We start from the raw sequence: 253,138 nt of genomic DNA, 5'->3' as shown, positions 1-253,138 counted from the left end.
CAGCTCTGTCATGTGCTATTTACACGGGAAGGTAAGGAAATGAAGTGGATTTCTCTTCTGCTTTTGACAACCTGGATGATTCCATCCTTGAAACTCCACGTCTTGGTCTTCCATGGCATTCTCTCTCTGTTCGCCCCCTGCCTCACACCCTTTCTTCTCTTCCTTATCTGTGGTTCTTCTGCTGGGCCTCCTCTAAATGTTGAGGCTGCAGAGTTTATTCCCATCCTGCTCTTCTTATCACACTCCTCTTTTAGTTAATACCATTCATTTCATAGTTTTAAATTCCCCTTATAGAAGATTTCAAATCTCAATCTGTAGCCAAAAGCCTCATTATAACTTCAGACTAGCAGATGCAACCGTACCATGCCCACCCCTGGCATATGTGATCCAGGTAGATGGTCTACTGTCAAGAAATATGCCAAGCTGGCTCTATCCTTGTGCCTACCCAACGGTATAAATACACACAAAACTTGATCTTTATATAATGAATTGCATGTTGTACAAATGAATTGTATAAAAACATATTTGTCTATAAATATGTATATGGAACAGACAATACATACTTATAAAGCATATTGTTAAGAACGCAAACTCTAGACCCAGACTGCTTGTCTCTGCCCGGTCTCCACTACCCTTAAGACTGCAGGCAAATCTATTGTCTCCGAAAATGGTGATGATAATTGTAGTTTTCTTATAGAATTTTTGTGAACATTAAATGAGTGACTATATATCAAGTTCTTAGAAGCGTCTCTGGCATCGAGTAAGCATTTCCTAGACTGTTACTACTATCATTATTTATTATTATTTTTACAATATTTTTACAACTTAATATTTTTAAAATTTTGCTGTTACTTAATATTTTACAATATAATTGTTACTTACTATTTTTTTCTCTTTCTCTCTCTTTTCCCAACTACGATAAATATCTTTCGGAAAAGAACAGTCTTTGATCCATCCTTTTATTCCTCAGCAACTAGGCCAGAAATAGGCCTCCCTGGAGATGTTCAATAATATTTAGTAAATGAATGAGTGAATGACGTGTAAAGAACAAAGTAAAAGAACCGGGAGGTTGAGGGGGATGACTGAGAGTAGGTGGAAGGAGAGGAGGAGAAGAAAGAACAAGATTTGGATTAAGAAAAATGAGTTTTATAGGCCAACAAATTCCGACAGGAAGACAATATAGAAGAAAAATTACTAGAAGGGAGTCATTCTTCAGAACGATTGTGGCCTGTGGCATTGCGTTTGCGGAGAAAGTCCCTTTTCCATTTTCATCTCCAAAGAAATTTCACCCATGCCTCATGAATCAGTTCCAAAGGCAGGCTGAACCCTGCATTTTGGCTGCTGCTGAAGAGCTGATGCTGGTCTTTTCCCACCAAGTGGGGAGACATGGCCTTTTTTTCACCATCTTGGCCTCTTGACCTCAAAAGAACACCTTAGCAACCTGCTTGTCAGAGAAACTCTTGGGGCTCCTGGCTTGAGGTCAGAATGAGCAACTGCAAGAGATGAAGCCTTTGACACACACTCCCTTCACCCCCTAAAATGGACAGCGAGGAGTGGCGGGGAGTGGCGGGGAGGGCAAAAGAAAGAACTCCTGTGCAAACGTTCTGGGAGCTTTGTGAGGAACGAGCTCTCTTTCTGTGAAATCTTGTTTTTGTTTCTTGTTAAAATTTTTTCTCTTCAAAGTTTTTTTCTGCTGGTTTAGGATTAAAATTAGTACAGACAAATGAGAAAGAACACATAAGAAACCCTTGCTCGGGGGAAGACAGACGAAGCTAAAAAATTTTATCATAAACTAAATAAAAAAGCCAGTGCCTGGAAGGGACGTATTTATAATGTCTCCTCTCTTCAAGCTGTGGTTTCCCTCACCCAGGCCCCATTTCATCATCTGTACTTTAGAGCCAAAGCGCTGTGTCTTCTCCTAAATTTGAAATCTGAGCACGTCACTTCCCTGCTTAAAACTCTTCGCTGGTTGTCTTTTGGACCTTATCCTGACAGTAGGCTGCAATCTTGGCCCAATCTACTTTTCTCTCAACACTCTTGTCTCTGATTTCGGATTCCATGCCTACCCAACTACTTGCAATTCCCCTGAAGAGCATCCTCCAGGTTTGCTGGATTTAGGAAATAAAAAACACTGGATGCCCAGTTAAATATGAATTTCAGATAAACAATGAAGACCTTTTTAGTATAAGCATGCCCTATGCAACATCTGGACATACTTACACTAAAAACATTATCCATTGTTTATATAAAGTTCAATTTTAGCTGGTCATCCTGTATTTTATCTGGCAACCTTAGCCTCTTTCTACCCCCCAGCCCAACCTTCAGGACACAGCTTAAGTGAACACATCTTCCTTCCTTCTCAGTTCACCCAAACAGAGGCTGTGTGGATTCTCCAGTGGGCTAACATGTCCCCTTATGTTTACCCTTTTTATAGGACTTACTACATTATTGACAATAATCTGTTTACTTCTAAAGCTCCACTATTAGCTAATAAATTCCACAAGGTTAGGGTTTATGTCTCATTCATCCTTGTATCCTCAAAGCTTAAATAGGTGCCCGCAGTATAACAGTTGGTAAATATTTACTTATTAAATGAATGAAGAGAAATTCACTGTTTACAAAGCACTTTCACAACTCAACACGTGATCTACTTTTGTAGTATATAAATGGAAATTTGCTTTCTGTCCCAAAGTAAACCAAGGGGATCTTTCTAAGCATCAGTCAGAGCTCTTTAAGCTCCTGATCAAAATCTTTCAGTGGCTTGCCAGCATAATTAGAATAAATGTCCAAGTCCTTTCCCAGGCTTTCAACCCCTTGTGTGATCTAACACCTGGCTATAACCTCGGTCTCATCTTGTTGCACTCTCCTTGCTCACTGCTCACTAAGCATGGGCATCCTTGCTGCCCATGACAGTTCCAATCAAAGTCCTACCTCAGGGCCTTTGCACTTGCACTTCCCTCTGCCTGGAATCCTTTCCTCAGGTATATGCAGGGTTCCCTGTATCACTTCCTTCATGCTGGAGAGTGTTCTCCTGAGAAAAGCCTTCCCTGGCCACTTGTCACTCTCCAGGGCTTCACTCCACTTAAGTTTTCTTCCAAGTACTCATCACTATTTGCTATTTTATTACATATTTATTGATTGCTTTGTTTATACCCTGTTTTTCCTAGTATGATGTAAGTTCAATGAGGGCAGGGACTTTGTCTGTCTTCTCCTTTGTATTCTGAGCACCTAGAACACAGCCTGGAATGTGTAGATGCTTATTAAATATCTGAGGAAGGAAACAAGTGTACAGGTACTCCGAAGCCTGAAATTCATCTTCACTAGGCAGTTTTCTTCCCACATAAGATGAAGCCTCAAAACATATCTGAGCCATGGAAAAGGATATATTGCCTAAATTTACTCTAAGGTATCCATGAGTGAAATTAGAACCATTCCAGAAAGTCAGCTAGTCAGAAATAGTGGAAGAGTCGCTTGTTACCTAAGGATTGGGTTAAGGGATGAAATCAAAGGAATAAAGGCCACAAGTGGAAGAGAATGTTGACGGAGTAGGTGACTGAACAAGAAATAAACCATTGTTCCTATAAAGGCTAGTTCACTTTCAACCTTGTCTTTTTACCTCAACCTCTATCATCAACAACATTGTGACAGACATTACTAATTGCCTACCCAACATCCATTCCCACTTTCTCCTTGCAAATAAAATATTTTTTTATTTGGAACAACAGTGTTTCCAGCCTTAGTCTATGGATCATTACTTGATCTACACCAGAGGTTGGTGATCTTCTGTGTGAAGGACCAGGTGACAAATATATTAGGCCATGTGATTGCCATCACAACTACTCAGTTCCGTTGCTGCAATGTGAATGTAGCCATAGAAAATATGCAAATGAATGGGTGTGGCTGTGTTCCAATAAAACTTTATTTACAAAAACAAGCTGTGGGCAGATTTGGCCCAGGAAGCATAGTTTGCCAATCCCTGATCTAAGCAATCCTGTTCCCCACATTCCCAGTGTCTCATGCAACTATAAACAGTCATGTGACACCTCACCAAAAATGAGACAGGTGGATCTAATAGCTGGGGGTGGGAGAGGCACAGGGTGGTTTCAGGAAAAGTTTTTGCTTTCCTAACAAAATGGGAGGGAAGGCAGCTTTCTTCTTTCCTGGATTGCCAATAATATGGGATGCCCCCCAATTTGATATACTAATGTTCTTACAAGAAGATAGCCATATAAAGACACAAAGGCACACAGGGACAACACCGTGTTAAGAGGGAACGCAGAGACTGGAGTGATGCATCTGCAAGCCAAGGAAAGCCAAAGATGCCCGCACACCAATAGAAACTATCAAGAGGCAAGGAAGGAGTCCCCTACAGGTTGCAGAGAGAGCATGGCCCTGCCAACATCTTGGCTTCAGAGTCCTAGCCTCCAGAACTGTGAGACAATAAATTTCTGTTGTTTAAAGCCACCCCTTTTGTGGTACTTCACTATGACAGCCACAGGAAACTAAGACAGCATCTTTCTTTCTGTTCCTTTCCTCAAGGATCAAAACAATTGCTAAGCAACTTTTCGAAACACTTACATATCCAGAAACTTATTTCATTTTCCAAACAATCTTCTGGAATTGGCCTAACAGTATATATATATATTTTTCTTTAAAATTGAAGTACAAAAGGGCCCTTGACAGCCTCAGGTCTCTCTCCCATTACCCTGTTTGTTTTTGGTTCTACATCACAGCACTATCAGAATGCACCTTTGTTATCTGTTTACTTGATTTGGTCTCATGCAGCTTCTATGAGGGAAAGAGATTATCTGTTTATTGCTGGTCTCTAGTTCCTAGAACAGAGTCTGGCACTTGGTTCTCAACACCCATTTATTAAATGAATAACTGGAATGATTTGTCCAAGAAAGAAGGGAAGAAAGCAAGTTCGTATCTCTTAAACACTTACTCTGTATCAGGCTTTTTTTTTTTTGGTACTTCCTACATTTTATCCTCCTGCTGTTCAAGAAAGGAATTGTTACCCACAATTTACATATGGAACACAGCCAAGAAATGGCAAAGGGAGTCAATCCTCAGCAAGAGCTGGCACACTCTCAAAAACTGCTCATGGGATTGCAATATGTACAGCCTCCATGAGGTGGAATTTGGGAAATTCTACTAAAGTTACTCATACATTTACCCTTTGGCCGAGCAACTCCACTTCTATAAATGCATCCTAAATAATCACAAGCAAGTAAGAAAAGAGGAAGACACAGGACTCAATGCAGCACAATTTACAATAACAAAAGATTGGAAACTACCCAGTGTCCAACAAAGGAGGATGGGTTGAATAAATCTATTATGAATAAATTATGGAATATCATGTCACTATAAGAAAGAATGAGAAAAATCTCTATATACTGCAATGGAGTGATGGGCATGATATGTTGAGAAAGCAAGGTAAACGGTTGCTAAAAAGGCTAATTCTTCTTTGGGTAAGAAAACTATGAATATATGTATATACACATATATGTATACATACGCATACATATATTTGATTGTATTTTCTGAATTAAAAATTGGTGGATCTAAAACTAAGAAGTAATAAAAAGCTACCCATGGAGGAAAGACAATGAAGGTAGGGAAAGGAGACAAGAAGCTAGAACTCTCCGAATACCCCTTGTTCTATTTTATTTTTTACGCTGGAATTATGCAAACATTTACACATTTTAAAACAAAATTAAAACAAAGACAAAAACATAACCCCTCCAAAAATAAAAAAAGAAAAGTAAATTAATTTAACTATAGGAAATTTGTGGCATAAGCACTTTGTGAAGAATACTTTTATACTTTAAGATACAGTATTTTCACTGCACTTCCCAAAAGACATAAATTCTAAAAACAACAACAAAAACTGCGAAAAAATCTTTAACCAAATTCGGCAATCTTGTTGTCAGTAACAACAATATTTGCATTATTAGATAATAGATTGAGAAAACCAATAATAAATCATATTAATATGGTTAGAAACCAAAATTTTTAACAGACAAGTATAAAAATCAAAGTATAAACCATGTATTGTAACCTTTGAATTGGAAATATAAACTCATGCTTGTTTTTTATTTCTAAAAAACAAATAACATGTCCTATCTCTGTCTAATGAGATGGTCTTGTAGCAATGACAGCAGCACCCCTAAGTGCCCAGATTGTGGTCTCTAAAGACCCAAAAAGAAACAAAGGATTCTTGGGGAAATGGATGGCACAATGTCTAGGGCATAAAATGTACAAGATAAACCTTGGATAATCTGAACCCCCAGAAAGTAAGAATGCTATCATAGAATAATGAGACCTGGACAAAAAGACGCAGGATCCAACCTGAAGGGGTTTCTATTGGCCACAAATGGGACTACTTAAGTACCAAACAAATTAATGACAACAATATGGTTGAAGCACACAAACATAATACTCCATGAACTCATAATAATACCAAAAAAAAAAAAAAAAAACCCTAATCGGTCGCCTTAAATCATAGCAAAAACGCCATCTCAGTATTCTGAAAACTAATAAAGAGAAAATATCAGGTATTCATCCTGCTTTTCATGTACAAAATTTTTCAAGGTAACTAAACTACTGATCAAGAAAAGTTCTTCTTTAGAGAAGAATTTCAGCTAATAAATGCAGAAAGAATGATAGAACTAGAAAAATCACCATTTTGTAACCGCTAATGACAATAGATCTAAACAACAATCATTAACAGCTGCTGAAAGCACGAGGCGGAAGATTCACGAGGACGTTATAATGGATGGATCAGGCTCCCAACACCTGCCTCCACTGCATTGTTATCTATTGCTGTCCTAACAAACCACAAATTTAGCAGCTTAAAACAACACACATTTATTACCTCACCATTCTGTAGGTGAAAAGTCAGGGCTAGTCTGATTGGTTTCTCTGCTGCAGATGGTAGAAGGCCAGAAGCAAGGTGTCAACTCGCCTGGACTATAATTGGGAGGCTCTGGGAAGAACCCGCTTCCAAATTCATTCCGCTTGGTGGCCGAATAAAGTTTCTTGGAGTGGAAGGACTGAGGTGCAATTTCTTTCCTGGCAGTCAGCTGGGTACCGCCCTTAGCTCCTAGAGGCCTCGATCCGGCCCCATCTCATAGCAGCATCAGCACATCAAACCTTTCTCATGCTCACAGTCTCTCTGACTTCCCGCCTGCCTTCTACTGTATTTCTTTCCTGCCGCTTCTCACTTCTGCTGGGAAAGATACTCTGCCCGTAAGGTCTCGTGTGACTAGCTTGAACCCACCCAGACAATCCTGGCTCCTCTCCCTATCTGAAGGTCTGCAACCTTAATTACATCTACAGAGTCCCTTTTGCCAAGCAGCGTGACAAATTTACAGGTTTCGGGATTAGGGTGCAGACATCTTTGCAGAGTAGGGGTGTTATTTGGGCTGCCACACCACTGATTAATTTTAACCTCATTAAAGCGGTCATCGTATTACCCCGCCATGCTGTGAAAAGATTTCAATATAAAATGGAACCGGAGGATGTGAAACCAAGAATCTCACGCATGCGCCCTCAGGAAAAGAAACTTAAAGACTCAGAAACTGTTTCCGTAAATGACTCACTTACCAAGAACCGGAACTTAGCCCTCAACCAATGAACGTTTGCCAAGAACCTCTTCCCATCCTCAAGCCAATAAACTTGCTTCTTGGACTCTAGCTAACTTCCCCTCTCTTTGTACTCCTTGCCCATAAAAGTAGCTCGCCCCAAACTCTCAACGAACTCACGTGTAGCTTGCTGCAGTTCTCCAGAAAACTCAAGTTTTGATCATTTGAGCTTGTTTCAGTTTAACTCTATTTCGATTGACAATGCAATGATATAGGTAGTAAACGGTGCATGTACTATGAATTTTTCTGGCCCTGGCCATGCCAAAAAAGAATATATTCAAGCCTCTACATCTAGCTAATGGTTTTACAGTAAATTAGGAGGATAAAGAAACATTTTTCAAATGCCACTAAATGGAGTATATAGGAAATCCTGCAGGGTAAATGATTCAGGATTCTCAACCAAAAAAAATGGGAGAGAAAAACAAAAGGATGGCGAAAATGCGGAACACCACAACACCAAATACCAGTGAGGATGTTGGTCAACAGGAACTCTCATTCATTTCTAGCAGGAATTCAAAATGGGGCAGCCACTTTGGAAGACAGTTTGGAGGTTTCTTACAAAACTAAACATACTCTTACCGTCCAATCTAGTAATTGTACTCTTTGGTATTTACCCAAAATAGTTGAAAACTTATGTCCACACAAAAACTTGCACACATATATTTATAGCACCTTTATTCATAATTACCAAAAGTTGGAAGCAACCAAGATGTCCTTCAGTAGGTGAATGGATTAAATAAACTGTGGTACATCCAAGTAATAGAATATTATTCAGCCCTAAAAAGGTATGTGATTATCAAGGAAACTTAATCACATCTCACTAAGTGAAAGAAGCCAATCTGAAAAGGCTACACACTGCATGGTTCCAACTATATGGCATTCTGGAAAAGGGCAAAACTTTGGAGACAGTAAAAACATCAGTCGTTGCCAGAGGTTGGGGTAGGGGAGAGGGATGAGTAGACAGAGCACAGAGGATTTTAGGGCAGTGAAAATACTCTGCATGATACCATAATGATGGACACACCATTACGCATTTATGCAAACCCGTAGAATGTACAACACCAAGAATGAACCCTAGGTGCCCACCCAATGGCGTAGTGGTTAAGCTCGCACACTGTGCTTCAGCAGCCCGGAGTTCACTGGTTTGGATCCCAGGCATGGACCTAGCACTGCTCATTGAGCCATGCTGTGGTGGCGTCCCACATACAAAATAGACAAAGATTGCCACAGATGTTAGCTCAGGGCCAATCTTCCTCACCAAAAAAATTAAAAATGAATGAACCCTAAGGTAGACTATGGACTTTGGGTGATTATGATGTGTCCATGTGTTTTTGTCAGCTGTGACAAATATACTGTCTGATGGGGCATGTCTACAATACGGAAGTATGTGCATGTGTGCAGTGTAGGAGGTATATGGGAAATCTCTGGACCTGTCTCTCAATCTTTCTGTAAACCTAAAACTGCTCTAAAAAAAAATAGTCTTACAGCAAAAAGATAAAATAAAATAATTATTCATGAATAAATAAATTATAGATGAAAGAAACTTGTGAGACAAATTAACCAAATGCAATGGGTGGACCTTCTTTGGATCCTAATTTGGTCAAACCAACTGGAAAATAGGTTTTTGAAAAACATTGGGAAAACTTGAACACACATTGAAGTTAGATGGTAATGAATAATTGTTGTCAACATTGTTAGGTTGATAGTGTAGGTTTTTTATGTGTGATATTGTAGGGGTCTTATTAAGTTCTTGTTTGTGGGAGATGCATACTAAAGCATTGATGGGTAAGTTGATACGATGTCTTGGGTTTGTTTGAATAGTTCAAAAAGAGAAAAAAAGAGTAGTGGGAAGACATAGGCATAAGAAGATTGTAAAATCTTCGTAATTACTAAATCTGAGTGGTGGATACACAGTCCACTGTATTCTTCACTTTTCCTTGTGTAGGTCTGAAAATTCTTTAAATAAAATGTCCGCTATATTTTATCACCTCACAAAGTCACATATATGACTGAAGTTCTACAGCAGAAAAAACACATCAAATCCTTTGGCCCTACTTACAGACAATATCTCAAATACAACCATTTCTCATCACAACCAAGTACATCCTAAGTTACTGTCATAGCCATCTGCTGATCTCCCTGTTTCTACCTTTGCTCTTCACTGTCTGTTTTCTATATAACAGCTAGAGTTCCTCTGTTCAAGCCCTCCAATGGCTTTCCATTACACGTCAATGAGATAGAAAGTTCACCGAGGTCTGTAAGTCCCCATGTAATATAGCCTCTAGTTGCTCTCCAGTTTATTTCTTATCTACCATTCCTGCTTTCCTAGCTTAATCCTCTCTAATGCCCCAGCCTCCTTGTTGGTTCCTCAAAGAAGTCAGGTATACTTCTGCCTCAGGACCTTTGCACATACTATCCTCTCTTCCAGGAGCATTCTTCCCCTCAATTCTCAACTCTTGTTCTCTCACTTCCTTCAAGACTTATTTCGAATATTAACCTCTCAGAGAGTTCATCTTTGACCACTCTCTCTAAAAGAGCACTCAACACCCCTCTTAATCCCTTACTCTGCTTGATTTTTCATCATAGTGATGACAATTTATGTGATATTATCTTTATTATGTGTCTCCTTCACATGATAATTATAAACTTCAGGAAGATAAGAACAATATTTGGTTCAAAACTGTATCCCTGACATTTAGGATGAAGCCTGATGTTCAAATTCTTTTTCTTTGAATGAATGTTGACTGAATGAGAATTAGAATGTAGGTCTCCTTATCCCCAGCCAGTACTAGGTCATTTTTTCTTCTTCAACTCTCTAGCCTTTCTATTAGCTATTATTATAAGAACCTAGCAAATTCTAGGTGTAGAAAAAGCAATGGCTACAATGTTAAGACACGTACAACTTCCCAACTTCCTAAATGAACTTAGTATCTTTTTAAAAGTATAGAACTAAAGAATAATTCAGCACCTGGGAAATTCTCTAAAGATGGCTTTCTCATAGATATGTTTTAGAATTCCAGCGAGAGCAGGAATCTGCAGAAATTCAAGCTTTCCTCTTGATTGTGAGGCCAAGCATCCCAGGTTCACTTTGATTAGCGGGAATATTCTAGTAAGATGCAATTTTAAGGTTTAATCATTTGAAGAAAGAAGCACCACTTTCTCCCCTTGGCTCATACCTTAAGCCAAGTTCCCACTTACTTTAAAATGCGCAATCTGCTCATGGCTCAGTTCTCACCCACATGGCCGTGAGCTTTATATTCTTGCTTTGTATTTTCTCTTTGAATAAATCCTCTGTTTATTTTTATCCACAGGCTTCTTCCCCAGCTTTTACCTTTTAGCAGAGACATTTTAAGGTAAACCTGAAATTAAGTTGTACTTTGGCAGAGAATTTGGCAGACATGAGCTATAAATAACCATATCCCAGATTTTTTTAATGCTCTCATTTTTACTTCTCTTCAGGCTAAAGAATGTAAGCATATATATTCTAATGGTAATACATATCTTTTCATTAATTTAGTCTGGTACGTGATTTGCTCTCACTAAATGGTAAAGAAGCACCTAAAATAAGTCACATGTCACAGCAGAGGCTGCTGCAGAGACTATGGAGTAGTGTTGCCACAGGACTTTCTCTGCAATCTATTATTTTATTTGTCTCTCACAACAACCTTCCAAGGAAAGTTAATACTCTCATTTTACAGACGAAGAGACTGGAGTTCAGAGTGAAACGACTCACTCAGTGTTGAAGGAGGTCATCGAGAGGATGAAACTGCCTGTTGACCCATGAGCTGGATCCGGGCAAGCAGCGGCTCCTCACCCCCTCCCCTGTCCTTGGAAGGTACATTTTGCCCACCGTTCCCACACTAGGAGCCACTTGAAGCACACTCTCGCACGCAGCCTTGAGAGAATGTGTGTTGGTGAGACCATCTGGACTGCATAAGTGACTGAACCCCCTTAAGGCCTCTATATAGACTCTTAAGATTCTGGCTGGCCGGTGTGGAGATTTCCTCGTCTTGTGGCCACCCAAGACAAGCCTGTATGCAAGTTCCTTTGCTTAGTAAGCTTGTCGCCTACCCATCTGGAGTGGCCTGCCTCTTTCTTCAGTCTCTCCTTGTCCTCCATGTACAGGGGGCCAGTTTTGAATTTCATCCGAAGAACTCCTGAGGTTTCAAATCAACACTTAAGCTTTAACGAGTTCTAAGTGACATAATTTTAAGGAAAAAGGTCTTTTTCTGCTCAGTGTCTCTTCCTTTTATGTCCCATCCCACATATTTTCAATCGGATTTACCCTACCCTCCATTCTACTCAATCTCAAGAGTTGGAGGAACATGGCTTTGGCCAAGCTAACGAGAGTCCTCCATTCTCCTGCCCGTAGTGATTAGTCTGGGAACTCAAACCTGGTGGGTCTTGCGGAGATACCTCCTCTTTCCGCTTGATCACCAGCTTTAGCGGAAATTAAGCCAAAGCTATTTCTGGCAAATTTCCTTAGTCAAACTTGGACAATTGACAATGTCTTCATTGTGAGAAGAAAACTGACCAATAGAAGTAGAGTTCGAAAGAGGGGGAATGAAGTCAATAAATTTCCCTTATTTGCTAAAGCGTACTTGATCTGGACTTCTGGCCGAGGGTTCTGGCCAGAGTATACTCAGACTAGACTTAAAGCCAGGTGCTCCAATAGCCAACTCTGTCTTTCTTTTTGCTATGCCCAAGCAGTCCTAGCCTACTAGGATCATAAGAGCTTATGTCGCAAGCTTTTTGTCACCTGAAGGTTTTACCTCTGATACTTTAGTGTCACAAATAGCTGGTTTGAAGGTCTGTTCCATCACTCCCCAGCTCTATGGTGTGGGGCAATGTACTCGACCCAAGACTCGAAAGTGTCATTACTGTAGTAGGAATTACAATAGCACCTATCTCATAAGTTACCACCTGTCAAACACTTAACTGGCACATAGTGAGCACCCAGGAAATTGTGGCTTCCGTTATTTTTATTTGCTACTGAATAAGAGTTCTGAATGAGATAAGGCAGAGACACATGAACCTTTCAGAGACTCATCTACCAATATACAAAATAACTCAATACAGCACAGAGCTGAGCTTTAGCAGTGTGTGTTACTCGGATTCCCAGGAAATGGGTTGGGGAAAGGGGAGGAGAAGGTCAGGAATTCTGGTTTTCATTGGAAAGTCTACTCAGTGCTTCTGATACTAACAATTTCTTGTGCTGAAGAGAAGTGATTAAATGAGGGATAAGGGAAAGAAAATATTTACTGAGTGTCTTCCAGGTGTCAAACTTATCCTAGGCACTATCGTAAACGACACATCATTTAATCACCACAAATGCCCTGTAGGGACGTAGGCATTGTTACACCCACTTTGTGGATCAGAAAACTAAATTCTAAATGTGATGCATGAAAACACACTACTAGGGGGCCGGCTCCGTGGCCGAGTGGTAATTTACTTCTTTATTATTTTTTTGTGAGGAAGATTGTCACTTAGCTAACATCTGCACCAGTCTTCCTCTATTTCGTGTGGGATACCACCACAGCATGGCTTGATGAGTGGTGTTAGGTCCACGCCTGGAATCTGAAAATGTGAACACCAGGCTGCCAGAATGGAGTGCATGAACTTAACCACTATGCCACTGGGCCGGCCCCTAGAGCTAGAATTTAAAAGCAGTCATATCTGCTTTCAGATCCATGCTGTCCTCCCACGTTGTGCCATCTCTCTCAATGGACCAGTATAGCAATCCCATGTGTTTGAAAAACACCTAAGTTCCACTGTAGACATAGAGAGACAAGAATTCCTCCCAGATGGTAAACTCCTACAGGTAAGCTTAACATCTCACCTCGAAGAGAAGGGGATCCAACACCTGCAATCCCTGAACGAAGAGAAATTGTATGCCAGTTGTATCCCTCATTCCAGACACTCCATCATCTCCCCTTCAATTCTTTCTTGATTCTGAACCCAATCAAACTGCACCATTGTCTACCAGAACCAGAATAGAGTTACTTTTCATTTATTAGCTGTGTGATTAAGAATTTTCTCCACCTCTCTATCTATGCAATAGGAATGATAATACTTGTATATACACATTAATTGAGATAAGGTTTGTAAAAAGGTCCAAGAGAGAAACAACCAGACAACAAAATGAAAACTAATTGCATACATGTTTACTTGTCTGGCTCCATTGTGTTAATCATCATCTTTCCCTTCATCAATCCATTATAAATTCCTAGGGAAGTAAACTGCATATCTCCTTTATCATTTCCAATATCTGGCCCCATGCTGTATGCACAACTGGAATCTATTGATTTATGAACCTTTCACCAAAATGAGACTTTGTAGCAACCTAAAAATAACTTCACAGCATCCACAAAGAGACTCTTCATCAGTTATTCCATTTTCTGCCACCTTTCTGCTATGCATAAATGACCATATTAAAAAGCTCTGTTAGGGGGCAGCCCCAATCGCCTAGTCGTTCAAGTTTGGTGCACTCCACTTCAGTGGTCTGGGTTTAGTTCCTCGGCACAGAACCACACCACTCGTCCATTAGTGGCCATGACGTGGTGGTGGCTCATATGAAAGAAAAAAAAAAGGAGGAAGATTGGCAACAGATATTAGCTCAGGGTGAATCTTCCTCAGGAAAAAAACAAAAAAAGCTTTGTAAGCTAAAGGCTGTTGATGTGATGAAGTGCACAGTATTTTTAGCTGTTATCCAGACAGCATGGGGCCAGATATTGGAAATGATAAAGGAGATATACAGTTTACTTCCCTGGGAATTTATAATGGAATGATGAAGAGAAAGATGATGATTAACACAACGTTTCTGTTCTAACTGCAAAATATCTTCGGATGTTCATGTAATTCATACCTCTTAGAAGGGACGTACCATCAAGTCACATTCACTCTTACTACCCTTACTGTGGTTCCACTCCAAACATTTAGCTTCTTCACCATGCAAGATAGTCTTGGTCTTAGCTAGCCTCAAACACTGTAAAATAAAAACTGCCACTTTCCCTATTTATTCAATTCTCCAGGGCATTGTTTTTTGGGATGTATCCCCCAAAATATAAAGAAAACCAAAACTAAAAACATGTTAGGTGGTCAAATAAGTTTTGGAAATTTGCACATTTGAGAACCCTCTTGGAGAAACACGATGTTCATTTATATATTTAAAATTTGTAATAGACCTGCTGTAAAGGAAACATTTAACTTAATTCATCATAACTCTTTCCTCTTTGGAGCTTGTTTAGACAATACCAAGCAATGGTACAGAATTACTGTTGTTTTTGTTAGACATCATGACGTCTGTAGCGGGTGCTCTGAGGAGCCGCCATGATCCCCCATCAGAAATTAAAGACTGTTCGCTATGCTGCTGGGACTGCTGCTGGCTAACAGCCACCTGTTATGCACCCTTTCCAGAAATTGCCTTCAAATTGCCATTGAGCTAAATAGAGACACCTACTCTAAAGATACACCCACTTCTCAGGGACAGCTGGTCAACATGGGAGTCTGAAGGCCAGCCTTCTCCCCCAGACTCTGGACAATGAGGAAGCACTCAACTTCATAGCTTTCCATGGGGCCCAGCTGAGTCTCTTAGAGGGTCTGCCTAGCAGCCCAGTCTTTCTTCCGTTCCTTCCTTCCTACAGGTGCTAATCCTGCAACCTCCTAATGAGCTTTCTGTCCACCACTCCTCACCTCAGAGTTTGCTTTCCAGGGAACCCAGCCTGTAACAATGACATGGGGAGAAATTTTCTATCTATTGGAGACATGTCCTGAAGATTTTAAGGATGAGGTGATATGCTATCTCACAATTGCAAAGAAAAAATAAGGGAGGAAATAGATGAAAAAAGATTGGCAAAACGTTAAGACAGTAACTGTTGAGATTGAGCAATAGACGTATGAAGCAATGTTCATTGTAACATTATTCTTTTGTGTGTGTTTGAAATTCTCCATTATAAAGTGTTTTGAAATTATTATTTCCCAAGCTTCTAGAGAATCCTCTTTTCAAGTAATACTATTATTATCCTGGGACAAATTTGATGCTCCTTTGGTCTTAACGAGGGCCTAGATAAGCCAGGGAACTTTCTCCAACCACTTACTACAGCACAGAATAATTTCCCTCACTCTGAGTCTGATTTCTTCAGATGGGCCTTGTTAATGCTCATGAAGATGTCATAGATGCTAATGAACAGCGAGCCCTCTTTAGCATAGCAGACAAGCCGAGGTAGCTGCAGAGGCTTGGAAGTCTATTGTTGCCTGATGCTAGACCCACCCTTTGTGGTAACCTAAATGTGCAGAGCTTGCTGAACTGTGAAAATTCCCCAAGATGTAGGAGAGGGAGTAAGATAATGTAGAAAGCCTCAGGAAAACAGACCAAGACACAGAGCCAATTAACCATGTGAGCTGCCACTTGGGTGGTTGGAAAGCAAGAGCTGTAATTACTTCTCATCTGGAACATTAGCTTTCCATGAAATCCTGGGAAATGACCTGGGGGCAACTCCAGGGGACCTGTAAGTAAGCAGTGGAACAGGATTCCCCGAATAGCCCAGGATGGATGTTAGCAAGTCATAAACAGAAGAATAATACCGTTAATGATGGAAGGCACACAGGTCTGCTATCCGGGGCTTTTTTCCCTTAATTAAAACTCCCTTTCTTGAAGTAGCCTGTAGTAGTCAGCTGTGTTTATCAAGCCATCTGCTCTTCCTTCAGTCTCCCTTCCCTCATCTCCTCCCGGAGGAATCTTTTAAGCTTCAAGTCATGGGGAGACCTGCTCTGAACTGAATTTGCGTCTCTCACTGAATCTATTTTCAGGTTTCTTTTGTGAACCTAACGGCTATCTCTCGTCATTTTTCCCCTTTCAGTGACTGATGGAGTCTCCTCTGAAGACTAGGGAGGGCCTGTTTCTCCCCCAGGGGCTCTGTTTGACGTAAGCAGACACTCTTCACCATAGAAACCATCTGGCACAGCAGCGTTTGATGAAGCTTTCACCTTCATCCTTCAGGGTTAGGAGAAAAGAGTTTTCTCCAGAATTTTCTTTGCTCCTCATTTTCACAGACACGTCTCTCATTCAAGAGCACTTTTGGGGGGCCAGCCACATGGCTGAGCGGTTAAGTTCATGCACTCTGCTTCGGCGGCCCAGGGTGTCTCCAGCTTGGATCCTGGGTGTGGACGTGGCACTGCTCATCAAGCCATGCTGAGGCAGTGTCCCAAATAGCAGAATGAGAAGGATCTACAACTAGAATATACAACTATGTACTGGGGGGCCTTGGGAGAAGAAGAAAAGAAAAGTACCATTAAGCCGAGAGCTGTGTAGGCTTTCCTTTCTCCAAATTGTTTTCCTGATTTATCCAACCTTCTGTGATCCAGCTTCTTCTTGCTTCTCGAACCTTCACTCTCCTCACCTTCCAAACTCCAGCCATACTCGTTCCACTTCTGGTCCTAGACATGCCAATCACGTCACTTTCCTTCTTTGCATTTTGCACTTAGGTTTCCTTGCCCTGTAACACTCTTCTCCTGGCCACTGTTGCATGGTTGGCTCCCTCTTGTCATTCACTTCTCAGCCTGAAGGTCACCTCCTCAGAGAAACCTTCCCTGACTCCTCAGACTGAAGTGGCTACCACGTCACTTTCTATCACGTCACCCCATTTTAGTTGTCTGCACAGCACTGATGTTTTCATTTATTTCCTGTCTCCCTCACCCCCAACCAGTATGGCAGCTCCACAAGGCACCAGGCCTTACTCAGCTTGCTCACTGCTGGCCCACAGTGCCTGGCATATGGTGGGTGCTTAATAAATATTTATTGAATTAATTAATTATTAAGTAATTCTGTTTTTCACTGCATGCTCATAATAACCCCAAAGGTACCCATTATTGCTCCCATTTAACAAAGGAGTAAAGGGAGATTTAGAAATTAAGTAGTGTGCCCAAGGTCACTCATATCTAGGAAGGAACAGGTTTCAGGGTTCCAATTGACTGTTGACTATATCCCCTCTGGCAATCAGGTCTGTGAGACCTCCAGAGAGATGTGAGAATGGGTTGATGTGTGTCTATAACATCTGTGGATATAATTTTGCATTGTACCTTGAGTGTGTGACCTAGAAAGCATCTTAGAAACCATTTCATTTTGTGCCACTCATTATACTAGGGAACAAGCCAACCCACAAAGGGGGAGTGACTAGCCAAAGGCAAACACATAGTGGCCGGAAGTGATCCTCACCCTGTGCTCCCCTGACTCTCCATTCCATGCCACAAGACACCATATATGGCTTCAGGGGTTGTGCCCGGCCCAGAGGTGCTGCAAGGAGAGCTGGGCAGAAGCTGGACTCCACCAGTCCTCAACTTCCACACCAGGCACCCACATGCGCCTTCATATGCTTGCCCAGAGGGGGCACTGTTTTCCATTTCGCCCATTCTTAAACTGCGTGCCTGCTCTTTATTTACTTGCTTCCTTGGAGAACTCTGATGTCTAGAAATAAACTGTTTCCAGCCTCTTAGACACCAGAAGTATTCAGAAGAGTAGCTGAAGGCGCTGAAAAGTGTTTCATCTCAGAGGAATGAGTCGTTCGCCCTGAAGTAGTTGCTGACTCGTCGCTTCTCTTCCTAATTAATATATGAATCTGAATGTGAAATATTCTAACTAAGCACCAATCCAGGAGTTCACAAGATGAAATACTACTATACAGAGGGTGTTTGGGTTTATGCTTCTCTGTCCAGCATTTCTATCCCTTTTCTCTCTCTCTCTTAGAACACTCTTAGCCAAAAATAAAATCCTACTTGGGGATCCTCAATAGCTGATAAATAAGAACACAAAGAGCATAGGCCAGGAATCTTCTGACTCTAAGGATGCGAAAAAAACCATCTAGAAGGAAATGTGCCAACATGCTTACAACGTTCGTCTTTGGGTGGGGGGAGCTAGGAGTGGGTTGCATTTCCCTCTGCATGTTTCTATAGTGATATCCTATAGGAAGGCTGTATTACTTTTATAGTGGAGGAGAAAAAACCTACCATTGAAAAGAAAGTGAAACAGGAAGGTAAAGCTGTAGGGAACAGCTCCGGGCTAGGTTTCAGAGCCACACGCAGAGTTGGCTTCAGCAAGCTGAACAGGAAAAGGTACTACAGTTTAAAGCTTTTGCCATTCAAAGCAGGAATAAGACCATGGACCCTTCCCTGTGACAGCAGGAAGACAGCAGGACCGGAGCTGGAGGGAAAAAAACCCAGACCCAAAAGAGGGAATTCTTTTTATAAGCACCTTTGATTTGGATGGCGGGCACAGTTGCTCCGTTTCAAAGGAAGTGTTGCTGGGCTCAGCCTCAATGCCTCCGGCAGGTGGCCAGGGCCAGCAGGCCTCTCGCAGGCCCCTCAGTGCTGTTTGCTTCCTTTGTGCTGACTTTGCCTGTCTCCTGTTAAATAGTTAGCAGAGGAAGGAGCCCCAGGAAGGGTTCAGAGATAAACCCTGAAGAAAATAGTGTGTCCAAATGAAATAATAACGCCCAGAAAAATCCAGGCAAGAGAGGAGCGAAAATGTTCCCTTGTACTCTTAAAGAAGTGGGAACAGTAATAGTTGGAAGAAAGACAAAGTGATCCTTTTGCTTTTCTATTTGTACATATGTTCTTCCCCTATGCCCTACTCCCACTACCCTCTGAGAAAGTCAGAAAACACAACTCCTTTCACTGAGTTGCTCCCCAGACCCGCTCCAACTTCTCCTGAGCCCCTAGCGTGGCAGGGGGTGGGGGAAAGAGGATCTCAGTCAGCTTGGATGTCATGCATCCCGCAATCCAGTCTCAGACCCCAGGACTGTCTGGGGCATCTAGCAACGGAGAAAGCACGTAGGTTTGTTTATGAAGGCATGCTAAGGATATTGGTGGGAAGCAAGCCCAGAGCCAGAATCCTCAATAAAAACACAAGCCCACAGCTAGAAGCGAGGAGGCAAAGGAAAGAAAATGGGAAAATTCAAGACTTTTCCTTAGGACAGGATGCAGTTAACCAGGGCTGCCTCTACTTGGGTGGTGGAGCGGTGATGTGTGGTTGACTTTCCTGGGGTTAGAAATCTTGGCCCAGCGTCGGATTCAGAGTTGGCTGTGTTGGCAGGTTGGTCAAGTGAGCTTTACAGACCTCAGCAAGAGGCTGTACAAAAGGGAAGACAGCCAGGTCCAAAGAAAGCGGAAGGGTCTCAGAGACTCCTTTACTATTCATTTTCTTTGACACATTCTATGTGTGACCCTGGGACATTGAGCCAGGCACTGGGAATGCAATGGGGATGAAAAGCACATGTGTGTCACTCCCTCACTCCTCACGGAACGTGTTTACTAATCGGGAAGACAGACGTTAATTTATATACATATTAGTCAAAATGAAAACTACAGTTAGTGATATGAATCACCGGGGCTTTAGAAGGCTAATCTATTACAGCCATGTCCTCACTACCTGAGTTCTGAATTGTTGAAAGATACAGAAGATTCAGGCAGATGGAGACTGATAAAAAGCTGGCCTGCAGTCTGGGGTTAAGTGTGCAGCAATAATGGGCTGCCTTACTACACTTTTCCTGAGACTTGAGCTGCTGAAAAACACACTTACCCACCTTGATTGCACTGAACAGGTGTGGAAAGGAAATAAGCACCCCAAAAGGCCTGCAGCCATGATTATCAGATGCCAACCAGACAACTCGCCCCACCCCTGAGGGGATCAGGGCAAGGCTAGAGGCCAAGGCTGTAGGAGAATTCCTCCTCTTGGACTGCAGGAGTGGAACAGTATCCTTCCCCTACATTCCCTGGGGTTTTGTTCTTCTAACCTTCTGGGGGCTCAGCCATTAAGTCTATGGTCAGCCAGGGCGTGGGGCTGTTTGCCTTGGAAGGCTCGAGAATCTGTCTGTGTCATCCAGCTCTGACCTTCATAAGTCCAGAACTCAACACGAACTTCTGTTTCTTTGGGGATCTTCCTGGGCTCCTTTAGGGCACTTTAGACTCTGCCCCCAGAAAGCCCTTCAGTGGATCTGAAAAATGTACTAATAAAACCAGCTCATAGACCACTCTGTACTAACTTTCTATTCTATTTTCCCACCTAAAATTGTATCATCTAGTAACCAAATTTACCATCTGCTGTGGGTAAAGCCACCATTTGGATGTCAGCAGAACAAACTCTTGGCCACAGCTGATGTAGTTAACATAACCAACGCCAACTCAGACCACGTGATGGGGAGTGACCCCCGCCACCTGAGAGCAGGGATAAGCCTCATTATCCACACAGATTATCACAGATCCAGGAATAAGTGTTTCCTCCCTTTCCCCTCAGTGCAGTTCTACATAACAGCCTCTCCTAGGACGCACTGGGATGATTTAAAACTAGAAGCTCTCACACCAGAGCTCTCTGTAGCGTACATGGTGCTTAGTTGTATTCTCAACTCCCGACTTAGATACTTGGCAGAAAAACCATGTAAATGCTAAAAATAACTGTTCTGTTCACAAGATTCTTAGAAGTATGAACTTGGAAAGGCTATCTTTTTCTTATAATCGATTTTTTTAAGAGCTGTGTCTGCTCTCGAGGCCTCTACACGTATTAGTGCTAAACCCAGCACCAGTGAACTATGTACTGTGTGAATCACCACACAGGGCAGTAGTGTGAACTGAACAGTGTGAGCTAATACCCAGTGTAGTTGTGTGAACTATACACAGTGTGAGCTGATACCCAGTATAGTAATATGGACTACACACAGTGTGAACTAATACCCAGTGTAGTACTGTGAACTGCACATTGTGAGCTGATACCCAGTGTAGTAGTGTGAACTACATGCATTGTGAGTTAATACACAGTATGGTAGTATGAACTACACAGTGTGAATTAATACACAGCATAGTAGTGTAAACCACTAAACAGTGTGAACTAATGCATAGTGTAATAGTGTGAACACAGCGTGACTTAACATACAGTACAGTGGTGTAAACTTCTAGACATTATGAGTTAATACACAGAGTAGTAGTGTGAACCGATAAACCATGTAATCAACTACACAGTGTAATCATGTACACAACTACGCAGTGTGAACTACTACACCAGGTAGTGGTAGGAACAATCACACATATAATAATAGGAAGTACCACTCAGTGAAGCAGGATGAACTACCACACAGGGTCTTACTGTGAAGGTCATGTGATCTTTGAAACTTTTCCAAAAGCCTAAAATTATTCCAAAATAAATAAGTTTATGCTCAGGAAAATTTTCACTAAGTCTCACTGTCTTCCTAGTTTCCAAATGTCCTCCTCTTCCAGCAGCCTATTATAATAACACTTATAACCTAATATTCCAAAATACTTACTGTAGTTTAACCTGAAATTTGATTCTGAGCTTCCTTATTGAAAAGTGTGAGACACATAATTACAGAGTACTTGGTGTTAGAAAGAAGGAGACTTACTGGTTCCTTAGCAAGAGCAAAGCTTTTCCAGAAAAATCATCTGAAGTAAGACTTTATAAATGGAACACCACGTGCTATGGAGGGCAGTGTCCTCAGAAGCAAACACGATGATAAATTTCAAAAGGTTTGAAGTGACCGCCCATAGAAGCTGCAGGTAAAGCTGCACAGTGATTCAGGGAAAGCAATTCCCGAAAGGTTAAACAAGCTAACATTAGGTGTGTGGTGTCCTGATGGTCCAGCTGGATAGTGCTAGAAAGCAGATTGCCTGGGAGGGTGGACTGAGTGCGTGTTCCCTACACCAGTCCCCACAAGTCCCTCTCCCTTCTTCAGGGCTTCTATTTGGAGCTGGGAAACAGAGAGCTCAGAGTTGACTCTGATCTGGCCTACAATACAAAGATTCTGAGTAGCTGACTGGAGACACCTCACCTGAGATAATACATAGTTATTAAATGAAAAGACAGCGTTACAGTGGGGCCGGCCCCATGGCCAAGTGGTTAAGTTCACGCACTCCGCTTCAGTGGCTGGGGTTCACCAGTTTGGATCCACACCACTCATCAAGCCATGCTGTGGCAGCATCCCACATGGAAGAACTAGAATGACCTACAATTAGGAGATCCCACTATGTACTGGGCTTTGGGGAGGGAAAAAAAACACAAAGAGGAAGATTGGCAACAGGTATTAGCTCAGGGTCCAACTTCCTCAGCAAAAGAGACGGCGTTACAGTATTGTGTACAAGAAGGAAAAACCTTTTGAGTAAGCCAGTTCTGGATAGAATGATTTCACACTAACTGATAAGACAATGCGCACGTTATTTAGCCTCTTTCAATAGGGATAATATTAACTACCATGCAGCGTTGTTGTGAGCCCCTAGAAATTTACCTGGCCAGTAACGATGACTGATGATAATACTACTAACATAATAATAATAATAGTAGCTATCACTCAGCATTCTTGCGTCTTGCTTACATGCACAACTAAGCCCTTTAGAACTATCATCTTCTTTAATCTTCAAGATAAACCAATATTATCGATATTATCTCATTTATTCAGAAGAAGAAACAGAGACACAGAAAGTTACCACAACTTACCCAAAGGCACAAAGCTAGTACTTGCCAGAGCCAGGTCTGAATTCAAATCCAAGCTCCAACACCCACTAGCTAGGTGACCTTGGGTAAGTTACTTGAAATCCCATGTGCCTCAGTTTCTCTATCCATGAAATGGGATAATAACAATACGTCCTTCATAGGGTTGTTGTCAGATTACATGAAATAATAGATGTAACCTGGTTAGCACCGTACCTGACACACGGTAAGTCCTCAGTGAATGACAGGTTTTACATTATGTAAAAATCAAATGAGAAGGAATTAAGGCTGACACATTGTAAAACCAGAGGCAAGCCCCAAAGCAGAGCTTTCACTTGGATCAAAAGCTACTTGAGTTTTGACTTGGAGGCAAATTGAAGCAAGACTAGACTTTTCTGCAGGAAGCAGTAATATATCTGATGTAGCATATGGACAGCACTTAACACAGTCTCCAAAGTTTTATGAAACATAAGCACCATCGCCAATGAATATTTTTTAGCCCTAAATGAATGTACAGAATCAACCGAAGAACTGTAGGCACTAGAAAGAGGTCTCCCATTTGCAAGGTTAATATAACCCTGGAAGGTTCCATTTCTCCTTAAATATTAGAGGAATGCTCAAGTACCATTTTCATTATTTCTACCATATATGCATGTAACATTTTCTTTTTTTTTTTTTTTTTGAGGAAGATTAGCCCTGAGCTAACATCTGCTGCCAATCCTCCTCTTTTTGCTGAAGAAGGCTGGCCCTGAGCTAACATCCGTGCCCATCTTCCTCTACTTTATATGTGGGATGCCTACCACAGCATGGCTTGCCAAGCGGTGCCATGTCCACACCTGGGATCCGAACCAGTGAACCCCGGGCTGCTGAAGCCGAACATGTGCACTTAACTACTGCGCCACTGGCCGACCCCATGTAACATGTTTTGATAGGATAAGTGTTCTCTATGTTGAATCACTTTTTTACTAAATCAGGCTCTATTGAACCACTAAAAATGGGTATTATCCATAATGAATATCTGTCCATGCAACGATGACCTTAAGAAAATCAAGATGATACTAAAATAAATTGAGAATGTAAGAAAAATCAAGCAGCAGGTTTACGTTTTAAAGAGGCCGCTGAACTCAGCGTTGGAAGGGACTGGCAGTCTTCTCTACTTCTCTCCCAGCGAGCAGCTTTAACCTCCGCTGGTGCAGGGAACACCCGACCTCCCAGAGCTCATCACGTTATCTCTATTTTCAGCTTCACCATGAGTTTGAAACTGAGCCATCTCAGTGTAACAGCTTCGGCGGGTCTAACTCAATGCCATTTTCTTGCCTCATACTTACAAAATCTATCTTGGTTTGTTTTTTTTTTCTGCTTTTTCTCCCCAAATCCCCCCAGTACATAGTTGTATATTTTATTTGCGGGTCCTTATAGTTGTGGCTATCTTGTTATTATATATACATTTTTTTGAAATGGGACTCAGCTTTATTAGTTATCAGGGAAATGTAAATCAAAACCACAATCCAAAATTACTCTACACCCGACGCAAAGGCTAAATTTTAAGAAAGCAGACAATATCAGATGTTAGCAAAATATGGGAAAAAATTGAATTGTCATAACTGCCACAGTAAAGTGGTTTGAACAAATACTCTGGATAAAACAATAGGCAGTATTTATCAAGTTAAAGTCTGTCGTGTGACCTAGCAATTCCATTCCTAGCTAAACACTCGACAAAATCGGGTATATATGTGGCAAAATGGAAGCGAGCTAAGGATCCATCAACAGTAGAGTGCATAATTAAATTGTGGCGTATTCACCCCATAGAAAACACATAGCAGAGAGAGTAAACTACAGATGCTCATGGCAGTATTGATGCATCTCACAGACAACATTGGGGGAAAGCAGCCACACACAAATAGATTCCTCTTCTTCAATTCCACTTATCTAAATTTCACATTTTCCATCTGTATGTTATAAGTCAATAACAAGTTCTAAAGGTACAAAGAATATTCCTGCTTCTGAGATTGCACATTTACCACCCTATTTCAGAGGATTCTGACTCTAATGATTTTATACAAAGATATTATTTCGTTTGCTCACATTTGACACAAATCAAATCACTATTTAAGTGAATTTAAGGCAAGGGCTGCTCTTTGAAATTTGTAAACAAAGCAGTTAAAGCCTTTCTCTAAGTTACACATACACTTTTTGATATTGGTATCTCCAGCCTTTCTTTGGACAGAACTCCCTTGTTCTCAAATTTAAAATATGTTCTGTTATAAAAGAAAGATTCATCTGAAATATTTGTCCCTATTATAAAAAATAATAATAATTTAGTACAGAGATGACAAATATGCAGCACACAGACCGCCACCCTCCTCTGTAATGCTCACGGCAGACATGACTAATCAACCACACACACTACTCCATTCTGTTGAGCTTGACACAGCCTCGGCCCTCTACTCAAACAACGCTTCAGGGAGACACGAGTTATACAACACAGATGATGGAAGAAATGGGGATTCTTTTATTTCCATTGCCTGTTTTCCATCACCCATCTGTCTGACAAAACCTCTCTTTTTTTTTTTTTTTTTTTTTTGAGGAAGATTAGCCCTGAGCTAGCATCTGCTGCCAATCCTCTTCTTTTTGCTGAGGAAGATTGGCGCTGAGCTAACATCCATGCCCATCTTCCTCTACTTTATGTGTGGGATGCCTACCACAGCATGGACTGACGAGCAGTGCCATGTCCGCACCCGGGATCTGAACCAGTGAACCCGGGCCGCCACCGAAGTGGAACATGAGAATGTAACCGCTGTGCCACTGGCTGGCCCCTTGACAAAACCAGTCTTGATGTGCCATAGTCGCTTCCCTGTTCTGCTGTGCCCTCTGGACAAGTCCAATCTGTTAGGGCAGGGACAGCAATCCAAGCTGCCAGAAGTCAGGTGCGCATTATATAGTCCAGGTTTGGGGGTTCTTTCCAAGCAGCATCACCAGAGTGAACCATGCAATAGAACGTGGATGTGCCACTACATTATTTCCAATATGACTCCAATTGAGGTCAGCAGGAGAGGGGAAATGTCAGCTCTACATGAGGGCTCTGTCTAGAACTCAGCACCAAAGAGTCCTTATGTACCAACCCAAATCCTCCCCCTTTCCCTGGTTGTAAGAAACCCTCTTTAAATGCCTCTCCAGACCTTCCCTGGGGGAAGACTGACAAGACCACCAGTGGCCCTACTTCTTCTACCTCTTTACTTCCTTGCAGACGTCTTTCTCATTATAATGCTGTCATAATCAGTTGATATCTCTCAAAACCAGGGCAACAGGGGGGCTTTGGTCAAGCTCTTTTGCTCACTGTGGTCATATTCTTTCTGTGCTCTCAGCTCCTCTCACCTGTACGATGCATAGATACAGGAAACAAACCGGTGGTTACCAGAGTGTGGAGCGGGGGGCAGAGGGGATGAAATAGGCGGCACAGTTATAAAACTAATAAGTCACAGGGATGTAATGTACAGCATAGCGAATATAGTCAATAATATTGTAACAACTTTGTATGGTGACAGATGGTAACCAGACGTATCGTGGTGATCATTTCGTGATGTATATAAATATCAAATCACCATGATGTACACCTGAAACCAATGGGATATTGTATGTCAATAAGACCTCAATAAAAAAAGGAAAAATAAACAAAAGTATGCAAACTATTCTATAGTCAGTTTGTTTTATATTTCTCCCTCGTGAGGTCTAGCTCAAACATTTTCTACAAACTTCCCAAATTTATCTCCTTGATGCTTTTTCCCCCTTCCTTCTATTAGCATTCCTCTGAGCAAGACATCTCCCTCATCACAAAGAGCTGGTGCTAGCAAGAGGCTGCTGGCGCCTTACCCTGTTTGCTATGGGCATCCAAAGCCTTCACCTGCTGACCCCTCACTTCCTGCTTCCTTCCCTGCTTCACCTCTTCACTGCTGCCACTTGGCTGGCTTCAAAGTCACCCACCAGGTCATCACATCTGATTTTGTTCCTGTAGTACCAACTCTGCCGCTCTTCTGAGGCAACTATGTGCATCTGTGCATAGGACTATGCAGATGGTTGGTTTGTAGGCATAATATTTGTAGTAGGACTAATACAGAAAAAGCAATGCTGCAAGGTGAGGCAAAGATGCCTAGTTTGTAAGCAACAGACTGCTGAGCTTTCAAGCCATCTGGGCCTCACGAAGCCCTAAAGGACAAGACCTTATGATCTACTAGTCTCCTCCTGGCTCACTCAGCTCCAGCTATAAGAGCCTCATCGTAGCTCCCAGAACATGTTACCACCTCAGGGCTTTTGCACTTGCAATTCCTTCTGCCTGGACTGCTTCTCCCTCGGGTATCCACATGGCTTGCTCCATCGCTCCTTCATGTCTTTATTCAAATATCCCCTTTCAGAGAGGTCTCTCTGATGATCTCATCTAAAATACAATATTTCATTCCCTCTACTTCCCATCGCCCATTCCTGCTTCACTTCCCTCTGTAGCATTTATCACTATTTGTAATAGTATATATTTTAGTAATACCTATTGATCTTGCCTATCTAGCCATATCCCCCTTTGGAATGTAAGCCCGATGAGCAGGGGGCTTTTGCCTCCTTTCTTCACTGCCGCGTCCCCTAGAGCAGAGCCTGGCACATGTTAGGTACTCAAGACATATTCGTTGGGTGAATGAATAAACGAGCTGATAGTAAAAAGTTGAAGCAGGAAGTAAAAACCTATTAGAACCTGTCTTAGTCAGCTCAGGCTACTATAACAAAATGCTATAGACCGGCTGGCTTCAATAACAGACATTTATTTTTCACAGTTCTGGAGGCTGAGAAATCCAAGATCAAGCTATCGGCAGATTCCGTTCCTGGTGGGGGCCTGTTTCGTGGCTTGTAGATAGCCACCTTCTCACTGTGTGCTCATATGGACTTCCTCTGTGCCTGCATGTGGAGAGATGTCTATCTTTTCCTCTTCTTATAGGGGCAGTAATCCCATCATGGGGACCCCACCCTCATGACCTCATCTAAACCTAATTACCTCCAATGGCCCCACGTCCAAATACAATTACACTGGGGGCTGCAGCTTCAACATATGAATTTTGGAGGAGGGGGTATACGAACATTCAGTCCATGACAGCATGTAAGCTTGAGAGAAGGGATTTTTGTCTCTTTTTGTTAACTGATTCAGTCCCAACAGCTAGAATAGTTCCTGGCACATAACAGTCCCTCAGGAAATATTTGTTAAATGAGAACAGGAGAAATTGTCTGTAATGTAACTGCTGAGCTAAATTATAATGGATATCATCAAATCACAGAAGTGGCATTAATATACATGATCAGATTTTTACTCTCCAAATATTATAGGATAGTTTATCAAGAGCATTAGTTAAGATGTTGTCTTTTGTGCTGGTAACAGAGACCCAAGTAAACTGTGGTTTAAGCTAGAGGGCCAAACATCATAAACTAGACAGATGTTTGTTTCTCTCTCACAAGATCATCCAACCAGGTATGGCAGTTCAGAGGCCTGGACACTTTCTATTTTGTTGTTCTCCCATCATTAACACATGGCTGTTGTCTCTTCCTTTCCTTGTCTGCAAAACAGACAAGTAGAGGGAAAAAAAGAGAGATGCCGTGCTCCTTCCTTTAAAGAACATACCTAGAAGTTACACCCATCATGTTGCTCACATCCCATTAACTAGAAATGAATCACATAGTCACACTAGCTACAAGTTAGAGAGGAAAATGTAATCTCTATTTTGCACTACAAGTCTGATCTTCTGTGATTATAGAAGGGGTGAACAAATTTGGGGGAGAACTAGCCATCTATGCCATAGCACACAGTTTAAAATAATCATTTAGAATTACGATGGACTTTGTGTAAACAATTACTGAAGCTGGATCGTGCATACAGAGAGGTTCATTATACTATTTTCTGTACCTATGTTTATGCTTAAAATTTCATAATTAAGAGTTCTAAAAAATTAATTGCATCAGTACATATTACAGGATTTTGTTGATGTTTGAGTTAAGAAATGGGTTTGGCAAAGTTCAGTACGCAAACAATAAGCCAATAGAGGCTTAAAAGTGCTTGCTCACAGGGGCTTTCCCTCCCTTGCTGCACTTGGAGCCATGGCAATGAACCTGAGCTAACTGGCTAGAGAGTGAGAGTCCAGACGGAAGAGAAGGAAGGTGCCTCAGCCGGTAGCTTGCCACTTTCCAGATGTGCGAGTGAAGCCATCCTATATTATCCAGCTGCAGTCCACAATACAGGCCAACCACAGACCCAAGAGAGGCAGCATCAGAGAGAAGCTGAACCAGCCTCCATCTCATCAGAGACTAGAAAGGGGTTGTGGGCTTTCTAGGGCTTTGCGGGGCTCCTGAGGAGTTGGACAATTTATGGAGTACTGACCAGCTTTCCTCTGAGCCAGCCGCCAGCATGAAATCAGAAACCAAAAACACTGACCTAATAATTCTTTGAAATTTCTCAATCTCTGTTATTCTGGTGGCTCCAAGGAGGACACAAACACCTGGAGTGAGGATCCTGTTTGTAAGAGAGAATTTGGACTCAGGCTCTAACCAGCAATGCCTCTCCCATCCCACTTGTGCTCTAGAGGCCTGCCAGGGGCTCCACACAGGCCTCTGGTTCCTACCGGTTCTGCTCCAAGCTCCAGAAAGGGAAAGTGGGTGTTTCTGGTTATTCTTGCTAAAGTACATCATGCACAACTTAATAAATCTAGAATTTGATTATGTAACTGTTCCTTTCCTCTTGCAATTTTTAAATTCATCACTAGCCTGAAGCCCCTGGCTAATGAATGGTTCCTGCTCTCTTGCAAATGAGACAGCATTTAGGACTCTAAAGGCTTTGTTGGAGCATCACTTCTCAGAGAATGACTCATTCGCTCTGAGGGCTAATGCAAACTCTCCCACTCATAAGCTTTGGGACCTTAGAAACTTGAGGAAACTGAGGCCCATTTCTTTCATTTATGCTGTAGGACAATAGTAAGTTCTCTAAAGCCAGCATTCATGAAGAATGCATCAAAACCAAAGTGAAAGTGATCTCTAGCTACACGCATAAGGCTTTTTACAAGTTCTTAATCCTCCTTAAGCTTAATGTTTGTAGGGTTTTAGGGTCAATTTTTCCTTAAGTTCTATAAAGTTTCCCCCCCACTTCAGGATGCTGACAATAAGATGACGGTTACAGTGAGAGTTTCCCACTGTGTTCCTCTCACTCAGCCTCCAACCTTGGTCAGAAGACCTTGGGTTCGCCTTCCTGTATATTGTATCCCTATAAACTCCTGGGAGTTCTCAGAAGGGTTTCCTGAGTGCTCACCCTTCCAGTCTTTTCAGATACTAGGTGTCTTTTATCATGGTTATTCTTGCTCCTTCCTGCTCTAGGAATCTCCAAGGCCTCAGAGGCACACCAAGCTGTCACTACATTTAGAGGCACCTCTCTGGGAGAACCATGATGGCCCAAGGCACACATGAAAGATGCTGCTACTTTAGAATTTTTTGCTCTTGGCTTTGGTTCCTGCTTCCACCTCTTATCATCAGCTCAGCTATTTTTCTACCTGGAAATTTGTCCCAACTTTTTTCTTTTAACCTAGTATACATTATTATCCCAAGACACCAGTCTTAGCTGAGGGTGCTGTCAGCTCTCACCACTATAATGAAGGGGAGATACACTCTCATCACCTTTGTGTTACACTGGGCTCTGTGGGTCTCGGTGCTGGGCTTCCGGTGCCCCCACTTCTTAGTGAGTATTTGATGAGCTCCCTCTTCGGACTCATATTTATAGTCTTTTCTTCAGACATAAGTCCACGACGTTGAGCTGGGAGATAACTTGAGAAATGGACACTACACCCCAAATCTCCTTCCTCTCTGATTCTGAGGCATTATTCTTGAATCAGGCTAGTATTTCTCACTTCTTTCTTCCCTCGTTGTAATTCTACATAGGGAGGTGCTTCTGCCCTTCATGCAAATAGACTCAGCCCATCACTTCTCCACGCCCAGGCGCTTAGGAATTTTAGGGAAGACACAGCTTTGGCTGAACCTAAAACAGCCACCACACTTCTTTTTGAGCTCCTGTCCCTGCAAGTGACGATCTCTTCTCATGACCTTATATGAAAAATGAAATACCATGAATTAGTGAGCTAGTTCAACTGTTCAGGCTACTTGAGTTTGTCATTTGCCAATATGTATGGATGACATACTACTAGACACAGGTAGAGAATGACTGGGGTTTGGTACAGGTACGATGTGAACTCTGCACTTGAGAAATGTCACCATATATCCATCATTCATGGGAGAGAAAGTAAGCATATTGTAATTGGCGGTACATTCTCCTTTCTCATCAGATTTCTTGCTTCTTTTCATTTTGGTTCTCTGTCTTATTTCTGGATCTTAATAAACTCAAAATAGATTGTTTACTGCTTAAAATTTCTTTCTTTTATGCCTTGAGCTATACCAAGGGAAAAAAAATATTACCAGTCAATCAGACATACCAAGTCTTTGCTCTAAAAAGAGAAAAATATTCAAGATGCTCCAGACATAAAACTATTCCAATTTTTAATCCTGTTTTATAGAAATTAGAGACCTAGCTCTAAATTTAACTGGATCTGACCTGCTTCACCTAGACTCGCTTACCATTAACGACGAGAAAGAATTTTAAAACCTCTATTCCTGTCAGTTCCTAGTGTTAGTAAAAAGAACATTTTCTTAATTCTCCACCCCAAGAGCAGTTTCATTATAGTTTCAAAGTTAATGTAAAGAATCCTGCTTGAAATGTAATAATTTTTTAGAAAATTTGATTTTAAAAGAAATAGAAATTAAGCAAATTAATAACATGTTTATGAACTATCCACTTTTTTAAAAGGAAAATTCAAAGGGATGGTACACTCATCTCATAAATTTGTCCTAAAAATTGGGAGTTTCCTTAAAGAGATGTGGAATAGAAGGTGGCCAGGAAGTAGTCTTTATTAAACTGAAAACCTCTTGACTCTGAGACATCAGCCTTTCAATTTTCCTCTTGAGAAGGAAAGGGTTAATTTATAGTATTGCCATTGTTCCATGGAGGAGAGGCTCTAGGATCTGAATTGCTGAGCTCAGTGCCAAAGCTGCACAAAATAATGAGAGGCCATATTACAGCTTCTTTCATCAGCATCCCAAAGGGCTTCATACCCATTAAAATACCACTGTACCCTTCCTGTGCAGATACATACGCAGTTTGGTGTGAGAGTAAGAAATTAAATCTCTCTGAAATTACCTTTTCCCATTTGTTTAACTTTGTCTTAATTTCTTTGCAATTCATTCCATGCCACAAATTTAAGATAAAGCAGGCTGAACACTCCACACTATCAGCTTTGACCATGCCACTCCAAGAAGAGAGAGCTTCTTGACATCCCAGCAAAAAGAAGGCATGGCAGAGCCCCCATATGCAGCTTAGAGAATTGTCCCTCACATGGCTCCCTTAACCAAGGATTTGGTCCACAGGCAGCATGTATTTCACCCATAGCACTTGACATAAGGAAATCATCTTTTGAAGGATGGGACTGAGCAGAGAGAATAGGGCAAATTCAATCTGAACCAAGGCTGATGATGCAGGGTACTTTGGGTAATGAGAGTACATTGGCAAGAGCTGTTCCCAAGGAGAGCTCTGAGTTAGGGAAATATTATTGGAAATAAGTTCAGCTCCTAAAGTGACCATGAAAAAGGATAACAGATATTTGGAGATAATACATTTTTTAAAATTTTTCTGTTTTATAATCATAACTCTATATTCAAAACCAAAAAGAGAGTTTTTTAAAGGTCTGTAGCTACAAATCTCAAGGCCAACTTTCATTCTAAACCTAATAATTATGAGAACATATGCGTATGAATCTTAGCCCTAAATTTATTTCCCTATCTCTAAGTCCCCTCAAATATTCATTTTAACCTTCACTATTATGTTCTTATTTGCCTTGAAGGATTTTAGAATGAGGGAAGATGGCATACAGGTAAATAAAAGGAACACAAGTGAGTAAAAAGTTAAATGTGTCAGATGCTGCAAAAGGAGTTAAGGCCACAAAGAGTAATGAGACACTGTCCCCTGTTCTTGAAGGATTTATAGACTAATGAGAGAAAACCAGAAATGGAGAAACATATCATTTCACTATAATAGGGCAAGTACTATGGAAATATATGCCTTGGATGCGATGAGGGCTCAGAATTGGGGTGTTTAGTCCATTCTAACCACCTAAATCAGTGGTTCAGGATAGACCTCTTAGAAGACATCATGTTAAGCTAAGTCTTAAAATCACAAGTAGGGGACAATGATGGCAGAGTAAGGACCTCCCAAAATCCGCTCCTGCCTAAAAGCAATGAGAAAATTGGCAAAATATTGTCAAAAGCAACTTTTTCAGAATGCTGGAAATTAACCAAAGGCTTGTGACAATGTTAAGAGTGTTTATTAAGTAAAGACAACTGAATCTCAGTAATAACAGTGAAATTCGCTGTATTTTAACTTACATTATTCCCATCCCCCTCTCCCCAGCTCTAAGGTAGTCTTGAAAACCAGCAGTCCCACAACCATGATAGCTGTGAAAAATAGCAGCCTAGCAGACACTAGTGGGGCAGAATGGGTTTGAAGCACCGCAAAAGTTCCCATCCCTAGAGAACTGTCAGTATTTGACCTCTCTGGAAGCTCCCTATAAAAGCCCCATTCACAGGGTTTGTCTTCAGGTGACTTGACTCAGAGCTCACTGAGTGAGAAAATTCCTAACCCCAGGGCATCTGTCAAAAGCAGTCAGCAGCAATGGTTTAACATATCAGATGCCTGAGCTGGGAATATGAGTTGGGAAATAAGAGGCTTCCCAAAAAACTTAAAAGAAAATTCTAGGGATTGAAATGTCTATAGAAGGTTTTGAAAAGGTCTGACATATTCCTGGGGATCTAGAAAGCCAGGTGCATGCCAAAAAAGACCGGAGAAGACCCTAAGCTCTCACCCTTGGCTAACCTTGAGGCTCTTTGCTAGTAGTAAGTGAAGGATAAGGTGGAGTTATAAATTGCCAAAGTGTTGAAGGCGTGCCACACCAAACTACAGCATCCCTTGGCAAAGAGTGGGAGACTTATTCCTCGAGGCGTTTAAGGAAATTTCTGTCCAAGCATTAGTTGACCACAAAGCTACCTGAGCAGAGACTTCAGTGACCAAACACAACAAAGGATACACACATTACAAAGTTAACTGAGAAAAGTCATTAAACAAACAACAAACAGCAAAAACAAACTCTAGGTCATGGGGAGGATCTGATTTCCAAAGTTGCCACTCAGAAGATAAGTTAAAAAAATGTAATAGAAAAACCACCAGTGAATTAAAGTGGAACACTAGAAAATATTTAATACAGTAGAAGATAATAATGGAGAAACAAAGCACAATTCGCATAGAAAAGAAATAGCAAAATGGCAGGTGTAAACCCCACCTTATCAGTAACTACATTAAATTTAAATAGAATAAATGCTCCAATCTAATGGCAGAGTTTGGCAGAATGGATACTAAAACATGATCCAACTACAAGAGACACACTTTAGATTCAAAGACACAAAAAGCTTGACATTAAAAGAATAGGATGCGAGCAATAACCAAAAGAGAGTTGAATGACTATCCTAATAACAGACAAAATAGACTTTCAGATAAAAATTATTTCTAGAGACAAAGGAGAATAGTTTATAATGATAAAAGGATTCATACATCACGAAGCTATAACAATTACAAACATAAACCTTTCGTTCCTTCTTCATTCTGTCGCTTAGGAGAAAAGAAAATCATATATGAAGTAAAAGATATACACATACACCCCAAGTGTAAACTAAGTGTGGAAAAAATTAAAATATTCACATAAAGAAAAAATGTGATTAAAAAGTGTTACTGATGGAAGGTAGGGGGAGTGGGTTCCTATATGAGTTTAAATCCACATACTCAGGGATTCTAAGAGTGTAATCATGCATTTGGTTAGACATTTAGTGTATTTACCCTTGAACAGAGGAAGAACACACACAAACATGCACACACACAACACATGTACACACACAGACATGACTAGCTCAGAGTCCAAATTCTTACTTTATGCTATCGTGTCTGTAGAGCTATATGAAACTTCCAACCTTCCGGCAAGCTCAGGCTGTTGGTCCCTGCAGAGATTTCTCTTTAACTATCTAGCGATGGAGCTGAACTAGAAAGGCTTGTAAGTTTCCTTTCGGCTCCAATAATATTTGTGTCTCTGAAGTCGGGATTAAAGTTTAGTCGTAACCTACCAACATTAAATTTCCCTTGCCCCACCGTACTAACTACAGTAACAGAATGGCTAATAAACTCTAAACAGCAGAGAAAATGTTTCAGTTTAGTTCAGGGAGAGAGGTAAATGGGGAATTAATCTCTTAGTTGATTAAGTGTGGATATCACAATTGCCTATTTATCTATTATTGTCAAAAAGTCCAAAGTATAGTGCCCAGTTATAGCCAAATTGCATGAAAGACGACTTTTGGAATTTTGGAAGGTTTAAAAAATAAACTCTTCCATGTTTAAGCTGTTTCCTTCAGAATTTATTATAGAATAACTAATGGGAGCGTGTTTTCAAAGAAAAGTAGGTTGTTGGTTCCTATAAATCTAAAACTGCTCTGCATATATTTCACAGCCCTGTAGAGCCCGTGGAGATGCATGTCATGTTGTGGAAGAGCCTCCTGGATTATATAACCGTGTTCCTGAACACACCTACCACACAAGAAAGACTCTGCAATAGATGCAGGACAAATGTTATTATTATCCCCATTAAGTTACTCAGTTGAAGGTTATAGTTTCTTCGCTATACAAATACGTTTAAACAATGACCCCTTTGCAAATATGTATGTCCAGAACTACAAGGGTAGGTAATACCAATGTTACATTTCCTCTGACTTCAGCCAAGCATAAATGCAACAAATGAGTTTATTGCTCCAGTGTGTTCCGTTCAAATTGGAGATTTAAATTTGAATAGTCCTAAGTGGCTCTCCACACTTAGGTAGCATTCCCTTGACCATCTGCCAATGTGCAGGTTTCCTAATATAGAATGCTGCTCCCACTGGCAAACTCATTTCCTCAATTTTCTAGAAGCTACAGAAAAGCTCAGCAGAGGCACAGGCTCAAGCTTTCCCTTAGAAATGTTAAACACCTCAAACAATGAAAATCATCCATTTCCTTGAAAACTTAAAATACAATTCAGCATACAGACTTTCTCTGGGCAGAGCCTTCCCTTAGTAACACGTTCTGTGGTTGACTTAGTTGTTTATTTGAATCATTTAGGAACTATTTGAAGACAGATGAATTTAAATCACATCTTTAAACAAAGCGAAATAGATTTCTACTTCCATGAACATCTGTTAATTTTTCATACACACTGAATCCATTAGGATAATTCACCTTACAAAACAATTCGCAACAAGGAGCTCCCCTGACACCACTGAAGAGGGAAAATTCGGTTATGCAAATGATTTCCACCTAAACTGTGCCCGGTGAACAGCAGCAAGGGTAAATGATTAAAACTGTATGTTAATCACCTTCGCATCTACAGAGCTCTAGGAAAGCCAACGCTGACAAGATCAGATTTTCTACAGGATTCTAGAAAGACAGTATCCTGAGGGTGGAAGCCTTGTCAGATCATCCATATGATGGAGAACCAGTCTGGGCTGTTACGAGTTCCTCTTTTTGAATCTACTTCATGGGTGACTTTTTCCTCTACTGGGATATTAGGATGATTTGGAGTAATGAAACAATACCAAGCTGTATCAAACTATTCAATTATTCAACTATCAAACTATCCAACTATTCAAACGATACCAAACAATATCAAACTATTCAACTTGGACAAAATTAAAAAATGATTGTAATTACTTTGCCACTGTGGCCAAAACCAACATTGGTCCTTGGTAACTGAGGGGGATATCCCAGCTGCTGCTACTTGGCAGCAGCCCCAAGAATCTCTGAGTAGAAAGAAGTCACTCCTGACTTCTTGTGAGATTCGAGATTCCATTGATCATGACCGAGAAGATGATTCCACAACTGAAAACTTTGACCAGGGGTCATACCACCATTTGGGACATCTGAAAGGCTCTGGCATGCTTAGGAACAGCATATTCTGGCACAGAAGTGAATTTCAGGTATCTCAAAGACAGGTTTTAATGCATTTACAAAAAAAAAGTCTTCCTACCATTCCTTCACTTTCCCACAAGCTTTCTATTTAGCATAGTTCTTAAGTATTGAGGGCCATCTTCTGGGCCAGACACTGTACTAAACAGTGTATAATTTCACTTAATCTTCAGAACAATCTTATGAAATAGGAAATGTTATATTCATTCTACATTTGAGGAGTCTTTGGCTCAGGGAGTTTATTTTCACCAAAAGCAAAGACAGAGCCAGGATTTGAACCCTGGTCTGAATGACTTCCAAAGTCCATGCTGGTACCAATATGCTACTCTACTCTCCACACAGCAAGAGTCGTGATCACCTTGACCTCCAAAACCAGGAGGGCCCTTCCTCCACCAGTAGGTGTAGTTTGAAGTGTCAGTCTAGAGGCAAAACTCACATGCCCGGACCTCTCCTCAAAGGATTCTAATTCCATGGGTCTGGGAGCCAGGTAGGTTTAGTTTTCAAAGTTTCCCCAGTTGATTCCGATGCACACTTTCCATCAAGAACCACTGATCGTGTAACTTAGTGAGCCTATAAAACGGGAGCCCATGTATACATTCTCAGACATCCTTGGAGATATACAAGAAATCTTAAGATTGTACTCACATGCCAATAAAAATTTTTAAAAATTACCCTCTAAGTTAATTCTGGATCTTGATAACCAAGCCCTGCCAGCTGACTTTCTTCCTTTCTATTTGTTGCAGCTTTGCATTTGTAGTCATTCATTTATTCACTCAACAAATACGTATAAGTTCCTAATATGTATCATTCAATGCACATTGGTAAAAAGACAATAAGCATGTTTTCTCATTTACAAAATGGTGTTAAAAATAGTGACAACCTAACATGGTTGCTGTGAAATCTAATGAAATAATATATATAAAGTGCTTAGAGAAGGGTCTAGCATATAGTAAACACATAATGCATGTTAGATATGGTTGTTGTTGTTGCTCTCTTTTATTTTTTCAAGTAAACAAAATTATTTCAATTTTATATAGTACTAAGCGCTATGAACAAAAATAAAGCAGGGTGAAGTGATAGAGAGCGGCAGGTGATGGGGGTAACATGAAGGTGCTAATTGGAGGTCGAGGAGACGCTCTCCGTTTAAGTGATACTTAATCAGAGGCCTGAAGGAAGTGATGGAGCAAGCCATACGGCCATCCATGTAGGGAAGAACATTCTAGGTCAAGGAAAGGGCCAAGGCAAACATTCTTAGGCAGGAGCAAACTTAGGTGTACATATTCACGTACTCATTTAGCTTCAGGCGATCATGTGAGAGGGAATGTAACTTTTAATGGAATGTTGCTTAAAAAGCTAAAGATCTTGCTATGAAATGAATTACACCCCTATCCCCAAAGCATACATTGAATTCCTAACCACCTGGACCTGAGAATGTGACTGTATTTGGAGACAGGGTGTTTAAAGAGGTAATTAAGTTAAAATGAAGTCATTAGGGTGGGCCCTAATCCAATATAACTGGAAATTTGGGCACAGACACGTACAGAGGGAAGACAATGTGAAGACAGAGAGAAGACAGGCAAAGAGAGAAACCTAGAACAGACCTTTCCTCAGGGACCTCAGAAGAAACCAACTCTGCCAACACTTTAATCTCAGACTTTCAGCCTCCAGAACTCTGGGAAAATAAATTTCTGTTATTTAAGCCCCCTAATCTATGGTATCTTGTTTGGCAGCCCCAGCAAACTATTACAGACCTCATTCTCAAGAATACAGGGGAATTCTTCCATTCAGATGGATCTATTTATTACTCAAATTTAAAAGTTCATTATTAAAAGATGTCTATCTATTCAAAAGGATAATAAGTGTTGTCACATTAGATCTCCCAGTACTGTTGCCAAGTGGGTTGGTCAAATAGGAAGTCTCGAAACAAACTAGTTCTCTACAAGGTATCTGGACCAGTTGAGGCTCAGTTGACATCTCTGAAAGCATCCTAACCAACACGGGATCATTAAGGTTTCTCATGAATGAGTTTAATGACAGGAATTAAGATTCCGGGGAAAGAGTACAGAACAATCCTCTGGTAAGCTATGAAGCACTTTAATTCCCCTTACCATCAGGAGGTCCCAAGTCTTCTGGTTGGGGGGACAATCTACTAAAAGTCAGACCTCATCTGAGCCTAACCCCTAGGCTTGTGCCCAGCAGGAGTTGCCTATAAATCAGCACCCAAAATAAGAGGTGCCACGGTTGTAGCAAAGAGAAGCTTGGTGACTAGACTGGTATTGCACCCTTGAAAGCAACTTGCCAGCAAGAGAGAGCTGGGGCTGAGAAAACTGAGCCACATATTCATTGGGACTGGAGGGAAAAAAGTAGGAAGAGGCACAGGAGTAAGAGCTGACAATGGGGGCAGTCAGCAGAGAGAAGTGAGGACTGAAGCCAAATGTAAAGCCTCCATCGCAGAAAGTCTGCACAGATATCTCTTCAAAGGGTGAGAAAGTGCACTCTATCAAGTGCAGGATGGATGCTTAAAGGGTAGGATGCCTCTGAAAATAGACACGTTGGAGGGCAAAGCTTTGATTGCAGCTCAATGAAAGTGGTGTCCAAGCAACCAGAAAGAAACATTTTCACCAAGAATAAGATGCTCCAGAAGGCAATGTTGCCATGGCATCTCAAAGTGCTGGTTGCACAGAATCTTGGCTGTAAATTGAAATAAAGCCATAAGCGGGTGGCATTCAAACTCTGACATACTATAATTAAGTAATTATTTGAACCAATGGTTTTATTAAGTTTCTCTGCACAAAAGCCAGAACCACTCTTCAGCTCCTGCCACATTCATTATATTTAGCTCCTGCTTGAGATTTTCTAGTAGAAAGGCTAAATATCCAATGTATCCTTTAATTGTTTATAATGTAGGGGAGCAGAAATTTCTACCCCAAAATGTGTCTCTTTGGCTTGGGAATTATTTTGGGCTGATTATTTTTAAGAAACAAAAGACTCAGGAAGAAGCTTTGACCTCCTCTCTAGCTGCCTAAAAGAATTTAAGATAGAAGGCCTGTTCCAGGAAGGACCTATCACCATAGATTTCTATAGTATAATATGAACTAGGTGTGGTAGACAGACAAGAACCTAGCAAGGCCCACTTGATCAAAGTCCTCTCCATGCCCTTTTGTCTTTGCAAGGCATCGAAAACATTTGTTTACCTCACATTTGCTTTTACATTTCCACATGAATTGCGTTCCTCCTCTTTGAACTCCCAAACCACCACCCCCAACATCCTCTTTTGTCTTTGGCTGAAGCTGGTATTTAAGGTGGTAGCCTCAGGCATTTTTGTGAGTTATTCAGTTTTCCTGGGTTTCTCCCACATACACATGTTATTAAACTTGTTTGATTTTCTCCTCTTATTCTCTCTCATGTCAATTTAATTCTTAGACCAGCCAGAAGAACCTAGAAAGGTAGAGAAAATTTTCTTCCTCTCCTACAATAATAATAATAGTATAATGATTCAAGCTAAAATATTGGCAGCATATTACTTATTAAAATACAGTCAAACCTCATTAGAGTGAATCATTCACACATAAAGAAAAATTACAACTTCAGATCCAGATATATGCAGTGAAGAAAATCTAATTGATTAAAGGGATGGAAAATTACTCAAAGATTATCTATTTGCTCCTCTGAGGCAAAGACATTTGAACAGAGACCAGAATGATGCGAAGGAGGCAGATATGATAACATCCGAAAGAAAGATCTGAAAGAAAATCATTCCAATCAAAAGGAAGAAGTGCAAAGGCCCTGAGGTAAGAAGGAACTTGACATGACTGAGCACCAATAATAAGAGCAGTGAGACCAAAATTTAGTGTATGAGGGGACAAGTGGGAGAGATGAGACTGGAGAGTCAGGCAGGGGACAGATTATGTAAGACTCATGGGGCGAAGTAAAGAATCTGGATTTTATTCAGTTGCAATCAGAGACTCCTAAAGACCTTTAGCAGGAGGGTGATTTTATCTGATTTATCTTTCCAAAAGATCCCACTGGCTGCTCTGAAGAGATTACAAAGGAAGTAATAAGACCAGCTAGGAAGCATTATCAAACCAAATGATGTGGGTGGCTCAAATTACAGTTTAGTTAGTGGTGATGATGAGGAGGAATCGTCAATCTGACTGAGCGGTGTGAGGAAAAGATGAATTATTGAAGAGTCAAAGAGGAATCCTAGATTTAGGGCCTGAGGACAGTGATGCCATCTACAGAGATGAAAAATCTTTGGAAAGAATAGATATGATGGGAGGAGCTATTCATAGATCTGTGAAGCTTGTGCTCAGGTTAGAGTTTTGAAAGAAATCTATAGATTTGGGTTCCACTAGCATAAATATGGGACACTTTAGAGGCATAGATGTGAATGAGATCACCGAGGACGTGCGTTAGAATAGCTAAGAGAAGCAGCTCTGGGTCACTCCTACATTTTGAGGTCTAGTGAAGTGATGAAAGCATGGAAGGTGGAGAAGAAATGGCCTATATTGTAGGAAGAAAACCAAAGAAAAGAGCATGGTCAAGCATTACAAATGCTGCTAGGAATTCAAATTAAGTAAGGACAGAGAAATGACCATTGGGTTTCCAATTAATGGGAGAAAAAGGAAGTGGAGATTTTGAGTGAAGAAGAAGACTCACAAAGTTGTTCTTTAAACAGAGAACAGAGAAATGAGCTGGAGGAGGTGCTGAGGCCAACAGGGATATTTTCTAATAGGATGATGTTAATGAATATACAGTAAGCCCAATAGGAATAATCCAATGGACTGAAGGTGATTAATTATATTAATTAGGCCAGGCTCAGTTGTTCTGCAGCCAGCCCTGGTGGTCTAGTGGTTAAGATTCAATGCTCTCGCTGCAACGGCCAGGATTCATTTCCTGGTCATGGAACCACACCACTCATCTGTCAGTTGTCATACTGTAGTGGCTGTGTGTTGCTGTGTTGCTGAAAGCTATGCCACTGGTATTTCAAATACCAGCAGGGTCACCCATGGTGGACAGGTTTCAGAGGAGCTTCGGGCCAGTCCACCCACTTCTAAACAAATTGGCCATGAAAAGTCTATGAATAGCAGCGCTGCAAGATGAGAGGACGGTGCAAAAAGACTGGACAGGGTTCCACTCTGCTCACTGTCAACCATAGCCACTGGTGGAAGGGGTATGGAGTGGGGGTTCATTTCTCTGTTCTGGTTTTTGCAGTCATTCAAAGAGGCTCCTTCTATCTCAACACAAAGCCTCTAAATTCCTTTAAGTGAGAGAGAGAACATGGAGGTTTACACAAAAGGTTTGATGGCAAAGTCTAGAAGTGGTGCATGTCACTTCCACCCACATCCTATTGGCCAGAACCCAGTCATATGGCTCCATTAATACAATGAAGAGTGAGCAATAGGGTCTTCCAATGTAGTCAGCAGGAAAATGAATTGGGTTTGATAAACACCTATCATTGTCACTGCAAGTGTCACCACTTCTGGTTTCCAAATATACATTTCATTCCTTCTCCCACATATAGAACATGCTCACACCTTCTCAAGGAGGCAACCCAGAGATGCAATCTGCACTGAAACTAACTCAAAGTCCGGGATTTCTGGGAGACCTCTCCATTTACATCTGGATGTGGCTCCTCATTCTACAAACAGCTTGACCTAACTTTTTTATGCTTAATATTCATGCTTCCTTTTGTTCCTTTCTAGGGTTTGCTGTAACTATGAACTAAAAAGACAAGTTATTTTCCTCCACTCCCACATACAATGTGAAATGGTGGAATGGGGACAGGATAACCATGGAGACAGTTCCAGTCATAAAATGGAAAATTGGGAGATGCTTAGCAGCCACTGGTATGTAGCGATTCTGAAATACCACTGGGCCAACTTGTGAAGGTCTTCTAACTTGGAAAAAGTGAAAGCTCCTTGAAGAGCCCCCAGTTCTGCTCTCTGAGGGAGAAACTCATGTGCCTTTTGTTCTTCATAATTCTGGATTTCATTTAAGGACATTCTCTCTGGTTTATGATCCATGGTGGCCACATATAAAGTGGGTTTTGGAGATTGTGCCCTCATTGAGAGCTGCACAGCTCACTTGGCCCACTTCCTGCATGAGGGCTGTTTTAAGACTCCCTGAACAGTTAGGTTTTTTCAGGCAAGGCTCAAGAATTCTTTAGCAGCAAACTCTCTCAAATAATCACTATACTTCTGATTTATTTGTTTCTAGTTAGATCCATGTGCTGTTAACTATATTCAAAGTTCTTTTGTAGATTTGGATCACAGATCTCTTTATTTCTTCTCTTCTGCACCCCCAAGCCTGCCTCTCTACCTAATGGCAGCTATCCTGAGACTACAAGGTTTGAGTGGACAGGCTATTTCTTTGACTGGAAGCTGATCTCTGCCTCAAAGTTGAGTCACTCCATTTTAAGTCACTCCATTCTGCAACTAAGTCTCGCTGGGCCTTTGTCTCTCAAAGTCTTTTCAAATCACATCTGTTCCTTGGAGTCCAGAAGCAGTTGATTTTTCCAACTCTGCAGGACTCTGACTTTCTAGACCTTATTCCCTTTCATTTTTGCATAAAACTGTCCAATTCTTTCCTGAGCTCATCTCTTTTCTGTACCATATTTTATTGATTATAATATGCTCGTTCATCTCATTTTAACATCTTTGACACTGGGTAGTATTTCATAATTGATGCAATAAAAAGTCATTATGTCAAAGCTTAATTGAGTTTTTCCTTCCTTTCTGAGTGGTATATAAAATAAAGGTGTGTCTTATAATCTATGACATATCACAGTCTACAAACTATAGAAACAACTTGCAAAATGTAGTTAATAACAACCAATATAAATCCATTGACATTGTTCAATCCCTTCCTTGAGAACTGTAAGCTCAGCATGTACCTAACTTTCCAAGTGACCATAGAGTTTTACCACCGCACACATGAATCTCCAGCCATCTTCATCTCTATTGTTGTTTTCTCACCACTTGCCATCCAATTGCTAAGTAAATATCACAGTACCACACCCTAGTCAGGCACAGTAGTTTCTCTGCCACCTCTGGGAACAAGCTATACACATGCTTGCACGGTTTGGCTTGGCCTTTTGCTTCTGCTGTCCCATGAGAACAGCACATCTCAAGTAAAACCGGATCCTTCCGTCTCGGCCCCAAGATAAGACATATGCGGCAGAGCTGAGCAGATGAGAAAAATCATAAAATCCAAAAGCGACGAGGCTTAGATGGTTTTGGAGATGATTTCTATTAACCATTCAAGGAACAAATAATCTTTGTGTTATACAAATTGCTTCACGGAATACAAAAAAGGGTACAAACTCATTTTATGAGACTAACGTAACATTGATATCAAAACTAGATAAGAATAGTACAGGAGAAAATATTAAGCCAATCTTACTAAAAAAAATAGAGGCAAAATTTTAAACATACACGTAAAATAAATTCCTTTTGTTGAAAAAAAATAGAAAACAAGGATAATTCTACATTAGAAAATCTATTACTATAATCACCAGAATAACATACTAAAGGAAAAAAAAATTCATTATCTTAACAAATGAAGAAAAATCATCTGACAAAAATAATTTCATGATGAAAACTTTTAAGCAAACTAAAAAATATGGAAAAATATTTTTCTTAATAAAAGCTGTATATAAAAAAAATGCACTAAATTTCTTTCTTCACAATCAAGTGTTAAAGGAACTCCTTAAAACAAAAGTGCCTGACAGGTATACAACCAAGATTGTTTACATTCAGCAATGTACAAGGCCCTGGTCAAGATAAAGAAATAAGACATAAGAACTGAAAAGTAATAGAAAATGTGTCCTGATTTGCAAACAATATAATTGTAAGAATTCCTAGATCATCTGCCAACAAACTATTAGAACTAAGATAATTCAGCAAGGTTTCTAGATGCAACATCAGCAAGAAAGATGAGCAGCCTTCCTTACACTGTTTATAATCAATTAGAAACTATAATAGAAAAAGATTTCTTTTATAAAATCAATAAAAAAAATTTAAGATATGTAGGAGTAAATCTAACAAAAGATTTTCAAGACCTTGATGAAGAAAATTATAAACCATTATATTAAAAGGAAAAAATTCAAAGAAGTTGTCCTAAATAAAGAAATATACCATGTTCATGAATAGTTAGAATCAATATCTTAAAATGTCAATTTACCTCCAAATTATTTTTTTAATGCAATACAGTTTCAGTCAAAATTTCACAGGGCTTTGATTTGTTGCTTTGTATCATACTGTTTTTGTGGAATACAACAAGCCAAGTCTAAATTTCATATGAAAGAGATTTTTGAAGAAGGTAGAACAATTGCTTTATCTGATGTCAAGAATCATTACTAAGTAACAGCAATTAAAACAGTCTGGTATCAGTACAGGAATAGATGGAGAGGCCGATGGAATAGATTAGAAAGCACAGAAACAAACCCTTGTCTGTACGACAACCAGACGGGGTATTTGTTTTCTATTGCGGCTGTAACAAATTACCACAAACTTGATGGCTTGAACAACATGAATTTATCTTACATCTCAATAGTTTAGAAGTCGAACATGGGTCTCACTGGACCAACATAAATGTTTGTTTCTTTGTTTTTTCCCACTTTTGAAGCCACCCACATTCCTTGACTTGTAGCCCCCTATCTCCATCTTCAAAGGTGAGAATTGCGTTTCTCACCATTCTTTTGTAGTCACCCTCTGACTCTCGTCTGTCTTCCTCTTCCACTTTTAAGGACCTGGTGATTAGATTGGGTCCACCTGGATAATCCGTGCTAATCCTCCTGTCTTAAAGCTAGCTGATTAGCAACCTTAACTCTGTCTGCAACATTAATTCCCCTTTGCGATGCAACCTCACATATTATTCTGGGGATTAGGATGTGGACCTCTTTGGAGGGCAATTATTCTGCCTACCACAGATAACAAAAAAATCAATGGGCACCAGATGCTTCCAGGTTTTGTGAAACCTGAAGCTTATACAATTTAGAGCTGGTGCTCTCTTTAAGAAAAAGAATACAAACTTTTTTTTTTTAGAGGAAGATTAGCCCTGAGCTAACTGCTGCCAATCCTCCTCTTTTCGCTGAGGAAGACTGGCCCTGAGCTAACATCTGTGCCTATCTTCCTCTACTTTATATGTGGGACACCTACCACAGCATGGCTTGCCAAGCGGTGTCATGTCCGCACCTGGGATCTGAACCAGCCAACCCTGGGCTGTCAAAGAGGAACGTGAGCACTTAACCGCTGTGCCACCGGGCCGGCCCCCAAAAATATTTTTGAAAAACTTATGGAAATATATGACTACGTGACCACATTGCTAAAACACTTTCTGGGACCTCTTGGCGAGTGAGGATACCTGAAGCTTATGTTTCATTAGCTTCATAGCAATACTACCGCTGAGCAAAAGGTAGGCTGTTTAATAGAGGTTCGCTGGAAGCTTTTGTTAGCTATATGGACAAAGAGAAAAACAAATGCCTACCTCACCTCTACAAAAAAAAAAAAAAAAATCCCGGTAGATTATAAACACGGACACCAGAACAAAGCTTCAAAACTTTTAGACGAAAATATAGGAAAATATTTTCATAACTTTGGGATAGAGGGGGATTATTTAAAGTACACATCCTAAAGAAAAACGTAAAAATTAACTACATTAAAATTTAAATCTTTTATTAAAACTTTTTAAACTCTGTTGCTCCTCTTTGACTCCCACTCAGCTGTGTCTGTGTTGAGTCCATGCACCCCTGGGCCGACCTCTCTGTTGATGCTGAAGGAGAGTGGAGGAGAATGTCAGATGCTGTCCTCCTAGAAGTAATAATTTCAGGATTGGCTATACGATAAAGACAGATGGTTCATTGCTTAGGATATGGACAGCACGCACTTCCTGTGCCATACTGTTCAACATCCTCCCTGATGGAAGGCACTCAAAGTCTTACTGCATAACCATCTCATACTCAGGACTGGGGACAGTGCCTGCTCCATGTAGCATATTATCCATGAAAGAATTGCTTTGGCTAATCTAGGAATAACTTTCCTGACTGTAATATTGTTCCTTCAGGAAGAAAAAGGTTTGGATGAGTATTGGAAAGTAGGGACATTTGGAATTAGAGGAAAAATCAGTATAGGAGAAAAGATGCCCATTGCCATCCATCTTTTCCATCAGGCTGCTCTGACACTAAATTAAGAGTTTTCTATAATCACTTTATGTTCAAAGTTTAAGCTCCTGTTTATAAACAGAAATGAATTTAAAATATAAAAATATTTTTAAAATATAAAAAATATCCAAATATTCATGCATAAAATGCTGTAAGATTTCCTGGAGCCGGATTTCGATTTAGCCTACGTCTGTGGAGGCTCCTGAGAGCTTATGTTGAAACCAGTCCTATTTCCTCATCTTTGGATCCTTTTCTGCTACAGGTAGAAGAGCTTAACTAAAGCAGTTGCAGCCACCTTTGTGTCCAGGCCTGGTTATTCTAAATCCTGAGACTGTGCAGAGGAAAAGCAATGAAGACTGGTCCTCAGTGTTCCTTTGACTGCCATTGCTTCTGAGTGCCAAAGGGAGCCAGGGAGCTCGAAGGCTGTCACAGACACTCTCTTTAAAACAAATGACATGTCAAGTACCTCAAATATCTCCTGCTTTCAGCCAATTCCTTTGGCAGAGTGCACAAGTGCTACTGTCCCTTGGATTCTCTGGCAGAAGTAAGGAAAGGGCCAACTAGGCTTTCTTAAACCCGTGTCCTTGCACGACATTGCCTCTTCTCCACGCTTCCGCTGTTGGATCTGATAGCTCTTCAAGCCGCAACAGCCAGTCCCAATTTTTGTTAGGTTGTTTTTGTCATTCCTTTAATTCTCACAACATGGTGAGGATGTAGGAGTTAAGATGAAAAGGACATGGGTCTAGCACATTCTCCTATTTTTTCTTTTCTCTGAGACTCTCTCTCAACTCTTTCTTGGTTCAGGAAACCAGAGCTAAAACCAGCAGAAAATGGGTCTGTATCTCTGCATCAGGAGTTCCTGCCATTTTCTTTTCATGCCAACCACTAAGTGCTGAGAGCAACTATCTCAATTCTCCCCATTTTCCCTTCCATACAGTGTCTAAATCCCAAATCACCACTTCATTCATCCAACAAACACACTTTAAGCAACCTGACAGGGCTCTGCACTAGCTTCTAGAGATATCCAATTGGATGGAAGACAGTTCCCTGCCCAGTGGGAGCCTCAAATTCATAAATGCAGAACCAATAACAATACAGTGCTAGGTAGGCTGTGTATGGGAGCACAGAAGTGGAGCTCCTGGCCCAGCCTGAAGAAATCAGATAGGGCTTCCTAGAGGAAATGACGCCTCAGCTGAGTCTTAAATGAGTAGGAGACATCCAGCTAAGAGGGGATGAGGGGCAGGAACAGACCAGGCAGAGGGAATGATATGCACTAATGCAGGGTTTCTCAGTCTAGGCGCTTCTGACATTTGAGGCCAGATAATTCTTTCCTGCAGGGGAGGAGGTCTGTCCTGTGCATTGCAAAATATTTAGCAGCATCCCTGGCTTCTATTCACTAGATGACAGTAGCATTCCCTCCCTCAGTTGCAGCAATCATAAATATCTCTGAATATTGTCAAATTTTACCCCTGGAGGACAAAATTGCCCCTATTTGAGAACCACTGAGCTAAACATAGAAGAAAGAACTAGAAGCAGGTTGGCACAGCTAGAGTGTAAATCATGAGACAGAGAGTGACTGGCATTGGAGATGGAGAAGAAAGCAAAAGCCAGAGCTTTGAAGGCCTTTGGTGACTTTCAGCTCTAGAAGAGTGTTTCCTCTTTTAAAAAGTGGGAGTAGCAGTACTTTTCCCAGAGGAACGTGGTGAGAGCTAAATCAGAGCACATATGTAAAGAACTTAGCATACTGCTTGTCACACACAAAAGGAGATTTGTTCCCTCTCTCCTGCTCAGTTCCATTGTCCAGATTGAGAATTAGGGTGATGAACTGAAGGGCAGTAGGAGGCCAGAGTGAGCGGTGGGCAGGGCCTCTGAGGCAAGAACAATTAAGCCACATGCAGAACTGACAGCTAGAGAGCTGGATGTGCTCCCACCTGGCCATTGAGACCTCCATCCCCACGATTTTGCCCTTACCCACTCCTGAGCTTATCTTCTCAGAACACCTGGCTCACATGTGCTAGTCAAACATATTTCTTTGTCTAATATTAATCTCAACCCAGCAAACAGCTACCCTGTTCCTTATATAGACATGACAGGTCGTGAAAAAGAGGGGAGTAGACATGATAATAAATGGAAATTCTGGCCTTCAGGACCCATCAAAGGTGGGGAAATAGTAGCCCCTGCTCCTTCTGTCAGCAAAATCTCCCTCTCTCCAAGCCAACAAGTTCAGGGCCCAGCTCAGGCATCAGTTCCTCTCAGAAGCCTGTCCTGGTGGCTTCCTGTCCCCATCAGAGCTTGAGCTTCCCTTCTCTAAGCGACCCACAGTACTCATATTCCCCTCCATTACAGCCCGTAGCATGTTGTATTACAAATGATTTGTCAGTTGGTTTGCTCACTAGTCAATGACTTAAGTAACTTGAAAGCAAGTATTCTGTATTTCTCAAAGACTGATTGAATTAATGTGTCAAGACATAGAGCTCCAATAAAGCATTCCAGCTGCCAGGTGACTGTCAGTAAGTAGAGATTTGAAAAATAGGACACCCTTGCCCTCCCCTTCTGCCGATGCTTACATGTGAATTAAGCTGGCACACAACTTGTTTGCAGTTCTTTGTCTCAGATTTTTACCACGTATATTAGTTTCCTAGGCTGCCGTAACATACTGTAAAAGTAAAACAACCTTGGTGACTCAAATCAATAGAAATTTCTTCTCTCATAGTTCTGGAGGCCAGAAGTCAGAAATTAGTATCCTGGGGACAAAATCAAGGTGTGAGCAGGACCATGATCCCTCAAGAGGCTGTAGGGGAGATTTGAGTCCTCGCCCCTTCCAGCTTCTGGTGGCTGTGGGCATTTCTGGGCCGGAGGCTGCATGACCCCATCTCTGCCTCCATGGTTACATTGCCTCCCCCTCTGCTCCGGGTGACTCTCCTCTGTGTGTCTATTAGGACACTTGTCATTAGACATAGGGACTGGATAATATAGGATGATCTATTTATCATAAGATCCTTAACTTAATTACATCTGCAACATCTTTTTTCCAAAAAAGGTCACATTCGCATATTCTGGGGATTTGTCACAGACATACATTTTTGGAGGCCACAACTCAAGCCACTATCCCATCCTTCACCCACGATGCACCATTTAGAAACCCAATTGGCTGTGGCCCCTTCCTGCAATATTTTAGCCTGTTGGAATCTAGCTTCATAGAATTAGAATTAAATAGATAATGTGAGCTCTTTCGAGCTTACATAGGGATGTTAGGTAATATATGTTTTTTAGAAGTATTTTTCTTTCCACAGCATGTTGTGCCAGAAAGAGCACTGCTCAGAGTTAGGTGTATGAGGATGGAGTCCTAGGTTTTCACTTTATAGACAAGACAATGGCAATTTCCTTATTTGTAAATCCAGGATCTTGGATGATTTCAAGGGTTTCTTTACCTCCTTATCCATATCTTCCTTCACTTAGTCTTCATAAGAAGCCTTCAAGGCGGGAACTATTACAATACCGACTCTTAGAAATCAGAAAACTATGGTTTAATATGATTAAGCAATTTGCCCATTATCACAAAGCAGGTCAGTCTAAGGCATGGTCTTTGCTAGACTCTAAAATCTCTCCTTCTCACTACACTACGCTACCCATCTCTTCAGCCATATCTGGGACAGGAAGCTCTCGATTTTATCCTGAACTACTCAAATATAAGATTTTATCAGAGAAGCAAATTCAAAATACCACATCCACCTGCTCTCTATTCACAAAAGATTCCATGAATAATTAAAAATCACTTTTCATCTGCTTGATGCTAAGTGTTGAAAGGGCTCTGAACAGGGCCCTGTGTCAGCATTATTCAGAGACTTTGCTGGTGTCTGACAACTGCTTGCAGCTAAACAAACCCGCTGTCAAGAAGGCTAGGTTTGGTATAAAGTTTCCACAAATGGAAAACCTCTTGTCCTGTATTGTCAATCCAACCTCAACAAGGTAGTGATCCCATTACGACTATCTTCTTGAAGGTGCTGGCTTTTATTGATTTCATGCTTCAGTAGACAAATAGCCAACTCCAGTTGAAGGCCAAGGCTGCAGTGAAAGAAGAAAGAGGACAGTGATAAAAATTGTACATTGGAAAGGAAGTTGCCTCATCTGGTAAATGGGTATTCCCTCCAAGGAATAGATGTTTTGAAATATTTGGTCCTTCATAATCATTTGTAAAATAATAATTCATTTTATCATTTTTATTAATTGCAGACCCAGGTGAATGTCAATCAGAGACTCTGATTAGCAGAATTTAATCAGTATTTTCATTCTAAGGTACTTATATAAAAAATCCCCAACACTCAGCACCAAGGTCTACTACTGTACTAGGTCTGAACATCTCAAAGGATGAGAAAGTCAGAATGTCAGAATATTAGGGGGTAGGAAGGGGTTGGCGAGATGAGGAAGGGGTAGGGAAAGGACATCTCAAGCTCCCTCTAGAGGCTGGAGGGCTGACCCCTCACATCTGGGACTCATAGATGGAAAACCACCATATTAGGCAGATTGGATGTCATTCTGGAGAAGGGCCTGGACCAATGGCTCATGCTGACTGCAGGGTTTAGGACCTCTCAGGAGGAAGCTTATGACCACCCTAGGTCAAAGTTAGTCTGTCACTGACAAATGATAGGTTACACCTTTAAGTTTCTCAACAGTCTGATGAGGTCAAGTTTATAGAACCAATCTGCACATAGAACCTTTAGCCATGACTTTACCCGTGACCACAGGTTCACCCACAGTCTCCTAGGCCAGGCACCTAAGATCACTCAGCTTCCCAGTCACAATGACCATCATTGCCCCTAAACACACATGGCACATTCCCTTGTCTCCTTCAAGTCTTTGTTCAACTAGAACCTTCTCAATGAGACTATATTTTAAGTGACCACCCCCCTCCCCGCCCCCCGAGGCACACCTAATATTCCTCATTCTCCTTTCCTTTTTCTTTGATCTATAGTAATGGTCAGCTTCTGATATACCCTGCAGTTTACTTATATGCTCTATTTCTTTTGTATTTTCTATCTCCCCTGGTAGAATACAAGATCCATGAGGTCAAGGATCTTCATCAGTTTTACTCATGATGGAATCTAAGCACTTAAAACAGAGCCTGGCACACTGTGAGCTCTCAATAAAATATGTAATGAATAAATGAATGCCAACATCAGCACAAAATGCCAAATATAGAAGATCTTGACATAGAGAAATGGTAAATGGCAGACTTCTGTTCAGCGGATGACCCTTTTTTGTTTGTTTATGGTGAAATACTATTTATTTAATTATTGTCACAGAAATGATTGTCAGTAACTCTGAGGAACCAGCATAAAAAAACATGAAATGCCCCCCAGCAAGGCCAGGGTACACCTTAATTTTGGAGATTGCTTATTTAGACCCCAAACCTTGGGCTTAGCTTCCAAAGTCTCAAGTTCTGACTACCACTTTCTCTACTTTGTACATGATGACTGATCTCTCTAGGCTTCAGTGCCCCATTTATAAACCAAGAATAATAATAATATGAGGTTTAGGTAAGATAATCCATGGAAAACCCTAGAACTCTGCCTAGTAATTGCCATTATCATCACATATTTAAATTAAATTCTAAAATACTTTTAGTTCATCTTGACCTAATAAACTTTCAGCTTATTGAACATCCCCATATATCTATCAACAAGTAACACCAACCACAAACACCCACCCATGACCCATGATCATAGCAATTTCCTAGGATCTTCCTAAATTGTAACCAATCAGTTCTTGATTCTGTCCCACCTATGTCCCAGTTCGTGAATCTAATTTCTTATTGATGATCATGTTCTATCAGTTTGGTTTCTCTAGCTCCCAATGCGAACTCAGATCATCTCCACCGGCTCTCCCAACTTAGACCAACTAGGTTGGATATGCAGCCAAAAGAGCACATCAAGTTCTGAGTTTCTAGCTGTTGGGCTTAACCCTGGCCTAACCAACCCACCTGATTCTCCTTGACCAGAGGCCTTAAACATTCTCAAGCACAAAACTTGAATGTTTAATCCACTACTAATTTTCTTTGATGTTATACAAGATATTTACTCATTCATTCATGCACTCAATGTTCACTGGGCATTGTTTTATGTGTTTATGTACTGACATTAATGCCAGGATAAAAAATTTAATATACAAAAACAAAATACACTGTGTAAATTATCCCCAAGACTTGCAATATATTCAATGACATGTAATACATTTTCTAGCATAGTCAATAGAAACTGGGTGACTGTACATCTTGCTACCTGTGAATCACGGTCATAAACTATCAAAGCAAAGGCACATATACTAATTCAGATCAATAGAGCTTAATGTTGCTGCAAACTTATTAAATGCCATGCCACCGTTGCCTTTCTCATGAAGAAAGAATTGCCTAAGGAATATTAATAAATTTCAAAAATGAAAAATCTTATAGAAGGCCATACCTAACTGAGACATACATCATTCCTTTTACAATTCAGATTTTCAAATGCATAAATGGGACAATAAATTTTGAGGGAAGCTATTCAACATGCAGTGGCTTCAGTTCTTGCTCCCAGCATTCTCTGTTAGCAACGGTATCATCAATACTAGTACAAAGGATTGAGCTCTGTTTTGATCTTTGGGAAAATCCAATTTTAGAACCACAAAAATGAATTACTCTTTCCTTTTACCATTACCAAATAGATATATATGTCTTTGATTTGATATGATTAAATTACAATCCCTTGTTTTGTTATTCTCTCTCTCCTCTCAAATTGGATTTTTTGAAAGGACTCACTCATTGTGAAATGCTAGGCATGGTGATGCTGCTTGGTTCACAGAGAGCTTTGCGAGAGTTGTTCCTTTCAGCACTCTGATGACACACAACCGGTTGCGTGGACGAGACTGTGGAAGCAAATGACTTAGTCTGCAGGCTTGGAGGTAAAAGCATTTCCTTACAGTTTTAGCTCAGCGTCTGATTTCTTGGGGCACATCCAAGGTTTCTGCCTCAGTGTGGGCATCTATAAAATAGGTAAAGCACCACTCGTCACCTATCTTTTCACAAGAAAATTATTACCCACATCAATTCCTCCTATTCAGGAGCCCTGGCTCTGGCAAAGCCAGTTAGGTGGGAATAAGGGTATCTAAAATATAGTTTGAGGGGCTGGCCTGGTGGCGTAGTGGTTAAGTTTGCAGGCCCCGCTTCAGCGGCCCAGGAGTCACTGGTTCAGATACCAGGTGAGGACCTACACCAGCACTTTCAAGCCACACTGTGGTAGGCATCCCACATATTTAAAAAAAAATAGAGGAAGATGGGACAGATGTTAGTTCAGGGCCACTCTTCCTCAGCATAAAGAGGAGGAGGAGGATTGGTGGCAGAAGTTAGCTCAGGGCTAATCTTCCTCAAAAAAAACATGCAGTTTGAGATCTGGTGGTGAGATTTGCCAAATTAAACCATCATCATCATGACATATAGAGAAAAGGCAATAGAAATAAGACAAGAATAACAGTGGGTACATTGTACATTCCAGGCATTCTGCAGGTTGCTTTATAAACATCATTGTAAATCCTCACTGCCATCTTGTAAAGTATCTTTATTCCCACCTTTTTAAACAAATGAGCCAACTAAAATTTATAGATATCAAATAGTTCAGCCAAGTTCCCACATACAACAAGTAGCAGAGCTTGCAATTAAATTCAGCTTCACCTCCGGCCCCTATAAACAAGATATAGCTATGTAATTGTCGTGAGATTTAGAAGAAATTAGCAGGGAGTGGTGGGTTTCCATGAACTTTACAGGTATCTCAACATCTCAGGTGACTAGGGGTGTGTGCGTGTCTGTCTGTTTTTTGTAAAACACCAACTCACATGTTCCTTTCTTCTCTGTTGTTAGTCATTTCCTAAATCATAGCAAATCTTCAGCCATCTTTGGGCTCTTTCACAAAACATGGGGCTTAGTCTACTGGTCTCAGTGTGTTGTTCTTATTGTATGTTCAACAGGGATTATCACTCCCTTTCTATGTCATAGTTCCAGAGTCTCTGGTAGCCATAACCCTCCAAAAGTAATGGAAGTAACCATTTTTGAGGACTTTGTGTCCATATTTGATTTTTTTTTAACTTCTAGTAAGAATATAGGACTGGCACTCCAGCAGCTAGGCCACTTGCCATTCCTCCCAACACGCTGCACTCTTTCCCAGCTCTCAGCCTCTGCCCTTCCTGTATTAGCTACGTGAAATGTCTTTTCCCCTTTCTCTATCTGGTGAAACTGTATTTATTGTGTTCATTCTTCATGGCCAAGGTCAAACATCACAGCTTCTCGAAAGCTTTCTCTAAACTTCCCAGATAAAATTAATCAATCTCTTTTCTGTATTTCTGTTAACGTGCTATACCTTAAAATGAACATTTAGCATCTATTTGAATAGAATAGTTGTGTTCTTGTCCTCTGTGTACCTCACCCCTGTATTCCCTGCACCTGATACAGGCTTGGCACATAATAGCAACTCAATACACCTTCATTGGATTGCATTGACAAATGACCTCATACTTGCAAATTTTTAGTGATTGAAAGGATGGTGTGTCAATGATTGTACTGGATACACTGAAAAGGATATCTTGAGAAGTAAATACTGAATTAGATTTAAGTTTCAACTTCTATATAAGGGTTTTCTGGAGAAAAAATTCTGAAGAGATTGAAGAAAGAGAAACAGAGATAACTTGGGTTGGGGTGGGCAGGAGGAAAGGTAAAGCAGTGAGGCAAAGAAATGGAAATTCCATGCATGCAACGTAAGTTAGCTCTGGATCAGGGTTTTTCTCTGTGGCATTTGACTATGCATTTGTAGAATGCTGGGTAGTTCACAAAATTTTTATTGGAAAAATCATCTGATGCAAGAAGTATGACACCTCTTTGACAAGAAAGAATTGAGTCTGAGAAAATTGATTAAAGGTCACATATTGAAGGTCATATAATTAGAGGCTGAGCTGAAACTAGAACATAGGTGGGGTTTTTTTTTTAGTCCAACTCTGTGCTCTTTGCTTTACAGCATATACACTGTCAATCAACAACTTTTAATTGGTAGTTGGCTTCAGCTCACTCTTCTCCTTCATTATCCCTTTTTATCACTTTTTCCAATTTCCTTCACTTTTCTCCCTGAAATCCCTGCACAGCCTGTTTTAGACTGTCACTTGAAGGAAGAGCACTGTAAACAATGCCAGGTGCTCTGCCGCACCTTAAATCATTAAACCCTGAGTCTGCAGCAAGAAAGTGACTATTGGCAGCAAATTGGTCTTTTCAGATACACCTGTTCATACAGAGAACCGTCGCTCCTGGGAGAGCCATGCTAAAATATTGACTGCTCTACTTTCAGTGTTCTCCAAGGTCCTGCCATTTAATGCACTTGAAAAAAAAAAGTTCTGTTTGCTAATAGTATTTCATGTCTACTGCTCTATAGCTCCACAAATTTCAAGTCAACAAAAATATATTGAACCTCTAATATGGGTCATGCCCTGTTCTGAACACTGAAGATTCTCCAGGTTAAATGAAACATGGTCCCTGCCATCATTGTGGTCCTAAGAGTAGTGAGTTATTGTACAATAGTGAGTTATAATGCAATGAAGTTAAGCATCACAAACTGAGCAGAATGATACCACTACCAGTTTATGCTGTCCTTCAGCCCTTTCAAAGCCACTAACCTGTGCAGGCACCCTTCTGTCTCTTCCTAGGTAACATCCCTTTCTATTATCCACTACATTCAAACTTTCACTCTCCCCAAGTCTCTTACCTAACACCTCCGTTCAAAGATCATGTCTATTACCTCTTAGAGAACATTCAAAAAGCCCCTCAACCTTCTGAGCACTGTTACCCTGCCCACTGTGCCAGCACAGACTTATCTACATCCTTTCCTTCCTTATCTTCTGCGCTCCCACCTCAGTAGAAGTGGTGTTTCTCCTGCCATTGGCATCCCATGTCCTCTTACTTCTCCCAGATCTCGGGACATTAAATAGCCTCCATTTGTCCCATCTATCTAACATTTTCCACCATCCTTGATTTTTGCTCTTAGCAGACAAACAGATGCAAGTCTCTCTCATCCTCCTGGTACTCAGATCAGAAACCTAATAGTTATCCTTGACTCTTCTTTCTACTTCTGCGTACAATTGGTCATGGTACTTATAGATTCAATCTTCTAATGAGCTCTCACACCCACCCCCCTGTCGCAACTCATTGCCACTGCCTCAGTTCAAGCCAGCATACTTTTTTATAAGGGTCATTCCAGTAGCCTCCTGAATAGTCCTCTCTCGTTCTATTCTTATTTCTTTCCAATCCAATGGCCACCATGCTTCCAATGAGCTTTCTAAAATCTGAAACTAATCATGCTACTACTCTGCTCAACATCTTTTCATGGCCTCCTTTTGCCTGTATAATAAAATTAGACTGTTTTGCATAATGCACAAAACTTTTCCAGATCTGCCTACTACCTACTTGGCCAGCTTCTGCCTCTCGCACTTGGCATTCCAGCCTTCTTAAACTTCTTTGTGTCCTCCTACGTCTCTATCTTTTTGTTCATATGCCCCTTCTACCTAAAACACATCACCCCTCCCATATTCTAGCCTTGACAAGTCCTTTTCCTTCAAACATCCTTCATGAAGATTTTCTTGACTGCCTTGAGGTCCCTCCCACATGTTCAAACACACACTGACAGGGTGGTTAGCAATGTCAAATGTTCAGGGAAACCAGAAAAGTCAAGTGAATTCACTTGTTAAAATACTGTTTGTTTTAGGCACTTTAAACAGATTCACTCCATGTGTTATCTGGGGCCCTGCTTCTTTGAACATCTAGCGCTAAATTATTACAACCTCCACTCATTTTCCTTTTTGATACATAACTCCTGTTTGTACGAAATCTAATTTTCATGTCACGAGGAGTTGCTTTGGAAATTCCAGTTGCAAAGCACAGCAGATGCAGACAGCTCCGGGAAAAAAACAGTCAAAGGCAGTTGATCACAAGTCTCTGCTTTTCTGTAAGCAAAGCCAGATGCTACCATTGTAGGTTAGTGCCAGGTAAACTGCAAGCAAAGTAAATTATCACACAGGCCACATGAGGTATCAAAGCCTTTATTGAGGTTGAGGTTCTTCATTCTTCAGTAGAAAACAGGCACCTGTTTTCCATCTGAAGTGAATAAAGACATATCAGTCCTCTTTCTGGATCATAAAAAAATCACCCAATCATATGTAATCTGGTAGCCCCTGTTCTAAGGATAGATTCTGATTGTTACAGAGATGCGCCAACAATGGTGCCCTGCAGAGCACCGGTCCATTTTCCTGGACCGGTTCAGCCACTTACGGGCCTCATGGCATGAGCATGTTCCTTGACCTCTTAGTTTTCTTCTCCAGCTTCTTCTGAGCCTTCTACCATTCAAATCCAACTCGAAAATGTGAATAAGGTGGCTGCTGACCACCCACAGGCATTTACTCCCTGAATCCCTTAGAAGTACCTACCTCAGTCTGCTCATCTAGAAGAGAGCAATAATAACGATAGTATTAAGATTTACCTCATGGAGTTGCTGCAGAGATTAAATAACATACATGAAATTCCTGGTACAGCTTAAATGTTCAATAAATGGTATTAATAGTTCTCTCGTTGTTAAATGACAAAATCTAACAGATTCTATTAAGAAGCAAATGCTCTTATTTTACAAGTCTTCCTCACATTTCGCCCCTCTCCTAAATTTTACCTCTAACGTTGTTCGTTTGATAGCACGGTGGAGCTTCAATTTGGGACCTTGGTTGAAAGGCTTTTGGATTATTGCAGTCAATTTTATCACTGAGATCTTTTTTAATCTCAATGTTTTTTTCAATAATTTTAATTTCCAGAGGGAGATCTCAAGTCCCTGCCTATATATTTCAGGAAAAGTTCCCAGGCCAAGATTTGGTTGACTCCCTCAGTCTTCCCATTGTAAGATGGCTGGTCAAGAGTGCACAGAAGTTTCATGCTTTCACTTTCGACACTGGACCCATGAATTCCTTTACAAAGCTAAGGTTGTCCAGCCTGTGAATAAAGGAAAACGCCCAGCACTTGCCAGATGGAGAAGTCAGCAGAACTTACCTTGGTGCTTTTTTTAAAAACTCCATTGTGGCCCTTAGTTCCTAGAGGAAAATTTTAAGTTCACCAAAACTGCATAAGATATTCCAAAGTAACAGAAGAAAACTACTCTGGTATTTATTTTGATCCAGTCACTTCAAAGAAAAAAAGAAATAGGAGGAGATTTCAACTTTTAATTTGTTTTATAAAATTTCACTTTTTACTTATTTACATATCAATTGTAAAAAATCTATCATGAATTAAAATATACGGACAAATTCAGTATGAGCTACAGATGGAGAGATAGAGAGATATATACATATACACACAGATATAGTTTTTAGGATGGGATGAAATCAGAGGACACACATTTTCTAGCTTCTTTTTGCAAGGCTCTGAATGGTTTTTGAACACATACAATCCATTCTGTTACACTGTGCTCTGTATCTCCTGCTCTTTTGTTTTTCTCAAGTTTGTTTCATCATATTCCCCTAAGAAAGATTAGCTTATGAGTTCATGAATTAAAAGAAAATTGTCAGGAGGGTGAGTAATTTCTTATGTAGGAAACAGGGACTGAGTTCAATGCTTCACGTGTACAACCCCAGTGAACCCTAATGTAAGGGAAAACTGCTATTATCCTCATGTTATGGGTACAAATGAAATAAGACAGCTAAGAACAGGCACTTTTCACTTCACAGAGCTGCCTCATTCTATAACATTCTTATCTCTAAATCTCTCAATGTCAACTCTTACTTTTTTTCTCTTAGCACTTATCTTCCATTCCCTTAATGGATTTGAGCGTTTTTCTCTGAGATCTTCCTAGAGTCTTCAGGTCTATCCAGAACTTTAATCTTTCTCTCATGCATGAGTGTACATACACATACACAACACACACGCGCGCACACACACACACACACACTTGTTTGAGTATAGAACTAGAATTTCTCATTCATTCAACAAATATATTCAACATTGCACTTTGCAGGAGTCACAGATAGTAAAGAAATATATCAAACAAAAACCACTGTATTACAGTTGTAACAAATGCTAGAGTAGAATACAGAGCATGAAATGACAGCTGCTAAGATGGGGACCTAACCTCAAGATTGAGAAGAGAACTAAAACATCATGTTTATTAAGGACATATTGCAGTGATCCCTCTGTGGGCAGATCCACTTGTTCCTGAAGGTGTGAACTAGTTCCCTCCTGCTTGCTTTCTGACTGCCTGACACAACTGTACATGTTCCAGGATACCTTGTCCTCCATGGGAGACCAAAGGTTACAGAAATCTCGAAGCTTTTGAGGGTTCAACAGGTGCCTGAACTCTGATTGTCATGATGCATCCTCCTAAGCTATTTTTTTAACATATGTATTTTTAACCTATGGATATGTGGCATCGGATTTGAGATTCTATCTTAGGCATCTTCCTTTCTCTTGATTACCCTTACTTGTTAAATGGGCACTATAAAAATTGACATAGGAGGGTTTTTATTATTACATGTGATTCCATCTCTTAGCTCATATTTATTCATTGTCTCAATAACAAAATAGATTTTGGACACCTACTATGTCCCAGGCATGGTGTTAACTTCTGGATACATAGCTTGGAAGAGAACATGCCTGACCTCGGCCCTCATGGAGCTTACATACTGGACCGATTCTTTGTTGCTGTATGATCCCTCACATATTTACTAAAGTTTTAAAAAGTGCTTAGCACTGAGAAAGATGCACAGGCAGAAGAAAATAACATCTCTGCCCTTGCAGAATTCACATTCTTATGAGGGAGACAAGATCTAGGCACACGAAACAACACATGAGAGTATATTGCCAAAAAAAGGAAATGGATGTAGAATGAGTGTCCAGGACAGACTTCTTTGAGGAGACAAGGTTTGAAAAGTGCCTTGAAGGAAAAGTAAACTTGAATAAAGACTAGAAGAGAGGAGGCCATCCAGAGTGGAAATGATAGAGGACCACCTAAAAAGGTCGGAGAGAGAACAGCAAAGAGATGGGATTAGAAAAGAAGGGTTGGTGGGGCCTGAAGTGCTAAAACAGGTTATTGAGAATTGTTTTGACAGATAATGCGAAGCTCTTCTTTTTATGGTATGCGAAGAATTCTTGGATCTCTTTCGAACCATTTTTACACTGCAAATACTATTTTTGAAAATGTATTTGGATTTGAAGGGCAAAGAAATAGGAGGCAAGAAGACAGATGAAGACATTATTGACTTGATTTAGGTGTGATGACGTTTGTACAAGTGTACAAACGGGACTAGAAGAAGAAATGAATCCAAGAGATAATATATAAGCCTGTGCTACAGTCTGAACAGAAGGAACAAGGGCATGATGGAAAGGAATATAGGGGAGGGAATGTGGAAGATGAAGCAGTGATAGACACAGTAGATAGCAGAGGAGTCTGGGTTAGGTTGAGATTTGCTGAATTTTATTTGATGGTGGAGCTTTGACATGAAAATGTCCTGTGGTCATTTAGAAGCATGGGCCTGCTGCTTGAGCAAGAAGTTTAGCCTGGAAATCAGGGTGTTATTAGAACAGAAGTAATTGTGCAATGATGACAGTAGATGAGCTCTATGGATGCAGAGACAAACTCAAACCCTCAGAAGCCAAAAAAGTTAGCAATAATTAATTATCTACCAGAAGTAAGAAAATAGAATAATTAGACTTCAGATGATCAGAATGTCTATGCCATTGACATCACACATTTTTTTTGGTTATAAATTTCCTGGGAAAACAGAAAGGCTAATTAAAAAAAAACCCTCTTCATTAAGTTGTCCACATTCTAATTCTGCAGTGTCCAGAGAGGTCAACCCTGTTGGCTTGGAAGAGGCCAGATTCCATAATTACCTGACAAATTCTTATGATTCCTGGGAAAAAATGGTAAACTCTCCCTAAAGACAAGGAGAAGATGGATGCTGATTTATTTCCAATGGCTCCATAAATCATAAGAAAACTTGAAAGATTCAATTAAGAACAGAAATGGCCCCCAGACAATTTAATAAATGTAGGGTTTTTTGCAGATTCTTGTCACTGTTAGCTCAAAGCCCCCTATGTTAAAGCTTTAGTGACAGATAATTAAATGAGCTTTTATTTCTAAGACTCTTGCAAATGATTTGTGATCTTGTCATTGAGTATGTTCCACATATACCAATGTATTTGCCAGTGAACTCTCCTGACCCCCTTCCCAATTACAAAAAAAAATCTCCACAAAAGTATTTAAATTTTAAATTGCAATTTCATTTTTAAAAATACCAGACAGTGAAGGTATAATTGGAAAGATATAATCCATGTGATAACTTCTGAATGTAGACAGCAGTTCTGACACTCAAAACTTTTTAAAACTCAAAACATGTTCCGAGTTTTAGTACTGTCTTAGCCTGGCTGCACCGAGTGAAGTATATTTCAATCTATACTGTGTCTGTTTATCAGTAAGTTATTCCCAATGGGAATATTAGCCATGGTAGTGTCAGTTCCTTCTCTTTAAATTTCTCTCTCAATAGGCAATTTGGGAACAAACAATAGCATATAGTTTTAAATTTTCACTGCACCATCTTGGTCTGACAAACTCTTACCTAGTTCTAATGTCATCTTTCCTCTGAAATCACTCATTCATCCATTCAACAAACATCTAATGAAAAGTGCTAGGTGTATAGATGTGAACAAGACAGAAGAGGTTCTTCATCTTACAAAGCTTCCGTCTCTCAGTGTGAGTGTGAGTGTGAGTGTGCGTGTGCGTGCGTGTGTGTGTGTGTGTGTGTAAAGGACAAGGGTGAGGAGGGATTGAGAAGAAAAGATAAACAAACAAACAATAGAGCAAGACAATTTCAGATATTGGTAAGTGCTGTGAAGAAGAAGAAAAAAAAAGAGTGAATTGATAGAGGGTAAGGAAGTGACTTTCGAGCCAAGATCTGTAAGAAAACAAGGAGCCATCCATGGGCATAGCTGGGGAGAGAGTTTCATTCAGAAAGTCTGAGGTGAGAGTAAGCTAGACATATTTAAAAACAGAAAGAAGGTTGATGTACAGACAGCTGCATTCATACGACTTGTAGCAAGTAAGATGGTGCCCTAATTGTACATTTCACCCCTCTTAGAAAGTGGAACCGACAGAAAAGGGAAGGAGCTGAGGAAGGAATGGAACGAATGGGACAAATCACGTTGGGCCTTGTAGGTCTCAGTCAGGTTTTGGGTTTAATTTTAAGGGTAATGTGAAGCCACTGACAGACTTTAGGCAGTAGAATGACATGATTTGATCTACATTTTTAAAAGATCCTATTTACTGCTGTGTGGAGAATGCCTTGTAGGGTGGCAAAAATGGAAGGAAGGAGACCAGTGGAACTGGTTATTGAAGAGAACCAAGGAGATTGGACAGCAGCTTGAATTTAGGGGAAACAGAGGGCAAAGAGAAGACTTGGCAGGTTTAAAATACAGTTTAGGGGAGGGTTTGGCTGGATCAGCTGATGGATTGAATGTGGAAGTGCAAGGAAAGGATTGATTCATGGATGATGCCTAGATAGTTGGCTTCACCAACTGGGAATATAGAGGGAGGAGCAGGCCGTTGGGGGAGTTGCAGCAGGAAGCCAAGATCCCTCTCCAAGTTTCTCCTCTATGCCAGTAGTAGACTCCTTAACACCTTAAACACACCTTGGTTGCTGTGCGTACCATGTTTTGCTTGTTTTGTTTTGTTTGCTGAGGAAGACTGGCCCTGAGCTAATGTCCGTGCCCATCTTCCTCTACTTTATATGTGGGACAGCTGCCACAGCAGGGTTTGACAAGTGGTGCGTAGGTACACTCCCGGGATCCAAACCGGCGAACTCCAGGCCGCCAAAGCGAAGCATGCGAACTTAACTGCTGTGCCACCCAGCTGGCCCCCTGTACCATGTTTTAATGTGACTTCTATGTTTAAAATAGATTTTGAGTCCCCGGAAAGCAAAGACTTTGTTTTATTCGTATCTCAGGTACTACCAAAGGGTCTGGCATGTAGTAGGTACTGAGAGTATAATTATTCAATACATATATGACTCGAAATAAAATGTTTCAAGTTCAATGCTTGAATTTTTGGAAAAGTAATGTTTTGCATATATGAGTACAGCTTTCTACCTTGATTTATGAACTATTTTATTCACACTGGGAAATACATGCCATACAAAATAAAAACAGCTACGATAGTGATTTAGATGTGTCTTGATTAAAATAAACCTCTATTTATATGTAAAACAGATTGTATTTTATGTAGAGAAGAAACTAAATAAGTTGTTTACGAGCAGGAAATCTTAGGAGCCCTAGAGGGTTTAGGTGAATCTCTCTGAATTTATTAGGGTTTCAATACCTATTTGTTTAATAAATGGAATTGAACGCAATAGAGTATTTTACCTAAAAGCCTTTCCTGGTCTATAAAAATTATATATGAGCAGAATACTTTGGAATAAACTATTAAAGTCTTCAGAGGATTTAAATTTAATTTCTTGGGAGAGAAAGTCATTGATATTTAAAGGCCCCAATAACAAATCAACAGTCACTTTCATGTGAATTGACCACTAGAGACTGTCCTTTCTGGGAGTGGATAGCATTTGCTATTTCAGTACAGTTTTCATTCCATGTAACTTACTGTTTTTGTTGTTGTTGCTTCCCTATATCTCACACTTATAGGAAAATGAAATGTTTAAACGACAAAATGCCAGGTGATTCAGCCAACAGGTATAAAAAGCAATGTGATCCTGAAGTAAAACATTGTCAGTTTTTGATGAACAGGAGAAGTTTTGATGCAGCCTTGAGTTTTTTCCTTTCCTAAACCAGAGTGTTCTATAAAATCCCCACCCACACAACCTCTACCAAAAAGCACAGAGAGAAATCATTCTCTGGTTGCAGTACAGAATATACTGGAAAAAAATGCTGGTCCTCCTTCAGTGTCAGCATCAAAGTAGCTAATGGGCAAGACACTACAGAAACACGAGAGCTAAGATGGAGCAACAGGGCTGATGAGAACTCGGTGGTTTATAGTTGGAAACGTGAGCAGATGCTGACTGTGAATTCTACACTTCCTGTCTGCCAGCACCTGACCAATCTGTCACCAAGTAGCTTGGGACCAGAAAAGGATGATAATAAATAGAACAAAAACAATAATAAACAATAGTATTATTCATACAAACTTTGAGGAAACACGATCTGTGTGACATGCACATCACCAGAAGCTTTGTATTTGTTATCACTAATCCCACAACCATCCCAAAATGAACCATCCCATTCATTACCCCTACTTTTAGCTGAAGAAACTCCAATTCAAAAATGGTTAAGAAACATACTTGAAACTACATTTCTAGTAAGAAGCAGGCCAGAATCCAAAGCCAAGTACATCTGGGTCCAAATACACCACCTTGAACTGGTGAATGACGCAGAAAGAGGTGACATCCGAGGGACCCGTCAAGAATCAGAATAGAAACCATTCCCTTAACCTCATCCGTTAAGTTTTTATCCATGCCTAGGGAGAAAGCATTGATTTAACCAAGAAGTATGCCACACTGAGAACAAGCATTTGATGGAGAACTCATTATGTTTCATTGATTTATTAGTAAATATAGCTTCTTTGTAAGTGCAGGTTCAGTTCCTCTCAGCTAATCCTTGCTGTCTTTGTAACGTACCAAATAAACCACCATTGTGGGTATTATTGAGAAATGTACCCGAAGTGAACCAAGTCATCAATCACGGCAGTGAGGGTTTCATTCCCAGAGGGGCAAACCAAGCAAGCAGAACCCCTCTAGAAGGTGTTACCTGAACAGGATCCATTGCTGCCTGAGTGTGCCACACATTAGGATAGGGAAAATTATTCTGCTTCCCCCTCCATAAAATTAATAAAACTCTAAATGTCTGCAGTCTTTAGCATCTATGTGCACATCTTCGCACCAAAACAGTTTCTGTGGATTGCATTCTATAAGTGTATTTCTGGTCTATTTTTCAGGTACTCTGTGATGGTGAGCTATGTGAGAATTGTGAAATCTAGCATTTACTTTAGTTCAAATACAATACTTTTATAGGCCATTTTAGCTCTTACAATTTATGATCATAAATGACCAATTCTGTGCTTGGTAACTTTCTAGGTACCCTGGAGTTTATGAGAAGTTTTTTTTAGAGTTACAATCATGTTAGTAAATAAAGGTGAATTTAAAACATTTTTTTAAAGTATGAAGAAAAAATGAATTATGTGATAATAAGAGAATGAAACATAGGAGTTTAAAGAAAGGAGCTGAAATGATCAGGAAAGAAAGCATTCGTAAAAGCAGTAAAGATCAATTTGGCTGTAAAAATTGTGTAGGGATTGGTGATGTTACAAGGATATCAACACTTAATGAGCAGCTACTATGTACCTGGCATCATTCTAGGTGCTTCACATAATTTCTCATAGTCAAATCTCACAAAGAAGTTATTATACCATTTTACAGAGGAGGATATTGAAGTTGTGAGAGAATGTATTACCTTCGCCAATGGTCTTGTGACCAATAAGAGGCACTCAAATATTCGGACTCAACTCTGAATATCTCAAAATCCTGTGCCATTTCCGGTATGCCAGAGGAGGGACCCCTGTATCATGGCCAGGGTTACAACCTGAGGAAACAGTGTAGCTTCTCTGGAGCTTCTCTCTGCTCACAGGGGTGCCCGGCGTGGCAATGTGTCCTTCATCAGAAAAGTATTCTTCCTACTTTTCCCTTGGTCAATTTTGAACTTGTCTTTCAAGTTTCAGTTTAAACAGCAATTCATCAAGAAGTGATGAATGGAAAAAGCGTGGAGAGTCGGAAGGTACCCTGAGCCTCCAAGGCAGATTAATCCCCCCTCTCATGGCAACCTGCACCTTCACAACTGTGTCAGGATTAGGCTGAGCTAAAATCTCTGAGCTGTAATTTAGTGGTCTCTGAAATCTCCCTGTCCTCTTACCCTCACCTTTTCCCATCCTTGCTAACAGGCCATGTGAAAAATCAGCCTTGATGGAGAAGGCAGCATCCTCCATGTGATTTTTGCTACAGGGCTGTCTCACCTTGTCTGCCAGAGATTTTAACAGGAGGTTTTGGGAAAAGGTTAGGGACCACAATCCTGCTAAGAAGCCTCTTTAGAGCCACCTGTTAACTGTTTCCATTTGGCATAGAGAGCTCTCCCGCGCCTCAAATTACTTCACGCTGTCATTTAGTATTTAATCTGCAGGGAGAAAGCCTCCCCAAGCAGAGGTACGTTCCTCTCTTTCCCTGCTTGCAGATTGGCTAGCTCTGGCCTCAGTCCATCTCTCTCCTAGGGCTTTGCTGAAATAAGCAACAAGAACACGCACCAACATTCTGAATATTTTCATTATCCCCAAAGCTGCAGTCTCAGTCAGCATGTAGTCAATTTTCAAAGGTATCACAAGTTATACTACCTCTCTTACCACAGCATGTAAGGGTCATCAGCATATCCGTGCCCTTGTCATTCACCGCCTAGCTGCTAAGCCAGTATCATATTTTTAGGTTCTGTTAAGTCCGGGAACCCAATTCAAAAGGTGAAATTCTGAATGACGAGTATTTGGGGAGCGTAGGGGGAAGTACTGTGGAAATCAACTAAACCAAGTTTCTTGCCTCAAATCTGTTATTAACTACTGTGAATAATCTAAATGTAAAGCAGTTTATGAAAAATAGTCAAGAATAATGAAAATTCCTATTCAGTATGTTTTTTCATGATCTTCCAAAGTTTTTTCTATCATATTATCAAAAGTCCTTCCATACATTGCATATGTTTTCCCCAAATTGCCCCAGATCACAAACCCCAAGTTCTTCTCCTGCTAACAATGCACAGTACCCCCTGGAAGACGAGGCTGTGAAACGTCTTCCTTCCTGGGCGCCGTCCTGGCTCTTGGTGTTCATGGCTCCAATCCTGGCTCTTGTGCAATGTCCCGCAAGCCCTGTAGTTAACCTCTACCAGAAGCCTGGAGTTTAAATTCAAATGACTTAAAACTCTAACTTTTCACTTGGGTCTCAGGAGTGACCTCAGGTCTTTATGAATGTGTGTGTGTCTAATGAAAAGTGATAATATTCTTGTGTGTGTGTTTTCTGAAATGCAGCAGACACTTAATAAATATTTGTTGATAGAATCAATGAATCTCTTAATTACATGGCAGAGGATGGCAGAGGAACAGGTTTCAGGATTTGACCTATTTTCTTTCCTTCCAGACAAAGTGGGTTGACTTTTCCCTTTCATAGGTTGGTAGGTATGTATGTATGTAGATAGATAATTGATATATAGATAGATAATAGATAGATACATACATAATTGATTGATAGAATGAGAGAGAGGCATGTGTGTGGGGGAGGGGTCTGATCTGATAGACTCTAAATCTGGGTTTGGGTCATCCTCAATGAAAACCTATTTTGGTGCTGATGAGGCTCCTGAGCATGTTCCTTCTCTCACCTCCCACCCGCTTTGAGCCATTTGACTTTTGTCTGCTTTCTTTCTTCTCCTTCAAAGCCGCAGGCAGCAGCGGCATTTTCTCTGGAAACCTTGGCCTGCTGTTTCATGGACTCATTTATCCTCGCTCTGCTTTTCTCCCCAGCTGCTTCCCCACCTCCCGCTCCCTGACTCACTCTGCCATAAGAGCAAAGGCCCGGAGCATTCTGTGAGGTTTCCTTTTGGAAGGCCATGCTGGGCTCCTAAGTTCACCAAAGGGGTCCCTCCAGCTTGGTGAGTGCTGCAAATAGCAGATCACAAATGCCAACCTAGAAATGAGGTTTTTGGCCAAGGCTGGTCATGTTCTGCCCCTCCCAGCACCAAACCCATGCCATCACTGCCAAGGAAGCGCCAAACAGGGGTCCTGATGCTTATGAGCCTGTGGGTTCCGGAGAAAGCAGGGGGAAAATACTGCGAACAAACAACGAGGGTCCCTGACCCCAGAACCGATTCCCAGGTGAGGGCAACAGTTCAGGAACTCTCTGCTCCTCCCAGTACTTGATGTTACGTCAGTTAGGGATTTATTCTCATTGACAAGCACCTTAGTGAGAGCTAAATTAGATTGGTTTCTTCTAACATGTAGCTATTCTCATCTTCATGGAATCAAGGAATTCTGTTTAAGAAGGAGAGAAAAAAACAATTGGGAGATCCAGAGTATTTGAGGAAGAAAGTTGGAGAAGTCCTGGGTAAGACTAATAGTTCCTTACCAGGGGATGTGGGAAATAGGAACCTAGACTGTTCTAGTCTTGGTGAGATGGCTCTAACTCTTGGAAAGGGTGACAAGAGAGAGGGGTTAATGTCCTTTCACTGTCTCTAACGGGGGCTTTTCAAAATCAAACCTCATTTCTCGTTATTTCTATTCAGATTCTCTTTCCGGAGAACTCCACTATGGCCTCCCTGACATTACTCCACTGTCCCAGACATGTCACCTGCCTTTGCGTCAGATCACTCACCCTCACCTTTCAGGTCTTTACACAAATGTCCCCTTCTTCTGATGCCATCTTAGTCCCACCTCCACCTCTGAAAATTCCCTAAGCCCCTTTCCTAACTTATCTTTTTCTTGATCACTTATTGCCGTCTAATGTATATTTTACACATTTTACTTACTTTAAACAGACTTTCATCTGTTTTGCTCCCCACCGTAGCTCCAGAGCCTAGAGAAGTGCCTGGCCAGAGCAGCTGCCCATTAAGTATTTGTCGACAGAATGTATGAATGACAGCCTGGCGGCCAAGGGAATGGCTTCAGAATTTGACCTATTCTCTCTCCCTTGAGACAATGCGGTTTGACTCTTCTTTTTTATGTTAATTAGAAGCAAAAGCAGACATCCCAATCACTATTATTAAAACAAAAGGAGGTGTCCCTTCCACGAGGACCTCAGAGTTGTACTACACACACCAAGTGAAGGTGAGTTTGTACACAGGGTTTGTCAGTCTGGCATGTGACAGATTCCACAAACTAGCAAGGATGAGGTCTTCAAGTCCCCTGCACGTGGCGCTGTAGACGCCAGAGGCCACCCGGTGCTGCCTGCTGCTCCCACGGCATTGGTTAATATCACAGAAGAGCAGGAGAGAGAACAGAGAATTCACATTTCCATGGTGCTGCTTTGCAGCACTGCTGTGCAGCTGCTGCCTGTGAAAGCTACCTGCCGGGATTCGGATTTCCTCCTTGGAAAAATGTTTCAGGGCGATTTCAATCCCCAGACAGGACTGAGCTCCAGCGGTTTAGGGAAACAGTATATCCCTATTATTTCCTTTGCCTGCCTTTCCTCCCCAAGGTCTCTTTAGCGTAAGAATCAGCAGTTTCCTGTGTGCGGGTGTGAGCTCTTGTGGAGTTGTGCGGGGCATAGGAAGCACAACCTTGTTGCAGGGAAACTGCCCAGGATAAATGTCAGACTTTTCAAAGTTTTGCTTAGCATGGGCCCAGTGCCCAGCAAAGTGGGTTAGACCATTTATAGCTTTTCTTTTATGTGAAAAGGCATTCATTCTCATTTCTAAACAATAAGGTCACAAAATAATTTTTGAAATAAAATTGGTTTATAATTTGGAAGTTGCCTATAAAACCAGAGATTTACATTTTTAAACACAAGACAAATCACAAATTATACCGGCAAAGACACGTTCTGATAGGTAGACCAGGCAATTTACGAACTGTTTACTTTGGTTTTACTAAAATATGGGCAGAAGAATGTGGCTAACAGCCTGTGTTGCTCAATGCATAGTAAGAGCTCCAGCAAGAGGAGCTGTATCTTAAGAATGACAAGGCCAAAGGCTGTGGTTAGTGTCTGACATGGAAAAATCTAAGACACAAGGGTGGTAGTGTTAAAACTGCACTTTAGAAAGATTTCAAATTGTTGCCCCTTTTAGTGACTTAGGTGTAAGTAGGTATTTTCGTTCTATGCTTTCAGTTTCTTTTTTGGTTGTAAATGTGATCTCCTGTGAATCTGTACTTCTCATCTACATTTCCGAGGGAACTCTTTGCTAAGGGACTCCGAGGATGCCTGCTCCTTCTTTCCAGCTGCATTATTTGCACTCATGGGCAGAGGTCTTCTCAGCAGCATTCCAGTCTTCAGCCATAATGAACACATCAGATAGCATCCTTGCAGCCCAATCCTAGAATTAGAGACATGCACACCGAGAACTTGCCGAGTGCAGAATCGCTGAAGAAGCATCAGAATTATGACCATGAGCTGATCTTCTCATCATCATCATAGGGTTCCACAAGACCCTTTTCCACTTGTGAATTTCCCCCTTCATCCCATTCCCTCTCTCTTCTGGTCCCTGCATCTCTAATGTATATGTGTCCCTGGGTATATATATATATATGTCCACCCTTGTAAGATTATAGAGGTTGCTTCACGTGAATATGTGCTCTTACTTCCTATAACTGTATTGAGCTATAAATCTGGTTCTTGCTTTATTATTTTCCACTCAACAATACACTTTCAAGATGTACATAGTTAGCTGCATGTAGCACGCTGATTATTGCTTCTAAATGCTGCATAGTACATCTCTGTACGCAACTGCCTCATTTTACATATTCTTTCCCCAGCGAAGGCTTCCTCCAGTTTCTCGCTACTATGACCGGTGATGCTGTAGACATCCTTAGACACGTCAAAGATGACTTTATAACAAGAGCAGGGCTGCGGGAGTCTTAGGGTACACACATAGATTATTTCATAAGGTATCATCAGATTTGTCTTCCCAATGTTCCTACCAGTTTGCACTTTTCCAGCAGAGTATGAGGATTCCCATTTCCTTATCATTACCAATGTTTGTTGTTATCCTAATTTCTAATTCTTACCAATCTGAGAGTATAAAGGATCATATCATTACTGTTTTAATTCACATTCCTCTGATTATTAATGAGGGTAAGAATCTCTCACACTAAGACGTTTAGGTTTCTCTGTTTGTGAATTAACCAATTTACATCCATTGACTATTTTCTATTTTGTTTTATTTTAACTGCAGGTCAACAGACATTTCTATTATGTTCTAGATAATAATGCCTTGTTTTTTAATGTTGCAACATGGTTCCCAGTTTGTCAGTTGTTTGTTACCTTCAATGTCCTTCGCCGAGAAAAATCCTTAATTTTGATTTAGTCACAATCCAACACATTGTTTTTGAGATATCTTAAATCTTTTTTTTACATTTATACATTTGCTTCACAAAAAGATGTCCACAACATATTGTTAAAGGAAAAAAGTAAGTTGTAAAACAGCATGTCTACTACGATCTCATGTATGTAAAATGATTTATAAGATCAGCAACAAGCAGGCCCTCTTCATTGGCTTGTGTGTAAAATAAAGTCATATTTCTTTTACTGTTCAAATTATAATAACCACAATCCTATTCTGCTTATTTAACAGGAAATACAGTCCTCCTTCTTGGTATCCTGCCCCAAGATTCCTCAATGACATTCCCCAGTGTCCATTTTGTTAATCTTTTCACAGAACCAACTCTTGGTATCATTGATTTTTTTCCCCTACTGTTTTTCTATTCTCAATTTCATTTATCTCTACTCTAATCTTTATCATTTTCTTCCTTTTGCTAGCTTTGCCCAACCCACTTTTGACTTTTAGGATGTGTGTTTTAAGTGTCTAAAAAATCATATTTTTAAAATTTAGCTTTCTAATTGGCATAGACTTTAAAATATCAATTTAAATTTTTCCCACATAAAAAGTCAATGTTTTCAACATATTAACTAAAAAGTTTTTCTGTCCCCATGATTTGTGGTGCAAATTCTATTGTTTAATAAGAACTAGATTCTGAGTTCTCCATTATACAGGCATACCTCAGAGAAATTGTGGGTTCAGTCCCAGACCATCACTGTAAAGAGAATATCACAATAAAGCGATTCACATGATGTTTTTGGTTTCCCAGTGCAAATAAATATTATGTTTACACTAGACTATAATCTATTAAGTGGGCAATAGCATTGTGTCTTAAAAAAAGATTGTACATACCATAATTAAAAAATACTTTAATGCTAAAAAACACTAACCATCATGTGAGCCTTCAGCAAGTTGTAATCTTTTTGCTGGTGGAGAGTCTTATAAAAAACTCAGTATCTGCAAAGTGCAATAAAATGAGGTACGCCTATATTTCATTGGCCCTTTTGAATTCACTCATTCTATCAATTTATTTATTGAGCACCTACTATAATCCAGACATTATTTTATGTGCTGAGGAAACAGACAAAATTTCCTGACTACTATGGAGCTTATCTTAGAGGTAGGTAGACACTGCAGAACCCTAAAGGTTATTATAAGAATTTTGGCTTTTGCTAAAATAACAATAACTGGCACATCCATTGTATTACTACTTGTCAGGCACTGTTCTAAGGGCTTTACACATATTAATTTATCTAATGCTCTCAATAACCCTTTGAGATACTTATTACTATTATTCCCTGCCTTATATATGAAGAAACCATGACACAGATAGCTTTAAATAATTTGCCCGAGGTCATACAGCTGGTGGGTGATGAAGCTGGGATTCAAACCCCATCAGTCTGATTCTGGATCCTGTGCTCTCACAGCCTGCCCTGTCTGCCTCTGAGATGAGAGACCATCGGAGAAGAACCATGATTCACCCATATGTTAGATTTATTTAGGCTGCTGTGTTGAAATTAGGCTGTAGGTGGAGAAGAGCAAAAATGATAAAAGAGAGAGAGATCAATAAAAGACTACTTCAGTAGTCTAAACAAGAAATGATGGTGATTTGGACTAATTAGTAGCAATGGAGGATGTAAGAAGGAGTCAGATTCTGGATTTGTTGACAACTGGACAGTGGGTATGAAAGAAAAAGAAGGACCATTTGTGATTTCATAGTTTTTATCTTGAATCACTTGAAGGATGGAGTTGCCATTTACTGAATGAGGAAGCCTGCCTAAAGAACAAACTAAAGGATGAAATCTCCCTTATCTTTTAGAAGTCATTTTAAAGGAGGGATCTAAAAGATCCCTTGGGGGAGGTCAATAGACAGTTGAGTGACATTTGAACAGACAGTTGTATATGTGAGTCTGGAGTTCAGAAGCAAGATCTGTCCGGAGATATCAATTTGAGCAATATTACCATATAAACGTAAAAGACTGGAAGAAATCATCAAGGAAGAGAAAATAGGGGAAAAAGAGGTCCAAGGACTGATCACTGTGTACTCCACCATTTAGAAGAGATGCAGAGGAAATGAACAAAGGAGATTAAGAAGAGCAGCCGGTGAAGGTGGAGTAAAAGTAGGAGACTACAATTTTACAGAAGCCAAGAGTAATTTTATCAAATACCAATGATAGGTCAAGTTAGAAAAGACCTGAGAATCAACTCCGGGGTTAGCAACACAGAAGTTGTTAATCACCATGGAAAGAATGGTGAAAGATTGTGAGTTCAAGAAACAAAGAAAGGACAGCAATTGGAGACAGCAAGAACAGAAAATTCTTTCAAGGAGTTTGCTCTTAAGTGTGACAACAAAATGGGGTGGGAACTAAAGTCGAAGGTGTAATCAATAGAGGATTATTCTTAAGATGTGAGAACTTTTAGAATGTTTCAGTGCTGATGGGAAATATTCCAGAATGCATAAAAAATGAAGAATTGCAATCTGCTTGAATAGGTGAACAGATTAGAATCTCGTTCTGACTCAAGGAGCACAAATATTTTATCCATAATACAGGAGAGAAGGCAATAGGCATGAGCACAAGTGATGTTTAATATTATTTATTTTTGGTAAACTGATCCTGTATTTAGCAACAGTGCTACAAGATCTTACTAGTTATCATAATTTGGCTGATGGTTTTCTTAGATTTCTTGTTTGTTTATGTAAATACTCATAAATCTACAAAGAAGGACATTTTGTGTCTTATCTTCTTTTCCAATTAATATGCTTCTGTGGTAGTCATTAGCAATGGCCAAGAATATTTCCACATCTTCCCCTTTCTAGGTCCATATTAGGGTTTTACTTCCTGGCTTATGTCTTCTTGAGTGGGGTCATGTGACTATTTCTGGCCAATTAAGTTTTGTTTTTTGTGGGTTTTTTTCTTTTTGGTGTGGCAGATTGTCACTGAGCCAACGCTTCTGCCAATCTTCCTCCATTTTGCGCATGGGATGCCACCACAGCATGGCTTGATGAGTGGTGTATAGGTCTGTGCCCGGGATCCAAACCCATAAACACCAGGTCACCAAAGCAGAGCACATGAACTTAACCACTATGCCACTGGGCTGGCCTCTGGCCAATTGAGTTTTGAACCAAGTGACATGTATCACTTTGGAACCAAGGTATGTAAGTGTGGATGCCAGACCCTCACAAGTTGTCATCTTCCCTTAGATACAATAACTGGCAATGTTTAAGATGATGGCTATTCTACCAGCCTGCCTCTCTGAGTGAAGATGAGCCCAGCCCCTCTGCCAACCCATAAAGAACATTTACCATGAGCAAGAAATAAACTCTTGTGGTTTTTAAGTGACAAAAATGTTTAGTTTTTATGAACTGCAGCATAATCTAGCCCATGCTGATCGATATGTTTATTTGTTTATCTTTTTTTTGAGGAAGATTAGCCCTGAGCTAACTACTGCCAGTCCTCCTCTTTTTGCTGAGGAAGCCTGGCCCTGAGCTAACATCCGTGCCCATTTTCCTCTACTGTATATGTGGGACGCCTACCACAGCATGGTGTGCCAAGCGGTGCCATGTCTGCACCCTGGATCCAAACTGGCGAACCCCAGGCCACTGAGAATTGGAACGTGCGAACTTAACCACTGCGCCACTGGGTGGGCCCCTTATTTGTTTATCTTATCTGGTTGCATTGGTCAGGACCTCCAATACCATGATGAAGAGTAATGATGGAAGTGGGGATCCTTTTGTATTAAATAGCAGTAAGTAATGTTTGTAGTAGGTTTTTATCAAGCTAAGTCATTTTCCATTTACTTCTAGTTGTCCAGATTTTTTTTTTTTTACCACAAATAGCAATTGGATGCTACCAAATGCATTTTCTGCTTCTTTTCACATAACATGTTGTTTTTCTCCTTTAATCCATTGGTGTAGTGAATCTCTGTTATTAAATCATATTTGAATTCCTGGGATAAACCCTATTTAATCACAGTATGTCACTCTGTGGGATTTAATTAATATCTTATTTGCATTTTAGCACTTAGATTTGTAAATGCAAAGGGGCTAAAATTTCTTTATCATATTATCTTCGTGTTTGGAAGAATGGCTTTTCTAGTCTTATAAAATAAATTGGGCATATGTCTCTCTGTTTTCTGGGGAAAAAATTAGTAGAGTAAGAATTATCTGTTTCTTGGTAATTTGATAGAAATCAACAGAAAAAAATAATATCTTTAAATAATTTAAATATTTTAACTTTTGGTTTGATTAATGTTCCTTATTATTTTCACTCCACATCATTGATTTCTGCTTTTATTATTGTGGCTCAAGGGAGTTAGGCATTAATAACAGATGTCTGGGTCAATAAATGTTACATATAAAAATTGTCACTATTTTTTATTTTCTTCATTTCCTACTTAGGGTTAACTCTTTTGTACACTGCTAATTCTTCTTTTAGATGAACAATCTGTTCACTTGACTTCAGTTTTTATTATGGTAAATGTTTTAAAACTATGAATTTTCCACTGAATACTGCCTTAACTATATTCCATAAATTTTGTCATGTCATAATTTCATGTCAGTTCTAATTATTTCATAATTTTATCATTATTTACTCTTCTACCCAAAGGTTATTTCACAGAATGATTTTAGTTTCCAAACATGTGCCAGTTTTCTAGCTTTCCTTTTGTTATTGATTTCTAATTTGATTGTTATTCTGTGTGATGTTGATTCTTTTGTTTATTGAAACTTCTTTGTCACGTAGTATTGGTAGAGTTTTGTGAATGTTTTATGGGCATTCAACAATACTAAAAATGTTCTATGTATATTTTACATTTCTATTTCTGTATAAATCTATTATCCTGGGCATATTAATTACGTTATTCAAATCAAATCAAATTCAAATTACGTTATTCAAAATATATTGCTTAACATCTGTTTGATCAATAAGTTTCTAAGAAACGAGCTAAAATACTACTCCACTGTCTTCTTATATGTAGTGTTGCTGTTGGACCCCATCCCTTGCTTGCTTCTGATGTTCAAGGCGCCCAAACTAAGCTGAATTTCTGCACCACTTAAACATTACTCTATGAACCCCAGGCAAAGCTGGCTGGATCTGTGGGTCTGGGGCCTCATAGTGGTTCAAGTATAAACAACAAGTTGCCAAGTTAAAAAAACACAAATTAAAAAGGTTCTCCAACCTCTTTCCCATGCATATTCCTTTGTAGTCTTCCTATGCCTCCCAGGAGAGTCTTACAGTTTTTCGCTTAGTCTCTCAGTTCCCAATACAATGTACATTCCACAGGGTCACATTCAGTGGGTCACAGTCAAACTCCAACAGGCATTGAAAGCCCCAGAAGGTGATCAAACAAAGGATTGAATAAATTTCTCTAGTACCTACTTACTCCAAAGCACCTCCAGATTTCAGTTCAGGGTGGGAAGCTAACGACGAAAGTTAAGTTTACCATTTTTTCAACTACAACACTCAGCGAGTCTTTGTTACTGTTCACCTGCTTTGTGGAAGAGGTGTCTTTATTTGCAATACCATGATATTTCTCCCCTCTGGATCCTTGCTTCATTAATTATCCTCCTTTTGTCTCTGCATCATAATTCTCTCTACTGGCTTCATGTTTTCATCCTAAAGCATATTCATATTCTTCCATTCACCTTTTTGTTTCCTTCTTTTCCTTTACTCTGAAAATTCACTAAGTTTTTTTTTAATGACTAACCCCACCACATCACCCCTACTAACTTGTATTTGGGGTAGAGCCACGAGATGAGGAAAAGACAGAACAAAGTTGGAATCTCCTGTAATGGGATATTGCAATAGTCCAGGTGACAACGGAAGGGAGTTTCGACAGATACGGCGGCAGTGAGAATTGAGGAAAGGCCTGAGAGGCGGGAGAAAGAGTCAGACAATGGAGGAAAAGCTGTGATAGATTTATTTCAGAAAGTAAAAGTTACTAAAGAAGCTAATAGAATTCTCCAGTAGTGTTGTGCATCCGCTTGAGTTTGATGAACATGAATTTATCAATATATCAATCTGTCCAATGGTGTGATTTCCTCTAACAAATCCCAGATGCATGGATACTGCCAGTCATGCAATTAGTAAATGATTTGTGAATCCATGATTTGCTAGCCATCTTCTCTAGATTAATCTTCTTAAATTAGTGTTGGATTTACTTTACTTTTCTGCAGAAATGTATGCAATGTTCTCTATTGCCTGAATAATAAAATCTAAATATTTCTTAGCCTGGCCTTCAGGGTCTCTCCATAACCTGGCCAAAATCAAAATTTTCAGCTTTATCTTCTCTCTCTCATTTTCTTCCTGTCATGTTGAACTACTTGCCATTCTCAGAACATATTCTATTTTGCTTTGTATGGCTTTCATGCTGCCTTTCCATATACTAACGAGGACTTGTGCCTTCTCTTTACCTTCCTCAGCCTTACCTCTCAAAATTATCCTTAAAATCCAACTTTAATCCCAGCTTCCCCATCAAGTGCTCCTTCTCTGACTGCCCGAGAGGTTTTGGCACTTCTCTAGCTGCCTTTACTCTAGTTCTCTGTGCACTTGACTGGGTCAGTCAATATATCACCTGCTGGGATAGGGACAGGAGATCTGCTGTTCTGTTTCATTTTCTCCCAGAGTCCATCATCTCCCCTTCCTCTAGCAATTGCACTTAGATTTTCCTTTGGGAAACGACCTCTCCTATACTTTTAATCAATGTAATTTTGGGAGAGGCACCCTTTTGGCCTCATCCCATAAGGGATGGGTAAATAACGCACGCCAACATACAGTAATCAGCTCCAGGAGCAAATGTTACTAAAGCCATGGAAATTAGAATCCGTGAGCATCTGAATCAGTGAATCAGTGGAACTGTTTCTGGAAACACGGAGGAGGAGAAGCTCCTTACTGGTGGTGTTAAGCTGGCAGAATGTAATTCTGAAGCTTTTAGGGGCAATCTGGCCCATATGAAGAGGACTTTGCTGAGAATTAAGCCAAGAGAAGAAAGAAAATCCAAGATAAGGAAGGAAAAATAATCCTGATGACATCATTTGTGTCCTGGGATACACACATGCCAGAAGATGAACTCCTGGGTTTTTCAGTTATGTCACCAATGAATCTCCTTTGTTTATATAAGTTTGAGTTTTATTTTTAAATCATTAAAGTCCTATCACCACTACAATAGCCACCTACAACATTCTCTCCCAGCTCCAGGCCTCTGAGGCATCTACTGTGTACAGCACTAATTCAATATTCAGGACAAAGTGGATAATATGGTCATTTATATGGTTACAGACATTTCCTGTCTCTCCATCTAAGAGCAGGTTATTTGAGGGCAGTTTATTGCATAACCTGAAGCCAGACTTCCCGGGGTTTGAATCGTGGCTCTGCCACTTACCTGCTGAGTGACATTGAGCATTTCGCCTTTTTGTGCTTCTGGTTCATCTTCCATAAGACGGGAATTAGAATGGTAACACCCAAAAACCAGAAACAAACAAAAAGAGTGATGACACCTCATGCAGTCGTTGGGAGGAGTTCATATATGTAAAGCCCTCGGAAAAGTATCTGACATATAACATACACCATACAAGTAAGCCCTATGTAAGTGCAAACTATTTTTATTACTATAATCACAATGATGATTGTTATCATTATTATTATTTGTAATCCCACTGCCTTCTGCAGTGCCCCTCAATTATAAAGAGTGAATCATTCTTAACTATTATATAAGAGGATTTTAATACAGTACTTGTTTGCCTGATCCTGCAGTTTTAGGATGGATCAAACTACCAAAGCATCATGAGGCAGCCTGTCATCTCAGCTCAGAATACTGAATAAGCCCCAGATCTTGTCTTATTCCTGCTACTTCCTTCAGCTTCCCCTCCATCCCTACCTGTACTCAGTTCTTGCCCTTTTAGCTTCATCTCTCATGCCAAGCACCCAATGGACCCTAGAACTTGATGACAGATTCCCCCCGGTCATTTCTGGGTACAGTAGAAGTTTCCTGGCCTTCCGTACTGGGGATCAGCTAACACTTAATACAAAAGCATCTCCTCTACGGTAAGGCTTTAGAACATACTCTAATCAGGATTCAAAATGTAACCTCCAAGACACAGGAAGTATTTGCTACTACGTATTTTGAAAAAGTTAAGAATGAAAATATATCTTTTCTTCAACTAAAATTTCCCCCGTGTCTGTTTTCCCTACAAGTTCAAAGAGAATTTCTAGGTTAGGTGGGTCCCTTCCGTGTCAGCGGTAGTCAGTCACATAAATAGCATTAGGATGCTGAGGGGGTCACATCAGTCACTTACAACCTAAGGAAGGTGACTAGAGGGAGGAGGGGCCAGTTAGTTTGCAAATCATGAGACTATTGAACTCTACTTAAAGAGTACAAGACAGATTTCTGACCTGGCCATTTTGAGAGTTCAACACCATCACCAGTCTGGATGCGGAAGAAACTCCCATCATTCAGAATATTACCTGAAGCAAAGTGGAGGACAAAATTAGCCAAAAGCACAAAACCCATAAAAGCATTTATGATTTAAACACGAGATGTTTGCAATGTGCTAAATTTGGAATGATTTGCTTATCTGTGGGTCCTGCGGGGGGAAATAAAATGCTCAGCTTGGGAAACGAACACAGGAAACATATCAATGTTTCACTCATAACGCTGAAAGAAATAGAATTATCTGAACCATGTGAATTCAAAATGTACCCACTTTTAAAAAGCATACTTGCTATATTTGCAATACAACTTAAGAACTTAGAATTTCAAACTCCTCGAAATTCAATAGTGGAATTTTTAACTCCATTTCTAGTTTTCATACAATTATAAGTTGCATTCTTATACATGAACACACTCAGTAAAACACTTTTCTACACAGCTTGCTACAAAAATTATTGCAGGTCACATCAAATCTTATGAAAAGTTATATAATAACAGAGAACATCCTAACATGACATTGCACGTAATGTTGGTCGTTGATTTTTTCCCACCTAAAATGAAGAATGAAGGCTATTAAATATTGAATATGTTAAATATTGAGAAGAAATTTTTATCTAAGAGGGAACAAATGAGCACATCCATTAGATTTTAAAGTGTAATTTCTCCTGGGTCAATTTCCCCAGAAGCAGATCCTGAGATGAAAGTTCACAGGCAGGTGATTTTTCAAGGAAATGCTCATAGGAACACCAATGAAAGGCTGAAGGGAGCAGGATAGGGAAGGAGAGGAAGCCAAATGAGGGTGTGAGCTCAAGTAAAATCCCACACAGGGTGGCTTCAGTCTGCTCACACAGGGAACTCTGGACAAGAAGTTTCACCTCAGAGTGGTCCTAATCTCGGTCAAGGGCACGGGGCTTTCCCACTCCTGCACTCATGGACAAATGGCCACCTGCAAAGGGTCAGCCCAGGAGGAGATAAATTCCCACGTGTTCAGTCAGAGAAGTCGTGAGCATCCTGAAGGAAGTCCTCCCCAAACTTTCTATAATTTATGAATGATGGAAACAAAAGCATATTCAAGTCTGGGGACACACAGGAAGAGTGAAAAGGGATGTCAGGAGACTGGATGGAGCACTGACATTATTTGCTACCTGGTTCTTTAATGATTTTCATTTATTTATATAAGTAATGCCTTATACCATTATTATTAACTTTATTATTTTAAAATACTGGATAGACACACTTGTACAATTCAAACACAAGATATCTTCCCAATATGAATGGATATGTTTAATTGCCTATATAGATCAACTCAAACCAACAAGTCTTCCTTCTGTGACCCACTGTTTTTACTTATTCAATCTTCAGAGTATTCATTGGTTGGCCACTACATAGAGTCCATTTAACACTGTTAAAAACTTTGGAGTTTGGGCTGGCCCAGTAGGATAGCGCGGTCAAGTTCATGTGCTCTGCTTCAGCAGCCTGGGGTTCACAGGTTCAGATCCTGAGCATGGACCTAGCACCACTGGTGAAGCCATGCTGTGGTAACATCTCACATAAAACAGAGGAAGACTGGCACAGACAATCTTCCTCAAGCGAAAAGAGGAATATTGACAACAAATGTTAGCTCAGGGACAATCTTCCTCACACACACACACGAAAACAAAAACAACTTCTTTTGAATCCTGGCTCCAGTGGATACCAAATGAATGATTTGAAGCAGATGATTGAGTTCTCTCAGTCCCTGTTTAGACGTGTATAAAATGAGACAATCATATTATAAGGATTAAGTGAGGTAATGCACGAAACTGACTTTGCAAGGGTCTGGCACATGGTAAGGGCTCAATAAACGTTAGTTAATATAATAGCAATGTAAATTATAATGCTAATGTTCAAGACAGGCTGATAACTTCTGTGTATGAGATAGTATTCTTGAAAGAAAAACAAGATGTGGCCCTTGCCTTAAACAGCTTAATATCTTAGAAGACAAGACATGAATAAATATTTAGCATAGAAAAGATATGTAGTATAGGAGAACAGTGTACAACTGATGCTGAAAGACATACATTAAAAAAAACCCAGGAGCCAGCCCTGGCGGTGTAGTGGTTAAGTTCACATGCTCCACTTCAGCGGCCCGGGGTTGGCGGGTTCAGATCCTGGGTGCAGACCTAGCACCATTCCTCAGGCCACACTGTGGCAGCATCCCACATAAAATAGAGTAAGATTGTCACAGATGTTAGCTCAGTGACAATCTTCCTCGAGCAAAAAGAGGAAGATTGGCAACAGATGTTAGCTCAGGGCCAATCTTCCCCACAAAAAAAAAAGAAGAAGAAAACCCCAAACAGTTATCTCACCACTAATCTCTCCCCCCCCCCCACCAGTGTGTTCTCATCACCAACACTGGAATTATCATTCTAAAAATAGCTCCAATAGTGACACTCTTCTCTCCCTAAATTGTGGACGGCTCCCTTTTATCTACAGAAAACAGTCTAGGTTCCATAGCATTCACCCACGATCTATGTGCTCCCAGCCCCCACAATCTACTATAGGTCATATCTTCCACTTCATCCCAGTGATACTGCTTCATCCCAGAACTATTAATACATAACAGTTTTCTACTTCTGTGTCACTGCTCAAGCAGTTCCATCCAAGTGGAATAGCTCTTATCCACTTCTTACTGTTGAAGTTTCTCCATCCTCAGACGGCCATCCCAAGTGTCACCTCCTATACAAACCTTCCCCACCTCCTCAATTCAAATTACGTCTCCCTTGTCCATGCTCCTCTAGTAAATCATTTTACTGCTTAATGGGAACTGCCTGGTTTTACACTTAATTGTGTACTAGCAGATGTGTGTAGAGGACAACGACTGGAGAGAGAAGGGTTGTGCACTGCGATTGGCCAGCCATCCAGCAATGTCTGCCAAAATGTGGGTCTTCGCACTAGACTGTGAAGTTTCTTGAGGCCAAAGATGACCCGGAAGATATCACAGGGAAATTATATAAAAGGGAGAAAAATTAGCATATTGCAACACTGTGGAAATTAATGGAACATAATTTTAAGACAGTAGACAAGGGCATTGGTGTTAAACACTTCTGAGAAATCAAGGAAAATGATGAAAGAGACTTGTACAAGTAAGGTCATTGGTAATTCTGGAAAATGCAATTTTCTGAACATACCATACTTACGTAATATATATACTCCTGTATCTGTGTCTGTGTGTAGATAGAGGAGGCTATAAATAGTGAAAATATAAAACTATCAGTGGTGTACTAGTCAAAGGACAAATAAAAGCTATGAGACATGGGAGCTGGTGGTGGGAGGCTGAAGAGATTTATGTCACAAAAAAACAATTCGTAAGATTTTTTAAAAACTTGTTTTTGTTAAAAGATAAAAGAAAATGATTCATTTAAGAAGGAAATATTTAAAATGCTGGAGAGTAGAATTATTTGAGAAGGAACCGAATTTTTTTAACTATACGCAAAACTATAATTAATCGATGCAGCTATGTAATTCCTATAATTCTAGAATTTGGAAATTAAAACCACCCAAATTCCTTGACCTCTTAGCAGTTTAGCATTTTCCCATCACGTAGACAGACTCTAGTATTTGCGTTCCAACAGCAATTCTCTGTCTGCTGCTGCGCTGCTAGGGAAGTGCCCAGCTGGTTCAATACAGCTCTAAGTTGGTCTGCACGGTTGAAGTTCTCCCTTCCAGTTCCCAAAGCCACTCAAGATGACCCGACTCCCCAGCCTGTTAGCAGAAGCTTCCAGGTGTTCAGAACAGCTGGAGAGCAGCTGGAACATCCACGGGAAGTGAGCGGCTGGTGTCCACAGTGGAAGGTGCGCTTATCATGAGTCATTTCCAGATGAAGGGCCTTTCCTTTCCCTCCCATTTTGGGAATTTCTAGTGTCTTCTACCAGTTCTTTCCCTCCAGAGTCACCCTTTTCCTCCAGAGTCTGCCCTTTATTTCCCTTTTCCTTGCCCCTCAAGCCCTCAATCATGTGGTCTATGAGAAAAAGAAAAAAAAAGAACCAAAAACCGACCCAAGGAGCTTTGTTTGGCATTTCAAGTCAGTGGTTACTTGAATCCTTTTTTCAGCACTGGTGTGGGCTGAGAGAAATAAAAGGAACCCTTGAGACATACAGAAAAGAGATTGGTGGTTGCTTGAGGCAGGGGGTGGGGGATGAGCAAAATGGGTGAAGTGGTCAACAGGCACAAATTTCCAGTTATAAAATGAATAAGTCCTGGGGATGTACTGCACAGCATGGTGACTACAGTTAATAATACTGCATTGCATATTTGAAAGTAGCTAGGAGAGTGGATCTGGAAAGTTCTCATTACATGAAAAAAGAATTTGTAACTATGTATGGGGTGACAGATGTTAACTGGATTTATTATGGCGATCACTTTGCAATATGTGCAAATATGTAATCACTATGTTGTAAAGCTAAAACTAATATGATGTTGTGTCAATTATACTTCAATAAAAAAAAAAAAACCCTCAAGATATAGTGAGGGCAAAAGGAGAAAGAAAGGGGGCTGGCCCAGTGGCACAGCGGTTAAGTTCACATGTTCTGCTTCTGCGGCCGGGGTTTGCCGGTTCAGATCCCAGGTGTGGACATGGCACCGCTTGTCATGCCATGCTGTGGTAGGCATCCCACATATAAAGTGGAGGAAGATGGGCACGGATGTTAGCTCAGGGCCAGTCTTCCTCAAAAAAAAGAGCAGAAAAATATACCAAAAACAGATTAATGACCTGAGGCACAATTCAGGCATGTCATCAAATAGATTAATAATAATGGCTAATTTTATTGAGTGCTTACTATGTGCCAGACAGTCTCAGCCTTCATACATAGAACTTATGTAATCACTCAACAAACCAACAAGACAGTTGCAGTTATTTTTGCAATTTACAGATAAGAAAACTGAAGCACAGAGAGGTTAAACATTTTGCCAAAGGTTACTCCGCTAAGAAGTGGTAGTGGAACTGGAATTTTGAGTCTAGACTGTCCAGTTCCAGAGTCAACACCTTAATCATTATGCCACACTTCGGGGATATAATGTTCTTAGTTTTGCTGAAGTGTTGTCCCTCTTAATTAAAACAGCACCACCGCTTTAGGATATTTCAAAAATCGATATTACTTTTACATTAGCTTGTAGAGAAAGATCACTTCATGCAAGTCAAGGAATTAAAAATCAAGATTCTTTGGTCCAGCTACAAAAGTACGAAGTGTAATTGTTGATGCCTAGTGAATGCAATCACATTCAGAATATTTTCTGCTAGATTCTGAGTAAAGCAACAGTAACTACATTAATTACCCTGATTTACACTGATGATTTACAAAACCACATATAACTTGCTGTGAAAGTGTGTTGGTGGTCGTTAGATATATGGAGAAATCTGGGAATTGACAAAATGGATCTGTTTCGGTTGTATGATTTCAATTAAGTTTTTAAATATGTGTTCTACATTGCTGGAATAATTTGGAAATCATCTGCAGATACACAGCATGGTTATATCACACGGATTCTTAGGTAGGTAATTATAGTCACCTCCATAAACATACTACAAATATTCTCAACATCCAAGTGAAGCCTTCCTGAGAGCATCATCTATGGATACAAATAGAGAGAAGAGCTATTGAGGAAATATTAACAACTTGTAATTATCTTTTGGTTTCCCACAGAATTTCTATGTAAAATTCATTCCCCTTAATGTTGGCAGTGTCTAAAACAGTTGTTTTCAATCTCTAGTTTGTTCCCTCAAAGCAACTATTTGTGTCTTTAAAATGTTGATGCCTGGACATCCCCAGAACTTCTTTAGGTCTGGTCAGGGCCCCAGAATCTGTGTTTTAAACAAGTCCTCTGGGAATTCTGATGCACAAGATCAGTTCACCACACTTTCAGAAACACGCTTCTGAGACAAAGCCAGAGAGAGCAACGTATGGCTGTGCCCTGACAAACTTTCCTCAGATAGCACGTGGACAGAGGCTGTGACCTGGTTTTACCCACTCTGCAGGGCAGCCATTGGCTTAATGGTCACTTTGAGACCACACAGTTTAGGTACCTCCCTTAACCTCTGCTGAAGGATTCATTGACTTGGGATTTCAAAAGCCAACACAAGGATCAGTTGACAAGGACTGAACCTGAAATATAGAACTGTTTGTCATTTACTCAATAGTTAATATAAGTATACACATATACAGCAGATTTTTTGAAAATCTATCATTAATATCTAATCCCTCCTCATTCAAGGACTAATGAAAATTATATCCAGATGAGGTTAAGGGTAAGGTCTTTCTCTTATTACTGCATGAATCATCCCCTTTCATTGTCTCAGTTCATTGGAATTCACTGATTCCTATGTAGTCTCATAGGTGTTAATGTTAATGCTGCCATTTGCTAAGTTAAAAAGATCTTTAGACTATCTATAATCACTCATTAAAGTCTTCACCAATTATCTATCCATAACTCTGGTTATTTATACTCTTCTTAGCTACTGCACAGATCTGTGTAGAATTATAATTTCTCTTCCAACATGGTGAACACGTTGGCCAAGTCCAGTTGTGACAGCATGGGGACAGATATCTTCATTATGACAGTGAGGATGATAGAGATGGCTTCGCCTTTTCACAGGAAAAGAAGGGCTGCCAGACTGAGTGACATCTGAAACAGTTTCCAACAATGGGCAGAAGGTTTAACTTTTCAGTATGTGTCACATAATGCCATGCCCAAATGGAGGCTGCTATTTAACTACACCCTTCCCTCTTCCGTGGGGGTCCACAAGCTGAGTTTATGTTACCATGTTGCTTCTTTTGTGACACATATAGAAGCACATCAAAATCTACTTGTTGAGGTTGTAGTTTGTGGTGAAAAAGACATGTATAGTATTTTTGGAAAGCCCAGAATTTTAGAACAGATTTTTTCTAGGTAAGGGTATACCACAATATAGAATAGGTTCTCAACATGCTAAAACCTGTAAAGAGACAGTTGATAATTTTTTTCAATCACTTTCTCCAGTGATAATATCCTAGGAAAATGAATGAATCACAAGATGAAATCTTTCTTTATATCCTTCAGTGTACAGTTTTTAATTCTAAAAATTCTTAATGCATAAACTGTGCTAAAAGGAAGAGTCAGGGAATTACTCTTATGCTTCTGCGACGAGCACCTCTGTGTCCGAGGCATCTCTGGTAAGTGGCACCCAGACAGGATCCTGTAAGTAACTGGACCACAGGAATTGCAGTGCGCGTGGGGAGCCTGAAGGGTTCCAGGCCAAACATCGACACTCGAAAGCATGTCTAGGAAGCTTCTGAAGCCAATCAGAAAGAATTTCCATATTTCAGCTCCCCTAAAAAGCAGGGGGAGAAGTCTTATTATCTTAAGTACAAAGAAAGCAAAATAAAACATGGTTCTTCCATTAAAGTTACGTATTTTAACAAAAATAAATGGGAATGAGCAATGCATTCTGCTTTAACATAAGTTCATTCTAGTTCTACTTGGAAAACAGAGCTTCAGAAGCAACTGTCTTGTTTTTTCAGTTTTTTTCCCCTCAGGTACACATTTCTTAAGTTCTACACAGTCTCCATGTTGAGGTATCCAGCCATTCTCAAGATTCTAAAGCTTTTGTTCTGCCCATTTGCATGAAATTTAGGGGGTAACCTTTTGCTTTTTCCTTGAAATTTCTTTGCTCAGTTAAGTCTCAGATGGGGCTGGCTACGTGGCCTACTGGTTAAGTTTGGCATGCTCTGCTTGGGCAACCCAGGTTCGGTTCCTGGGTGGGGACCTGCACCACTCATCAGTGGCCATGCTGTGGACATGACCCACACACAAAATAGAGGAAGACTGGCACAGATGTGAGCTCAGGGCAAATCTGCCTCACGCAAAAGGAGGAAGATTGAAAAGTCTCAGAAACAACCAATATTTGTATTTTTGATGGTTACTTTCAAAGCAAAGAAACACTCCAGTTTGACTAAACTGAAGATAAAGCTGCAATTTTTTCTTTAAAAAAATGGTTAAAAGCTCATTGGGATATTGGCTCATTAGTTGTGACAAATGTACCATAGTAATGTGAGATATTAACAAAGGGAAAATTGAGTGCAAATACACAGGAACTCTGTACTATCCTTCCAACTTTTCTGTAATTCTAAAAGTATTCTAAAAAACTAACTCTAAAAGTAGTCTAAAAAAATAAAAATTAAAAAAATTAAAACCTCAATGGGTACAAAGAGCAGAGGTAAGAATTGTGTGAGACTTTAAAGATTATCTAGTTCAACCAACTGCTGAGCATTGAAATATTTTTGTCAACATCACCCAAAAAGGGTCATCCAGGGGCTGGCCCAGTGGTGTAGCAGTTAAGCTCGCATGCTCCACTTTGGTGGCCTTGGGTTCGCCAGTTTGGATCCCAGACACGGACCTGTGCACCACCTATCAAGCCATGCTGTGGCAGGTGTCTCACATATAAAATAGAGGAAGATGGGCATGGATGTTAGAACAGGGCCAATCTTCCTCAGCAAAAAGAGGAGGATTGGCGGTGGATGTTAGCTCAGGGCTAATCTTCCTCAAAAAAAAAAAAAAAAAAAAAAGGGTCATCCAGGCTAGATACATTTGAATTGCATTGTAGTCAGAAAAAGCTCTAAACTAAGGCAACTCAATAAGTATATTTGGGGGAGACCCCTCAGCAAAAGTTATTCTCTATTGAGTCCAAAGCTGTCTCTGCAGATTCCATTTTGGAACTATTCCTTGGGGTCCTCATAGGCATTAGGCCCTCAAGGACAGTGGCTTCTCTATCTCATACTCTCAGCTCAGTACTTACTGAATATGAAACAAATCTAACCTCTTGTATTAATTTGCTGGGGCTGCCATAGTATAAACCAGAGATTAGGCGGCTGGAACACCCACAGTATATTTTTCGTAGCTCTGGAGGCTGGAAGTCCAAGATCAAGGAGTTGGCAGGTTTGGTTTCTCCTGAGGCCTCTCTCCTTGGCTTGCAGATGGCCACCTTCTCCCTGTGTCTTCACATAGCCTTTTCTCTGTGTGCAAGAACTCCTGGTGTCTCTTCTTACAAGGACAACAGTCCTATTAGATTGGAATTCAACCCTTATGACCTCGTTTCAACTAATTACCTCCTTAAAGGCTTTATTTACAAATATAGTCACATTAGCAGTTAGGGCTTGAACATACGATTTTAGGGGGACACAATTCAGTCCATGATATCTCTTCTAAGCATTAAAGCCCCTCAAATACTGGAAAACTGTAGTGAGATATTAGTGTACTGGTTAGGAATATGGACCTGGGGTTAGTTCACCTGGGTTCCCATCCCATCTCAGGCACTAGTTAGCAGAATGTCTAACCTTGGGCAGCTATTTAACTTCATGGAGTCTTCATTGTCTCATATGGAAAATGAGGAGAATAATGGTAATTACTCAACAGGGTATTGTTAGGCTTTCATTCATAATACACGTGAAGCACTTAACATAGTATCTAGTACATGCTAGGGCATTACTTAATACTATTACTAATAAGCCCTCTTGATCCTCCTCTGGACTGAGAAAGCCTTCTTCTTATTTGATGTGGTTTCAGTCTCCTCAACCTAAACTGTGTCCTCAAAGTGACTGTCTAGCTGTGTCCCTGCCCATGGGTTAGATTGGCACTCAGACCACAGTACATTCATACTAAGCTGTCTAGTAAAACTCCTGAGCCTTCTTGACTCCTAAGACTTTTTCTTTGAAGATTCCTGCTATCCAGGTCTCATTCTTGCCTAATTTGAAAGGTCAGTTTCCTGTAACAAAAGTCATATACATTCATTTATATTACATTTTACCTTGTAGCATCTACATCTTCAGCTCATTCTCTTTTCTAGGTGTTCACAATTCATCTCATTTCTCACTAATAACCTGTGTAAGATTTTTCTCTACATCCATCCAAGTCTACCAATTTGTGCAGAGGAATTGCTCTGCCCTGGCAACCTTGCAGGTATCCATATAAACAAAGCTTGAACCCCAGCTTACCTGAGTCCTGGCAGAACATCCTCCTGGAACAGAAGGAGGATTGGAGGCCTCTAAGGAGCTTCTAGGAGGCCATCTCCCACTGAACTTTCTACCTTCCTGAAAGAATGTCGTGAGAAGTTGCTCATCATCTCTTGGGGTCTGATGAAGCATAGGCAACTCAGCAGTGGGGTATCCCACAACTCGTGTTGCAATCATTGCCTCCTTTTGCTTTGATGTCATTCTTTTTGGTGTGTGGGACAAGGACCAGAGTTGACCTCTTTGACTTCTTCTTTCTGCTGTCTGTAAGTAATAGACTATCCAAATCTACAAGTGCCTCGTTGTATCTCCACTGGTCGATCAGTTAGACCTTTACTTTGCCTTGTTTTCTAAGTGCAGGTGATCTTGACAGTGTGTGGAAGCTTCTCATTTTTTTAAATTCGAAATAAATTTACCCACCTCTTATTCTTCCTAAAGTTTTTATCCTCAGCATTCCTCCAACAGCAGTTTGATGGTTTCATTTACAATACCTTTCAGTGGCCTGGGTTGGGTTGCAAGTCACTGTGGCCAGGAAGCTATAAATTATAGCAGCTGGTTGTTGCTAGTTGCTTTCTTGTCTTTTCATCCACTTGAAGTTCATTTCACTCTTATCCAAGTTCATCTCACATTTTATAGCCTTTGTTGCCTATGTAAGCTTCACCTGCCATTATTCCACCACGCAAGTGTTTTAACTCTAGAAATTCCCAACCTCTCACTGGTGGATAGCTGTTTTACACTCATGCACATATTCATCCTTTTATTCAGACACTTACCAAGTAGTAACTAACAAGGGGAACTAAGACACGAGGTAAGGGGTGAACCACTTATCTGAGGTCCTTAATGGGTGTCAGTTTTCTTTACATAAATGAACGTTTCAACAACTGATCCTCACAACAACTTTCTTTACTATGTTCCATTATCATCATGTCCATTTTATAGGTAATTAAAACGATACTGCAAAAGGTTAAATAAGGTCTAGTTATCACAAGACAAACAAGGCATTATCCCAGAGCTTCAGGAACTCACAGTCCAGGTACCTCTGAGCCAGTGATGTCTAAGTCATTGATCCCAACAACCTTGACTGAGACACTCATGAAGTTTCTCGAATTTGGGGCTAACCAGAAAGTGACCAAATGGTGCAAATCACAGGGATACAGGTAGAAAATGAAGAAGATAATGAAAAATAGAGGAAGGGAATGAGAAATGTACGAATGAGCCAAGGGCATTATCTTTCGTTATGGGTTGAATAATGTACCCTAAAGAGATATGTTGAAGTCCTAACCCTCCGTACCAGTGAATGTGACCTTGTTTGGAAATGCAAAAGGGTCTTTGCAGATGTAATCAAATTAAGAGGAGACCATACTTGATTAGAGTGGGTCCTAATCCAGTATGACTGGTGTCCTTATAAGAAAACACAGATGAAAGAAAACGCCATGTGAAGACAGAGACATACAGGGAGAAGACTGCCATGTGAAGATGGAGGCAGAGATTGGAGTTATGCTGCCATAAGCCAAGGAATGCCTAGGGCTACCAGAAGCTGGAAAAGCCAGGAAGGAGCATTGTCCTGAAGACATCTTGATTTTCAGGCTTCTAGCCTCCAAAACTAGTGAGAGAATAAGCGTCTGTTGCTTTAAGCCATCCTGTCTGTTGTACTTTGTGGCAGCCATAGTCAATGAATACACCCTTCAAAGCCAATATAAACGTCACCTTGCTGGGGAATATATTACTGGATCCTTCACAACTCACGATTAATCAGCCCCTCTGTGGCAGACCCATAGGACTTGAATCACAAGAAATTTGACACATCCATCTTATAGTATGCACATTTGTCCACTAGCTTGAAATTTCCTTTAACACTAGGCCTTCATTGCACATTGCCTTATATATAGCAGTTTCTCAACGAATATTTCTTGATTGGAATTATTGACCTGAATTATTACAGGGAAGCAAGAGAAGAATTTATAAGCTGAACAGTTGTATTTAAAAGAATGTATTGACACAAGCATTTATGGTATTTCAGGAAATGTGAGGATTTCACCAATCCAGATGTGATTCCAATAAGAATTACTTTTCTCTTTCTCATAAAATAGGAAAGAAAAATTGTAACTCTAAGCTAATCATTTTGTATACCACTGGTTGAGTAAATCTTAGTACTTCTTGAATAGGAAAGCTTCGGTAAAGGAAGCTACAACAGAGGCACATGAATTAACTCTCACGTAACTACTACAGCACTTAACGGCAATTTTTCACACCTCACAGAGCAGCCCTCAGCCTCTGAGGTCATGTTTATGTCCCCCTCTGTGTGCCACTGAGTGTGCCCAGGGTGAAAAATTTCAATGTGATCCTGTGAAAAACAATTTGATACACTCCAAAACCAGATAGAAGTAACTTTTGCATCATTTTTTTGTTTGCCTCATAAAGCATTACCCATTTCCCTCTAAAACTGACTTAATCATTATTAGTACTACTTTTATTGAAATTGCTATTTTGGGAAATTATAGTATAATTATGCATATCCTTTCTCCCTCCTAAAATATTAACTCCCTAAGGATAAGAACATTATTTTATAACTCTTTGTGTCCCGGATAGGATCAGCTGCATGCTTGGTACATTTTAGGTACCCAATTAATATTGGTTGAATTGAATTTACACCATACTTACACCATGGCCCTATTCCATGAATGCATATAAACTTAAAGTTTACTAGTGTATTTCAAATGAACAGAAACTATGAATCAAAATTAAATGACCTACAATTACAAACTGAGTACACACATCATAGATTTCTATACAAGTTTACCACAGCCCTCTAGATGGATTATAGAGTTGTGCAAAGTAGCCACACACACATACCTACTCTAATTTGCCAATGAATTTAGGCAAAGATACAAGACTTAAAGGAAGTCAGGTTCTAACCTGAAAAGGAACAGATGTCCCCAGGCACTGTGAGACACACTCGGATTGTGACACACCTCCAGCCCAGTCCTTTTGTGTGACTATGTTGGCTGAGATGACACAGCGGGAAGCAGCAGTAGCCTTGGAGGCCACTCCTACATCGGGATGGCTAATGATATCATAATTCTACAACAAAGAGATTGCAAACCCCATCAACATATCCCACTAAACGAAAGTAAATGGACACCAACTCAACTTCCCCTGGATCCCCAAAAAGCTCCTGTGGCCACTCCATCACAGCCAACACAAAGAGAAGTATGGCAGAGGAAAAGCTGGAAGACAGAGACAGTAGTCTTAACCTACTGTCATTGCAATATCTTACTTCTGCACGTTTTCAAAATTTATGACCAAAAAAAAAGAGAAAAAAAAACACCAAAACTTAAGATCAGGTGAACACACTGAGGGTCCCTCCTGGGCCTTGGAATTGGCTCTAGCGAGGAAGGATCCTGAAGCTTAAGCCTCACTGGTCTCATTGTAAACCTCCTGACATGCCCATTCTTAGCGGGAAAGAAGGCTGGAAAATGTAGTTTCTAGGTGAGTGGCCATGGACCCAGCCAAGCTCACAAGTTCTACTACTGTAAGAAAGAATGAGAGGATGGATATTGGATAATGAATAATTAGAAATATCTAATTAGCAACCACTAATCTCTAATAAGCTTCTCTCAGTGCTATTTTCTGCCCAGGTAGGAAACAGTTGAGAAAATAGGCAAATATTTAGTAATGCCTCAAGTCTTATTTTCAAGGCTTATTACATCATGATTCTGGAAAAACTTACACTAACAATTTAGCCATTCCAAATATTTATAAACATTGGAGTTTCTTGTTTCTAGCCAAGCATTGCATGAGCACAACCACCCATTCATAGAGGGAAAAAAGACCCAGATGTCTCAGAGTAATACCTCTACACGTCTTTCTACTGTTCGAGAAACCCATATCCCCACATTCACTCTTCTTCCAGAATACTTGTAATCATTAGCTTTTGCTACATAAAAAATCACCCCAAAACTTAAGTTAATTATTTTTCAGGATTCTGTAGGTTTGCTGGGGAGTTCCTCTGTTCTGTGCTGGCACGGTTGGGGCTAGGTGGTCTAGGATGGCCTCATTCATATATCTAGTGGTTGGCAGGCTGGTGGGTATGGGTGAGGATCCAGCTGGGATAGCCTGCCTCTGGTCCACAGGATCTCTCCTCCTCCATGTTCTAGCCCATGCTTCTTTCCACTGTGGTTCACGGTTCCAAGAAGAAGCAACAACAAGTAGCTTTTAAACCTCTGCTTGTGTTACTTTTGCTAATTTCCCATTGGCCAAAGCAAGTCACATGGTTAAACTTAAATTCAAGGGGCAGAGAAATAGACTCCATCTTTTGGTGGGAAAAGCTTCAAAATATTATGACTACTTTTTTCAATCTACCACTGTCCACCATCTAGTCAAAATTGCTTCAAATCTTCTCAAATGGAAAATATGCAAACCTGCATCTTTCGGCGCCCTGAAATTTCACCCAATTATGGCATCAGGCTCAAAGCCCACGATCTCATGATCTATATCAGGCCCAGATACAGATAAGGCTCCTTGGATACAAATCATCAAGAGTAGCTCTTCTTGATCCGGAGAGCTGATGAACTGAAAAGGCAAGTTATCTATCTCCCTTCAATGAATAAGCACTGGCAAGACAAGAACAGGATAACCGCAATGGACACTCCCATTCAAAAAAGAGAAAAAGCAGGAGGCAAATAGCTGTCACTGGTCTATATGAACTCTGAAGTCCAGCCAAACCTATGTTGTCAGGGAGCAGGAAACAGTCCCTGACGGGGGCCCAGTTCTCCCTGGGACTGGTTACTTTTTGTTCCACCCTCTGAGCTTGTCTTTTCCCTCTGAAATATTCTTCCTTTTCAATAAAAAATGTCCCATGTTTACAGTGTTTCTCAGGCTTCTCCTTGACCATAGGAAGTTGGAATCCCAGAGGCCTTTTTTTCAGCTCCAACTGTCTCTTCTTTAGTCCAAGTTGGCAGTACTTTTCTTAGCACAATTTTCTTAAAAATTATGTGCACATCCTATGAAAATTACCTGGGTTCACTCTATACACCAAAAGCCACATCCACAATTCTTCCAGAGAGACTTCTCTATGTTGGGCCTCACATTAAGTCCTTGACCAATTGGATAGCGATAAATCTGAACTCGGCTGAATTTGTTTCTGGTTCTGATTTTGATTGTTCCTGGATGATTGTGTCCACGCTAGTGGTACCAGTGTAGAAGGTGGGTTTTATTATTACAGTTAGTTCACTAAGAGATTTCTATTGGGTATGAGATGTCAGGAATGGGTATGACAGTATAGAATCTGGTACACTAATTAGACTTTTTGTCCATTTGTATTTGTTTTGTATCTGCAGCAATATGGGTTCCTCTTCTTGCTTCATCGAAAAACTCTAGCCTTTTGTATTTTCACTGATTAGGGATTCCATACTGTCAAAATCTGTGAAAAGGTAATTTCTATACTAAATATGAAAACCAAATCTCTAGCAGGCTTTCTTTGATTTCTCTGAATGAATGAATAATTCCAAATTAATGCCCCATTAGGGACTTTAAATAAAGCTAAAGAAGGGAAAGAAGAAATTTATATCATTTCAATTAGACAGATTGATCCAGAAAAATAAGGGTTTCTAAAAGCCATGTAAACCAAGAATTAACAGTTCCCCCAAATATAATCAAGTTCAGCCCCTAAAAAATGATGAAAATCAACATAATTATAAGGTATATGGACAATGAAAACATGTTCTGCCACATTAGGAAAATAACAAAAAAAAAAAGAAGAGAACAATGAAATTGCATGGATGCTCAACAACGATGCTTCCTCAACGATCTAATGGTGCTTAATTATATGGTTTTTGTCTTAACTGAGATACCTTCTTAATAACTACTGACACCTCCATTTCTACCTTAAGATCTGTAGCTTTATCACAATTAGCTCCTGGAACTTTCTAGAGTTGAAAAAAATTTCCATTTTATGAATAGCAAATACATTTTGAGCAAACAGTGTGATATACCTTGGTTACATCTGGAGGGAATTAATAAATCACGTTATAAGTTGTCTTAAAATCTAACGGAATGGAGGACTTCGCATCCAGCAGCCTGGGGTAACTGGATCAGACTTGTCCATCCATCATAAAGAACTACAAAAAATGGACAAAATACGTGAAATGACTGTTGTTGGACATTGGAGAACGTGCAGCAAAGAACCATGATCCCTAAGAGAGGAGAAACAAAGTGAGCAATACAATCACCCCAGCTTTCTTCCTGGAGGCACTTTACAGACCACGCTGGAAGACAGAACCCATTCAGAGGATAGGAGTGCCACTGAGTCCATGAAGAGAAAATTGGAATTCAGGGAACCTCATGTGGTTGGAATTTGTAGGAAAGAACCAGAGATGAGGGAGCTATACAAAAAATTAACTCTAGGAATCTGCATAGGGATCTGCTCCAGACTATAACAGAATACTAAGTCGTGCACGCATAGGATGAAATTTCACAAAGTCAGGAAAGAACAGTTGAGAAACTATAAGAGCTCACACAGGACTGAGAGACGTTTGAGTTTTAACCAGCCAGTGCAGAGGCTGTATTGCTTATTGAGAGTACTGCCCATCAACAGTAGAGATCTGAGAAGTATTATTGCTAAGTAGTAGGGGAAAACTAGCCTTACAGTGAAGACTACACTAGACAAGCTCTTACAAACAAGACTCTAAAGAATCAAGCAAATCCGCAAGTTACTTAACTGCCTTCCAGAAAAAAACCCAATAGTCTTTAAGAAAGTCAACAAAATCCAACACTCAACCACCGAAGAATCATAGGGTACACTCTTCGGTTAGAATTAATAGACAGAGAGGCTGGAAAATGTGACCCAGAAACTAGGGCAAAAATCAGTCAATAGAAGATAACACCAGAAATGACTTCTATGATGGAATTATCAGTGAAGGACTTAAAAGAGCTATTATAAATATGATCAATATTTTATTTTAAAGGAAAACATCACATAATGGAATCTACAAAGAAAAAACAAATTAAGCCCTAAAGATGAAAAATACAGTATCTGAAATAAAAAATTCACTGCATGAGCTTAATAGAGATTAGACACTGCAGAAGAAAAGATTGGTGAATTTGAAGATATAGCAATAGAAACTATCCAAACCGAAGAACAGAGAGGCAAATGAAAGACAAAAAATGAACAGAACTTCAGTGATTTTTAGACAATATCGGGCTGTCTAACTTACATGTAAGAGAAATATTCAAAGGAATAAGGCTGCAAGTTTTATAAATTTGATAAAAACAATAAACACACAGATCCAAGAAATATATACACAAAGAAAACCATACCAAACATATCAACATGAAATTCCTAAAAACCAAGGATAAAGAGAAAATTTTTTTAAGTAACCAGAGAAAAAGATGACAAACATTTTATAATAATGTTATTATCACTTCATTAACAGACATAACAGTCCTAAATTTGTATAATCTAATTACAGAGTTTCAAATTCATGAAGAAAAATAATTTCAGAACACCAAGAAGTAGGAAGATTCAAAATTATAAAAATTTCAACATCCCTTTATCAATAAGTGACAGAACAAGTAGAGGGAAATCAGTAAGAATACAGACATCCCAAATAACATCATCAACCTAACTAACCTATTTACATTTCTAGAACACTCTAACCAACAACAGTAGAATGTACATTCTTTATACATGCTCATTAAACACTCAGTAAGACAGATCAGATGCTGAGCACAGGATAACTCTCAAATTTGAAAGGACTGAGGACATACAAAGTATGTTCTCTGATGGCAAAAGAATTAAATTAGGAATCAATAACAATAAAAATAACCTGGAAAATCTCCCAACACATTTCTATGCAACACGTGGGTCAAAGAAGAAGTGATGAGAAAGACGAGAAATTTTTTTAAATGACTGAAAATGAAAGAAAAAAAATCTGAGGGATACAACTAAAGTAGAATTTAGAAGAAAATTTATAGTTCTAAATGCTTACACTGGGAAAGAAGATCTAATATCCACGAACAAAGTTTCCACCTTAAAAATAAAAGAGAACAGGCTTGACTTGATAAATAGCATCTACAAAAACCCTATATGTAACTCATATTTAACAGTGAAAGACTAAATGTTTCTAAGATTGGAAAAGAGTCAAAAATAAAGAAAGCACATACAGATTCGAACTAAAATTTTCTTATTTGTAGGCAACATGACCATGTACATAGATAATCCTAAACAACCTAGAAGAAAGTTACCATAATTGTTAATTTAGCAATATTGTAGGAATAATATATAAAAATCTATTATTTTTCTATGTACTATCAATAAACAATTAGAAATTGTTACTGCTTTCCTTTCCTGTTAATCCTGTTTCACTTTGTTCCATTGCCAGTTTTCAACTGTTAATTTGTTATCCAGCATTCTCAGGTACGAGATTCAAAACAAGACCCTCAGTTAATCAGAGCTCAGGAAGGGCCTCACCATGCCTGGAGTAAATTGCAAAAATGGCCACACACTCTTCCTATCCTGTATGCACACTCCTTTGAAATATGACTTTGTAACTCTTCCCATCAAGACATAGAGTCTCTTCTCTAGTCCTTGAATTTGGGCTTGGTCATATGATTTACTTTAGTGAATGGGACATTAGCAAATGTGTCAGAAGCCAAGGCTTGAAAGGGCTTGTGCATTGGAATGTACTTTCTCTTGATGTTCTTCAGAACTCCGGGACCACTATATGAGGAATCCAGTGCTGGCCTACTGATAGATGAGAGAGCACACGGAGCAGAGGTCATCCAACTGAAGCCCTCCTGCACCATCCAGCCACAACCAAGTTGCCAGCTGATCACAGAGATAAGCCAGGCTGTTTCAGACCAAAAGAAATGCCCACCCAACCCACAGAATCATAATAATGCTTGTGTTAACCCAATAAATTTTGGGGGTGGTTTATTACACAGTAATAGCTAACTGATACACAGTACTTCTGTTCTCATTTTAGTGATAAAAGCAAATCACATGCCCACAACTCACTTCAACTTCCGGTGCATCCAGCATGCTTGGGAAGTGAGATCCTAATGAACAGTAACTATGAATGTATGCCTCAGTGGTGAGGATGTAAATCATCTCTAGAGATACATATGGATATATTTAAATGCAAAAACCACATGATGTCTAAGTTTGATAGTCTTTATAGGAAAGGAGGATGAAAGGAAGGAGAAAAGGGAGGGAAGGAGGGGAATAGATGAAGGAAGCATGACATCATGTCAGCAATTATTGAATATGGGGTATGGATAGAGGGTGTATTCATCCGCTTGGGCTGCCCTAACAAAATACCATACACTGGGTGGCTTAAACAATAGGTATCTATCTTCTCGCAATTCTGCACTTTTCAGATCAGGGTGCCAGCAGGGCTGGTTCTGGCGAAAGCTCTCTTCCTGATCTGCAGATGGCCACCCTCTCACTGTGTCCTCAAATGGCCTTCCTTAGTGCGTCGTGTGGAGAAAGATGTCTCTCTTCCTCTTCTTATAAGGCCACCAATCTGAAGGGATTAGAACTCTATCCTTTTGACCTCATTTAACTTTAATTACTTCCTAAAAGCACTATTTCCAAATACAGTAACATTGGAGGTTAGGGCTTCAACACGAATTTTGGGGGGACATAAGCCTACAGAAGGGGGAAATTCATTATACTATTATTTCTAATTTTTTACATATTTGAAAACTTTCATAAAATTCAAAAGGTGTTAGTGTTTTTTGTCTCCTACTGTATTTTTATACTTTATTTAGTAAGAGACAGAAATACTTCACAGAAGAAAATGGTGGAAGGTTCTATGGTCCCTTTATATCATAAAAAATGCTTGACTAATTAGAAAATACAGTTCAAGGTAATAAAGCTGTGAATTTGCCCTAATGTCCAATCTTCTACTTTCTTCCAGGTTGTTGGAAACGTGATAGTTTCCCAAGCCTGCAATAAGAAAGTGGTGGTGCCTGATCCTCCATTTCTGCATCTCATCCCCCCCATCTATCTGAAGGTGGCTTTAGCTTCTGTCAGAACAGACATGCTGCAGAAAAGGGCAAGAAATGTTTTACCTGAATTGGAACTGTCAGATGTGGACCTTGAGCTCTCTGGGCCCTACTCTGCTGCAGTTTCTTTGATCCAGATGGATGCTTATAGTCATTTGGAATGCCTTCCTTAACCACAGGAAGTCAATGGCATGCTTCCAGATTCTTCCTGCTGAGAACTCCTTGCTCCTACAGAGGGCACTGTTTGGATAGGCCCCCAAAAAACCCCTTGCGAGCTCTCTCTCCTGTGAGGTCCATATCTGGTCCATAGAAAACAGCCAGTCTTCTCCCCACACTCTGTGCTTGTCAACCTACATCACGGCAGCAGCACTCTCTGAGCTTTGTCACCAAAGCATCAGCCTGTGTATCAGTTTTCTATTCTGCAGTAATAACTTATCATAAATTTATTAGTTTACAGTTCTGGAGGTCAGATGTCCAAAATCAGTTTCACTGGGCTGAAATCAAGGTGCCGGTAGGGCTGCATTACTTCTGAAGGCTCTGAAGAAACATGGAGAATCCACTTTTTGCCTTTTCCAGCTTCTAGAGGCTACTGCCTTCCTTGGTTCATGCCACACTGCTCTGACCTTTGCTTCCATCATCACATCTCCTCCGACTCTGACCCTTCTGCCTCTTTCAAAAGGATCCTTGTGATTACATTGGGCCCACTTGGATTATTTAGAATAATCTCATCATCTCAAAATACTTAATCACATTTGCAAAGTCCTGTTTGCTATGTGAGGTAACATATTCACTGGTTCCAGGGATTAAGAGGTAGACTTTGGGGGACCATTATTTTGCCTACCACATCCTGTCATCTTCTACATTTCTTGGGGGAGGGGGGGTAGAACTGAGTTGGGCACCAATTCATTATGCCTCAATTTCAAAGAACACATAGCAGCCTTTCTGGTGTCCTCATGAGGTCCCTCCCACTAGACTGGAGCTAAATAAGACAGCACTCCACTCCTTCACCAAGGATGGCAATGAAGTCCACAAAGATCTCTCTTCTTCAGCCTCCTCACAAGTCTGTCTGACCTCTTCTTTGAGCCTTGGTCTGACAGATGGAATAGAGTTGTGGAACCAGTTCCTTTTCATTTCTTTTATAAAATTTGCATGCAATGCTTTCATTTCATTTGCTATCCTGATATTCATCAAATTGGTACCTTAGTTGAAATTGAGGCAGGGAGAGTTCCATTCTAACATCCTGTACACAACGATTTCCCCAAAGTAGAAACAAATTATAAATAGATCTTCATGAATTGCTAAATTCTTAAAGCATGTCTTCTATTTTGTGACAGAATGTATTTGATGAGTCAAAAGGAATTTCAATATTCAAAGGTGAATATTAAACGAATAACATTCTATAGCACACAAAAATATTTTTAGAGAGTATATTTGCTTCTGAATAGCTTTTCATTTCCAGTTACACTGTTCCTTCTTTAGTTAAGAACTATCACTCAACCAATCTTCTGTTCATATGAAAAAGAATGATTTTAGCTGGAGAACAAACCTCACCTGCAAAATGTTAAATGTGATATGTGAGGTTGGCACACTATTTTACCTAAAGAAACTTTTTTTTCATTCTTAAACCTCTAGCAGTGAAATGGCTAAAATCATTTATAAAATCCACAAAATAATGGTGCCATAAATTATATTCACATTATTATTAGATATTTTTATTCAAATGATGAGAATAATTTAGAGTGTTCATCCAAAAATGGAATTGCAGCATTCCATTGTCAGATCTGGAGTACTTTTTCTATCAAAACAGAGAGGTCTGATCTGAGAACACACAAAATGAGATGGAGGTTCTGTTGGTCTATTACTTTGAATCTTTTGGGATGCAAGTAACAGCAATTGACCACAGCCTCAAGCAAAAAGCAGCAGGTGGTGGTGAGGAAATTCAGTGACAGAGTGTATGTCACAGAACTCACAGGTAAGGAAGGCAGCTAGACTTCAGGAAAATTCCAAACCCAGGCATCAAAAACCTTTGGGACTCTATTTCTTGTCTCCACTCCCTCTGGTTTTCTGCATTATCTCTCTGGCTGCAGGGTACATAGCAGAATATATGACAGCCAAAGGATCCTGAATGTTTAAATTCCCAAACAAGTGATAAAAGAGAATTTTCTTAGTTCAAATTCCCAGGGAAAAGACTGCTTGCCCTGGTGTGGGTCATGCACCCATTCCTGGAATAATTAACTATGGCCAGGAGATCACACTGCATGAAGATAGTATCCATGAAAATGAGGGTGAGATGGAGCAGTGCAAGACAGACAACTACAGCAGGCCATTCTAGAAGTGTTTGGATAGAGCAATGTTGAATACCTAGGAGACGGTTCACATCTGGGCTCATAAATCCTATAGGTCGCTGAGAGTGTGCACTTGCAGGGCTGTATTACGTCTGTTTCTTCCATCTGCAGAAGTGGCATTTAGCAAGGCCACATTTTATTTTACCATCTCTGGTTGGGGATAATCAAAGAAGGATGCATGTAGTAAAAATTTAAACCGCAACCCATGTAGTTATGAACTCAGAGAGGAGACAGACCAGAGACCAGGCCGTGACTGATAAAGGTCTCTGTTCTCTATTCCAAAACGTGGGCGGATTTCTTCCTGTGGGTACTGTACCCACTGGGGGACTCAGCTTTACATGGTGATCTTGGCTGCAAATATCTGCCTCTTCAGGCACCATGGCTTCTGTCCTGTCCCTGTGTGGACGACAAGAGCCAAGTCCTCTAGTCAACAAAAACCGGCCAAACCTTTCCAGGCCTGTCATGGTGTGAGCTTGTCAATTTAACCCTGAAGTCAGCAAAATGTATGGAAATCTCATATAAACACTACTTGTCAAACACACTTGGCATTCAATATCAGACACTTTTAAGTTGCAATGAAAAAACCTATATATCTGACTCAAACCATTCAGCCTTTTAAAGTTTCCTTTTGTTGTTGATTATAATAATCCTAAAGTTACAGGTTTTTGTTCAACTTTTCATAAAGCTAAACTATTTCAGGAATATTCTGTGAGGAAATAGTCTAAATGTCTTCTGAAACATGGTTAGAATTGTTCTACAGGATATTCTCCTAGTGTTTTGCCTATACTGAGGGGACTCATGTAACGTATCCTCAAAAGGGAGCACAGTCAGCTATCTTTACCACATGGAATTCACTTTGGAAATTTCTAATGGCATGGAAAAAGGAAAATTATCAAAACAAGGAGTTGTGATTTATTTATTATTTTTTGGGGGGGGGGGGGGGAGATTGTCCCTGAGCTAACACCTGTGCCAATCTCCCTCTATTTTGTAGTGGGACCCCATCACAGCATAGCTTGACAAGTGGTGTGTAGGTTCACCCTAGATCCGAACCCACAAACCCTGGGCTGCCAAAGTGGACCGTGTGAACCTAACTACTACACAACTGGGCCAGCCTCAAGAAGTTAGGAAATTTAAGTAGGCAAGGGGATCCTTGGTGGAATGGTTAAAAATAGAAATAATAAAAAACTTTAAACAGTAAAGTAGTTTCTCAAGGCCAGTCTTGTGGCCTAGTGGTTAAGTTTGGCATGCTCTGCTTCAGTGGTCCAGGTTTGGTTCCCAGGCGCAACCTACACCACTGTTGGTGGCATGCTGTGGTAGCATCCCACACACAAAATAGAGGAAGATTGGCATGGATGTTAGCTTAGGGCAAATGTTCCTCAGCAAAACAAAAAATAAATATAATAATAAAGTAGTTTCTCACTACACTCTGGGGTAAATATAAGCCTATTATTTTCTTCAAATAAACAAAAAAGAAAACAACACGAAGGTAGTTTACAATGTTTAGATGGATAATCTTATGGTCTTCATTATTTCCAAACAAGATTTACAGGGAAAGGTATAGCTCTAACTGTGTGTTTCAGGGGAAAAAAGGTTAAAGAACCCACTTTAACAAGCTAGAGAAGGGGCTGGCCCCGTGGTGTAGTGGTTAAGTTCATGCACTGCACTTTGGTGGCCCAGGGTTTGCAGGTTCGGATCCTGGCTGCAGACCTACAAGCAAAAAGAGGAAGATTGGCAACAGATGTTAGTTCAGAGCCAATCTTCCTCACACACAAAAAAAGCTAGAGAAAGAACAGCACTGTAAACCCCAAAAATACAGGAAGAAGAAAATAATGAAGAGCAAAAGGAAACAATAGTAGAAAGCAAACAGACAATAGAGAAAATGAACAATACCAGAGGCAATTTTCTGAAAAGCTTAATACAAGAGATGAATTTCCAAGAACACTGATTTTTTTTAAATGCAGAAAACACAAAATAGCATATCAGGAATGAAAAAGGTGAAATTAGTACACACCTTTAAAGGATGAGAGGATATTAGAAAGAACTTTATGTCAATAAGTTTGTCAATTTAGATGAAATCGACAGATTCCTTAAGGAAATAATACAACTTGCCACAACTGAACAAGAAGATAAAATCTTTGATAGCTTAATAGCTTTCAGAAAACTGAATCTGTAAGTAAAAACTACCCATGAAAGAAAACTTGCAGCCCAGATAACTTCACTTGAATATTCTTCCAAATACTTAAGGGAGAACTAATACCAACCTTATTCCTTCTAAGAATAGATAGTGACCAAAGTACCACAAAATTCATTTTAAGAGGCCAGTATAACATTGATCTACAACTTAATAAGGATATTAAAAGAAAACTATAGACCAATTTCTCTAACAAATGTAGATGCAAAAGTCCAAAAAATACATATGCAAACCAAATCCAGTGATGTATAGGAAAGACAATATTTTATGAACAAATAGTATGTATTCCAGGAATGCAAGGTTGGTTTAACATTCAAAAATCAGTCAGTGTACTTGACTATAGCAACAGAAAAAAGAAGAAAATCATTAAATATTTCAACAAATATGGGATAGGCAACTTGATAATATCCAAATCCAATTCAGCTAACTAAAGTTAAGAAAACTTTCTTAATATCATAAAAGGTATCTACCAAACACCTAAATCTAACATCATATCAAATGGTGAAATACTTGAGGACTATCAGTGCAAAAATCCTCAACAAAATAGTAGCAAAATGAATTCAACAGCACATTAAAAGGATTATATACTATGAACAAGTGAAATTTATTCCTGGAATGAAAGGATGATCCAACATATTAAAAAAAAAATCCAACATATTAAAAAAAAATACTACATTTATAGAATGAAGGGGGAAAAACACACAATCAACTCAACTGATGCAGGAAAAGCATTTGACAAAAATTTAGTACCCTTTCATAAGGACAATACTCAACAGCTACGAACAGAAGGAAACTACTTCAATATAACCAAAGCCATATACGAAAAGCCCACAGCTAACATCATTTTCAATGGTGAAAAACTATAAGTTTTTCCTCTAAGATCACGAACAAGACATAATGCTAACTTCCATCACTCTTATTCAACATGGTCCTAGAAGTCCTAGTCAAAGCAGTTAGACAAGAGAAAGAAATATAAGCCATCCAAATCAGAAAGGAAGAAGTAAAATTAACTATTTGCAGATGATGTGATCTTATATCCTAAAGATTCCCCACCCCATCCCCTAAAGAAAATAAATACCTGTTAGAATAAACAAGTTAGTAGAGTCGCAGGATACAATATCAAGAGACAAAAATCAGTTGTGTTTCTATGCACTAACACTGAACAATCCAAAAATTTAATTAAGAAGACAATCTCATTTACAAGAGCATCAAAAAGAATAAAATACCTAGCAATAAATTTAACCAAGGAAGTAAAAGATTTGTGCACTGAAAACTACAAAACACTACCAAAAAAATTTAAGGAAGACACAAATAAATGGAAAGACATTGAGAATATTAAGGACATAGATCAGCAGAACGGATACTGAACTTCCAGGTATTTACTGAATTCTTTTCAAAAAATTGAGCTTCACATAATTCGTAAACTGATACACAGTCTAGTATTTTTGTTTGGAAGCCATAACGGATCAGCGCTTAAAGTAAGATTTTTCACGGGTAATGAAGACCAGGTGGGAGTAAAGCTCATGGTTGTACACACGGGGACTCCATCCTTATGGAGCTGTTTCTTCACCAGACCATCTCCCTTCCTTTCCTAGACACACAGCTAGCCTACATTTCCCAGCCTCCTTTGCAGTTAGGTGTGGCCAATGGACCATGGGTAGAAATGATACATGCCATCTCCAGGCCTGACACTTAAGACCCTCCTGTGTGCTATCCTCCATTCCCTGAGGAAGGACCCAGAGAAGGGCAGAGCCTCAAAACAGGAGAAGCCTGGGTGGGAACCCTGGGGAGAGCTACCAAGCTAGGAACATACAGCCCTGACCAATACTTCAGCAAGAAATTTTTATTGTTTCAAGCCCCTAAAATGTTGCAATTGTAAAACAGATTATGCAGACTCAATATGAAAGTTTAAAAAAAAAAAGGAAAAACTTAACTAAGCAGTAAAAATTATTAATCATGGGTGACCATTAAATTAACATTTTTACTCATATTTATATAAGAAAGGATATTGACAACAAAACAAACACCCTGTTGAGTACTGGAGTTTATTACTTTCATGTACACTGTCTTCCTAGACACAATCTTCAATCTCCGTCGGTACATGCGACCATACCTGGCTTTGTGAGCAATCATATCTTGCATGTGTATTTGCTCCTCTGAACACTATAAATTTATTCATATAAGCAAACCTTCATCAATATCATAGACCAACAATGATTACAAAATTGAAGATGTGATTAGCTGGATTCTTCACGTTGTTGGAACAACCCAGTTAGGAACGCATCTGAAGAACTCTCTGAGAATATTTTGAACTTTTTGAAAATACCTGCAATACTCCAATAAGTCTTCATCAGTATCTTCTCAAACTACATGGCAGCAGACGACAATGGAATTAAACACACACACACTGTGTCTACCATTTTGTAAATATGACACAATTAGAAGGAAAATACGTGTCTCAAACAGCATGAAGCAAAAGTTTTTGGAACAAGAGTCTAAAAGATTTTGGCCTGGAATTAACTCTTAGCATCCAACTTTACAAGCAAAGGTAGTGGTCCATCACTAACTATATAAATGGGGGTTTCTTAATATTATGGTTCTGCAAGTTTCCACTCAGTATCCACCTCTGAACTACTAACATTCCCAGTGAAAAGAAGGTAAAAAGAGCTATGACCAGGGGCTGGCTCAGTGGCTTAGTGGTTAAGTTCGCCCACTCCACTTTGGCAGCCTGGGGTTTGCGGGTTCAGATCCTGGTGTGGACCTACACACTGCTCATCAAGCCATACTGTGGCAGCATCCCACATATAAGATAGAGGAAGACTGGCACAGATGTTAGCTCAGGGACAATCTTCCTCACAAAAAAAAAGAAAAGCTATGACCAAAGGCTGCCTGGGGCTTCATTGTATACAGAGCTGAGTAAACCATGGAAGGTGGAAAGACAGGACCAACCAATTAGCATACAGTGACTAAGTTAATGGAGGCCCCTAGATAGGTTGGAAAGATTCAAGACAGTTACTACCAAAACTAACAGAATAGAATCTCCTTATTGATTGCAATCTCATCTGTGTCTAAAACAAAGCAATACGTAGTCATAGATTTTTAGTACTGACAGATTATAAAGGGTTACAAATTTCTCCTCGAGGAGTTTGCTTCATTTATTCAAAAAAATCTACGGGAGTTATTATTAATTATATTTCAGTGAAAAAAATGAGTTGATGTATAGGACAGTATCAATAGAAATGTTAGGGAAAATAGAGCAAAATTGGCAAAAGTGATGGAGTGACTCAAGTTTGGGAAACATTACAGTAAGTAGCTATAAATAATCAAATCACCTCTCAGATAAAAGCACTGGAGTGACTATTAAAATAATTAAATGATTCTGGGAATCTGAAAAGAAAAAAATTTCAAAGAATTAGCATTTGTTTTAAATTTTGGATTGCTGCTGTATGCATCATTTTCCTTGATGGTTTAGTTTCATTTCAGCATCAAATGCTTTCAGTTAATTCTTTTACTTCCTCATTTTTATGGTCTCAACCAACTTCAGCTTGGGCATTCTGAACTCAATGCCTGAAACACATAGGCCTAAATATTTTAACATTGTTTTTTCTGAATAATGAACACAATCTAAACCTCAGCATCTATACACAAGTTTCTATCTGTTTATAAGATTATATCTATTTAAATAAATAGATTGAAAATAGATGTACAGTTACATTAAGTTACATATGCAAAATATCTTGAGATTTAGAAATTAGTTGCCACCTATTAATGACCTGAAATAGTAACATACATTTACACACGTATATAAATCTAGTCACAAAAACTCATACACAAATCTGATTTCTAAAAAGCAGGTTAACATATAACATCAAATTATATATATAAAATGTGTATATTATACACATTATACAGTATATAACAGCATGATTTAAAAAAAACCTTTATGGAATAAAAGAATAAATCATGTGTGTTTCCTTAAGCAGAATATAAGCAATTATACCTGTTATAAAATTAAAACTCAAACAAAATAACTAGGATGAGAGTACAGCTTGGTAAAATTACAGACAATTAACACTGTGAAGAGCACGAGCGACTGTCTTCAGAGAAGCAATGAAATGTGGTACGAAGCATGGTGGCCACAGCATAAGGTAACAACAGGCTCCTGCTCCTGGATATGGCATCACCTGCTGGCTCGTTCAGCAAGTCAGAAATTCTTTGTGTCTCAGTTGCCAAAATTTTTAAGTGAGGAAAATGAATGAGCTAATCTCTAAAAAAAGAAACAACTCTTAACAGCTTATGATTCTACAAAAAATAGAGAAACTCCAACCAGCAACAAGCCATAAATCACACATGACGAAGGTGGGGGGATGCAATGTGTTACTCACCTCCTATACAGAAGCAGCAAATTTTAATTCAATAAAATACTAAAAGTAGAATGCACAAAGTCATCACTCATCAGTTTCTATGCCTTGAGCATGAAAACACTCTGAATATTTTTAGTGGAATCCTCACTTTATTCCAAGTATTTGACTTTTTCTAGTCCTCCGTCCCCAGAGACCCAGGATTCTCTTCCTTTTGTTACCTACAGGAACTTATGTTTAAAATAATAAATGCTTACTGAATGGTGAACATTTCCAGGAAGCGAAACTCCTCACTTCCTTCAGAGAGAGAGGAAAAAGCAGAGGACCCGAGTTCTTTCCCTATGTAGAGTTGACCCAAGGGTCAGAGAATTAGGTTAAACATTGGAATGATGTATTGCAAATAACAGACCACAATTCAAATAGCAACAAAGAAATAAGAATTACTCATTCCATTTCTTATTAGTTTATCTTTGACCTTTCTAAACATCATCCTGCACACACACATCACTTACCAGGAGACCCTGTCCAGGCAGTACTTAAACAGACAAGTGGCAAATCTATCCATTTGGGTGCCCTTGCTTCCCCACCAAAAATAATGTCTCGAAAACTAACACTTGACAAAAGGCTTAAACAGAAACCAGTTTTATTATTGCAAAGCAAAATTTATTTCTAATGCATTAACCCAACGAAAAGTGACACTTACACTAGAATGGGTCATCTCGTGGCATCTCTAAGAATCATTCTAGGTAAGTAAGCAGTTAAGGTCTCTCAAACTGAGGCTTATCAAGCTAAGCTTGACATTTTTAGCAGTTCTTAAATGTATACTTTTGAATCAGATCTGACTGAAACCTTTAGACTGCTGCCCACAACAGATCTAAGCTGTGCCGTTCTTTTCCGGCAGTGTCCTGCACGGAAGAGGGAACTGAGTGCACAAAGGCATCAGGGCAGACACATTCTAACTTTGTAAGAAGAGTTCCAATGGACCCAGTGAGACTGCGCCCTGGAGACAGGGAAGTACTGTAGCCCATCGACGACCAGTGATAACTTTTGGATCAGACCTGTTTTTGTCCTTGGAATGGATTTAAAAACCTATGAACCTGAGCAACTTTACAACAAATAACAGCCAACATAAGAGCTAATATTGAAGAATCGAAAATAAGTAAATGTGAACCTTGGACTAGGGTAGCTCTCCATTTAGGTTCAAGAATAACACGCGCTAGGGCAAAAAAAAAAATGAGTAAAAAAATTAAATTCAAATACAAACCACTGAAAAGCCACAAAAGTGCCAAAAATAGTATTAACAGGACCAACGTGATATGACCAAAGTAATGTAATTTAGGCAAAGCTTTTTAGGCATTTCCATTTTCAAAAAACATTCTGAGATCTTTTTACAAACTTGTAGCATTTAAAACCATATTTGTAAATCTAAAAGTCCTTTGACTTATATGCAATAATCAGTGAAGATAAACATGTAATACCTGATAACTGATTCACGCGTAATTCTCATTAAAATATCCCAATGTATAAACTTCATTAAAATAGAATTAAATGCCTCTATTGTAAAACAAAAAAACAGAAGACTGACACAATGACAAACACCTATTTATTGTATTAAATACAAGCCTGAAATGTTAAGTAGATATTACAGATTCCAAGAAATTACATTTCAGATTCCCAAAATGTCCTGCTGGTGCTTTGACAACTAAAACAATGCTTCAGAGGTTCTTTTTAAAAAAATTCATAAAAAAGCAACAATTGGGGGATATAAAATATGTAAAATCCCAAACTTAGAAGTTTATTCAAAATTCTTTCGAATCCCTAAGGAGGCTGTAAACAGTTTGTTTTTACATGTTCATAGCTTAAAGGAATGTGACTATCACAGTTCATATGGATTTCTGCCTCGGAAGCCCTCCAACACCAACGCTACACAGTAGTTTCATGCTTCCATAACCCAGTCCTCACATTGCCAGTGCTATCCGTACCCAGTAAGGGTCCGTCCTGCCCATTGCTTTTAATTGGTCCATTCTGAATGGCCAAGTTAAGGCCATAAGACTTCTGCTGACTTTCAAGTTCAACTACAATTGGCTTCCTCAACGTGTCTTTTTTACTACTAGTTGAAACAGGCTTTTCAAAATTTCTGCTGCTTTTGGGGAGTGTGCTACAAGCATCACTGCTGTCCTGTTGGGGTGGGTTGTACTGTCTCTCTCTGTAGGCTAAATAAGCTCTTCGACTCCTCGAGTGTCCTTCGGTATTGCCCGGCCGACTTTTAGGTAAGCCGTTCTGCACACTACCTTCCACGCTTGTTGGGACATCGTAGGCGTATTCTCTGAGGACTGTGAGTCGGCTTGCCCGGTGTCCTTTACTTCTGTTTTTATGATGGCGGCTTGGGTGCACATTTGTTCGAAACTGAACTTCTAGAGGCGCCACATGCATTTTAATATCATTGTCCATAGAATGTTCTGTCAGACTGTTATCAAGCTGAGGTGTGGCGTTCAAAGGCAGGGAATTGGTATGGCACTGGGCGGCAGCGGCCTGCAAGTTTGTTAATTTACAGCCCTGGGAAGAATTTTTGAAGCTCGATGCACTCTTGTTTGTGCATGAAGATTCTGCACTGCTGTTGGTGCACTTGGCTGCCTCTCCGTTCGTCCCACTGGAGTTGGGGGGCTGCACGTTGACTTGTACAGAGTATGAGCTCCGGCCTGGGCAGCAAGTCATGATCCACGCAAGTCTGACATCCTCCCTATTGACGCAATGGTGAACCATGATGAACGCACTGAGGCTTAAACACGTGGCTCCAAAAAAGAAGCTAAAAACCATGTCCAAAGGGTAATACAATGAAACAGCCAAGGCCCCAAACATCCACAAAGTGACATATAAGAGCAAAGTAAGGCTGGCCCCCAAAAGTTGAGAATGAAAAGTGTGCTCATTTTCCAACGCCGATGTTGAAATCAGAGACAAAGACATGGAATCCTGATGATTTACTTCGCCATGTTCATTGGCTGCCAACCTCTGCTGCTCCTCGGTGGGCTCCTTCAGCTCATATTTACGCTCAGGGTGTCTTCTCAACTGAATAAATATGCTTAGAAAGTACATACAGTTTACGAAAGTGATGAAGCTGGCAGGTCCATAGAAGGCTCCCAAGGAGGGTTCCCACGCCATCCAGCAACTAAGAAAGAAAATTGTGAACCAGCTCAGATGCTACATGTGTCAACAAACTGTTTAAGAAACTGCAGTCAGTTTTCATGCCTGGGAAATAGTTAAAAGCGAGGCAATTGGATCATGTACGCAGAGAACAGAAAATACTCACTAGGGCGCATTTGGCCGACTGCCATAATTCTTGATGTTTGCTGCTGCTGTTATGCCACAAACTATGATGGGTATACCGCCACCGATCAGGTAAAACCTAGAAGGAGGGAGTTCCAATTTATTAAGGTGTGTACATCATGGTATCTTAGTACCGCAAAAGTCAGTCCTTGAAGATTAATTATTATTCCTGTTGTAATAATAATAAATTGAAGGTTAACTTTTGGAGCCTGCTTTATTAGTGATAACTTTTTAATTTTTTATTTTTGTTTGGATTTTTTTTTTTTTAAACACAAAGTCAGCTAACTTTGAGTTGAGGAAAGCTGATCAGCTTCTGCCACCCTGTGGACAGGCAAAGTTAACACTCAGTTACTGCAGGTAGAATTTTAGTTAATACTTCCTTTTTTTGAGGGGGAAGTTGGCTTCTTTTATATTCAAAGGGTGAACCAGAAAGTTAGTCCACTACAAAATGGACTTTAAGAGCTCATTGTGCCATAGTTCAGACAAAACATGTAATGGTATATTAATTATTTATTAATGTCTGGCTAAGCCTGCATGTTCCAGGATGTCCTACCACTGTGGATGCTTATCCCCTGTCAACTGAGAGTAGACAAGGAAAGAAACTGGATACCAGAAGCTTAACGCAGCGCACAGGCCCTTCCTGACCCCTTTCCCACAGACTAGCCAGGGAGAGCAAAAAAAATGATGGTGCAGTAAGAACTGAGTGAGACAGAGTGGTGGCTGGTCCTACAAAGAAAAGCTTTTCTAGGCTGGAGCTTCTTTGAGCTCTCTGAAAAGACAAACAGGGAGGGAACTTTCTGCCCCAGCTGGGTACCCTTGGGTATGGTCAGAATCTCAATTCTGCATTTGCCACTTCCCTGAGATACATCCCAAATGCTGAATTGGCTGGATAAAAGCAATATTTATAACACATATTTTCCATACATTGTTTCTTAGTCATGCTCATTGGTACTAAAATCCTTAAATATGATATTAGTATTGCTGAAAAACCAGCTAATTACCCTATAAAACTATAATAATCCTGTCTTCACAGATTAGTGGGAGGCCAATATATGTGACCCTACCCTTCTTCCTGCCATACTAATTCACATTTGTGTCTTACCTGAAAAGAAGGCATTTCCAAAATCAATCTTGGGGTCCACAATCCTGTCTGCCACTCTTTCCCCCCCACACCCTCCAGGACGGACTTCTTTTTATCAATTAACCCTTATTTTGCAGTTTTAAATCTTCTTCTGCACTGCTTCTTACTTTCAGACTATAAATGTGTTCAAGTGTTCCCCATCTTCTAAAACTTTCCTTGAACTACCATCTTTTTTCTCTCTCACTTCAGTGACAAACTCCTAGAAACGTGAGCACCATCATTTGCTTCACCTTTATCACCTTAGTGTAAGGCTATTTCTACTTACTGTGCCACTGAAACTGCCCTCTCTGAGGCCAGGAGAGATTCACAGGCAAGCCCCTGCCCACCCTCCACTGGGGCTTCCTCAAGCTCAAGGACATGGAGGAAGGAGGGCATCCTAGAAGGTGGACCTGCACTAACACCCACGGTGTCCTTATGGATCATTTGGGGACTGCATAGGGTTTGGAGCCCAAGCTCCCTTTTACATACCCTTTGTGTTTTTTCTCAGAATCTAACAGGAAGGAACAGCTACTTGAAGATAGGATTCCCAAGTGTCTTAGTCAAACACCATCTCTCAGCTCTTTTAACTCAAGTGACACTGGTGCCAAATCTCTTATCTTATAATCTGACTGTGGCCAAGCACTCCTGCTGCCCCTCACTGCCCAAGGAACCACTCACCCTCCTGAATCTTCTATGTTCTCAGGTGTTCTCTTTCAATTCTTTCTTTTATTTTCCATGGCCCATCTATTAAGAATCAACATGGTCCAGGGATCCTTCTTTTCTTAACCAACTTCTCCCTGGGAGAGCTCGTTCAGCATCGTTGCTTCAATGACCACATGTGTGAACATCTCCTGTCCTGTCTAGAGTATGTCTAGCTTTTCTTCTCTGCTAAGAACCAGACTTCCAAAAATGTAAACTTTCCGCAAGAAAGTATTGCTAAGCCTACCTCTCCCTGTGTGTACCCTTCCCGCTACCTTTCTTACATGATGTTCTCAGTTGATGGAAGCACCATTTGCTGAGGCACCCTTGGCTAGAGTAGACAACTAGCAGCCATCTTCAAATTTTTCTCCCTCACACACCTCTTAAATCCGGTTGGTCATCAATCTCAGAGAAACCACCTTAAGGCTCTTGAACACATGTCCTGTCTATTTTCTCTGTCGTTGTTCTGGTTTCAGTTCTCAATGGAACTACCCTAATGACCTCAGCAGAATTCCTTACTCTCAGGCATTCCAACTGATATTCCAGACTCCTGTATGGTTGTCCTTCTAAAAAGACACCTAACCAGGCTACTTCCTTAGTCAAAAATCTTCAATTGCTGCCCACATTTTAACATGGCTCCCGAAGTCCTGAAACTCAGCACATGTTCATGGTAAATAAATTCCTGCTACTCTACACCGTACACCCTAAGTTCCAGCCAAACTGCATTTCTCAAAGTTTGCTCTGCTCAGCACATAATTCTCTATCTGGAGTACCACCTCTACCTTGTGCTCTAATCACGAATGAAAGTTCATGCCAGTGGTCAAGCAATTCCTTACAGCCCATCATCCCCTCCAAATTAATGGCTCCTTTGCACATTCAAAGAACACACTCCACTTCGATTCTTATACAAACCAGTCAGTACTTCACATGTGCATCTCCTCACAGCCTATAAACTCCTCAAGGACAAGAGGGCTTCTTTAAGTCAGGTACATACCTGGCATTCAATAAACTCAGAGACATTGACAGATTTTTCACTCTTCTAGCATGATAATCCATTGACAATTTTTTTTATTATAATGAGTGGGAAGGGCATAACTCTAGAACTGCTTTACCCTTTGTAGAGAATAATTAAATTGATGCATACTTGAGTAGATTAAAATCTATAACATGACCACAAGGAAATAAAAACAGCTAACAATTACATCAATGGATAGCTCATCATGACAGAAAATCAATAAGGAAACATCAGCCTTTAATGACACATTAGACCAGATGGACTTAACAGATATATAAAGATCATTCCATCCAAAAGAAAGAGAATACACATTCTTCTCAAGTGCACATGAAACATTTTCCAGAGTACATCATGTTAGGCCACAAAGTAAGTCAATAAATTTAAGAGAAGTGAAATCTTATTAAGCATCTTTTCAGACTGAAATAGTATGAAACTAAAAATTAAATACACAAAGAAAACCGGAAAATTCACAAATATGTGGAGCTTAAACAACATGCTTGTCTGGCCACATACCCACTTGGGCAGGCAGTGTGGAATAGGTAATGGAGAGACCAACTAAAAGACCTCGAGACAGCAGAAGAGACATTTAGGTTTATTGGGATTTACTTATGGGGAGTGTCCAGTGGTGGCTGGCTGGCTGGAACTGTGCACTGCTACTGAAGGCAGGGAAGGGGCTGCTTATACAGGCAGGGGAGCACAAAGGCTATGTGCTTGCCAAGAGGGGCTGTCCCTAGCATGGCCAGAATTCCCAGGAACAACAGCTCACATGGAGGGGCTCTGTATTCCTTTAAGAAGTGATGTTCTTTCAGTGAGATAAGGTAAGATCTGGGCTGGCCAGGCCCTGGATCATTATAAATCCCAGCACTGGGTGTCCCACCCAGACAGTTGGTGTTCTGCCCAGAACAGGGCCAGAAGGATACATGGTAGGAATCGGGCATGCAGGCGATTGCTGAGTAAGCAAGGCCCAGGCCCCACAATGCTACTGAACAACCAATGGGTCAAAGAAGACATCAAAAAGTACCTTGAGACAAACAATAATTGAAATATAACATACTAAAATTTGTGGGATGCAACAAAAGCAGTTCTTAGAGGGAAGTTCATGGTAATAAATGCCTACCTCAGCAAACAAGAAACGTCTCAAATAAACAACCTAACCTTATACCTCAAGGAACCAGAAAAAGAAGAACAAATGAAGCCCAAAGTTAGTAAGACGAGAAATAACAAAGATTAAAGAAGAAATAAATGAAATAGAGGTTAAAAAGACAATAGAGAAGACGAATGAAACCAAGAGCTGGTTCTCTGAAAAGATAAAGTTGACAAGCCTTTAGCTAGACTGACCAAGACAACAAGAGAGGACTCAAATAAAAAAAATTAGAAATGAAAGAGGAGATGTTACAATTGATACCACAGAAATACAAAGGATTATAAGAGACTACTATGAACAATTATCTGCCAACAAATTGGATAACCCAGAAGAAATGAATAAGTTCCTAGAAACATTTAACCTACCAAGACTGAAGCATGATGAAATAGAAGAAAATTTGAGCAGACCAATTACTACTAAGGAGATTGAATCAGTAATCAAAAATCTCCCAACAGTCCAGGACCAGACAGCTTCACTGGTGAATTATACCAAACATTCAAAGAAGAATTAATACTAATCCTTCTCAAATTCTTCCAAAAAATAGAAGAGGAGGCAACTGTTCCAAAATAATTTTATGAGGCTAGCATTACCCTGACACCAAAATCAGAAAAGAATGCCACAAGAAGAGAAAACTACAGGCCAATATCCCTGATGAAGACAGATGCAAAAATCCTCAACAAAATATTATCAAACCAAATTCAACAATATATTAAAAGCATCATACAGTATAATCAAGTGAGATTTACTCCAAGGATTCAAGGATGGTCCAATATCCACAAATAAGTCAATGTGATACAACACATTAACAAAATGAAGGACAAAAATCATATGATCATCTCAATAGATGCAAAGAATGCACTTGACAAAATTCAACATCCATTTATGATAAAAAAAAATCTCAGCAAAGTGGGTATATAGGGAAAGTACCTCAATATCATAAAGGCCATATACGACAAGCCTATAGCTAACATCACACTTAACAATGAAAAGCTGAATGCCTTTCCTCTAAGATCAGAAACAAGATAAGCATGCCCATTCTTGCCACTTTTACTCAACATAGTACTGGAAGTCCTAGTCACAGCAATTAGGCAAGAAAAAGAAATAAAAGGCATCCAAATTGGAAATGAAGAAGTAAAAACTGTTACTATTTGCAGATGGCATGATGCTACATACAGAACACTATAAAAGCTCCATCAAAAAACTCTTAGAACTAATAAGCAAACTCAGTAAAGTTTCAGGACACAAAATCAATACAAAATAATCTGTTGTGTTTCTATACGCTAATAACAAACTATCAGAAAATGAAATAAATAAAACAATCCCATTTACTGTTGCATCAAAAATAATAAAATACTTAGGAATAAAAGTGAAAGATGCATACATTAAAAACTGCAACACATTAATGAAAGAAATTGAAGAAGACACAAACAAATGGGAAGATATTCTTTGCTCGTGGATTGGAAGAACCAATATTGTTAAATCTACAGGTTTTCAACACAATGCCTATCAAAATAATAATGGCATTTTTCAAAGAAATAGAACAAGTAATACTAAAATTTCTATGGAACCACAAAAAGCCTGAAAAGCCAAAGGAATCTTAAGAAAGAAGAACAAACCTAGAGGCATTAGACTCTGATTTCAAACTACATTACAAAGGTATAGTAACTAAAACAATATGGAATTGGCATAAAAATAGACACATAAATTGATGAAACAAAATAGCCCAGAAATAAACCCAAGCATATATAGTCAATTAATTTACAACAAAGGAGCCAAGAACATACAATGGGGAAAGGACAGTTCCTTCAATAAATGTTTTTGGGAAAACTGGACAGCCAGATGCAAAAGAGTGAAACTTGACCACTATTTTACACCATACACAAAAATTAACTCAAAAGGGACTGAAGACTTGAATGTAAAACATGAAACTATAGAACTCCTAGAAGAAATCACAGACAGTAAGCTCCTAGGCATAGGCCTTGGTGATAATTTTTTTGAATCTGACACCAAAAGCAATAAAAGCAAAAATAACTAAGTGGGACTACACCATACTAAAAGGTTTCTGCACAGCAAAGGAAACCATCAATAAAATGAAAAGTCAGTCCAGTGAACAGGAGAAAATATTTGCACATTATGCATCTGATGAGGGGATAATATCCAAAATATATTAAGAACCCATACAACTTAATAGCAAAAAACAAACAACCCACTTTAAAAAATGGGCAGAAAATCTGAACAGATATTTTTCCAAAGACATGCAGATGGCCAAGAGGTACATGAAAAGATGCTCGCCATCATTAATCATCAGGGAAATACAAATCAAAACCACAATGAGATATCACCTTACACCTGTTAGAATGGTTATCATCAAAAAGACCAAACAAGTACTGGTGAGGACATAGAGGAAAAAAGAATCCTTGTGCACTGTTGGTAGGAATGTAAACTGGTGCAGCCACTATGGAAAACAGTGGGAGGTTCCTCAAAAAATTTAAAATAGAATTACCATATGATCCAGCAATTCCACTTTTGAGTATTTATCCAAAGAAACTGAAAACACTAATTCAAAAAGATTTATGCACCCCATGTTCATTGCAGCATTATTTACAATAGCCAAGATATGAAAATAACCTAAGTGTCCATGAGTGGATGAATGCATAAAGATACTGTGGTGTTTCGTCATTCATTCATACAATGGAATATTATTCAGCCATAAAAGAATGAAATCTTGCCATTTGCAACAACATGGAAGGATCTCAAGGGCACTATGCTAAGTGAAATAAGTCAGACACAGAAAGAAATACCATATGATCTCTCTTATATGTCAAATCAAAAAAAAAAAAAAGAAAAAGCCCTTCCACTAAAACACAGATAAATAAATGGAGAAGAATAAGGATGAGAATCTTTATTATAGATTGTGAACTAATAAATGTAGAAGGAATAATGGAATTAGAAAAATCACCATTTGGTAACCACCATTGTAGCAACAGTTTCAGTCAAGTACAGTGGGATTGGGCGAGAGTGAAGGCAAACTACAGCCTGTTGTTCCACACACTTCTGTGATGTTCAAGTGTCTCACACTGCACATGTTCTCATGATTTAATAGAAATAATTTTTAAAAAACAGCTAACATTGTCACAGAACCTATTATATGGCCATTACCATCTTAAGTGCTTTACACATTAACTCATTCGTTCCTCACAATAACTCCATGAAGTAGAATCGTTCCCACTTTACAGATAGACGAGAAAGGCTGAAGGAAGGTACAGAACTTCACGAAGGACTCCCAGCTGGAAGGCTGCATGGCCAGTATTCACAACTAGGCAGCCCAACTTCTAAGTCCATTCTTTTATTTTCCAAAATTCATGCAGCAATCTTTGTTACGATAATACTTCATTAAATTTAACATTTAATGGACATTTACCATAACACAGTAGACAAAGATATGAGATACCTGAGCATTGGTCTTGGTGGAGGTGACAGTTCATCAGGATCCTGACATCTTTTCGTTTTTTTAGTGACTTGTTTATAGATATTTCGAGCTGTCACTCCCACCCATAGTACTGTAGCAAGGGTAGAATAATGAAGAATTATTCCAACCTAGAAAGAAGATTGAAAAATACATAAACTAAAGGAAAAAATCCCTCTTTTCAATCATAAAGTGTAGTAGCCACCATTAAGGTTTATCAAAAAGATTGGTTAAGTAACTTTCGAGAATCTAATTCAAAAACAGCATGAAGGTATATTCTAACGTTCAACTCGTTTGCCTGCTAATGAAACTAAGCACTCTAAGAGATGTATGATAGAGGATTATGTCCTGTAACAGACAAACCAACAGTTGGACCTAAGAGGCCTACAGACTGCAACTTATACCCAAGATGACCCCTAATAAACCACAAAATTGGCTCTGGACAACATTAAAGCAAAGGTGTGTTTCTCATAGATGCAATGCTATAAATTAGAAGTCAGTATCGAAAGCCCATTTTGAGGAGGAAGGCAGAGGGCGAGTACAACTAGAGAGCAGAAGTCCCAGCACCCAGAGAATAAGCTTTAGAATAAGAGACCCAAGTTCTAATTCAGAGTTTTTATGTACCGTAATGGAACGAGAGCAATATGTGGGTGGGTAAGAGGTGAGTTTGAAATAAAAAATTTTGCCTGATTTTAAAACCAGGATCCACCCCTTACCAGCTGTGACATACTTAGCAAAGTCATGTAACATCTCAAGCACAGGTTTCCTCCTTTGTAAACCGAGAATAATATGAAAGCAGCATGAAGCTAAATAAGATGGTTTACATAAAGCATTTAGCATGCTGTTTGGTAAATGCTAAGCAATTAATAAAAATTATATCTACATTATTACTACTTAGTAGGAGTATAGTTTTAAGAAAATAATGTCAGCTCTCTGAAATTAATTTTCCTCACTTGCATAGTGGGAGGATTATCAATAACCATCTCTAGGGTTTTTCTAGGGCTTGAATGGGCACAATATCTGGGACATAACAGGTGCTCAATAAATAGTGGGTAACTGCAATACATGTAAATGATCACACTAATTAAGTTTCTTCCTAAAGAGGAGATAGAGGGCATGCTTATCATATGACCTGTGTTGGAGGCAACTTTAGTTGAAGATAAAATTCTAGATGAAGATATGTACGAGGCCAAGAGAGATTTAAAATCTATTTTAAGAAAAATAAATGCATTTGTCATTGGAGTATCAAGGATGTAATTCAGCTTTCTTGTCTAATTATTTACTATCTTTTTGATCATTTCTTCATATACAGTTATTATAGACAAAATCCTATTAATGAAAATCTCCAAGAAAAAATTTTTCTTTCTAAAAGGATGGCTCTTCAATTTCAAGAAAGTCAAATTGATTGAAATTATCAACCTAGGTCAATAACAGAAGCACTTAGACCACTGCCCAGAGTTCATTTCAATGAGAACTAATCTGCAGCTAAAACGTGGCGACATGAAAGCTCAAGTCTTATTTTAGCAGAGCAAAAAACTAGGGAAGTCACTGTCCAGGGTAGTCACTGTCCTTGCAATGACTCTGGAAGTGCTGGGAGGGTGGATCCAGCTTGGCCAAACTAGGAAAGTCAGAGTTACTTTCTTAAGGAGAAAGAAAAACGGTTCCTTGATTCCCATTAGTTTTACTGACTGCATTGTAAAAGCAAAATTTACAGACAGCAGTAGAACAAAAAGCATGAAATAACCCTTTGAGCTATCTGGAGTCACACCACATACTGTAAGCAAAAAGAGTATAAATGAATTTGGTGCACAGAAACCAAAACATTCAAGACAAATCATTGATATTGACTCAAAATGGTAGGCTCTACTCTTGCTGGAGTTTTCTCTGATGCAGAGGTCAAAACAATGAGACATGCTGTAAAATAAGTGAGTTTAAAAATAGAAGTTAAAAATAATTTCAACATCAGAGGTACAAGAAGGAGAATTTTCTTGTTTTAGATATAAGAAGGAAAACTCAACCTGTAGATTTTGAAGTGTTTTCTATGGAATTTCAAAATTTCCAGAGAAGTGTTCACATTTGAAAGACACTGAAGCCTTCCAGTTAAACAATTATTACTAACGGTGGAATTTTAGGAGTCTGAGGTCATCTGGTAATAGTCATGTAGGCAAACCACCATATATTCCACAAGGAGGAAGTGAGATCTAGCAAAGAGGGTCTTCCTATCTTTTGAAATGACGTACTTCCTATTGTATTCTCCATCAGACACTTGGGCTATACGTGAAATACAACCTCACTGTCACAATGTCTTCCAAAGAAATCAGAAATACATGTGGAAAGTTTGTAAATAGTTTGGAAATAAGTAATCTCATTCATAGGGCATGTAAGTGATTCATTAAATACAACAGATTATTACTTAAGAAAGTCACCTTACCTCAGGACACCAATTTCCAAAGCTGAAAAATGGGCATAAAATAATTCTCCCAAAGAGTTGTTGCACTTTATATGTATGTTACTAACCATCAACTCTCACATACTGGAGCCCAGACACTATAATAATCCTATTTTTAAACCACCAATAAACCTAAGACAAGTGTAGCATGCACAGCAGCTGTGCAAAAATCTTTATGATGAATATATAAAAATTAAAATAGTAACAGTTTCTACTATTGAATGACTGCTATGTACCCAAAACGTATTAGACAATTTTGTACGTGATTTCACTTCATCCTCCTGGCATCACCACTGAGTCAATGTTATTAACCTTGAATTACAGTCAAGGAGACTGAGGCGGAGAGAAGTTAAATCATCCACCAGAGGTCACATGGTCAGTGACAGGGCTGCAAGCCAAAGTCAAGTCTGTTGATGTCCAAAGCCCGTGGCCCCTCTACTATGCCACGTTGGCCTCCACCAGATAGTAAAGCACAGTGATGGGGAGTGAAGGGCACTCAGAATCAAAGAGACTGGCATTTGAATGATGCCACGGCCACCAATAGCCCTAGTGATTTGGGGCAAGTTATTTCAATTCTCTGAGACAATTTCTGTACTTAACATAAAACATATGAGTAAGAAGTACCTCCTAGGGTTAATATGAAAGTTAAGATAACACATTTGCTATAGTTCTCAAGTAGAAAGCTCTCAATATTCACTGATTGAATTTTTTCCCATGAATCTCATGTGCCATTGCAGCAATCCTCTAGATAACAGATCTAAAAGGACACCTGAGAAAGTCAGCTGGCACTGTATTTAATAGATTAAATCATGGAGTGGTAGAGCAATAATGTAACTTAAATAAGATCCAGCAAATCCTTTCAGGGCATACCTAAGGAAACCAAGGACCAGAAAATTAATGATCAAACAACTACTTGGCGGCACATCATGACCCAGAACTCGGATCACTTTCAACCTTGAGTCATCAGCCCCTACTACGCCATCACTCAGCTTCCTGGTTTTCCTTTGGCTCTTGGAAATGACTTAAGAACTAGAGTGGGAAGTACCTGGCTGGTGGCACTTTTAATAACTTCAACCAACCACTGTGTGGAGGAAACTATATTAGAACCTGTTTACACTGTTCCTAAAACATGTGAGCTCTAAAAGGGAGATAAGGCAGACAAAATGCACTGATTACATGCATATGCAGAACTGCACGTAAAAATATGTACACTTTAGGGTTCCGTTTTAGAGATGGAAGAAACTTAAGGGTCACTTAACTATAGCCCAACCCATTATTTGATAGAAGACACATTAAGCCCTTACTACGTTAAGTGACTAGTCATACAGGCTGTTCTAGCAGACACAGAATTAGAACCTACCTACTAGTATCTGGAACTCAGGCCAGTCCTTTTTGTGTTCTATACTCTCCTCTCAGCTAGTTAGTAACAGAATTAACTATCACAATAGGAAAGTGAAGCAAGTCACGTCTGAGTCAGAAATAGCAAGAATGATGTTATGTCTTTCATAAAAGAAGGGGAATACATTGTAAAAAACAGAAAACAACATGTGAAAACATCTAAAGACTTGCCTTTCCTTTCTGTAAATCTTTGACTAACGGACATTCATTCTAGAGGCCCTGGAAACTCAGTGTACTTCCTTCTCATTTTCATTCTAGAAGTGGTATCAAATAGTCAAGACCGTGAAAGGAATCTTTACAATGGCCTCTTTCTATTCATTTCCCTAGTGAAATAAATTTATGTGTCTGCTTCATGAAATCAATGTCTATTTTTATATAAAACTGAGACTATTACTACATTGTGTGCTGAGTAATAGTCTCCGCTCAAAATGGCTCCAGGGCTGAATGATTTCTACTATTTGCAAACAGAGGCCTTTTTTATTCATTTGCCCAACAAATATTTGCTAAGTACCTTCTATGGGTCAGTCCTGTGCTGATCCTTGGATCAAATCAATAAAATTCCTGCCCCTGTAGAGGTCAGAGTCCAGGCACAATAAACAGCTAAACACCAGTCAATTACCAAGTTCTGTAGGCACCATGGAATTTCAATAAGCACTGTAGGATAATGAGGGGAGGGGAGGGATGGTATCTCTGAAACAGTAACAGTGAACTGAGACCTCCAAGATAAGTGGGGGTAAGCCAAGTAGAGAAGGGGGAAAGACTGAGACAAAGGAAGTGCTCTCTTCTGTACACGTGCAAGGTTGATCTGAGTCCCGTGACCTGACTTCTTGCAGGCTCCAAACAGGTTTGTTTTCAAATGTATAATAATGGCCTAAGACAGAAATATCCTGCATAGCTGAGAGGTAATTTCATCAATAATAACAGCAGTAGTAATAGCTAACATTCAGTGGCACTCAGTGTATGCCCGGTAATCTTGAGTCACTTAATCCTCTAAAAATTCCTATACACACTCACATTTTAAATCGGATTTCAGATAAACGATATTGGATTAATCATCAACTTTAGGTTCATGACACATTCTATGATAGGGCTGAGTACAGCCTGTCTTTATTTAGTTAGTTATTGTTAATATAAGTGTCCAAGAACCTGTCAGGAAGACAAAGGCAAGATCTTGACAAACACTGTCCTATCACACTCTGTGATCCCCTCACCTGAGGGAGTAACCACTCTATATGCTATGATTACCGTCCCTTGGCTTTCCTTTTAAGACAGTTTTATTGCCCCTAGATATTTTCATCAAAAGCAGCTGTTTTACTTTAGTTACTCTTATCTTTATAAAAAAAAAAGATATCAGGGTGAATGCAACTGATGGCACTTAATTTTTTCACTTATATTTCTAAGACTTATTCACAGTTATGCATTGTTGTAATTCATTAGTTTTGACTCTGGTATAAAATCAGTTTATTCATTCACTCTCTCAGTGATGGGCATTTGGGTTGCTTCCAGGTTTTTTGTATTGTATATAGTGCTGCTATGAATATTCATATGCACGTGTACACTCATATGCAAACGTCTGTTCCATATGGGCAAGCTTACTCTCTGTGACCGGGAGGGAGACTGCTGGGTCCCAGGGTGTGAATGTTTAACTTCAGAAGGCAAAGCCTCCCTACAGTCAACCACATACTTTCCCACCCACAGCGTATAAAAGATCCTGTGGATGTTCACTACTTGGCATTGTCAGGCTTGATTTCTGCTGACAGGAAAAGCATAAAATGGTAACTAACTGTAGTCTTCATTTACATCTCCATGACCACCGATGATGCTGAACATCTCTCTATGTGTAAAATGGCCTGTGTACTTACTCGTCTGTGAAATGCTCTCTACTCTCATGTCACTTCTTCTACTGGGTTTCTGGTGGCCTTTTCACTGATTATATTTTTTATTTTAATGCTCGGTCAGTTGCATATATTGAGAACAGCTTTTCCAATGTGTAACTTGTCTTTTCGCTTTCATTAGGAATGTTAATAAACAAAAGCTCTTATTTTTAATTTAGTCAAATATCTCACTTATTTTCTAGTCAATGCCTTTTAGTGTCACGTTTAAGAGATCTCTCCTTATCCCAAGGACTGTGATATTTTCTAATATGAATTTTAACATTTGGTTTGACATGTAAGTTTTTAATCACCCCAGAACTGACTTTTTTATATGGCATGAGGTATAGCCCAATTTTAATCTCTTTCCAAATGGATTTTCCCCAGCTCCCTTTACTGTACAATGGTGTCTCTTTATTTTATTTTTTGCTGAGGAAGATTAGCCCTGAGCTAACATCTGTACCAGTCTTCCTCCACTTTATACGTGGGTCACCACCACCACGTGGCTGATGAGTGGTGTACGTCCGTGCCTGGCATCTGAACCCACAAATCCAGGCTGCCAAAGTGGGGCACGCTGAACCTAAACCACTATGCCACGGTGGGCGGGCCCCTCAGTGGTCTCTCTTTACCAGACTGATGAGGCCCACAACCTCTGTGCTACACCAAAGTTCCACATAGGTCTGCTTCCAGGTTCCCTATTCGACTGTGTTAGTCCATTTACCCCTAAACCAAATGCCACAGTTTTAATTATGTTAGCCACTAAGTTCTGATGATTAGAAGTCTTCCTATTTTACTATTTTTCAGAAGTGTCCTGGCTATCTTTAGTCCTTTTATCTAAATTTAAAAACCATTTTATTGAGTTTCATGAATAATTCTCTTCTTATCTATAGATTAATTTAGAAGAAACTGCCACCTTTCTGAGATTAACTCTTCCTCTTCCCATTTATTCAGGTCTTCTTTAACACGTTAAAATTTTACCTGTAAATCTTGAACAATTTTTATTATCTCTAAGTACATGATATTCTTTGATACTATATAAATGGTATCTTCTCATTAACTATTTTTTTCATAGTTGTATTTCTGCATACTAACAGTAAATTTTCATATATTAAACTACATTCACTCATTGCTAAACTTTCCTCTTATTTCTAATAATTTATCTATAAATTACTTCAGGTTTTTTAAAATAAATAATCACATCATCCCACAACAACTTAATTATTTTCCCAAATTTACGGTAAAACACTGAGACACAGAAAAGTTAAATATTGACATCAGGGTCTCCAAGAGATATTTGCACTCTCACATTCATTACAGCAGTATTCACAATAGCCAAGAGGTGGAAGCAACCTAAATGTCAATCAACAGATGAATAGTGTGGTAAAGAAAGCGTGGCATATACACACAATGGAATATTTATTCAGCCATAAAAAAGAAAAAAATCCTGTCGCGTGCTACAACATGGATGAACCTGAAGGACATTATGCTCAGTGAAATAAGCCAGTCACAGAAGGAAAAATACTTCCTGACTCCACGTATATGAGGAGTCTAAGTAGTTACAAGCTCATGGAGACAGAAAGTAGAATGGTGACTGCCAGGAGCTGGGGGGAGAAGGAAATGGGAAGTTGCTGTTCCATGAGTGTAGTTTCAGTTGTGCAAGACGACAAGCTCTAGAGATCTGCTGTGCAACACTGTACTTATAATTAATACTGTACTATACACTTAAAATTTTGTTAAGAGGGTAGATTTGTTAGGTTCTTTTTGTAATAAAAAAAAAGTTAAATAAATTTTCCAGGAAAACACAGTTTGTAAACAGCAGAACTGAGATTCAAATCCAGGAAGCATAACCTCTTAATTATTATGTTACACAGCTTGCTATTATGCATATGAAAAACAAAATGCAAAGACAGAAATAAATTTTACATATTTCCTATTCATACATTCAAAGGTTTCGATTTTTATACTTACACTGCAAGAATACTTACTGTTCACTAAGGCCACATATGTAATAATTTCTTTTAAGCTAAGAGCTGAATATTTTTTAATTCTTCATATTTACCACACCTAAGAACTTTCTTATTTTTATACCTTACAGTTAAAATCTTTTTCTAATTTCTATCATTTTCATCAACAGATGAAATAATTTTTAAACTCCTATTATCAAAAAACATCATTTCTCTTTCAGCCAATCAGGATTTTATTATTTTTTTAATTAAATGTTGGGAATTATAACAGATATGACAATCAGCATAAGATTCCCAAAGATAAAAAGAAGAGCCCATAAGTCATATATTCAGTTGTGAAATGATAATCCCAAACTTGAAGTATACTGGTAAACTGTTTTAGTGACATTTGGTTTAACTTTAATTAGTTAAAGGAAAAAAAAACTTCAAAGAAACAGTTTTCCTTTTACAGTTAATGTAACAAATGAAATTACTTCCTAATATCAATATTATTTTCCATTTCAGTTTTTCACTCTGACTTACCGCTTGGCAGACGCTGGCATTTCTGGTTTGGGTGATCCCTCCCACAAAGACCACACAGGTCAGGAAAATATGAAAGCACAAGTTCACAAGCATGTGCCAGCCCTTGAGACTGATTCTAATCAAACTGTTAAAGGGGAAAATATTAATATTCAGGCTAGTACATTTGAAGCAGGACATGACAATACTCGTCTATAAGTTAACAATTCCAAGTGCATAAAGGACCCAATGTAAATATTTTATGTTTAAACATTTAAAAAATATATACTACCAGACACACACACAGGATCTGAGAAATCATTTAACTCAATACAGTTTCTCAACATTTAACTTCAGGCACTAAAAAAGACAAGTCATTTACGGAACTAGCACACCCACTAAAGGCTACACAAATTCTCCATATTCAGAAACACGTGGGCTTTGCTCAGTTACGACGTCTTATGATGGCTGGATTACTGGCTTGCTTCCTAGAGATTTCTGCAAGGTGCCACTCTTTTCCTGACCTACTGGGAGAACATGGGCTAAATGTCCAGTGCATTTCTTCCTGGCCTTTCATCATGAAATGTTGAAGTTTTCTTTTCTTTTTGATATGAAAATCTCCTTTTGTTTCTTAACTAAATGTCAAGAAATGTCATATATGTTCAGCTTAAATGGGAAAATACATTTCTAGCAAAACCTCTTGTAAAGAGAACTTCTGCTTAGGAAATCCTTTCAGTTCATTAGTTCCTACCATAAACTAAAAGTTTCTGCAGCTTTGTCTCCAATTAACAAAAACCATATCCCACACTTAAATGTCACCAACTTTCTTAAATGCCATCTATAAAATAACGAATATCAACAGGCAAAAAGTCATAAAACAGAAATAATATCATAGCCTAGTTCTGGAAGGTACCCTACAGGTACCAAGCCTCTACCCCAGACCCACCCTCCAGCCTCCAACACATTAATCCCATATTCTTTCCTAGATACACACCCAGCAAACTGACAGGTGCTGTAAAAGATGAATTCAACATCTCATTTACTAATTATTTATGTCTCAAACTGCATGAAACGAAGAAGGCTGGCATGTATTCTAAAGTAATCATCCTTACGTTGGAAGGATAGCATGGTATTAAACTCAGTTTCCTCTGAATTAAATGTGAAATAAACTACTCCAATTCAAAGTGCACAGATCTCCAGCAGTCAAGTTTCTCTCTTACCTGTGATGGTATATGTAACTCACGATGACGGCCAGGAGGCACAGCAGGAGAATGATGGAAGTAGTGTAAACCACAGGGTGCAGGAGACTGGCTGCCTGGGTGTACAGTTCAGAGCCCGTCAAATCCTGCAGGGGAAAAAGGAAGCATCAAAACTCTGGCCCTTACATCTCTTCATTTTATTCAAGGATTAATGTTTCATGCTATTTTCCTCACACCTTAATTTGCCTTCCTAACTTTCACTGTGTTAACTACTTATGGTGTATATATACACACACACACTCTTATTCTCCACGGGACCACCAACTTTATAAATTTAAATATTGACTCTGCTATGAGGGTAATGGAGAGAGAAGAGCGGTGCACATGTGGGTGATTTAGGAGGGGCAACCACAGACTTCATCCTTTGTAATGCCCTTCCAGCCCACTTATCACTCTGCATATGCATCAGGTAATGCAAAGACAGCAGTATCTCCAAGTCAACAAAGCCTAAACAGACCTCTCAAACTACCTGCACTCACGTTCAAGCACTATGAATGAACAAACACTGTGCAAGGCTCTGGGGACATAAGAGTAAGCCATGGTTCCTGTCCTTGAAGAGCTGAATGTCACAGAACATGCACGATCACATCACGTTTGACCAAAAAAAAGGATAGCCCGGTTATGGGAGCGAAGAGCTCAAAAATCAATAACAGTAAACAATACCAGCAAATCACTTACATAGAATTTTCCATAATCTAGGCACTGTGCCAGCACCTTACACAGAGTAACCCTATGAGCGAAGTATACTATTAGACCCATTTTATACCTTGAAAAACTGAGGCACAAAGAGGTTAATGCCATAAGGATTAGACCCAAAGGAGCCTGGCTGCCGAGTCTGTGCTGGGCACAATGCACACAGTGGCTCCCTAAAATGAGAACAACGGCCATCTGAAGGTTTCCTTACTTACAAAGGACCAAAGCAGACTGGAAAGACACCTCCGCCCCAACCACGGCCACCATGCAGGAAAATGAGGGCTGTAGGAGTCAAAGCTGGAGATTTACCAGATCCTGTCACGAAATTCTCTTTCTAAACTGACTCTTAAAGCTACAAGATGACAGCTGGACGTGGGAAGGAGTTCACAGTGGAGGCATCTCTAATTAGGAAGTTCCTGAAACAATATCCAAAACTAGCACAGCCAGATGTAAGAGGAAGGGAATGGGTGAGAGACAGGCAAACTGAGGATGGCCTCAACAGAGTAGGGACGGGAGGGGCACATTCTCCCATCAAAGAATCAGAAGTTGACAATATACAATTATAGATCTACAAATGTCCTATCAGAACACCTTAACAAGCCCTTCACCATAGCAAAGGATGAAGAGAGGCCCACGGAGCCTGACAAAAATCAGTCAATGGGAAGCTGGGGACACAATGCAGGACTGAATTCCAGCCTGAGAACTCCACCACACTGTGATGGGTCTCAAAGCTGTAATTCATCTACTTATTCAACAAACGTTAAGTGGATGTCCACCACGGCCAGGTGCTATGCCAAGCACCAGATATTCAGGAACACAGAACATAGGGCCAGCCCTTCAGGCTTGAGTTTGTAAACTAAGAACCCAAAAGAGAAAGTACAAGAGAAAAGCCTATCACCACAATTCTGAACAATGTGCCCTGTGAGATGGTCACAAGGTTATTAGTCTATGGTACACGGCCCCAGTGTGTTCGCATTCTGCTAAAAATCCACAATATTAGTGGAAAAATTCAAAAAAGGTCGGGGCAGTGAGAAGCAGTTAGATGCTAGGAAGAGTAGACACATTTCCCCTCAATTTCTATGAAAAGCTACTTATACCAGTGCAGAATTAACAATTGAGGATAAACTTTCAATATCTAGGATTTGGCCATGAACTGCCTGCTTTACATTCCTTAAGCAAACGTTCAATAACACGTCACCACTTACTTGCTAGCTATGTGATTTGGGAGCAGTTACCTCCCCGTAAAGTGGAGACACCACCAGTCACTGGCAGGGTTTGGGTAAGAGCCAGAAGGAGGAAGCGTCAATGAGTCTTCCACCATCCTTTTGCAAACAGTAACAAAACACAGGTAGCTGGATGTTAGCTAGTAAAACATCAGACAAAGTGCCAATTCAATTCTCAAAACATGTTGCCATAATATTTAAGTTTAAAAGAAATCAGTGTTTTTCAAAAGTCAAATGCATGTGACACAATATGAGAAAGAAACTGGATGCTGAAACAGAGAGCAACGACTCCTAATTCTATGTTATGCCTGAAGAAATGTGGAACTACCACTGTCATCGGTCACAGAGGGCACTGCTTCTGCAGGGGCATTTTTGGTTGTCACAAGAAACTGACCTGCTGAAATGAAAGGGAACCCATGCTGAGAAACTGGCTGAGAAAAATGTGTGAGGGGCCTGATAGTAAATATTTGAGGCTCTGCTGGCCAAGAGGCAAATCGGGGCTATTATGCAGGTACTTATTAACGACTTGAAATAAAACCATTAAAAAATTTAAAAATCACTCTTAGCTTTCCAGCATTTAAAACAAACAAACAGCAGGTGACTAGAACGGGCCTGTGGGTCAAATGTTCGGTAGGATTTGCAGACTCCTAGTATAAAGGATACTAATCAAATTAAGAAAATAAAAACCTCCTGTCTTGATGGCACAAGATATAAAAGAATATAAGACTAGTTAAGACCGCTGAGATTAGGATAGTAAAGTTAAAGATCTAAAACAAGAGAGGTAAAGTAGAAATCTGAATCAAAATTACTTTCAACTGAGCTGGTAAACACAATTTCTTTATGATACTGTAACAAAAACATTCCTAAACACACTGATCAAAAAAGGCCACTAGGAGACACCCATGAGAAGAAAAAGCAAAACTGTCATTACATTTGCAATACAGTAAAAAATAAGGAAAAATCTCTGCCTCTCGTGCTTACACAACGACAGCCCATCACTAAATGGTGATCTTAGTCGCTCTTCTATATGGTACAAAGTTAACTGCACCAAGCAGAGAATATTAGAACACCTCAAAGTGCATTAAAAATCACAGAGGATGATTAAGGACCCAAATAAATGGAAGAAGAGTTTTTGAAACTCTGTTTACTTGAGAGAGATTCATATATTTACAAGTTACTTCTAGCCTGAGAATTACAAATATAAAATCACTGGCAGTTTTACATAATTCATTGTTATCCTATCAATAGTAAGGATAATTACAAATCAGTAATTATATAAACTCACCAGGATCTCAACAATGGAAGAAAGACCAAAGAAAACATCTCAAGGTACCCTCTCTTATCAGAGTATAAAGAAATAAAAAGAGTTTGCCAATAAAATAAAATTTAAAAATAGGTCTGAAATCAGAAATGTAAAAAACAAACAAACAAAAAATCCCCCGGGAAAAGAGAAGTCTTTTTTTTTCTCCCTTATTTTTCCCTTAAGGAATAAAGAAGAATAATTTCAAGACTTTGCTCCCCCTACCTCACACCATACGTAAAGGTCAATTCCAGTTGGATCATAGACCTAAATGTGAATGGTAAAAAATATTAAAGCTTCTTAAAGAGAACATTGGAGAATATCTTCATGATTTCTTAAATAAGACATAAAAAGCACTAATTATTAAAGAAAAAGAAAGTCAGAAAAATTAAGAAACTCAGCTCACAAAAAGACAACATTAAGAGACAAAGGAAAAAGGCAATTTCCATAGACTGAATGTTTGTGTCTCCACCAAATTCATATGTTGAAATCTAACCCCCAATGTGATGATATTAGGAGATGGGTGCTCTGAGAGGTGACTAGGTCATGAGGGTGGAGTCCTCACAAACAGGATTAGTGCCCCTAGGAGAGAGACCCCAGAGAGCTCCCTTGCCCCCTACACCAGGTGAGGACACAGGGAGAAAACAGCCATCTGTGAACCAGGAAGCGGGCCCTCACCAGAGAGTGAGTCTGCCAGCACCTTGATCTTAGACTTCTAGACTCCAGAACTATGAGAAATAAATTTCTGTCGCTTATAAGCCACCAGCCCATGGTATTCTATCACAGCAGCCCAAAAGGATTAAGACAGGGATGGACTGAGAATATATTTGCAACACATAAATCTAACAAAGAGCTCCTATTCACAATTCATATCAAAAATTCCTATAAGTCAATAAGAAAACAACAGACAACCAAATTAAAAAATAGGTAAGACTTACATGTGGAATCTTAAAAAGAAAACTCAGAAAAAAAAAGATCATTTCTGTGGTTACCAGAGGTGGGTGGAGGGGGCAGGTGGGGGTGAAGATTGGATGAAAGTGGTCAAACGTACAAACTTCCAGTTATTAGATAAATAAGTACTGGGGATGTAACGTACAACATGATGACTACAGTTGACACTATTGTATGGTATATTTGAAAGCTGCAAAGAGAGCAGACCCTAAAAGTTTTCATCACAAGGAAAAAAACCCATTTTTTTCCTTTGATTTTGGCATTTATATGAGATGATGGATGCTAATTAAACTTATTGTGGTAATCATTTCACAAGAGATGTAAGTCAAGACATTATGCTGTACACCTTACATATAGCACCTTAAACTTATACAGTGCTGTACGCCAATCATGTCTCAATAAAACAAAGAAAAAAATAAAAGTCAGAGATAATGGGGAAAAAATAGGCAAGACCTGAGCAGAAACTTCATCAAAGGGTCCAAACTAACAATAAGAAACTGAAGAGGTGCTTAACATCATTGGTCACCAGAGAAAGGCAAATTAAAACTGCAATGATGTATCATAATACCACCACCAAGGACTATAAAATTAAAGACTTACAATACCAGCACTGGCGAGGAGGTCAAGCAACTAAAACTCTCATTTCTGGTGAGACTGTAAACCAATAAAACCACTTTGGTCAACTGTATGGTTATCTACTAAAGCTAAATAGATGGACACTCTACAATCCAGCAATTTCACTCCTGAGTGCATACGCCCATCAAAACACATGTACAAGAATATTCATAGCAGCTTTTTCTTGATAGCCAGAACCTAGCAACAATTCAAAAGTCCACCAACAGTAGGATGGTATTCTACTGGTTCTGGTATTTTCATCCAATGGATTACTATATTGCCATGAAAAAGAATAAATTGCTGCTACATGCAAAACCAAAAATAAATCTCACAGATGTGACGAGAAAGAAGCCAGACGCAAAAGAGTATGTACTGTACAATTCCAATTATATGAAGTTTAAGAACAGGTAAAACTTATTTGTGGTGACAGACATAAGAAGGGTGGGTATCTCTGGAGATGGTAGTGGGAATTAATTAGAAAGAAACAGGGCAGCTAACGGGTGCTCAAGGAAAAATCTTGTGTACTCACATGTAAAAATATCATTCAGCCAGACACTTAAGATCTATGCACTTGCTCATATCTCAGTTTGATGAAACTGTTCCCCTTTGTTGGTCGCCCTTTGATTACCATTCCCCTTCACATAATTTACCCTGCAGATGTTCTACTACATGCGCAAAATAATATTCCACAGGTAAGTTACTGGACCCAAACAAAATAGAGGAATACCTAAATTATGGTAGAGACATAAAATAATATTCAAAGGTGAAAAAGAATGAGGAGGCTCTTTTATATTGCTATGGGAAGCTTTCAGAAAGGAGATTTAGTAGCGTAATTAAGAACACAGATTTCTGGAGTCTGAATTCAAATCCCAATTCAAATACTAATTAACTTTGTAAATTTGGGCATGGTGCTTAGTCTCTCTGACCTCCAGTTTTTCTATCGGTAAACTGGGGGTAATGATAATAGTACTATACCTCAAGAAGCTGTTACAAGGACAAAATAAGTTAATTCATATGAAGACTTCGTAAGAATGCCTAGTACATAAGTCCTTAACGAAAATCAGACACCACCACCACCACCACCAGTACCACCAGTATCATCATCACATCAATATAAGATATCATCGTCATATCATAAGACATCATCATTAAGCTAAGATATATTATTCCCCGGACCTCATTATCATAAGACATATTGTTTCCTAGAAAAAAAGCATGATTTAGAATAATGTTTGCAGCACACAAACACTGTGTAAAAATGGATGAAAACAGGATTATATATTCATTTTACTTTTTGCAATATACATAGAAATCTCTTCAACAATAGGAAAGAAACCAATATAAGCAGTTACCCATTTTGTGGAGAATGATTCTGATGGGAGAGAGAGGTGAGAGTCAAGTTTTCACTATACATTAATGTGTAGAAATAACTAAAATGTTTGAGCCATGTGAATGTAGTCCCTATCTAAAAATCATGTAAACAAAAACATTACTAGCATTCATGTTTAATTACAGAGTAATGAAACCAAAGCTGGCTTTCATTCAGCAAGTTTTATATAAACAAAATTAAAAAGCAACACTAGAGAGATGTTAAAACAAATGAGGGCTCTCTAGTTTCACATATTTCTAGGTGAACACAATAACAAAAGGAAAATCAAGGTATAGAGATTATTTCATCTTCAATAACTATTCCCAATTAAAGTATTATGTACTACTGTCAGACCCTACTCATTACCTACTGGCTATTCAGGGTTTTTTTTCCTACTGATGTAGTTTCTATGAATCTTGCTGCCCCAATTGGCTATTTTTGATCATATAATTCAAAAAAACCCAATGTCTGCTTAACTGTTCTCTGTGGCCCCCACTGAGACCTTAAGATGTAACTGGTAATAGCAGGATATCCTCAGAACCAAACTATGGTATCTATTCAAGGTTTACAAACAAATATATTCTTTTCGTCTCATTTTTTTAATACAAGTCTTTAAAACCAGATCAGGAAAAGTTTTAAATATGAATTTAGACTTGCTATATAAAACTGAATATTAATATAGTTTTCAAGAAAAATTGGATTTTATGTCATTCAAAACAGTGTCACGTAAGGAAAAAAGATGTTGACTTTCAATTTTTAAAAGACGTTTGTTCTATCCTAGACATAACTTTCTTTAAGAGTAGGTATGATTTCATTAACTTAGCCTTTATGTTTAATTAGCAACTCTAAAAATCCCATATACTAACTTTAATTGTGTCAACAATTTCAGATACATTTCACTTTCCTGCCTCTAGGTGGCAGAGTTATATTTAAGAAAAGCAAAAGAAAAGATTCTTTGAAAATAGAAAAAATCTTAATACTGTATTTTAGCTTTAAAGAATTGTGCATTACATTTTTTAAAAGATTAAAAGTATGAAAGATAAAAGAATAGCTTATTCCTTCTAGAAAAGGATTATACTAATGAAAATAGTTTAGAAGAACAGCTAGGAAGTTCAAAAATAGATGTTTTAAACTGGTATTAGATTAAATAAAAATACAAGTTTTACATGGTACAGTATCATGTCATTAACAGAGAAGCTTACAAAATGCCTTTGTGTGTTCTGTGTTTCATTTATTTTGCCCAACTTTTTTCTAGTTAACTATTAGATAAATTTCAGCCAATGCTGTATCTCTATTATTTCTCCTTCAGTACTTCATAGTTTCAGGTTATTTTATAAGAAAACCTGAATGAGAAAACACTTTCAAACTGAAGAGAAAATGCTTCACACTTTAACTAATGCTTCATCATGCTTTAATTTGAATACCACAAAACAATAACAAGTGAACTTACAGAAAGGAGACTTAGAGAAATCCTACATCTTCTATTTGTGAGAAGAATCCTAAACTATCAACACCAACTTTAAACCCCAAAGGACAAATGACTCTTACAAATACAGCTGAGTCTAACTAGAGTGGACCCCACCTCTGTCAGCTGGGCCCAATAACAAACACGTTAAAGGATGTCGCTGAGCAGACCATCCCTACGCCCTGATAAAGAATCTATTTACTCCTCTCCTGTTCGACTGGCATGGTGGTAAGGTATGCTAAGTTAAGGAGCAAAGAGAAAACCAAACAAAGAGTGGAGGAAAATCTAGTCTAATTCAGCTTGCTTCGAGATCATTTCTCATGGTAAATGCTCTTTGAGTGTTTTTAAGGAAAAAAAATTCACAAAACTTAAAATATATCATGTTTCAAGGTTATTTAGTGCTTTGATAAAACACTGTCTATATAACAGATTCAGAGCTGGAGGCAGATTAAAAAACTAAGTGTCCTCACTCCCAGACTAGCCTCAAGCCACTCCTGGGAAAAGTCTTTCCAAGTCATCAGTAATTCCTTCCACTATACTCTGAATGCATGTATACATACTCCAGGTTGTTAGTATCTTATAAGAACTGTAAGGTAAAATAAAAATTAGACGGCTAATTTCATAATTAGCAGCTCAGGAATCAGATTCACTTAAATAACTTACTAATAAAAAGATCTGCTCCTATACAGTAATAACTAGTTCCTTTACCAAAGGTTAATAGGTGCAAACAATAGTAAATAACAGAAACAACATTAGTTTGATCAGCATTAAAACTGAAAAGACGTTATTTGTGTCAATACTGTCTCTTGCAGTGACTAAAGTGAAATTATCACCATTACTCTAAATTCAAAAGGGGTCTAAAAATTATGACGTGTAGTGGGAGAAGGCACCAGATGACAAAGCAGGAAAATCTCTCACTACTCACTGTGTATCTCAGGGCAAATGAGTCACTCTTTCCGGGTTGCAAGTGGAGTGTATAGACTTAAGATGTCTTCAAATTCTAAGAAGATCGAAGTCTAGTTGAACTGATGCACTTGTAAAGTTCACTCAAAATTCCTATACCAAATTCAATCTCATATATTTATTTCACCTGGTAATAACTCAATTTCCCTTTAAAATCAGAATTACACCAAACATAACTTCTTTCTTAATTAAAAGGAGCAATTTACATTAAAAGTTTTTGAAAAATCTTCATTTGAGCTTAACTATGCATAGGGAAAAAACGAGAACACTTAGTGTTTATGCATGATGTTAACAAACGCCATACCATTAAAACCGCATAGTTACTAAGGGAGTAGCACTGAATGGTAGTGATATTTTCATCTGAGTAGAGTATATGGCACCCATCTGACTTCCAGCCTCCCTGTCCGTTCAGCAAATCAAAATCCCACTGGGCGGCCACAGCATCTGCTCCGTGAGCAATTCGACGCAGTGTCACATTAACAGGGATGTGGTGGGTATCTACATTCACACCATCTGGAGAAAACGGGAAATAAAAGTATTTCTGAAACAAACTTCATAAACAGTTAAATGTCAACTTATACGCTAATGGGTACTCTGCAATATCTTTTTTCACTAGTGACTCATTAAATCAAGAAGAAATAAAAATAAGCTTTTTTAGCAACAATGAATTACAAAGTCGCACTGTCCAGCTTCTGCAGGATAACATATGCCACATACAAACCTATTTTGGTGAGAATCACGGGGGTAACCACCGTACGCCGTTTTCCATCATCAGCCAAATTGGTTGAATTCCCAGTGGCTGGAAAAAGCTTCCCATTGCGGAATGCGATGAGTTGAAGCTTATAGAGTGAGTCATCAGTGGGTCTGACTTCTCTTTTTTGCTTTGATGAGAAAAGGGAAGGAGGGAGCTGAATAGAAGCTTCCACAATAGTATTCTGAAAATATATTAAAAAACAAAGAAGAGTTGCCATATTAGTATATAGAAACCAGAAAGAATATTTTAGACAGTTACGTTTCTAATGATATGCTGAACACATTTTTTAAAAAAATGTATATACACAAAATTTAATAGTTAAAAAAATGTATCAGTTACATGAAACGTCTGAACACCACATAATATCACAGAACAAAAGTAGTAGAAAATCAAGAGAAATGCAAACTCTATTTCAAAGCGTTATAAGTAAACAAGGAATTCTTTCAAACTACAAAGTGAATTTTCCCATAATAACATAATGCTGAAGCAGGCAGCATTAAACCGACCAGGAAGTTCAATGATCACTTTTTGTATCATTTTTACAATGACAAAATACGGTAAATAAGCACAAATGTAACATATCACAAATGTGAGTGTAATTAATTTGGGCTTATGGAACTTTAAGGTGATTTATGATAGATTCAGTGTCAAATAACAAAAGAAAGAAATGATACAACCATAACAGAAGCTGGATTCAGCAAACTCTTATTTTAGCAGAAGTTTCCCTGACACTAAGAAACACATTATGTTAGAAAAACACAGTAATAAACAGGAACAACATGCTGGCTGATCACTGAAGGTTTTTCAGACTTCTTTATTACAAATTTTTAAGTGATAAATTATTCAGCATTCAATAAAAAATAAATCTATACACCAAGGAAGCAAATAATTATCTTTAAAAAATTCCCTATTTTAAAAATATATCACAAAGTCTTTCTCTCGGCACCAACCTGTCTCCAACCCAATTTTCACATTGCCAATAAAATTTCTTCTTAAGAAACAAATCTAATCATGTTACTTCAGTTTAAATAACACCTTGATTCTCCAATATTTAGAGAACACTACCTCCAAATTCTAAGCACGCCATAAAATCTGGCTAAAATCTATGTCTCAAATTCATCTTCCAACACTCCTTGTAAGACAAACTATAACCCAGCCACACTGAATTTATCAATTTTTGAGATCGCCTACTTTTTTATGCCACTGTGCATGCTGTGTATGTCAGGATTCCCAGCTGAAATGCTACACTATTCCTTTTGTCTGGGAAACACTTAAACTGGCCAGATTTTATTTTTAGCAGGATAATTTTGTCTGCAATATAAAGGATGGAGCAGAATGAGACCAGGTGACAGCCAGGAGAAGGACTTTACAAGGTCCTTAAAACGGGGCTTTGTTTGGACGATTAATGACGTCTCCTCAGTACACCGCTTCTACAGTTGGCTGCTCCCTCTTCTGGACGGAGGCAGCAGCCTGCACACATCACAGTGTAACTCTGCCTGCTTCTAACTGGAGCAGCAGGATTTCTGAGTGCAGACAATCTCATTTATTTTTGGACTCCCTTTGTTAATAATAGTTCCTGACACTTGTATTTGATAAAAGTAGCCCACTGTTTATAAAATTAATGAAAGCCTATGTGGTATGCGTATTTTTTTTTAAGAAAAAAGGTTTTAGTGAAGCAAACGACTGACTTCAGAATTAGTTTTAACTGCTGGGCTTAGAACAATGTTGGAATACAACAGATGCCCACATATATCTATCTGTTGAATGAAAGTATTTTGAAAGTTTGAATACAGACAGTTTGAACACTACTTTTAAACTGAAGATGCCAAAGAAATATTAGAAACATTTCACCTAAGAAAATGCATGAAAAGGTTTCTACTATTCTCACTTGCAAATATAATCTGCTGTGAAAAAAAAATTTATTATAAATTCACTCGCTAATCTAGCAAATTTCTATTAAGTATATAAATTTCTCAAATATATAATGAGGCATTCAAAAAAAAGAAGAAACCTCAACAGATCAATTAATTAGAAAGTCAAAATCCTGATAAAGCATTACATACTGGATATTTATTAAAACTTAAGTACTATAAAATTTATAAAACAATTTTGTCATGAACTCAAAGTGACTTGCAAACAAAGCATAGCCCTCTGGGAAAGTATCACATGATAAATTAATTTAAAACAAGAATCATACTAATGTTTTCTAAAAGAGAACTTCTAGAAGAGATGAAACAAAGAAATGACATCTATAATTTCGAGAAGTGCAAAACTTTTTCTACACAAATTTAAACTTATAAAACCAACCCAACAAAAACAACAAATTAAAAAACTCGGGTGCATGAAGCAGATCGCTGAGAGACAAGAGCTACACATTCAACACTGTTACATATCTATCGCTTCTAAAATATCCTTCAAAGTCCAACAAAGAATATTACTAAATAATATTACAGGTTACCTGGGTAGAGAGAGGGTAGCCTAGGGGTGCTGAAAAAGCAAACTTCGGCTGTATCAATAATGTTTAGATTTTTATAGTAAGAATGTAATACTTGTATACTTTATTTAAAAGAAGTGTTGATCATTTATTACAGAAAGGTTGTAAATCTAATGAAAAATATCACTGAGGAACACTGATTTGTTACATTTATCGTGATCATACCTTTTGCACTTAGCCTGAAGGCAAAGAACACAAAGTTTATAATTTCATTTAACCAAATATTTATTTTAAAATGTATGGATTACGGCAATGGAAACAGATAGAAATACATGAGTTATAGCTAATAAATTTTTTTAAATGTCTCTTAAAATCCTTTGGTAAATACATGCTTTTGAGGTCTAATATTTATTATTGAAAGATCACATGCCACCCATGGGGAGAAGAACGTGGGATCTCAAACAAAAAACCAGGACTTGGGATCCAGCTTCACCACTTAGCAGCTGCTTAACACTGCACAGTTTTGTCTACCCTCTCTGAGTCTCGTCTGTCAAAGGCAGCGAATTGTCTTTCCTAAGAAATGGTTGTGAGGACCAAAAGGGATCGTGACAATGACAAGTACAAAAGGCTATGGAACTGTGGGGGGTATTTCTGTTATTGTTACACAGCAGTGGGGCAGGCGTGTCTGGAGGCTGGGGAGACAGGAAATGCCTTAAAGTGACTGACTGATGAATAATAATTGAGAACCTCATCATATTTTGACCTCCACAATTCACTTTGAGTAATAATGTCAATACTAAAAATTGACAAACTATGAACACACGTGAAATGAATGTTACCCTAGAGCTCTTACTATTTTATTTGCAAAATTCATGTATATTTTCCTATTTACAATGACACTAAACTAGCAAGAAAATGGTAACTATCATAAGAGATGTTCACTCAGATACTTTCACTAGATTTTAATATGTTTCCTTATGAAACAATCTGGACTTCTTCTACTATGTGATTAATAAATGAAAATTTCCAGAAATCCTAATTTTGTTCAAGTCTATAGAATTCTAACACTAAAATTGGAATGAGTCAAAGAGCCACTTGATTTAAAACAATAAAATACTAATTTATCCATGTTTTCTTGACTATCTACCCGCTCGATTTTAAACAGAGGTTACGATATATCTTTATTTTCTTGTATGTGATTAACTGTATACCATCTTCTGATTATCTCACTGCTGATGATTAACAGGGATTGTGTTTGCCTTTAGAACTAATTTGACTATCTTTCTTTGCTAATTTAGTTTGGCTGTTAATTTTCTTTTCTTTTTTTTTGTTTTTTGAGGAAGATTAGCCCTGAGCTAACTGCTGCCAATCCTCCTCTTTTTGCTGAGGAAGACTGGCCCTGAGCTAACTTCTGTGCCCATCTTCCTCTACTTTATATGCAGGATGCCTGCCACAGCATGGCTTGCCAAGCGGTGCCATGTCTGCACCCGGGATCTGAACCGGCGAACCCCAGGCCTCCGAAGGGGAACGGGCGCACTTAACCGCTGTGCCACGGGGCTGGCCCCTGGCTGTTCATTTTTATTCAACCACATTTATCAGATGTTCTGTTTTCCCGTGCTTGGCACAATCTGGAGATATACAATGAAATAAGCCATGGTCCCTGCCCTCAAATATTCACAATCAAACAAGGATGAGACAACGACAATACTAACAAGAGCTAACGTTCATTAAGTGCACGATTGTAAATGCCCACGTTTGCCTCATTTAATCCTCTCAATAACCCTCTCAGTTAAGTACCATTTCATGATTCCTATGTAACAGATGAGGAACTGACATTCAGAGAGGTTAAGGTATTTGCCCCAAGTTTGCACAGCTGTTAAGTGGAGGAGCAGAACATGAACCCAGGCTGTTTGGCTGCAGAGAGACCGCTTTCTTAGTCACCATATTACATGGCCTGTCACTGTAGGTCAATTCATCGTCACATCAGCTTCTAATTATTTTGGAAAATGAACAAAGCACTACGGGACTAAGAGGCAATGATGAATTCTGTCTGAGGAAGAGAAGGAAGCTGCCATCTGAATGGAGTCTTAGAAGGAGAGGAGCAGGGATTTCACCGAGTAGAAGTGGGACCGAGGGCACAAAAAAAAATAGGGCAGCAATGAAAAGCAGGAAGCATGAAGACATATATGACTGGTCTGGAAATCTCAAAAGACTTCAGTTGGGCGAAGGCCCTATGTGTCTGGGCTGAGGGAAATATGGGACACACAGAGAAAAGTTGATTTCTAAATTACAGTCAAGTAAATTTTAAGGAACCAGTTTTTTCTAACTACATTACAGCTGAATTCAAAATACCAGCAATTGCTAAAAGCTCTTAGTAGTTTATTGAAAACATACTATTTTGTGATGCTAACGGACCTAAAGTATGGTACCAATGATGAAAGGAAGCATTTCATTAAGAAAAAAATCAGAGGAGATTTGGTGCTGCAAGAGTCAAACGACAGGTTACTCAATCTCCAACCGGCCAACTGACCAAGGCCAGGCACTGAGTTCATCAATGACTCAGGCACCAGCTCTGCCTCAAGCAACCCTTAGTCCACTGCAGGAGGTAAGAAACCCATTTGGCTCCCAAGTGTAACACGCAATGGCAGAGAGATGAGCAGAGTGTATGGGAAGAGTGAGGAAGAGAAACAGAGAGATGAGGGTGGGAGAGGAGAGGACTAACAGGACGGTACTAGGTACTATTTCTTGAAGGTGACATTTCTGCTGGATGTTAACACACAACCAAGCTGCTGGGGAGAATAGGAGGAATAGAGAATTCTAGCCAGAGAATTAGCATGAGCCTGGCCTAAGAATGGCCAGTGAGTGGGAGAGGAACCAAGGGAAATTTTCTGTTACTGGACAAGAGAGAGAGGAGGTAGGAAGAGATATGGGGTAAGAGGGCAGATAAATGACAAATGATGAAGCTACCCTACAGCCAGCCTCTGAGAGACAGGAAGTATTTATCAGGGCATATGCAAGGTCAACTTCCATGTTGGGTCGATCCAAGGATAATCTTCACAATATTAAAAACCTGAAATGGCACACATGGACCATGAGAACAGCCTCCGCAGAGGGGAAGGCTCCTAGAGACCCTCTGCTCTGCAGGCACCAGCCCATCATTTGCTAAAGGGTGGAGAGATCCGGGTGGTATTCCAGGCAGAAGGACCAGCAGACTAAGGAGGCACTCAGGGGACTGGGGCAGCAGCTATCTGCTAAAGGGTAAGGAAGTATTTCAATATTTTACTAACTGGTATAGTTGTACTGGTGATGTTGGCCAAATGTCAGCCCCAGGGGGACCAATCTACAGGAGAAGGATGGATTTTAAAGGAAGAGCTTGAGAGACAGAGACTAAATAGGAGATCACAATGGTTTGGGTAATATAGGAGGGAAGTCCAAACCAGGCTGTGACAGTAATGAAGAGAGAAGGACAGAGATTCAAGAAACATGTAGGAAGCAATTCAAATACGACTGTTACTGCTAACTCAGGACTGACTTTTCCTGAGTTTAATTTCATTTGCTAGCATATTCTCCCATTCAAGGATAACATAGTCAATTACTGAATGTTCAAGTTGTCTAGTATATTCAAGACATTGAAAAAGAAAGCACATGCAAAAAGAGTAAAAAGTGCCTTGGCACAAAGTTGAAAATGTAAAGAAAATTTTCGGTTAAAGTGCTAAAGTATTTTGTACTGCTGACATTAAAATTTTTAATTTTGTGTCATGAAGGATACATGCCTTTTTTACTCAGTTTAATCATGTCCATCTATGAAACACGAATAATAGTGTAATGTGTCCTTGGTTTCTGGCCACAAGATGATCTTAAAAGGCTAGAATAGTATGAAATCGACAAATCTGAGGGTGTTCATTTAAAGCTTTCTACTTTAGCAAGTAGAAAACTCCTTACTCAGAGGGTTAGGAAGCGAAATTGATGAAATGTAGAGTTTCGTCATTTTTAATCCCTTTCTACCAACTATGATCACCCAAGATAGAAGAGTTCATCAATTTTAAGTACTTCTCAAAGACACATGCCTTTCTCTCAAGGGCTTGTGTGTAAGGCTGTGTCTATGCCTTTCATGGTATATTTTTACTGATCAATAACACAACAGGGAAAGGAGCAGGTCTACAGTAGCATTGCTGGGTACATCAAGTACTCTCAGAGCAAAGAGTAACAAACAAATCTTGCCAATGTTCCTCAGAGTATATGGTATCAAATATATTATCATTATCAGACTTTTGAGACTGTCTTGGGTGGTGAGGTAAGTTGGGCTATTTCTAAAATAGGTAAATTGGCTCTCCTTACAGAGGTCACCAGGGTAAGGTAAGACAAAATACATTAATTCTTCATTCATAATATTTATTGAGTGCCCACAAGGTACCAGGACGCCTAACACCTATTTGATCACTAAGCAGCCATTAAAATGACTAGAATAGCGTTTGTGCTATAACTCAGGGATAAGCCAGAAACAAAGCACTGGGTAATTAAAAGTCACAGAGAACACAGTTACATATGGCCACACAACACTAAATGAAAAAAATGTGGTTCCATTAGGGTGTTGGAATTGTACCTCCACTATTTTCTTCAACGTAATTTCATGAAACACATCTAAACCCCAAACTTTAAAAATCAATACAAATGCCTTTTTTTTTTGAGGAAGATTAGCCCTGAGCTAACATCCATGCCCATCTTCCTCTACTTTATATGTGGGACGCCTACCACAGCATGGCATGCCAAGCGGTGCCATGTCCACACCCGGGATCCAAACCAGCGAACCCCGGGCCACCGAAGCGGAACGTGTGTACTTAACTGCTGTGCCACTGGGCCGGCCCCAATACAAATGCTTTTAATTTTGCTTGCTGCAATAAAACACACATTTTTCTGAAGACATATCACATGTTTGCACTTTTTTGCCAAAAATCTTGATATACAGCTTGCCTGAAGAAATGCCCAGTCTCACAGCTGACTTTTCCATTAGGTCCAGCAGACACAGAGACAGGTCACACAATGTTTTTAGGAGGTCCACAAAAATGTTGTCATGTCTTTTAAAATCAGGAGCATAACAATTAAGGTCAAAGAAAATGTTTTAATATGTAATATTTGTCTTTTTACCATTGCAGTCATAAAATAAAATTTTCCTATTTTTGTGTAAAGAAAGAGGTCCAAAGTGCAAAAAATGCCTAGGGCCCATGAAAGTCGTAAGATGGCCCTTCCTGGTCTGAGTTTCCTTTAAAACAACAGCAAACACAAAATAATATTACCCTCACAAAAAACTTTTAACAAGGTTATTTTGCAAAGCAAAACATTTTGACTATTTTAATCTGACCATAAAGGGTCTTAAATGACTATAGAATTTAACATACCTTTAGCGCCAGACTTGAAAATGTATTTGAAACATTGCACTTAAAGCTCAGCTGCTTGTCTGGATTTCCATCCGGATCCCGCCTCCCATAGTCAGAAAGGCCTGTGCGGTCAGAGGCTGCCACTTTCTGGAACACGGTACATGTCATCCCAGTGAAGCCAGTGGCCTTGATGACATAAGCTTCCAGAGCAATATTGGGTGAATACTTGAAAAGTCAATCAAACAGGAGTGATGTAAGATTCATAATATGGGAAAAAAGCACTTTCAAAGAGTTTTCAAACACAAAACACTGCACATAAGCTACAAGAGAAAGTTCAGGTTCTAATTAAATAAAAGCACCGTGCAGACAGACAACTGGCGGAACTTAAAAAGATGCTGGAAGTGAAACGATGTCCTGGAATAGAAAGAAGACCAACGAAGAGGAAAAGAAGTAGTCAAAAAGCATGGAGGACCGCATATAAATCAGAAGTCAATTAAAAATAACTTGAATAGCCCTTTGCAGAAACTATAAGCTAAAAACTGAAGTGCCTTATAAAAAGTTAGCTTAAGAAATCAGTGCACCCCCTTAATGAACATAATACAGGTAGAGTATTAGGCTTTGAGAAATACACTTAGAAGTCAGCTCGTTCAACACTACATGTCATATTCCCTGGTTTTTTTTTTTTACAAGGAGATCAAGTTAACTCTTTGCATTGTTTCACCGATAAAAACTTTACATAAACTTACTCAAAAGCTGTTTCCTCAGAAGAGGAAGGGAGGTGCTGGTTCAAATAGTAGTAAATGAAGAGATTTTAAAAGCAAATTAGGTCAGGAAAATCATCTGAAAAAGACGGCCCTGCCCCAACAGTTTTAAGGAATTCACAAGTGGGACTGAACTCAGGAGGGCCACCAAAACACATAACCCGTCCACACAAACAACCGCCATGCCCACGCCTGGCGGATAGCTCCCTTCACTCCCATTGTCAGAACCATGCCAGAGAGGGCACGAGAAGTGACAAGCTGACCAGTCTCTTTCACATCCAGCAAGGTAATAGGATTTACTGTAAATTCCAAGGACAACATAGAGTCTCTTTCCTTTAAGGATGATTAATTCTATGCCTAGCATACAGGCAAGACACCATTCTAATTAGGTAGAATATATGGACAAAGTCCTCTTTTTTTAAAAAAAAAAAAACATAGAACTTTCATGCAAGGTATCTAAAATCTATTAGGAGGACACAAACTAAAAAATTTAAAAGATAAGGTAGAATTTACCAAGTATCACATGTACGGTAGAAAATAACTGGTGGCTCCCCAAATCTCCAAGACTAAGGAATCCTTGCATTGCTTTTGCCCCACAGGTGAAACATTGTGAAAAATCTTACTAATTCAATTGTCTCTGTTAACGAATAATTTGTATTCCAATTGTTATTGATCAAAGACACACATAAACAACACTAGAGCTTCTGATAAGCAGCAATAATCATGACAAACATGTGAAACCTTAGTTAGAAAAAAGAAATCTGCCATTTTGAGGTACCCTTGCAACCATACCGTAAGTAGATTATTATAAACAAATGTATAATTAAGTTTCCTGGAACCTTTTCTACATATTGAAATAGTGTGCAAATACCCACTATGACCTTTATTATATCCTTGGGTTCTCAGAAGAACCAATGATGTTCAGAGGAAAGAAGATGTTCTTTGGGGTGAGAAATAAGCAAGGCTACAGCGAGGGATTTAAAATGGGTTCAAATGGCCAGGAAAGGCCAAGTAAGGCCATAAAAATGACAAGTTGGTTTCAAGTAAGGCCATGTATCTGAGAGAGAAATAACCCTGACCCAAGTTGTCAAAGACAGGAGCCATGGTAGGCCTCCATTTTATTTATTATAAACTTAAGTGAGCAAAAGGAACAACTAAACACAGTATCATCACAAAAGGTCCCATCAATCAATGGAAAAACAGTAATCTTGAATTGTATAAAATCATAGAAGAAAGTAGAGAATATTATATGAACCCACTAAAATAATTAGGAAATGAAAATCATGGACCAGAGCAGAATATGACTGACAAGGGGATAACATATTATTTATTACATTTATCACAACTATAAAACAAAAATCAAGCAGTATACCAGAAAATTTAGAACAGTCAAATTTAGCACAAATAAGATTTATATTTAATAATCATTAAATTAAATAGTAATAAATAACCCATTATCCCAGGAATGGAAGGACTGAAAATGTCAATAGGTTCACAAGATTTTGGGGGGCATCCCAGTCCTCTTTTGAAACTGAAATCCGGGCAAGCAATCAAGTACTCTCTCAAAACATCCTTCAGGGCACAGAACAGAGTATTGGCCAGAACAGACAGTGGGTATTGACAGGAGGGCAATCCTATAGTGTTCTTATTTGTGTCTTGGAAAGTTTCAGAGGATTAGCTAGCAATAACCATTCAAACTACAGAATAAGAAAGTATTTTCTAGTTACCAAAAAAACAGCGTACTCAAAAGCAAAATTAGCTTTTAAAATGTTTGAGAACAGGAAATTAATAACAAGCAGTAACAGAAAATACCCACCCTAAATAATAACGGGGACGAGGCCTCTCGCTTTTGGGTTAGAGTTGCTTTAAACGAATTTTTTTCTTAGAATTCTAGGATAATGTTACACTTACTGTTGAATAAACATGAGCTCCATTGGCTAGACGGTACGTGGCGATGCGCTGCAGACACTGAACAATTCTACTGCAGGCTTTCGCTTCCCTCTGTGCCAGCCACAGGACACGCTCATCAGCCAACATGATGTTACTTGCAATGTCAACCATCACATCACCTAGCTAGCAGGCGTGCAGGAGAGAAAAGAAAGATCTTTAAAACCAACACAGGCTGTTTAACATAATCAAAATCCTAACGAGACAACAAGATTGGCCTTCAGTCTAAATTTTCACATGAAAACTCAACAGGCACTTTACTTGTTTCTCATTAAAACACCTTCAGATATGAATAGTACATTCGATTATGACCATTTGGTAATATTTAACTCAAAACAGTGTACTTACGTAACCACTAAATCACTGGTGAAAAGACTGACATGCAGGACTCAAAATAATGGGGCCAAAGGCAATTACGTTATTCAAGGGGAAGAAAAAGACATCACATGATCCCAGAATAAAAAGATCTCAACTTTTTGTCTGGAAAACCATTTATAAACCCTTCTTTTTGTGCTAGCTAAGCATCATTACTAAGAAATATGCCCTGCCTGCCTCACAAGCATCCTGTCATGTTCAAAACTCTAGGCACGTCCAACTATGGTGAGTTCCTCACGTGTGCTGGGCCATCGCATGTGTCTTTGCACATGCAGTTTCCTCTACCTCAAATGAACTTCTTCTCCTCCTCCCAACTCGATGAATGCTTTGAGAAATAAACAGATCCTAAGAGGTGCTCACTTTTTCAATGCTGGTTTTCTTTCATTTACTGCATTCTTTTCATTAGCTCAGCCCATAACTTAAAGATGTAAACATCTGTCAGGCAATGCCAATGAAACGTCAATTGACCATTGTTGACTCTGACCTGTATGTCCCATGTTGGAGAAATGCATTGAACAGTCCAGGGCTAATGGACTGTTGTCGAGGGAGTTTGGTATTGAGCAAAATGTTCCTGAGAGGCAGATCTGTGGCCAAAAGAACAACAAAAGCATTCCAGAGGTAGGATCAGAGGATTTACAGGCTGGCTGGTCCTCTATTCAAGCAGTAAGCATCAAAGGCGTTAAGCCCCAAAGCCACACCAGAAAGCCAAGGCTGTCTTAGCAGAATGTCTTTTAATTGTCCTAGAAGATCCCAGCTGAGCTTTGCAACCCTGTTTTGCACCCAACGCTCTTCCCCGGACGTTTATGAGGGCTGATGCAAGTTTGGAAAAAGTTCAGTCCATCTCACCCATGGTTCACAAAGAAGACAAGCCTGTGGAAATCCACCAGATCCCAACCCTGGCACCACGGGGTGAGCAACTGCTATAAGAGAGGGGTGAAGAACCAGACTTCAAATCCTGACCACTGACTGGGCTGCACACTCTCATCCCCTCCTTTATTTGTCTAATGAGGATAACAACACTCTTGTCTTTTCTGAATGCTGTGAAGTTTAAGTTCCAATAATAAATATAAGGCTCCTGAACCCATACCTGGCACAGGGCAAGCACTCAAAAAAATGTTAGCTCTTCTTGTTATTTTATTGCTCTCTTTTTTACCATTTCAACCCCAAAACTGCTAAGAGGGGTGCATATTTGAAGGCTGTGTTTAATACCAGTGCATCATCTAGCAAAACTGCCTCTTTCTCCTCTGTAAAGCCCCATGCCCCCATCCAATTAAAAAACAGTTAACTGACTCCGTACTGTCCTTAACACAGCGTATCACAATTCTGTCCTTCCTTTCTTTCCATTGTGAACATCTTGAGGACAGGGACATCACAGTGTCCTACTTATATTTATACCCTTATTCACTAGTACAGCTCCTGGAATAGAAGCCAATAACTGTACAATATTCATTCACCCATTGACTACATTATTTGTTGAGGACCAAGGTGAGCAGACACTGTCCCAAGCAATGGAGATACAGCAGTGAAAGAAACATACAAGCTCTCTTTTGGAGTTTATAATCTAGTGAAGAAAATACCAAACACCCAAGTTAATACATGTTTAATGATAACTGCAATGAAGAAAATAAGCAGAGTAATATATGATGAAGAGTAATGCAATATAATCCAAATATCCTATTTTAAGATTCTCAAGAGGCATGTCCCCCAAACCCAAGACATTAACAGCATCAACTAACAAAAAATAAGGAAAAGCCTATAATCAAGCTTTGTAGGATCCCAAACCTATTCATTTTAAACAGTTCATGGAACATTAGCATCCTAGTACATATTCCGATAACAAACAGGTATGGGGATGAATTTCACTCAAACAGAAGCCTTTATTTCTGGAGTTATGAAGGATAGTGACTTCAGATATGTCAATTACCAAATATGTTAATCAGTCATTTATACAGTGATTGGAATAATCACCACTACCTCTTAATAGGAATTCAGAGCGGCTGCAATAATTTAGCTAAGTTTTTGTCTATTATTCTTACCTATCATGATTTCAAATTTGTATATAAAAATAAATAGGTAAAAGAGAGGATGTGGTAAAATATGCTCTATGGCTATCAGAAAAGAAATTCTCATTAGCTGCGGAAACTTAAAATACAGGACAATACTGATTCTATTCTAAGGTACTACAAAAACATACGAGGTGTTTACAGATTAGCTTAATTACAACTCAACTTACTGTTCTGTATTTTCTTAAAGTTTTAAATGTATGGACTTTACGAAGATCCAATATAAGACCTAATATATACATCATTTCTACTGAAAGACTATGACTACTACGTGATCAAAGAACTACTGCCGTGGTCCACTAGCTGATGCCAGTAACGGGATTTAACGTGTTAACAATTACAAAGAAAAGAACTCTCTCTAAGAAGGCATAGAGCTCATAAGAGTGATTGTCTTAGCTGAGAACAAGCTATTTTTCTCATTATTTCATTCCAAATGGCTAAGAACTAAGAAAGGGATTTGTTGCCAAAATAGTCCCTAGACCAGGTAATCATCAAATGCTATATGTTTATTCTGCAGCTCGGTTGGGGAAGTAGTTCTGAATCCGTCACAGTGGCAAAAAAGGATAACAGTGCATGAAAAATTACGTTGGATTAAAAAAGTACTCCTGAAATCTGACACACAAAGACAGCTTAAAAATGGCAACCAGCATCAGAAGGCATTGTATTTCTCCTTGACCTCATTCCCTGAAGGCCAGTCCAGCCACAAAAGGGTCAGAAGGAATCATGCACCTGCTCTTCCACCTGTCACAGTAAACAGTGGGGATCAAATGGAAACATGTGTGAATGTGCTTTGTCAAAGATAAAAGGTTAAAGAAATGAAAATGCCATATTAGTAACAATAGAAGTGTTAAATGTCATCTGTTTTAAGAGACAGAATATTTCATGTTCTTCTCAATACATAATTTGGAACTCTGATCAAAATCATCTGTAATTTTCATGAATTTCTGATACATTAGCATAGGAAATGCACAATATTACAAACCAAACTTGAGGATATTTAATTATTTTATTTTATTTATTTTTTGCTGAGGAAGATATGCCATGAGCTAACATCTGTTGCCAATCTTCCTCTTTTTGTTTGAGGAAGACTGTCCCTGAGCAAACACCCATGCCAGTCTTCCTCTATTTTGTATGTGGGATGCCTCCACAGCATAGCTTGACAAGCAGTGTGTAGGTCTGTGCCCAGATCCTGAACCCACAAACTCCAGGCCACCAAAGCGGAGAGTGCAAACTTAACCACTATGCCAATGGGCTGACCCCCTGGTATTATTATTTTCTAAGTTCAAGTAGTCGTCACGATTTTCTCCTAGTTACAAACTACATATAATATTGAGATCATAACTATCTCAAAGTTTGTTATTACCTTGATTATTTTTAATGACGGAGTTGTTCTGCTGTGAAAGCCAAGTTTTAAAAGTGTACTGATGTCACCATTATTGATGTCACCGTTAACTAGCTTCAGTGTCCTGAGGGCCTTGAGATCCACTGTATGCTTCTCAGCAGCTCACTCAGTTAAGTAATCAATAGCCAATAAGAGGTCTAACTGTGATCAACATCAGGGCCTAGGGCAAAGATTAACGCTCTGACTTTACCATGGTAGAGGAGTAAAGAGAGTGATGATGATGATGATGATGATGACCACGACGATAGGGAAAATGGTGGGAAGGGAAGAGGGCAAAAAGACTGAGAATAATGTTGCATGAATAAATGTTGCCTTTATTCTCTATTTCCTTATAGAAGGTTTGAGCTAGCCTAACAAAATACGAAAGATAATTCTTTTTAGATTAAAACACAAATAAAGAGTGGGAAATACAGACTTAAGAAAAAGAGACACAGAGAAGTTAAAAATGCACATCAATGGCAGAGCTGCTGTGACTAGAGAAAGACTGATTCTTGATGTGTTTCTAGCACAGGCAACGAAGATACAATTATCAACAGGAAGGAGAACATTTCCTCTAAGTAGACAATCCAAGTAGACAAAGTTGCATTTATAAAAATAATTCCTGGAACATTCGAGAGAGGCAGAAGTTAATGAGCAGCACTCTCAGCCACACCTTCACAACAAATGGAAACGCTTCACTCCTAAGATTCCTCCAATTCTCCCAATGGAAGCAGATTTTGTTTTTTCTGATTACAAAAACGTATGTGCATCTCCCTTCCTGGCAGTATGGAAGACAACGTGCTCTGGACAATTCTCCTGCTAAAAGGAAAAAATGCTGAAGCAAAGAAAGTTTTTTTTAAATGCACCAGTCAGAAAATAAAGACTCCTCCAGAGCCAATAGCAAACAAAAGCAGAAATTCAAAGAGCTCTGAGGCAGAACTCTGTTGACCATGGACTAGCTTTTGATGTCCACAGAGGGCCTAGGCCCCACCAACACAGGCCTAACAGGAGATGACCACTGCATAAAACTGATAACCCAAAGGGGACACCTCCTGGGTCAGGACAAACCAGCCCTAAATTAGCCTCACAGAAGGAAGGGGACAGCAAGGAAAGCTGAAACTTGCCTGTCTTGTCATTGGCACAAGGTAGGAGGTAAAAAGAATTTCTTCTTTGACAACTGCAAACACAAGTTGGCATTTGCACAGGACTACGGTCAGACTTCATGTTACTTTCTGGTCTGAAAAACTTCAAGGTGAGATCTAATTTCAAAGGGACCTCCCCTACTCTGGTATTGTTCCTAGGTACTTGGCAGAAGCAAACAAGTATCACACTTAATAATGATATATGAGACCATCTCATTAAGACCCCTTATCACCGACATTAATCAGCATTGTTCTGGAGTTCCTCTCCAATGTATAACCAGAAAAAAAAAAGGTATATATTTTATATAGGAAGAGATAAACCAACTATTATTTGCTGGTGACATAACTATCTGTCTAGAAAATCCCACATAACCAACTGCAAAATTATATGAATAGATTCCATTAAGTAACCAAAGTCCACATTTTTAAAAAACCATAATCAAGGAAAACTGAACATGGACTAGACATGTGATGATATTAAGGACTTAGAACTCATTTGGGTGATATAATAACAGTATCATGGTTATATTTTAAAATTCCATATATTTTCGAAAAATTATGAATGAAATATAACATCTAGAATTTGCTATTAAATATTCCAGCCTTGAGAAAGAGAAAAAGGGAGAAAGAGAGAAGGCGGGAGGGATGGAGGACAAAGGAAATAAGTGGACAGAGAGATGAGACAAGACTCGCAAGTACTGAAAACTGTTGAAGCTTAGTCAAAGGTATAACATAGGTATTAATGGTAACATTCTCTCTCCGAGACTCTTGGAATTTTCTAATTAAAAAAAGTTTACGAAATGTTTTTAAAAAGCAATGTAAAGCTAGAAAATGAAGATACTACTGTGTTCTCTCAAAACCTGTGCCGAAGACACGTTGCCCAGTATCATCTGAAACTTAGCAGAAAGGCAAATTCTCAGACCCCATCGCAGACCTGCAGAGTCAGAAAGTGAAGGGGTGGTGCCCAGCAACTTGTGTCTAACAAACCCTCCAGCTGATTCTGATGCACACGCAAGTTTGAGAAACAACGTTCTAGAAAAGATCGCAAAGCCAGAAGCTGGGTCTTTGAAAAGCTTAACAATATAGAAAAGTCTCACAAGTAGAATCAAGGAAAAAAACATTAGAAATACCAAAAGAAAGAAACATACCTGTCAATAGAGAAGTGATTATGTTTTTAAATGAGTAAATGAAAGAACTTTACATTTTTTTCAATCTATATAAAAAAATGTGCCAAATGAACTTTGTATTGAACTAGCATTAAGGTGCGTGCCTCACTCACATATTTAAAACTAGAATACAGTAAGGGGACTACAGCACATAACCAAATCTAATCTTCATGTAGTTTCTCATCTTCAGAAATGGCTATGTATTGTTTTCATAAGAGAAATCACTATCATAAATATGGAACAGACACTTAAATTGCCTGACAGACAACCTTCAGCTCTTTTTCAAAGACCCCACTAAATACATCACTTAGACCTGGCAGTTGGATAGCTTTTAGCTCTCATCCTAAGACAACAGAGTACCAGCTAGTGTTGGCTAGATTCAATCACAGGTTAAAAAGCAACTGCCTCATAATATTTTAGTTTCGAAAAAATCCATAGCAGAATATTTTTTGTACATAATACAAAAATCAATTTAATTACTTGTCCAATTAAGCTATATGCTCGTTAGGATACCTTAGCATAATTTTATGTAATGGTAAGTAACTTAAAATGAAGCCATTAAACCTCATGATTTCTTTTTACTAAACGGTGAAAGCTATGGCCTGCGGTTTAAGTTTCCAAAGAATCAGATGGGTAACATCACATTTATATCTCAGTTGTTCGATCCTGAATAATTTTCCTCTGTTTCTTCTATTTAGACTAAATAAGTTGCCTTCATTTGTTTCCAAAGATAATTAAAATTTTACCTCCTATGTCAGCCAGTGAAAGCGACATCAACCTCCTTCAAACTAAGTGTTTAGACAAGTAACTAAAGCACGCTGGTGATTTCTTTTTTTTAAAGAACCTCCTTCTTAGCTTCTGAGATCATAAGAATGTTAAATTTCCTGATCATATAAAAGTACATCCTAGCTTTGCAATGATTCTGCAAGTAGTTTCACCTGTATTTTCTCACTTGCGCACACAAACTCCGGAAGTTAACAGGGCAAGTACCATCCCTATTTTAAAAACAAAGAAAGGGCCCATGGTTAATTAGTAACTCACAAACCACAGCTACTTCCAGTCCTCAACAAGATGCTTCCACCTCAGAATATGCCAACGTGATCGACCATTCATTCCACACATTTGCAAATATGGTGAAATGTGCACCTCTGGGCACCACCTCGCTCTTCTTGAGTTAGGAGGTGCACAGAGGCCCCTCATGTCAAAGCTGGGCAGCGTGGGAATAAATACATATTATATGATGGCACAATCTTTTTCAATGTCCACATTCCAAATGTCATTCCAATTACACCAGTGACTCGAAACATCCCTCTTCCAAGAATGACTTCTAATCATGCGGGCAGCTAACCTGTGATTACAATCAACAATGGAGAGCAGGATTACCACAGAGCCAGAATGCAGCCAGCTTCTCTCAGCGCGAGGAAAATTTACACAGGAAGCAGGCTGTGGCCCAGAGACACAATCAAGCAGGAGGACAGTTCACTGGAAAATTGTGGTCTGAAGTTCAGATAACAACACTGAAATGTTACCTCGTTATCAAGTGGTCCTTCGACCTGAGTCTCATTTATATACATAGAACTATTTTCTTCCTTTAACAGCTACATCAAGTAAACTACCTAATGTACTAAGGCGGCAGTTCCAAAATTTATCACCAAAATGCAAGATATTAATAGATATTCTACCCAAAAAAAACCAAAAAGCTCCTACGTTAAATGTAATTTACCTTTTAGCATATTCACCAATGTGAGATGTTCTACGTAAAGAAACACATTAGACTTTTAGTCCAATATTCTCCCCACAGTTGTATATTGAGTATTTCTGGAATACCAGGGCAGGGCAACATTGTACTAGAAAGTAAATGTGATATAAAAGAAAACTCTTAAATTAGATGGCCAGGGTTCTTGGGTTCTGTTTTCAGCCCTGCCCTAACCTAGCTGTAAAACCTTAGATAAATAATGTAATTTTCTTTGGGCTTCAGCTTATGACTTGATTTCTTCTACCTCTAAAATTCATTTTTGTGTGATTATATCATAAAAGAAACAATATATAAAGTTCTCAGGCAGCTCGACACCTGATGAAGTCTAAGAATATGTTAAACTGCTTCTAAAAACTTATTCAAAACATTATTTGCTGGTCATTTGCTCTAAAAACTGTGGTTGTCAATGTTTTCTCCTAAAGGATATTGTGTTGACAAGCATATTCACAGTTTTGCTTTGTTTTGTTTTTTGGTGAGGAAGATTTGCTCTGAGCTAACATCTGTGGCCAATCTTCCTCTTTTTTTGCTTGAGGAAGATTAGCTGAGCTAACATCTGTGTCAATCTTCCTCTGCTTTTGCATGCGGGTCACTGCCACATCATGGCTTGATGAGTGGTGTAGGTGCGTGCCCAGGATCCGAACCCATGAACTTGGGCTGCCAAAGTGGAACACGCTAGACTTAACCACTACAGCATGGGGCCAGCACAAGCATATCATAGTTTTAGCATGGTTTTTAAAATGTACCCCTTTCAAGGTCACTAAGTTTTCAATCACTTGGAATTTCAAAATAGTTCCTAAAACACTCTTTCATTTCTCCAGGACATCACAAAAGCAATTAAGCAATTTAACACAAGATCTGGGTGACTAAAACTCACATTAAGAAGGATCACAATGGCTTGTGTAGAGAAAAGAAATCCCAGTACTCCCCAGTACTAACCCAAAATGTGGAGGCGGAAAGATGCTTTCTCCCAGGCTGGCTCTGCTCTGTCAGGGGACCTTAATTTCCCAGAACTGACAGTTCACTTCTACTCCACCCAACGAAAGGTCATTATAATAGATGGAGTGGAAGTTTCTCTATGACCAATTTGGAAACTAAAAAGTGTATTTAGTTCAAATCTAGCAAACATAAACAGACTTTAAAAATACAGATTCATCTCTACCACAGGACCGTTTGTTGGCATGCTATATGCTACAAAGCTGAACTAGAAAAATACCTCTTTTGATTTTTCCTCTTTGGTAAATCTTCCAAATTTTTCTATCATTTCAGCCACAAAAATAACATCCATCTTGTCAGAGAAGTTGGCTGCCTCCACAGTGTAAGCCAGTAACTGTCGGGCTGTGGCCACAGCATTGGTCAGATTGAGGGGCATCTACACGAAAAAGGAAAAAGGAGGCACTCAGCAAAATATCAACAGAATTTTGACATTTTATCTTTGTATTTAAAAACATAGCAATGGATTCAAAATCTTTATTACTTACTCACCACGACCTTCTTAAAATGCTTTTTCAAACCTGAGAAAACTGAAATTTTCATGGGAACTTCCCTGAGAGAAATTTTCTTTAACTTGGCATGAAATATAATAATAAATGAAAACACATCACGTAAACAGGCTGCACCATCTCTCCCTCTCTGCTTCTCCAAATTTTACAGGCACTCAATTCCAATTGCTTAGTAAAGAGGCTTTCCTGAGTACTCCAGCTGGGAGGGATCAATATCTCCCTGGAACTCCTACTCCACAGGAGTATGAACCATTTATTTAGCACTTATCTGTATCACCAGGCACTGCCAGTAATGTTTTACATCTGTTTATTTATTGACTTAAACACGACTCAGCACCAATCATTGCAAAAAGGGTATCCCAGATACTAAGGTTCATAAAAAAATGTATAATACAGACACCATCTTCCAGCTGCTGATAATCTGGTGAGGTTTATAAAAGATGCATAGAAGCAAAGACAGGAAAAGGTATCTGAGTAGTACATGTATGACAAAGGATCACCTGTGACAAAGGGACTTTACATAAAAGGAACCCAAGAGGGGGCTTCCCAGGTGGACTTGGAGGATAGCTGGGATTTTGTCCAGTGGAAACAGATGATTAAGGCATTCAAACAAAGGCGGAAAACCAGGCAGTGACTGGAAAGGAAGAGTGAAGCCACAGAGGGCCTTGAATACCAGTTGAGAAAACTAGGCTGGATCTCCAAGATAGACCAATCAATGGAAGCATAAACCCAAAATCCTTATGCTTTACTAGGATGTAAAAAAAACTCTTAGGTAATTTGGTTTGAATACCATGTTTTATTAACAACCTCGGCAAATTTGAAGACTGTTGAGTTACCTGATTAAACATATAAAGGACTCTAGTGACATCGTTTGCATACTGACAGCGAGAATAATCATCGTCTGCCCAAAAGCCACCTCTATCACATCGGCGCCAAGCCTTCCGCTCATCCTGCGGGTTTCCAGGATAGATCCCAGCACCGTGGGTGTTCCGAGTACACTGCAGATATGCAGTAATGCCTGCCAGTGTTCGGGGCCATCTAGAGGGACGAAGATAAAATAATACAAGAAAACTTACATTGACAAAAGTCATAAGAGAAGAAAAGTTGAAGATGAAAACGTCATGTATAATTATAGAGAAAAATCAAGGAGAATAAATAAAACTCCTTTAAGAATAAAAACCAAACTAAAAAAAAAGTTAACATGAACTAAATCATTTTAAACTATCAGCCAAGTATATTTTAATACCATAACAGAATAGGATATTTTTCTAAAATACTCTAAATGTTGCTATAAACAGACAGGGAAATTGTGCCTTATGCCATAAAAGAGAAAAATGCTGCAACAAATGGATTTGCATTTCTTTTTAATTACTGCTATTATATTGTAGGTTTATGTAACCATTAGGTATATAAGGTCAGAATTGTGTCCAATCTAAACAGAATTTGGCCTTTCGCAGAAGTAGTTAGTACCACTGCAGAGAAGAGTTACCACAGCAGGTCCGAGTGGCTAGCAGGTCCCCTGCTATCCTTAGAAAGGTTTGATTGCAACACTGGCCCTTTGGTGGTCTCTAGGAATTTGGGGCCTGGAGCATCCCCATGAACAGCTAACTGCTAAGGGTGTTCATTGTGCCTACAGTGCTTGCACAAGTAATGCAGTTTATGCTGAACACCTGTTTTCTTCCTGGGAGTCCGAAATTTCAGTACATGCTAGGCAGAGGATGCCTATATGACCAGCCCCCCAATAAGAACTTTGGGTGCTGAGTCTTCAATGGGCTTCCCTGGGCAGAAACACTGCATGGAGGGTGCTGCCTTTTCATCACTGGAGGAGTAGGCTCTGTGCAACCCTCACAAGAGGGAGAGAGCACAAGGAGGCCTGCACATGGATCGCTTCAGAACCCAACTGTGCCTTTTTCCCTTATGATCCAGCTACATATCTTACTACATCCCTATAAGATATCTTAGATGTGACTACAACTATATCAAGTTCCATGAATCCTTCTAGCAAATTTCTGTGCTTGTGGGTGCTCTTGAAGAACTCCAACACAGTATACAACTTAATTTATCTGGGAGAAGCCCAAATAAATTGTATAGTCACTGTTTAAGTGACTATACAAACCTGTTGGCATGGATCATCACTAAATGGACTGGAAGAAATCTTCCACTTCTCCAAAAATGGGAATGAAAATGAACATATTTAATAAAAGTTACAGCAGACTCCTAACACAGGAACTGCTAAATTATAATCAGTCACATCAAAATATAATTCATTATCAAAAACTGTATAACTAGACCAAGCAACACTAAACTAAATCTTATAATGCAGTGGAAGTTTAATTGTATATCTTAAGGAGTGTCAAAAGATAAATAATTCATTAGTCAGTTAAATAATTCAATTTTTCTTCTACTTTTAAAAGTGTAAAATACTCAAAAGCTATGAGTAAAAAAAGAAAATCCACCATAAGCAGAAGACATATTATAATTACTTAGTAAAAGATGTCGGATATAACAAAATTAAATGTTATCTAGTTCACCTTGAAGTATACAATATAAGTATTATAGATTAACAGTTAATCCACATAAAAGACTTATTCACTGGCAATAATAAATGCTGATTTCTGTATACTTGTGTCAAGGAGAATTTTTTTCAAAGGACAAAAGACAATTAAAAAAAAGCAATGAAGAACTAGCTGAGCTAAGATGCTGTTATTTCTTTTTCACCTCAAATTTGAAAGATTAACCAAAGGATTTACTTATCCTTTAAAAATCGGGCTTACAGCCACAAGGCAGCAATAGGCCCCATCACAGACCGTGCAAACTGGGTATTCAACAATCTTTACTCTGGTTTAAACAGCAATCTATCTCCCTTTGTTTATATCAACTATAAACTCACTATTAAAATCCTGAATGTAAAAAATATTAATAATATATTTAAAGATGTTTTAAAGCAACTTTGAAAGTAAAGAGAGTTTAAGGTAAAAGTTTTACCTCTCACAAATTCTTAACTTTCTAGTAAAAAAGTCATAATATTGAACTCATTTTGCTTATGTTAACACAGAGTCCAACGCCAATGGCCTCCCAAGTTTGAGGCCACCCAAGAACTTTCATTTTCCGAAGTCTTTCTTGCTTAGTTGTCAGAATCAACCAAATAGGGGAGGAAAATGGGACATCTTTTCTCCTAATTATGATGTCTACACTTAACTGCCACCAGTTAAAAGTGATTTAGCGATACTAACCCTCCAAAGTCCACCCCTAAAAGAGCCCTTGAAAAACCAGGAAATAGCATTGCACGGTCTGAATTTTGCACTATTTTAGGGGAACATTTCGGAAATTCGACTAAAGTAGTAGTTCTTAACTATTACAACAAAACCACCTGTTAAAAATGAACACTTCCAGCTCTTCCTTCCGAGACTCTTAAATCAACAGATCTGAGATAAAATTCAGGCACCTACTTTTTTAAAGCTCCATAAATATTTCTGAAATCACTGTTCTAAAGGATAGTCTTCAGATAGATATATAAGGATATATATGTGCATACACATACATTTTCCAAATTTTCTTACTGAGGATAGGAGACCAATTATGTGCCTTTGAGAATAAAAAGAGATTTGAAGCAAAGGAGACTTTTGCAGCCTTTTCCATGTCACTGACCTGAAGTCGCCTTTATTGTTGACCACCCTCTCAGGAGGACAGTACTGAGCAGAGCTTTCCAACACCACAATGTCGACAGTTCTCGTGTTATTGCCACGTTTGGTCTGGACATGACAGCCCCAATTTCCAGTTGATCCAGCCTGAATATTAGAAATGGTTAGGGCACTGCATGAAGAAAGATTTTAAAAAGAGAGAAAATATGGTTAGGCAAAAAGGGAAACCAACAAGGGCTTCTGTCATTCATTTAGCAAATACGTCTGAATGCACATTGGGCATCAAGCGCCTGCTAGATAAAAAACAGATTTAAAAAATGATTTCTCCATGGGCCGGCCCGGCGGTGTAGCAGTTGGGTTCGTGCACTCTGCTTCAGAGGCTCGGGGTTCACCAGTTTGGATCCTGGGCACGGACATACACACCGCTCATCAAGCCATGCTGTCATAGGTGTCTCACATACAAAATAGAGGAAGATGGGCAGGGATGTTAGCTCACATCCAGTCTTCCTCAGCAAAAAGAGGAGGATTGGGGGCAGATGTTAGCTCAGGGCCAATCTTCCTCAAAAAAAGGAAAAGAAAAGAAAAAAATTGATTCCTCCATTTAAGTTCTTTAGCAGCAGGTCAAGACAAGCAGGTAACGGGACACTTAGAATACTCTGGGAAGAGTCATATCAGAAGTATGAATAAAGTGCAATGGTACACGATGCCTGAGACCTTGCCTTCCAGAAGCAGAGAGGAGGACACAGCAGGAAGGGGACAGCCACTGTAAAGGCAGAAACATCATGGCACATTCTTCAGCAAAACTAATGGAGAAGTTTCCGAGTTACATCTCCCTTCTCATAGGTTCTGAGGAAAATTCTCAAGCATGAAGCAAGGAGACCAATATTAGGGAGTAATTCAGAAAATATTTAAAGTACAATATCTTGTGGAAGAAGGGTTATACAAGAAGCAACCCGTTACGTCCCTAAAAAGATTTAGCACATTACCAATTAATGCTTTAACAAAAGGAGTTTTCCACGGAATAGCATCCGTCACATTTTATAAAACAGCTATATTTCTAAATAGCTATCAGTAAATTCAATTTTCAAGATGAAATCATAATTCTCTAATATAAAACCTATTTTAAAGAGCAAACATCAGAACCTTCAATTAACCTTTATTCCCCACCGCATGACCCATTATGCTTTGCTTTTATGTAGATATAAATAGGAAATAATGAGACATAAAGCATGTATCATTCTAATTAACTTACAAAATTATAACCTAAAGTTAATATACATTTTTCCAGTCTCCTAAATCATGAATGGCAACACAACAACAAACATCCTAATAAAAACTTTGAGGCACTGTTATTATTTTGAATCAAAGAAAATGTTTATCATCTTTACCAGTAAATAAACCAATACACTAAAGTAAATATATTGAAAATAAAAAGAGTTTTGACGTTAAATTTAAATAAGAAAGTGTCAAACATTCTAGTTACATAACTCTACTGAACTAAGAAGTGTATGAAAAATTTTGGCAATGAAAATCATTCTCTAATACAAAGATTTCCAAACTTTCTTGTTTCTCAGCATCTTCACTGACGACATAACTTTTTCACGGTGCCCCTGGCTCAAAAGAAACACCTACAGTGGTTCCAATTACTAAATTAAATCCCCAAACCGTGCAGCTATGTCCTAGTAACTTAGTAGTCATTTGAAAAAATAACACATATTACTTTGTAATAAAGGTTTTACTTCATTCTTAAACAACCACAAGTACTTCCTAATGGTTTCAACAATGATTTTCACACAGTACTTGCTTTGTACCATAGTAATCGCCAAAAACCCATTATCCTAAAGTATGGCACCAGCGAAAAGGAATGCAGCACTATCTAACGTGGACACCCTAACTGCCTGGAGCCAGCAGCTGTGCGGTGTCTGACACTGTCCAGCATCACTATGCTTCCTCAAAAGCTGCAAATACCCCCACAGCCCCTCTGGAAACTCACTGCAGTGCCTCAGGACACTCCAGGCACTATGATCCTAATATATTTTGTGAATGTTTTTTTAGATAACTTTTTGCAATAACTTCAATGTCTAAAACCAATTATCAGGACAAAATTTTCAGGAATCCTCAGTGAAGCCTATTTGGAGATTTAAGGAGAAAGAGGCAGCTTCAATTTCATCTTCTAGAGAAACTACACACTCTGATTCTTAGTAATGAAGGAAAATGACATGAGGAGACCAATAAAGAATCAAGAGGTATCTCAGATTCTCCAATTCAATAACCACATATTTCCTTCTTCTTCAGCTTTTTTATTATTCTTGGGCTAACTCTGGGGAAAGGACTTCTCAGTCTTCTTATGAAAGATTTTCACTTTATTCGTGTCCCTCTACCAACAAAAATGTTAGGCAAAGTTGCTATTCTTAGAATTAACTTTTTTGTACTGCAATAAGGAATTCAGATTTAAGCACGACTTGCATAAATAAATTTATAAAGTAAATCTAGTTACTTTATAGTCATAGAACTTAAGAGTTCTCAATTAATCAAAGCTCTTTTATTCAGGAAAGGATTCTATTGTATTTTTAAAGCTTTACTGTTGTATTATATGTTAACTATGGTCTATTCATACAATATACTGCTTAAAGGGCACAATCTGATAAGTTTTGATATATGTAGACCCTTGTGAAATTACCACCACAGTAACAATCATATAACAATTAGAGGCTTCTCACTGGGACTTATTATTCCTAACGATCTGATCCCAGTAAAGGAACTCCGCTTCTGGTAACAGCACAGTGGCTCCTCCCCAGTCACCCTCCCTACAGTTCACAATTATAAACGCTGGACAGACTACAGAATGACAACTAACTCAACACATGGAGAGTGACTGCAAAGCAGGCAGAAATCAGAAAGGAGCTAACACCAGGAAGAAGGAGTTGGCACTGGGGAGGAACCAGGAGTATATTTTTTTTTAATGACTTTTGCCCAAGGACAGGCCGCATTCACATAGAAACTCACAATCTTACTCGTTAAAAACCAGAAACTCTGACTTATTGAAATCACAAAGGAGCCTGGCTGGAAGACCTAACTTCTGCGTGTGAAATCTACCCAGATCTCCGACCGACTCCTGACCCACACGCAGGTACGGCAGACACCAGGCGGCCATTGGCTGCCCCCTACCACAGAAAACACAGAGCTAGGAGGTTGAGCTGAGCCAAGTTAGCTGCTTGAAGAAACAAAAACCAGCTCTCTTCACGCAAATACAACAGAATTCAGTCAGGAGTCAGCAAAGTTTTTCTTCAAAGGCCAGACATTAAATATTTTAGGCTTTGCTGGCCAAGATGCAACATCAAGAACACTACGTAGGTACTTATATAACCATTTGAAATGTTAACCATTTAAAAATGTAAGAACTTTCTTGGCTCACAGGCCCAGCAGGCTAGATTTGGCCCATAGGCTATACTTTGTCAACCTCTCCTGAACAGCAAATCATCCACGAGATCCAGGATAGAACCCAACATTACTAGACATATAAATAATATTTTTAAAAAGTAAGAAGATATAAACCATATTCAAAAGAAAAGTAGGGGAGCCAGCCCCACAACTGAGTGGTTAAGTTCGCACGCTCTGCTTTGGCGGCCCAGGGTTTCACTGGTTCAGACCCTGGGTGCAGACATGGCACTGTTGGGCAGGCCATGCTGAGGTGGCATCCCACATGCCACAACTAGAAGGACCCACAACTAAAATAACCAACTATGTACTGGGGGATTTGGGGAGAAAAGCAGGGGGGAAAAAAAAGATTGGCAACAGTTGTTAGCTTAGGTGCCAATCTTTAAAAAAAGGGAAATAATGAGTGGTGATGATCCCAAGACGACCCTGCAGTTGGAATTAGTAGGCAAGGATATAAAAGCATCTACTGTAAATATGTTAGATGACATAAATGAAAATATGCTTCTAATAAACAAAAATAAAATCTCAAGAGAGAAACAGAAATTATAAACTAGGATATTCTACCCTAAAAGTTCCCAGACATGAGTCTCCACTCAGAGAATCTTTAGTTTCTCAGTAATTTTTTCATGGTGCTTCTGTGAGTTTGTTGTAATAATACCCTAGGGCACTTCGTCACAGAGTGTGGAACTGCAGATCTACTCTTAAACATGCACACTGAGTTCTATAATTGGTAGGAAAGAAATAGATTGGTATGCATCTATTTTATAGGAAAAGACATAGAGGAAGAGAAAGAAAGAGAAAATGCAATGCCACAGATTAAGATTTTACCAAAATAAAATATATGCTAAGTGATAATGACATATATATTTTCACTGTTTTTTACACTTTTTAAAGTTCATTCAAATTAACTATTTTGGTGCTCACATCGATCATGGGGCTCAGAGGACAAATGTTATATTCTTTTATACTAGTGGGGTGGAGAGAGGAAGTATCTTAAGATGTAGCATTAATCATAAGACAAACAGTAAAAACTAGGTGATTCCTAAAAGTGAAAATCTGAGCTTAGCAGCAGGAAGAGGTTAGCAATTTAGTTTGGTACTAAAAGTTTACATTTTCGTCCTAAAACTTTAAACAAAGTCTCCAACTTTTAAACAGTGTTTCTTTCCCTTTTATCCTATGCTTTTTTCTTCCAAACTGGATGGAAAAGATGACTATTTAATTTTAGAAGATGAGTAAACATCAGGAAAAGGAAATGTCAGATGTTTGCATTTTTAAATGCAAGAAGATAAAACACTAATTTAAATTCCAACTAAACATTACAACTCTGAAACAATAAATACAATCCAGAGACAATGCCTCATCTCAAAAGTTTACCTTGCAATCAATGAGCAGTTGTGAATCATGCTCTTTTCAACAAAGATACCTTGTGACTCATCAGTTTCAACTATTCGTCCATCCTGATACCATAACACTTGCATGTCCTGATCAATATATGAAGCCATGCACTGGAAGGGAAGGCTGTCTCCTTCAAACACAACTTGCCGATGAGATGGAGTCATGTAGAAAGATGGTAATTCAAGGGGAGGATCTAGAGACGGTAAAACAAAGACCCAGAAAAACAAATGCAATACGATATTCACACTCCAGAATTAAGAGTTATAGAAATTTTAATTAAAATTTTCAAAATGGAAAACCAATTTATTCCTCAGTGAACAGCATTCTAACGCGAGCACCAACAAGGCTGGGACTGAGTTAAGCAAGTCCGAGATGAAAACAAAATTAAGTAAAATTAAAATGAAAACCATTTCCCATCAGTTCTGACATTTAGAGTTGTTCCTTCTGTGGTGGCATCATTAAACTAGCAGATGATCACAGAAGCAATATTAAAAGAACAAGCTATAAAATGATACTTAAACCTGGGGATAAGTACATGCTTACATATACACACACAATTTTAAAATACATTTTGGAGATTGTATTACCATTGACTAAACCACTGGTTTCTAGTTATTAAAGTAATCCATACTCACTGCAGAAAATTTAGAACATTTTAAAAAAAGAGAAAGAAAGAAAAAAATCTTTTAAGATCCCTTACATTATAATCACTTTTAAAAAGCTGATAATATTTCCTTCCAGTCAGAAAAATAAAAGGGAGACATTTTAAATACATACACAAAAAAATACACACAAATACCATGGGCTCATTAAAAGCCTTTAAAATATTTAGTCCATTTGTCTAACACAACAATTCTATCTTTAGTAGTAGTATATCCTAAAGAATAAGAGCGAATTTACAAAGACACATACAAGGAAATTAGTCCTTGTATTATTTATGAAGTGAGAAATTATTAACCTAATATACAGTAATAAGAAAGTTGTTAAATTTTGGTTCATCTATATAACAGATTGTTATGCATCTATTTTATATGATGAGGAAATAAGTTTATATTATCTCAAGTTTAAAAGATTACAAAATATCATTAGAGTATTATGACATTTTGATCAAAACATAAGAAAAAGGTGCAGATGATACACCAAGGTGTCTTTCATATGAGCTACCTTTGAGGGATAAGAATGTAGCACGGGCTTTGTCTTTTTGCTTCTATTTTAGTTGTCTTTTTTCCCAGCTTTACTGGGGTATAACTGACAAATACAATTGTAAGATATTTAAAGTGTACACCGTGGTGATTTGATATAAGTATACACTATTTCTTTTCGTAAATCTTAACTTTCATCCAATGAGCATATTTTACTTGTGAAACAACAATAAAAATGATAAGAAAGAGAAAAGGAAAAAAAATGATAGGATTGTTTATTTCCAAGCACAAAGACTAAACTGGAATCTCCCTGTATCATTTTAAGGACCGCTTTTGGCTTATGCACTTTTTTTACGTGTTTTCATTTAACTCACGGTAAACGTGTTATTTCCTCAAGTCTTCAAAATCATGATTTTTCAAAAACTGCAAACTACATCACTGAATGGGTGTATCACAGTGATTAAACCAATCCTCTATTTTTGAGCATTTACAATATGCTTATACATAAAGTCTGGAGATTTATATACATAGCTGATGATTTCCTAATAACTGACCCCTACATGGAAAATTACCACATCAAATTGTCAGTCTTTTAAGAATATTGATACATGTCGCCAAACTATACTTCAAAAAGGCTGTATCAATTCATACTCCGACCAACAAACGATATGATTGCATCCTGAGATGTTACTACTATCAACAAATTCCTCATTTACCAACCGACAGAAAAATCTAAAGATCTATGCTATTCGTTGAAATTAGTTTTCAGAAAGAAAGTCATTCAGAACCTAAGAACCTGAAAGACCAATTGAATAAATCATGTTTTTTAATCCAGCTAGCTTAATTGTTGGCATAAACTAAAAATTATCAAATCCATGAAGATTAATGGTTGTACTAGTTCCACCCAAATATAAAGAGAATTTTACAGTTTGTCAAGGAAACCATGGTAGCAAGTCAAACCACGGCAAATACTTTCTGAGGTTTTTTCTCCCTTACCGCATGTCAGCAACTCCTGCTTCACCCCTGTGACTGGCTGGGCCTGCAAAGACTTAGGATAAACACAGCGCGTGTCCCGCACAGTGATGTTCCTCTCCTTGACCCAGCGATGCATCCACAATATGTTACAATCACACAAAAGATACTCAGTCTGAAATTCCCTGTAGCATACAAAATACAAAGGAGAGATTTTGGTCAAGAAAATTAAATAGCACTTTCGGTTTATACTGGCTTACGCTTTGGGTGGCAAGCATGCTGCTGCTGACCCTTAAGCATGTTTGTGGCATAGACCATCGACCAGTTACGGTCTCCTTTCCAATGATACAACCTGCAGAGTGTCTGACTCCAGCACTGCTCTTCGCTGATCCTGGGACTGACTCAGTTTTCGATCAAGGTTGGTACGCAAACAAAATCTATTCATCATCCCTCATCTATGCAAAAATTCCTTGATTCCAGGGTTCTGGAAAACATAATTCTCGTCCTCTTTATCTATCAATCTTCTGCCCATTCATCATAAAGCATGTGGCGCTAACACTGGATCTCGAAGCCTTCCTCAGTGTTTCCAGCATCAGTGCCGTGTTTTTGGCTGAAATGCCTACAAACTCTCCAGTTAATTCTGGCAACACAAAGCAATATAGGACTGCTTCACAGGATTATGTTCTGTCTCTCTGACTGGAGAGTAAGTTCCTTGACAATGACGACTATTTCTGACACTTTCTGCTATGCACCCAATGATACTACAGATACTTACAAACTTAAGGGACATAGCCTCGACTCAAAATATATCTCCTACATGCTATGAAAGAAAATAGAGAATTATCTTTACAGGAGGCAAGAAATTTTATAATTTGGCACTTGGATGTAAGAAACAAAGAGGATATACAAAGCTTGGATATAAGCACACCAATTTCTTGAATACTTGTTTTACAAAGCAATAATTATACAAGGGCCACACCTTACACTAAAGTCCAGCTAATAAAATAAATGCAGACACTGCCCCTGTCAACCTGGAGGACATGACGTAATAGGGGGAACAAAATCTAAATACAACTAAAATAGAATGTAACATGTTCTGTACAAATAAATCAACAAAGTGTAAAGGGCGAATATATTCATTTGTGCTTCTAATACAGACTGTGCATTGGTTTCATCTCATTAGCTTTAGCCAAAAAAAAAGGGGGGGGGGATGAGACACAACAAAAGGAAACTAAATTTAAAAAGCAGTATCAGAAGGATGATCGGACTGACTTCTAATTCCTAAGCACAACTTTCTGGTCTGTTTCTAGCTCTACCAGGTAAAAATACTGGCAATTCTTCCCAATTTTTGGATGAAAATACTTCCCACATTCCTGCTACCCAGCGTCTCAAAAGGCAGATTATGCTTTGCAGTCTATTTCCAAAACTTCACAGAAATGGCTAACTAGAGCCACTAAATATGCCGAAAAGAGATGTTTTCACCAAAAAGCAGCCTTGTGGACAAGAATGGTAGTGGCATCAAAAAGAGACCAGAGAGAGGTTGATCCAATCCGACTCTAGAAGTACAGACATATGTCCACCAAGATGCTGAGGAGCCAGACGAATGGCTAACCTATTAGCTACGTTCCAATGAAAATGGCTAAGTGAGACTTAAATGATAGGCTTAGAAAAGGAAAGGAGAGGAGAAGGGTAGAGAAGAGGAAGGGAGAGAAGGATAAAAAGAGAAGAGGGGAAGGAAGGGGAGGAAAGAAGTCAGCATACATTGAACAGAGGCACCTGGGAGAGAAGACGTTTTTCACTGGCAAAACAGAGACTCAATCTCATAAATTCTACACAATAAAAATTTGAAAAACATTATATTTAACTGTAATTCCAATAGAAATTAGTGTAATTTATAGTTTGCAATAGATTAAGGTTTATCTGGATATATAATTACTTTCAGAAGTAACTCCTGCACAATGTTGCAATTAACCAAACTGTGCTGGGGGGAGGGAATCAGCCAATTCTAAAGCTACAGAGAACCGTGTAAATATGGTCTTGCATTGACTTGATAAATATGATCTTGCGCTGACTTGATAAAGCAGGCATTTACATAAAGATCCCTGGAAATGTCAGCAATAAGTTTCTCTTTAGAATACTGTGTCTCGGGCCAGCCCTGTGGCCGAGCGGTTAAGTTTGCGTGCTCAGCTTCGGCAGCCCAGGGTTTCGCCGATTCAGATCCTGGGTACAGACATGACACTGCTCATTAGACCACGTTGAGGCGGTGTCCCACATCCCACAACTAGAAGGACCCACAAGTAAAATATACAACTATGTACTGGGAGGATTTGGGGAGAAAAAGCAGAAAAAAGGAAAAAAGAAGATTGGCAACAGTTGTTAGCTCAGGTGCCAATCTTTAAAAAAAAAAAAGAATACTGTGTCTCTCTAATGTATATTTAGCATAAATAAATTGGTAATTCTTTCTCTTTAACTGTGAATTCAGTTTGGGGAAGGGGTTCCAGGATAAAATTAAATCCCTAAAGTATAAAATACTCTTAACTATAAATTCTTCATAGAGAGGGATATTTTATACTTTGGGGATTTAATTAGTCAAATAACAAAATATTTTCTAATTTGACAACCAGTCAAAGAGAAAAAATTACCAATTCATTTATGTTAAATATACATTAGAGAGAGACAGTATTCTAAGGAGAAAATGGTTGTCCCGCTCTGAAATGCATTCCTAATGTTTACAGCATGCTTTTCAACACGAATACAAGCTCTCAAGTGAGATACTAATTTTTGCAAAATCACAAGATTCTCCAATTAAAGTCAAGTCATACAGTAACTGATTTTAATTTTCAAAAACTAAGATACATTTATCAAAACATAAAAAAAAATTCTTACTTACAGAGACCGTAATGAGCCAAGATAATCAAAAGTTCCTTGAGACAATGAAGAAAACAAATTCCCCGAAAGGTTTCTGGAAAAAAGAAATAATTTCACTTAAAAAAACCAATAACAATTACATACCATTTTATACTATTTCATATTTCCTAAGGTCTTACAATCATTAAATGATGTTATGACAAATTTATGGGGGCTGGCCCTGTGGCTGAGTGGTTAAGTTCACACGCTCTGCTTCAGGGGCCCAGGGCTTCACAGGTTCAGATCCTAGGCACGGACATGGCAATGCACATCAGGCCATGCTGAGGCGGCATCCCACATAGCAGAACCAGAAGGACCTACAACTATAATATTCAACTATGTACTGGGGGGCTTTGGGGAGAAGGAGGAAAAAAAAAAAGTGAAGAAGATTGGCAACAGTTGTGCCAATCTTTAAAAAAAAAAAGAATTTATGAAAGTTGTTTTAAATCTTACAAACAAGGAGCGACTAGTAAATATTCTAAGGTTGAAGAAGAAATTTGTTCTTAACCCTATGCAAAGCAGTAAACAAAATTATTTAAAAATTATTACTGCTAGATAAGGCGTTTTCCAACAAATAGCAGGTGAATCTCAGTTACCTCATTATAGTCATGCTCTTATTACACTAGAACTACTCTTCATGTGTTCACTTAGTACCACTTAAGAAAGCAAAAATTAAAAATCAAAGAAAGGAAAAGGATGACTTGAATGATAAGCAGCAGCAGCCCAGAGTAACTAAGTGAAACATGTGAGCAGAGTGGAATGAGCCCAGGGTTTAAAATGAAAGACTCGGGATAAAAGTCAATGTTGGCCATGGGGCAAGTGACTTACCCTCTCATTTCCCCTTAATCAGATGGCTTCAATAAATACCTAAACCCTTGCAGAGTTTGTATGAATTAAACCCAGAACACCCTATACTACAATTTCAGGAGTTATTCCCATAATGATGTGAGTGACATATTTCTTTCTCACTTGTCTACGAGCAACAGGAGGGGAGGGACCTGTGTGTCTTAGTTACCAAGGTACCTTTGGCGGCTAGTAATATGCTGGAGTATATAGTCGGTGCTCAGTAATGGTGGCTGACTGTCCAAGATGTGGACCCCAACTTCAGCAGGCTTCTAATACTAAAATGGGACTGACAGCTCCTGGAAATTGATCCAACCACCACAAGATCTGTTCTGTGTGTGTCGTAATATCAAGAATAGACACAATTTAGGGCCAGCCCTGGTGCCCTAGTGGTTAAGTCAGGCACACTCTGCTTCAACAGCCCAGGTTTGGTTCTCAGGCACAGACCTACACCCACTTGTCAGTGGCCATGCTGCGGTGGCAGCTCACATACAAAAAGAGGAAGATGGGCAACAGATGTTAGTTCACGGTCAATCTTTCTTAACCAAAAAAAACCCAACTGATACAATTTAGACCTAGAGCTCTCAAGGTAGAATTCCTGAGACCTATGAAGTGGGCCTGTCTCTCCTCCAGAGTCTGGGCTGAATCCTTCAAGTGTGGGAGAAAGTGACAAAGGGGTAGAATTGTCTACCTCAATAGGGTAGAATCCATCTACCCCAGTGTCAGCGGGTCAGCTGCTCCAGGGACACCTGCAGCAACGTACTCCTGGATGGGAAGACTGAATATTACACAGACACCAATTCTTCATGAGTTAATATATAACGAACTTCAGTAAGAACATCATTGGATTATTTTTTAAATATGTCTTAGGATTTTTTTTATATAAAAAAGCTAGATAAAATGATTCTAATCCTCATGGGAGAATTGCCTAGGAACTTAAAAAAAAAAAGGATATTTGCAAATTAAAAGAACAATGAAAGAGATGCCCCTTTTTTTGACCTCTCCAGAGCAGGTACCAAATGTGGATTTTGAAAGGGTACTGCTCATGGGAGTATCAATCACCTTAACATTTTAGTAACCTAGATGCAATTAAGCTGAACAACTATACTTTTGTGAAGCTATCCTATGGGGAATTATATGATTACTGGAATTTGTTTAACATAATGTAGACAGGAGATGGGAGGGTACAACTAAACGAAGATTGGCTATGAGTTGTTAAGCGTTGAAAATGGGCGATGAGATATGGAGATTTCTTATACAATCACCTCTAATTTTAAAATATTTGAAAAATTCCATAATAGTAAGTTGGAAATAAAAATCTAGCCTAAAAATATAGGATTTAAGTTTAAAAAAAAATTTCATCTTACATGGACCATTAGATACTAATTATTAGGTAATGTTATTCTAATTATTCCATATTACTAGGTTGTTTCCCTTGGAAATTACAGAGGAAGGAATCACATTGGAAAGAGACACAGCATCCTCCCAGTAAATCCCAACACAAACCAATTTTTCCTCCACTGTTGGAACAGACTGCTGTCTGTTTGGCTGAACACCAAATGGAGCAATTGGCTTCGGCCTGGGGGCCATAAGAACTTGCACATATTTTAAAACACTAACATCACACTCCAGCTCTCAGATGCTTACACAATAAAAGCAAGCAGGAACAGAGAATGACAACAGGCCCAGTAAAGTCACTGCTCCTGTGTCCTAACAAGCTCACTCAATGGAGTGGCAGGTGAATTGTCCACCCACCCCCACCCTCACCCTTTATGTTGCTGATTCTTACTCTCTCAACTTAATTTTTCTTTATTTACCTACTTTTTGCTAAACAGATATATTTGAATTCCTATAAGTTAAATGTATACGATGCATCATCTGTGTGTACACAGGATATTTACCAGGGCAGATCTGTTAAAGGAGGGGAAAATGCAATCCAATGGAATGTCCTTTCAACAGAGGAACAACTGACTACATTATAATCTGTTCTACACTTGAAATATTCTGTAGCTATTAACAAGCATGACCGAAAATCAACATGTACTCTCTTGAAAAAGATATTAATGATATGTCGGTAAAAGGTGGTTTTTGGTGAGGAAGATTGTCGCTGAGCTAACCTCTGTGCCCATCTTCTTCCACTTTGTACGCACGGTGAGCAGTGTGTAGGTCCACACCCAGAATCCGAACCCATGAACCCCGGGCCGCCAAAGCAGACCATGTGAACTTAACCACTATGCCACTGGGCCAGCCCCTCGATAAAAGTCTTTTTAAAGTAAATTGTTGAGTACAGCGCTCATCTTTAAAGCCCTGCATGTACGCCTACACGCTTGTGGGGGCAACAGAAAATGTGAAAATATACACGAGTTAGTTAGGACAGGCTGTCTCAGGGTGATGTCTGGGTCATGGACGGGAGATTTACCTTCTCCTTCTGCAAATGGTTTTATTACTTAATAACATCAATATTCTTATAAAGATCACTCACTAATATTTCTGGTAGAAAAATATTAAAGGTATAATTTTTAGGGGAAAAAATACAGGCTTTAAATTGAACAAAATTTGTAGAAAGAAAAAAAATGGTTTGTTGATCTCCTGCCAATTTCTCTGTAAATTAACTTCTTAAGTGAAGGACAGAGACTTCACAGAAGCCCTTTCATCGTTCCCCATCTTTGGTCTCCCGATTATTTCCAGCGTGCAGGAGGGTTGGGGTGGGAACCTCTGGGAGTATGGCTTCCCTTCTCAGAGACAGCTCTTCCCGAATTTCTCCATCGACAAAGGCAGAGATCAATACATAGAATCAATCAATTTTACCCCCCACATCCAGGTTCACTGAAGCCTCCGATATGTTTAAAGAAAGTTATTTTTGAATTCTTAACCTAAACCTCCAAAGCCAAGACTTGTTTCCAAATGCTGAGAAGTCTGGGCAGGAATGCTGTAGGCTGTCTGCCAAGGTCTCATCCAGGCCCCAAGGGGCCTCAATTCCAGCCTCCTGCGCTAAGAGGCCCAGTCAGGCGGAGATCCCACGTTCCAGGGTAACCCAGAGAGTTCAGCTAACAAGGCAGCAGAGGACACGGCCAGAAAGGTGATCCACTCCAGATTCACTTCTTTTGCATACTTACTCTTTCGGGTGGGAGACAGTAGAAGGGAGCTCTCCATTCCTAATCTAAGAAATGTCCTACATTACCAATGTAATCAGTAACCATTATAAATCAGACTCTTTTTCCCACTTGCTAGATTGAGAAAATGCTCTTCTCCATGTTTGAAATACAAACTGTTATGAGCCTTCACAACCAGCATACAGCCTGACTCAGAGAGCCCAGAAATCTAGGGATTGTAGCAGCTGATACAGAATGCTTATCCAAAGTTTCTTGATCCATAGCTCTAGAATCAGGTTAACTATTCTATTCTCAAACTCTTATAAGCAACTCCATTGCAATGCATTCCTGATTGTTAAGAAGCTCCCTCAAATATAACTGTTCTTAGAACAGTATTTAAAGGATATAAGTCCAGTATATTTCTATATATGCCACAGATTGTTGCATTTAAAAGAGCCACGATAATCTATTATTACCTGAGTTACAAAATCATCTCAATCAAATCTCAAAGTAGAAAAGTTGGTAGTGCTACTTTTATGTTTTAATGATTCATCTGGAAAAATGTCCATTGTGTTTCATGACCCATAAATTCTCACAAATAGTGTCAGAGAATTGATAAAAATGCAAGAGAGGACCGAAGCTGTAAAACTTCCCAAAGCTTTAGTTTTTGAGGCAGGAGGCAAAAGAAATAGCAAGAAAATAATAAATTACCCTAATGTAAGCACTGTCCCACCAGCTCTTTCGCCTAAAGAACATTTACCGATGGGTCAAAAATCCCTGGGCCAAAGCAGTAAATCCATCTGGAACTAAAGTCGACCAAACAGTACACTCCAGACTCTTTTTCATTACTTGAGTCACAGCTATCCAAAAACATAACAAATTTTTCCTTCATAAATGCCTCATTTTGTCAATTCTTATACAGTCCTCAAAACCAAAAATACGAAACTCTCAAGATGAGATCACAAAAGCACTGAAATAAAATTGTTTGCAATTCAGTTACAAAAAAGAAAACTGCAATTGATTTAAGTAATTTCAAGCTATGAGTAAAGCTGTATACCAAATCAATCTTTTATTTAAAAACAGAAATTTGGTCATATACCTTTCCCTCAAAATTAAAGGGCACAATGACAAACACTACAAGTTTCCTAAGAAGCAGTACTTCGTTCGACACTAACAATTGAAGTCCCCTCGCCTACTGTATAGATGAAATAATCTCACTATTTCGGCCCCTACCAGCTTTTTCAAAGTAAACTTGAGTGAAATAGAAGAAACATTCTAAAAAGCTACAGAGAAAGAACCAGGTACAGACAATCCTTATACTTCAACTTTCACCCAAAATCCCACATTCTACCCTAAATCCCAATCCCTAAACCCCTATCCCCAGACTGCTCTTCTCCAACACGCGATTTGATGCCATTTTCCCACGTAAGTGTCTGTCAGTGGCTTCCTACTGTAGAATGAGTTCTAAGCCTCTGCTGCTTTTCATACACTCCCATATAAAGCTCTATTATAGATAGCCAGCCTTATTCTAGTTACAGCCAAACAGAGCCTCTTTATTTTAAAAATAAAATAAAAATATAGTTGATGGTTTATACTAAGTTCTGCATTTATATTATACATACATTATAAGAAATAAACAGATATAGATCATTCAAATCTTAATCCTTAAAATAACTTTGAGCTACTGCTAATCCTACTTTTCAGATGAAAAGCAGAAAAGTTCAGAAAAGCTAAACAACTCACCCCAAATCACAAGGTCAGTGGCATGATTCAAATGGTCATTTCATTGCTAAATGAAATAAGGCCCTGATTCACAACGGCCTTTTCTCTTTGACAAACTGGCCACGCTTTTATTTCTACCTTGACGCGTCATTTGCTAAGCTTCTTTTCCTTTCTAATGATTTGAATCTCTGCAATCTTCTGGACCATCAGCTCAAGTTTAACCTCTCCTAAGAAAATTTCCCAGACTAGCAAAGCTTTTGCTTATCTCTCTCAATATGGACATGTTCTCTGGGGCACATACCACATTGTGTGCCTGTGTCTGTGAGTATGTGTGGGGGGGAGGAAGGGAGTAATGTGTTATTATGTTTTGATGACATTATAACTCCATCATTAAATTTCTAGCTCCTTATCCCCTACCAGTTCTATAACCTCTACAGTTGCTACTCAAATATTAAACACCTGGGGCCAGCTCTGAGGTCGAGTGGTTAAATTTGCGTGCTCCACTTCAGTGGCCCAGGGTTTCACCAGTTCAGATCTTGGGCGTGGACCTAGCATCACTCATCAGGCCATGCTGAGGTGTGTCCCACACAGAACTAGAAGCACCTACAACCAGAATATACAACTATGTACTGGGAGGCCTTGGGGAGAAGAAAAAAAAAGAAAAGATTGGCAACAGATGTTAGCTCAGGGCCAATCTTTAAATAAATAAATAAATAAATAAATAAACCTCTAAGTGTTCATAAATATTCGGGTACTGGTTCAAACGCTTCCTTATATTTTAATACAAAAGAAGAAACACATACTTACAGCCTAACCAGGTTGGTGAGTCCTCGAAATACGTCTGCATTCAGACATCCTATTCGATTGTTTGTCAGATCCCTAAGGGGGAAAAAGTGTCTTCAATTAGTTCTCTTGGTAAATGAAGGTTTCAGACATTCAATATCCAAGAGGAGCACCCAGGCATCATACAAGACCTTTTCAGCATCTCTGAGATATTTACCTACCTCAAGTAGCACTGAGAAAAGAAATAATCCTTGTTTTCACTTAATTCTGGCTCAAACTAAAAGCTGTTTAATTATAGTGCCTTCTATGTTTCAAGTACTTACTCCCGTACAATGACTCAAGACAACCCTGGAGTAGTAAAAATGAGACTCAACCTCTCTTACTGGCTGTGATACAGTTCCTTAGATGGTTGACACAGCTGATGATGCTGGGGGCAGTTGGGAACAGAGCCCAAACGAGTCAACATCTAGCAGACAATGAATAAAAGGGCAAGTTACCAAAATGCTGGAACATTTATTTCCTTAAGAACATCTGAAATGTAATGATTTCTAACTTCATTCCTTAAATACTCAGAAGTTTTGACTGTAATGAAAAAACAAGTGAGTTAGCTTTTACTTTACAGATCTATCGTTTAGTCTCCAAGACAAATCACTTTAACAATGTCTGGGTAACGGCCCAATTATTTTTTCCAGTCACTCCTAACTTCTTATAAGTTCCCATCAAATGCTATTTTCTAAATATATTTTTCTTCTCCTCAATCCTTGAACCTTTTCCTTCTATCTGTGTAAAACGTTTAACAAATATTTTGTTCTTTCTTCACACCAAAGACAATGAACACACTTTTACAGTTAAATCAGGAGATTACATTTTAATTGGGGCATAATAATTGACAATTCCCATAAATTTCAAATAAGATAGCATGGCTTTCATCATTTTTCATCACTGGACTTCATAAACTATATGCAAGAAAACCCTAAAATAATGAATCTTTTTATCAATTCTTAGGTTTGGAATTATTCATCACTTTTGAAATTTTGATAGAAGAATTAGAACAAGCTTTCTAAACCAAACTTTCAAAAATATTTTTATCATATTTTCTTCAATGTCCGTATTATTCTCTGTAATGGAGAAGTACACATTCTTTGAGTTACGCTCCAAGTTACTCTTTAGAAAAGCGATTTGCACCACCCATTTCTAAACTAAAACTGTTGGGTTCTAAACTATATACTCGGAAATGGCAGAAAATGTATTAGTCTGACTAGAAATTACAAGGACACAGCATTTGAATTAGGTTCCTAGTCATTAGGTTTTTCCCTTAGATATTTCACAAGCTACCTCAGGTAATCCTCGTGTTCCATCATTTCATGGCTCTGCCTTTCCTTTCCTATGGCAACTTCCATAAAAGAATCTTAAGTAGTAGAAGTCTTTATCTGCGCTTGCTATTCTCCAGCTCCAGTCTCTCAGAATATTAAAGCTAAGTATTTAATCATGTGGAACCTTTTTTATTCCAGTTGATTTTCCTTTTATTTCTGGGTTTTACTGTTTAAGAAAATTAGGCATCATCTGTGAAGTGTTGCTTAAACAAGCAGTTCTGGGCTCTATTCATTATCTTGTCTCCATTCTGAGCTTTAAATGGTGTAATTACCACTGATTCTTTGGGAAACAATTTCATTATATCTATACCTATTTAAAATGGTATTTAGGTATTGATAATGGGTTTTCATTTGGATTGAGAATCAGCTTGAATTTGTTGATAAAGCAAAAAAGAAACTGAATGGGTCTAGGTTTTCCCACTTCTGGTAGTTTTTACTGCAGAAAGTCACTTAATCGTCCTGATTCAAATTATCTATAAAATAAACGCAAAGACGTGGTACACTTAGAAAAACACTGTGTGGCTGCCAAGTGAGATGCACAATTGAAATGCATGATTTAAGGCCCAGAAGAAAAAGTGCCTATATCTGTAAGTAAGTAGCAAACATTACGACTGCAGACTATCTTTATATCTCATTGAGTGTACATATAAAACTCTGTCAGCTTGCAAGTTGTAAACCATAAGTTCAATTACAAGTTAGTTGTTTAAATTAAGAATGTATTTTCTAGTGGGAAAAACATTATAAATGGCAATTACCTTCCTAGGCAAGAACACAAGAGACTACTTAATGCGTAATGCAATGACATAATGCCAAGGCAATGCTTGGGAGAACATTAGTAATTAAATTAAATGCTACTACACAAGGATTTTTTATTATTTATTTTGGATGGAAGTACTTGAAAAATTATTTACTGAAGGATGAAGAAGTAGATAGAGAACCTAAGATATTCTGTAGTATCCTTAAAACATCCTGATAAGACTTCTTTTTATTAACAGTCAAGTTTCCTTCAACCTCTATCTCGACGTGGAGATATTATCAGCATTAATCTTCCTATTACCAAAAAGCTGTGAATACAGTGATGTGCATCACAAAGGGAGAGAATAAGTGGTCTTGTCTGGCAGTATAACATCACATCCCCCCTCTACAGAAAAAAGTTGGAAGGAAAAATATTTTATAAGTTCTCAAACTTTAGCATCAGCATGACCGGGAGGGATGGTTAAAACAAAGATGGTTGGGCCTCAGCCCCAGAGCTTCTGACGGGGTAGGTCTAGCACCTACACTCCTGATTCCTACTGGAGGACTCATGTTCATAATCACGGGTTCCCAGTGACCCATCCAAACACAGTGTCAGCGTGACCCTGGTAAGAAGCACACAGGAAGTGACTCACTGTTATAATCACGCCCATTCAGCTGCTGCCCCTCCACTCCCTCAGGATTCTGTTTCTGGAGGTACATGTGGCCTGTTTATGGCCATGTACCATACCCCTGCCTGTGTCAATGTGGCTGAGTCCTGAGTCCTAACTGCTTCCAAGACTCCTAGCAGCTAAACACCAGCTACTGCTGCATCTCTCTGTAAGTGGATCCCAAGTCATATCCAGGCTCTTGGTCAGTGTAGGTGATTCCACTAGACTGCAAGCCCTTCAAGGGGTTCCTGAGTTACCTTTGATCTCTGGAGCCGGGCTGACTGTTGGGCACACAGGATGAACTCAGTTAATTTTTGTTTAATCGAATTCATGCTGGTCGCTGTCTTACCACTTTCATTATGCTGTTATACCTGGTTGATACCACTTTTACTGAACTCCAAAGCAAACTCTAAACCTTGATCCACTGCAACTCGGATGCCTACCTAATACCCACTCCCCTCCAAGGCTTATCTTCGTTTTCTAGAACTCCAATCTCCATTAACACCACTGACCTCCCCCAGAGGGGCCCGTTTTCAGACTTGCTTCGTTTAAAAGGCTTAGGTGCAAAATAATGAAGGGCAGAGCAAATGCGGAAGAAGAAAAGTGATTTAGAAGAAGGTCTCCTCCAGACATCCCTGGGCTTCCTTGGTGCACACAAAGCCTGATGAAAACAACGAGCCACCATCTCCCCCACCCCCACAACAAAAATGATGAGAATAAATTCCCTACTAGAGTCTGACTGGAATTTTAAATAATTTTAGAAGATGAAGAGGGAATTCTTTAACACCTAATAGGCCTAATCTTCCAAAATTCTGAACCTTAAGAGAGGGAACCAAGCAGAAGGCTGCAGATGATAAGCTTTAGATGAAAGATAATTTTACCTGCAAAAGTAATATAAAAAAATATGCAAAAACTGGGGCTGGCCCCATGGTGTAGTGGTTAAGTTTGCACACTCCACTTTAGTGGCCCGAGTTCACAGGTTCAGATCCCGGGCGTGGACATACACACCACTCATCAGTCATGCTGTAGCAATGACATACATATAAAATAGAGGAAGACTGGCACAGATGTTAGCTCTGAGCTAATCTTCCTCAAACAAGAAAAAAGGAGGAAGACTGGCAACAGATGTTAGCTCAGGGCTAATCTTCCTCAGCAAAAAAACAAAAAAAGCCAAAAATATGCAATGGCCAACTCTGACTATAAAAAGGAACAGGTTTTGAATGATAGAATAATAGATACAAGATGGCAAAAGTATTAGGATGGACGGTTAGTGTCAACATTTACGTAAGTCATGGCATGATTAAGAGCAAACACAGCTGGTTTTACTATACAAATACTATGAAAACAAGACATGAAAATACCCAAGCACCTTGAACACTTTAACAAAACAACACTTAAATAATAAGAAGCTATGGTGGAATGATAAAAAATAAGACAGGGGTCTGAAAGAATGACTGTTATGAAGAAGGAAAGCAGGGGGCTGGTCTTTTCTCCCGTATCTTTTGTCACTGCTTGTTTGTACTTAAGTGTTTTCTCCTTATTGCCACCAGAAATATTCTGAAACACAAATCTGATCATGTCAACTCCATTTTCAAAAAGTTCTGCTAGTCCCCCACTGTCTAAAGAATAGATTCGAAATTCTTTAACATGGTAGTAGGTCATCAAAACCTAGTCTCTCCCTGACATCCTTTTTGCCCTTTCTCCCTTACGGTCTGGCCAGAGAAATAAATCATTGTTCCAAGAGACATGTTCTTTCACACCTATGTCCACTCCGCTTAAAATATCCTTCTTGTGGGGCTGGCCCCATGGCCGAGTGGTTAAGTTCGCGCGCTCCGCTGCAGGTGGCCCAGTGTTTCGCTGGTTCGAATCCCGGGCGCGGACATGGCACTGCTCATCAAACCATGCTGAGGCAGTGCCCCACATGCCACAACTACAAGGACCCACAATGAAGAATATACAACTATGTACCAGGGGGCTTTGGGGAGAAAAAGTAAAAAATAAAATCTTTAAAGTCTCTCAACCCCAACTTCCAAAAAAAAAAAATATCCTTCTTGTTATTCTTCAATACAGATTCATCCCTCCGGAGCAAGGTCACATCTAAAGGTGGGTTGTTCTCATGGCAGGCCATTCCCCTCTCAGGAGGTCCCTCCTTTCCCTAGCAGATTACTATTATTATTATTATGTAGGATGTATCTTCAATATCTGTCTATTTGCCCTCAAGAGTCTGTGAGCTCTGCTGAAGAAATCAGAGTATGATAAGTGGCCAGCACTTAATAAATGGCTTTAGAAGGAATAAAGGACGGGGGGACCGGCCACATGGCTTGATGTAGGGTTACTTCTCAAAGATGAGCATGCTGTCACAGCATTTGTGAAAATAGCATAATAAGGAGAGTAGAGAAATTGTATACCTTCAGGAGTAATAAAAAATGGCCTTTAGGTTTTGAAATAATACTACATGGATAAAATATACATGAAAATGGCAGGACTATAAATCATTAATAGAAAGGGGTCTCAATGTATATGGCATTTACAACAGTCACAGTTTGAACGCATTCATTACTTGAAAATCATCTACAGACTATGACAGCTGTTGAAGCCAAAACAGTAATGATTTTATTAGCATAAGAGGGACAGAACCATCTACCACCAAACAAATCAAATTACTGTACAAATTAATCACATTCTAAGCTACTTATATTAAATACTCCCTATTTCTCTATCATGGACCTGGTCAGATGAACATCTAAAAATTGTTAAAAACCCATTTTTTTTATTGTGTTAAAGCTCAAGTCAGTTAACAGTTACTTATAAAAGAAGCAGTTCAAACTCATAAGCAAGCAATTCAAATACTTACAATCTTTTTAGCGATGACAGTCCCCAAAAGGCACCTGGATCTATACTACTAATAAGATTGTTTCGGAGGTCCCTGTTAAAAATAGAATAAAAAGTTATTCACATATCAACACTGTAACAAATATTTAGGCATACTACACTTACCTGCTGTACAGAAAACAACAACAACAATAATAATGAGGGGCTGGCCCGGTGGCCAAGTGGGTAAGTTTGGAACACTCCACTTCAGCGGCCCAGGTTCCCAGGGTGGGATCCCAGGCGTGGACCTACACCACTCGTCAGCCATGCTGTGGTAGCATCCCACATATAAAATAGAGGAGGACTGGCACAGATGTTATCTCAGGGCTAATCTTCATCAGCAAAAAAATTAATAAATAAAATAATAATAATAATAATGAGAGCAGACTGAAGCCAAAAAGGTTACACCAAGGTCACCCCAGTAGTAAATGGCAGAGCCAGAATTCAAATTCGAAAAACGTGGCTCCAAAGCTATTTCTTTTGGTCAATATAAGAATAAAGGTATATGTCAAAAAAGATATTGTGTCCTAATATAATTCAAATCCAAAATTATCACTAAACTACGATCCTCTACATCATTTCTACAATTCCTTCTTTAGTATGCTATACTTTAGTTATCAAACTACATTAGTGACAATTTGTGACAATAATAATTAAATCAGTATTTTTTTAAACCACCTTCAAAACTATATACTCTAAAATTCTTGTCACTTGCTTTTTCCTATTTTTCACCCTGGGCTTCTATGGTTAGGTTTAGTATAAGATAAAAATGTCATAATTCACAATATATAGCCCAAAACTAAGATCCATCAGCCCCCTATGCAATGGCATCTGACAGGGGTCACAAGTTACCCTCATTCTTCTCAAGTGTGCTGGCCCGTCCATGTCAGTACACCATCAGTGGGGGCAGCAGTGAGTGTCAAAGACACATCCCTCCACTAGTGTGGACTTGAGCCACCTGCTAAGGCTGCTGCTCTCCTCTGGGTGCCAGGGCTCAGCCGGGGGCTCTCAAGTCGCCCCGTACAAGTGTTCAGCTAGATCTCTGCAGAGAGCTGATAGTCAGCTACAGGAGCTACAGTCAGCTACAGGAGTGCTCAGAAGCAGAACTGCGTCCCATTTCCCCCGACCACACTCGTCAGTGGCTGGCCCACCCTTCAGCTATGCCAGGCACCTGAGGTGGGCTCGTTTGTCAGGACTCATTTACAGCTTTGCCCACTGAAGTCCCCAGTGGCCTCTGGTCATCTCAGGGCGCCTGAAGTCAACTGTGAACAGAAACACTTTCCAACTTCTTTTCTCCAGGGAGTCTTTACCCAACAATGGCAACACTGCCTCTTCCACATTCGAAGTTCTGACATCAATCTTCATAATTATACATGGCACAGGGATGCACACGGGGTTGATGAAACAATACAGAAACACAGAGCAACCCTCAATACAAACCCAGGGTAGAGGGTACTTCACGGGTTCCTTTAGTCCCTTACTTAGTTTAGTTGAGATTTAAAAGGCCTTCAAGGAAGTAGATCCTGGACCACTGGTGCTACCTGTTACAACACTGAGGTGACATGTCTCTGGGTTCTTTTCCAACTATTGCTCCATCATGGGCATTCCAGCCCATGCCCAGGCAGTATAAATTACACAGAGAAAAATTCTCAGTTTGCCTTCTCAAACCCCTCCAACTCAGAAAGCATCTGACGTCCCTTGTCTACCTGCGCTTAAGAAAAGGACTCCACGGAAGTCCCACTACAGTCAGCACAGATCCACGTTTTCTTCTATCCAATCAGGGAGGCACACTGAATTTTACTGTGCCACCAGCTAATGAAAACTAACTTTTGTAAGGCCTGCTTTATAACATGCTATTTTTTTCTAGTAGTTCATTCTAACTATCAACTTCAACAAATTACAACTTTGGGGTTAGTTTCTGGCCGAGTTTCCCGGAAATTTCACAAAAACATCCTGATGAGATGAGCCCTCTGCTCATCACAGTGGTAGTCCGTCATTTACTGTAAGCCTAGAATTCTTGATGTGCCATTCAAGCACTGTGGCTTCCCACACCACCCATGCTGTTTAATACATGGTGATAGAGATTGATTAGACATTCTCAAGAATGCTTCTCCAGAGATGCAACCTGTAAACCCTGTGAACATTGTGCCCTCAGCAAATCCTGTTCTGCCTCTCTCATGTCTTACTCAGGTTCTAACACATCAAGCATTCTTCTGCAGCTAGGGGTAGAGCTGTAACCCCACCCTCCTCCCCAAATCAGAGCCAGATTTTTCTAAATAATACTGAACCCCCTGGTACTTGGCAATTCTTTAAAAAAAGGAACTGACTATTAAACATAGTATATAATCTACGCTCCGATTACCATTACTGCACAAGTATTTCATTGATCAGACTCAGATTTATAGTCCACAAGAAAAACACAGCTTTGTCAATGCTGGTAACTGCTCTAACTTTTTTTATTTTCATACCCAAGCCTCTAAGATATTTTCTAAATAAAGTAACTGAAAATATCTGAAAAGGGCAAAAAGTTTCATGAAATATATTTCCATGATCATAAAAGTCTTAGAAGATATTCAGGTAAAGTCACCAAGTCCTACCCTTCTCTCTGGACTTTCAGCCACGTTTTAAATTCTCCTCTTAACTACAAGTGAAAAAGATGGTCCTTGGTGTAGTAATTTCAACAGAAAGAGAAAAGTCACACAGAGAATAAGTTCCCCACTATAAACACCATGGCCTCAGCATCCCTTATCCCAAAACACCTGCCCAGGGTCCAAACAGCTGCTGCAGCCAGGCTGACAGCAACATCCACACTCGCTCCTCCACATACACCTCTCTGCTGCATGCCTTCTCTCTGCCAGCTTCAGGAGCTACTCCGGGAAAGTCAGAAGTGAAGGGCTGACTAGCCCTGGGAAGAGCCCTCACCCCATGGGGAGGGGAGTAGGGACAACCCCAGCTTCCGGCAGCAGGAACTGTTCACTAAGGTACCACACGTTGGCTTCCTTCTCTTCCTCTCACTGTCCCACTCCCTAATACGAAAGCTTTCTGGAACCTCCTCCCAAATAAACCACCTGAATTCAAAACCTCAGCTCAGAACCTGCTTCCGGGAAAACCCAGGTTAAGATAGTGGCCCAGTAATATGAACCCACCAGCACCCAGGTCAAGTATTACCATCCAGTACAGAGACCTAAGGAGATCCCACCCATCCCATTTTAAGGATGAGCAGCAGGAAGGGAAAGAAGTCAGTTGAAAATTCAAAAATTAAAGGGTACGTGGAGGTGGGGAAGGGGAGCAATTTATGAAGGATTCTAGAATTCAGGAATAATAGCAGCTATGACTGCTATCAATTACTCAATGTGAGTCATCATGCTAAGCAGAGTTCATTTATAGTTTTGAAGCCTCCTCCCTTGCTTTAGGGGGAAGCAACCCTACTTTTCCCACAGACCATATGGCACAAATGGTGCCCTGAAGTTCCCAACATCGGCCCTCCAGGTGTGGCACTTGATCAGCCTCTGTCCAGATATTTCAAATATCTTGGCCTTTGTAATTGGCATGATTACATGACCTTGGTCTAACTAAATCTAGGACCTTGGAGGAGGAGATGGATGGAGAACAAGGAGCAGCCATTTCCAATGGTTTGATTAGTGGTCAAGAGGTAAGTTTGGAGCTATTAGTGACCCGCTTGCTACCATGATGGAAAAGACTGTCCGGCAAGGCCAACAGAGAGAAAAGGAGAGGAAATGCTGAGTCCCTGGGTACAGCCAAGCCTGAAGTCCACCTCGAATTGGGCTCCTTAGTTACACAAATCACTAAATTCAGTGAATTCGTGGATGACACTTATCATCCCATTAAGATGGCACAATCAGTCCTTGGAGATATTATCATTGCTTCAGGTGAGGAATTTCATGTGCAGAAAGATTAAGAAATTTGATCAAGCCCTTGGTGTTAATAAGCAGCCAAGCCAAAAGTTAGGATTTTTAAACACATCTTTCTGACTGATAGTAAACGTGGAGATTTACCAAGGGAACCAAGTAAATTTATGCCTAGAGCAAGAGGGAGATAGATAAAGCAAACACATCCAAAAGCTGGCCGTCATTAAATCAAGGTGCTAGAGAAATTGTTCTTTCAACTTCTCTATGTGTTTGAAAAACATTATAATAATAAGTTGGAAAAACTTATCATACATGGTAATGTCCAGCCTTCTAACTAAGTCCAAAGCCCTCCACCTCTCTTTCCTCCTCACCATCATCACACCACCCCAGGTAATTCACCACACTGTTCCCACTTGTGTCCTTGCTTCTCTCATCCATCCTCCATTTAAAGAGATCTTTCTAAAGATAAATCTGATTATGTCTCTGCACTGGTTAAAACCCCCAAAAGCTCCACAGTGCCCTCCAAAGAAAGGTCAGACTCTTTAACTTACAAGGCTCTCCGTGGCCCTGGCCTTGCCCATCTTGCCCAGTCCAACTCTCACTTCCCATTCTGTCCCAACACATTCCTTTAACACTCAACCTCTCTCGCTTCAAATATACTAGTCATACGTCAAGATGTTTCTAGAAAGTCTTATTTCTCTCACCTGTAGACCTCTGAGCATGGTTTCCCCTCCTTGACACACACCCCCACCTCCTCTGTCCTACTAGCCTCACCCCATCCTGCTTCTCTTGCCTGACTAACTCCCACTCATCCTACAGGCCTTGGAGTCAACACCACTCCTTCCTCCAGAAACACGCCTCTGACAACAACAGTGCCCTGTGCTTCCCTGGTCACGGCCCTCCTCACACTGGACTCTGACTGCTTAAACCATCTTTACCGAGAGACCAGAAGTTTCACAAGGGCAGGGTCCACACCTCTCTGTTCAGTAAGAGAGAGAGACACTCAATGTACAGAGGGTGGATGGAGAGTGCAATGGTCTGAATGTTTGTGCCTGCCCCCTAAACTCATATGTTGAAATCCTCACTCCCAAGGTGAGATAGAATTAAAAGCTGGGGGCTTTGGGAAGTGATTAAGTCATGAGGGCAGAAACCTAATGAATGCAATTAATACCCCTATAAAAGAGATCCCAGGGAGCCCCCTCGTCCCCTTCCACCATGTGGATTACAGCAAAAAGATGGCTGACCAGGAAGTGGTCCCCCACTGCTGGCATCTTGATTTTGGACTTCTCAGCCTCCAGAACTGTGAGAAATAAATATTTGTTGTCTATAAGCCACCCAGTTTATATTATTTTGTTATAGCAGCCAGAATGGACTCAGATAGATGATAAACGGATGAAAAAGTAAACCATGGTAAGAGACAGAACTATATTACTTGACCTTTACTTTTTTAGTAAATTATGGTTAGCCACGTAATCATCAGGATATCCATAAAGTCAATCAACGTAGGGACTGCTGCCTCTCGTTCCTCAATAAAGGGAGAGGGTCGTGACATCTGCAATTGACCTTCAAATAAGGTTGTGTCCGTGTAGGCATACTCCAATATAAAGAAAAAAAGGCTGCAAATTGTTAATGATTATTGAATCTGGGCAAGTAAATTGGTGATAAGGGAGATGACTACATTATTTATTTTTCTGTATGTTTGAAAGTTTTCATAATAAAAGTTATTTTTGTCCCCAACTTTTTATGTCCCAGGAAGTACAATTAATCATCAGGCCGAAATTACTAGTTCCTATTTCCCACTCCCCAACTGACCCCAATCCTATACCTCAAAGAGAGAGGATAATTTTAGGAGAAAATTCAATCGGTATGTTTTTGACTTGTATTGCAAGCATAAAGCTTTGCAAATAGAAATATATAATGTCAGTTCCCTTTTTTAAAACATATGTTTCCCTTTTCAGATTTTAAACAGCATCTACAATAGGAACGGATTTAGCTAAAGCAGTGCATAAATTTGTAGTCCATGATGTACTGCATGTGTTTCTACAAAATACCTCTCATGAATAACTGAGTACGGTTATATGATTTAAAGATACATCTTTTCTTTAATAATAAAAAATCCTTGACATATTATATAATATTTACTAATAGCCATATTAATCAGGCATTGCCAAAAGATATTTACAGTCAGATTCTCTCACTTAATATCTCCCTGTGATGATTCCCTATTGAACGTGAGTCTAACTTTAGGATGGACAGCTAAATCTGAATAGAACGGATCATTAAAACATAAATGAAAAGCCGCCCAAGAATTGCTTAAACAAAATTAAAGAAATATTTTAACAGTTCTTGGTAAAATAGCTAACTCCTTTGGGGAAGATTACAAAGTATATCAGGTAAGATGCTTTTTAACTGCAAGCATCAGAAACCTTTACTTCAAAAGGCTTCAACAATAAAGAAAATAATTCTCAGGCACTAGAGGAAATCAAGAAGTAGAGCAGCCTTCGTGGTTGGTTCCATCCATCTCTCAGATCCACCCTTCTCAGAATGCCAACTTTGTCTTCATGCTGACCCTCGATCATATGATATCCCAGGTCAAGAAATCACCTCTAAGCACAAAGTCATGAAAAGGAATGGACGCTTTCTCTTGTTGTCTCCTTAGGAGCTAGGAAATCTTTCTCTAAGCCCTACAACTAACTACTCTTCATTTCTTATTGGCTAGGAATGGCCCTGTCAATCGCCAGAAAGAGACACTGTGGTTATCTAGACCCATCATCTGGGGCGGAATGAATGTCGGGGAGTCAAACACATTGACCACTTTGCAATCCTACTATTAGCAATTAGAACATATGAGGGAGGCATGTCACTAAATACTGAGAAATACATAAAACACCACAAGAATAACAATACGATAAAACGAAGACGGAGGATGGAAGAAGGGAGGGAGAAAGGATAAACGGGTGGATGGATGACAGATACAAAGATCTCAATTCTAAATCAGTCTAAAATGTCTAAAAAATATAAAACATTAAGGGGGAAATTTATAGGAAGTAAAATTATAGAAAATTCTATCTTGTTATAACAGTATTAATTATTTTGTACTCTAGGTCAAGGGGGACCACTATTATACAAGTTTAGCAGCTTAACACCATGAGCCTATTCCAGAATGTCAATTTCCTGGAAAAAGCAAAGACCCCTTGGTTTCTGTGACAGCAGGGTCTATGTACTCTTCCCACAGATGTCTGCTCATCTCATTCCCTCTTCTCCCTCAGGTGTGTGCTCTCCTCCTTGGGGAGCTAGCCCTGTCCAATTAAAAGTAAGTGCACCCTCAGCCCACACTGAGAGCCCACACTCCCTGTCCTGCTTTGTTTTGCCCCATGGAACTTACCACAGTCTACCATCTTCGACACATTTCCCTGATTATTTTGTTTATTGTCTATTTCTCTATCACTAGACTATAGGCTACATGAGGGTAGAGACTGTAAGCTACATATTCACTTCCCTCAAACAACGCCTAACACACAGTAACTCTCAGACGCTATTTGTTGAATGAATGATCCTCACCTTATTCACCTGATCAGCAACATCTGAAGCTTGACCCACACCCACCTCTTACTCTTCTCACACTACACTTTCTCCTAGGCAATCTCATCACCATCCATAGCTTTAATTCAAGTCTCTAGACTCAAATTTGTATCTCTAGCCAAAACCTACCACCCCTTTGAGTTCCTGATTGCACCCATAGCTATCTAACTCAACATCTACATCTGATGTTCAGGTGTCAGCCACCTCAAAAGTCAACATAGCCCAAATTCACCACAGTATGAGAAACTCTAATCTGTGCTTGAACAAGCCCCAGGCGATTCTGATGCACATCCAGTTTGATAACCAGCCTCAGCTAGGGCATTGATCTCTCAACAGAGAATCTGAGACCTCACATGGCTCCCTCCTTCCACTGTATCCCAACCCCTCATCCCAGCAGCCAGTGTCTTCTGCTCACAGTGGCTCAGAGCAAAAGCCAAGGTCCTCAAAATGACCTACAGGGTCCTCTGTAATCTGGCCCCCATACCTCTCTGACTTCACTCTGGTCTCCTTGCTATTGCTCAAATACAAAAAGCAAGCTTCACACCACACCCCGTGCACACCCAACTTGTCCCTCTGCCTATACATAATGTGCTCCTCCCAGGTAACTGAAGGTTCAATCCTTCACTCTCTTTTAAGTCTTTGCTTAAATTTCATCCCATCCCACTAACAGCATACAAAACTCACATACATACACAGTGCTGGCACTCCCAAACTTCACACCCTGCCATACATTTTCTTTATCCAGAGTACTCATAATATGCTATGAAAGGGCTTGGTATGTCTACTCTGTTTCTTCCCATTAGACATAAGCTCCATGAGGACAGGACCTTGGCAGTACTCACTATTGAACCCCAACACTAGGACAGCATGGGCACTCCATAAATATCTGTTGAATTAATTTAAGTTAGCTACATGGGAAACACTTAATAATGGTTGAGGAAATATTTGCACCAAGCCTCGATATTAGGTCAATTACCTTTTTATGGTTTTAGTTAACATAATACAATGTATCTACACCAGTTATCCACCACACGTGCTTTTAAAAGAATGCAAATTAATCTTCAAAAAAGGTGGACCAACATGAAGAAACTAGTTTCCAAGATGCCATAAGGATTTACTTTGTCCTAAAAATAAAAACCCCAAACCCAAAATTAAAGAACTCAATCTAAATATTGTTATGAAAATAAAAGCACACACACTGTTACTTTCTTAAAAGGGTCAAGAGCAAGAACAAATGATGGAAAACAAGAAAGCTCCCAAATAAAAATCAAACATTCAGAAGAACAAATTGGTAGACCTAAAGAAAAAGAATCCATTCTAGATGGAGTTTGTGGGAGCGTGCGTACCCGGGCCTGTTTTACTCCATGAAATACTTAGTACTTCAAAAAAAGGGGGAGAAAATGAATCCTCTTAGGAAATCTATTCTTCAACCCAAAAGAACAGCCATGGATGGCTTGGCCTCCAGATTTGCCCAATCTCTGGGGCATATTTGCAGTCAGTTCAACCCAGCTACGTCATTCTCCCTACCCTACCCTACTAGGCCTACCTTTTACTCCACATGGCTTGGCTACAGTCATCTTAAGGCCAAAGTTTTCAAGTTTTGACCCTAGTTTGAATAATTCCATGTTCTACTACAGCTTTTTACATCATACCCTATTCTGCCTTACTTTTAAGTTGTTTGGTTAATTTATGGTCATTTTCAGGGGTCTCTAACTAGCCAGATTCAGGCTGTAAACATTTTATTTGGCTGGTTGTATCTCTGAGCTGAAATTCTTCCAGACAAGAATGTAACTGCAAGTAGTTTATTCGAGAAGTGACCCCAGAACACAGTAGGAAAGTGGAGAAGTGAGACCAGAAAGAGAAGGAAGCCACTAAAAGGTACATTGCTGAGGAGATCCCCACTGTAGTCAATTGAGATTCAGTCCCCTGGGGAACCATGGAAGCCAGTTTAGGTCACACCTCAGGGTTGCCCCACCTGGGAGATGAGGTAGTTGGAGTGGTTATCCACCATCTGCTATCAGTGACTGGTTGAGGGGTCCTGGGGGCAGGCGTGGGTGGGTGGGTGGGGTGGCTTTCACTCCAGTCCTGGAACAAAGAAAGCTCTAAGGCTAACATTTGGAAGACTTAGAGATGCACAGGAATAGTGAGCAGTGAAGGAATAAAGTCTGCTATACTGTGTTTTCAAGTAATTTTGAAAAATTTGAAAACGATATCATTCATAAAAACATTAAGGAATTTATTTGGCTAGCTATGTCTCAAGCTGCGTTCCCCAGAAGCAGCCCAGGTCACTTCTGTATCACTTAGCACCAACCAGCAGGCTCCTGTAGAATGAGTTCTCTCTCTCCACTAACAACCCGCACGAGCTATCCTGCTGTTCCTCTGGGAACTCTGTAACAGACTGTCCTAGCCCATATGCCCTGATGGCTGCAGGACCAGCTCTTCTGCTCCTATATCATGCTGGGTCCTGGGAAATCTGGGGTTTTACTTCTTGTCTGGGAAAGAGGTCTCAGATGCCCTTTCCCCTTGAATCCAGAACCTTGTTGGTTTTATATGGTCTTTTTCCCTGTTCCCCGCTCAACCTGGGTGAAGATGGAGAGGCAAAGACACAGCCCCTTCTTGGGGACCCACCAGTACATAAGCTCTTTCTACACTCCCTCTACCCCTCCACTTAGCCCAGAGAAAATGTATCCGGGGGAGAAAGAAGTTTCTCTTTTGTATGTTATCTTTTTCCAAATCTCTTTTCTATGTTTGGGCTAGAACTTTAGGAATTCAGTGGCCAAAAACTGAGCCCATTCTCCAGAGACAGAGTGATTAGGAAACAGGCACAGGAAATACACATCAGTTAAGACATTAAAATGCTATGTCATTGTCATAGGCTGAATTTGTGTCCCCTTCAAAATTCCTATGTTGAAGTCCTAACCCCCAGTGCCTCAAAATGTGACCATACTTGGAGATAGGGTCTTCAAACAGGTTACTAAGTTAAAATAAGGTCACATGAGTGGGCCTTCATCCAGTATGACTGATATCCTTATAAGAAGAGGAGATTAGGATACAGGCATGTAGACAAGGAAGACCACGTGAGGACAAAGGGAGAAGATGGCCAATTCACAGCAAGGACAAAGAGGCATGAAACAGATCCTTTTCTCATGGTCCTCAGAAAAAGAACAACCCTGCTGGTGTCTTGGTCTTGAACTTCTAGCCTCCAGAACTATGAGGAAATAAATTTCTTATTTAAGCCACCCAATCTGAGGTATTTTTTTATGACAGCCCTGCAAACTAATACAACCATTATATGCACATAGAGTATGTCTGACACATAGCCCAAGACAAAGTCCTAAAGTCTCCACAGAGTCTTGCAAAAGAAGCCATGGATATTATAGATGGATATTATGAATAAGATGAGAAGAGCATTACAGCAATGAAAATCATAGAAGAGTATACACTACAGCTGACAGACAAAAAGGAAGGAAGAGAGATTCTCTGGATTCAGTTACAGGAAGAGGTCAGTGGTGCATGGAGGCAGAATGGGTTAGTAAGTTAGGTAACCAGGTAGAGAGGGAAAATGAGAAGAGCTATGCAAACAGCAGAAAGTATGAATCAAGAGATTATTTAAGGAATTGGTACAGAAATCACCAAATCTATAAAGGCTTTAGCTTGAAAATTAGTAAATCAAATCAGAGAACCAAAACACAGTAGAAACTATCAATATGAGAAAGATGGTGCCGGGCTCCAGGGGAAGGAGAGCTCCCGGCCCCTTTGCACACCTCCCCCTGCACCAACACTCAGGAGGATGAATGGGGCTGCATTCTTCCAGGGAAGGTCCGAGAAGACATTAATCAGCCTTTAGCAGTGAACTCCCAGCAAAAGAGTCAAGCAACTGGCTTGGGATCTCTGGTCTATCTTGTGCCCTAAAAGTTAAGTAAAACAAAGGCCAGGGGCATTTCCATGACAGACAGGCCCCCCTCATACACACACACACACATATATGTACATGTATACACACACAAATATATAAATCTATGGTCCTACAAAAGAGAGAAGTGGTGTTCTGGGATTAAGGTATAAACAGGCCCCTGGCTAAAAACAATCATAGCAGCAACTTAATATCACCTAATATGTTTGTGGCAACCTAATGTTTCTAACATATATAGGGATTTATCATCAATAAATGACTGAAAATAGGCCAAAGTGCAGTAATTCATACCACAGCATAGGACATGAGCTATACTGTCTATACTTTTTATGGCGTACCTGAACATCCATAGCAGTCCTAGGAGCCAATAAAACGTGTTTCTAAACACAACAGACACCATTTGTAACCTGGGAGTGCCTGTCCTCCTTCCTTTGGAAAGGGAGGCTCCAGTGGTCCTTCGATTATTAACCAAGCACCTATTCAATGCCTGACAATGTGCCTCATGCTAAGGGTACCTGTCAACCACAGTGACTTCTCCTACAAAGAACAGAAAACTAAATGCGAAGGTACTGCCTCACACTACTATGACAGTCCAGAGGAATCGTGCTTCAGCGAGGTCCTGCCAGCTTCCCCTCTGCTGACCAGGACAGGCCCTACTCCACTCTCTTCAGCATGTTGGCTCTGGCCCAAGATGATAGCAGGACAGTCTCTAGACCACAAGTACAACCATCCTTTCTGATGATGGTGAGGAAATTCCTTTCCCAAAAAGCCCAAGCAAACCTTGACTCAATTAAACTGGGTCAAATGTTCATTCCTGAACCAATGACCACGGAATGTGTGTGAAAGACTGTCTTTAGCCTAGTCAGGCCTGGAGCTGAGTTGGGGCCAGCATCCTCTGAAGCACATGGACTACGTGTTACATGACAGGAATACTTGAAAAACCTGATAATTAAGCACTGCTGTACCAAGAATATGTTGTACATGTATGTGTGCGTGTGTGTGTACACACCTATGTATACATGTGTATATATACATACATAAATATGAATGTGTTGCTACATATATATGTAAGTACATATATATAACCCAACTTAAAGACATTTGATCTAAATGAAAAGAACTTTAGATGGTATATGCTTAACAACACATCAGTGATGCAAGCAACAAAATCCTCTGGAAGTTCAATTTCAGGAGAAGTCACTAGATGAAATGTCAAGAAAAGGCTACACAGAGAAGTACAGAAAGTGAAGCAGAGGAAAGAGAACTAAGAAAAAGAGGAAGGATTGTTATTCAACATAAATGTAGACGTTCACAGTGTGCCTGCGTTATATGTTTGAAATGTTATCCTAAATGTATGAATAATACGGGAATTTGAAAGATGATCCTAAAATAGCATTCAGAATACAAGCAAATTAAATATCCACTGTCTAAAATTCACCAAGGCAAGAAAATAAGTGCTACTTGTAACATATCTGATTATAAGCAAAACCAGACCTAATTGCTAAGCAAAACAAAATTATCACATTCAAAGGCATCTAAACAAAATACCAAAGTTTGTCCAAAAGTTTCTCTTGGACATGTTTTGTTTTTTTTTTAAATTTTACTTGACTATCTTATAAGGCACATACATTTTACGACAATTTCAAAACAGCATGTATGCCTTGAAAGACACTAGTTAGCAAACTACGATCCATGGCCTGTTACTTTGTAAATAAAGTCACATCCACATTGACTCATTTATTTTTTGTCTGTTGCTGCTTTCTCACCACAATGGCAGAATTGAGTCACTGTGACACAGACCATATGGTCCACAGAGCCTAAATTATTAACTATCTGGCCTTTACAGAAAGTTTGCCGATCTGTGTTTTAACTAACTTTTTTAAAATTCAATTCTTGAAGTTTTTCATAATAAAATTCTGGGAAAAAATTTTTATTTTGAAAAGTTGAGAGTTTAGTAACAGATTTACAAAGAAAATGCCTTAAATAAAATAACCATAGGAGATAATAATGAAAGAATACTCACAATCTTTCAAGGAGACTTAACCCGGAAAAGGAGCCATTCTTCAGCTCAGATATTTTATTGTTACTCAGAATCCTAAAAATGACAGGAAAAAAGTGTAAGTTGCCTAATAAATGTACACCATCATCATCAAAGTAATTTAGCTCATTATATTTAAACCTATAAGGAATGCTAAGAAGTCATTTTTTACTCAAAGAATTTTTCAGATGCCTGACAAAAAAGGGAGCTTCTTACCCTTTGAGAAAATACCCAAAAAGTTTCACTCGCACATCTTGTCACCTCTTAAATCAGTCCCGTCACACTTAACCAAAAAATTTAAAATAAAACAGGAGAGAAGTCAACACCAAATAGCACTAAGTTCAAAATGAGAATAAACAATGGTACGTACATTTACATAATTAACCAAGTTATATAAGTTGAATACTGATTTAAAAATTGGAAACTTAATAGAAAAATGCATAACATGTGCTGTATAAAGTACTGACCTTACAAATAAAGTACTCTCTAGAAATCATTTCAATAATGCTGCACATTATTTGTCATTTAACCATACAGTCACATGCTGCATAATGACATTTCAGTCAATGACAGACCGCGGATTCAATGATGGTGCCATAAGATTAGTACCATGCAGCCTAGATGCGTAGTAGGCTCCACCATCTAGGATTGTGTAAGTATGCTCTATGATGTTTGCACAACAACGAAATCACCTAACTATGCATTTCTCAGACTGCATCCCCGTCATTAAGCAACGCATGACTGTATACAAATCGACATGTCTGCAGGTGTGAAAATAAATGCTTCTCGCACACACTCACACACAGACAGACACAGGTCGCCATATCACAGTTGTATACCTCATGTATCAGGACAATGTTCTTAAAAAAATGAACTGAAAACAAAAATTGCTTGAAGTAAGTTATAGTCGAGCCACCTCCACGGCAGGACTTGCCTAAAAGACTGTGGACATGAGCCTGCCTCCTCTCCAGGCTTTGTGACTATGCGCCTTTTGCAGCTAGACTACATAAAGAAGGTGAAAATGCTAAAATTATGTGATTTGGGGGAGTGGGGATACCAAGTAAGGAAAATGAGAAAACCAAGGCGAAGAGTTAACGGCCCAAGACCACACAAGCAAATGGCAGAACCAGATTAAGAACCTATGCAATCTCCATTCCAAGTCCCACATTATTTAACATACGCCAATGTCGATCAAGAGACACTACTGGCATTTGGGGCAAAAAATTCTCCAAGCATGGTGTTGCACACATTCAGGGGCAGCCTTCACAGAGGACATGGTTGAGTGGTGCCCCAATTCGCTCTCTGAGACAGACCAACACAGCAATTCTGTGTAGATACAAATGTTAACAGAGAACACTTCCGGGTCATAAGATTTCAGGTATTCATTTTTATTTTGTCTACTCTCATTATTCTAAAAAACACTTTGTTATGCGTATTAAGCAAAAACAGGCATCTGACATTTGATTTTCTGTTGATATAAGTGGAATTTTTAAAAATCCCTGCTCAGGCAGATCAATATTTCAGAGTCTTTTTCGTGGGATGATCAGGAACTTCTCAAGTCAAGCAAACCCAGGTTTGAAGCCCAGCTCTATCACTTAAAGTTACAGTGATCTTGGGCAAGTCACTCCACCTCTCTGTAACGGAGAGACATATCTCATTCATAAAATGGGAAGAATACTATCTACCTCATAAACACTAGAAGGAAATTAGAAAATATATGACACACTCAATGAGTATTCATTAAATTTCAGGTTCTGATCCTTGGTTCTCAGATACACATCTTCCCTCATTTTCATGTTTCTGAAGTCAAGACATATCTTGCAGTCAAAGTATATTACTGGGTAGTATTTTGTCTCTCCCCAAAGCTGTTACTAAAGCAAGGAGACGGTTTCAACCATTGGGACCAAGAAAACATGGTGATCAAAAACATTCCAGTTAAAATACAATACCATTTTCTCTAAACAAAATTGCAAAGGTTTTTAGAAGGCAAGCAGGCAGCATGGCAAAGCAAACTTTCACTCACACACAGCCACAAAGGTCACTGGAACAAGCTTCTCATGCAGCCTGGCAGTGCACACCCAAAGCCACCAACCTTGCTACCCTAACCAGACATCAATCCTGAGCGAACAAGTCACCAAATCTGACAAGAGATATATTCAACAACTTTACTTCAGCATGATTTATAACAGACAAAAATAAGAAACTACCAAAGAGGTCAGTTTATGTAAGAGGATGAGTTAAATAAATCATGGTCCATCCAAACAACAAAATTCTTATGCATCCATTAAAAAATGATTCATTCAAGGGGGCTGGCCCTGTGGCCAAGTGGTTAAAGTTTCAGCAGCCCAGGGTTTGCCAGTTCAGATCTGAGTGTGGACCAACTCCACTCATCAGCCATGCTGTGGCAGCATCCCACATGCTAAGTAGAGGAAGACTGGCACTGATGTTGCGAATCTTCCTCACGAAAAAAAAAAAAGATTCTTTCAAAGGGAACTTGATCAAAAAAAGCTTACCATTAGTTAAAAAGCAAACAAAACTGAGACCACTGATTGAGAAGAATCTATGTAGAGACCAAAAAAAAAATGACTTGGAAGAAATCCATCAGAATGATCACTCTCAGTGATGAGGTTTCTGCTAGCTTCTCCTTTATTCTTTATTATCTTGTAGTATCTTTTGAAATATCTAGAATATGACTCTTATTTTTAAAATATTTCTTCTCCTGATGATAAATGTAAGAATCTTAATTAAGTGTAACTTGAAATTGAGTTAATTTTGAATATAATTGCATCTTAGAAATAAAAATTGAGTAAGGACTATTTTATTTATACTTTGAGATTAAAGACAAACTTATTTACTGATATTCAAACATGTCATGTAATGACTGTTTGCAACTTAAGAAGCACTAAAAGTTGTACAAAGAACAAGGATATTGACATCCAGAGTGCAGGATTTTAACTGAAACCCCACCAATAAATCAATGATTTCGTTTTTGATAGTCACTGCATTTTTCTAGGCAGACTTCAATTTCATCATTTTTAAGATGGAAAAAATCAGACCAGAATGATCACCAAGATCTTTTCTAGTTTCTTTTAATTTTCTATAATTATTCATTTTAATGACAAAGCTGACAAACTTTATGACGACCAAGAATTTATAACCAATAAACCAAAAATAAGGAAAACTACACAATCTACCAAGCTCAGTGACATGAGTGTCCCGTCTCTGCATGAAGAATGAAACCCAAACATGGAAGTAGCTTGTGAAAAACTGCCAGGGTGGTGACAGAATTATACTCTCTGTGAATCAGTACTGCTTCCACAAAAGGATTGTCATTTGCTCAGTCATAAAGGCTTTGGTACAATAAATGATAAATTTTATGGAGGAGAGTAAAAAGACATTTCATCACACTTAAAAAGTTATAACTGTAACCTTAAAAATATAGTTTACAACCTCATGTTAATATATTCAGTCTACACATTACTTGGTGTGCTTAAGGATTTTGTGTGAGAAAACAGGATCAGTAGGAATAAATTCATGCCGCAGACAGCTTTTATACTCAATTTTGAGACTAGGGACTGTGGAACTAGCAAATGCATAATATCATGTATCATTATCAACCTGAAACCCATTCATAATCAATACTTTTGCTGACATCTTTGAAATTTCAACTTTCCAGGAGGTAACTAAATGAAAAATATAAAACTTGACCAAAGTTATAAAGCGTGTATATACTCATTTCTGTTCTACACTAATGATGTTACCACCACATGATCTACAGACAATGCTCAGGAACGCTATTCTGGGCTCATGTCTCTCGAATTTAAACACCATAAGAAGAGTCTGATGTCCTTTGGTATCATTTAGCACAGCACCAAGTCAGTATGTTATTTATGCCAAAACATGAAAAAAGGAGTAAGACTTAATGTAAACATGTTTCTTAAAAAAATCAAAAGTTTATGGAGCAGAAAGAAATAAAAATTAAGTATTACAAGTTTTCAATTGCTTGCTATTGCAAGTCTCAGAACAGAATGCTATTAACAGCACCCACACCCTGAATGGCACAAGTCAGAGAGCAATCCTCCTTTTGAGAGGAATTGAAAATATATTTCAAGTGCATCAAATATTCAGATCAAATGTTAGGACTATAATTCTTGAAGTCAACCACTGGAGGGAAAAAACAGATAATCAATCCAATAGGGTTATTGTAGTGGGTTGAATGGTGGTCCTCCAAAAGATGCGTCCATCCAGAATCTGGGAATGTGACCGTAATTAGAAAAGGGGTACTTGGGATGTAACTAAGGATTTCAAGATGAGATCATCGTGGATTAGGGTAGGCCCTACATCCCATGACAAATGTCCTTAGAAGTGGGGGGAAGACTCAGAGAAGGTCATGTGAAATGAAGGCAGACTCAGAAAGAGATAAAAGAGAAAATGGAAGGCAGGCCGAATGAGAAGCCATAATAACTAAAGATTTTTCCAGACATAAGGAAAGGAGCAAATAGGACTATGTTTTAAAATGTACTATATTTTAAAAACCTTTTGGATATTTTTTAACCCATAAGCAACGATAAAAGACAAAAAACAAATATTTACAACTTCTATCAGAAACAATGGACTAATTTCCCAAATATATAAAGAGCTCTTAAAAAAAAAATTCCCAACAGAAAACCCAGCAAAGGACATGAACAGTTAGTTCAAAAAGTAAACATTAATGGATCATAATCATATGAGGGGGTATACAAACTCAATCAAGAGAGAAATGTAAGGGGCTGGCCCCGTGGCCGAGTGGTTAAGTTTGTGCGCTCCGCTGCAGGCGGCCCAGTGTTTCGTTGGTTCGAATCCTGGGCGCGGACATGGCACTGCTCGTCAGACCACGATGAGGCAGCGTCCCACATGCCACAACTAGAAGAACCCACAACGAAGAATACACAACTATGTACCGGGGGGCTTTGGGGAGAAAAAGGAAAAAATAAAAAAAAATCTTTAAAAAAAAAAAAAGTTTTTTTAAAAAAAAAAAGAGAGAAATGTAAATTAAAACTAAAACAAGATATCATAAATCACTTATGAAAGTGGGAAAAAATATAATAACATTTTATATTCAGAGGGAAATAGCCACTCATATTTGCTATAAATCAGTACAACCACCAAAGAGGGCAAAGTACAAATGCATATATAATATTTTACCCATTAATGCTCCATCTGGAAATTTATCCTCAAGACTTTCTTGCAGTTTTGAAAACTATATTACATGTTAAATATTATATACAGTCACGCACCACTTTGTGACAGGGATACGTTCTAAGAGATGTGCCGTCAGGCAATTTTATCATTGTGCAAACATCACAGAGCATACTTACACAAACCTACAGGGCATAACCTATTGCACACCTAGGCTATATGGTATATATCTTATGAGACCACCATTGAATATGCTATCCATCACTGACTGAAACGTCATTATGCAGCACATGACTGTAATTGTATATTTATATAACAAAATTATTCATTGCACTACTGTCTGTAAAAGCTAATGACAAGATATTTAGGTTGAGTCTAGTAATATGAGATTAAAGTTATCCACTAAATGGGATATCATGTAGATGGGGGGTTGCAGAATGGGGGGAGAGGAAGCTCCTTCGGTATTCACGTAGAAAGATCAAAGATATACTGAGGACTGTCGGCATGCATTTAAATATTAAAAGTTTCCATCCCTTCACATTTCCGATTTGCTCAAGTAATACAAATTGCGATGATACAACTTGCTCCTGTATTAGATTTATCATGTAGAATACCTGTTATTGCCACATCTTTATCAAGCACAAGAAAAACAGACAATACAGCTAGTCTACACTTTTGAGTTACTAACCTCAATGGGCCCATGGCCTAAACTTCGAGGGCCACCTGTGATAAGCTAAAAACAGGAATGCAAACTTCTCAAAAGTAAATTTTTAGTGCTTCACTTCATTTACCCCACTAATGAAAACTGGTGTACTCCCATGTTCTTCAAAGTTCTAGTCCATGGGCAGCCAATCCAACCCGCCACCTGTTTATACAGCTCACTGACTCTAAGAGTGGTTTTTATATTTTTAAATGGTCGAAAGAAAATCAAAAGAATAATAGATGAAAATTACATGAAATTCAAGTTTCGATGTTCTTAAAGTTTTATGGGAACACAACCATGCCCATTTGCTCACATGTTGTCTATGGCAGCTTCATGCTGTGATGGCAGAATTAAGTATTGTTAACAGACTGGCTAACCAGGAACGCCTAAAATATTTACTATCTGGCCTTCACAGAAAAAGTCTGTCAACTCCTGTTTTAGCATATTCTGTCCTCGTTTACCCTCTGTTTTCAGGCAAATGAAAATCAAGTGCTGATTTCTAAATTAATTCTTCCTAGCAAGAAAGAATAAATATCTACTGGATTTCAAAACCCCCCATCAATCTGAATAATCTTTATATTAAAATCATATTTAATTCCATGTGACATCAGCAATTACCTTCATTTTGTCCTAAGTATTTATTAGTTTGTTCACCAATGTGTCCTCCTCTTAAGTAGATGCATTCATTCATTCCTGCAGGAAAAGTGCTGGATGGTGGATGGTATACTTTAGTTCTTATGTGTCAAAAAATGTTTTGCCCTCCTTCTGTCACATCATCTTGTTTTAACAGCACTGATCATCTGAAATTACTCTGTTCAGGTATTTGGGTATTTACCATGTCTCCCATGACAAGGGAAAACCCGTAAAGTATACAGATCTTTTCCAACTTGACCATCATCACATCCCCACAAAAAAGAACATAATGGTGACCATCTGAGGGATTCCATTGTGCCTGCCACTCTTCTCTATGAGGACATACTCAGTCATTCCTCACGAGAACCCTATGATATCAGTACCATTATTTTCTCCAAAACAGTAACAAAATTTTGCAAGTCAAGGTAACTTGCCCAGGTTCACACTCAGACCAAGTGGCTGAGTTAAGACTCAACCAATGTATGACACATCAGTGACTCGGGCAGCTAGGGAGGCGTGCTACTGGGATCTCCCTTCACGAGAGAACTTGCACAGGAGAGCTGTCAGCTGACAGCCTCCAACAGCAGCTGCCTAGAGGATCCCCCTCAGTTTCCAAGCAGAGCCCACCGACTGTGCAGGCAATGCCAGCCAAGGGCTAAGGACAGCAGCGCTAAGAGGGCCCTCCATTCCTGGCCAGGACAGGCTCCCCAGTGGTCAATCTCTGCACCAGAGCTTCCTGTTGGCCTGGTCGAGACTTTCTCGTTGCTGCACTGTGTCTGAGGCCTGTCCCACCCAATCGTCCTTCCTTGCCCCTCTCCTTTCACAGATCCTAGACCTGCACCCCCGTCTGAAGGCTTCCCATGCCCACAACTGCTTTGTCTCCCTTTATTTTTCATAGTTATTTCCCCCCATGAACATCTTGCACTTCTAACCCCACCCTGGCCAGTGCTTCCCAGAGGAGCCAGCTGACAAGAGGCCCACGATATCAGTTCAATAAATGAATGAAATAAAAATGTGGCTGGGTTTAAGGTTCTGTGTTCAAAGATCCCTTACTCAGGAATTAAGGACACAGCATCTATAATGTACAGGCATCCAGAAACACAGATGAGAAGCACATATCTCAGTCCCGCTCTCATTCCTTCTTCTCTCTGAGGCTTATGGAAATTTTTTTGGGGGGGCGGGGGTGGGAAATCAAAAATTCTACCAAAACTTCTAGATTTCTTCTTTTAATATTGCAATGAAAGTGTCCTAAGTTACTTTTCCCCCACATTTTAACTCTTTCAAAATTAGGACCACCTTAAAACTGCTATCAAAAGAAATTTCCAGGGCTGGCCCCGTGGCCGAGTGGTTAAGTTCGTGCTCCGCTGCAGGTGGCCCAGTGTTTCGTTGGTTCGAATCCTGGGCGTGGACATTGCACTGCTCATCAAACCACGCTGAGGCAGCATCCCACATGCCACAACTAGAAGGACCCACAATGAAGAATATACAACTATGTACCGGGGGCCTTTGGGGAGAAAAAGGAAAAAAAGAAAATCTTTAAAATTTAAAAAAAAGAAAAAAAAAGAAATTTCCAGCTGCTAGGAAAAGGAATAGGTCATGAAGTTAACAGTGGTTGTCATTGTTGGCACATACACAAACCGTGGTTGAATTTTAAGTCTGGATCCTTAATTATGGCTTAATGTTTATACATGAAGGTTTCACTATGATACGGCACTGAAATAAAAAGTTGCGCAATAGAAGATTGCATATCATATGGCAGTCAGCGTAATTAAAGGCAGTAGAAATGTTAAATCTCTCAGAAGTTAACCTTCAGGAGAGGCTGGTAGGATCCATTCACATGTCATGGAGAACCATCACTCAAGCGGCTCACATGTCTCTTAAGCTGCCAGTTCATTTGTAAGGGAAGCAGTTAAACTCCCGTAATACATGATTAAATTATATTTGGAAGAAAAACAAAAAACTTGTAAAATTAACCAAGTAAAAGGTACAAACAAAACCCTAATATTCTTCATAGATATCTAAATTGTATTATCAAAACTAAAGACGCAAAAGAAAAACTCAAGATCACTTTTATAAAAAAAAGCTCAGTGGGTTATGGCATATGCATCATACTGTCAAATGATTTAAAATATATTTATCATAGAGACATAGGAAGAAAAAACTGAAAAAGGGGGAAAACGCTATCAATAGCAAAATCTGGTAAGTCTGGGTAAAAAACCTAGGAGGGTTCTACCCATTATTCTCTTAACATTCATGCAAGTTTGAAATTATTTTCAAATAAAGCGTAAAAAGCTTTGTGTTCAAATGACACCATGAATAACAAGAATGGTCAAGTGATTCAGAAGAAGTCTAACGAGAGGCTGGAGTGGTATTTGAACGAAGTGCTGAAGAAGTGGTATTTCACGGTGTGTGAAAAGAAATAGACACTTTTACAGAAACCCGCTGTCTCTCAGCTCCCGCACTGAAACGCTGTTTGGAAACAGACATCTGACTGCTGACGGCATCTTAGAACCAAAGAAACACAGGCTGCTTTTTCCTTCTCCTCTGGATACCACCTCTCTTAGACCTATGCTCCACATCCCTTAATTCTGCTTCATAATTCTCATCTTAAACCTTTTGCTTTGAAATTTGGAAGAAATCCTCTGCTCAATTTTCCAGCCCACTAGTTTTCTAAGTCCCCAGTGGTTCCCATTGTGCACCTGAGCCCACCTACTGCCCCAACCCCCCGTTCTAACATTTCAATCTCACTGCAAACTTCTCAGAACTCCTTTTCTCCAACAGTTCCTTTCCCATGGACGTTGTGGCTTTATGGGTTTGCTGTTCTCTTGCCTCTGAGACTAAGAATCAAATTTCCTGTATTAACTTTTCTTCAATCATTCTGTGATTTCCTGCCAAATGTCTGATGATCTTTGGTTGCTTGTTCATATTTACAAATGGGGGTGTGGACTGATGAGGAGTCCTTACTGCAGAGGATCCTCAAACATAAAAATAATGGTGAACAGATAAGAAAGGGAGATGGGAACAAAAGCGCCTTTATTTCCAGGTTCAGAAGACTCACATCCTTGGAAAGTGGGGACACAAAACAAACCTGGTGTCCCCAACAACTTCACTTTCTGGCTACAGTCACCCACTGGTATTCTGCCTTGGCAAGTCTCCCAGTTTGTTTAAAACTAAGCTAACCAGCTTTCTCCCAGAGGCAAACCCTGTAGCACCAAGCCCTCTGAGCCAAACTCACTGAAAGCGGAACCAGAACAGCTGTTTCAGGGTCATTAATTCCTGGCCAAGCTCTCTCCTTACCCACTTTTGCCACTCCCTATAGTTTTGATTCTTGGGCATCTTCCAAGATCCTGTTAAGAAAATTCATTTTTCTAGTTATTCCCTCTTTAGTCTCTATTGGGTTGTAAGTTCCTGTCCTGTGTAGTTTCACCATCAACCTGATCCCACCTGTTTTATTTATTCCACAACATTCTCAATGCTTCTGGACCTTTCCCATTCTTCAGCCCCATTTAGTTATGGGTCTGTTCATATTTTTGTGTTTTTATGTTCTTCTATCATTTTCAACAGAATTTTGCAAGCAAAGGAGCAAAAAGTAGACAAGTGTGATGCAATGTACATCCACTTAGGAGGTCAGTCGTAAGGGGTTCTTTTCCTAAAAGTAGAGGTCTCCTTCCTCTCCAGCCTTCTCTCTGGATGCTAAAAGATTCGGGGGCAGGCTTGTTTCCAGCCCATCCCCCGCCCCCTTCATGCAGGGAGGCTAACATTTCCCTTTGCAAATTCGCCAAAACCCACAGAAATATCTCAACCACCTTTTCACTTAACAGAGTGATTACTTCTAATCACAAGGTGCCTGTTAAAACAGAAAACCTGATACGTCAACCGAAGTTAAAGCCCCAGGTTCCCTGTAAAACAGTCAGGTGTCGCTGAGCACACCCATTCTTAAGTGCCACAGTCATCCTGCTCCAACCTCCAACTGCCGAATGCAAAGCAAGGGAGTTAGACGCTGGGCCTGCTGGCAGGAAGGTGTGGTTCTGTCCTCTGACCTGGTAATTCTTACCAACTGTTTGAGGTCACTTTTCTAGTCTCTGCCCTGCCCCAATAATTACTGAGCATGAGATACAATATCAGAGGGTAGATTCCGGATTACGAAAGACCTGAATTTGAATCGTAACTCCAGGATGTGGCTTCAAGACTTTGGACGAGTTCCTCAACCTCTCAGTCACTCAATGCCTTATCTGTAAGGCATCCTGGGCATTTCTAAAAGAAAATATAGGGCTTTGGTGAATGTGTGACATAGCACTTAAGGCAGGCCCTTACCACAACTTGGTAGGGTCCAAGCAGCTGGACAACATCACAACTAGAAAATGGTAAAGTTGAGACCTAGAGGTTTCCATTCGTAAGTATCTACTGGTGAGCAAAACACTCAGAAACTCTACGTGGTAACAACGCAATGGCCTGTCAAACCCACTGTGCAGAAAGCTGAGCGTCACTGGTTAGCAGCCTGGGAACTCAAAGTGTGGTAGCTGAAAGCAGAGGCTGTGGGGCAGGATGCCTGGGTCTTCTCAGTATTATAAACTGTCAAGAGATCCCCTCTCTGACCTTCAGTGCTGGAATCCATAAATGGGGATAATTATTGTGCTGATTTGTTTAGAGCAGGGGTCAGCAAACTCTGTCGCACAAACTATTATTATACACAAAGTTTTGTTGGTACACAGCCACATTCACTCATTCGTGAGCTCTTGTGGCGAACTGAGTAGTTACAACAGAGACTGGATGGGCTGCATACCTAAAATATTTAGTATCCAGGCCTTTACAGAAACAGTTTGCTCACTCCTGGTGTACAGCACTGGTTCCCAACTCTGCTACATATCAAAATCATTTAAGGAGCTTTAAAAAGAATGCCAAAGCCTACACACATATACACCCCCCAATTAACTCAATTTTAGGGCACAGGGATCCGACATCACTTAACTCCCCGGATGGGCCCTACTAGCCCACGGCTGACGCTCCCAGCGCGCGCGAGCTCACCAGGCCCCCAGAGCAGCAAGGGGTTTGACCTGAACGCAACCGTGAAGCGGACCATGGAGAGACCAAGGAAACCGTGACCACTTTGGAGAAGCCAGAGCCAGAGTGAATGAGGGAACAATCCAGAAGTCTGCTTCTAATGACACGGAACTATGAGAGGGAACATAAGGTAGGTAATACTACACAAAAATAAATAAGGAGGGAGACGGAGGGAAGGAGAGATGGAGAGGAGACAACCTAGGAGATGTGATAACAGCATATAAAATTAAAATTCTTTGGAAAAACATGACTTGACTTTTTAAATTCAGTAAATAATGACAGTCATGACTAAGAAGCAAATCATGAAGAAGACTGAAGTATATGCAAATAACAGGAGCTTCAGGGGGGCAAAATTAAAGAAATAAAAGGAAATGTCTCCAGTGAAAGCAGATGCGAGGTTTCCAGGGGCTGGGGGAGGAGGGAACGGGGAGTCACTCTTCAATGGGAACAGAGTGTATGCTGGGGATGATGAAAGGTTTGGGGTAGAGACAGTGATGATGTTTACGCAACACTGTGAATGTCTTTAATGCCACTGAATTGTGCACTTACAAATAGTTAAAATGATAAATATGCATATTTTACCTAAGTAAAAGAGAATAATGTGAAATAAAGATTTGTACATAAACCAAAAAAAAAGAAAAGGAGGTGTCTCCAGTTTGAAGAAAGACTCGTAAAGACTAACCATATGCCAGGCAAACCAGTGGAAAAAAGAAGATATACATCTAGGCATATTCTGGTAAAATTTCTGAATTCTGCGATACAAAAAGATCCTCTAAGTTTTCAAACAGACATGAAAACGTGGGTGTTTCTATTATTTGGTTTTAATATCTTTTCTGTGGGGTTCATGAACTGAGGGAGAGTTCAGCACACAGTCACGCACCACATAATGACGTTTCAGTCGACGAGAGACTGCGTAGGCCATAGTGATCCCATAAGATCAGTACCACACGGCCTAGATGTGTAACAGGCTATACCATGTAGGTTTGTGTAAGTACACTCTGTGATGTTTGCACTATGATGAAATCGCCTATCAACTCATTTCTCAGAACGGATCCCCATCATTAAGCAATGCACAACTGAGCTTTGTCTTCTTCAAGCTGTACACAACAGAAATTTCAACTTCAATCTCTGCAAGGTGAATGATTATTTCAAATGAGACAGCAAGTCAAAGATATCAATTACAGGGTGACAATATAATCTGTCATCAGACTCCTAAGAACAAAAGAAGGTGCCTTTCACAATTACACTAAGACAACAAGTGTGTCAACCTGAACACATGGTCATCTTTTAATTACTCAAATGGTTCGTTAACCTTTCAAGTTTCCAGGCATTTTTATCAAAGACTTGACTTTCCTTTTTAAGGATTGTTTTTTGTTATAATTATTTCAGATTCTTTATTCTGAAAGAATTGAAGTTTCATAAATTAAGAGGAAATAATCTATTTTTCTGTTAGCATTAAACAGTACATTTATCTGAAATTAAACAGCATTTGGTTAAGAAAAACTAAAGCACTTTTTATGCTGGACTAGGTATCTTTCAAAAATGCCTAAAAATGAAAAACTGTTTGTTAAATAGCACTTCATCTTATGAACACATCAGCTCCAAAGAAAAGGGAGCTCATTTTTCAAGGTGTCTGTACATCATAAAGAACACTGGACCTTAATATTTATGAATACAATAAAAATTTATTTGGCATTTTAATCAAATGGAGAGTTTTCTAGTGGGCCATACTGAGCTTCTTCTAGGATTCTGAGTGTATCGATTTTTAAGCTGAAGCTCTTGATGATGGACCTACTACTCATCAACTGAGAATATATCTGAACACCTACTGTGTGCTAGGAGTGACTAAGTATAACTAAGTATACAGAAATAGACCTCAAGGACTAACATCACACACGAATTTAGTGAGAAATGCTACAAGAGGGATGCATAACTTATGGAAAAAGAACAGAGTTTAAATGTTACTAATCATTTGAATGATTAGGGGAAATGTTTCTGAACTATGTTGTTAAAAAAATAGAAGAAATTCAAAGGGCAGACATGGAAGGGGAAAATCCTTTTAAACGGAGATAACCTCTCAAAGGTCTATATTAGTTATCTATTGCTGCACAACAAATTACTGCAAACTGAGTGCTTTAAATCAACACTCATTTATTGGCACACAGTTCTGCAGGTCAGAGGTCCAGGCACGGGGTGAGTGGTTCCCCAGCTCAGGTGGAACTGGCTGCAGAGAACCTGGACACCAGTGGTGGGGATGCACCTGAATTAATGAAGGGGCGGGGGATCAGTATAACAGGCAGTCAGAGACACACACACACAGGCAGACAGACACTCTGGAGGTCTTGCTGAAAACATGCAGGAAAAAAAACGGAAAACAGTGTAGGCTAAAGTAGAGAAGTCCTTTCTGCCTGTAGGCAGTACTGAGAGCCATGAGCACAAGGTCCAGATCGCAATCATAAATTTTGTTTAAATGTAAGGCTGATAAAATTCAGGAGACAAGTTCTAAAACTCTAGAGCAGAGGTCAAAAAACTTTTTCTGTAAAGTGCCAAATAGTAAACATTTTAGGCTTTGTTGGCTAAGAGGCAAAATTAAGGATGTTAGGTTGGTACTTACAACGAGAGAGAAAACACATTCCCACAATTTTTTGACAAAACTCAAAGTACAATAATAATTGAGGATAATTTCTTTGTAACGCTTGACAAAGACTCACTCCTTGACCAGACCTCAGTGAGGGTCCTCTGAGCCCTCTTCTCGACTAGACCTCAACCTCGGGCTTCCACGTCTGTCCTTGCAGAGTCCAGTTTTAGCAAGAACTCTGCTAAGTAAGTTTAGAGAGAATCCTCCCATCCTTGATATCTGATCCCCGTTCAATGTCTGATCAAATTCATCTCCCACCATTCCCCAGGTGATGTCTCATCATCCTGTCCCACGTTCAGCAAACCCCCCCCCACCCCTACCCTTGAGGTCTCCTCTTAGCAACTGTCCATCCATTGATTCCCCACAACCTGCGTCTTGGCTGTAAATCCCCACTTGTTTTTGTCATATTAGGAATTGAGCCTAACCTCCTGCCACATATTGCAATAGTCTTACATCTATCACAACAGACTTGAATAAAGTCTTCCTTACTGCTTTAACAAGCGTCAGAATACTTTTTTAACATACCGGCCAACTAATAAGAAGAATGGATTTTTTTTTGTTGACACTTCACTTAATTGGGGTTCCCAATCATGAAATCAACTGCAAATGTAAAAAGCCATTCTTAGCTCACAGGCTGTAGAAAAACAGGTGGCAGCCCAGATGTGGCCACCAGTGGGCCGTAGTTTGTTGATCCTTGTTATTGGGAATGCAGTTTGGAAGTAAAACAGCTAAGAAACTCCAATACATAGATTCCCTCCAAAGCATTTCCCACGTGACAGCTTCGAAATAACACTGGAGAACGCATTCCGTGTCTGGAGAGGGAATGTAGGAATGCAGAATTAGCCTCACATGAAAAGGCACATTAAAAAAGAAAGGTTACCCCATCCAGCCCTTTAGTTCCCTCTTATTTCCTTGAGACTAGTTTCATTAAAAAAGAGAAAAGCAGAAACGGGCAGATTTGAAGCAACAGAAACCCATCAGGTGTATGACTCTAAGCCCAGCTGGAGCTTCTAATAAAGTTCAGCAGTGATTTTCAAACTTGACTGAGATCCAGTTTTCATCAAATAATTCAATATACATATACACTGGATATTATTCATTCATGTATTCAACTAGAAAGATTTATGGAGTGTGACTGATAGCATTCAAGATGCTGGGGAAAACGGAGAACAAGAAAAGCCCTGCCCTCTGGGAGGTTACATACTGGCAGCTGGGGGTAGACAAAATATGCAAAACGGGGAATACGGGGAATATGGCAGCTGGTGAAAAGTTCTTCTGGGAAAACAACACAAGAAACAGGGATACTGAGATGTAGCTGGGGTGGAGTTACCATTTTAAAGAGTGTGGTAAACGACATTCTCACCGAAAAGATGGCTTTTTTTAATGAATTTTAATATGGTAGCAGTGGGTATACACTATAACAAATTAGAAAATACAGACTAGCAAAAATGAGGAAATAAAATTATATACCACTACCTAGAGATTACCAGCTTAATAAATCTCATTCCCAATTGTTGTCATCCACATATACTTACAAGTGTGTCTTCTGTACACACATATACATAGCATTTTGTTACCAGCTTTTTTCAGCTATGGAGCTCCCCCTCTCCACTTCACTATATTTTCATCTAACACCAAAGCTATAATCAAATTTCTAATTATCTTTAAAAAAAAATCTTTTATAGATGGTTTGTCCAAACCAGCATCCAAAACTACACAGTATCTTGATTACGTCCCTTGCGACAGGATGGCACAGACCAACACCCCTTTTTTGTTGGGAAACAAATACTGAACAGTCTGGGAGATTCTTTGTGGCGCTGTTTTGACAGTTCCTCTGCCCACCCCCCACCCCATTTCCTACAGACTGGCATCAGAACCAAAATGAGGGTTCCCAACCTTTTTGCACCCCAGACTACTATGGCATTCTGGTGAAATATAAAGACCTCTTCTGAGCATAACCTTTTATAATGTATAAAATAAAATATGTAATCAAAATATTTTCAAAATTTGATGTAATTATAGATCTGTTTCCTTATTACCATATTAACAAGTCTGGCAGTAGATCTCATAACGACTGTAATTTTGAAATAGTAGTGAGCATAAATATTTCAATCATCTAAAAATGGGACGTCACACAAAAAGATCTGATTTCTACTGATAATAAAGTCATAGGTGCTGCTATTTTTACAGTAGCGTTGTCAACATTTGTAAATTGAAGGAACTGCTGAACTTCAATTAGAGGTTAAATGACAGATTTTTATTCTCCTAAGTCCACGGACCTCTATATTCTAACCACAGAACCCTTAGACCTTAGATGCCTTGATAAGGACCCCTGGCCTAAAGATGGATTTCAGTTAAGCAGAAAACAGCACAGGAGATGCTGTATACTTGAGGTTGCAATCATGGCGGAAGGCACATCAAGTGGCCCATCCTTAGTGATGGCAAGACTCATCACTGTATTAGGACAGTCTGGTCTCTGCACTGTAGGGTCGTGATTTCCTCTATCAATAAGTAAGCAATTTATTTTAATATTTTCACACTCATCTAATGACCAGTTACCCTACCATTCATCTCATGGTTTTAATCTCTACTTGAATAAATAATTTCACAAGAGTTTGTGAGTCAATGTTTTTCTGATTCTATCATGCCTTCCACATTCAGCAGCAGCATTCTGCAGTAAATCAGAGCTTTTCATCATAATTAGGACTATTTGGTCACTATAAAATACAGTCCCTACTAGGAAGGCAAAATATCTAATGCTTTTCCTTTATTTATCAATTTTCAAAGTAAGGAGTCTTTTTTTTTTTAAAGATTGGCACCTGAGCTAACAATTTTTTTTCCTCCTCTTCTCCTCAAAGCCTCCCAGTACACAGTTGTATATTTTAGTTATGGGTCCTTCTAGTTGTGGCATATGGGACACCGCCTCAGCGTGGCCTGATGAGCGGTGCCACGTCCACGCCCAGGATCTGAACCAGTGAAACCCTGGGCCACCAAGCAGCAAACTTAATCACTCGGCCACAGGGCCGGCCCCAGGAGTCATTTTAACAATGACCTCAAATGGTGACAAATAAGTACTTTTTCAACTTGAGTGTCATTACTGTTTCCATGTGTTTTGATCCACCACACAACTTCTGATGTCACAACTTTGGGAGTCCCTTCCAGCTGATCTCAATAACCCCATTGGTCTTTAAAAGCTTCCTTAGTTTGTTTTTTTTAAAGTCACTAAGATTTTCCAGTTTCACTCTGTATCTTCCCTGAATTTTGTTTATTTCTCTAGGGAGCTTTGGTTTCTATCCAAAGGAAACAGTGTTAAAGGCCACGATCTAGGCACTAGGGGTAACCCAACACAAATAGATGACACCACTTCTAAGGAAATTTTCAGTGAACAAAACTAGAAAGAATGCATTGGAAAGTGGGTGATAATATGTATTTTTTTATTGTGGCAAAAAATATGTAACATAAAATTTACCATTTTAACCATTTTTAAGTCTACAATTCAGCAGCATTAAATACACTCACAATGTTGTGCAGCCATCACCACTATCCATTTCCGGAACTTTTGCATCCTTCCAGACAGAAATTTTGTACCAATTAAATAATAAGTCCCCATTTCCCCCCTTCCCAGCCCCTGGTAACCTTGATTCTACTTTCTGTCTCTATAAATGGACCTATCTAGGCATCTCATATCAGCAGAATCATACAATATGTGTTCTTTGGAGTCTGGCTTATTGCACCTGGCATACTGTCTTCAAGATTCATCCATGTTGTAATATGTGCCAGAATTTCATTCTTCTTTCTGGCTGAATAATATTCCATTGCATATATTTTTAAAGCATGAGTTCATATTGATAGTTTCAATTCTAGCATTAGTGTTTTCACTCAAGCACTTTGATTATATAATTGCATACATTCTCTTCATTCCTAACATCATTTGTATAATTCAGTGCATTTCCAAATGGGGTCCTGGGACCAGTAGTATCCATATCGCCTAGGAATTAGAAATGCCAATTTTCAGGCACCACCCCAGATCTACTGAGTTAAGACTCTGGGAGAGGGCGAGCAGTCTGTTTTAACAAGCCCTTCAGAGGATTCTGATGTGCTTCCAAGTTTGAGAACCTCTTGAATAACATATGCTATATCCTACAATAAAGAAAATGACTACAAACATTACCCTAAACAAAACTACTAAATTTACTGAAAATAAACTGCATGAAGTTTAAAACGTTTTTTTTTTAGTTTTGTTAGAACACTAAACAATTAGTTATACAGTCAAAATACTAAATTCTAAATAAATCTCTGTGTAGGTGTTTGTTTCATTTCAATTTAAAGGACTGTTCCTACTTATTTTTTAAGTAGATAATGTTTTTATGTGAGTCAAAGGTAAAACCATATAGAAAAGGAACCAACTCATTAATTCTGAAAATGGATAAAGACTAATCTTGTTCTCCCTGGACAAAGTGACCCCAAGGAAACCAAGTAATTGATCAGGGGGAAATTTCTAGAAGTATTCAAGCTAAAAAGTGAATAAGGAATGATTAAATTAGAGTATCATCATTTTGCAAACACCAATAATATAATCAATTTAAGCAATAATATCAAAGGCTGCTAAACATTATTAAAAAAGATATTATGTACCCTATAATGTTAGTATGCACAGCACCTATGACGTATACTTGCCAAAGTCACACTCGAATCTGGTTAGTGCAAAGTGGTACCTCATAATTTTCATTTGCATTTCTCACCTTGAATTTGTGTTCCCTTCCTGTGAAGGTCTGGAAATGTCCTTTGACCATTACAACACACTGCTTTTATGTAAGTATGAGCTCTGGAGTCAAATAACCTAGCTCAGATCCTGGTTCCATCACTCGCTGCCTGGGTGACATCAGGGAAATTAATAAGCTTCTATGCCTCACTTCCTCGGGCACAAAAGAGGGATCATAATAATGATGACCTCATTCGGGAACTGTGAGAATTAATTAAGACAATACTTAAAACACTTAGGACAGGATCTGGCACACTCTGTAAACATTACCTCTCATTACTGGCCCGTATTTCCAATGTATCATCTGTCTTTTCTGACTAATTTGTAGGCGTTCTTAATATGTAGGAGCCAGAATTTTTCCCCAATATAATCTCCCAACAATCCTTAGGCAGCTGGTCCAATGCTGGGAACCATTCTCTATTAAGATACTTGGAGAACACACTTTGGAAAGTATGACTGAGGAGAGAAATCAGTATTTTTGACGAGGGTAGAGCTTACTACCAAGTACAGAATCTAAATAATTCTATGGGTAAGAAATCTCTCGAGACCTTCTGTAAGTTTTGATGGTTGAGCCACTCCTTTAAAGTAGCTGTTGAAACTGTCTCAAATAGTGAAGAGCTCTGATATGTACAGAAAGCCACATGATCCGAACATTATAAAACCAAAGAAGCAATCTAGTCCTTAGAGTTTTGGCTTCCAGGGCCATTGGCAAACAGTGGCACATGTGCCACACACCCACCCCGTCCCCCTGTCCCAAGTCAGCTGCAGATCATGAGCTAGTCCCAGCACTTTCCTGCGAGGCTTTCACAACACTCCTGATGGTTACTCGCAACTCACCGGTGCAGACATTCAAGAAATCTGCTCGCCATGTTGATTCTAATACAGAAGCTACACCATAGGCAACCTCGAGCCCAAATGTCCTTTTAAAACTGGTGGAGGGATCATGACCAGAAACTGGCCTGTCCACTTAGAGGGACTGAGCTAAGTGCAGAGGGTCAACAAGGAACCTCTGTGAAAGAGAATCCGCCAGAACACTGACATCGAAGGATTCATCCTAAATATGTGGTAATACAGGCAAAGCTATAAAGGGTGGGGGAGCATGTAGGCAAGAAAAATAATCATGTGATACAGAATCTGCAGGATGTCCATAAAGTCTGAAAATAAAAGGAAAAAATACACGTGTCTGTGTGTATAAAGTCTGGAAATAAAAGGAAAAGGGGGCGGGGGGTGTGTGTGTACGAAGTCATAAGGGCATCTTCACTATGCTAAAAAAAAAAAAGTCTACGTTCCGAACTACAGACACCCTGTACATTCCTTTGGTACTCAGAAATTCAGACGAGCACACTGGTCAACTCGCTGAGCTTTAAAACCTTGTTGAGGTTTAAAAATCTATATTCCTGTGACAGAGGAAGGAATAGGGATATGCAAAGAGACAACCAAAGTTCAGCGCTAAGAGAGCTTGTGAAGTGTTCACATCTTAAAGACAGGAACTCGGACAAAAAAAAAAACCCAGTTAACAGAATGTGAGCACAAGGTCCCAATGTTGGGATTAGCCTTAAGGAACGAGGGCAGGTCTCAGCCGTAAGTGACAGGCAATCAGTGCTAAGAGTGGTAAGAAATGGCAGGCAAAGCTCAGGAACCATGCAGGCCAGAGGCTAAGAACTAAACAATCCAACACCTGCCCCCCAAGAAAACAGCCCCGGCACGCACTTACTATTATAATGCCATGAATCAGTCCTAGTCAAACAATTGAGCTCCATTAAATGTGCATGCAAAGTCTGCAGATTATTAAAAATATCTCAGTAATCCTGTCAGGTTTGGTTTGGTTTGATGGGATATGTAAAATCATAGAATTTTAGCAGCTAAAGAGCCTTAAGGATAATCTAGTTCAAAACCTCATTTTACTATCCAGGAAAGTGAGGGCCAGAAAAATTATAATTTGCTAAGGGTCACAATTCTACTTGGCGGCAAAGCCAACTCGAGGCCCCGGATACACTCCGTCTCATTGCTGTTTGCTCTGTATCCTCCTTTCTGGTCGCCTTTATCAAAGAAGGGACAGGAATTCCGATCCCTGCTTACCCAGCACAGTTTTAACATGCAGATGTAAACCCTCCCTAAAAAGTAACTTAGAGGGTTATAAATTCTTTTCACTTCAGATGGAGACCTACGAAAAATGCAACTACCCTCCCTATGATGTTGTTATGTCCTTCATCTTAACATGGCAGCCAAGTTTGAGATAGGGTCATCTATTACTCCAGGATAAAATTTTCCATCTCACTAGCGCAGATAAGAAAAGGACTGATTACTTAATAACTGATAATACAACACTGCAGTCCTACGTAAGACTACCCCGGGTCATTCCCACAACCACTTGATCATAGGAGAACGGGATGTCAAAATTCTTTCCTTCAATGGTTAGTTACCGGTCATAATCCGTACTAGGTGAGAGCTCTCAGTTACTGTTTTCCCATCAGTCAGCCACCTCTAAGGAAATGGTTCAAAGTAAACAAATCTCCTGTATCTTTTGTTTCACAAAGATTTACCCCCAACCCTACACTGCCAAAGTGGGCATTTAGATTGTGTGTGACTTTTATGGACGTAACAATCCTGAGAATTACAGGCCTAGAGGTCACAGTCCTGGGCCAGAAGTCTCAAGTGTAACTCGAGAGGATCAACTTCCTGTCCATGCTTAGTTGACAAACCTGTAAGATGGGGACAACACCACCCTCACAAAGTTGTTTTAATGATTGAGATGTCCTATGTGAAGTACTTGGCACAGTACCTAGCACACGATAAATATCTGAATGTTGGCTGTCATTAGAACTTTTAAATCAGTTAAGAGTGCTTATATATAAAGCTAGTTCTGAAGGCCAAAGACCTCTGTAGACACCTGAACTTTCTCTAGTCATGGTTTTTCCAGGTATGTAATTACTAAACTGGTTTTAGGGGAAAGTCAAACTAGCATCAGAAAGAAACAGTTTTCAACCATGTAATTCAATCATGGACCCTTGAAGGTTTACTTCAAACCGAGAAGCAGCTGGTCTATCAAATTAACTTCATCAGAAGGCTAAGAAGCGTCTTCTGAGTCCCATTCTCTTGCAAGAGAAAATGAGAAGGAGAAGATGGAGATCTTTGGATTGACTTTCCTATCCTGCAACATGACAACAGAAAAATAAAGGCATCGATGAAATAAACTCAGATTCGGAATAAAATACAGCCACGAAGGCTTACATAGTTTCGTAGACTAGCAGAACATCAAAGAAATTAAAAAGAGCAAGAGAGAATCTTAATGAGCTACGTTCTGTTCACCTTCCAGAAATACTTTTCCAGGCACAAAGGGAGCTGTTATTCACTGACGGCAGGTCCTAGGGCTCTCTACACCTTCCTTTCCATTTAAAAGCTGCCGTCAGGGCCGGCCCTGTCGCTGAGTGGTTAGGTTTGCCAGCTCCGCTTCGGCGGCCCAGGGTTTCCCTGGTTCAAATCCTGGGCGCAGACCTAGCACTACTCATCAAGCCAAGCTGATGCGGCGTCCCACATGCCGCAACCAAAAGGACCCACAACTAAAAATATACAACAACGCACCAGGGGCCTTTGGGGAGAAGAAGGAAAAATAAAATCTTAAAAGCTGGGGCCGGCCCGGTGGTGCAGCAGTTAAGTGCACACGTTCTGCTTCGGCGGCCCAGGGTCCACCGGTTTGGATCCCCGGTGCAGACATGGCACCGAGTGGCAAGCCATGCTGTGACAGGTGTCCCACATATAAAGTAGAGGAAGATGGGCATGGATGTTAGCTCAGGGCCAGTCTTTCTCAGCAAAAAGAGGAGGATTGGCAGTAGTGAGCTCAGGGCTAATCTTCCTCAAAAGAAATTTTAAAAAAAATTTAAATTAAAAGCTGCCACCACCTACTCTCACTCGACATACTAAGACTTATTAATGTAGAAGGTCTCCATAATTCCCCCTCTTATCTTTGCCGCACACAGTGACAAGAGGACACCGGCAATTTAAAAGGTTTTACAATCACTAAAATGGGAAAGGATGGAAACACTACAAAGGAACCTGAGAATATTACAAAGTTTAAAAAAGGGAAAGTCTGACAAAGTCCTCACATCATGGTCCCAGTCTGTGGTTGTTAACTTCTAGCTAAGCTGACAGACAAGTTTTTCAACTTTATCTCTGAGGGACAAATTCAAATACGTTTTGGGTTCCCCCCCCCCCCCAAGCAATGAGCCCTGAAAAATCAAGTCAAGAGTAGAATAGTTAACTAGGGTTCTTTTAGTACACAATATTCTCAAGTAGACAAGATAATCTCGCAGGTTCAGACTGGATGACACCCATTCCCAAGAGCCTTACCTCAAGAAGCCTGCCATCCCCTAGGAGGTACTGTCCTTTCTGGGTCTATCTCGGCAGGGAAACCATGCGGCCAAGCTAGCCATTTCCTCCTAAGAGCTTCTGAGTCCAAACCTTGAAATTGCTGACATCCAACAATTAAGTGAGTGTGATAAGAGATGGGGTGACTATCAAGCTGAAGGACCAGAAGACAACGACACATGTAGCGGTGAACCTAGGCAGATTTCAGGAAGGGCACAGTGCAGAAACTAGACAGCAATGGAAAGATGTGGAAAAAAGAGGGAAGGAAGACAATGGATTCCAGCTATTTTGCAAGAAGCTTAACTGTGAAGGAAGGAGAGTAACTACTCCCACATGGTACTACAAGGGGGTATTGGTGGGGGAGGGGGTTTGTTTTTGTTTTAACAGAGGAAAAAGGACATGGCTACGTATGCTGAGGAGAAACATCATAAACGGGGAAAAAGATTAAAACATAGGAAAGATAAGTGATGGTTTCTCAAGAGGTAGGAGGGAATTGGATCAAGAAAAGGAGGTGGGTGGGGCATTTTTAACTATCAAATGAAGAGTGGGAGTTTAAACCTCGACCTTGTAAGCTGGGTCTTCTGCTTTGAAGAGCCTCAAGCTTATCCATGATAGGTTCATCCCAAGTTAAGAATAATGCAAGATTCTTCCCCAGGTCCTACTTGAGAAAAAAAATTGTGAGGGAAATGGAATTTCTTTATACAAAATTTTCTGAGTGCTTCTGTGCTAGACACTGAGGATAGAGAGGTAAGTATGAGCATCAAGAGTTCACAATCTGGTATGAGAGCAAGGACTGTAAATAAATAATTTCAAATAGTATGACAGCTGAGGAAATACAAGCAAACACAAGGTAGGACATGGTCACAAGGAATGGAAGAGTCACCCAGCATTGTCAAGATGTACTGCAAGTTCCATGGTATCCGAAAGACTGTAGAATTCTAATCGAGTCTTGGCCATAAAGAGAGAGTTTATGCTTGGTCTTGTTTAAAACAAACAAACAAAAAGGCAGGTTTATAAAAAAAGAAGAAGATTAATCTAATAGAAAGAACATCTGTCTTAAATAGGGTCCTCGAGTGAAAACACCACTCGTCAATTTCTCTTTGCCTCTTTCATAAGAAGAGGTGGGAAGAATTGCACAATAAAACAAAGAATGCTTTTAAGTCTTATCTTGATGGGAAATGAATCAATTTAATTAGACTTAGATTCAAGTAGGCTTAAAGAAAGAAAAGTTTAACAACTGCATTAAAGAAAATGTATTACAGTTGCACCTTGAAGGCTGCTCTAAGCTTCCTTCAATTAAATCTAAGGACAGTTTAGACTGAAGTGTCATCCCCAATACCATTTACAACCTGCCTTCTATCCGGCCCCAATATGAGGCCATCACAGAAGCACCTGTTACATGCCTATCACTATTCCAGGAGCTACAGTCACAGGAGGGAGCAAAACAGAGTCTCTGACCTCAATGGAACTGACATTCTCGATGGGGCCAGGTCACACATTTGGAACTATATATTCTAATTCAGAAATGTCTTCACACAGGGAGTAAATTTAATTCACAACTGCACAATCACATACAGTGCATTACGTCCTGTGTTGAGGAGGATGGGAGAGAGGGAGGTTGGGGAGCTGATTTAGGGCGCTGAGATTACCCCAAGCATCCCCTCCTTCTGCCCAGCCTCAGTAGGGGGCATGCTTGTTCCTCTTCTAGGGAGACATCCTGGCCGCAAGCACAATTCCCGAGCAGGCGGGATGAGCACTTTCACAAGGAGAGCTAGCAATCCTGCTGAAATATTTCCTTCATGTTCATGACTGTTGTCTAAAAGGGTTGAATAAAAATTCTAAAAAGTAGATTGTAAAGGTGATGGACAATTGAGCCTTCTTTGTAAGGAATATATAATTCAACAGACCTGCCCCCACAAATGGTGATTACTCAGGAACAAAAGATCTCAAATTACGCGCAATTTAAAGATTACGTAATTTAAAATTAGGAAGGCAAAATATGGGAGGGAAAAAAGGCAACAGATGGATGTTTTTTATTTTACTTAAACTAAGAACCAAGACTGCCAGTCATGTGAACTGATAAAGAGCTAAAAGCAAGCAGCAAATGCCAGAAATATGAGTTGATTCAGGCTCACAGCCTAGCAACCAAGTTATGCACCCTGACAAAGGAAATCTCTGCTTGTGGTTGGCCCAACACACCTGTCAATCAAAAGTCAAGACTATGACAAGGATGCTCAGTCCTGCCTTTTTAGTCCCAGCCAAAGCAGCAAGAAAATAATGAAAGAAATATATTATCAGATGATGAGTTGTGTCTAAAAGTCTCAAGAGGGTCAACTGGAAAAACTATTAGAAAATAAAAATGCACAGAGAAGGTGGCCAAATACAAAATGACCCCTTTTAGACATGTCAAATATATTAAACTTCACTTATAATCAGAACGCAAATTAAAACAAGGTTTTTCTGTTTTTACTTATCAGAAGACCAAAAAAAAAAATTCCCAAAGCAAGTACATGCCTAGGAAATTGGGCCTCTCACAGTTTCTCTATACTCTTCTATTATTTTATACTAATAAGGGACCACCAAAAGGAACAAAGTCTCGGGGCCGGCCCCGTGCCCGGGCATTAAGTTTGCATGCTCCACTTCAGTGGCCCAGGGTTTCAGGGGGTTCAGATCCTGGGCACGGACATGGCACCACTCATCAGGCCATGCTGAGGCGGCGTCCCATACGCCACAACTAGAAGGACCCACAACTAAAAAATATACAACTATGTACCAGCGGGCTTTGGGGAGAAAAAGGAAAAACAAAATCTTTTAAAAAAAAGGAAATAAGTCTCTATTTTAAAACTAAAATAAAGGACTTAAGGCACACCAGGGCAGGGGTCATCGTGTTTGGGTGCCTGCTGCACCCGAGCATCGGGCCCTCAAATTTGTCCAGGTTTGGGTGAACGCTTGCTGCTACTAGACACTCTCAGTTCATTCATTTAGCACCACAACACATATTTAAAAGCTTACTGTCCTTAACTCCATGACAATGACAAAGACACCTTTAGCATGTCACTCTCCACTTTACAAATCATTTTTCTTGTCTCCTACCAATAAGGCCCTATGCTAAAGCTCAGTTATCTGTCCTAAAAATGTCTCTTGATTTTCATCCGTCTTTACTCCACGTGGAACAGTCCCTCCCTCCCTGTGAGGCAGCTGCCCTCAATTTGTTCCTCTGCTCTGTCTTCTACCTTCTTTTGTTGCAGCCAATGACAGCTGGTGATGACGGTTAACGCTTCAGGTTGGTGGGCTACTAGACAACAGCTTCTCAACCCAGGTGACATCAGAATCATCGTAGAGCTCTGAAAAATACCAACGTCCAGGCCTCATCCTTAAATCAGAGCATGAGGTCTGTGGCCTGGGCATCTGAACTTTTAATTCAATGCAAGGTGGAAAACATCGACAGCAAACTCACCAAGCAGGTTACAGGAAGGTGGAGATAACTACTCCCCTCCACCCCTCGGGCTGGGATGCAGGGCCTGGACTGTGGCCTAGAGCATCCTTCACCATTTCACTTGAGTGTGCCACATAAACGTCATCATTATCCATGTACGTCATGCTATGAAAATTCTTGGAAAGAATTGCCATAAAGAATGGAAGTGAAGGCTGGCTTCTTGCATAGTGGTTAAGTTCGTGTGCTCCGCTTTGGCACCCCGGGGTTCTCCAGTTCAGATCCTGGGCACAGACCTACACACTGCTCATCAAGCCATGTTGTGGCGGCATCCCACATACAAAATAGAGGAAGACCAGCACAGATGTTAGCCCAGGGACAATCTTCCTCAAGCAAAAAGAGGAAGATTAGCAAGACATGTTAGCTCAGGGCTACTTTCCTCACCAACAAAGAAAAAGAAAAGAAAAGAAAAAGAATGGAAGTGATTATGTGCTACAGGAGATCAGAGACATACTAGGTTGGGGAAAGGTTTTGTGCCCAGCAGATGGTCATGACTGAAAAGGTCTATCGTCCCTTTAGCAAAGTTGTTCCTAACTCAGTCTTGCAAATTTCCCTTTGGAAATCCCAGTGCCTATAATAATTTCTAAAACTCCACCAGTTACCCTCCTGCTATCTCCTGTTGTCTTAGCAGAGGGCAGCAATAGAGGAAGTTGCTGGTTAAATCAAAAAGAGCCCGATGGTAGAGTCTAACCAAGGAGAGGTGTGACAGATACTGTGTAGCTAGAAGGCAGGAGGCGGAGTTCCAGAAAGGGATACCAGCCTAGGAGACTAGGGTAAAACTGGTCTAACAGGCACCCTCCCCCTAAAAAAGTCATACCCAGAGAGGAGAAGTCACGCAAGGCCACCTGTGTCTCCAAGCAGAGCAGGCAATGAATAACTATCGCTGAACGACCGCAAAAGCAGGCGGGTTAAACAGCTAGGACACGAGTCAAGAACGCTGCTAGAGAAACGCAGATCTCAAAAGCACATTCTGGTCTTCGCACAGACCCTGCTCTCTGTGGGAAGGCAGATTCAAACCTGGGCCCGCAGCTTCAGACAAAGAGGAAAAAGGCGACCGGGGTGTTGGGAGGTAATGGGGGTAGTCCTGGATTAGTTTTATACCAATCCCTTAAACCTTCCATTCGTTCCCTTCAGGCCCTGAACAGAAGGGATCTGAGGACAAGAAATGCTTCCCTGGGTGAAAAGATGAAAAACCCAGCATCTGCAATGTGCTCAGCATGGTACCAAAAGCGGCCAAGACAGATACGTGCCTTCTGGGAGTCGCCTACTCTACCTCCCCGTTCCACCCCACTCTGACCGTAGGAGACTCCTTGATCAGACAGGCAAAATTTCTGAAAAGTTTAGTGGTGAAGGGGAAAAAAAAAAACTGAGCTTGGAAGATATATTGCTTTTCAAACTCACTCTTCAAACTAAAATTGTCTGCATTTGAACATAAATGCAAGCTAAACCATACAAAAAGCCTTAAAATTTCATTAAATTTAGTCAGGCAACAATTAAAAATTCATCGAGCAAGTGTGCATCTACAGCTTCCTAATCTTTGCAAAAACTGAGTTAACCGGGGCCAGCCCCATGGCAGAGTGGTTAAGTTTGCGCACTCCACTTCGGTGGCCCAGGGTTTTCATGGGTTCGAATCCTGGGCTCGGACCTAGCACGGTTCATCAAGCCATGCTGAGGTGGCATCCCACATAGCAGAAGCAAAAGGACCTACAACTAGAATGTACAACTATGTACTGGGGGGCTTTGGGAAGAAGAACAAAAAAAAATAAGATTGGCAACATATGTTAGCTCAGGGCCAATCTTTAAAAAAAAAACTGAGGGGCCAGCCCGGTGGTGCAGCGGTTAAGTGTGCACATTCTGCTTTGGTGGCCTGGGGTTTGTCGGTTTGGATCCTGGGTGCGGACATGGCACCGCTTGGCAAGCCATGCTGTGGTAGGCATCCGACATATAAAGCAGAGGAAGATGGGCACGGATGTTAGCTCAGGGCCAGTCTTCCTCGGCAAAAAGGAGGAGGATTGGCGGCAGATGTTAGCTCAGGGCTACTCTTTCTCAAAAAAGAAATTTAAAAAAACTGAGTTAATGGGGCTGGCCCCGTGGCCGAGTGGTTGAGTTCGCGCGCTCCACTGCAGGCGGCCCAGTGTTTCGTTGGTTCGAATCCTGGGCGCGGACATGGCACTGCTCATCAAACCACACTGCAGCAGCGTCCCACATGCCACAACTAGAAGGACCCACAACTGAGAATATACAACTATGTACCGGGGGGCTTTGGGGAGAAAAAGGAAAAAAATAAAATCTTAAAAAAAAAAAACTGAGTTAATAAAACTAACTACAAATAAATAAAAATAAATAAATAAATAAAACTACAAAAACTTAAAGAACTCTATATCCTAATTCTTGTCTGTTTATGAGAAAAATGTTGACACAAAGTAAACTAGTTATATTCTCTGGACTTAACAATTCCTCCATAGGAATATAGCCAATAGAGAAATCTACTTTCAGAGAAGCCACTGGATAAAACAAAGTCATTAAATACCCTTATAAGAAATTTTGCCGTGTGTCTTTTCTGAGTTACTTCTAACAGCTGATACTTCTGTTTTTAAACCATCTTTACAGGCCCCTGGGAAGAGAAGCTCTAAGTGGGTTGGAGGAAGGGTGCCCAAACACTCCTGCCTCTATTTGTTTCTGCTATTTTGATTTCTGGTATATTGCCAAACCCACCAACTTCTCTTATCTTCCTGATGCTGCAGGACTCCAGGCAGGCAAGAAACAACAGGATTCAGAGACCGGGTCAGGCGAGACTTTCTCATCACATTGGAAAAACTTAAGACTTGCATTCATGGACCAAATGCCTAAGTGTGCCCCAAATTCTGCAATATTTCCGAGTAACACTGCCAACCTGACCATGAGAGGCGGCACCCCTTTGATTAAGCAGAGAATCTGTGTGTAAGACTACTCTTTGGATGAAAGAATCATGTCTTCTTATTTTGTCCCTAAACTCCTAGCACTCAGCACTGTCCCTACCACATAACAGTAACTCATTCAACGTGCATGGAAAGAAAAACTAATTTGGGCTGAGCATTGGGAAATAAGGCTAGAGAGGAATGTGAGACCTTGAATTTAAAGACAAAAACCTGACTCTTGACCCACAGGAATTCAAGCCACAGCAGCTTGCTGGTCTATTCCTTAAAATCACCTTGCTAACACTCCCTCTGTTGCACTTGCCTGGCAAAGCAGCAGCCAGGCTAATTCCAACTATTCACATCTCCAGGCTGTTGATGAAACTGGAGAGAAACAACTGTGCTAACCATCCCCCTTAGAATTTGATCACAGGCAAAAATAGACACAACTCCACACTGTTGATGTTTCTATTATCCCAGTACGTTCATTTTCCCACTTTCCAAGAGGCCCACCTCACTCCTCCTTCGCTTTCCTCTTCACATCGTCTGCTCACCCCTTCCACTCACCCCTTCCTCCCTCATCCGCCTCTGTGTCTTAGGAAACAGAAGCCATGGTGCAGGAACGCCTTCCCCCCACCTTTACTCCCACTGCCCTCCTGCCTGCCTTTTTGCCCAGGCTCACCACCTTCCCGCCCATCACTATGTGGGGATGAAACTTCCCTGCTGCCATCAAAAGGTAAACCCCCCACCTGTGCTCCAGCTCCCATCCCATCTCACCTCCATCATCCATTTCCCTCTTCTGAATTATTCCCAGCCGTATTCAGACATGCTCTAACATTCTCTTTCTTTCCTAAGAAGCCTTCCTTCACACTAGACTCCTTCCTCATCTAGGTGCTGTTACTGCCATCTTCAGCCCGCTCTCCGTTCAAGCCACCCCAACCTCCGGTCCACAGATACTGCTCATGGAGGGCACCGAAGGGCCAGGCTGTCAAATCCAGTGGTCAGCTCCTTGGTCTTCCTGTTCTAGATTTCTCAGGACTTCTCAACTGTGGCGCCCATTCCTGTCTTCAAACCTGAACTTCTCTTGGCTTCTATGATCAGATACTCTTCTGTTGCCCCCCCCATCTCCCCAGCTGCTGCACCTCAGGCTCTTCCACTGCTCCCACGGAGCTTCTGCCTCAGCCACCACCTCCTCCTCTCATCCATACACTCTCCCCTAGCTGACCTCCACCAGCCTTGTGTTTTAAATACCATGTGTAGACCAACAGTTCCAGAAAGCATCTTTCCTCTTCAGTAGGGCCACTCACCATCCCTCACCAAAACTCAGATGGCCTCTTCCCCATCACGCAGTGCAATCTTTCCCTTGCCTCAGGCCATGCTCAAGTCCTAACTTCTCCAGGAAAATGAAAAAATCTTCCAGTGCTTCCTCAGCCCTACTGATCTCTCCCTTTTCAGACTTCCTAAAGCATTTAAACAGTCAGCAGTGCAAGATTATCACTTAATTACAGACATTCTCTAATTGTTCCCTAAATGTCTGCTTCTTCTGTGCACATTCTTTCTCCCCAACTAGGTTTAAGTTCCTGAATAATCCAAGCATTCCTTTTTGCGTACCTGGCACTGAGCTGCGCACATCGGTGATGTCCAAGTATCAGTTCTTTGATGGCAAGAAACATTTTATAAAGCAAAAACCAAAAGTCATGCATTATTTTGGTCTGTTAAACAGTCTGAGAAAAATCTGGACTTTGTTCCTAAGTTACTTGACAAATCATAAATCAATTTAAAAAAAGAAAAAAAACTTTGTCTAGAATCACCACGTAGCATCATGAGGAAGACACTAACATTTGGAAAAGCAGGGCTAAATTTGTAAAGCTTTTATCAGTGAAGTCCTCAGAATTTTTTAAACAAAATATTGATCAGTGCTTCATATAAAACACAGGAATATAATAAATACTTTATACTTCCAACCAAAATATTAAATGCAGTTAAATTTTTATTCACTGTGTCTGTAAAAATAATAAATGCAATTTAATCTTTTAATACAAAAGGCTACAGGAGATACAGGGAGCAAGTGTGGTCAAGCCAAGGATTTCCGCTAGACCTCTCCGTAAACAGGACTACGGAAATGAGTGCTGTTCTCTAAAACAGTTGAAGGGTTTGAGCTTTAGGCTATGTTGAAGCCAGTTAATCCACTTAGTAGAAACAGCCTAATGTTTCATTATTAACAAAAGAAAGTTCTATCTTATCCTTGCCATCTTCTCAACCCCGTCAATTTTCCATGCCACAGTCACATCACAACTTGGCTGAAAACGCTTGGGCACAACTAAGGAATTAAAACTCAAAGCAAAGAGCCTGCCCTCTGACCATTCTGAGCAGTGGACACCTGCCCTTGACATTCATCTCAGCAACATCACCCACTCCAAGCCAGTGGGCACAGTGGAATCCCCCACCTTCTATCCTCTCATTTCCGCCCCTTGCCCTTTCCTTCAATTATCTTTCTCATCCTTCTTGAATTGGCTCAGGATCCTCAGATCCTTGAACTCACTAACTGTGCCCTCTTCTGGTTCCTTTTCTACACACGCACCCTGATATTAGAGCGGTCACCTTACTGTTCTGGGACTTATTCATGAATCTTTCTCCCCAAATACCTGTAAGTTCCTGACAAAGAAAGGCTATGTTTTTATTTATATGCTGTCGGGACTTGAATAGTGTCCCCCAAAAAGATATGTCCATGTCCTAACTCCTGGTACCTCTGAAAGTGACCTTATTTGGAAATAGGTCTCTGCAGATGTAATTAAGTTACAGATCTTTAGATGAGATCGTCCTGGACTTAGGGTCGACCCTAAAATCAATGACTGGTGTTCTTATAAAGAAAGGAGAGTATCTGAGACCCAGAGACACATGGGAAGAAGGCCATCTGAAGACAGAGGCAGCGACTGGACTGGGGCTGCCACAACCCAAGGAACGTCGGGAGTGAAAGCAGCAAGGAGTCTCCCTTAGAGCCTTCAGAGGGAGCTGGCCCTGCAGCCACCTTGATTGTGGACTTCTGGGCTCCAGAACTGGGAGAGGAAATGTCTTAAGCCACCAAATTTGTCGTAATTTGCCGCAGCCCTAGGAAACTGACACCCAGTCCAAATCCCAACATGCTGCCTGTTATCTAGGAACCACTCAACAAACCTGTGTTGAACTAAGAAAGATGAAGGCAAGGAGGAAAGATGAGAAAGCATCTGAACCACAGGGCAGGAATCCAGGACACAGACCTGGCCGCTAACTCACTATGGGAACGTAGGTAAGTCGCTTTTCCACATGCCCTCTGATTCATTCCCCAGGAAAATGAGGGAACTGGCCCAGAAGACCCTCTACCAAGTCCAGTGTACCTTGAAGCAACTTCATCCAGAGCATCAGCTATATCTGATCCTTAGATAAATTATAATTTCTCTCCATCAGTAAATAAATTTTATTAATTTCATTTTCATCTAAAAAGCTTTCAGGTGCAAAAAAGTTAGATTTAAATGACATTTCAAAGGCACTTATATTGTAATCAGCTCATGAAAAATTCAGCAAAATCATGTGATAACATGCTGAAAAGTGACTTTCCACAATATCACCTATTTTTTTCCTACCAAGCAAAATCAACAATTTCTAAGTAATTGATTCAATCCAGCCAGAACTGTTGACATTTCAGAAAAACTCCACGTAAACTTGACTCAACTTAAGCACCAGTGAGCCAGAACACAAACGTACAATGACTAATTTCTGCTGAGAAACAAGGGCCATCTCCCACACAGGGGTTTTCTCCACTTGACCAAGACTATAATTAAGGGCCTATACCCAAAATTTCCACTTCAAAGAATCTGGCTAAGAAATACATAAATAAATACAGCTGCTGCCACTACCAAATGGTCTAGCGTTCCTCAAAGAGTCAAACAAAAACAAAAACTATTTTACCTGTTTTCACACCTCCATAAACAGAAACACACAATTTTCCTGTGTTAAACCTCTCCTTTCAAACAAATGGAAATGAAGAATAGACTAAGGTGTTCCTAGGAGATTTATACTTCTCTTAGCGTATTTCCTGCTTATTTTAGGTTAAATTAAAAGCCGTATTTTAAGTTTCTTCATGGGTCACGCTGCTCCCCTGCCTTCATGTTTTTATAGCGGCAGCCTTGTTTCTTTTTTAGGAAACCAACCAAAACAACATAGGGGAACATGAAGCCAAGGGACTCGTATTTCACTTCGACAAAACATCCATTAGAAACACTGAAACTTTTCCAAACCAATTCATCGTTCAGAAAATAAAATCAAATCACTGGGGCCAACTGTTCAGATGGAACTGGCAGCACCACGCTCGTAAAACTGGACCGTGAATCTCAGCACAAACTGAGTTACAAGACCCAAAACTTTTCCTTCCAGGTGGAAACTCAACCCGAAAAATCAAGTCCCTCGAGTTCGAAGGCTCAACAGACTCTCAGTTTTCAATTCCGGAGTTCTCAGCTTTTAAATGTGAGCTCTCGCGCGTGGAAAAGGGGCTGGAAAGTGCATGGCTCCATCTCAAATGTGATTCCAGCCTTCAAAAGCAACTCCATTTTAAAAGGTGCTCTTTAACTGTAATAACACCAAGATAGCAAAAGGCAAGGGAATAAGCCTGGGGTTTGGGGATCACACACACGGGCGTTCAAAATCCCGGCGTTGTTTTGGTATTCTGCAAAGCAGCATCTACGTGTATTAATTTGCACAGAAGCTGGAGGCCTGACGCTGTGTTCTCTGGAACACAGAATTGAGCACTGAGTTTTCTGGAGGTCCAAGCACAGGATGAGTGAGCTTTAACTCTGCCGACTACACGTTTACTTGCATCCTCACGTGGCACCGCGCGCTACGCCCGGACAGCGCGGGGCGCGCCCTGGAACCCGAAAACTTTTACTTTGGAAACTAGCGGAGCCGGGAGGCGCCTCCGAGGCAGAGTCACTTGCCTTCCCCAGAAACGTGCCCGTGCCGAGCCCACCCGGCACCTCGCTTCCCGCAGCGCCGCCCCTGCCCGCAGCTTCATTCACACAAAGGCGCCTGGGGCTGGCGGGCCCCTCTCCAAAGCGGCGCGGAGAGATGCTGCGCGTCGACACAGCGCCGGAGGGAGAGGACCGCACCAGGGCTACTCACAGGGTGACCGTGCGGTTGGGCAGCGTGTCCGGGGGCAGGACCTGCGCGAGCTCCAGGCTGCTGCACACCACCTTACCCTCGGCGGCGCCCGCCGCCCTGCTGGCCCCTCGGGGCCGCCCGTCGTGCTTGCAGCCCGGGGGCAGCGCCGCGGCGCCTCCCAGCAGCGCGAGCAGCACGAGCGGCAGCAGCGGCGGCGGCGGCGCGCGGCCCCACCGGCGCGCGGGCGGCTCCATGCGGCGGGCCGGGGCCTGCGGGCCGAGCGGCGGCACACTGGCCTAGAGGGCCGGCCCGGCGGCCCGGCGGGCGGGGGCGCGGCGCGGGCCCGGCGGCGCCCGGAGCCTCATGGCGGCCGCGGGACGGGCCCTCCTCGGCGCCAGCATGCTCCTTTGTCCGCGGCGGCGGCGCTCGGCCTCCGGGGAGCCGGGGTCACGGGCGCGCGGGTCTCAGCGCCGCTCTCCGGCCCGGCGGGAGCACCGCCGCCGCCTCCTACTCCTCCTCCTCCTCTCTGTCGCCGCCGCCGCCTCCCCCGGCCACTGCCCGCAGCGGCTCCTCCCAGCCGGCCGCCCCCGCCCCTTCCCCTCCTCCTCCTTCTCCCCGCGTCCCCGCCTCTCCCCTCGCTGCCTGTCGCCCGCCAGCCCGCGGCTCCGAGAAGGAGGGACGCGCCCAACCTGCGCCGCCCGGCCCGGCCTCCGGGCAGGAGTTGGGGGCCCCCGCGGGAGTGCAGTAACTCCGGGAGAGGGTGGAAGAAAGTTTTAGTCCAAACTCCAGCCACGGTGGCCGCTCTGTCGCACGCTTCCCTCCGCCACCGACCTGCAGACAAAGCCTCCCCGTGCGCTCCTGGGGGCCGCGCTGTCCTCTCGAGGAGTCCCGGGCCGGGCCGCGGGGAGAGGGAAAGGGGCCAGGTGAATTTCCTGGGAGAAAGGAAGGAGAGGGAAGTGCCCCACACCAGTTCTCTGGAAAGGGACCGCCTGCCCACCTCACTCCCCCGAAGGGATTTCAAGCCCTCTCTTGGCACACCGTAGGCTCATTGGTCCCAAGTACACCAGAGCTAGGAACGGGTTCCTCTCCAGGGTAGTGGACTCTCCAAAGTTGTTTCTGGCCTTCAGCAACTGCAGCTATAGCCCCTGCAAAGGATGCGTCGGGGCCTCGCTGGACCTTCAGCCGTTTGAAAGAAATTTCCCTCTGGCATCCAAAGGTACTTCAGATGTAACCAGTTAGAGCAAGAGGGAGCGGGAGCGAACTAGCCAAGAAACTCCGGCTGAATCGATTACTCTTCTGTGTAAGGCTACCAGCCCCGCCCCGACATTTGCAAGACCAGGACTCACCTACCCTGTGTTTAAATATTTACAAGGACTATGTCAAGCTAACAAATAAAATATATTCTATTCTCGTACCTTGAGAAATATGCCTTAATAACAACCCGGAAGGCCAGGCGTGTAGGCAGAGCTCTCCCATACCTTGGAGTTCCACCCGGAAACATGGCAAGGAAGAGAAAGCCACAGCCCAGCCCTTGGCCCACACGCCTCCATCCCCTTTGCTTCCTGTGCCAGCTCCATTCATCAACAAGAGGGCCTTGCTGCATGTGTGTGGATATCCCAGCCCGCTCAGCCAAGCTCTGTCCACACCCTCAAAAGCCATCTCTTGGTGGCCCCTCAGGCCTAGGATTGCACACACCAGTTTTTGGTCCTTTCTCTGGAGGACAGTTCTGGGAAGAGAGCTGCTCAAGACCTGGAAGTAGCCTTGGGAATTTTTGGTAGTGAATTCCAGGGTCCTGGGTACCTTGGACAAGGTCTAGAAGTAGGAAGGGCACCACGGGCTCTTGGGGACCACATCCCATGGCCCAGGAGAGTTTTCGCCCCTTGGGGAGGAGAGCGAGGATGGTGCCCTGTAAAATGTAGAGCCCAGGGCACGGTTTTTCTTGCCTGGGTCAAAAGTCAGTACTGCTTAAGGCCCCTACAGAGATTAGCTTAGGGACCAATTCCTAGGAATCTATCTATATGACTAACACTTTCCCAACAGTAAATCAGTGGCCTCCATTTAACGTACACTATTGCATCAAATTTGAATAGTGCTTCATTTGACCAACATTTTTTGAGATTCAACTATATAAATCCAACAGTGTCAGTCACTAATAGTGTGTTCTTTGATAGAAATGTTTTAGATCTGTGCTGTCCCATGTGGTGGCCACAGGGGACTGTTTAACGCTTGAAATGTAGCTAGTGTGATATACGAAGACAACTTTACATTTGATTTTATTTTAATTAATTGAAATTTGAATTTAAATAGCCCAAGGTGCCTAGTGGCCTGCCAAGTGCAGGTCTCAACCCTGATGAATAGAAAAAGTGGGAGATCATCTCCGTTAAGTAGCTTTAAATCTATAAATAAGCTTAGAAGGCAAACTCATGCCTCTCCGTGTTATTGTCACATTTCTCTCAAATTTATTGGAAGAGTTATTATTCCCTAACAAAATCATCATCATCATAATCTTTGTTTTATAAAGATAAAACCTTACAATAGCAATATGGAAGTTAACAGCCATATTACTATTGTCATAGCTACAAATTGTCGCGTGAACTTAGAATCTGTGAATATTTTCACAAACTACTCGATTTCAGCCTATAGTTGAACTAAATGTATGTGTCTCTTTTGAAATTTGTTCACCATAGTACTAACATCAATTTGGTACATATCCTCTTTTTACTTCACTATAGTTGAGAAAGTTATATAAAGTACAGAATTATCAGAAAAATCGATATTTCAAGTGGTACCATGAATCCAGAGAGAAATATGGAGGAAATGTTTTATTATATGAATGATTTCAGCCATCTTTGCACAGAAATTACTCATACCATCTTTGAAAATAAAAATCATTACAAATCACAAAATAGTAGATTTTAAAGCTGGCAAGGGCTTTAGAAAATATATATTTTGACACTGTAGTCCTTTGAATGCACACAGCCTTCAGTTATCATTCTGTCCAGCATGGGCTCATAAGGATATGGTGAGTAGTCCTTTTCACCCTTGCAAAGATCTCAGAGGATGATACTATCTGAACCTTACCAAAATCTTAGTGTGAATTACTCTCCCCCAGCTCTGACACCCTCTTGCCAGACAGGTCTAGTCACTGCTGAGCCCCCCTCAGGCATCAAGACATCATACCATTTGAAGTTGTAGGACTTAATAGGTCCCTTCAAAGTTCTCACTGTGTTTGTGATTGTCCCACTTTAGAACATCCCAGAGAAACTTAGAGAAATCGCTTGTTAACCATATTCTTGTACACAGAGTCCGCTAAAGCTGTATTGTATCCACTGTTGCTTTAAGGGTGGTAGATGGACCACATTCCAAAGCTTCTGTGCTGCGAATCCTATCTTGCTATGTTATGTAAGGCTTGTAGGCTATACCAGAGAAACACTCAAAGATGCTTTGTTTTTCTCCTAATTTAGAGATTGTATTAACTATGTATGTGTGTAAATATATATGTATATTTACATAATAAATATTTGTGCATATATACATATATGCCACCCTATTTATTGTTAACAGTTTATTTTATGTGCCTGTCTTCTTCCTTCTCCACCAGACTGTGAGCTCCTAGAGGATTTTCCTGGCCCCCTTCTTAAATTACTACCTCCCACCTTCAATCACTTCCTATCGGATTATCCTGGAATCTAGACCAATCATCTAGACCCAGTCTAGATAACATGGCTTGTTCAAACCCGAAGATAGCTACCTTTTTTTAATTCGTTTACCTTTTTATTTTGTTAAGTTCCCCCACTACAATACCGGCTCTGTGATGCACTGTCTTATTTACTTTTTATGGCAGACACTGTTGGTTGCTGCGAAAGAGCCGTTCCCCAACTTTTTCTCCCTTAAAGACTGAAAAAGCTAGATAAGCATTTTCCCAGCCTCCCTGGCCCCTGTTGGTAGCCATAACCTCGTTCTAGCCAAAAAGAATCAAAGGCTGTGCTCTCCAATAGGGTAGACATTAGACACAGGTGAATATTTAAATATTAACTCCTTAGTCACACCAGCCACAGTTTAAATGCTCACTAGTTACAGATGGCTGATGGATACCATTTGGGGCAGCACAAATTATAGGATAGTTTCTACGTCACAGCAAGTGCTACTCATCACCACCAGTCTAAGGGGAAGTCTGCTGAGAAGCCTCAGGATAGAAATTTTTTGTGTGAGAACAAAACCCAGAAGATCTCTCCAAGCACCGTCATTCTTCTTGCTTTGGAGATGGTATTGTGAGGATGTGATGCCTGGAGCTGCAGCAGGTATTTTGTGACCCCGAGGCAAAGAGACTCAAGGAAAATTCCAAAATAATAGGAGGAAATGGAAAGACAAAAACCATTTGGGTCCCGGACTTCATAGCTAGGCTGCCAATCGAGCCTCTGGATTTATTTTTATCCATAACGAATATTCTCTGGTTTAAGCCACGGTGATTGTGGTTCTCTAGTGCCTAGAAGAGTGTCTGGCACATAGAAGAAAGTCCAAAGTGTTTGTTCATTCAAATAGTTTAAATCGTACTCATTTTTCTGTTTTAAACACCGAACACAGTTCTTGTTATATTTGAGCTGCTGAGTAAAATCTTTTTTAAATTAAATATTTTGGACAATTGGCCATGAACTCCCAGCTAAAATCAACCAGCTTGAGAAGACTGACTAAAGTTCAGTCTTCTAGAATCAGATAGAAATGTGTAGTGTCATGATTAAACTGACAGCGGAAAGAGCAGCAATTTTCAGCACTTGAAATGTCTCAGTGACACCTCCATAAACCCTGTTAATAAACAGGCATTCTCTGTTTATTTTTGCATCATTTGATGTTAATCTATTAATTGTGACAGCTGTAGTTTATATTTTTAGTCGTGACATAGCATGTGCTGGAATGCGTGTTTGGGCAATATCCAGGACCCAGATAGTAACAGCAATGGTATCTCAAATAACACCGAGCCTCTTTAGACAGCATGGGCTCCTGTTCTGGCTTACTGCTTGCTAGAAATAGTGACATTCGGCAAGTCACTAAATCTCATCTTTTGAAATGAGAATTTGAACTGGAACCAGCTTTAAAGTGCTATGATTTTATCCTGCTGAACCATGAGTTCTTCGTTCGTTTGTCTGCTGCAGCCCGACTATTATTGGAATGTATCCCTGTGACAGTTAAATGCTCTTTTTAGATGACCGAATATCTTTCTGAAATGTTATATTCTTTACCCACTGCAGTGTAATTACCATCGGTTGTAAATATAAAGAAGAAATATGAGGCAAAATTGGCCAGCAGTGCCACATGGGGAATTACCTCGATGTAATGGTAGTCTCCATGTACAAGACCAGGCAAGTTAGCACAGAGGTGGTGGAACAGGAAGACTTAGAGTCCAAATTAAAATGCTCGCATCACAAAGCTTATTATATCCATTTAACACACGTGGTGAGAAGCAGGGAAAGAGTTGGGGTAGGTTAACCCACAAGCATAGGATGCACAAATGAAAGATCCCACCACCTGAATGTTGGGTCACGAAGTGTTCACATGAACTGTCATCTGAGTTAGTCCATCTGTCCGTCTCTTTCTCTTCTAACTCAGACACAACCTTCCTCACTGCTGGGGTGGTTGCAAGGACCAGAGTTGAAGTTTGAGCAAGGTGACCCAACAAATTTAAGGTATGTGGGGCCAACGTCTCACTTGCTCTCTTAGAGAATTGCAGTACGATTGTGCCTGGCGACCAGTATAACCTGCCCGATAAGCAGCTATGGATTTTATTTGTGCTTCTTGTGCAGAGGACATGTGGGGCTAGATTGGACGTCACTAATGGATAGCTGATTTTCAACCCCATAAATATTGAGTGCTTCATATGCCTTATGCATATTTAATGAATCATAAATATTTGGTGCATACTCAGTCCTTCCATCCTTTCCTAAATAAGTAATTTTCTCATTTGTCCCATCAGTTTTATCTGTTCACCACACGTGTACTCTACTTTCTTTTTCTGTCTACCATGTGTCACTAGCTATTTGCATCTCTACTTAGTGTCATCTATTTTCCTTCCTTTTTTTCTATTATTTTTAATAGCAGAATTAAATATTTTTAAATAATACAGAAAATACATTACATGACAGATAAAACAACAGACTTTGGGGAAATTTAGACATATTATCCACCCCAGAGATATAGCTAGCTTCCCCAAATGGTAGTATTTCTGAGTATCTATCTCCCAAATATAATGTGTATAACCTGTCTTGTTGTTTCAGCTATCTATGTTATTATAAGTTTTAGTCCTGTATACTAACTATAACGATTAAAATCTATTAACCAATTAGTAACTATTAATGATAGGCATAGTAACAGCAGATATGCCAGTCATGAAATTTCCATCCAGAATTTTTTTAAAAAACAGTAGCTTCCTGGGGCCAGCCCGGTGGTGCAGAGGTTGAGTTCGCACGTTCCACTTTGGCGGCCCGGGGTTCGCAGGTTCAGATCTAAGGTGCGGACGTGGCACCACTTGGCAAGCCACGCTGTGGTAGACGTCCCACGTATAAGGTAGAGGAAGATGGGCATGGATGTTAACGCAGGGCCAGTCTTCCTCAGTAAAAAGAGGAGGATTGGCAGCAGTTAGCTTAGGGCTAATCTTCTTCTTCTTCAAAAAAAAAACCGGTAGCTTCCTTCTTCCTTAGTGTCAGTTAACATATCAAAATCCATTTGTTGAGCTGCACAGAATGAGAAAGTACATTTGGATTATACATTTCTCAACAAACTAATTACTACTTTGAATCAGTATGCTAATAACACATTAAACATCTTATTATTTGGATTCCTATTATATATGTATATAAATATATGGTTTTTTTTGGCAGGGAAATATTTGCCCTGAGCTAACATCTGTTGCCAATCTTCCTCTTTTGTTTCCCTCCCCAAAGCCCCAGTACATAGTTGCATATTTTGGTTGTAAGTCGTTCCAGTTCTCCTATGTGAGCTGCCGCCACAGCATGGCAACTGATAGATGGATGCTGTCTTCCAGACCAGGAAGTGAACCTGGGCCACCGAAGCAGTGAGTGCCGAACTTTAACCACTAGGCCATCAGGGCTGGCTCTATAATCTATTTTTTAACACATTCCTATATCACTTAGAAGCTTCAAATATTACTAAATCATAAACAATTTGGTTATATAAGCTTAATCAAACTTTTAAATTTTGATTTTGATATTTATGTCACTCATTATATTACATGTATTTTGGGTAATAGGAATGTTTTAGTTTATATGTCAATAAATCCAAGTGCATGTATATTTTTATATAACTCTGTAGAATGAGAAAATACAGAGGAAAGTGGTAAAGTATAGAGAAAAAGCATTGATTTTGGAAGTCAGGAGATTTGGGTTAATATATTGACTCTCTCTTTAGCTGGGTTACCTTATGCAAATCTACTTAACTTCTTGGTGCCTACGATTCTTCATTTGTTGAGGGTTTAATTTACATTTAATTTAAATTAATATGATAATATTGAAAGCATCAAGCACATGACTTGCATATAGTAGGTGTCTACTGAAGGTTAGTTGAACCTGAATCTAGCCCGTTACCTCATATTCCAGATGAAGAAGCTAAAACCTCAAGAGGTTAAATGAAGTGTCTAAGGTCATACTCTCAGCTCATGTGAAAGCCTGACCCAGAGAGCTGGGAAAACTTTGCAGGTGCAATTGGTTTCCCTTATAAACCTGTGCTCAGACTTTCTTATAAACCTGTCTTGAGCTATGATTTAAACAAGTCACTCACTAAATGTCTCTGTTTCCCTACCTGCAAAGTCGAGGGACTAATAATTGCCCCCTACATTCTAGTAATTTTGGAAAGATAAAGAAGTAATATGTGGAAGAGATCACTGGGAAAAAAAATTCCATGCAATCATAACATATCCTTATAAACATTGTAAATTACGAAAGGCATTTCATCTTTAATAATACTATGTTACAATTCATATATATATCAGCTCCTTTTGTCTATAGTCTCTGAATTCCTCCAAAATAAGTGCCGTGAACATTCTTGGCAATGATTCTACTAGGAAGGCGAAATGGAGAATTGAGGCAATCACACAGAAAATTCAGGAGAAAGCCAGCCCATGCTCTCCACATTGTCTGACTTTTACAATTCTACTTGCCCAGGTACTCACCTCAATTGTCCTCAGCTTACTTAACTGTGTGTTGAGATTTCTCACTCCTGCACTCACCCCTTTACACTGTTTGAATATTTGATACTATCACTGCTAGATTATAAATGGTAAAACTCCAGCAGTCTGACTCCAAAGTCTGTCCTCATCAGGAAAAGTTACTCATCTATTTGAAGTCTGTTTGGCTGTAAAAGTTCTGTATATTAAATTCTAACTCCACTTAATTAGCTTCTCTAATCTTCATTATATAAAACTCAGTCCCTACTGATGGGAATCTATAAACAAATAAAAACAACCTCTCTGGCAACTAATAATGCAAAATATAAGGAGTCTTAAGGGGAGGGGAAGATTCTGTCCAGCACTGTGACTCATCTTTATTTGAGCCTCTCGGGGGTTATTGGTCACTCAGTTGGCTAAAACTATTTTCTGCTTTTATTTCTTTTCTATGTGTATCTGTCTCCCTCCTCTCTTCCCTGCAGTAGAGCTCTGAGAGGAAGAAGTCAAGTGTCAGGCGTTGGTAGATCCTTTGCCATAACACCATGAAATTCTATCAAAACTATTCCTATATTAGTCAAAACTATTTCAGGTGAAAGTGAAAGAAACACAACTCCAATAGTTTAAACACAAAAAGGAATATATCGGTTCATAGAAATAGGAAGTTGCTTCAGGCATAGCTGAATCTAGAAGCTGAAACAGTGTCCCCAGGTCTCTCTTTCCATCTCTTAGCTCTTTGTTGCCCTTGTTCTCTGGCAAGAACTACTCGCCTTGTAATTGGAGAGCCACTGGCAGCTCCACCCTGACATCATCCTCACAGTGTAAAATTTCAGCAAAAAAATAACAACAAAAACCACAGTCCCCCTCTCCCAGAGTTCCCAGTGAGAGAGATGATTGGCCTGTCTTGGATCACACATTTCTGAAGGAGAGGTGGGGACAATGAGGTCCTCTGACTGGCCCGGTCTAGGTTGAAAATACATCTCCTGAATCAGGTATAGGATTGGGTGAGTTTCCCAAATACGTACTTGATGGCAGAAAAACACAAAACAGAACAAAACCTGCCTGCTATACTATCTTTACCCCTACTAGTATATTCTATAGACAAAACAATAGGAAGGAAAAGTCACGAAATGTTACTCATGGTTATCTCTGGATGGCAGGCTTGAAGCAGATTTTAATGTCTTCTTTACATCTTCCTTTATATTGTTTGTTATTTTACATTTTTATAGTGTACCTGAATTACTAATATAATTTTAAAATTATTATTTTAAGAATTTATTCCTCTTACGGATTAAATTAATGAATATTACCACTGAGTCTACTGTGTGTAAAGCACTCTTCTGAGTGTTGAGAACAGATTAAATGAGTGAAATAAGCTTGGTCACTACCTTCAGGGTGTTTGTTGTCAGATGGGGAGGACAGACACATACTCATTTAATTACTGTTGCAAAGGCCCTTACATTCCTTCAGCAAAGGATAGCTGCTATTTAAAAGTTACCAGCTATTATTACTCATGGCTTATCACCAAATTCCTCTCTTTCATAACAGAGATCAAAGATTTAAATATAAAAATATAATCATAAGGGGCTGGCCCATAGGCATGGTGGTTAAGTTCACACACTCTGCTTCGGCAACCAGGGGTTCACAGGTTCAGATCCTGGGTATGGACCTACACACTGCTCATGAAGCCATGCTATAGCAGTGTTGCATGCACAAAATAGAGGAAGATTGGCACAGATGTTAGCTCAGGGACGATCTTCCTCAAGCAAAAAGAAGAAGATTGGCAACAGATGTCACGTCAGGGCCAATCTCCCTCACCAAAAAAAAATAGATATATATGTATATAATCATAAAACATGTGTAAAAATCATACTTATATACCTATATATAATCATATAATGTATATATTTGTATGTGTACACATATATACCACATCAAGACACAAAGTTCAAATTGATAAATTTTATCTCATAAAATTTTAAATTCTGCCTGAATAAATACCATAAAAAAATCAAAAGTCAACTTGTTGAAAAACTTTGCAATATGTATGGTAGAGAAATAATTCCTTTATTATGTTAAAAAAAACTTACAAATCTGTAAGAAAATGTTCAATTACTTAAGAAAAACAGGTGAAATAGCTATCTCACAGACAGAGAAAAATAAAAGGTGTACAATGTGAAAGGATGCCCAGCCTCACTAATAATTAAAGAAAAGCAAACAAATAAACCAATCCAGCAAAAAAATTCAGATACTAATTTTCACCCACCAAATTGGAAAAAAATCAAAGACTTTGGTGATATTTGATGACTTCCAGGTGTAGAGAAGTCAATATTCTCCTGGAGGCAATACAAATTGATGAACCTTTTTTTTGCTTTTTTCCCCGGCTTTATTGAGATATAATTGACACATAACATTATCTAAGTTTCAGGTGTCAATATGTTGATTTGATACAACTATAAATTGCAAAATGGTCACCACCATAGTATTAGCTACCCCCTTCATCCTGTCACATAGTTACCATTTCTTTTTTTGTGGTGAGAACATTGAAAATTTACTCTTAGCACTATTCAAGTGTATGTTACAGTATTATTAGCTATAATCACCACCCTGTAAATTAGTAATGCAATTTTTTTTGTAGGACAATTTGGTATCATCTTTCAAAAGGATTAACAGCAAATACCCTTTGATATAGCATTTCCATTTCCTGGAATTTTTCCTTCAGATCAGCACCTGTATGTGTGCAAAGATAGCGCACATGGAGCATTGGTGCATTTTTTTTTTTTCCTAATGGCAAAAGACTGGAAATAACATATATGTCTATGAACAAGTTGAATAAAGAGAATAGGTTCGATAAATTATGGTAAACCAAAAATGGAGGGCACTTTACCTCAAGTGAAAACTTGAGAAAAGAGATTAAGAGAATCCCTATGTGCTGATCTCCAAGTTAAGGGAAGAGAAAGCTATAGTGGATGCCCACTTCTATAAATAAATGTGTGTGTGTGTGTGTTTGCACTATGTATCCATGGAGTATGTCTGGAAGGATAGAAAGAAACTGTTAATAATGGATGCCTTACCTCTGGGAGAGGGATCTGTGATGAGGAGACTTACATTTCATTGTGTACCTTTTTTTAATTATTTGATTTTTTAAAAAATTCTATGCATGTATTTACTTTTTAATAAGAAGGCAAAATGATTTTTACAATAGACTGAGAGCAAAAATTGTAAATATATTTTTTGGCATCAGTAGACAGCAAATCATCAGAGTATGTCCTTTTTGTTCCAGGAAGAATCTCATGAAAGAAGCCTCTTAAGTAAGTGTAAAAAATATGATTATGTAAGTGCAAAAACTATAAAGCAAGAAGGTACCCAATGCCCTAAAGTTAGGAGTTCCTTTTTTCTTTTTCTTTTTTTCTGTTTTTAATGAATTGACCCAAACTGCTCTTTTTAATATTCCCTCAAATGTAGATCAGGTCACTGGGGAAAGGTGAGTAAATTCGCACAGGAACAAAGGAGATTCCTGGGAGCTGAGGGACGGAGACTCTGAGGACTGGGACCCTTCTGAGGCTCACTGGCTTTACATCTCTGAGGGACTTAAACTGGTCTTGAGGGAGTTCTATTGTAAGTAAGTAGCATTTTAGCTGATCTCAGAAAGAGAGAACTACCTGTGGAAGGCTCCTGCAGCTGGAAAGAAAACGGAACATTTGGGAAAATGCGACAAGACCAATTTGGCAGGGATTCAAAGGGAGCGGAAGAATGCCATCCAATGAGACTGATGATGTAGACAAAAGTAAGATCTGGCAGGGCCGTGGCTTTGTTCTTTAAGAATGTTGTTTTTCATCTTAGTAACAGTTGGAAGCCATTGAGGGATTTAGGGCAGAGCGAAGACACTTTATTGTTGAGGTTTTATATGCTTCTTTTGGCTCCTACACAGAGATGGGAGGGCAGTGGGGCCTACAAAACAATAGATTCTGGGGAACAATGAGGTATCTATAGCCAGAGATGAGAGATTACTCTGGTAGCTTAAGCTAGCATGGTGGGAATGGAGATGAAGAGAAGAGTGGATATGTACAAATGACACAATATTTAAGAAACTGCTAGACTCATTTTTGTGGTTGTTTGGATGGAGGACATGAGGGAGAGGAAGATGTCAAAGATACCGCTCAGCTTTTTGGTTTGCTTGAGTGCATGAGAATGCCATTCACCAGGATAGAAAAACCTGGAGAAAAAGCAGTCTACATGGGAGGATCATGAGTGCTGTTGAGACACGTTGAGACTGAATGAGACTGAGGTCCATTTTAAGCATTCACGTGGTAGTGTTAAATAGGCATTATTGTAGTCTGGAGTTTTCAGCAAGGGCTGGAGACCATTTTATTTTTTTAGTCAGAGCATATAAATTTTATTTGGAGCATAGGTGAGGATGAGATTTCCTAAGTAGAAAAATTAGAGGGAGAACAGAAAAGAGATTACCTAGCACCTGTCCTAAAGAAAGTCAACTTTTAAATTTTGGGAGAGGAGAAGGCGGCAGAGAAGGAGTAAGAAAAGGAGCTGGCAGCAGAGAAAGAATAACAAGAGAAAGTGGAATAAAGCCCGAGTATGCATTTCAAAAACTAAAAATGTAATAATAAGTGACTGGTGATAAATCCCTATGGTCGTTTAATTTCTTCTTGTTTTACTAAGTTAATGAGATCACTTAGTGACAAGTAAGATTTGAAGAAATCTTTCTTTATCAAGAACAGTATCTATTTTAAATTAACCCTTCTTAAATTGCCTTCCGGAACACCAAAGGAGCTGAACACCAATTTAAACACCAAAGAAACAAAAAACCACCAACACTAAAAGCACAAGGTCACCTGCTCTACATACCACACCCAGTGACACTCTATTGTCCACCCCCATCCCAACCACCAAGCTCACAGAATCCTTTGACCGTTGGTGGGACAGCGTTCTATGAGATTGCCTCTAAGTTTTACTGATGGAAATTCCAGCTGACTTTCTTCCGCTGTTGCAGGAGTCAAGGGAGAAGGATTATTTCTTTTCTTTGTGTCTCTACTCAGTTTTTAGGAGACAGAGCTAAAAAATCCATGCCAGATGGCGCTCAAGAAGCCAGTTCTAAGGATTCTGTTGTCACCAAGTCATAAAGGAACACACTTTATCAATCAGTCATTGAATTGGGGCCATCTTTTGCTCACTTATGTCTTTTAAAGGTAAATATCAGGTCTAGTCCTTTACAAAGTTTTCAGCAAGATTTTGCCCTTTGGATAAAAATAGGTAAAAAATATTAGGGCTGACTTCCAGAGGGAGTTTTTCTTTGTCTTCAACATTCTAAAGTGTAGGTCAGCAAACTTTTCTGTAAGGGCCAAATCGTAACTATTTCAGCCTTTGCCAGCTCTGTGGTCTCAGCAACTACTATGGTGAAAGTAGTAGTACATAATATGTAAATTAACGAGCACCACTGTGTTCCAATTAAACTTTATTTATGAACACTGAAATTGGAATTTCATATAATTTTATGTGTCATGAAATGTTATTTTTCTTTTGATTTTTTCTATGCATTTAAAAATGCAAAAGCCGTCTTGGCTTGTGGGCTTCATAACAGTATATGGTGGGTTGACCTCTGCTCTAGATGAGGACCATCAGAGAAGTCTTGACTTGAATTGTTACACCTCCCTCCCCCCTCCCAATAATTAATTCAGTAAATTCAACTTCAGTTGTTGAAAACGAAAATAGTAAATCCTGGGGACAAAAAAATCTAGCAAATATTGGAGTCCAGTTCTTCCAACATTCTTATTTAAGGCAATCTTAGTAGTCTGCACTATCCAGGGATGGCCATTTGCTTGGGGTTGATAAGACATAATGGTGACTGCTCAGATAAGGCTCCCAACTACAAATTCTCACCACTCAAGCTGAGGTTGAATCAGAGCTATTGTCAGTAAGGATGGTGTCTGTCAATCTATGTATTGCAAAAACCAACACAGAGCTGATTGTTGCAACAGATGTTTGAAGTATAATTATAAGCACTTAGAACCATTTTGAGAGGGAGTCTAACCCAAGAAGTTCTTTTGGTATCGGCCTGCAAGATCAATATGAATTCTTGAACTGCATTTTGAATGTTTCTGGAGCTCTTAGCCTGAAGTGACCTTGGGCCAATAATGTCAAGTAGGCCAGAATGTGCTACAACTCTTTTTACAGTTTTTCTATTATCTGTACTTGTTCCAGGCTACCTGACATAAATTTAAGCAATGAGGTCATGCAAAGTTCTTCTGAGTGTTTTACACCCAAGATGATCTGATGACCCCCTTTCAGGAAATCAATATTATTTCTCCATAAAATCCATCCTTTCTATAAAAATAACTCATGCTGATGACTTGGGATCAAGTCTTTATTTCATATTCCCATTCTTTACCTAATTTGAGATATAGACCAAAATGGGATCTTCTACAGAGGTAATTCTGTAATAGCATCAGCCGAAAGACATAAACATTTAGAGGTCCTCAGACTTTGATGACAAGGGCACAATAAAAATCTGTAATTTTCAGGGGTTCTAAGAAAAATTCTCAAAATTGAATCTCAGACTAGTAGCCAAAAATTCCCCTCCTTTAGAGACAGAAACTACTTAAAGAATTTAAGGCATAACAACTGCTAACACCTAAAGCTGAAAAGGCTAATTGGAAAGAGGATGGATTTTTATCTACTCAGGTGAGCTTTGGAGACACCCAGCTTGGTCGCTTCTTGTCCCTTGCCTGAAATTTAGTCCACAGCCTCTGTAAGATTATGCATCATTGCCAAGGAAACTTAAAGGTCTACACAGATGTTGGTGGGAGTGCATTAGCCCTCAAATTGAGCAGGTAATCTCAACTTGCATCGTCTGCCAGAAAGACAGGGTAAAAATGTAAAGATGGGGCAAGGATGAGAGACAGCTCCCTCTGCCTTGTTTCTCCATTGGTAAATGGATGATATTTAATTCTCAAAGTTTCGTGGATAGGAATATGTTCTAAACCATAGTCTTCCTGTTTTCAGGATGCGTAGAAGCTTTTCCCTGAAACAGACTACTGTCATCAAGTAGCTAAGAGTCACCACTTCAACAGTCTCTTTCCTCGCTAGGAATAGAGGCATTCAATTCACCAGGAGGATTATTCAGGATATTCAACAAGTACTTCCACTTTCACCAAAACTGTATTCTCTTTATCATTCTCAATCCTCCAGAAAAATGGGCCACGCTAACCAAATTCTCTGAGGAACTCATATTTCCTTGTCTCAAAGTATTGCCTTTAGCCCTGATAATCATTTGCTCCTCCCCCTCTGATCTTTAAGAAATAATTACCAGCAGGCCCGTGAAGATCCCTCACCCATCCTGGATTTAAGGAGACTCTAATCTGATTCAATCCAATATACTAAAATATGGCCAAGGTCTTACTAAATGCACTCATACTAAACACTAGTAGGTCAATTCTTTCTTTCCCCTGGTTCCACTGCAGCCCTTACATGATTTTCAGATTGGAGACCTAGTCTTCTGAAAAAGACAGCACTGAAGGACTGATCCTCAATCCAGGTGGAGGGACCTAGCTGTTCTCCTAACCACCGATACTCCCGCAAAACTACGAGGAGTACAACCTTGGGTTAATGTTTCATAGTTAAAAAAAATACAAGACTTGCTCTGAATAGACGTCCACTCTACCAGAAGACCTTAAACTGAGGTTCTTTCAAGGGCCCCTGGAAGCAGACAACAGCATGTAGACTGCTTTCCCAAGACCCACAGAACAGGCAGATGGCATCACAAAGTGGTCAGCTTCTACCCGTGGTACCAGAACAAGATCTTCCAGGATTTCTCTACTGAATCTCTGCCATTTTCCTTCTTTGTCTACTCTTTGTCATACTGCCTCTTCTTTTCCATCAACCTCTGACCCAACTTCCCATTTATTGTCCAACACCTTACAATGACTTTGCCCCTCTGTTATTTCTGTCCTTTTCCTCTTTTGCATCCCTACCAGTCAAATAGAGGACAAAACTCTCTCATTCAGTTTGTTCAGTTTTTTCCAAGTATTCCTACCACTCTCAACACATCTCCCACCTGACCACCAGGATGGACACCCAATTGTCATTCCCCTCAATACATCCTAGGGAGACTTTCCCCTTAAGGATCCTTATTGGTAATTCAACTAACCCAACATCATCAACTTCAACCTCTCAGCATGTGCTTGGAATTTAATTCCCAACATAATTAATGCTTCTGAAATTGCCAAACTCCATGACTTCACTTCCTTAGGACCAGGCATAGGGAAAAACACTGCAGCACTTTTACTCCTGATGACCATTTTCTCCTGCACCAGTTTTCAACCAGCCTTACAAACTTTGTTTAATTTTAAGCAATGACTCTGCCCTCCTGTAGGACCTTACCCCATCAGTAATTCAAACTATTATTAATAATTCCTACATCCCCCAAACTGCCTGTGCCCTCCCTCCTTAAGGATATTACTTTTTATGTGGTCAGCAAGTCTACACCTGCCTTCTCCACTCCAATTTCCCCTGCATCTTTGGAAACCTTTTCTGGGACTTCCAGATATTCAAAATCACCAGCCCACCTGTTGACCATGTGTTCCTCTGGAGATTTAAACGATCACTTCAAAATGAGTACTACAAGTACTACAAAATGAGCAACTACAGGGTGTTTAGAACTCCTCAGGGGAATCATCAATTTTCTCTTTACACACATTATGAAGGACATTATACCCACTATGGGAATTATACAATTTGAAAAGGTGGTTAGAAATCTCTCCTTAACTCACATAGAAGTAATAAATGATCCATTTCAGGCCTAGACGCACAGCAAATAAGCCTAAATTCACTGGCCTCTTTGTCATGGACAATCACATAGCTCTGGACTTCCTCCTAGCCAGTCAGAAAGATATCTGCTCCTTAGCCAACACTTCTTGTTTCACTTGGATAGGTAGCATAGATCAACTAGAACAGTCAATCACTAAACTCAAGGAAAAGGCTACTTGGCTCTCTAAGGTTGATCCAAATGGCCTATGGGATATGGAAATATAGGATCTTGGCTTTGAGGTATGTTACAAGGATTACTAATCCTTCTGCTAGTAATCTTATGCCTTGTAGTTGGGTGATGCATCCTGTCCAGAGTCTTAAATGCTGCTATGCAGTCATTGTTTCAAAACATGATTCAACATTGTGTTACACTCCATCAGACCCAAAAATGACTCCACTTCCAACTGACTTCTCACACAGAGGCTAAATTTGAGCTGATAGCTTTATACTCCACGATCAAACCTGTACTGACAACAGTGTCGATCTGGACATTCTCCATCATCTTGTTTCTAGATGTAGTTATTTAAGAAATGTATTGTGGTTGTCTTCAACAAGAGGGGAAGGAGTGGTGGCAAGGCCAAATATATAGTTTTCCCCTATTTCCTGAACCTGCTAACAAGGCCAGACACAGACCCTTCCCTTTTGCCCCCTAGATAACTTCCCATTCTTTGTCTCGTGAGTAATTAGCTAAGATTAAAAATATGTGTCCTCTGAAACCAGCTAGACACAGATAAACATTTCCTATACAGCTGACTGACTTCCCCTGATTGCAAAACCATTCCAACAGTAAATTACTCCATCTGTAACTTGTCTACTACTCCATCTAAAAGTCTGGGGCAAAACTACCCTACTGAGAAGTTCTTCCGATCTAGGTGATCTCCTTATTGCAATAGTATGAATAAAATGAACCTCCTTAGTTGTTCAGGTTTTGTCTGACAGATCTTAGGCAAGTGGTAAGGGGCATTTTCATCTTTCTTTGGGAACTGCTTATTTGGATTTGGTCTTCAAAGAGTCCAGTCATTCATCAGAGTATATTTCCAGGTAGTCAGGAGAAAATTACCTTTGCTCCATTGAGGCAGATGTGGAGATAGGCAGGGACTAGGAATGAGTCAGGGACAAATTTCTGCAAGGAACCCCCAGTAGTAGATAGATAAATTTTACAGCGTAATATAGATTATTTTGTAGCAAGTTACTTCTGGTATTTCAATCCCTGTTAGTATCTTCTAGCCCTTAGTGCTAAGTTATTTTTAATCTTTGAATCTAGTTCTAGCTGCATTATGGAGAATTAAGGGATGAGTCTTGTATTCCATCTTGGAAGAAAATGTCAAAGAGGGCGCAGCACCTTCATTAGGTGGCAGAGGAAATTAAAGAGAAATCTCCAAGAATAAGTCCAAAGTCTGAAATCTGACTGTCTTTTCCCATCAGATATCCTTCCTGAGATGCCAATTTGGGCTGAGTTGAGTTTGAATTTTATAAGTAAAAATATTTTCCTTATACAAGAAAAGAATAGAGTTGGTGGCTCCTTGTATGGAGCATGTTTTTTAGGAAAGTCAAGACTTGGTATCCCATCAATAAAAGTCCGTGGTTTGGAAGTGCGCTCTGACTATTAGGGAGACTGAGAGGTTATACAAGATAAATACAGAACAGATGGTCAGATAATTGGGAAGTTATGGTCTATTAACGGAGGAAGATTGTCAAGGCTAAAAGCTGGGTTAGTCAGGTGAAGCAATTGAAAGGTGCTGCTGTGGGAGACATTCACATTAACCAGGATCTTCCTTTGCTCGAGCCTTTAGCGTGAGTTGGTTCAGGAATCAGCGAGTCTCACCTCAGGTGTTAGTTCTCCCATGATTTAAGAGACCACATCCTCCAAGTGAGTTGGATTCTAAGCTGAAACGCTAACCAGCTAAGGAAAGCTTGGAATTTTCTCTTCACTTCAAAAGTAGGTGGAATATATATTGCATAATGTTATCTTGAGTAGGGGTGAACACTAGCCGTAATGATATGATCGCTTAAGGAAGTGACACTGGAAATTTAACTTTTCAGATTTTCCCACTTGTTTAACTGAAATAGCAAAATGATTTAGGGCCTCCCAAGTGTCTGTAATTCATCATCTGTTGATGCCAGAAACATGGTGTGGAAATATGGGCTTTAAAGCTAAGAAATAGAAGCACTAAACTCTAAGCCTTAAACTGCTGCTCTCAGGGAAGGTGTTTAATGGTGTTAATATCCAGGACATCTCATATATGCTGCATCACACAGAGGAAGAAAACAAAAGCCATTTCTGGGTTCTAGGTAACTATGAGCAAACATTAGATGGAAAGAATTAGATGAAAGACCCAACCTTTTACTATGTTGATGATGTATCTCCACTAACCATCCGAACTTTTAACAATTATAGATGTGGAGACTAGAGGTTCTGTGCCAAGACTGGATGTTCTCCACAACTGGTAAGAAGACTCTGATTTAAGATATTGAGTAGGGCCACACCTCAGGAGACACAAAAAAGAAGATTGGCAGAACTCCAAATGGAGAAGAAGAAAGATGCCTAATGAATCATATTCAGATTCTCTTTACTGGCATCTTAATCACAAACCTGGTAGACTAATTAAGCACTATATGGACTATATTATATTAAAACATGTATGTATATAGAGAGATTATCTATCTACTATTATATAGCTTATCCACCTATTTTTATCTTGTTTGAAGACAACTTTTCTGATTTGAAGATGAAGATTGAGAACTGAAACCATCAACCCTTACCCACAGCTTGAACATTAAGGAATTAAAATGCTTACTCTTCTCGTTCTCCACAGCTAAGTGTTTATCTTACCATTAATTTACTCTTCCATTGTCTTCATTGGCATGACTTTCAAAAGAGCTGTTGATTCTTCAATAGAAAGCATCAACAGACAGTTGGCCCTCT

At 39.7% G+C, this 253,138-nt stretch overlaps 1 protein-coding gene across 2 annotated transcripts; it reads right to left on the bottom strand.

Moving 5' to 3' along the window:
* Nucleotides 1–111,528: 111,528 nt before the first annotated feature.
* On the bottom strand, nt 111,529–233,624 carry ADGRA3 (adhesion G protein-coupled receptor A3). 2 transcript variants are annotated; one of them, XM_008541515.2, is made up of 19 exons: nt 233,244–233,624; nt 198,351–198,422; nt 184,947–185,018; nt 179,341–179,412; nt 172,860–172,931; nt 169,994–170,154; nt 167,835–168,048; nt 163,030–163,194; nt 160,218–160,419; nt 159,096–159,251; nt 149,964–150,125; nt 147,313–147,516; nt 139,450–139,663; nt 139,033–139,241; nt 130,111–130,235; nt 128,915–129,038; nt 120,696–120,841; nt 113,250–113,345; nt 111,529–113,108 (listed from the first exon to the last, which is right to left on the bottom strand). In XM_008541515.2, the coding sequence occupies exons 1-19, from the start codon at nt 233,474–233,476 to the stop codon at nt 111,866–111,868; spliced, it is 3,942 nt and encodes a 1,313-aa protein (XP_008539737.2). In that variant the 5' UTR covers nt 233,477–233,624; the 3' UTR covers nt 111,529–111,865. The 2 variants fall into 2 exon arrangements, with proteins under 2 accessions (XP_008539737.2, XP_070469171.1); XM_070613070.1 differs by lacking the exon at nt 233,244–233,624 and adding an exon at nt 204,865–205,257.
* Between the last annotated feature and the right edge of the window lie 19,514 nt (nt 233,625–253,138).

The sequence above is a fragment of the Equus przewalskii genome, chromosome 3, assembly GCF_037783145.1.
Source record: "Equus przewalskii isolate Varuska chromosome 3, EquPr2, whole genome shotgun sequence".
NCBI lineage: Eukaryota > Metazoa > Chordata > Mammalia > Perissodactyla > Equidae > Equus > Equus przewalskii.
The sequence above is the reverse complement of the archived record's forward strand: the minus strand, read 5'-3'. Positions and strand labels throughout refer to the sequence as shown.

Excerpts from the sequence above, each read along its gene's own strand:
- ADGRA3 (XM_008541515.2), bottom strand. The coding sequence starts at position 233,476 with ATGGAGCCGCCCGCGCGCCGGTGGGGCCGCGCGCCGCCGCCGCCGCTG. Across the intron at positions 172,932-179,340 it reads CTCACCAACCTGGTTAGGCT|AAACCTTTCGGGGAATTTGT; the intron begins GTAAGTATGTGT and ends TCTTTTTTCCAG. Across the intron at positions 170,155-172,859 it reads CTTGGCTCATTACGGTCTCT|GGAATTTCAGACTGAGTATC; the intron begins GTAAGTAAGAAT and ends TGTATGCTACAG.